A 256,585-nucleotide genomic window follows, 5' to 3' on the forward strand; every position below is an offset into this window, starting at 1 on the left:
ACAATAAAGGTATAAGACGTGATTAGAGGGGTCTTTAAAGTATCAAAGAGCAAAAACAAAGAGCAAAATTTGTTTCCCTTAGTCGTTGTTGTCGATCAAAATTTAACAGATGTCTAGTTCTTAAAAGAACGAAGGGTAGTCGGACAGCCAAATTGCATCAATGTGAAAAAAGAAGATAAAATCGATGTATAAATTTAAGCGGAAAATCTCCCGTAGACAAGCGATACGCTAAAACGGCATTTAGCAAGAAAATCAAACTAAAACCGGCTATCATAGTACACGGCTTGGTTTGATTGGTTGTTCTGAACAATGAGGCAGGAGGTCAAATATTGTTATATTGCTCGAAAATTAATTCTTACGTCTCAAACAAGCCTTGGTATTTATGATAAAGTAAAAGTCTTTATTCATAAGAATTGAATGTACAATGACAATAAATGTGCATCTGACGTACAAATAGTCTGCCCTTAAATCTTTGCAGAATTCAAGAAGTTAATTTTTGTCGGAAATATGTAGTCCTTGAAAGTTTGTTCACTTCTCAGAGAATATAATATTGTAAAATTATATTCAAACTGGAGCTTGCAAGACTTGAGAGTACCGTAACTGCATCATAACGCCATTCATATTGCACAGAATTGCATCAAATATAGAAATTTCAGTGGAAAAACTACTTTTCTGATCTTGCTACAAGCATGTAAAATACAAAATATTTTCAAATGTCATGACTAATTACAAGGCATTGACTGTATTCCCTAGTATTCGAACTATATTGACGATATATCACAAGGTCATTTTTTTTACTTCAACTGAACCGTACCTTTGTGACGCTTATGAAAACTTTTGCATTTTGAGCAAGGAAATTTTTGATCTCTTTCTTGCCTCTTAAGATAGTATACGCCTCGAACAAGAAAGACTTAAAACAGAAAGTGAAAAGTGTATTTATTTTTTCTGTCGGTAGATCAAGAAGGCATTGTGAAAATATTGTCTGCAAATATCTATCTCTGAGGATCATCCTACCTTAACTTCATAACTCTTGCAGTTACAGACCGCATTGAACAATTCTCCTTGAAAAGACTTTTGAGTAAAGAAACGATGCCCGACCAAACATACCTCGAGAAATGACCAATGTAGCGTAAAATCGGTCAGAAACTTTTCATAAAACTGACACGCGTTAATATTTTACCTATGAATGCGATTAAAGTCATTTATTGTGAACCTTTGCTGTATGTACTTCAAATATTTTAGAAGCAAGCTAGCTGGGCTAAAATCTTTAAAATCTTTGGAAAGTTGATGTTTATTGTCTCCTGGCATAAAACAATGGAGAAAATGAACTCTCGATCGCTGAAAAATACAGGATCATGTTTTTTTGATCTACGGGAAGGGCTTTCTTAATACATAACCTGTAATATCAAAATATATGAGTATTCGAGGTAGATAACTGATATCGCTCAATTTTGAACCTTTTAGTACGTGACTAAGTTCCTATACCAAACTACAGGTACCCAGAAATACTACCTTTTCATTTTCACAGGAAGTAATATTCGTCGTCTGGAGTAACTTGGTTTAAACACGGTTATGATTCGGAAATTAGGCCTAAAGTCAAATAAGTGAAATTGCAAAGTTTACTTGCCATTCTCATTGCAAAAATCGCTCTCGAAAGAAATGCTGCAGGCAAAAACGACCCACAGGCTGAAGAAAGATAGGAGAATAAGGCTAGGTACGGTGATAATAAATCATCGAGTTGTTTAAGAAGGAAACAGATTATGTAAATTTACATATATCGGTGCATTATTGACCATTTCATAGGATGAGCTTTGTCCAAGTTGGAATGTTGTCACATGCACGTAGGCACCAGATTTACGTCAATCTTCTCTCTCCCTGAGAAGACGTAGTACCAATGGTAAAATAAGTTCATACGATCGCGCCACCGCTGCCGGGTCCTTCCTTTTCGCTACGTTGAACGATGGCCAACTGTTGTCTTTACCCTAGAAAAAATAAAAGATGAAGGATTTACATATTAACGATTCTTGCTTTCGACAACTTATTGATACTAGAACAAGGTTTACTTCATTTTTGCGAAAGGTCATGCACTGCCAAAACACGTTCTTGGAGCAATCATACATTTAAGGTAGGCCCAGTACGGGCCTCGAAATGTAAAGACGCACTTTTGCTCAAACGCTCCTTAGAGAAAATGTATACCCTTCCTTTCCGAAATAAAGAATAAAAAACAAGTTTTATCAATCATAAAAAAATCTGGTACAAGAGAAACAATCACCCTAATAGTATATTTACCGACGCTTGAAATTAAAAGTGGCCGCCATCCCTGTGTTACCTCTATGAATAAAAATTTCATTTCCTATTTTCGCAAAACTGACCCGATAGAAACTTTATTTACTCGATGGCTTTCAAAATGAACTCCCATAAGTATAGTGGACAAAACATGGATTGTAAGAGTTTTAGATTCCAAGTATCTGACCGAGACATACCCTTTCTCTTTAAGATAATTTGTTTGTTAGATTTTTAACTTATTTCAGCAATCATGTCATTTTCTATAAAAACAGAAACGCAATCTACGGGAATTTACGTCACTGGACGAGTCGAACAGTGGTGTCACTAGTTTGGTTGGTAGAAACGTCGGCAATTACTGCTGACACTTTCTAAAGGTTCAATTTTCGTCATATTCAATCCTATAATTAGCCACTACTAATACCATGCACCTTCTAACAATGCTAATTTACCAATCATCCATCGCACAATATACTCACGTCATAATGGTATCTAGTCGACTCTACGCCATTGTCGATGACGTCATCTACCAATCCGTCAGTGAAGGCGTCTTGCAGTTGAATTGATCTTGTATGTGACAATCTGAACAGGCAGGATGCCAACAGAAATATGCACAAAAATAACGCTGTTGTTTTCATTTTGCCAGAAAAATTGTCTCTGTGGAGAAAAACCCGAACACTAATGTTAGCAGAATTATTACATTTATAATGAAGCTGTCTCTCGCTTCTGCTCCACGATAGCGAAGAGACTGGTAAATCTAAATATTATGTGCAGTAAGACACAGTCATATGTATATGTCTGTCGTGAACAATACAGTTAGGCCGCGTTCAAAAAAAGTGGTGAGGAGGGGGGGCTGGAGGAATTCAGGGGGGGGGGATTTGAAAATTTTTGGGGTAGTTGAGGGGGGGACTTGAAAGTTTTGCTCTGCCTATAGGGGGGGGGGGACCTGAAAATATTTTGACTCCCAACATTTTGATGTCGTCCAATGGTTCTAATGTTAGTAATAATTAAACAAAATCTAGAACCGTTTTGTCAAATTTTATGTCTTTAATCTCGAAAAAGTCTACAAATGTATTAATGCCATTAAATTTTCGTAGAACAAGTTGGCCTTGTAATGGGGCAGGAGCTACAACTGTTGATAATTTTTCAATATTTCTATGCAATGTATCAAACACAGTTTCTTGGTGTCTCTCTACAGCATGCTGCTGAAAAACACAATATTCAGTTTGTCAACAAAGCCCGTTTGTTTAAATATTGGTGATAATTAAATGATGCAAATGCACGGTACCCGTAGGCTGTGTTGGCAAGCTGAGTACTGGATAGCTCAACATTCTGTAGGGAGTAGAACAAGAACACAATTTGTATAAACTGAACAAAATTATTGTCAAAATAAAAAGTTAATACAACTACTGCCCTGCTACTACATACTGGCAGTGACAGTGATACATGTAGCTCTGACTCTGATGTAGTTTAAGAAGAGTTTTGGTCATAGGACACTCAATTGACAGTGACACACACATCTACTTGTACACATAGAAGACTAGGGGACTAACAGTTACCATGGATTTTTGAATTCTGGCATATGAGAACAATCAAATATTAGAGAAAAAAGATGGGGTCACCATATTTGATCTTATACAAATCTACGATGAAAAGTCAGTTTTTCTAAAATCACTTAAAATCAATATATAATACCATTCATTTCAAGTTCATGCAGTGAATGAAATTTTCACATCTCATTGTACCAAAACACAAAAGTAAAACTTTGAACAGTAAAGACTCTAATTTAAATGGAAAAATGTGTGACTAAATGGAATCTTTTATTTTTTATCAAATTTGCCATTATTACACCCAAAATTTCTGAGATTAAAACATTAATTTCATGGAATATTTTAACCTTCCAGTATTGTCAATTTTGTAAAACTTTTTATAAGTGGCATCTAAGTTGTATATGTCTTGTACTTTTGAAAAAAAAAAATTTGGTAGGCCACTGTGCTCATTTTTTCACAATTTGGTTAAACGTAGCTAGGAATACACAATTTTCATACTCTCTCATGATTGTCATTTTGTGTGCTTTTCAGCTGGTGCCATTGAACTGGCCAGAGTTGGATAAACTCAAGTCGGCTTAGACTGAGAAATCCAAAAAGTTCACTGATGCATTTAAAAATAAATCAATTTAAGAACTTGCCCTAGGTATATGGCTCTACAACCTGCTGATAAGAGGTAGTGTTGAACATTTGCGTGCAGAACGACACATTACATGTTTTTTTTACTCTGTGTGCATTCCTAATAAATATGTGGCTATATGGTAATTTGGGGGGGGGGGACTTGAAAATTTTGAGGGTATCGAGGGGGGGGACTTGAAAATTTTTGAGGGTATTGAGGGGGGGGATCTGAAAAAAAATAAGATTTCAATCGCGATTCCTCCAGCCCCCCCCCCCCTAACCATTTTTTTTGAACGCGGCCTTAGTGTGTTTTATGATGGACAGGTCTGCCTTCACGGCCCAAAGAGAGCTGTATAATAACAACACGTAAAAGCGTGTAACAGGAAAACAAATATACGACAAATGGGTTTCCATAAATGTGGCACACATGGAATACGTAAAGACTCAATTACAATAGTAAGCGAAAAAGCACGAATAACGGAAAACGACACCAATTGTTAATCACTAAGATTCAGAATCGGAACAATTTTTTCCATTGTATAATTTATCATCTAAATCTTTGTAAGTCGTTAAGTCTAAGGCGTGATAGCTCTCATATTATATTAAATATCAGAATTGTTTTGCTTATTATGCAGACATATAAGTATCACATGCAGGCAACTTAAAATCAATTTTGATTTATCACTGGGCAAAGAGCAACTAAACCGTAATCTTCACCATAATCACTCTAGAAGCACCGTGTCCCCACAAACGGTTTAACCGTATTTTTACGGTTAAATTCAGAGTTCTTCAGTTAACCAATTCCGTTTTACTAGTAATACATTAAAATTATGACTATAAGTTAAAGCCCCATTACCCGTGTATCTGTATGTATCTGTTTGCATTTTTTCTGTAAGATGGTTTGAATCAAATGCAATTTCGGTAAACATAGAAAAATGCTCACCAAAGAGCGACCATACAAGGGTTTACAAACACTGGCGACGAACGCACAACTTATATTTTAGCGACCAAATAATTTACGAGTTGCAACTCAAATATAGCTGTCGCAAATATACACGTAAGCGCCCGACCTTAATCAACCGGGCCCATCAGCAAGGATTTAAATAAGCCAGTGTGACATCTTCAAAGACAATATCGATGGTTTGATAACATGAATGCTAAACACCCCCACCCCAAGATTGGGCGGTATTTTCAATGAGTAAAATGCTAAGAGATTTAGTTAATGGTGCTTTACTAATTCGTCCGATGTATGGGCCGAGATGACCGCTAAAGCAATAACAAAATGAGAAAATAATCATACCAAAATAAGCAAATGCATGTAAATTTATTTAAAATCGAGATAAATAATTAACTAGTTACAAATTCAGTGACTTTTTCAATCAGAGTCGGACTCTGGCGTAGGCGTCCAGTCTCTTAGCGAAGACATCAAAACCGCTCGGCCAAATCAATACCCTTAAAAAGAATGGTTCAATAACCGAGCTAAGTTGTTACAATTTTTCGGACTGTGACCCCTCCACACGCTGTAGAGTTCATAAAGCACAAAGTGATGAACTAACCATTATACCTTGGGCAAATAATTACAAAATAATTAAATAATGACTACAAAATAATAATAAACTAATCAAGACAAATCAATATTTTCGCTCCATAGCACTGTTCTTTTGAGTTGTTATTCTTTTTTGGTCACTCGGCGACATAAAACCCTCCGTACTCAAGGCATGCTTGTAATTTCTACAGATATCACTTCTCCTTCCACTTCTAAGTAAAGTTGGCATTTCGTAGAAAATTGAAAGTTAGAGCAGCGTAAAACTTCCCCTCAAAAGAGCGTATTTCGTAGACACAGCACGTGAGCAATTTAAAGACCTAGGTTGCTAAGGTTGGAGTAGTCTATTTTCAACTGAATTTAGCATTCAATAAAAACAGTGAAAAACGAATCATTTCACTTTCTCAGCTAAAGTGATCGTCTTAATTCGACTTTGCCTCTAGTGGTGAGAATAATTCACTTTGTCTGGGTACATAACGTACGCTATGGTAGTCGTCCATGTGCGCGAGGATAGGATTATCCAGATTATCCATGAAAGACAATGATGAACAAAACCTGGTGAGAGAGAGAGAGAGAGAGAGAGAGAGAGAGAGAGAGAGAGAGAGAGAGAGAGAGAGACAGAGAGACAGAGTCTTAGTCTTAGAAAAGAAAAAGAAGGTACGGGCTCAGTGAATCAGAAGAATTTATTGCTCAAAACTCTTACCTTTTCTACGGTACGATCAGCGTTCCCCTGGACGCCTATTCGGAATACGTTGCTCCTGCTTTAGAGTACGGTCTGGTATATAGTTGGCTGCCAGTTGATTTTTACACCAAATATATAGGAGACGCGAAGCTAATTGTGTTCTTTAGCGTTTATTATGCATGCAAAGGAGCCGGGAATAATACAACTCGATGTGTTGATGAGTCCTCCAATAGCGTGTAATGGCCAATGACATCAGAGATCTCAAAAGACAGTTCAGGAAGTCACTAACCGTTCTTTGACGTATACATGGGTCATGAGTGGGAGAGTACCCACGAAATGCAGAGCAAATCCGGGTTAGACCAATTCACTTTGGCTGTTTTCTTTTTTTGTATCTGCCCCGGTGTCGAGTGACTCGTACGTTTAGTGATTTATTTGCTTACAATGCGTGGCTAACGCAGATTTATCGAGTAATCTCGGCCGTATAGTCATAATAGGTCGACGTGAATTACAACGCTTTGATTGTAGAGAGCTCCTCGTCTTACGTTGCAAGGGTGCTAATTACTGAAAGATCAGATGACGCTGCCAAACTAGGAATTCCCAAATGACTTCATGTGGTTCAATGTGTCTATCTTTAATTCGGTATTTTCTTGATTTGCTTCAAAACTTACAACCTAGCAAGGCTACTCACATCGCAAAGAAGTCAGCGACCAAAACAATACGCTGGTTCAATAAGCAAGTTAAGTTGCTGCAATATTGCCATATTAAATGTCTCCTTTACGAGGCTTGAACTCTTTTGTGACGGAGTACACTCGTTTGTCAACAGAGTATCTGGGGATTTTCATCAGATTAATACGCGACAAATCTTCAGATGGGAAAAGCTGACGCTAAATAATATGGTAGTTATATTTGAGTCCGTATCCACTATCCTGATGCCGTTGGAACCAAAATGGCGGTTTTTTTCACCAATTCATGCCCTCCAGTATCAATGTCAATCGTTAGAGTGAGAGTCAATATGCGCCAAACTGGTCAAACATAAAGGTGTCACTGAATAACCACTTTCCAGTTCAAAAAGGAGAACCTTTTATTTCGTTTTTCACACATGAAGATTGTTTTTAGTGCCTTCAATGACAGACCTCATGACCTTCAACGCTTGAATGAGCAAAAACAACTGATTCGAAGGAGACTGAGCAAGTACTTTTTTCAAGCGTTTTTTTTTCTGCTTTTAGTGAACTAACCGCCGTTATGATAACTCAGGGTGTTTGCTTTATAATCGCTTAACAATTTTCTAACCCAGAAAGATATCACTCTGCTTGTTAGGAGTAGTGTAACTCTTAGAAAAATTGACAGACTGTTTTAACAATCAAACACAAAGACGTCGCCTGAGAACAAAGAACATTGCGAGAGAGCGGTAGGGAGCCATTTTCACATAAAAATTAGCGTTGCTTGTCGCTCGATGTTACATGTGGCAAGAGCAGACGTCAACATGGATTATCTCGCTACCCCTCCCCACTCAGGCTCCTCCGAACAAGATGTTTGAAAGAATTGAAAGAGACTCCGTTTTGCTTGGGTCATCTCCTTTCTCTTGTAGGAAAATAAATGCATGTAATATTAAAAAACGTCTATTAAGAAATATCTAATAATATAATTTTGCGTGGGCTGAAAAAAACACGTACGGAACATTTACCGTTTCCAGGCGTCCCCAACCCGATGTGTTGTGCATTCTGCGGATGCCTCAGCCCGGTCAACTGTTGAACGGTTTCAGGGGACCCGTTGACGACTGCCAGAATGTGCCTTGAAGTGCACTGGCTAATCCAGAAGCGCGTCCAAGATAGCGTTCCACACTAAATCTTGCCTTATAGAAATCAGAAGAAAAATTGTTGACACTGCACAAAAACGGTCAATACTCGCCTTATTTAACGCCCCTGTGGGAACAATAACAGTAAGTTACGAAAATACCCAAAAGATGCACTCGTGCATAGGCGTTCTGCGCGGCATATTTAGCAGCCGACCTTAGGCCAAAACAATTGTGCCGTTCCGACAACATGGTTTTCAAAAATAGGGTAGGTAGGTAGGTAGGTCGGATCTGTGGAATTGCTTATAAGTTGACAAGAGTAACTCTCTTACGCAAGGTTAAGTTCAGTGGTAATGTTGACTATGGCATTTCACAGGGCTGAGGTGGATTCGATGCAGTATCAATATCGTTTCGTTAAAAAAGGGTTTGCTACTGTGGCTATCTGAGATTATCTGACTGTCTAATGTACTCTTATTCGGAACCATTACACGATTTGCTGCGATGCAATCCGATGCGATGCGATGCGATATGATGTGATGTGATGTAGTGTGATTTAGTGAGGTGTGGTGCAGTGCGGTGTGATGCGATGCGGTGTGATGTGGTGTGATGTGATGTGATGTGCTGTGCTGTGATGTGATGTGATGTACATGAATTATGAAATGATATCATTCGGGAATTTCCGCTCAAGCTCGCCTCAAACTTGAAATTCCCCTGAAATTCCCCAAATCATGTGAAGGATTCCATTCAGTCTATTTGATTTAGGACTCTCTATTATTCTAGCACTTGTTTTTACTGATATTTAACTGGCAGCGTAGCTCCGCATAACCTCGACAGGCAAAACAGACCGTGTTGTTCAGTTGTCGTATTGATCGATTTCAACAGCAGTCATAAAGGAGGTGTAGTTGGATTTCAATCACTCATTACCGCTCACCGTCACCCTTCGGGGAATAACTAGCGAGAAGACGTCGGGATACAGAAACAGAGTTTGTGGCTCAAAGTCTTAAAGATAATACTGTTTATTTATCTTAAACATGGATGTTACATATTGCTAAGTGTTGTCCCTTCTCTGCATGTGTTTGTAAAGACACTTTATTTTTCAATCTTTCCAGCGGTTATTTACATACGATTGAAACATAAACTCGTCATGCCATCCTCCGTCCATGCGGATATCGTGCGTAATCAGATCCCCTCCAACTACTACGTCAATGTCATTATCGCTTTATGGCCTATAAGTTTGACTTCCTGGTCATGAGGCGAAAGGTAGGTATGGATGACCGTTGTAACACATTCCTAATGAACTTGGACAGTTAGTTTTCTATTTTAAACGACTACTCTCTACTTAAAAGGTGACAATGTACTCAAAATAAATTTCACTTCAGGTGTTTGCATGGCCGCTTTCAAATCATCGTCAGAGTTATCGGTATAATTAGTGACAACATACAACGTTATAGGTCGCTTTGATTTCCGTTCTTGACAGTTAACAGTAGCAGACATGGTTTCTCTACTTTTAAATGACACAAGAGTATATAGTTTGCCTAAAATGGAAGACATAAAGACTAGTCAACTAGAGGAAAGTATATATTCTGACTAGCTTTACAAACAAAATGTGCTTACTAGGCAAATGATTGGCATTTTAATACTGAGCCTGGGACGGCGTTTTATTTCATCTATTACGCTAATGCCATACAAACGGGCAAACCCACTTACAGATCTGGAAAACGAAAGAACCAACATACAAGACAGACATGTAATAAGAACAAGCCAAATCGTTAATAGAAATAGATTAGGGATCTGCATAAGAAATATCTGGATAAAGTTGACTTGAAACTATACGGTGTAGAAAAATATCAATACCAGATCCAGGATCACCACATAACAAATAAACATCACCATAAAGCAAATGCCCATCACCGTATAACAAAGGCCCATTACTATTTAACAAATAGCAATTACTATAGGCCTATAACAAATGCGCTTTAAATGATAATTTTACTTCACTTAAGACAGCTATGGCTTTCCATAGATAGATAGATAGATAGATAGATAGATAGATAGATAGATAGATAGATAGATAGATAGATAGATATAGATAGATACGTACGTACATATGTTGGATGTCCAGTAAACTGACTAGAAAATTTTTGAGATCAACATGACCTACAATGATGACCTCTGGTTATATGCAAATGACTTGTACAGATTATAAGTTTTGACAAAATTGCAAACTTAGTAATCAAGCATTGAAAGTGACTACTGATGACGCGACATGTATTGATATTTATCAGACAATATTGGACACATGAAATAAGACAGTACGACATGAATTATTGAATACTTTTTGACTTTTATGAAGTTGTGTAAGTTGGACCCTTGACCTGTCTCATTTTAAGTGACAAAACTAACCGTGCAAGGAGATGTTATGCAACGTTTAAAGACGTCATTAAGATAATCAAAATACAAGAAAAAAGACAGACATTGTATAGACAGCCAGCATTGCACTTGAGTACAGGACATTGAATGGAACAGACTTAAAGCACTGCTACTGATAGACAAGACGTGTATACATTCTACTACTAGAGTAACTATCTCTGACGAGGATTTATTGTATTATGGTTTTCACTACTCCTGTCAATAAACCCAATTCATACCAATATAACGGACACCCGTGTGAGGTGTGTAACACATACATACATACATACATACATACATACATACATACATACATACATACATACATACATACATACATACATACGAATTTCATCTGTGATGACGCTATCTTGCCCTTTGCCAAGGCACTGGTATACATGTTGATTATCGGACTCTGTTTTTGCATAATAGGTAAAGGCATTTTCTCGCTTCGTTTTATACGCGTTTCACTGGGCGACACAAACCAGGTTGGATTCTGCATGCAAGTGTGGTAATGGAGTCCAACGTGCTCGTAATGTTTCTATCACAAACCCATCCCAGTCTCCATTCCAGCATTGAGACCTCGCTTCTATCTGCATGATGCAAGTGATCGTAATTGCAGTTTCTTTTATCTTAAATTATTGACTTCAAATTGCACGTTGTCACTTCCCGTTTAATCTTTCGAGTTCACATTCTCTTGAATTGTGTGGCTAACATCAACAGTATATTTGACATACCTGACACGTTTGCTGTACCCCTTTAAGGACATTTTGCGCCGGGTGGCGAATTTGTTTCGTGCTAATAGAAAGATAAGTAAAAACAAAACATGCATGGCATTTTTTTCTCAGTCAAATTTTGCCATGCAGCTGAAAGAACTTGTAAATCATTACATTTAAAGGTATACAGTCACCTGTAATCTAAATATGCCCATATATGATCAAAGGGGCGTTCCTTGGTATTCAAAATGCCCATGTGAGGGCGCTGTTTTTAAAAAGCGGCCACCCGCTTAAAATCTGTGATTGGTTAGATTTTCTCTTTCCATGGTAACTGTGGCAAAATTGGAACAGGTGACAGTATACCTTTAAGTAAGTAAAAGTTGCCGTCTCTGTTAATTTCTCTGGGTTTTTCTTTTGGGGGGTGAATTTTTTGCATAGTTTTTACATTTATGTCGTTATATTCTTGAATTTATCATAATTCATTTGTCTTCTTTGTCGTTTTTCTTTTTTTTATTTGTATGTGTATCTTGTAAAATTTGTTCTTTTGTGGAGGGTTGCTTTCTGTAAAAGTCAGTCACCTGTGCGACTCATCCTGACTTCATGTCAAAGCTGAATAAATAAAAATAAAATAAATTAAATAAATTTAAATCTCTGCAGAAATTGCATCGATGAACTACAAATATTAGACGGTTAGGTGTAGAAATTGAAAACTCAACAGTTGAAAAGCAAATGACAAAATGACATGTCAAGAGATGCATCCACTATCTCCTTATCTGTTGTATCTCCTTATCTGTTGACAGCTGTCAAAATCAATAGACCTGGTATTTGAAAAAAAGTCAAGTACTGCTTCCATAACACATCTTTTGGGTCGTCAAATCATTGGAAACAAGACACAAACATCTTGGAAGCTGTTCACATGAAAGTTTCTCCTTTTCCGGTCAGTTACACAATGCAAACTTAACAAGGGAAAAGTCTCACACTTCAGATAATATGCCAGCTTACCGACTGCTGTTTGATAGGTACTGTTGTCATATTCTACTTTTATAACTTCAAGAAGTTTGCATATTGATAATCAGACATCTATTGGAACAAATGTTTTACACATGCACAGTGTTGCCGTCTAAACGTCGGTACAATTGAGGTAGTTCACTTCTCGTCAGACTTTCAAACAGATGGAACAACTCTCAAACACTTAATGCTAGGTAAATTTGCTATCATATCTTGCGGTGCCGTTGCATTGTGGTGGAATTTTATTTTTTTCTCGCAAGAGGAAATTTGAGCGCATAACACCTGTTCTATCTAGACTTCATTGTTTGCCTGCCAAGGAAAAGGGGTAAGTTTAAAATTACCCTCCTAACGTTTACATTCTTGGTAGCCATTTTGGCAAATTCCTCAAAGTCATCGATAAATATACCAGTTCCACGGTGCACTCTCCTTTATGTTGACAAAGTGATTCCAATCAGACGTGACACACAACTACAAGTTATAGGTTTAGTTGTTGCCCCTGAGTTGTAGGTTGAACCGTGAACTGCCCTTGGAAAGTACTGTCTTTGATTTCTCAATAGTACCTTTTAAGGTAGTATGCGCCTCGAAAGTGAAAGACTTAAAACTTTTGCTCAAACTTTCCTAAGGGAAACTTTCAACCATTCTTTTTCGAAATCAAGAATAAAAATCGGGGGGGGGGGGGGTGTCACCGTGCAAAGTTTGGTACTTGAGAAACGAACAACCCAAGATTTACCGATATTTAAAATTCAAAATGGCCGCCATCCCTGTGTTAACTCTATAGATTAAAATAAAATTTCGAATTTCGAAAAACTAAGCCGGTAAAAAGTTTTCTTACACTAAAAGCTGTAAAATGAGCCGCCATAAGTGGTATAGCAGAAAACAATTGTAAAAGTTTGAGAGTCCGAATATCTGTCCTCGAGGCGCGTTCTACCTTAAGGGCCATCTAAACACTTGTCATTTTAAAGACATTTGTAGTTTCTATTTGCGATTTGTAATTTCTGTCTGTATACACAGCACTGAGGCGATTTGAAGAATTAAATATTAATAGTACTAAATAATAATAATAATAATTAATAAAGTATTATATAGAAATAATAACACGAATAGTAATAGGTTCAATTTCCGTGAAAATTTCACCATAAGGGTATTTTGGGTCGAAAAGACCAAATATGATATCAATTTCACTGCCCCATGTTTCCATGGTAACCATTTTAGGTGTTGAAAATTTCAGTTTTTCTAATATCCCATGAAAAGTTACTTTGATTGATATGAAAATTATCTAGTGGGGAAGTTCGGGTCAGAGAACACAAATGCCAGACTTATTTTAATGTTACGAGTTGCCATAGTAACTATTTTGGGATTGAAAATGTTACTTTTTCCCTAATTTCTATTTAAGAACTATTAATTGATGTAAGCAATTGATAATAAGGGTTTTCTGGTTAGCACACCAAAAAAATCACGCTCATTTTAATGTGAGATGTTTCCATGGCAACCATTCAGGAGTAACAACACCTTTTTTTCAGAATTCCCACAGCTTCAATGAACTGTTTTTAGATTTCTATATAATACTTATAGCGCCGTAAGTTGTAATAATAATAATAATAATAATAATAATAATAATAATAATAATAATAATAATAATAATAATAATTATTATTATTATTATATTATTATTATTATAATTAATGAATATGAATTCTACGAATTTACAAGGAGTAGTAGACAACGAATTCTGTTGAAGGGGGAAACTTGACACTGATATATATCTGTTACAAGTTCTTTACCAGGGAGTTCTCTTGGAGCACTCTGGTTTGATCACGAAAATTTGCAACAAACGGCAATTAACTTTCCTAAAATAAGTGAAAATCATGACTAACCCGATTGGTGTAACATGATTATCATTGTAAATCTTGACTGTTTTTTTCATCTGATCGGTCTTCGTGGCTAAAAAAAATCATAGTAATCTCCATATTCCGGTACGAGGCATAGGCTGGCCTTTCCCTTAAACGATTTCGGAGAGGTCTGCATGGGAATATGAAATTTTGCACCGAACTCCAACAAGACTCAAAGTTCATGTGCACATAAAATTCGACTCAAAGACAGAAACAGATACATGCAAGCACAGACAAACAGACCCTTAAAATGGCTTAGGTACCTAGGCTGGGAGTTGATGGTTGCGTTCAACATTCTGTACTCCTTCTCAAAACAATAGACGCCTCAGAGAATCAAATCTTGTGAATTCACATAAGTTTCAGAATGGCTTACTTGTGGGTACACGGATTACATACTGTGGAATATATAATAAGAATAAGATAATTTTTTTTCAATTAATTATGCTGAATATACTTACTAGTCGATCTTAATTGAATTTGGCGTTTCGAGGCTTACAAGATATGCACCTTTATAAAGAATACGAAAACTCTTTTTAAAGGGTTTTGCTATCCTCCGATCTGTAGTCCCTGCATCAGTAAGAATTCAAAGAATAAAAGTTTTGTATCTAATGTGCACATCCAATCGTTCCAGGTTGTTTGCAAAGCTGTAGAGTAATACTCGAACAAATGGTATGATTTCGGTCAATCGCACGAAATATCCTGATAAAGAAATGACAACATCTGTTAGCTAAAAGAGTAGCTCAGCACTTTTTGTGTGGTGAGAGTATTGTAGTGGGATTTAGCTACTGCCATTCGACAATACCCCGTCTATTGTTTTACTGCATCAGAGAAGTATCTTTCTGGTTGAAAAATACTTAGTTTCTTAAAGCTTTCTGTGACTTTGCAAGTTGCTGTCACGTGAAGTTTCCTCGAAGATACAGTGCTCGGAAGAACGGCAGAGATTGACGTCACTGTACTTGCTCATCGTAGTAAAGTAGCAGAACGCCATTTAAAGGGTCACTAGACGACTTGTATGTCCCCTTAATGTATGGTATGCGCCTCAAAAGTGAAAGACTTGAATTATGATGAAATCTTTTCTCAATGAAACTTTGAAAAGTTTAATTCTGGAGATACAGATTATCTTACATTTACCGATATTTCAAATTCAAATGGCCGCCATCCTTGTGTCAACTCTATGGGGAAAAATAAATTATTCGATTTCCGAAAAACTAAGACGGCGATGAAAGATTTTTTTTACTCCGACAGCTTTAAAATGAACCTCCAAAAGTGGTAGATTAAAATAGAGTTGTAATAAATTGAGAGTCCAAACATATGTTCCCAAAACGCATTCTACGTATTAAACGAAGCTTATTTATGTAAATTGCACACCACCGACTCCTCGCATCCATGTTTGCTGTCAGTAGTACGTTAGAAGATTAATTTTAGTAGCAGACAGTAATACAATAGTATACGTCAGCACACTTAATCCAAAGACTAAATGCGGCCAAATTCTGTGATCAGTTAATTAAGTTTTGTTCTTAACTATACTGCTACTTCCAACTTATGTGATGGCGTCTTCGGAAATACTAAAACTACGATATTCGTACTCGTGGGTAAAAATCGAATGTTTTGAAGTATGGGAAAGCGTACGCCTTTTTTAGCTTACCAGCTTCCTAGTGATAAGATTGCTAATGCGACACAACGCCTGTTTCTGTATGGCCTTTCCGATTCCGTCCCGCAACTTTGCTTTACATAGTTGTGAAAAATTTATTTGCGCAATGACACTACGCTTTACGACTTAGTGCGATGGATGATATAATCATTTGCATGCGATTACTTTGTTACCATTAGATATAGTTGTAGGTGAACGTACGTCATTTTATGGTTACATGTATTTTCATATTTCAGTATCCCGAATGCCGAAGTTTTTATCCACTGCTCAAAAGATTTTCAGACACATGGTAAAACAAAGCAAAAGAAGGCTCTACTTTTTATGAAAACCCATCCCCTTTATTCAAGATGTCTTGTTACTTGTTGCAGAATACAAATACAATGGAATTTAAGTTTCTTGGCAGTATTCACTTCGGTATTGTCGGTGGATGAAGTCACAAACCTGCTCGCTGATAAGCTTGTTGGTATTGCGTACTTCCTGCCTGCGTGGATGTAAATATGACCTGCAAAGCCGATGGAAATTATTTTGTTGGTCAGTGGTTCAAACTTCAACCATTTGAACATTATCAATTATCTCACGCAGAAATAAAGTACCTGCAGACAAACAAACAACATTTAATCTTTGACATTCCCAATTTTTCTCAATCACTGGGACCGTCGCAATAGAGCTCTTCGAAAATTCATGAGAAGAACGATGAAGAAAATCCATCCGATGAACATTTCATCATAAATATTCTATAGATACTCTACATCGATAAACTTTGTCATCTATTATGTATCATTATGTATCATCATTCAACAAGAAAAAGTCATGGTAGGCCTACAGGATAAGGTATAAACTACCAAGAACCTAATTAAGGTAGTAAGCGCCTCAAAAGTGAAAGACTTAAACTTTTGCTCAAACTTTCCTGAAGGAATCTTTCAACCATTCTCTTTCAAAAGCAAGAATAAAAATCGGGGTCACCGTGCAAAATATGATACTAGAGAAACAAATTACCCAAGATATTTGAAATTCAAAATGGCCGCCATGCCTGTGTTTTAACTCTACAAAGAAAAATGAAAATTTCGATTTTCAAAAACTAAGACTCTGAAAGTCTTTCTTACTCAAAGGGCTTCAAAATGAACCCCCATAAGTGGTAGATCAGAAAGAATGGAGAAGTTTGAGAGTCCAAATATCTGTCTTAAAGGCGCATTCTGCTTTAAGCAATGTGGTGTAAATGGGGAGAGACCTGTTCCTGGGCAGGACTCGAGCCTTGAATTCACCATCCTACGATAGTGAGTCAATGCAATAGTCAATGCAGCTATCTCATTTTAGGATGATAATCTTAAAATATTTAATAATTCTTTGATATTGCAGTGTTTGATTTCTAAATTGTCATTACCGATGAAGAGACCGTGATACAATCAGATTTCGTCAGTTTCATTCCTTCAATAATAACTGTCATCGTTGATGACACAGTCCCCACTTGTTAATGGGTACTTTGATTAAATGTCCTCAGAGAGGATAGAGTCCTCTTCATTAATTAGGTCTGTGATAAAAATACTTTGATACAGATGGCGCTCAATGGCCAAGAATGAGTTCCATGGTGATGAAAACATAAAACCAAAGTAGGCCACCATCCTAAAGTTCATAAAATGAGTCAACTAGGAATTAATCAACAGGATGTTGCAAAACATTTTTGCATACAATCCTAACACTTACAGATTATCACTTGTACCATATTTCATAAAGTTTGATGCAGTATTTACAACACTATGAGATCAACATCTGTATCAAGTTTCATCACATTTGACGTTGTATTAATTTGTGGCTATATCACCCTAATTAGGAAAGTTCATTACTTATGCAATTACAAATTAATTAAAATGACACTGATAAATGTCTTTTCCAATGTTAAAGCAATGTGAGCTTAACATCTGTACAAAGTTTCATGAATTTGATGCAGTATTTCTTGACATATCAGCCTATTTATGAAACTTCAATAATTGACATGTTACTGCTACATGACGTGAAACAAATTGACGAGCATATGTATGAAATAGGTCAATGTCCTTGTACCAACTTTGAATGATACTGGTGGCAATATGTCTGAGTTATGGCTCTGTACATTAGAAAATTGTAACAAAATCACCGCCATGCAGCGATATTTGATCTTACTGTTTAAAAAATCAACACGTATATGTACGACATAAGTCAATGTACATGTACCAACTTTGAATAAGATCAGTTGAGACTTGCCAGAGTTATGGCTCTCGACATGAAACAACCATAACAAAATTGCTACCATGTGGCCATATTGGACCATCTCGTGAAACCAATCGACATACATATGTATAAATAAGTCAATGTCCTTGTACCAACTTTGAATAAATTTGCTTGATACATGTCTGAGTTATGGTTCCGGACATGAAAAAATCGGAAAAAATGGCCACATGGCGGCCATATTGGATTGTATCACAAAACAAATCAATGTGCATATGTATGACATAGGTCAATGTCCTTGTACTAAGTTTGAATAAAATCGGTGAATAAAATCAGTTGAGACGTGCCCAAGTTTTGGCTAAGGACACGAAAAAATTGTAACCAATATGGCTGCCATGCAGCCATATTGGATCATATCATGAAACAAATTGACGTACATATGTATGACATAAGTCAATGTCCTTATACCAACTTTGAATAAATCGGTGAGATATGCCTGACTTATGGCTCTGTACATGAAAAAATCATTTGAAAATGGCCACACGGCGGCCATATTGGATTGTATCACAAAACAAATTGACGTGCATATCTATGACATTGTTCAATGTCCTTGTACCACTTTGAATGAAATCGGTTGAGATACGCCTGAGTTATGGCTCTGTACATGAAAAAATCGTTAGAAAATGGCCGCCTGGCAGCCATTTTGGATTGTATCACAAAACAAATTGACGTGCATATCTATGACATTGGTCAATGTCCTTATACCAACATTGAATAAAATCGGTTGAAACATGTCTGAGTTATGGCTCTGTACATGAAAAAATCGTTAGAAAATGGCCACACGGCGGCCATATTGGATCGTATCATAAAACGAATTGACGTGCATATCTATGACATTGGTCAATGTCCTTGTACCAACTTTGAATAAAATCGGTTGAAACGTGTCTGAGTTATGGCTCTGTACATTAATAATAGTAACAAAATGGCCGCCTGGCGGCCATTTTGGATCGTATCACAAAACAAATTGACGTGCATATCTATGACATTGTTTAATGTCCTTGTACAAACTTTGAATAAAATCGGTTGAAACATGTCTGAGTTATGGCTCTGTACATGAAAAAATCGTTAGAAAATGGCCGCCTGGCGGCCATATTGGATTGTATCACAAAACAAATTGACGTGCATATCTATGACATTGGTCAATGTCCTTGTACCAACTTTGAATAAAATCGGTTGAAACATGTCTGAGTTATGGCTCTGTACATGAAAAAATCGTAATAAAATGGCCGCCTGGCGGCCATATTGGATCGTATCACAAAACAAATTGACGTGCATATCTATGACATTGGTCAATGTCCTTTTACCAACTTTGAATAAAATCGGTTGAAACATGTCTGAGTTATGGCTCTGTACATGAAAAAATCGTAATAAAATGGCCGCCTGGCGGCCATATTGGATTGTATCACAAAACAAATCGACGTGCATCTGTATGACATATGAAGTAATTCTTGTACCAAGTTTGAATGAAATCGCTCCTTGCATCTCTGAGATATCTGCGTGAACGGACGGACGCACGCACGGACGCACACACGCACGCACGCACGGACGCACACACGCACGGACACGACCAAACCTATAAGTCCCCCCGGACGGTGTCCGTGGGGACTAATAACTGGTATTGTGGCTTTTTCGAAAATGAAACAATGGATTCTTGGAACCTATTCCACGTTTATTTTGCTGCCATGAAATTATTAAGACTGTGTCAGCATATTGCAGGAACCAAAAAAATCGGCAAAATTTAGAATATGAGGAGGCTTTGTGATTAATTGCACCTGTAATTGAAAATACAAACCGGCATAGATCTGAAGGTGACGTTTTACTATGGAAGGCGCAGTGGTGATTCGGAAAGACATTAGATTGAGGTAAATTTTCATCACATGATATGGATGTACAAAAGACCCTATGACAAGTTTCTCAACATAATCAATTTCCTTTTTTCAAGTGAAAAGCAAAAAACTAGACAACAACGTCCTTTAATGAACAACGCTCGAAAGTTCAAGTTCACCCACCATTGTTTCTTTGCTAGTCACGTCTCCTCCAAGCCTTAGGATTTTCTTGTGTTGTAGCAGGTCTTGCTGCGTGCGCAAAATTTTGCTAACGTGTGAAGTGTGGCGACCACGTTTTTGGTTGGGTCGACCCTTTTCGTGTCAGCTTGGAGGAACCTTTTCATCTGAGGAGGACCAAGAGGTCGCAGATTAAATCCATACTTCGGTGTCTGCAAGGAAGACGTAATAAGAGAGTTAGTATCTGTTAAAGAATCGGTTAAAATACTGCTCCCGTCTGACTATTATAGAACACAACGTCTGTCACGCAGTATTAAACTAACCTATTACAAAATCGAGACCTGGAACGTGGAAAAAGCTGGACGATTACAAGCAGTAGATATATCGATAAACTATGAAGGTAATCATGTGTTTATTTTTGTGGGAGGGAGGGCACAAACATGACATTAAATCAATAAGGTGTGGTTGAATATGAATGCAGCTCCGTAAACACGAGAAAATGGCTATTATTGTACTTGGGCCTCAGCCCAAGTACATTTGTTTTCATTCCGTGGGAAAAAACTCTGTAAGGTATAACCATTCCTGGCTGAGACCAGGGAGGGCAAAATGTCTTGGCTTCATCTTTCTTGGCATAATAAATGGCGTAATGATGTTAACTGAATGGAAGTGCTGCTCTCAGCCAGTCTTGAATAAGTGAGATGTGAATATTAATGCTTCTCTATCTGAGTTTTTGCCACAAAATCTTCTGAATATAATCAAAATGTGCATCGAAATGCAACAATTAATGCACCCTCCGTTTCCTAGGCGATGGCACGACCCTTGCTACACCCACTGGACGAGCCAAAGTGGGAGGGGTAATTTCAGTTTGGTCGAACAAGAGGGCTCGAGACCAGAATTTAACATTTAAACTTGAAACATGTTTAATCGCTGACAAGATGTGGACTAGTGTTAATCGAAGTAAAATTGTGAAAAGGAAAGGTTTTATATCCTGGACACAATGAAAAACATTACGACTGGAAACTGTACCCCCAGTTGAGAATAGTAATGCCCACAGCGATGGAGAACACTTATCCTTGAGCTGAGAAAACCAGACCATCATTTTGAAATAGAGCTGCAGATTCGAGAAGCTCGTTCAAAATAGCTTGGTACACCCCATAAAGGGGTGGTTTCGAGTTTTGAGGGCAAATTTCGCCTCCTTCATATAGAAATCGTATGTTTGTTTTTCCAGGAGAACACACCATTTGACACAAAATTTGCATGTAAAGGGGTCGCCAGTAAGCACGTGGTCAAATCTGGCATAAGAAACAATATGAAATGTTGGGTAAAGCCAGTCCAAAATAAACTGATTTGAACTTTTGTGTTTGTAATTTATACCACTGCAGTAACATTACCTTTTTTTGACAACATCACACAATGTAATACGTTTGAAACTGAATACTCCGACGTATTCTGTGTCTCCTTTGCTAAAAAATACGGTATGCCGATTACCATGTAAGGAGATGATGACGTCAAGACAGATTTGTAGTGTGTTTGGTCCTGGATGGTGCACGAAGTTTTGTCAAGGTAGCTTGTGTATTTATTTCCTAAATGGGAGAGATTAGGGTCGATCTAAACGAAGGCCGAAGAATGTTATGATCCTCTAAGCGAGCTGAACTCTAACGCGAATGGTTGGATAATTTGGAGGATGTCTAGAATGATCTCGTCTCATTAAGATTATTTGGCGGTCAGTATTGAATTTCAACTGCGTCACAAGTTTGCAAAATGAGTATTCCGTCGAACGGTCAACGAACGATATTTTAGAAATCTGGAGACATGGCACATCGCATTTTTATTTTAATATTTTATATTTTACAAAAGATGTAAGAAGCAATGATTTTGTCGAAAATTCTGAAAAAAATATAGGAAGATTTGATCGCGAACACATTTTCACTTGGGGTCAACTAGCTCTGCGTACGATGCTGTGTGTTCCGCTACAGCTAATCGCCCCGCTCACCACAGCCCTGCAAAGACCCGTACGCGTACGTAGGGTCGGTGACTTCAAATCCATTTTGGGACTTGATGTAAAAAGCCAAATTACTGCCAAAATTCAGCGTTCTTGGGCCCAAGTCGTATCCCAGCCTACCTCAGCTACTCGATCGCTTCCAAAAATGACAGTCTTTTATTCACTTCTCGTAAATAACCGTCGATGTCGGCAACTCTCTCGCTAGCCCTGCGTACGATGCTGTGTGTTAGCTGTAGCACATAGCATGGTACGCAGGGCTAGGGGTCAACATGGGGTCGCAGCCATGTTGCCTCAAAACTTATTTCTGTCTGCACTCAAAACTCAAAAATGTCGGATATGAACCTGAAAAATCGATGCAATTTTGTCAAACTTCGGCGAAATTTCAGCATATAGACAAAATTTCATCTAGGTAAGGTAAATTTACTGAAATTTGATCGACAAATAATCCTGAGCTTGAACGTGACAGCTCGCCTTCTCCGGGAAGTCAAGCATCCAGCTGCTCATACACAGTTGCCCATATGGCCAGGTTTATGAGATTGTTTTCAAGCGACGGCGGCAGACCGTACGGGGCTCTGGATATGAACCTACCGCCGGTGTAGCTGTAATAACTGTTGTGTTGTTTTTAGTGCCCACGGACGAAGTCCTGGGGGAGTTATAGGTTTGGTCATGTCAGTCCGTCCGTCCGTCCGTTCACGCAGATATCTCAGACATGCCCTGGTCAATTTCTTTCAAACTTTGCACAAGAATAGTACCAACCCCATACAGATGCACGTCGATTTGTTTCACAATGCGATCGAATTTGGCCGTGTTAGAGGACTTTTTAGTTTACACCTCCATAGACTCCCATGTATAAGGCAGTTCTCCATAGACTTTCATGTATAAGGCCAAGAAAAATAAAAATTTAGTTTCTCATCGTATTCATATTGCCTAAAGGATGCAGTGACACAGTTTTTGTCCCACGGATAAAGTCCAGGGGGCTTATAGATTGGGTCATATCCGTCCGTGAGTCCATCAGTGAGTCCATCGGTTCACGCAGATATCTCAGACATTTTGACAAAATATCATGTGACCTTGGTGACCTTTGACCTCAAATATACATTATTGTCCATAACTCAGTAACCACAAGTGCTAAACCTTTCATATTTGGTATAATGGGACACCTTATGACGCCACATATTGTACCTCATTAATTATGCGCATATCTAATTTTGAGCGAGCCAATAGAGCTAGAGGTCTGATTTTTGGTATATAGGAATAACTTAGCAATACAATTATTATGACAAAATGTGACGTGACCTCAATGACCTTTGACCTCAAATATATATATTTGTCCACAACTCAGTAACCACAAGTGCTACATCCTTCATATTTGGTATGATAAGACACCTAACGACACCACATATTGTACCTTATTAATTATGCGCATATCTAATTTTGAGCGAGCCAATAGAGCTAGAGGTCTGATTTTTGGTATATAGGAATAACTTAGCAATACAATTATTATGACAAAATGTGACGTGACCTCAATGACCTTTGACCTCAAATATATATATTTGTCCACAACTCAGTAACCACAAGTGCTACATCCTTCATATTTGGTATGATAAGACACCTAACGACACCACATATTGTACCTTATTAATTATGCGCATATCTAATTTTGAGCGAGCCAATAGAGCTAGAGGTCTGATTTTTGGTATATAGGAATAACTTAGCAATACAATTATTTTGACAAAATGTCACGTGACACCAATGACCTTTGACCTCAAATATATATATTTGTCCACAACTCAGTAACCACAAGTGCTGCACCCTTCATATTTGGTATGATGGGACACCTTATGACACCACATATTGTACCTCATTAATTATTCGCATATCTAATTCTGAGCAAGCCAATAGAGCTGGATGTCCGATTTTTGGTATATAGGGATAACTATAGGGTAGAAATCTAAATATGCCCATCTAAATATTAGACATCTACCATCGAGAACAAAAGAAATTTGCTGTAATTTGAATATTTAAGGAGTTTAAGCAATTTCACTATAAATAAAGAACCCCTGCCTCAAACTCCACAAAAGTTGCTAGACATATTTTGCCGTTGTCATGCCATTGCTTCGTTTAATAACCAGTTAATCAAATGCCTAATTGACAGGAGGAAATTCAAGACCATATTTGAATAGTAGTATATATTGTCCTCAAAATTACTCTATCTCGGCCCAAGTACTCATTGCCTTCAGCAATACTGCCTTGTTATTATTATTATTATTATTATTATTATTATTAATTATTATTATACATTATCCTTAGAGAGCACTCTGAGTTAAAAGTAAAATTGAAATTTCTATAAGAGCCCTCTAAAAACTCCAAACAGTTCATGCCAAGAAACAACAAATGACATACATCGAGTCAGTAGAAGAGAAATAAAAATAACACTATAATAACATAACTTATGTAATGACAATCTAAATCTGAACCATCATTTGTAGTTTCATCAAACGATAATGATACAAGTGGTATATCAAAAAAGAATTCAAAAAGTTTGAGAGGCCGAATATCTATCCCCGAGGCGCGTTCTGCCTTAAAGGTATACAGTCACCTGTAATCCAAATATGCCCATATATGGTCAAAGGGGCGTTCCTTGGTATTCAAAATGCCCATGTGAGGGCGCTGTTTTTAAAAAGCGGCTACCCACTTAAAATCTGTGATGGGTTAGATTTTCTGTTTCCATTGTAACTGTGGCAAAGTTGGAACAGGTAACAGTATACCTTTAATAGGCCTAATACTGTTGGCAAATATGCTGTAAGGTGTTCCTGAGGTGCAGGTTGAGACAAGTGGAAGTAAGTGACTTAATAATGTTCATAATTGTTGTAAGAATAATAGAATGGCCATTAATTGTGACAAGACAAAGACAATGATTGTAACAACGCAACAAAGACGTAGACATGTCAATAAACAAACTTTAGACTGTAATCTTGGTGAAACGGAATTGCAAGCAGTACACTGTGAAAAGATTCTTGGTACGCTTGTCGATGAAAATCTGTCATGGAAGCAGCACTGTGACAAGATTTTTAAAAAAGAAAATAGTAATATTGCTTTGCTCAAGAGAATAAGACAGTTTTACCTATGAATATAAGAAAACTTTTTTATAATAGCTATATTTTACCACACTTGGATTACTGTTGTCATTTATGGGGAGCATCACCGTTTATGAAAGGGTTGCATAAGATTCAGAAACGTGCTATCAGAGTGATGTGTGATGCAAGGTATAATGCTTCGACAGAGCATTTATTTAAAACAATGCATATAATGCCATTACCAGATAGAATAGTTATAAGAATGTTTGTATGGTTTTTAAATGTTTAATAATCTTGCACCGCAATATATGACAAGTCTTTTTACCGAAATTGATCATAAAAGAGTTACAAGATCCAAGATGCAAAAATTGTTAGTGGTTCCTGCAACAAATAAGGATTTTTATCGAAAAGGGTTTACTGTAAATAGTGCCAATCAGTGGAATAATGTCGATTTAAATATAAGATCTAGTAACTCATTGAGCAGTTTTAAAACTGCTTACCTGAAAGCTTATTGGGTATAATTTTTTGTGTTTGTGAGTTTTAGTTTTCTTGTTAATTTGTTTTTGTTATCTAGTGTGATTGTGCATTTTTTTTCTCCTGTGTGCAGGTGGTGACTCCTGGCCACTTTTTTCTGTGCATTGTATTGTTCTAGCTTTGTTAGTCATGTTTCATGTTGTTCTGCTTTGTATCAGTTTGTATGTTCATTTGAGGGCCCTGGGGAAGATAAGCATCTTTACTGAAGCTTACCAGGCTACCCTCGTTAAACAAGGTTTAATAAAATAAAATATAAAATAAAATAAAGCGACCAACGTACCCTGCCTTTAGGTCGGCGTCTTTTCTGCAAATTGGAGTCTTGCCCCAACGCCTCCCTGTCGCCGCTGATGTCTTCGTGTTGTGCATGCACCAGCGGTACAAGAAGACTCATGCAGATCAATGTGGCAACGATAAGAAAGACCAAGATTGAAGGTTTCATCTCCAACTCGGATGTTATTTCAAGGAATCTGCAGGAATATGAGAAACAGGAAATTGTGTGAATCTAGTCCTGAACGCAGGGGTTGGACACGTAACACTGATTGTACACCCTTCGAAATCTACAGACTTAAACTGTTGCGAAAACTTTCCTCAGTAAAACATTAAGTTATTCTCTAAAGATATGAATCATTCCTTTTAACAAATCAAGAATAAAACTTTGTTTTGCACCAGAGATTAACAAATGACCTAACATAAACCAAATTCAAAACGACCTCCCTCCCCTTGTTAAGTAGTTTGCGGGAAAAATTAAGTGTTGATTTGGTAACACAATAAATACCGTCAATCCATAGATTGACGCATCACTGGAGAGACATCGTCAATCTGTACTTAGTAAAGTGTGTTAAACTAATCTGACAAATATGATATATTTAACTGCTGCACACTTACTAAAATAATTGTGACCCTTGACCCCAAAATGGCCCAAATATGTGTGACCCTCCAAAAACAGTGATTCAATACTTTGTGAGCCTCTCCTGATATCCCGGCCCTACCCTCTACCAATATACGTCCAGTCCCTAACAAAAGATCAGTTTTTGAAAAAAAGACTATCCCTGAATGAACACAATGGTTTACCTGTACTCAGGTCGAAACGCAAGCTGTTTGGCGATTGGAATTCTGATACGATTTTGTGTACACAAAGGCGACTAACTGTGAAATTCATACTTATTTTTCGGTCAAGGGAATGTACTACCGAAAATTTCCCCTTTGTCAAGCTTCATTGATGAGAAATACTGCACTAAAGACGATATTACAAAACAACAGCAAAAATCATCGTCTTCAATAACGTCACTACGCATATTACACTATAATGTATTAGGATTGCCTGTCGTATCTCAAGGGGGGTGGGGCGAAAGAAGATCAATATAGAGAAGAAATGACAAAATTCATAAAGTTTTTCAATTCGTAGAGTATTCACTGAAAGCGGTTCATATATATATATATATAAATATATATATATATATATATATATATATATATATATATATATATATATATATATATATATATAGCTATCGCATTTATCATGGCAAATTATTTGCCTCATCAATCATATAATCATGTGGAGTACAGTTTTAGGTAGATTGGAAGAGAAATTTTGAATGTTTTTTTTTTTTAAATAAAAAAAAAATTGTGGCCTTAGTTTCCGACAACCAGACGTATCTTTTTATCTTTTTAATCAAAATTTCAAGCATCAGTAGTTAGGTTTATCCAGCACTGATAGCGAAATGACGCAATCTGAGTTTATGTATCATCTCGCAGACCTGTGGAAATCTTGATCTATGATCATCCGTAATTTATAGTCATGTTACTAAGAAAACAGCTGATCAGTTAAATTAGTTTTTTCCCTAATAAGAAGAGCACGCACATCAAAGGCCGTGATGATTTAGAACATGATCTACTTATGAACCAAACCCTAATCCGGACGCGCTTATCCATCATGCCTTGTACTTGACTTCAAACAATGCGGTGTTTTTAAAATCACAATCTGAAGGCACATAAAATGCGCATCATTACAAAAGTGCAAAATCAAAATTTCTTTGTAGTTGCTGTTGATACTTTTATGCTTAAACATCCTCTTTTTCTCTCATATTATCATCCGTCCTTGTATGATTTCAATTACTCTTTTGTTTAATTCTCAGCTACATCCCATCAGGAGACATACACTCATTAGCTTTGCATTAGCTATTTTCCAGCTCCTATTCAAATTCATTCCTCTTTTGAAAAGAGAATAAATTCCTGTTAAGAGTTTTGTTCTGTGACAGTATTTACTTATTTATTTATTTACTTATTTATTTATTAACTTATCTATTTATTTATTCACTGACCGAGATATTTGCCTAATATTTATTTTTGTGAGTCAACTGAACAGTAAGTGTTTTTAACATGAGGTCTTCATACCTCATAAGAATAGCAGCTTTTGTAACTTGAAACCATAGATCGCGTTGCAATTTCAGTTCCTGTAATTATGGAAATAAATGAATGAATATAGTAAATTAAGCATTTTCTTCGCTTTTTACGTCTTTATGTTTTAAAAATCAAGGCGTCTAATATGAAAAGGAATTGAAACATCCAGCGAAATTTGACTTTGAGCGCCACGCTTACAACCACGTTGAATAATCATTTTCCCAAAGTTCACTGACATTTTATACGTTCAAAAGACATGACCTTTTGGATCTTATTCCCAATTTTGTTTTTATTCGGCAGAAAAAATATTTTAAAGTGTCACAATATGAAAGAAGTGAGTGAGTATGTTAATAACATTTTATAAGAAAATTAGCGCACATTGTAAGTTTTTTCCAGCTTCATTTCTTCTTTGCCTCGCTCCCTGAAATGCATTCTGCCCAGCGAGCTGAGGCTTGCTCACTCTTCTCAGGACGTGGACAATGAAATATCTCTATCGAAAGATTGGCATAAGGTACAATAGACGTTCATTGCTAGATAATCTACTCGAACAACGCTAGTCCATGTGATGCTACAAGTATAAGTGTTGAGTACTACGCAAACGTCAACTATATCACAGGCTGTTGATAATTTGAGAATTTTCAAGAGGCGTCTTGACGCACATCATTAAGAAAGGGAGAAAAGGCGTTCTTGCTAAAGGAGCATTCGTTTTTATACGGGGCGGGGTGGGGGGGGGGTCGATGGAAACCAGGGCGGTTGACTGTTACAAAACCAGTTTTACAATCAATGATTAGGGGTCAAAGTTTACGGAGGCTTGTATGGAGTTATGGCAAAAAAACTAACAGAATTGTCCAAAAAGTATATAAAACAGAATACGAACATTGCTTTAATCTGTCTGAACAGGTGATAACAGGCAGATAACAGCACTTTTGTTCACAAAACTGAAAATATGGTGTAATATGAAGTGTTTGCAGAGATTTTGGACATACAATCAAACGAGAAATTTGATTTAGGAATTTCACTGAAATGTTGATTCACTATACATAATGTAGTCTAAGAGGAAACTGTGGACAATATTTTTCCAATATAAAGCTAGCTGAATCCGTGTATTTACAGAAGCTTGATTATTGATATTAATGTACTTTGATTAGATTAGGGTGGTTACAAAAGCATGTGTGTGTAAGACATTTGATTTTGGTATTTTACCGAAATGTTGATTCACTTTACATTGTAGTTCACGAGGAAACTATGAACAAAACTACCTAAGCTGTGTATTTATAGATGCTTGATTATTGATATCAATGTACATGTTAGACTAGGGTGGGTACAGGTGCATGTGTGTGCAAGAAGAATTTCACAGAAATGTTGATTCACTGTACATTGTAGTATATAAGGAAACTGGATGATTTGTGTACAATACAAAACTAGCTAATCTGTGCTTTTATAAATGTTTGACAACTGATATAAATGTACATGATGAGAATAGAATGTTTGAAAGAGCAGGTGTGAACAACAAATAAGATATTGGAATTTCCCCCAAGTGATTATTTGTAAAGTTCAAAAAGGATTCTTTGAACGTTCAAAGGTCAAATGAGAAATTCTATGTCAATTAATATTATTGATACGGACTGCAACATCTGGGCAAGGGTCACTGTTTTTTGTGCACAGAAATTAGGCAGGGTCACTCTTTTTCTTGCAAACACATTGAAGGATCACTATTTTTAAACCCTGGGCCTTAGGGTGCAAAGGGTTAATGAATCAAATCAGATGATTTGTGGTGGGGTCACATTTTACAATTGATGACTTTGAGGGAGGCCAATTAAGAAATTTAATATTTGGAGAGGGTCGCTTTTTGCATTTCATTTGTAGCTAAAGTTCCACTGGACCCCCCCCCCCCCCCGCGTAAAAGCGAATGCTCCTTAAGCGGAAGGGGAAAGTCAACGATATGACTTTAACGACTTTATGATGTCATTTGACCATCTCTTCACCCACCATTTCATCGTGGATGGGGTGGTGGGTTTGCTACTTCGGAATTTACCGGAAGGCAGAGCAGAATGACTTCTTTGATCGATGAACCAAACCTTTAGAGTGCATGCATATGCCTGCTGACGCAATTCACCGCTCCTTTTGAAATATGATAGTCACGTGACAACTGACGGGATGCCGTGAACTCTGTTAATTTTGCCAGACTGCCATCTGAGACAATACAAGATTGCATCTTGTAGAGGAGGCATCATGGCCCAGTGGCTAGAGCAGTGGACTCACGATCAAAGGATGGCGAGTTCGAGCCCCGGCATGGCTGTGGTGTTGTGTCCTTGGGCAAGGCACTTTATTCCTCATTGCTTCTCCCCACCCAGGAGTGATGGGTACCTGGTAGGACAGTGGTTGTAATGTGTGCGTTTAGCTCTGCTGCGCTTATTGGCTGCACATGTGAGCTGTTGTTTGCTCCCCAGGGAGTTGAGTGGTATCATATTAGGTCCAGTGACCAGGGGTAATAATAATTGTAAAGCGCCTTGATCACATGTAGTATTGTGGATATGTGCGCTATATAAGAACCCAATATTATTATTGTACTTGGGCCTCAGCCCAAGTACATTTGTTTTCATTCCGTGGGAAAAAACTCTGTAAGGTATAACCATTTCTGGCTGAGACCAGAGAGGGCAAAATGTCTTGGCTTCATCTTTCTTGGCATAATAAATGGCGTAATGATGTTAACTGAATGGAAGTGCTGCTCTCAGCCAGTCTTGAATAAGTGAGATGTGAATATTAATGCTTCTCTATCTGAGTTTTTGCCACAAAATCTTCTGAATATAATCAAAATGTGCATTGAAATGCAACAATTAATGCACCCTCCGTTTCCTAGGCGATGGCACGACCCTTGCTACACCCACTGGACGAGCCAAAGTGGGAGGGGTAATTTCAGTTTGGTTGAACAGGAGGGCTCGAGACCAGAATTTAACATTTAAACTTGAAACATGTTTAATCGCTGACAAGATGTGGACTAGTCTTAATCAAAGTGAAATTGTGAAAAGGAAAGGTTTTATATCCCGGACACAATGAAAAACATTACGACTGGAAACTGTACCCCAGTTGAGAATAGTAATGCCCACAGCGATGGAGAACACTTATCCTTGAGCTGAGAAAACCAACCATCATTTCGAAATAGAGCTGCAGATTCGAGAAGCTCGTTCAAAATAGCTAGGCACACCCCATAAAGGGGTGGTTTCGAGTTTGAGGGCAAATTTCGCCTCCTTCATATAGAAATCGTACGTTTGTTTTTCCAGGAGAACACACCATTTGACACAAAATTTGCATGTAAAGGGGTCGCCAGTAAGCACGTGGTCAAATCTGGCATATGAAACAATATGAAATGTTGGGTAAAGCCAGTCCATAATAAAGTGATTTGAACTTTTGTGTTTTGTAATTTATACCACTGCAGTAACATTACCTTTTTTGACAACATCACACAATGTAATACGTTTGAAACTGAATACTCCGACGTATTCTGTGTCTCCTTTGCTAAAAAATACGGTATGCCGATTACCATGTAAGGAGATGATGACGTCAAGACAGATTTGCAGTGCGTTTGGTCCTGGATGGTGCACGAAGTTTTGTCAAGGTGGCTTGTGTATTTATTTCCTAAATGGGAGAGATTAGGGTCGATCTAAACGAAGGCCGAAGAATGTTATGATACTCTAAGCGAGCTGAACTCTAACGCGAATGGTTGGATAATTTGGAGGATGTCTAGAATGATCTCGTCTCATTAAGATTATTTGGCGGTCAGTATTGAATTTCAACTGCGTCACAAGTTTGCGAAATGAGTATTCCGTCGAACGGTCAACGAACGATATTTTAGAAATCTGGAGACATGGCACATCGCATTTTTATTTTAGTATTTTATATTTTACAAAAGATTTAAGAAGCAATGATTTTGTCGAAAATTCTGAAAAAATATATGAAAATTTGATCGCGAACACATTTTCACGTTGGGGTCAACTAGCCCTGCGTACGATGCTGTGTGTTCCGCTACAGATAATCGCACCACAGCCCTGCAAAGACCCGTACGTAGGGTCGGTGACTTCAAATCCATTTTGGGACTTAACGTAAAAAGCCAAATTACTGCCGAAATTCAGCGTTCTTGGGCCCAAGTCGTATCCCAGCCTACCTCAGCTACTCGATCGCTTCCAAAAATGACAGTCTTTTATTCACTTCTCGTAAATAACCGTCGATGTCGGCAACTCTCTCGCTAGCCCTGCGTACGATGCTGTGTGTTAGCTGTAGCACATGGGGTCAACATGGGGTCGCAGCCATGTTGCCTCAAAACTTATTTCTGTCTGCACTCAAAACTCAAAAATGTCGGATATGAACCTGAAAAATCGATGCAATTTTGTCAAACTTCGGCGAAATTTCAGCCTATAGACAAAATTTCATCCAGGTAAGGTAAATTTACTGAAATTTGATCGACAAATAGCTTGAACGTGACAGCTCGCCTTCTCCGGGAAGTCAAGCATCCAGCTACATTTGTAGCTGCACATACACAGTTGCCCATATGGCCAGGTTTATGAGATTGTTTTCAAGCGACGGCGGCAGACCGTACGGGGCTCTGGATATGAACCTACCGCCAGTGTAGCTGTAATAACTGTTGCGTTGTTTTTAGTGCCCACGGACGAAGTCCTGGGGGAGTTATAGGTTTGGTCATGTCAGTCCGTCGGCCGTCCGTCCGTCCGTTCACGCAGATATCTCAGACATGCCCTGTGTCAATGTCTTTCAAACTTTGCACAAGAATAGTACCCAACCCCATACAGATGCACGTCGATTTGTTTCACAATGCGATCGAATTTGGCCGTGTTAGAGGACTTTTTAGTTTACACCTCCATAGACTCCCATGTATAAGGCCAAGAAAAATAAAATTTAGTTTTCATCGTATTCATATTGCCTAAAGGAGCAGTGTGACACAGTTTTTTGTCCCCACGGATAAAGTCCAGGGGGCTTATAGATTGGGTCATATCCGTCCGTGAGTCCATCAGTGAGTCCATCGTTCACGCAGATATCTCGGACATTTTGACAAAATATCATGTGACCTTGGTGACCTTTGACCTCAAATATACATTATTGTCCATAACTCAGTAACCACAAGTGCTAAACCTTTCATATTTGGTATGATGGGACACCTTATGACACCATATATTGTACCTCATTAATTATGCGCATATCTTATTTTGAGCGAGCCAATAGAGCTAGAGGTCTGATTTTTGGTATATAGGGATAACTTAGCAATACAATTTTTTTGACAAAATGTCACGTGACCTCAATGACCTTTGACCTCAAATATACATATTTGTCCACAACTCAGTAACCACAAGTGCTACACCCTTCATATTTGGTATGATAGGACACCTTATGACACCATATATTGTACCTCATTATTTACTCATTGCGCATATCTTATTTTGAGCGAGCCAATAGAGCTAGAGGTCTGATTTTGGTATATAGGAATAACTTAGCAATACAATTATTATTTATCCCTTGTCCGTAGTATTCTTGATTATTCATCCCAGTCATGGGCTGTCACGACTAAGCAATCAATGCTTCATCTTGAAGGTGTCCAAAGGAGAGCCACAAAATACATTCTTGGATATCCCCAGGAGATGGATTACAAAGAGCGTATGATTAAATTGAATTTGCTCCCATTGAGCTACAGGAGAGAATTAAATGACTGTGTCTTTTTAGCTAAATGTTTTACTGGTATGTATGACTTAAATTTAAGCCAGTTTGTCACATTTAAATCTCCTGATGACACTTCCATGAAGATGCCATTTTTTAAAACTGAATGTTTTCGTTACTCGTTTTTTAACAGAGCTTTTTACTCGAGTAGTGTTATGCCCTTTCATGGCAAATCTTCAACAAGTGTTAGGTCATACAAGTCTATTTTATTAAAACATTACACGGGTTTGTTAAACAATAATTTTTATCCTGATAACACTTGTACTTGGGTGGGAAAGTGCCACTGTAAAAATTGCCGTCTCTGTTAATTTCTCTGTTTTGTTTTGTTCTGTTTTGAAATTTCTTGTATTTTTTTATGACTGTTTTATTCTGCGTTTGTCTTTTCTGTTTTTAATTTTGTATGTGTAACTTGTTACATGTGTGTTTTTGTGGAGGGTTGCTTTTGTATAGGTGTTAGTCACCTGTGCGACTCATCCTGACTTTATGTCAAAGCTGAATAAATAAATAAATAAAAAATAAATTATGACAAAATGTGACGTGACCTCAATGACCTTTGACCTCAAATATATATATTTGTCCACAACTCAGTAACCATAAGTGCTACATCCTTCATATTTGGTATGATAAGACACCTTATGACACCACATATTGTACCTCATCAATTATGCGCATATCTAATTTTGAGCGAGCCAATAGAGCTAGAGGTCTGATTTTTGGTATATAGGAATAACTTAGCAATACAATTATTTTGACAAAATGTCACGTGACCTCAATGACCTTTGACCTCAAATATATATATTTGTCCACAACTCAGTAACCACAAGTGCTACACCCTTCATATTTGGTATGATGGGACACCTTATGACACCACATATTGTACCTCATTAATTATGCACATATCTAATTCTGAGAAAGCCAATAGAGCTGGATGTCTGATTTTTGGTATATAGGGATAACTATACGGTAGAAATCTAAATATGCCCATCTAAATATTAGACATCTACCATCGAGAACAAAAGAAATTTGCTGTAATTTGAATATTTAAGGAGTTTAAGCAATTTCCACTATAAATAAAAACCCCTGCCTCAAACTCCAAAAGTTGCTAGACATATTTTGCCGTTGTCATGCCATTGCTTCGTTTAATAACCAGTTAATCAAATGCCTAATTGACAGGAGGAAATTCAAGACCATATTTAAATAGTAGTATATATTGTCCTCAAAATTACTCTATCACGGCCCAAGTACTCATTGCCTTCAGCAATACTGCCTTGTTATATTATTATTATTATTATTATTATTATTTAAGTGTTTACATGAAGAGTGTCCGAGGCTTATTTGTTGGTGTGTGTTGTTAAGAGGAAGATTATTCCCAAAAATCAGAATCTAAGAGATATTGCATAAAATTCTGTCGTGGTAAAATGTAAAATGTAGAAATATAACGGTTAACAAACTAATGAACATATGACCATGCTGAGTATGGTGCCTATTACCCAAGATAGTGACGTATTATTCCAAAAGTTGATGGGTAGCTTTTAGGTGCTATATGGTACCACATCTAGCAAAATAACTATATTTTGATTGATGCAGAGGACAGGCAAGTGCGTATTTCAATTCTTTTCATAGGAGTTATCCAACATGTAACATAATAAAGCATAATAACTTTATGGGAATGAGCTCAAATCCTACTTGCATTTTTATAAGAGCCCAAGAGGCAATGAGGGAAGTATGGTAAATAGATGGTAAACTTTTCTGTCGCTAACAGTCGGGTTGAATTGAATCATGTAACTTGTTATTTATTTGTCAATTTAGATTTTCGCACCTGAACGCCCGGCGTATACTAATACTTGCAAAGTTTTTTTTACTTTTCTAACTTAGTTTTTTCGGCCCGGGTCATATGTATGCCACATTAACTCAATCACGAGACTTGGCAAAATGCATGCTGTTATGTAGGTCATTTCCCCCACACTCATGACCTGAGTTATCACAGTCCTTCATGACCTTGAAGTTAATAAGTCATATTTAGAACTCTCTGGAAATTCAATTAGTCACAAGTGGAACTATTTTCAGAATAGTAATTAGCATATCAATAGAAGTTCTAGATTGTTCTTAAATTATCTTACATAACCATTTGAGTATAAAGAGGGGACGGCACAGTTTTCAGTCAGACATTTGGGATCGTGTCACTGACGTGTTACTTCAAGTTTTGGAATCACTCCAGCCTTTTTAATTTCAAGACGTTTCAAGATCTTCACAGCTACGCTGGATTTATACAGTTGACCAACCGCAAGCCTGCAAGCAAGCCAAAGGACTGCTTACTCTGTCTCAGTATCTGACTCAACTCTGGAGCTTTGAACCGTCCCAGCTGAGACAAGTACACTGTGAACTTTTTCAGTTTGTGCTTTATCCCTTGAATAAGCGATTAGTTTTATCTTTTGTAATAAATTTTATTTTAAAGAAAGTCGCTGAGTTCACCGTTTTTTCTCACGTAACAATGCTCAAAAAGCCCTGACCTTGGAGGCGTAACTGTGTAAGATAACTGTGCATGAACAAGCATTCTGTTGAAAATGGCCGATCACCTACACAATAAACCCTAATCATGGAACGACCTTTCATCCAAATGACACGGGAAAGGCCTCCATGTTTTAGAAAAACTTTATATGGAAAAGAAAAATGGATGATAAATGACCTGAAGATGTTCCTCGAATTTGTCGAGAAGCCCTTTCCGCAAACTTGTAAGGTTGATGACCCAGGGTACCCAAGGGTCATCAACATTTTTTCGAGTGTTGGTTTCATATGCCTGACGAAATTATGGATCTGATTGTGCCAAGAAAATCCGTAACAATGGGTTAATGCTTGAAGTATATACTGATATATTTTTTCAACTTGGACGGCACACCCCGTACGAAAATATTGGGAGTAACAACCCCCTCCCACCTCCCCGCCCTGGGCATTCGCTCATGATTCCTATAGATGAATGCTACATGTAACTTATTTCAAAATGAACTATAGTAATATCATGAGCATAAAATCATAATGTATTGTTACTGAGATATCAAGTCTGAAATCATTACATTTACCGCAAAGGGGCAGCATATTAAACTTACCGCCTGTTGACCTTTATCTATTTAATTCCTGGCGTAGTGTGTATCGCATGTACATACATACGATAGTTTGTTCTTGTGGATGGAGTTCGATGTACAGATACCATTAGGAAAGAAGCCATTGATGAGGAAGAAATGTTATCTATTGAGGTAGCTATTTGGTTATATAAAATGAAAAAAGTGAGAGACACAATTTTCTTTCGGGATGAAACAAGTATAGTGGTATGCATGTAAATGAATAATGGGTTGTAGTTCAATCTTTATATCAGAACCCAAAGTTTGTGTCTGTGTTTGTTTCCTTAAGCCATCTTAAAATATGCAAAAACATATTGTAGATCTTTACAATTAAGCATATAGTCTCACTTCACAGTCCCACCGTGGTGGATGGGAAGTCAGGAAAACCAGTTGTATTTAGCATTTTTCTATAGAGGGCGATGTTGCGGGAATTCAAAATGGAGACTTTTTCGTACAGTTTAAGAACACGAGTGATCAGCCAGGGTTAGTCTCGGGGCATATGCTTTTGTTTTTTTTGTTTCGCTGACGAGGCTCTTAAACAGGAGTATTTTAATTGAACAAAGTGTTGTTGAATAAGCTTATATACGACTCTCACAGGATATAGTGTCTTGTATCCAAGGGATACATGCATTTTTAAGAAAAAAGACTTTCTTTCCCTTACCCAGGGCACTCACCCCGGCACTCACTTCCGAATAGGGTACAGGGCCTGGCGTATCTTGTAGGGGTCAAAGTACAAAACACAAACTCTACAATTTTCCGTCATATGGGGATGTCCACAATTTACATTTTTGGCAAAAAGTGTCAAAACTCTGTATTTCCTACAAAATGATAGGTCAAAAACGTTCATTTTGGGTCAGAAGTTGTGTCTGAGTCATAAAAGATTAAAAAAATATCTACAGAATGCGAAAAGTGAGTCAAACCTGCGTTACGTTTGTGTCTTGCTTTTACTGTGGCATTGCCGCCATGTTTCTTTTCCTCGACGACCATGAAGAAGAATTAAATTATTTCATCAAACAACGGTATTAAACGAAAGGACCGTCATTCCAGTGCATACAACTATACATCTAAAAATCTCTACCAATGTGTTTAATCTTGACAGATGCGATCGTCATCGTCGGTAAGTAGTCCCCCGCCAAGTTTAAGCTGGTGGTTGAATGCTAATTCACCCGATATAGTGTCTTGTAATGCCAAAAAATATCGTGTCAGCGTCCCTGACAAAATAATTACACATGACATTTAGTTATACACATTACCTGAGCAATTTGAAGAACGTGAAACGAAACGTCGGCACCGGCACGCGTACATGGGGGCGCTGTCCTAACGGAGAGTTATTAACTGTCGATTGAACACTCAGAATTGCGCTCGCTAAACATGTAAACATGGGGCGTGCTGTAGATTATGACTCAAGTGCGTCGTCACACAATCGCAAGAGGAAGCAAAGAAAGATAAAAGAGTTTTCCATTGTTTATTGCCTTAACTGTCTCCTGACAATCAGAAGGACAGTAAAAGTTGAAGCAGGTTATCTGAAGATCACTGTAACGCGTGCAACTTTGAGTTATGACAAAGTTTGATCTTTACTCAACACAATTACATCTTAGATTCCAATCAGAGATAAAACATTGAGCACTTTTTCCCTATGAAGATCTTACTCGCGCTTTGATTATATATATATATATATATATATATATATATATATATATATATATATATATACTTATATATAGTATATATTACTATACCGCTGCTGTCAAGATACCAGTTTAGGAAACAGTTAAGACAATAGCTGTTACTAGACTGAAAAATTGTGTAAAAATTTGTCAGTAATACAACTATCACTGGACGTTTCGATGTTTAAATACAAAATGTAAGCATTGCCGAGACTCAAGTTAGCTTAAAGCTATTTTTGATCGAAAATTTATGTTTATCATTTGTAAATTGACGTTCTAAAACTTATAAATGACAACAGAAAGAATGAGAGGTAGAATGTTGACAACATCAGTGTTACAGAAGCTAATTCTCGATTGCAATGCTTTGTGAACAGCCAAGTTCTAAAATCAGAGAATCTCGGCGAAAAGGGAAGTTCATAGGATCTCTAGATTGATCATTTGACGACGGAGTGTTACTATTAAAAACAGGTCGATTAACAGTGTTATGTGTTATCCATGTTCTGATGTAGGACTGTAGCACTTGAGTGCGAAGAACAGACACATACTAAAATATTTATTTTCTCAACTTTCAGGTATTCAAGTAGGAGTGAAAGACAAAACTTGCAACAATATTCTCTGCAAGGAAGTTCACGTAGCGTTGTCATGGCCAAGCCAACTGTAATTTACATTATCGTCAACCTCACCTGAAGTACACGGTTGGCAGTTTGTGGTATTGACAACAGCCTATCATAGTCTTCGACAAGGCTTGAGTGATTTATTTGTGCAAAGTCAATTGGATCGGCGATCGCGTATCATTCAAAGGCACATTTCAAACGGTATTTTGAGTCCATTAACTTGCGTTTATTCAAATGCTTGGGCCTCAGCCCATCGCAAACAAAAAAAAACGTACATGATACAGAGATATGAAGAAAAAGAAAAGAGAAAACCGAATTTGCAATACCGACTATTTTAACTATTTAACTGCAAAAGAAACTCGTCTCGAAGTTTAAATGCTTTGTGTATAAAAATAGACAGCTTATATAGAGTACACTGATTTTCAGATGCCAAGAGAGCACAAAACTTATCATAAGTAGGATAAAGTCGAAATCTTTCTGGAACTAAATCCATTCTACAATGATCGTATAAAGGACAGAACAGTACAAAGTGACATTCGTCTTCTACAACTGACAAATTTTTACTTAAACAAAGCAACATACTCTTTGTTCAACTGGAATAATGGGTTTTGAATGCCTGCCAACTTCAATAGCTAATCTATGACTTGATGAGCGGAGTTTAGCCAGGTCAAATTTAAATTTTACAATTCTGATGGAAGATAAATACAGCTCTGGTTCCAATAAAGACTTGAAATGTCTATATGTGCGAAGTCTCGGTGAGGTCATTTAAACTGGCTGACCATTCTTGTCTGTAACAGTCTTGTAGCCTCATTTGAAATAAACTTAAAAAAGCCTTCCTATTCCCAACCTGCTGTTCAATCCAAACTATCCCAAACCCGTATTTAAACAATAAATCTTTTATTTTTGATACCCAGGTAATCCTCCCAACAGAATCTAATCTTCATGTTTGAGTCCATTAAGGTACTACGCGACTCATAATTGAAAGAATTAAACTTTGGCTCATGCTTTCCATGAGGCAAATTTGAACCATTTCCTTCCTCACCAAAAGATAAAAACAGATGGTCACTTTGCCAAGTGTGGCACTAGAGAAACCAAGTGTTATACAGAAAAGATTAAAATTTTGATTTTCACAATAATGAGCCCTTGAAAAGTTTAGTTACTCCATGAGCTATAAAATGAGCTCCAGCAAGTGGTAGACCAAAACAGTATCAAAAAGTTTGAGAGTCCAAAATGTCTATCCACGCTACGCATGTTCTTGTGAAACAGAAGGCGATAGTAAATATCCGTCGTTTATAGGTGTCTTTAGTTCATCTGATTATCTTTAGGGTCCGCTGTTACAGTATTAAAGTTGTCGTATGCTTAGATTGAAAGCATACCGAGATAAAACGACGAAATCTATAGTAAGTATTATACCGTACGACCTGAGTTTTCATGTCGCAGTCGGAGACGTATACAGTGAGCAAAATGATAAACTGGAGATAGATAGACTGAATATGACAGAAAATGGAAGCGCGATTCCAATACATGAGTGGCGGCATTGCCTTGGTGATATGAACTCCTCATCGATGCATTGGTTTGAATCGTTTGATTTGCTTCCAGCCCGTCAGAGCTGAACGTCGTAAATAATGTTCGCCACTTTTATATATCACGTCATCGACGCCACTCGATAGAAATGTGACGCCAAACGAGGGTATGATTTGACCGAGAGCTGTGAAAATTGTACCTACATGTGACGTGTCAGGATTGACGTTGAACATCGGCCTTTTTAGCGCAGATCAACGGAGACCTATTAGCCTTATTGGACGATCATTGTCAGCATAGATAAGATACATATACTTTTCACGGTAGTGTCGACAACTTACTCATCAAAGGGCTGAAAGCAAAAAAATACTTCTATGTCGCTACGCACGATACAAGCTTACAGATACAGACAGAGTAACGAACATCAATTTTATTAGTCTTCTCAATGGAACGTTCATTTCTATGCAACCGAAGAAGAATACGTTTGCATCGGTACAGATATTTGCCTGTCCTTGTTAGTCTATCATCAATATCTTTTGAGGAAAATTGGTAAAAAAAACCCAGAAAATGAACATGAAATCAAAATACAAACCTTAGACTAATCATTTTCAACAAAACATGACTTATATCTAAATCTTTTTACTTCCTGTAATATATATATCAAAATGTGTATACATAGCTATATCCATAGAGATGATGTTTCATTTCAACAAAAGTAACTATAAGCTTACGTTTGTTTCAATTTCACGTACGGCCTGAGATTGTAAGACTAACTGAAGTGTTATACCTTAATGTCTAGAGGCTAAGGTTAAGATCAATCTGTAATTCCAAAAACACCATATGTCAATTTATGTCAAATTAAGCATGAATCGGGCGCCCGTTGTCTTTCAACTTGAAATGCACACATCTTGTCATCAACTACTAGTATACCTAAGTATACAGTGGAACCATCGTCTCGAAACCAGTACATTCAATATACAACACGGTTGGAATCAGTTTTGCGGCAACAGTTGTCTCGAATGGAAGGACTGTGGTCTGACGATAAATGCCATACTTTCCTAACCTTTATGGTTATCCTACACACTTCTTATATTCAGAAACACTGAGTGTTGAGTTAATCGTTTACTTTATGAAACCAGAAATAACGTCATGCCGAACATGGCATCTGTTCGTTGACAAGTGTATACTTTTATCTACAATGACTCAAATTATATTCGCTGGACAGAGTACCTATTCTAAGAAAATGCCCACATTCATCTCGTTACGAACTGTCGCACAGCAAATAAAACGAATAGGTTCCCAAAATATACACATGCAATTAGTGAAAAAAACCCTTTTGGATGGAACGAATCGAGCATACAGGTTGTGAAAGCCCCAGATAAATTATGATAAGAACTTTAAGTTTGCAAAAAGTGTTATTTTAACAGTTAAATTTCCAACTGTCGAGATAGCATGGGAACTTGAAGGTTACAAACGCTCTGAGGACCGTAACAAGGTTGGGTAGACGTGTTATGTTAAAGATCGATCGTATGTATCAGTAACAGAACTGAGACGAACAAAGGATAAGAAAAATCGTTGAAGAACAAACTCCTTCCAAACTGGAAACTATTACTAACGGTAATGTTCTATCATTCGACGAATATCTGGCTTGATACAAATGATTTTCATATCAAATCTTCTATGAAAGTGCTAACTTCAATAATTGGCATTTTCATGACAAAATAGTTGACGTAAGCATATCTTTTTTCTCTTACCTTTAAAAATTGTTGAAATAACTCGAAGAAAGTGATACCTATTTTAGCTTCCAAATTCGTAAAACGGGTTGGTACACTACGCTCGATTTGAAGGGACGCTGGTTGCTTGGCGCTCGGTAAGTTAAGCAGTTAGTTGTCTTTATATACACCCCAAAATGCTCTATGTCGCACACGAATTATTAGCAATGCAACCTAGGTCGAAGAGAAAATTTACAAGTGTAGGTCAATGCTGGTACGTTCGTTCAATCGGGGAGAGGGAGCGGAAAGAACGCATATATGGTGTACGTCTTCGTCGTCACAATGCGCAGAGGGAATAGTTTTACATCCCTACTACGCAGATAATTAGAAAATGTGGGACGCCTTTTCTCGGTACAAGCGTCGAGCTGAAATGCGAGAACACCGACAGTAAAATGTAAGAGTAGCGTCCCACCCACAGAACTGCAAGCGAAGTGAAGGTACACGTGCATAATGAACAAGCTTGAGAAAGGGGAGGGTACAATCTTGCAAGCTTTTGCCAAGACCTGCAAGGCAAGGAATTAGCTCTATGTCCGAAAGAAACTTTTTTCAGATAGCTATTTCCCGCCTTCTCAACAGCGCAATTCCTGTCAACAACACCGTTATGACGCAACAGTTCCCAAGCAACATTACGTGGAAAAGTCGAGCAACAGGTAAGCAAATATCAAAGTGACTTTTTTTTTACTGTGGGCTACAAATGTACAGACGATCCCATAGACATAGATTGACACTTGATGAGCACAGATCATCCGCAGCAACTCAGATTAGAATGTTGCTTTCTTCTACTTGGCTTATTTTTCTCTTGAACAGATTTTGTCTACGCTCTTCTCGAGAGACGATCCGCGCAGCATAGGTGTAATTGATTGAACTTATGGAGATTAGTACCCTGGATTTTGCCAGAAACGTATGAGACCTGTTGCAGTGGACCGATTAGTTGTGAAAAACATAGGCCTTTACATCTTACGCGTGATGGAGAGAGAGAGAGAGAGAGAGAGAGAGAGAGAGAGAGAGAGAGAGAGAGAGAGAGAGAGAGAGAGGCGATTTATGTGTTTGTACGTTGAATTTACTTTGTCAAAAGTGCGGTAAAAAGTTATTTCCAAATAGGTGGGATCCTGCCACTAAACATGTAGGGTTTTCATAAAACCTGTTGATTACCCATGAGCGTCGTATATTTTAATTGAACCACTGCACTTGTCAGAGGTATACTGTTTTGGGTCATTTGGATCTCTTAACTTCAGCATGACCGACGTTGATGGCTTTTTCCGTTTCACGTCTTGCCCCTATCCTGATTACCAGTTTCCCCTTAGTGATTGTATTTTGCTTCGCTGGAGAAGCTGCAATCTATCAGAAGAGCGATATCATACGTCATCAGCGAACGTCACCGGCTTACGTACAGCTTGTGACGCGCGTCACTACCAAGGAATCCGTAGCTGTCTTTTGATAATAAGCACGGATTCGGTCACAGGGTATTTTTGCATACATTAATGCATTTTCTCGATAACCTTTAGCGTGGCGACAAGCTTGCGAGAGCTGTATAACATTCCTACCCAGTTAAAAAGTAACATGCTATGGGACGAGTAGTATGGCCGGCAATGTTGTCTTAAGTTTACCGCAACGAGTTCAGAGTGTTGTACCAGAAATCTGAGTCACGTTGCACATAAAGTTGATTATGTATTTCTCAAGTATGTAATTATTAACCTGCTAGACCCAGAAAAACCTTTACTTTTCACTTAGGCGAGAGAGAGAGAGAGAGGAAAAAATCATCGGAATTTTTAGCAAAGTTACAGAGGCGGCGAGCGAAATTTTAGTTTTTTCGAATCGGCAATATCTTCCACTAGTAACGGTTGTTATATGAACTTGATTCTACAAACTATCGACACGAAAACAGAAAGGATAACGTGTACAGGCAGAATTGACAGAACAAATTCTAAACATTTCAAATAAAAAACAGTAAAAATATGCACAACTAAAAATGCCTCAAAAGCACTAAAATTTGCAATGCCGAAGGAAATATTTGCCGCATAAAATCCAAATTGGCAAAAGCAGAAGCGGCGATTCCGAGGAACGATATCATTACTCTTCCAGGCCTTACTTGTTGATCTCACTACGTTAAACTTGAGTCGTGGTTTCTGTCAATGCCTATCTGGCAATGTATCACGTATTTTTACATACACCCTGACAGGAAAGTCCACTGGCGGCGAATGTACAAATTAGATTTTCACAATTAAATAATTTTCGATATGCAAGTCATATATGGCGTCGCGAGCGAGTACCCAAAAACTGTGAACAATCGACCGAATTCATCGCCAAGGATTGAAGTGATGACTTTTCAATGACGACGTGGTTTAAGAACGGGAATCATACAAAATACAAAGAGATACAGCTGCCGGAGCTTTACTTTCTCTGCAATCCAGGCAAAATCAATTGGGCAATTTATATTCAATTCCAAATATCCACATAAATGCATGACTTCTCTTCTTCCCGAACAAGTTGGAACACCGTGTGTGCTTTGGGGACAAGTACTCTGACAATTTAAAGAAATAGAACAATTATTCGCCGGTCTAGTTTTTGCCTCATTTTGAAACGCGGACAAAAAAACACACATTTTCGCAGTCTTGGATTTGTGAAAATCGAATGTCATTTTGCTCAATTAATACAAAGAGCGTTCATTTTTAATTCTAAAGATTGATAAATTTTAGCTGTTTACTTCTCTTATCTAAAATTGTATGGGGAGACCCCTTCCTCGTTTTTTTTTTAAATTTTTAATTATGAAACGGAATAGTAATATTCAAAGTTCCTTTTTGGCGAAGTATACCCGAGTTTATTTGTACATGTTGTCATTGTTATTTCAGGTCTTTCTATCAACATAATATTCACCTTCAACAGTCATGACCGGTCCATTTCTAAGTATCCTTTCAGTTTCAATTTGTCAGAGATCTAGAGACATCGTTTGACATACTCAAGTTTCTGCGCTTTTAATTTAAATATGATACTTTAAATGTCCATTTCCATTTTTTAATTGTACACATTTTTCGATGTAAGTGATTAAGTTCTATTCATAGGGCGAAAATCCATTATTATCATATGAATTTGTATACTACGGTATATCTTTCGTGGAAACATCACTTTTATCAAAACTTAAATATCATTTCAAGCGATGCAAATTCCATGAAATACAGTATTGTTGTCATCAAGGCCCAGACGGCAATCGTCTGAACAAATTTAAAGAGTGGAAACGACTCAATTACACTAAAAATGTACATTAAAAACAATTGTCCAACTATTGAAGACATCGTAGGGTCGCGAAGTCCAAATATAGGCCAGGCTTCAGAATCGACTTTCTGCTGCACTGGGTATTGCGTTGCTTTAAAAACAATTTCCAATTTTTGATCTTTTCGTCTTCAAGCGTTAAGTTTGTGCAACTCATTTGGAAAAAGTAAGAACTACGCTTAGGGACGTGGGCCTGTTGAAGGGAATAGCAGCTTCTATACGGACTTGCTTTTGACAAAGTTAGTGCAAGAATATTTCCCCCTCGGAGAAGATGGGAATCAAACTCCAAATTTCAATATCAAATAGTGATGAACTGAACTCTACGCTTTGTTTTTGTCAAATATTTACATACATATTTATTTTTAATAAGTATTTTGTAACCGTTGCAAATGCATGCATTTGTGGGGGGGGGGGGCTCATTTACAAGTTAAAAAGAACAGTGTGAAACAGCCTTGCTAGATTTCTATGGAGCTATAACAGGATTGCATAAATCACACTGCTGTGCTTCAAAATTCTGAGGAGACAAGTGTAAGATTATACAGTGAAGATTGATTATATCGAAACGAGAGTGTAAAAACCCTGTTACAGTCACGTGGCAATGACAATAATTGGTTATATTACATTGGCACTGCCTATAATTTGAGTGGAATGTTGCTGCCGTGACCACAGTGACCTATTCAGTGCGATTTTGTCAAATTGCAAGGATGAGATTGTGTGCACGATCTTAGATTTCTTTGACATGGGTCAAACTTAAAATGGTGACAGGCTAGCCTTAAAGCCTATTTGCTGTCGAGCTCTGAATGGTGGCCGAGTTACCGATTTGCTGTATTTGGAGACACTAGCGCATTCATTGAAATATCTGTAAGTTTGCAGCTGGGATATGTAGATACGCTAAACTCGATGCCCCAAATTCGGCAACAGAAAATGAAAATGAAATGAAATAGCACGGGTATCTTTACAACCAATAATGTTCATTCGGCTGGTAATTGATTTCATTCGTTTCCTCCGCTGTCATTAGAAAATGAAGCCAAGACCTGCCGCCGGGGGAAACAGCTAAAAGGCTTCATCCATATCATCGTCTAGAAGAGCCTGACATCAATCTACCGTGATCCTGCTTGTAATGTAGTTTCGTGATGTATGGTACTCCTTTTTTAATGATACAGGAAATTGCAACGTACCGGCCGTTGAGAGTGAGATAGTTGAGTACGTATGAAAATTAAAAACTGACTTTCATTCAAGATCACTCTGTATTCATTTCAAACAAGTGCCCTTATGGGGTAAGTTGGCGAAAACGACCGAGTAGACAAGATGATCGTGAAAAGAGCGGACGCGTGGAAACACGTTCACTAAAAAAGCATGGTTGATTCAACACTAGATCTACGATTACAGGAATTATGATCAACATGCGTTTTACGTGGTCGAAGTTTGTTTGCGGTCCAGTATAAGATACTGGAAATTGTCTAAGCAGTATCTCAGGTGATCAGAAACTAGAAAACAAAAGTTTTCAAACGTTTTTGCTCATTCCTTTACATTTCTAATGAACGATTAAAATGATTGAGGGATCACCTTAAAAGTTTTTGGGGATTAGAGAAACGATTACAACCTGAAAAACCGAATTCTCATTTTGCACAAAAATAAGACGTTGTAAAATTACTTTTCTCATCAGGTTTCATGATCAGCCAACATAAGCTGTTTGCTGGTAGAAATTGTAGGACTGCGCGAGATCGTTTCAGCAAGGTTTCAAGCCCGTATATCGTGCATCATTTACCAGTCCAGCCGTCAGTTGAGCATGCCGGTACTGGACTGAAGCAAGACTTCATGGCAACATTATTTGACTAAAGTTAACGATGTCAGTCTATTGTGAGAACGGTTGCAAAAGAAACATATTACTGTGACAGTATTCATTTTTCTTTTATCCAACATACAGTGCGATTGCTGCAAATGGTGTAAACCTTATTCGAATTATGTCTGGGAGGTCTGGTATAAAGCCGACATTGTGAAAAGTATGTTGATATGGTATTTGACAACAACGCTGTCTTGAGTGCTAAAGCCCTTTAACACGATTGGAAATAATTTGGGATAATTGGATTTTCATATTTTTCAAATTTCTCAAAAGTGTTAGGTGCCGCATAGCTGAATGTTGCAATATTACAAATTACTGTTAAAAAAGTGTGTGTAATTTAAAAAGATGTGTAGGTGAGATTACGTAGCTTAAAACGGCATTAGTTAACCATCGCATTAGTTAACCACCGTTCGCGTGAAGTTTTCCTACTGCTACTCTGTAGAAAGTGCATCTTTGATGGTCAAATGAGTGTCATGAAAATATTTGGCAACCTACATAGCTTTTAAGAAAAATCAAAGCTTAGCTTTTCAACTGAGATGTACATATTGATTATAAACCCTGTCAGTCTTAATCTACAGGTATGACTGAAAATATTACTTGTGTGGCATTGAAAAACACATCATGCTGCCAAATCCCAAATTAGTTGCAATCGTGTTCTTTGGTTTCATAGTGTTTCTGATCCACTTTCACGGAGAAAAATATGAATGACTTCTATACATTTGTGCAGATTGCACCTGTGATGAAAACACATCAAGGAAATTTACATTGGGTTCAAATCAGCGATTTTCCCCTAAAAATGATTGCATGTCAGTATTATTTATATAGATCATATCCTCTAATGTATAGTTACAGACGTTGGGCAGAAGTCTATGTTTTACCCAAGGATGAAGTGGAATCCATAGAAAATGCCCTATTTACGGGATGAATATTTATTTATTTTCCTGTTCCTTGCAACTCACAGACATGATTTTGTAGAAATATCAAAGACTTTTCCTACTGCTACTCTGTAGAAAGTGAATCTTTAATGGTTAAATGAGTGTCATGAAAACATTTGGCAACCTACATAGCTTTTAAGAAAGATCAAAGCTTAGATTTTCAACTGAGATGTACATATTGATTATAAACCCTGTCAGTCTTAATCTATGACTTAAAATATTACTTGTGTGGCATTGAAAAAAACATCATGCTGCCAACTGTGCTCTGAAACTTTTATATTTTAACAAGTCATCGTTGATGACACAGTCCCCACTTGTTAATGGGTACTTTAATTACAAGTCCTCAGAGAGGATGGAGTCCTCTTCATTAATTAGGTCTGTGATTAAAAATACTATGATACAGATGGGGCTTAATGGCTGAGAATGAGTTCCATGATGGTGAAAACATAAAACCAATGTAGGCCGCCATCCTAATTACAAAAGGTCATTATAAATGAGTCAATTAGTAATTAATCGACAGGATGCTGCCAAACATTTTTGCATCCTATCCTAACACTGACAGATTATCACTGGTACCATATTTCATAAAGTTTGATGCAGTGCTTCTGGACATTCACCCTAAAACAAAAAATCATTATGTTAATGCAAACTAGCAATTAATTTAAAAGATACCTCTCAGTTTCATTGAATTGTATTTACAACACTATGAGATCAACATCTGTACCAAGTTTCATTCAATTTGACGCGGTATTTGTGGATATATCACTCTAATTAGGAAAGTTCATTACTTATGCAATTACAAATTAATTAACATGACACTGACAAGTGTCTTTTTCACTGTTAAAGCAATGTGAGCTTAATATTTGTACCAAGTTTCATGACATTTGATGCAGTATTTCTTGACATATCAGCCTAATTACGAAAATTCAATAATTGACATGATACTGCTACATGTCGTGAAACAAACCGATGTGCATATGTATGACATCGGTCACTGTCCTTGTACCAACTTTGAATGATACTGGTGGGAATATGTCCGAGTTATGGCACTGTACATGAAAAAATCGTAACAAAATGGCCGCCATGCAGCCTTATTTGATCTTACCATCTAAAAATTCAACATGCATATGTATAGGTCAATGTCCATGTACCAACTTTGAATAAAATCTGTTGAGACTTGCTCTTGGCATGAAAAAAAACCATAACAAAATGGCCCCCCATTTGGCCATATTTGATCATATCATGAACAAATCGACATACATATGTATAACATAAGTCAATGTCCTAATACCAACTTTGAATACCAGATATGAACTGAATATGCTCACGTGTTTTACAACAGGTTCATTAATAGTAGTGCGCTTCACAGAACAATAAGATATATGTTATTACTATAAGAAGCAGGTTTTTTTCAACATTGCACAGTACTCTCAGATTTTAATCACTAATTACAAAACTTTATTTAATATGCAAATGAGCTGTTAATTAACTTGACACTGCTCAATGCTTCATGGGACAATTAGATATCCATCAGACCAACATTTGTAGCACGTTTCATTTAATTTAATGCTGTAATTTTAGAGTAATGTCACTAATTACAAAGTTCATTAAATATGCAAATAATCCCTAAATTAACTTGACACTATTCAATGATTCATAGCACAATTGAATATTTATCAAATCAATATCTGTATTACGTTTAACAAAATTTGGTGCCATAATTTCAGAGTTATATACCTAATTACAAAGTTTATTAAATATGCAAATGAACCCTTAATTAACTTTACACTACTAAATGCTTTACAACACAGTTAGATATCTGTCAGATCAGTATATGCAGCAGTTTTCATCACATTTGATGCAGTTATTTAGGAGTTATATGACTAATTATAAAACTTCATGAAATATGCAAATGAGCTAATTATTACCTTGACACTGTTCAATGCTTCTCAGTACAATTGGATATTTATCAGATCAACATCTGTAGCAAGTTTCATCAAATTTAACGCTGTAATTTTGGAGTAATATCACTAATTACAAAGTTCATTAAATATGCAAATAAACCCTTAATTAACTTCACACAAGTAAATGCTCTACACCACTATTAGATATCTGTCGGATCAGTATCTGCAGCAGATTTCATCACATTTGGTGCAGGTATTTTGGAGTTATATCACTAATTACAAAACTTCATAAAATATGCAAATGACCTATTTGTTAACTTGACACTGCCAAATGCTTCTCAGTACAATTAGATATTTATCAAAACAATATCTGTACCCAATTTCAAAGACTTGGGTGCCGTAATTTCAGAGTTATATACCTAATTACAAATTTCATTAAATATGCAAATGAACCCTTAATTAATTTCACACTACTTAATGCTTTACACTACAGTTAGATATCAGTCGGATCAGTATCTGCAGCAGATTTCATCACATTTGGTCAAGTTATATTGGAGTTATATGACTAATTACAAAACTTCATAAAATATGCAAATGAGCTATTTATTAACTTGACACTGCTTAATTCTTCTAAGTATAATTAGATATATATCAGATCAATATTTCTTGCAAGTATCATCAAGTTTGGTGCAGGAATTTCAGAGTTATCTCACTAATAACAAAAGTTCATTAAATATGCAAATGAGAAGGTAATTGACATGACACTCACAGTACCATCATAATGTTCTGAGATTGTCATCTGTGAAAAGTTTCATGAAATTTTGTGCAGTATTTCTTGATATATGTCTACACTGTCATTACCGTCTCCATAGGGAAACCATTGTACGGAAAAAAAGATATTGCATAACTTCATTAATATGCAAGCCATACTAACCAAAATCTAATCAGTTCTTGCAAGTAGCATATGGTACCTGTGTACCAAATCTGACTTGAATCCGTTCAGGCGTTTTTGAGTTATCGTGTAAACAGACAGACAGACACACACACACACACACACACACTAACACACACACACACACACACACACGGACAGACAGACAGACATCGCTATGACAATAGCCCACGTGTTTACACACGTGAGCTAAAAATGGGTTGATACATGTCTGAGCTATGTTCCGTACATGAAAAAATCATAACAAAATGGTCGCCATGCATCCATATTCAAACTTATCATAAAATGTATCAATGTGCATATGCATGACATACGGTAGGTCAATGTCCTTGTACCAACTTTGAATAAAATCGGTTGAGACGTGCCTGAGCTACTAAGCTAAGGACATGAAAAAATTTTAACAAAATGTCAGACATGCAGCCATATTAGATCATATCATACAATAAACTGACGTGGATATGTATGACATAGGTCAATGTCTTGTACCAACTTCAAGTTTGAATAAAATCGGTTGAGATGTGCCTGAGTTATGGCTCCGTACATGAAAAAATCGTAACAAAATGGCCGCACTGCGGCCATATTGGATCGTATCACAAAACAAATCAATGTGCATATGTATGACATAGGTCAATGTCCTTGTACCAACTTTAAATAAAATCGGTCGAGACATGCCTGAGTTATGGCTAAGGACATGAAAAAATTGTAACAAAAATGGCCACCATGCAGCCATATTGCATATCATATTGTGAAACAAATTGACATGTATATGTATGACATAGGTCAATGTCCTTGTACCAACTTTGAATGAAATCAGCTGAGACTTGCCAGAGTTACGGCTCCGTGCATGAAAAAATCATAACAAATGGCCCCCACGATGGCCATATTGGATCCTATTACAAAACAAATTGATGTGCATATGTATGACATACGAAGTAATCCTTGTACCAAGTTTGAATGAAATCACTCAAGGCATCTCTGAGATATCTGTGTGAACGAACGGACGGACGCACGCACATACGCACGCATGGACTTAACCAAACCTTTAAGTCCCCCGACAGAGTCCATGGGGACTGAAAAGCACAACAAAAACATGAACAAAACAAGTCATTGACAATGACATAGTCCCCACTTGTAATAGGAGTATTAGTCTTGATGGGGCAGGGAAATGTGGTCATTAAGAAGTATCACTGGAGTGTATATGTTGAGATCTATGGGCACATAGGTCTATGTCGTTGTTCCCAATTTGAAACACATGAGGCATGTGTAAGTTATGGTTCTAAATCGGGAAAAAAGATCAGACCTCTAGCTGTATTGGCCAGCCAAGAAATACATATGCGCATAATAATGACGTACAAGATGTGACATCTTAAGGTGTATATCCTAACAGAATTGGAGGGTATAGAACTTGTGGTTACTGAGTTATGCATATATATGTATAATCAAGGTCAAAGGTCATAAGGTCACGTGACATTTTGAAAAAAAAATTGTATTACTTATTAATCCCTATATGCCAAAAATCAGACCTCTAGCTCTATTCGCTTGCCCATAATTAATGAGGTAAAGCGTGTGTTGTCATAAGGTCTCCCACCCTACTAAATATAAAGGACATAGCACTTGTGGTTACGTATTTATCGACATAAACGTATATTTCAGGTCAAAGGTCATCGAGGTCACATGACATTTGGTCAAAAAATTTCAATCCTATAGTTATCCCTATATACCAAAAATCAGACATCCAGCTGATGGGCTTGCTCAGAATAAGATATACGCATAATTAATGAGGTACAGTATGAAGCATCATAAGGTCTCCCATCATACCATACATGAAGGGTGTAGCACTTGTGGTTATGGACAAATATGTATATTTGAGGTCAAAGGTCACCGAGGTCACATGACATTTTGAAAAAAATATAGTATTGCTAAGTTATCCCTATATACCAAAAATCAGACCTCTAGCTCTATTGGCTCACTCAAAATTAGATATGCGCACAATTAATGAGGTACAATATGTGGCGTCATAAGCTGTCCCATTATACTGGGTATGATCATATATGAAGGGTGTAGCACTTTTGGTTACTGAGTTATGGACAAATATATATATATATTTGAGGTCAAAGGTCACCAAGGTCACTTGACATTTTGTCAAAATATCTGAGATATCTGCGTGAACGGATGGACTCACGGATGGACTCACGGACGGACATGACCCAATCTATAAGCCCCCAGGACTTCATCCATGGGGACTAAAAACTGTCACTGCATCCTTTTTGCAATATGAATACGATGAGAAACTAAATTTTTATTTTTCTTGGCCTTATACATGGGAGTCTATGGACTGCCTTATACATGGGAGTCTATGGACTGGCTTATACATGGGAGTCTATGGAGACTGCCTTATACATGGGAGTCTATGGTTGTGAAAACTAAAAAGTCCTCTAACACGGCCAAATTTGATTGCATTGTGAAACAAATCGACGTGCATCTGTATGGGGTAGGGTACTATCCTTGTGCAAAGTTTGAAAGAAATTGACCTGGGCGTGTCTGAGATATCTGCGTGAATGGACGGACGGACGGACGCAAGCAAGCACGCACGGACGCACGCACATGACCAAACCTATAAGTCCCCCCAGACGGTGTCCGTGGGGACTAACAAATCAAGCCAACTAAATGAACATGGGGGAATTATTCCCAGCAAGAGGAATACCTAGTAAAGTTGAATAACCAATGATCATTTTCATATTACCATTATTTTTACAAAGCCAACTGTCCTTTGATAGGGTTATCGGGAACTGCAATTAAACAGATTACAACTTGACCATCGGCAATGAGAGGTACATCACTGTATGACCCTGACTCCCTGGCAGTGTTCTAGTTTTGGTTCTTTACAGCAATGGAACAAATTTATGGGATTCAGAAACACTTCCCTTTAAATGAAATGCTTTACCAATATTACAGGCTAGTAACTGCAACTGTTCATTGTTTTGCTATTGTTGATTTTAATGTCAATTACAGTTTCTTGTTCTACTCCCAAAACTATGTTGAGATACACAGTACTGACAGCTTGTCAGCTCAGCCTGTAATGTGTGACCGCATTGTTATGGTTGACAAGTGAATTCTAGTCTGGACTGGAAATCAAATTTAAACCAAAACACAACAGCTAGTGTATTTTACATGTGTGGGCACTGTGTGGACAAGCTAAATAGTAGCTGTTTCAACATGCTTTAGGGAGTAGAAGCAGAACTTGTGATTGACGTACAGAACAAAAATTGCATGTAAAAAAAATCATCGAAACCAACTTACACCTACTGGCCCTTTAAACTACAGCACTGATTATTTGTTTTGACAAAAGAAATGACAACATGCTCATGACTTTGAATCTTTCATTATACCATACCATTATCAATTGGATATTAGATTTTCATAAAAGCACAACATCCAACACTTTTTTTGAGCAATCTGCTGCAAAATATAGACAGATTAACAAATTGCCAGAAAATATGAGGCAGGGTCTGGTACTTTGACTATTAAGTACATTTTATTGCTAAGTAGGATGGAAATTATTTTCATTTCAGGTTAAACTCTAACTTTGTTTCCCTGAGTTTGGACAGAGATGTCCAGCTGCATAAATCCATGCAGGTAACCATCTTGGCTGACAAGGTCAAAGGTCACTGAATTATGAATAATTAGAACTTTATAAATTCATAAGATGAATCAAATGTCTAACATACTTTCCCAAAAATATGTCCAGTCCATCTATTTAAGAATACATGTATAATTAATTGACACATATAATGAAATGTGCATTTATACACAACAACATGGATAAAAAATAAATGCAGGAATTAAATACAACTCTGCAATTAAATATAATTATATGTAAAGATGTATATATACATCAGACACAGAAACGGATGAAAAAGGAATACATTCTTTGTCATTCAGTCTGGCAAGAGTTGAGTTCAATCCTCTTTGACTCCAAAAAATTTTTCACCAACATATGGTGTCATCAAAATATTAGAATTTACAGAATAAAGTAGATTAATTTACTTCGTTCTCCAACAAAATCGAAAAAACTGTCCATATTGATGAATGCATGTTGTCATGGAAATGTCATGGCAATATATTTGAATTAAGCATCAGTAAAAGGCTGGTGGTTGGCTAGTTTGCATTGTTGCTTTTTTCCTATTCAATAAAGTAATGTTCACCCATGACAAATATAATTGTAATTGAATGTGGCAGTAGGCAGGTAAATTTGACACTTTTGGCTATTGACACTCATCAGTATAAACAAATTGCAATTGACTGAGGCACATATTGGCAAAAATGCTTGTATAATCTGCTGAAAGAATTACCTGCACTGTGATTGACAGATCTCATGCTGAAGTTGCAACAGTGTGTCAACTGTATACCGAAACAGATACCTTTATAAAATCTTATTGCTTAACATATTTTGTCTATACACTTACATTCATAAACTCAGCTATTCAGATGAAAGAGATTTTATCTTGCAATATATGATATAATCTTCCTTCCTAGTATGAAACAATATTTACACTGAAATGAATTAACAGTCACAACCATGATGACATATCAACAATATTTACATATAATACTTGGGATCCCGTTACATAAAAGTATTGCTAGACGGTATATTTTACTGAGGAGATATGAGTAAAAAAAAACAACGCTATCATAGCCATGCAGTACAAATGTCTTGTAACATATCTTAATATATATACACTTAAACTTGATCAAATTTAAACTTAAGTTGCTCAGTTTAGGAGAGGCAAGTAAAACTGTAATATTCAGAATAGGTTAACAAAATACTATGTTGCCATGGTAATTCTCTTCCCAAAACACTTGAAATTTGGAATCAGTACAGTAAAGCCACTGTCCTCAGTTTAGAGTACTTATCAGTCCAATTGCTGGTATTTTGATCAACCATACCACTGAACTTATCAAAACTAAATTTTAGGTATGAATAGGCTTGGCTTATTCTTCAGCAATAATGTTGCATTCAGGTGCACATCAAATACTGATAGCTTCTTGCTCCATCAACAGTAATACAGCATAAAAATAACATAGAAAATAATGATTACTCTAACCTTTAGTGGTTTGTTAAGTATGGTAAGTATTCCTTGGCTGTTTTACTGATTTCACTTTAATGCAATCAAAATAGGAGCAGTAATATCACACTGATCATAGCTCCAAAACCATTCATCTTGACAAAAGCATTGACTGAAAGGTCTCAAAATCACCAATGCTAAGTGTGCAAACTTTGTTGTGCAAGATTGTCACTAAAAAGACATAGCTACATTTTTTTTTTGCACATTTGCTACTTAAGAGGATGTTAAGTCTCTCTTTGTTTTGCCGTGGTCTTCACCTAACATCACATACTTGACCGCTTCTTGAAATATATTTTGTTGTCTCACAGTACAGTCCACTGGTGAGAGATCTCATCATAGAGTTGATCTATCTCAAGTTCTGTCTTTTCCATCTCAAGAAAATAGTCGCTGGCAGACTGAGTGGTGTACTTTACCTGGCTTGTTACATCTGGTACACACTGCAAATTAGAGTTCTGGCAAAGCAAAAAACAGTGATCTCTCAATATTTGCTATTCATATAGATCGTGAAATACATACATTGCACACATGAATACTAGACCTATTGTCTCTATATCAAACTAATATGATACTGGCAGGGGTATGTCGGTGAAACAGCCAGAAATTGCAGATCAGAACTTTGTGAATCAAAATTTTGTTAGTTTTTGATCAGTCTGTTAGTTGTGTTAGTTTTTGATCTTTCTGTTCTTTTTCTTGTTTCGTCTGTTGGATATGGGTGTTTGTTGACCTGAAATAAAGTATAATAATAACACAATCTGCAGATAACGATAAGATTAAAAATTCCATAGTTGGATTTGACAAACCTGAGAGTCTTCAACCTGGGAAGAGTCGCTCAAGTAACCAGAATAGAACTTTAGTTTCATGGCCTCTGGTGTTGATTTGGGAGCTGTAATGTGAAGAAATTCACTATTGATTGGTAAACAATAATGATTGCGTGTGGTAGGAAGTGATTTTTCATCAAAGCCATCTATCAGTACTGAGGTGCAATTTTCCCCATTAGTGCTTGCTATCAGTGATGGCAAGTTACATCATGATCTTTCAGTAAACTTATGATATCTGATATTGTTTGACACCAGTACCATTATCTCAGCACATTTGTCATCTCTTATCAGTACCATGTATCAGTATGCTGGTACTGTTTTTCTTTTCACCAATGACATACAGCAGTCCACTGGGGGTGGTTTCGTATCATTGACATGTGTACCATTAAAATGGTGACAGATTTTTATCATGATACCTTTCTGGTTTGTCATTGTTGCTATGTTTCAGTACACTTGTGATGTTTCATCCGCACCGTCTATCATTACACTACTGCAAGGTTTTCATCATTGGCATCTACCAGTAAACTGATGAATAAGTTTTTATCATGATATCTTTTTTTTTTGTCATCAATGCCACAAAGCAATACATTTGTATATATCATCAGTACCATGTATCAGTACATTGATGAAATTTTGGGTGTCAGTGACATCTGCCAGTACACTGGGGATGGGTGTTCATCACAATTCTTAAGAATATTAGAGATGCACTTTTTTTAAAACTAGCATTACATCTCAAAGAAATTGCAGAATTTAGTCAATACCAGTGCACTGGCAATATGCATTTATTGTGATAACTGGAGCTGCATTGTTTGTAATGAATATCACAATATGATTGCATTACAGTCTATCAGTAAATGCCAATCAATGTTAGGTAACATTTCACTTTCAAAAAACATTACCCCATGAAGGTGTTCACACTTTGAATGTGATTTTCAATGAAAAATTGAGTTTTTTACCTTTTGGATAAACTAACATGCAATTTTGATACAGTTTTGACGTACTTTTTTTCATTTTTTGGTGCACCTGAAGAATATTTGGCCAATTCTTTATTATGAAAACAATGGAGTTTTCTTTCAGGAAGCACTCCCATAGCTTTGTGAAACAACTGGACCCCTTATTCCGTCTTATCCAATTTCCCCTCATTTTTGAGTAAATTATCATCAAAACTCAACTGTGCAAGGATTCCTCACTGAATGGATGATCACAATGGATGCAAATGGTTGCCATGGAAATTGGGTTGGATATTACACCCTAGAAACCGAAACACTTCAAATCATGTGAAGGAATAGATAGCTCGACACCTAAAAGTTAATGATTCGACATGGCATTTGGTCACACTGCCTAGTACATGATAAATCAAAATGCATTGAATATTTCTGCAAGAGTAATTCAAAATTGCTGGATCCATACCAGTGGTAACCCTTTCAACTACTCTGTCAAACTGATTACATGGTTCATCATGTCTGGCTTGTACGTCAGTCTTCAAATTAGTCAGCATGTTTTCTATATCTTCCATTTCTCTCATGGCTTCCGCTGCTTCATCGGCAAAGTCTTCTGGTGAATTGCTGCTGACTGCTTTGGAAAAAATATCCAAGGACATAACATTATCAGCACAAATTTCAAACGGATCTGAAGGATATTACCATGGATTGTCAATGCACAAATTTCAACCGTTCACTAAAGGGAGTTAAAGCTGATTTTTGGAAGGTTCAGCAAAATGGTTGTCATGTGACTATTATGCAAATTATGACTGTGTACTGTGCACGTCGGATTTCCCTAAATCAGGGCTTTAAGAATATATATACTTTATTGGGGTTTAGGAGTTCTTCAAGTGAGCAGAAAATAAAAATCTGAAAGTGTCTATGTTGTATGTAGGATCCTTAAGAATACTGATTGCTAGTTCTTACCAGGCAGTTCCTGCATTTTGGCATCTCTGAACTGTGAACACTGACTGGGTGCTCTGGAGTAATCTGAAAAAATTATTGTGATTTGAGAGTATTCAAGTAAACTGAGATGAAAGCCCAGTCATTTTGTCTTTCATTTGTTCATAATTATTTCTATCATGATTTACAAGTATTTCAGTATTTTGCATTCAACTAGTTGTTTACTCTACGTTAGTGCCATTCAACTCAACCATGAAAGTTTATCATAGCTAGGCAATGGTATATAGCAAAATGAATTTTATGAGTGAATATAAATAAAATTATTTCTTTGAGTCTCAAATTGCTTTTTGAAAGAGTGATTTATTGGCAGATTTTGACCTGGAACTTTCATTTTGCAATGGCATTGCTCAACGTAGCAACCATTTTAGTTGTACAGCGGCTAAATTTTACATTGGTGCACCTACTGGTAACTCATTCAGTAAGTCAGACAGTTTGCAATGTTTTCAATGATCATTCCTTACTGAAATGATTTTTTATGAAATAAATGAATTTCATGAAACAGAAAGGTCATGATCATTGAAATTAAATGTACCATAGCCTGGAAATAAACATTTGGCATCATCCTGCCACACACATGGCGACGTATTTTTTGTGATGGCAAATAATTTTGCCAAATGAATATATCTGCTTTCACTGTTGATGTTTTGGAGTTGTCCAATTATGCAAAGTATTTAATGAAAAATTAAAACACGATCTATCCAGATATCAGTTGAATGTCAATGCTATTATATCAATTTATTTGAACTAACCATACATACAACCATACAACTGTAAAATGTCATCTTTTAGCCCTGACTAGCCTCTTTGGCATAGTTTACTTGGGTGCACATGGTGCACTGTTAATAGACTTTAATTTAAAACCTAATGAAGGCTGGTGGATTCCACTACCTGTGTTTACATCATCTATGTGTGGTGGCTTTTTCTCTGCTCCAAGTGAATGATGAAATTCTATTTCAAGGTTCGATTTGGACACTTCAGGCGTAACAATATCATAATTCTTGCCTGCCCTGTATAGCTCATAGGGGAGCAAATTTCTAAAAAAGAAGAGATCGAAATTGTTTTACTGTGCGGTACATTTTGTAAACTTTAAGTTTCTCATAGGTTTACTGTGAAGTATTGGGGGTAGACACCCTACAGTTAACTTAACCAATGAACACAATCCTATGGCATTTCACACACATGGTTTAAAAATGTGTCCATGAAAAGTTCATTATGAAATGTTTGGTCAGGCGATAAAACGTCAAGCTGTAATCAGGGTCCATACGCTCAAGGTCACTTACAATGCAAGTACTTATAAAGGAACTTTTCAGCAATTTTTATGGACTTTTTGAGGCCCAAAATACCGTTTTCCAGATATCATTTTTACAATACATAATTTTATTTATCATTTAATCATGTTTACAATATCACAACTGATCATCTGGTCAGTTTTGAAAATTGATGGTGGATTATCAATGTTCAAAGACTTTCCAGGACTGAATTTCACTTTTTCAGGACTTTCAAGGAGGCTTTGGGAAATTTAAGGACTTTCCAGGAGTGTGTGTACCCTGTTTAATAGACATGGATGTGGACAAGTGATTTGGGGTATTTACTACTGTACTGATTAAATCATAACTTCAGTTATTGGCAAAAACTACACACCTGTACTTTGATAACATGTGTGATTTGCCATTATTTCTTACTGACCTTTGGTAATAGATCTTAGCAGTTTGTGCACCAGAACTCCTGCTCTTATCAATTCCTGTTGATTGTCTGTATACGGTAGCCCAGCCACCTGGGCTCATGCACACCTGATTTATAAATACATACAGAATTCAACTTGATAAATAAAAATTTCGAATTCATCAGGCAAGTTTTCAGTTTTAGAAAGTGTCCCAATAAAACTTTCTGCATGATTTTCAATGATTTAAAAACTTAAAGTAATCAGCACAACTTTTTTCTACGTTAGGAGAATGTATAAAATAGACTTGACCTTCACCCTTGCACATTAAAATTTGTTTTGCAATATTTTTGTGAGTATCATAACTTTTAAAAGTTGTATTTTGTTTAAATCACTGACCTGTTGCAGGCAAAACACTTTGAACCTGCAATTATATGTTAAGAAGATGCTTAGCATTCAATTTACAAGTTGTTCACATCAGGGTTTTCAATAACTCTGTGCAGATTAAGGAGTGATGTAGTAACACACTGTCATTGTGCCAAGTCCAAACACAGCTGTCTGTTGGCATTAGGTGATGGTACATTGGCAGTATTGTAAAATCATGCATTGTCAGTTTGGCCAATCTCAGAGGTCTTGCTAAACTCAATTGTTTGTTGCACTTGCAATTGGCAAGTGGGCAGTAGACATACTGTTTTAAAGAAAAGAAAGCAAAATATACATGTACTAATACAGCAGACATTTTGAGAAAAGTTTAAAAGTTTGTCTGCTTCAGAGACAAGCATGCTTTTCTCTGATCAGCCTCACTTATCCAATTCACAGATGACAAGACAACTTTTTATGCCTGTGAGGATGTGAGAGTAGAGTTGGGAAAACCAGGGTCTATGGACAGACCATGGACAGACTTACTCTGTGAAATCCTCCTCCATCTTGTACTGCCATGTATAGTTGATACAAGTTGATATGTACACCTTGCCAGAAAGGTAGTCTTTTTATAGGCATGGATCTTGTTTTCATGAAATTCAACACAGTTTCCTCAAAGGCTGTAGCTTTTTCCTGCCAAGCCTGCAATGCAATGAATGGCACGTTTTCATCAACAGTGAGCAAATCAAGTCTTGTTACCTAATTTATGAATTGATAAAAATAGTGAAACCTAAATTACAGTAAACTGCTTTTTTCCAAACAGGAAAGCAGGATGCAAGGGCATGCACCTAGAAGTCACAAAAACATAATTTTCTTTCTCTAAGGAGGCAATAGGGGTATTTTCTAACAGTAATATTATTATTTTGTTTTAGACAATTATATTCTCCAGGGTCCATACACTCAAAGTCATTTAAAATTCAATGACTTTCTAGGACTTTTTAACATTTTCAAGAACCTATGGAGGTCCAAAATACCTTTTTCAAGATATCTGTTTTGCAATATATCATTTTTATATCATTTTACACATCATTTTTCCAAAGTCACTACTGATCATCTTGTTATTTTTCAAAATGTTCGATGGATTATCAATTTTCCAGGACTTTCCAGGACTGAATTTCATTTTTAAGGACTTTTCCATGACTTTCCAGGAGGCTTTAAAATTCAAGGATTTAAAGGATTTTCAACAAAGTACAGACCCTGATTCTCACATTCTTCTCCCTACAATATGTTGGAACACAAAGTAACAGCTCTGCAAATACATGAACACATTATGCGCTGGTATTATTAACTGAGCCAGAATTAAGTTTTCAACAATAACATTGGATTGTATACAAAAAAAAGATTTTCTTGAATAAGCATTTCAACATGATTTTTGGAGTAGAAAAAAAAGTGAACAAAAGTGCTTGAAAGTACATCAAACATTCCTGTAAAGGCAGCTGTACATTTCATAAAAAAAGTTATGGTACTTGAGCATACGAATTCATTTACCTGAACATCGGATGTAAACTTCTCTTCCTTTGAACAGTTTGCAAGAGATGACAATGATGGGATCCATTCATTTGATGAACTTAACTTCCCTGCGTCGCTGAGTTCCTGGGTGCAATGGACATAATGAGTATTGAATGATCAGCACATATTACAAGCCTCATTCTAAAAATGGCAATTCCTAATTCACAACTTGTTGAGCAGATGACAAAGTGATGATTTTGAAAATTTAAACACTATGCATGCATTTCGACAAGATTTTCAGAGTGGAACAAGAAATGTATTCACTGTACGGAGAGAACGAAATAATGGAAAAAACACATCAAAAGTTATAGCTGATGAAGCCTCATAAGTATTAGGTATGCAAATCATGTAATAATGACTTATTACCAATGCTGCATGATCACGTGCCTCACATCATATATTACTCCATTTTAGATTTTCCTGTTCCAAAGCTGAACTGACGCAAATGGTAGGTCCCAATGGAATAGCATTAATTTATGACCTCAGTGCAGAAAAAGGGGACAGGAAAGTATCCTTACCTCTTTTGACTTAATTTGATCTTCTTTTGAGATGTGGTGAGTTGTTTTCTGTTTCTTCTTTGGTTTCTGAACAGTCTGTTGAGATTCCATCTTCTTTTCCTGAGGTCCAGAGGGTGATGCCTCAACACTCGGTTCTGAATCTGAAAATGTAAACTTACCATGCTGATTGCGGTTCTACATAACATCTTCAGAGCAAACGCTGCTGAGAATTTTTATGATCAGCATATATGTGCTTCATGAGGTGTGCCATACACTTGCAATTGCTGAATTCAAATGTTCCAAATTTTTTTCACACTTTTGAACTTACACATGTCTGACTCTGATAGAAAATGGCAGTTTCTGTTGTTTGTTTAAATAAATTACAATCTTGGCAATAGTTGTTTTCAGATGCTCCACCAATTTTTGGACACTTTCAAACTTATTCACATCTGTCTCAGACACAAGATTCCAGTCAGAGCAAAATACCATCTTAAACTTCCACACACCATATGCTAACATCACAACTGCTACAACTCTCAGGTTTTGCCATGTTCTGACATACAAACATATTCAATCAGGGATGTTAACATATAACACTGCAGTGAAAACTTATAAATTCAACAAGCTAACACAGTAAAATGACTGCCGTGATTGAATTATTTCGCTCGGCAATCTCATCTATTTTAAATTGAAACTGAAAGAAAGAAGGATACTGGATATCCATGATCAGACTGTAACTTGAACCTTCACTGATAGATCCAAGAACTCCTACTTTTATTTTCTGTACAGTGTTCTTGATATCTGTATACACACTGTTCCAGATGATCTGGGCAGGATGACAGTGCCAGGCTGTCTGCTTCTTCTATTGCTGCTTGGAGAGCCTCGTTGTAAGCTTTCGAACGATACTTCTTTGCCATCACAGGTTTGCTTAGCCTGTTAGATTTCTATACAATGAACAATAGGATTACAGGGATTAATATTCCATAACACCCCTTCCCCAATGCTTAGATGGTGTTGACATTCGAGGCAGATGAAAATGCTGACATGTGTACCATGTATACAAAGTTTTCTGTTATAATAGGAAGCTTACAGCATTTCAGCTTGGTAAAAGGACAGTAATTTACATGTCCTTTTACATGTAGATGCTAGACAGAAAAGAAACATGATACTCTCCTGGCGCTTTGAGACACTGGCAGTTAGAGTAAAATTTCACGAGGAGGTTCATGAGAATTCTTGCCATGGCTAACATGCACTAATAGTGCGTGACTGTGTTAGTAAGAGTCAGGCTCATCTTCAGAAGTCACTCTTGTGTACTTCCATTAAATTAGTGAAGCCAACTGATTACACATTAAATTGCATACCTTAAAGGGTACAAGTGCCCAATGTACTGAAGTCAGTGTATCGATTTCATGTATAATTAAGAGAGATAGATTACTTCCTGTTGGTGCTCTTCATTGTCTGGTTTTAACTGTGGTTCTCAAGTGAAGGACTAAGAGAAGGATTTGAGAACTCATTTTCTGGATCAATTACATTGATCTTAAATGCTTGCATCACTTCTAGCACGTGAGCTGAACCAACCGGTACTAGTCGGGATTTTCGTTATAAACAGGAAATGCAGTGGTAAACACATGAAATTTGAGGTTTCTTTTTCAAAGTAGAACGGTTCTGTTCCAAGAGTTCTTCAAACTGAGATGTGCATCTTTGTAATGAGCTGCTCTTTTTCATATTTTCAGCTCGTGTATATCATCTTAAAGACCTCTCTTCAAAGGAGACTCAATTTTTGAGGTGCACAACTACAAAGTAAAATTTAGCTGAAAGAGTCCAATACTTTGTCTCTGCACTTCAAATTATACTGCATACAAGTTCTGTTTGACTTGAAGTCACACCCAGTAAGTATCTCTAAAAAAGTTGAATGGCAAAGTATAAATGTTTGATATATCAAAATTTATTCTCAGTATCGAAAATTGTATTGACTGTCATTTTTTACATCTCAGAAGATATCGGCGGTAGAAAGCACAAATTCAACAAATTTCAACTTGGTTAAAATGGCTTAAAGATAACACTTGGGTGCCAAGCTGTCTTTCATAAAATCTTAGCATTAGCTATACAAACACAGCTTACATTTTGCTTTTTCTGTCTTAACAAATATTGATGCTTGATATATCAACATATCCAGTACAGCAGCTCCATCCCTTGTCATTATCCCCGCCAAAGCTTGCTACACTCACCTGTTTTTGGACAGGATGACATAGAATGTTTATCGGCTGTTTTCCTCTGGCATATACTTCAACATTGTAGTACAAGACCCAGCAGTGTGAATGGACTTTGCCCAGAAATTCAACATGGTACCACAAAACATCTCCATCCTCATCGTAACTGACATATGTATTGTCCTCGGGAGATGGGCATAGTATAGCTGGCCAACTGAATTGAAAAAAAAGAACAAAAAAAACCACAAATACATGTCAGCTAAACAGTAGTAAATGGAATAGATTTATAGATGCTATTGGTAATTTATAGACAGAAGAATGATAAATCAATTCATCTATTTTACTGAGTATCTGTGCATGCCTTTCACTACAGGAAGACTATTAACTTCTGTAATAATGGTCATGAATTCAAGGCAGGTGTATGGTAATTGTATGATCTGGATATGTGAAAAGTCTCCAGTATCTACCTAATGACAAGATTTATTGACTGTTAAACAGATGCCTTGTAAAAGACCTTTTGTTGGTTTTCCCACAATGCACAGCTGTGGCCATCTTAAACTCTGTACATGCACTTGAAGCAAAACATGTTTTTGTTGTATACATATTGTGTCACGTTCTCCAATAACACAATTCATCATGCTAAAAATGAGTTTGGTGCCCTTTGAATCAATCAGTGATGAGGAGTAATTAAGTTATCCAACCTGGCATGAATTCTAGCATTGTGGAACTGGCATGAAGGGTATAGTTGTGCGCATTGGTATTGCAGTTGTACATTCATTTTCAAATACATATTACTTTATAAGTCTATCTGCATATCTGTTATTTTTTGATTTTCTATTTGAGATGTGGAATGGAGTAATAAGTATCATGAAAGGCTGAATATGAATTGCAAGGCCTCTCACCTATATTAACCCTTTGGGTAAAAAGTACTGTAAGGGGAATTTGTATCTTTAATGACTACAATACCTGACATGACCAGGCATTTTAGCCCACACAAGGGAACCAACTGGCAACTGACTGTACACATATCTATATCCATACTTCCTAACACCAAACTCATCACATATCTCCTCTGGATTTTCACATCTATTGTGTTCTGTGTCCCAGTTTAGAGTACAGAACCATTGCTTGCTCTGACTTAATTGCTTGGCTTCTTCAGAAGATATTCTTCTCCACTTGAGACAAGACTCCAGTTCACACTGCACCCATGTTTGCTCTGTCACCTATAAAAATTCATTTTTGTTGGAAAAGAGTGACATATTACATGCTGACTCCCAGTACAAATAGGCTTAAAGACAGTATACATATTGAGAAGGATAAAGAGCTGTGGACAATAAACAGTTAGCTGGCCTTTCTCATGAGTGACTTCCTCTTTAAATAATGGAAAATTCTCTTACTTCATTCTATGTCTACATCTTTGTATAATATTCACACATACCTACACACCTGAATACATACATACCTGAATACATACCTGAATTATACATACCTGAATACATACATACATACATACATACATACATACATACATACATACATACATACATACATACATACATACATACATACATTCATACTGGTAGATACACAGATACATACATAAATATGTGTACTGCACAACATTTGTCATCAGACTTTAATAGCAAAGAGAAACTAAAAAATACGGTATATTGAACCACTGACCCTTTTTTTCAAGGGGCTATGACAGCTCAAGGGACAGAAGTTGTAACTTTTTGACAATTTTTCCCTATTTATGTGTCAACTACAAGTTCTTGTGGTAAAATACCCATTCTTCAGATGTCAACACAGCCTCTATACATGTAGAATGTACTGTTACAGTTATTGTTTTTTATTTGAATCCAAGTAGTCCAAACCAAAATTCAATATTTAATACTGATGCAGTCTATACATGTCTATACATGTATGGGTTGAGTCAACAAGCTGATACTTGCATCTCAAGACACTTTGGAGAACAGAATAAGAAACTGTAGTTGACATTCAGGTAGAATGCGCCTCGGGGGCAGAAAATAGGACTCTCAAATTTCTACAATTCTTTTCTGATCTACCACTTGTAGGGGCTCATTTTAAAGCTCTTGGAGAAAGAAATACTTTCACCGTCTTAGCTTTTCGCAAATCCAAAATTTAATTCCCCCCCCCCTTGAATCAACACAGGGATGGCGGCCATTTTGAATTTCAAAAACTGCAAAATGTTGGGCAATTTGTTTTGCTAGTTCGGAACTTGGCATGGTGACCCCAGATTTGTATTGTTTATTTGGTAAGAGAATGGTTGAAAGTTTTGTTTAAGAAAGTTTGAGCAAAAGTGTAAGTCTTTCACTTTCGAGGTGCATATTACCTTAAAATTGAAAACATTAAAAAATACAGCTACTGGCCTTTTAAACTAAGGAAAGAAAACCTATGATATATGTTTGATTTGTACAGAAAGGTAATAATGCTGTACCCATTGGCTATTTATGAATTGAGACTCAAGTAACAACTACAATAAATGGTTACTTTACAAGGCTTACCATTTTACCATTATCTGAATCATTTTGATGACAATTGTCATCTGAGACTTGGCTGTCAGGTGTTCCTCTTTGATTAAGGTTGTGGGGCTTTTTCCTTTGCAGTCCATCTGATGATGAAGTCTCACAACTTGATTCTGCCTGTTCTATAGTAGAGGAAGGATACACTAAATAAATTTGATGCAAATATGTTGAGTTTCATCATGATCCCTCCAATACAGTACTTTTACATCTGATAGCGTTGAGGCACTCATCAAGTTGCCTTTGCTTTTTGTATTTTCTCTCCTTTTGTGAAAATCTCATACAATTTTTATGATTACCATTAGGGAAGTATACTTCAAATTGCGAATTTCCTTCCATACATCCATAACCTTGTTCACACTGGCAAAGGGTCAAAATGCCATGGCCAAATTGGTTCCAGGTAGCACTACATGGCCCAAGGCCTAAATTTATTTTCCATTTACCGTAGACATGATCGCAACAAAAAAATAGGCCGGTGTAACTTAAGCTTTATGTGACCTCTGACCTTTCAAAGTTCAAAAAAGGCGGCTTGGATAACATCATGATTTTTATTCTACAGTTCAGGATTTTCATAAGCGTTTTATGCACAAGAAGGGCTAATATGACTGCCACTGACTATTTTTACCATCGAAGACAACCTAAGCATATCTTTACTAAACATACTGGCCTGAATTGGATACATCAGCGGTGAAGAAATAATCAGTATAATAAAGACATTTTTAATAACATTGTTAACATGTGCATTTCTCAATTGGCAAGCACTTTGAATTGGGCAAAATGGTCTCATTTGCTGAGCTAAACTTGGTAGGAAAATGTCATTCTGACTGTACATGGGATGATAAGGACTGGATTGGAAACTTCTGGTAAATGTAATAGTGATGATCAAACCACACGCTTAGACCCTAAAAGAGGTCTATGATCCAACTTAACGATCATTTGGGACCAGGGCCACCGTAATGTGTCCACTCTTGGCAATCTGGGCCAACTGGGATTTTAAGTGGCCCTAAGACCGCCCTCCCAATTGGGACAAAATTGGTCCAACACTGGGCCAATGCTGAGCATTCAGACTGCTTTTATTACACTATCGTAAATGTTACATTGGTGTGGCAGCAGCATAACTTTGTCTATGTGAACGGGGTACATGTGTCCAAGCATTTGATCTTCTAAAACGTTAGCTCCTTGCAAGAGATGAAGCCAATGCCATGTACAGCACTGTCCTAGAAGGCCTTTGAATCCTTCTGGATAGGTTTCATAAAATAAATAGCTACAGGCAGCATACTCTATTGAGAGTGTTACGTGCAGAGAAAACGAACAAAGGGGTGAACTCAGCAGTTTCCGTTTAAACAAAATTTATTACAAAAATAAAACTAATTGCTAAGTCAGGGATAGAGTACAAGCTTTAAAGTGTACAGACTACTTATCTCAGCTGGGATGGCAAAGCTCCAGTCTCAGAGTTGTAACAGTCAGTCGGATGAATGAACAGTCCTTTGGCTTGCAGGCTTGAAGCTGCACAAAGTCCACAGTATAAATCCAGCGTTGGCAGTGAAGGTCTTGAAAAGTCTTGAGAATGACTACTGCTGGAGTTTAGTAACACACACAAGAGACACGATCCCAAAAGTCTGACTGGAAGCTGAGCACGTCCCTTTTATAAAGGCATATAAGAACAATCTAGAACTTTTATTGACATGCTAATTACTGTTCTAAAATTATCTCCCTTACACAACTAATCAACTTTCCAGAACATTCCAAACATGACTAATTGAATTCAAGGTTGTGAGGTCATCAAGGGCAGTGACCTTGAGAATGTTCTAGACTAATTGAACTCAGGTCATGATGAGTGTGGGGGAAATGACCTACATAACACACCCCCTCTTCAAAAAAAGAAAATTTTTCAAAGAAAAATCTTTCTTTTACAAATGTAATCTTGAAAAGGATTTAAGTACTCAAATTTTGTTTTACTCTAAAGTAAAATTTCTTGAAAGTGAACAACAATAAACTCTAAATACGAGAGAGACAGTCTGCAATTAAATTGTCTCTGCCTTTGATATGTCTAATGTCAAGATTAAACTCCTGTAACATTAAACTCCATCTTAGCAATCTCTGATTTTTGCCTTTAAATTTCTGCAGAAAAACAAGAGGGTTGTGATCAATATAAACCACTATTGGCTGATTTGAAGAAGTAACATAAACTTCAAATGCTGTAAAGCTAATATCAAAGATAAACACTCTTTTTCAATTGTAGAGTAGTTTCTCTGGGATTTGTTAAATTTGCGTGAAAAATAGCAAACGGATGTCCCATGACTATCTTCTTGCAATTTGTTGTTGGAAACTTGAAATGGCACTGAATTTGGCATAAAGTATGCACGGCAAAGTCCGGTTATTTTTACTGAGTTCGATAAAGTCATTGTTCGGCAAATACTTGGCTTCCTCCTGGAGATATTCCGCTTTCGCAGGATTCAGTCCGTCTGGATGTTGTTCCACTGGATTACTGTCGCAGACATCTTCGTTGTGGTAGATGATGTTTGTCCTCGTTGGAACATCTTGAAACAGGTGTTTATATTCATGGAGCAGTTCTTTCACCTGTTGTTGTTGTTCTGGCTGGAGGTGTGCCAACTTTGTAGACTCCAGCTTCTCCAGGATTTCTGAGTTCTGAAGCTTGACCGAGCCCAGCTTTGAGTTTAGAGTATTTTCACTCAAGTCAGTTTCAGTATCACTATCTTCATAATGGTTTGAACTGACTGCACTGACAGGCTGAGTTATAGTAGGATTATCCCTATCCAAATATGGCTTAAGCATATTTATGTGACATAGCTGTTTTTGTTTTCGCCTGTCAGGTGTTATTATGATGTAATTTAAATCACTCAATTTCTTATCAATTAGGTATGGCCCAAAGTAACGAGCATGGAGTGGTTTGCCAGGAATTGGAAGTAGGACAAGAACTTTTTGACCTGGTTTAAACTTCCGTTTTGAGGTGCTTTTATCATATTTGGTTTTCATTGACTGCTGAGATGACTCAAGATTTTCTCTGGCTAATTCACATGCTTTAGAGAGTTTTGTACGAAAATCTGAGACATATTGCAAAATACTCAGACAATCATCATCGTCTGATAGGAATTTCTCTTTAAAGAGCTTGAGTGGGCCACGGACTGTATGTCCAACTACAAGCTCAAATGGGCTAAAACCAAGAGACTCTTGAATTGACTCTCTAACAGCAAAGAGCAGAAAATGAATTCCTTCATCCCACTGCTTCTCTGTGTCAAAACAGTAGGTCCTAATCATGTTTTTCAAAGTTTGATGAAATCGCTCAAGAGCACCCTGACTTTCTGGATGATAGGCGGATGACCTATACTGTTTAATGCCTAGCTGATCCATTACTTGTTGAAAAATACCAGACATAAAGTTGGAGCCTTGATCGGACTGGACACATTTAGGGAGGCCAAATAAAGTGAAAAATTGACTAAAGCTCTCACTATAGTCTTTGTCTTTATATTTCTCAGTGGTATGGCTTCTGGGAACCGAGTTGATGTACACATTATTGTCAGCATGTACTCATTTCCTGATCTTGTTTTTGGTAAGGGCCCAACACAGTCTATTAGTATCCTACTAAATGGTTCTTGAAATGCAGGAATTGGCTGTAAAGGGGCCTTTGGAATGGTCTGATTTGGCTTTCCTACCATTTGACATGTGTGACAAGTTTTACAGAAATGTGCTACATCCTGCCTGAGATTAGGCCAATAAAAGTGACTGAGAATTTTATGATAAGTTTTCCTTACTCCCAAATGACCAGCCCAGGGCGTTTCATGGGCCAGGCGCAATATTTCAGCACGATAGGGCTTTGGAACCACAATTTGATGTTTTATAGCCCAGTCGTCATCAACCAAGACATCTGGAGGTCTCCATTTACGCATGAGAATACCAGATTTTGTATAATAGGAAACAGAGCTATCTGAAGTTTTATCTTCATCATCTACCCTGTCAAACAAAGACAAAATATCTGGGTCTTTGTGTTGTTCTGCAATGAGATTTGATCTAGAAAATGTCTGACTTTGGTCAGCAGAAGTTTTACTGGAAGTTTCAAATCCACGAGGGATAACGGAATGCTCCGTGTCAAACACCTGACTGAGAAAGGTGTCATTTAAGTCAACATCTGTGACATTATTTTTGAGAGTATTTTGATTCTCGGAAGTTTTCTTTGACATGGCTCGAGTAATGGCACATGAAGGATATAAATCGGGTATCTCTTGTTCAATTGGCTCTGGATCCTGATCTAAACTAGGATTATCAGTCACAAGTGGATTAGTAATGACCTTGTCCCCAGCAAGGTCGTTTCCAAGAAGAAGGTGAATCCCTTCAAAAGGCAAAAAAGGCCTAATACCTAAAGCCACAGGTCCAGAAACAAGTCCGAAGACAAATAGACATTATGGAGAGGAACAGGAATGTAGTCATTACAATCTACCCCCTTAATAAGAACTTTAGAACCTGAAAATGACTTTTCAGAAAACGGCAGGGTATCTGCCAACAAAAGAGACTGGGAAGCCCCGGTATCTCTTAAAATTTTGACAGGGGTAGCGGAAGAGAAATCACTAGAAAGTGATATAAAACCATCATGAATAAATGGTTCGAAAATACCCATAATGCTATCTTGAGAAGAATTGACCTTGACCTCATTAATTGGGGATAAGAGGGGTTTAACCTCAGAAAATGTGTTACACACATTATTAGACTCTAATTGAGTTGATGAAGAAATAAAGCCGGTGGGCTTAGATCCACTTTGACCACTTTGACCTTCACGTTTTCTTTTCAATTTGAAACACTCTGACATTAAATGGCCGTCTTTCTTACAATAATTACAAGAAAGTGTACCAAACTGTTTTTCAGAAGGAGATTGAGACTTGGGATCTGATGATGTGGGAGTGTTACTTGAACTCTGTGAACTGTTGTCATTTGATTTTCTACTGTCCTTTGAAAAATTCTTGGATGAAAAGGAGGAGTTAAATTTACCTGCATTGTTTCTGTAGGAAAAGGACTGGGATGGTTTGCTGAGAAATGAAGATTTGTGGGTCAATGAATAATCATCGGCCAAACGTGCAGCAACCTCTAATGTATCTGCCTTTTGTTCATTGATAAACGTCTCGATGTCACTCCGGATGCACCTTTTAAATTCCTCATCAAAACAAGTTGTCGTAATTTGTCATAATTCTGACTGACCTTTTCAGAAGAGCACCAACGGTCAAACAGTTGTTCTTTTGTTCGAGCAAATTCAACATAAGTTTGATCCTTCACCTTCTCACAATCCCTAAATTTCTGACGGTAAGCTTCAGGCACCAATTCATAGCCTTGAGAATTAATTCCTTCACAGAATCATAATTTGAAGCCTGCTCTACTGACAACTGAATGTAAATTTCTCTGGCTTTACCCACCAAAGCACTCTGCAAAAGCATAGACCAGGACTCCTTAGGCCAATCCAGACTCTGAGCAATTTTCTCAAAATGAAGGAAATATTTATCAACATCCTTTTCTTGGAAAGGGGGAACTAACCTGAAATGCTTAGTGATGTCAAAACTGTCTGAAGGGAAGAATTTTCCTGACTTTCTAAGCTCTAAACGTCTCATTTCTAACTGCAGTCGGTGTTCTGCTAATTCTCTTTCCTTTTCTTTTTCCTCTCTTTCTTTCTCCCTTTGTCTTTCTTCCATTTGCAATTCTTTTTCTTTCATTTCCAATTCCCTCTCTTTCTGTCTTTCTTCCATTTCTAATCTTTCCTGCCTTTCTTTTTCTTTCTGTCTTTCTTCCATTTGCAATTCTTTTTCTTTCATTTGTAATTGCATTTGTATTTTTTCTTTTTCTAATGCCAATTTTTTAAGCTCCAAATCTGCCTGAATTTCTAATTCTAATTTTTTGAGTTCAAAGGAAGACTCAGGCTCATAATCTTTTAAGGCAGACTCTTCAAAATGGCCAGAATTAACTAAATGTTTTGCAATCTTGAATTGAATTTCTCGCTTGCGCATAGATCTTTTGACATCTACTTTAAGGAAATTTGCCAGTGCTATGAGGTTGTCTTTTCTGAGGGAATTAAATGTGTCCTGATCAAGGTCATCCATAAATTCGTCTGGCTTGAATTCCGCCATGATTGAATTTCGCTGAGTTCACAGTATATAGTAGTTTTGAAAAGGCTGTCAAAATGTTGTCAAACGGCTCAAAATATTCGTATCCCGGACAAGCCCCCAATTTGTTACGTGCAGAGAAAACGAACAAAAGGGTGAACTCAGCAGTTAACGTTTAAACAAAATTTATTACGAAAATAAAACTAATTGCTAAGTCAGGGATAGAGTACAAGCTTTAAAAGTGTACAGACTACTTATCTCAGCTGGGACGGCAGAGCTCCAGTCTCAGAGTTGTAACAGTCAGTCGGATGAATGAACAGTCCTTTGGCTTGCAGGCTTGAAACTGCACAAAGTCCACAGTATAAATCCAGCGTTGGCAGTGAAGGTCTTGAAAGGTCTTGAGAATGACTACTGCTGGAGTTTAGTAACAGTGCACACAAGAGACACAATCCCAAAAGTCTGACTGGAAGCTGAGCACGTCCCCTTTTATAAAGGCATATAAGAACAATCTAGAACTTTTATTGACATGCTAATTACTGTTCTAAAATTATCTCCCTTACACAACTAATCAACTTTCCAGAACATTCCAAACATGACTAATTGAATTCAAGGTTGTGAGGTCATCAAGGGCAGTGACCTTGAGAATGTTCTAGACTAATTGAACTCAGGTCATGATGAGTGTGGGGGAAATGACCTACATAACAAGAGTCTGCTCCAAAATTGATGAATCATGAACTTTTCGGGAATCTCTACACCATCAATCAATGATAAATGATTGAAGGCCCTGAACTGAAAGACTTCAAGGGCGGTGGTAGTCGGAACGGCGCATGTGCAACTTTCTTGTTTACAAACACCATATATAGATGCATCATGTCAAAATAGCTGCTACATTTAAATATTACCATGTACATGAAGACAAACATGTTTTAACTTTAATCAATTGCCAACGTAGCTTGGATACAGTGTTTTAACATATCGGTCGTAGGGGTCCCTAGCGACCTTTGAGCGCCGTTCCATATGGTCATATGACCACCACCCTTTAAATGCTGACACAAGTATTGCTCATTGGCTTGACGGTAGTTTTCATAGTAGACACATTCAGAGACATAAAATGAAAGTAAAGCCACATGACGATGATGATGTTGATAGTAATGCTCTCTTAAACCATCTATCAGCCAACTTAGACGTTCATTCATGGGCTGATGTTATGAAAATGTAGCTACTTCTTAACCATTCTTTGTGATTCTAAAATAAATGAACTCGGTAAGAAGGTACATTGAAGCGGCAAAATCATTAACTTACAAAAACGTACAAAATTGTTATTATGTAGAGCAGAATCACATGATCTAAAACTATTAAGAACTAGTAGATTTTTTCTCAAAAGTCCTATTCAGCAAAACTTTGTCAGGAAATTTTAACCCTTGCAAGAAGTGTAATGTACAGTCTGTAGCAGAGTTTCCCCATCTACTGAAACTGAATAGGCATGAACACTTCTATGTTGTTGTACTTGATAGTTTTGCATTGATTGAACATTGGTGTGAAAGGACTGCAGATTTTACTCAAACTAACTTTTGTGCAGCATCTCCAACATAGGAATTTTGAGCATAGCAGGCTATAGTATAGATTGCAGTTATGGCATAACGTGTGACGGAATGTTTAGTACAAAATAGACAATTGCTCAAACATCATCAAGTTAGAAACATCAGAAGTTTTCTTGTAAAATCAGCATCTCATCATCACAGTTCATTTTGACTGTGAACTTTGGAGTAAAACTACCAAAATGTCAGTAGGACACAGCTGTGTACACAAGTAACTTAATGTGTGTCCCCACATGGTCTTTTAAATATCCAATTCTTCAGGGAAGTGGTGCCCTTGGTGTAAAGATTTCCCTTGAACCTTCCATAGTTTTGGAATGCAATACCCAAAACTTTGGTATCATATCAAAACTACAGAGAGCTTCCGGACAAGTAAAAAATCATACGAGTGGGAAAATACAAACCCTTCCTCTTTCTGCTTCTCGTAAGCATCTTAATAATTGTTGTGCAGGATCACGGTGTGTGTCTACCCCGTACAGTAAACGTGGTAGGGTACTCGATCTAGAATATAAATAACAGAATGTTTGTTTGTGTACAAACAAGGTCTTTTAATACAGAAAAGTATGCAATAGCAATTCTCCAACTATTTGCTATTGCAAAAAACAGGATGGTTGAACAGTCTCATATACATTACGTTTACTTTTTTGTACGTGGCACACAAGTTTTGTAGATAACTTGTAGATAAAAAGAACCGACTCATTTGAATGTCTGGATAGAATACACAAGGGAATTGCTAAATTAGTAAATGCTACTGCAGTGAACTGCAATAAAACTGCTTACACTAATTAGTTTCAGCTGTAGCCAGCTGGCAGATTGGCGTGTAGTGTGTTATAACTGGGCAGTTTCTGTTTCACCTGTGGCCACTTTAGTGTTGACCAAGGTTACTTGATACAGACAAAAAAATTCTGCTCGTCCAAAGGCAAAACTAGCTCTGTCTGGGGTTGTATATAGAAGTTTACGATTGGCACCCTGTGTTCAAGATTAAGATACAATGTAACATTTTACCGTGCACTGGTCCATGTACAAATCTTGTTTATTTCAACTTCTCCAGACAAACTGTCTGCATGGGACATACAATGTTGTCGACTTTGCAAGCTAGGTACAGCTGAAACTAATTAGTGTGAGCAGTTTTATTGCAGTTCACTGCAGTAGCTTAGTAATTTAGCAATTCCCTTGTGTGCTCTATCCAGACACACAAATGAGTCGGTTCTTCTTATCTACAATGTTATCTACAAAACTTGTGTGACACATACAAAAAAGTAAACGTAATGTATATGAGACTGTCCAACCATCCTGTTTTTTGCTGTATTTGCTACACTACAGAAATTGTATCACCAAATGTATCGCACTTTCGACGTTTCGACTGCTTACTGCTTTATTCTAAACGCCTACTTCGCTGCTACACGATGCTAGACTAGAGTCTAGAGATGTACATGCATGATAAAGTACCCTGGATCCGTACATTTTGACATTTTGTAATTGTAATTTGTACACTCAATGAATGATTCATAATTTACAAAAAATGGAAACGTGAAGGTCATGTTACACACTAGGGTTCATTTTACTAGTAAAGATATCTTCATAACAACATCTCTGTATTTTTTATACATGAACTGACCTCAACTAGGAACAGGCTGACCGCAGTTGTATTCAGAAAAATGCAGACGACATTTTCAGCGGCATTGACGACTTGAAATTTTGCTGAGCACAGTCTGATCGATCAACCATATTAGGAGTTGTTCATTTGCATAAAAAATCTACATAAATTAGTATTCAGAACATACTTCAGCCAATCATCATGATCATGCCACTGGATCTACGCGTCAATATAATTTCCGGCCCTTTCTTATGAAAATCATGACCTTTTCTTTTCAAATGTAGATTTCGTGGTCAAAATCTCTATTTGCGGATACCCAGCCACATGAAAACATTAGATCACGGTCCAAACCAGCGCTGCATTCCAGCCCTGCCATGCAGAGCTTGGTCCAAACTTACTTCCTCGGCGAGAAGAAAAAATTCACCAATGCCTTTTTGAAATACTAAATTTCGATTTTCGCGCCCGCATTACATCTTGATGATATACATAGTATATGGCAAGTCGCGAATGTCACAAAGATATACGATTATGACTAGACTTGTAGACTTTACTCGACATCGACAGTGCGAAGTGGTACTGTCCTTATACAAAAACATGTCGCGGGTGAATGAAAGACAGACCGCAATACCACGCCGGTGTCCTTACATGGACAGTTTGACAGCCCCGTTTACCAGTATGCGAAATTGCCGGCCTATGCAAAAAAAATCTGGCCGGATTCGGAATGCGGAGATCCGGTCAGTGAAACTACCTCAAACAAAATGTAACCCGCTCTCATTCGTGATTGGTATTTTTTGTATGTAAAGTCGTAAACATTGTATTACTATTACACGACATGTACCACAGTCACGTGTGATCTATTCCGCTCTCGGACTATGCGCTCCATAGACGTGTGTACACATGCCTGAGAAAAAAACCCAGGCATGTGTGTACACACGTCTATGGAGCGCATAGTCCGAGAGCGGAATAGATCACACGTGACTGTGACATGTACATGACCATGCTGCTCATTTACCCTGTACATGGATGACAGTGCCTGGTAATTATAGTTTGCTATGGGTTATGTACAATTTTGTTGTCTCTATTTTTGCCATGGTCTCAATCTGTTATAAGAATCGTGTTTTGATGCAGCTTTTCATAAACGCCTTACAGTATTCGTACGGTAGGAGTGTTGCGCGGCAGGACTGGCCTTGCCATGCAGAGCTGTATAGCTTCAAATTTAACAAAAAGAAACGGCCCTTAAAAGGGTTATGGAGTATAATTTTCTAGATCTTGCTATATTCTTGAAGAACACTGATTTGTGCTGACCCTCCAGTAGCCTTCCCACTGTTCAACAATTGTTGTCCTCTTGAAAGTGTTCAGTTTTGTACTTTGTCCAATTTTGGAATGTACCATACCACACTCTCTGCTAGTGTGAGTTGAGTATAATAAAGATTGGTTGATTGAAATATAGGTTTATCCGACAGTTTGTGTACATACTGCGTCTTTGACCTTTTACAACGGAGGTTGCGATTGTATCTATCGTGTTCAACAGGAAAAACAAATAAAAGAATGTCATTTCTCATGTTTAGTTGAAACCTTGGGGAAGGAAAAGTACCTTTCATATTTTTTTGAAAACCAGTACTTGGTTCCCATCCCCAGGCGGTAAGACTGCGTTCAAAAAAAAAAAAAAAAAAAAAAAAAAAAAAAAAAAAAAAAAAAAAAAACGGTGAAAGGGGAGGGAGCTGGAGGAATCGCGATTGAAATCCTATTTTTAGATCCCACCTCCCAATACCCTCAAACTTTTTCGAGCCTCCCCCGTCTTTATCATCACAAATTTTCAAGTCCCCCTCCCAAATTATCATATAGCCGCTTAGTTATTAGAAATGCACGCAGAGTGTAGTTCTGCACCCAGATGTTCGACACTACCTCTTATCGGCAGGTTGTAGAACCATATACCTTTGGCAAATTCTTAAAGTGATTTATTTTAAAATGCATCAGTGGACTTTTTGGATTTATCAATCTAAGCCGACTTGAGTTTATCCAACTCTAGCCAGGTCAATGGCACCAGCTGAAGAGCACACAAAATGATAATCATGAGACAGTATGCAAATTGTGAATTCCTGGCAACATTTTGCCAAATTAGAAAAACTGAGCACAGTGACCTACCGAAAAAATATTTTTTTTCAAAAGTACAAGATACATAGAACTTAGATGCTACTTATGTTTTACAAAATTGACAATACCGGATGGTTAAATTATTCCATCAAATCAATGCTTTAATCTCAGAAATTTTGATTGTAATAATGGCAAAGTTAGTAAAAATAAATGATTCCATCTAGTCACACATTTGTTCATTTAAATTACTGTATATATATATATATATATATATATATATATATATATATATATATATATATATATAAATATATATATATATATAGGTCGTGTCGTGTCGTGTTTTTTTTTATCATATGTACACTCTAAAAAATTTCTGCTATCCCACATAAATTAAACACGTATACGCGCGCGTAAATACGCGCATCACGATATGTTCCATTCAGAATGCCTTTGTTCTATTTTCTCATTACTCTAGAATGTATTGGTTTGTATTTGGCAGTTGCCTAATGACTGCATCGCAAGATGCACGAAACTCTGAGTAGCGAATAAATTTTTTTAATCTAATAATCCAGCTCCGGACTTTCATCTATATATATATATATATATATATATATATATTATATATATATATATATATATAATATATATATATATATATATATATATATATATATATATTATATATATATATATATATATATAGGCATCAGTGACATTGGTATTCGTTACTGACCAATACCTGTTTGACTTACGGATTGATATATGGTGGGTGCCACATGAGGGGCAGGAAACCGTTTTCATGAGGCTGGATATCCCCAAACAAAGATTTTTATTTTTGCCCCGATATCTATATTTGAAAAGAAAGGTCATGATTTTCATAACAAAGGATGGGAAATTAGTCGATTGACGCGTAGATCCAGTGGCGTATCATATCAATGATCTAAATACTAATTTATGTAGATTTTTATTCAAAGGACTACTGCGTATAAAATGTGTATAGGTACTGCGTATACGGTACAGCGCCACCTATCTGTTCCGTTCCGGTTTTATCAGAGTCATCGTTGGCGGCGCCCTTGCACTACTTCGGACTGAAATACCTGGCGGCGGGTTGCTTTCACAGGATGGTAACGTTTGGTACCCATGCTTTTTCCGCAAAATTTCAAAGCACACTTTCTCTGGAAATTTTAAACGAAAAAGACAGCCGTATTTTGGAGAAAAGGATACCAAAATACATCCCCTTAATTTACAACATCTGGGAGAGTGAGAGATTTAAAATAAAGCTAAAGCCTGTTTAGTCATGTCAATGTTGCCTATATCAATGAGGTTACTCTTACACATCAATATATAATCTAATCTTGTTGTGGTTTGTATCAGCGTATTTTCCTAACTGTCTGAAGAAACATCGACCAGCTTCTGGGAAAAGTATTCCCTTTTCATGTTTTTACTGACCCTGACTAAAGAAAAAAAAAAACACTCCCTTTTCCGTAATCTTTGGAAGGCGTATAAAAACCCATTTCACCCTGAGAGTGTCACTATTGGGCCGAAACATCTGGAAGGGAGCTGGGAGTTGAAATTATTCGCTGCTGTAAAAGTATTCGGAAATTTTCACATATATATTATAATATATATATATATATATATATATATATATATATATATATATATATATATATATATAGACACACATACGCACACGTATATATATATATATATATATATTATATATATATATATATATATATATATATATATATATATATATATATATATATATAGACACACGCACACGTTTTCAGAGAGAAGTCAGAGGACACCATCGTTATCGGTTATCGGTCCACTGTGTAGGACCGATCGTCTCTCTTCTCATGTAAATGCTACAGACTTTCTCTCAGCAAAGATTTTATTTAAACGTCAAGTTTTATTTTTACCCAAAGCACTTTCATTGAAAGCAGCACTTGCGATGACGTCATTGTTGACGGAAAGTTTTGGTTTTTAGGTCAACCGGCTCTTCCAGCTTGATCATGTGACCCTGATCCTGCGTTCTCATTGGATACCATCGAAAATCGCCATCTTTGTGTCCCGAAGCGAGTTGTGGAAGTTGTCTGTTGGTGAAAGCAACGATATCGCACATGAATTTATCCGTTTTTAGAAGACCATAGTGACCCTTATTTGGGTCTGGAGTGGAAGGTAAGTTTATGTCACACTGTTGTGTGGCTGAGAGGTGTCTTTGACGCGGAACCATCACATTTAAATTTTCGGAAACTCAACTCGCATTTGTCAAATCAACTTGTTGCATGGTGTATTGTGACGTGAACGTCTGTGCGTACAGATATAGGGTTGTGGGATTTTAGTCATTTATTTTGTCTGAGCTCTATTGTATTGATTTTACTGTTGGACGGAAACGTATAAGAATAGGGGACTGATCACACATCTCGCGAACCGAGACCAGCTGCCGAGAGCAAGCGTCGACTTTATGCGGAATCGATGGTTCAATAACCGCACGATGTCGTGTTTGTTTTGGTATGGCAATTGTGTAGCCTCACAAACAAGATGTGAACCGTAAGCAATATGTATAAACGGCGCTGCTGTGAAATGCAGCGTATATATATATGAGCAGCGTCTGTAAGTGTAACGTATATCCGTCCCTATCAACTTCTGTTACTTAGGTTATATGTAAGTTGCGCAAACTGTAGTAATTGCCATGTTTTGCTGCGTTTGGTATCGTACATTTTCTTCAATGGAAGATCGTTCGCTCATTGTCGCCCAAACAACATCGTTTGCATTTCTGTTTTTACATGCAAAATAAGGAAACTTGACCATCACTGCCTACTGCAGTGTGCATCAACATTTAGACACGCAAAACTTGCATTTTAGCGACACTTGCAAGCTAGCTTAGCCTTTGCAAAAAATTTTGTTACCATACTTCTATACTGTAAACTTGCAATTTTTCACCTGAAGCCAGTAGGGCCAGACTGAAAATTATTGGACGCAAAGAAATATAATCTGAATTGTTAGAAACCACTCAAACCATCACTTATTATTTAGAGCCTCTAAGAAAATCCCTTTGAACTTGTACTACTGTAGTAGAATCAGATGCGACCACATTGCTAGTGAATGTCCATAGTGTCCTTGAAAGTGCAACTGATTGAGAAATTAATCAACCTTGATCTTGCATAAGACTAACCTTTGACCTAAACCCCAATTACTATTGAGTCACTGCCATATGATATTGGTGCCGGTAAAAATTCTCATTTACCTGTTAATGTTCATGTCAACCTCGACTATAAAACCAGTGATTAGTGGGAAATACTAAGTCTAGTAAGTAGATACCATAGCTACCGTACACTGTTTGCGCTATTGGGTCGTTTTATCGATGACGGTTTGTAAGATTGTCTGTTGGTTTGTTGTGGTACATGTAGCATGAATGATCTTGATCTGATGTTACTTAAAGGGAAGCAGTCTTCAATCATACGATGTAGATTATGACAGACATGTTTAAACTTTCATCAATCACCATTGTACCATGGCTACAGTGTTGCCACTGGTCTTATGGGTCCCATACTTTAGCACAGTTTCAATGACTGTATCCCTTTAAATATGTAGCACTTTTCGTAGTTTGTAGAAAAAGTTAATTTGTAATTGCCAGTAAATTTGCAGTTTAAGTTAAGTGATTTCCTTCTCCATTACTCATAGATTTTTCACTTTTATACATACCTGTTGGGAAAGTGCCTTAAAATGGTATTTCCTTCAGTACACAACAGGTAAAATTTTGCAAAGGCTTAACCACCCCAGATATGAAGCAGAAAGAGATAGGAAAGTGTATCAGATGGTATTTTCTTTGGTACACAAAAGGTAAAATTTTACAAAAAAAGGTGCCAAATATGAAGCAGAAAGATCTCTTCCTTTTCTGTGGCAGCCACTTATATAACCCTTTTCCTGCCAAGTCGGTGAAAATCCGCTTGAAATTCGGTGTAGCTAGAATCTGAGCAGCCACGGCCGTTATCCTGCCAAGGCGGTGGAAATCGGGCTACTTTTTGGTACCCCCTTTCCTGCCTAGTCGACGGAACTACGTGTAGCAAACCCTTGCTCGCGCCAGGGGTCGTTCGAGGACAGGTTTTGGGCGAGGAACGGCGTTTGTTCTCGAAATGGGTTCACAGAGAGTCCAACGACAGGGAAAGGTGCGGAAGCTACCCAGCCAGTCCCCCACCCCGGTGGGGGACTGGTTTTTTTTTTGGGGACGAGTAGCGTACTTGGCAGGTTAGCACGTTGACGTATTCTAGCGGAGTTTGGGTTAACTTGGCTCTGAGGCACTACATAGATTGCGGCCGAAATTGACCGTCTCGGCAACGCTAATCTGTAAGGCAACCGCCTAAGACCGCCTCAGCTGGCGGTGCAATTTTTTGCCAATGGTGCGAGACGAAAATCACGGACTTGGTCCTGATTGACGGGAAGTGCGGACGGATTTGACGGACTCGGCTTTCTGTAAGGCAACCGCCTAAGACCGCCTCAGCTGGCGGTGCAATTTTTTGCCAATGGTGCGAGACGAAAATCACGGACTTGGTCCTGATTGACGGGAAGTGCGGACGGAATTGACGGACTCGGCTTGATTAGTCCCTGACATGGAACTGATCCGAACGGACTTGAGCGACATTTGTGAAGGGTAACCACCGCTTTTAACCGACTTGTTACCTTCTCGAAAAGACTACCCACTCAGATGTCGGACGTTGTCGGCTGCACTTGGCTCTAGACGTTCAAGCCGTGCAACGAAACACACCGCCTCAGCCTTGCCATTCAGGAACATGGCCTCAAAATTTGATACCATTGTTCACCGACTTGGCGGCTGCGGTTAGGTGCGTGAACCGTTGTTCACCGACTTGTTACGCCTATGTTGTCCCTGTAAAGTTCGGCTAACGGCCGAGTCTAACGGGAGTTGGCAGACCTGTGTTTGGTTTATACCGTAGTATGACCGACTCAGGTAGAGGTACCTGTCGGTATATTCCGAGTTTTACGCACTCGGGCGTCAATGACGGGTCGTCATCACCGCTGATGACGTAGACGTGCTGGCCACGTTATTTGAAGGAGCCATGTTTGCCCAACGGACGAGGCCGAGACAGCCGTTGACAATTTTGGCATCCTTCATCTTTGACCGCCTTAGTTGGGTAAGCCGCTCGGCAGGCGACGGTTATGACCTAAACAAGCCGCTGAAGCACTGTTCGTTGCCGTACAAGAACGAGACGGCCAGTCCATTACTGCTTAATGGGCGATCTGTCGGGTTGGCTTGTCACCGACTTGGATGACAATACGCCCTGCGCAGGTGTACTTAGAAGGGACATGAGGTTAAAGAGACGGGTTTCCCACCCGTACTAAACATGGGCTTGGGCCAACGTCCTTGGGTGGCAGGTGCGCATGCCACGTACCCAGCTGGACGGAATGTCAAGTTGAGATGCTAATGACATTGACTATGTTATGCTTTAGTGCTCGAGGGATTTGCATCGCAAATGAGTATTATTAGCATATCAAATGGTGCAGACAGGCAATTTACATGACGGGTAGGAATGTCAGCGCCGGTTGGTGGACTGATTGCCGTAGGTCCATTATAATAACAGGTGGATGCATATATTAACACCCCTGCGTCCAATCATGTCCAGGGCTTTGTTTCCCTGTGGCTTTAAAAGGGAGGGACCTGCTAGTCTGTCGACACTGTTCCAGACATGAGCTTGACGGACCGCAAAAGTTTTCTGAAGGCGAGCAGACGACTGAAGCTCAAAGATGCAGAGTCTCCGGGCGGTAGTGGTAGCGATCGTTGTGATGTCCCTAGTAAACGTTCTAAGAAGTCGGGCAAGAAACGCTCCCGTAAGGCGAAGCCATCTCCGGCTGAAAAACCCAGTGGTAAGCGTAAACGTAAGACCGATCGTTCTGCCGATGAGGATGATGACGGGTCACCGGTCGCCAGTGGTTCTCACCCGGCTGCTCCGGGAGAGACTACTTCACCTGCAGAGACTACATCTGCTCTTGTGGGAGATACTTCACCTGCACAGACTACGTCTGCTGCTGCTAGTGAGACAGTGAGTAACGGGACGGCTGATGCCATTGGTTCTCCCCCGGCTGCTCCGGGAGAGACACCACCTGTTGCTACTATGAGCCCTCATCCTGCGTCAGGAGAGGTTCCTGTGCCCAGTGCGAAGGGCTTGAGTCCTCGTCATCAGCAGAGGCTGCCCAGCCCGCTCCTGCCATAGTTTCGTGTGCTGCGATGTCCCCGCCGAAAAAGATAGTGCGGAGGGTTCGTTATCAGGATAGCCCACCTGATTTTGAGCCAGATATGATCCTTGATGCCGCTACGGGTGAGTTCAGGCCCAGACGCCCAGACGACGGTGATATCACCGCTGAGTCCGACTCGGAGGTTGACGAGGATGCGGCAGAGGACGATGACTTTTATGACAGGCAGTATGTAGGTGAGGCAAGCTCTGACGACGATGATGACGTTGCTGCTGTGTTGGCGGAGGACGACACCCCTCCTGTCTGGCGTATGTCGGAGACTACCGATGCTAATATATTTGAGGAGACCGATTTTGACCATGAGAGAGGACCGACTTTCACCTTGCCTAGCCACTCCCGTGAGCTCGATTACTTTTTTAAGTTTATTCCAGCTACACTGATCAGATTGGCCAAGGACGAGACTAATAAATACGCCAAATTCCACCAGCGACATATCGCTAGGAAAATAGATAAATACTGGCGTAACGCTGACTACCGAGAGGTGCAGGCGTTCATTGGCGTCTTAGTCTGTATGGGTATCGACCGTAAATCATCAGTGGAGGATTATTGGTCTAGCGATCCCTTTCTGAGAAACCAGGGTATTTCTACTGTGATTACCCGCAGTCGCTTTCAGCAGCTTATGCGATACTTTCATCTGGCAGACCCAGAGAACGATCCACGTCGTGATCCTGATGAGGCACGCCGCCGACGTCGGTGTCAGGAGGATCCCCTGTATAAAATCAATCCATGGATGGAGCCCATAGTTGACCGGTGTGTAAATAATTATAAGATGGGTAGAGAGATCTCCATCGACGAGGGCATGGTGCGATTTAAGGGCCGTTCTAAATTTAAGCAGAGATTACCGCATAAGCCTGATCGAGACGGTTTCAAGATATGGCAGCTGTGCGACTCCACCACTGCATACATCGCTAACTTTGCACCGTACCTAGGTGTGAAATATCGGGATCGGACTGATGGGAGACGGCAGGAGCGAGGTGTGGTGAAAAGAATTACGATGGAGCTGGTCCAGCCATTCTGTGGATATAATCACAGCCTATTCTGTGATAGCCTGTTTAGCACGGTCGTTACTGCTAGAGAGCTGATGGAGACCGGGATCTACATGGTCGGGAGTTTTAACCGCCGTAATCGTCGCACCATGCCCCCTCAATTAATTCCGCCGGGTAAGAGGAAGCGCCTTCCTCTGTCTGTTGGGGATATGAAAGCCACGACCAGAACAGACTCTCGTCTTAACATCACTGCTTATCAGGATAGTAACGCTCAGGTGCTGATCTTGAATACGGTCTATCCACCCTTGGAGTGCGTGCCAGTGGGGGAGGGAGACGAGCGGCGACAAGTGCCTCTGTCGCTGTATAATTATCGCCGGTACATGGGAGGCGTCGACCGAGCCAACCAGAAGCGCAAGTACTTTCACACTGGGCGCAAGAACCACAGCAGTGTTCTCCCCAGGCCGTTTAACAGGATCGGCCCCGATCCTTTATTTTTTTCGCCCGATCCTTTATTTTTCATGCCGACCCTGTTTCATGTCCGCTGATTCTGAGTGGCTGAAGACCTATTGTTTCTCGGCGGCGATTTTGTCACTTTTATTTCAGCGAGCGTATCAAGTGTGAAACGGTTCTAATGTGGCGATAACACGACGTGCCAGATGATTAAAAGGTTTATTGCATCGCCAAAATGTGTGAAATGGTTAGACTGTTCTCCTTTCATGTCGATGCTTTAGGTGTTTTACAAACAATGAGGCAGGGTTATCGGATGCGAAGCACCCAAAGTTGCGCTTGTCCGCTTGTATAGGCCGGCCGTAATGCAAATGAACATCGGCTAAGACGGATGAAACTTAAATTCAAAAAGCATGAAATGTGTTACGCTGCCGATCGTACAGATAACGGTCATTTTATACAACGGACATGGAGTATACTCAACGAAAGGCTCGGTGTTGCATCTTTGCCAGCGGGCACTCAGTCAAAGCATGGAGGTAGTTCGATGGTCAAAGCATATACTATAGGCAACTGGTTGAACTGCCGTTGCCACCAATGTCTCGCACTGGTAAGAATCCGAAGGTCAGGAAAAGTGATTTCGATCAGAAGTGGCTGAAATCGTACGATTGATTGAGACAAAAATCAGATGCAAAAATGTATGGTACTGCCGCGTGTTCAGATCGTTGCGTGTCCGAGTTAGCCATTTCGAGATCTGTGTAGCAGTACGTCAACTTGCTGCGAATCCGTAGCCTCTACCACTCGGGTAGGTTGGTCATTGGAGTGGTAGGCCCCACTCCCAGCAGAACACGTCAAGGAGTGGCAGGGCTCGGTTTCCAAGCAATACGTCAACATGACGTTGAAGCCATGTGTGTCACCTCGTGTCATGCATTCGTAACTTGCATGGATTTGTTCGATTGACTTTATGAAACAATTGCACTTGATCCAGTTTCAAAACTCATGACCCGTTTTACAATATTCAAGGCAGCATGAAATGAAATAAAAAGGAACTACATGAGCTAAAATAATCATTCGTGTGGTTATCTGAATACAGCAGCTATGTACGTACGGTTAGGGTATACAGTATAGGTTCAAAGGTCGCGTGTGTTCAAGTGTGCTCCACACAATGCACGGCCGGCCGCGGCCGACGCTACGCAGTTGTCAAAGTTTCGTACGTTTGTCGAAGTAGAAGTCGATGCAATTTCAAATCTTGTTCTTGAAAATACCTGGTATCAATATTTTCGGGCTTCTCTTTATTATGAATTGAGTTTTAAAGTCCTCTGACTCAGAATTGTAAGTGCAATATTCAGTCCCGTATGAACTTGTCCGTGTGACTGTTTTGCCATGGACGTTTAAAAAAGACGTCCATGGTTTTAGAATAGCAATCTGGCTACAGACAAACATGTACCGGTAGTAACAGAGGATCACATAAAAACGTCTGATTTTGAATGTTATTCAAGAGAGAACTGGAAGACTTTGAATGAAAATATGGATGTAATATATGAAGTGCTTAAAGTGCATGAAAGATCTTACTTTATCCTTTTATTGTGGGATTTTTTCTGATGCTATGGAGTGATGTGTGTATTGCATAATTAACATAAAATTTACATAGTTATTGTTATGCAAATTAGCCGATCCTGTTTCAGAAATTTCTGGGGAGAACACTGCACAGATTGTGTATCATATCTGGCATGTTACCTGATTGATGTTGCCCTGGTAAATGCATATATATGCTTCAAGCATGTACACCCTGATAGTAAGCTGACCCATAAGATGTTTCATCTGCGTGTCGGGAAACAACTCATTGGCGGTTATTGTGGGCGATCGCAGCCCAGTGTGAGAGAGGTCGAGGCCACCGTTTCTCTTGCCTCGTACATCAATCCACAAAATCAGCCGATGCACGTTGTCAGCCGTTTGGAGGGGCGGCAGAAATGCTGTAAAGTATGCAGCAGAGAGGGTAAGACCACTGCGAGCGGACGACTGTCTGAGACGTCCAAAGGATGTAGTCTGTGCGGGGTTCATCTTCACGAGGGCGAGTGTTTTGCGGCTTTTCATCATCGCATGATGCTACGAGGTAAGAGGAGCATTGGCGTGCAGACCTCTACTCACACAGCCCCGACGACACCCATCAGCAAGAGAACCCGACGTAAATAACGGACAGGGACAGCTTCGCCTAACAGTGGCTTGACTGTATTCTTAACACGGACCATGATCACATTTTGAGCACGGTTGTGCCGTTTGTTTGTGCTTTACGATCCCGCTGATTGTAAATTGAAACACGGATTATTTTGTACAATCCCCCGATTGTAATCTTTGTAACACGGACCATGCACTCGGACGTCGAGACAGACTCTGAGATTTATTATTCGGCATAATGTAAATTATTCCCGAATAAAATACTATCTATGGATCGCATATTTTCGTTTGTTTTGTTTAGACGGATTATTTTGTACAATTCCCCCTATTATAATTTTTGAAACACGGATCTGCCACCCCGATTGTAATTTTTGAAACACGGACCATGCACTCGGACGTCGAGACAGACTCCGAGATTTATTGTTCGGCATAATGTAAATTATTCCCGAATAAAATACTATCTATGATCGCATATTTTCGTTTGTTTTGTTTTTACCCCCACTTTCGTTTTTGGCAGATCCGTAAGGACGCTATAGTAATGGATGAACGTGCGTTGTATCACGTGGGAGGGGCACAGCCCAACGGAGGCTGTGCTCGTGCGACGTAGACGTTGTACCAACCATCTGTCGTTGGGGTTAGTGCATAGAGCAGTTGCACTGTCCAGAGCTAAGGTGGTACAAAACTGCACCTTAGTAACAACTGCACAACTAACGTGTTAGGAAATGGTAACACTAACGAGCTAAGTGTTCACTGAACTGGCCAAACTACGTACACGCCTTCCTTCAATGGCGGAACTATGTCGTTGACACTACGTCAAAGCAGACGGCACTGTGCGACTCTTCCAAGTCGTTCAAAGTACGTGGCCAAGTGACACAACCCAGGGGAAACAGGACAGGTTTGAGGGTGCTGCCGCACCCATAGCACTAACCCCTGGGTCTTCTACTAACCCACGAGAGAGGTGACGTTTCCCCGGTGTGGCCGTGCGTGCCGGCAAACGAGCTTTACTTCCGCGAAAGTAAGCTAGAAAAGGGCATAAAAGTGCACGTCCCCCGGGGCAAACAACGCCCGTGACCTCGTCATTTTCTGGACACAACCTCATCAGCGGTTGCCCCTCTATACGGGCATGCAAAAATTTTTGAAGTCTAACACGTATATGGTCGGTAATCGTACCCCGAAAATGCGGTATTTTCCCGCCAAATGCCTGGCAGGAAAGCGTGCAGGAGAGCCTATCTTCTGTAGACACGGAAAAGGGGGCCGGTTTTGACCGACTTGGCAGGATAACGGACAGGGGCGCTCGGCAGGAAAAGGGTTAAACCTGTTACACAGCTGTCATAGGAAAGCTTGTATTCATGATTCCGTCACAGAACAAAGGATCCAATGACAGTGCGTGCACAAGTTATTAAAAACCGTTGAAACTGTAAAACCCACTTCACTTTCCATTTTTAGCAACAGCCTTTTAAGCCCAGAAGTGAGAGTGATCTCAGAAAAACACGTTTTAGGTTGAAGTTTCAGTTCTGTTCATCTGTGTCTTTAATGAGGCATTAAATTACCAAAGATTCCTCTCACTCCCAAGGGGATACACGTAAGAACAAATGGAATTTGGTCAATTGTCTTCCTTGTTGTTTACCAAGTTGTACATTTAACTGACCTGCTCCTCTGCACTAAGTTTTATCCCTTTCCTGCCAAGTCCATATTTTACCACCAGGTCAAGATGGTTACAATTAATGAAACACAACATATTCAATATGATGTATTTTACATAATACTGTACATTTGAAGGCTGTTGAAAACATAATACTGTAAAGTTGATTTTTTTTGGACAAAAGATGCTATAACATACCAAGCCAAGTGGGTGAAAATACGTCATGTTTGGCTCAATACCGCTTTTTACTGACTTGGCTGATGGGGATGTGACACAGTTATTACTGTCTGGCAGGAAAAGGGTTATCCTGTCTATCAGCAATATGATTTAGACCAGATGCAGATGATATAATTTTGACCTGAATATTCTGTGAGTTAGGACGGGTGTTTTCAGCACAGCCTGTAATGTGTACACTGTACTCTACTGTATGTATATCCTTTTACCGTTGTCATTGACAGGACATAAATTGCTAACAACAAGAATGCTGGCCATATGTCTTCTGGGCAAGTCACAGAACACATGTGTTAGGCCAATCTTCTGAGAGTATGATTTCAGTACTCTAGCTACATACATGTACATGTATACTGTTATACACTGTATGTGCATGGAAGTATAATTCACCACCCACCAGCAGTTACATATAGTTCCACACTGTAGCATCTGCTCTGTGACTTGTTCGGCAATGGCTTGTATTGACAATCTGACTTTTGTAAGTCAACTTGCTTCAGAGTACATACTAAGACACAGTTGTTCACACTTCGAAAAAAATAGTTCCATTTGCCTTTCGGTCATCCATCATCCTAAAGCTCAATACCATGGTGAGAAACTGCAAATTTGTGTTCAAACTTTTGGGTATGGCTGAAGCAGGAAGAAGTATATAGTGTGCCTTGAAGTTTGCTCAATGCCTCAACTCACCATAGTTGTTCCTTTGTATTGAATTCAGAATCTTCTGATTGTGCTGCCAGTATTCTAGCTACATGTACATGTACATATGCCTTGGTGGTAAGGTCACCATCCACAAATAGTGAGTGACATGTACCCTGTCAAGCCAAAGTCTTTTTCACCATCAGGTCAAGTTGGTTAAAAGTAGTGAAGCACATTGTGTCCCCTGTGGTGCATTTTAGCAAAATATTGAACATTTAAGGCCCCTGAAAACATAGGTACTATAAAAATGATTTTTCAAGGTCTAAAGCTGCTACAACATACCAAGCCAAGTGGGTGAAAATACATATTCTTTTTGCTCAATAAGGCTTTTTACTGGCTTGGCAAGTGAAAGTGATACTGTATGGCAGGAAAAGGGCTTAAATTGCCTCTGACATGTGCAAGACAGTATCACTTCCCCATAGTGTACTATGCCAAGTCAGTAAAAAGTGGTATTCAGTCGGGCTACATGTACATTTATACATGTACATGTATTTGTTTTCACCTATTTTCACCTGTACTTGATACATTTGTATGTTATAGCAGGTTTGGTCAGTAAAAATCACATTTACAGTATCTACTCATAATATTTAGGACTACAGTAGCCTTCAAATATTCAATTTTTGTTAAAATGCAACATATGGGGCCACACTGTTTTAAACCAACTTGACTTGATGTTGACATACGAACTTGGCAATGACAGGATAAGGGTTGAGTTTCTCAAAACATGACCCTACATGTACAACAGATCTTGCTCAGTTACATGTTTATGTAAATCGTTACTACTAGTACATTTGATATGCATATAGACTTTGCCAGCTTTATTTCATTAAATATAAATAGACTAGTCAGTTTTGATATACTTTTTATGTCAAAGGGAGGAACATACACATGTACATTGTACATGTAGCATTATCTGAAAAAGTTGGTAGCCAAACCCCTTTCAGTTATTCATTTGCTTATTTGTAAATATTCTATTTCAGCGGCGGGTTCAATGACGCACATCTATGATGTATTTACGTATTTGTGAGTCATTTGTCATAATATCTTGTGCTCTCCCAGGCACATTCTGGTTTGTCCCACCCAGTTCCACCGGATAAGTCACCTTTGAAGCCTAGTTTTCTTGAAAAGGTTAAGGAGAGCAGCTGTACTGTTTGGTTGTGTCACAGGAACTTTTAAGTTTGCTGTAACAATGAAATATTTCAGCAATTATCATCGTTACACATATAATATTTATAATCACATTATTTCATGTAATATGCTAGTACAGGACACAAAAGTACCCTGCGTATCCAGCATTTGTTCAAAATGTTCACAGACTTTCACTGTACAGAGAGGGCACAGTCATCACTCAAATGTTGTGTCTTTGGGTACATGTACTCAAAAGGTATCACCAGGTCATGCATTTGTTTATAGTGTACTAACTATTTCAGTGTGACACTGGGTTTCTATAAAGGCATAGAGAACCTCCCTCTGCTTGGGCCATGCCATTGTTTTGAATGAAAAGAACTGTACTCTATAAATGTCATCATGATTGTATCATTTGTGTGTTGTTCGGCTGGTTTTTGTATACTGATGTTCACAAACAATTGTGAGCTTTCTTTGAAAAGCAGTGAAGCATGCATAGTAATGATATTCCTAATGTCACCCTGACACAGACACTAACTGCATAAAGAAAAAGCAGCGTTGTCCTGCTGGTGACTTTTTTGTGATGGTTTGTGATGCAGCAGTGTTTGCTTTAACCCTTTTCCTGCCGAGCGCCCCAGTCCGTTATCCTGCCAAGTCGGTCAAAACCGGCCCCCTTTTCCGTGTCTACAGAAGATAGGCTCTCCTGCACGCTTTCCTGCCAGGCATTTGGCGGGAAAATACCGCATTTTCGGGGTACGATTACCAACCATATACGTGTTAGACTTCAAAAATTTTTGCATGCCCGTATAGAGGGGCAACAGCTGATGAGGTTGTGTCCAGAAAATGACGAGGTCACGGGCGTTGTTTGCCCCGGGGGACGTGCACTTTTATGCCCTTTTCTAGCTTACTTTCGCGGAAGTAAAGCTCGTTTGCCGGCACGCACGGCCACACCGGGGAAACGTCACCTCTCTCGTGGGTTAGTAGAAGACCCAGGGGTTAGTGCTATGGGTGCGGCAGCACCCTCAAACCTGTCCTGTTTCCCCTGGGTTGTGTCACTTGGCCACGTACTTTGAACGACTTGGAAGAGTCGCACAGTGCAGTCTGCTTTGACGTAGTGTCAACGACATAGTTCCGCCATTGAAGGAAGGCGTGTACGTAGTTTGGCCAGTTCAGTGAACACTTAGCTCGTTAGTGTTACCGTTTCCTAACAGGTTAGTTGTGCAGTTGTTACTAAGGTGCAGTTTTGTACCACCTTAGCTCTGGACAGTGCAACTGCTCTATGCACTAACCCCAACGACAGATGGTTGGTACAACGTCTACGTCGCACGAGCACAGCCTCCGTTGGGCTGTGCCCCTCCCACGTGATACAACGCACGTTCATCCATTACTATAGCGTCCTTACGGATCTGCCAAAAACGAAAGTGGGGGTAAAAACAAAACAAACGAAAATATGCGATCATAGATAGTATTTTATTCGGGAATAATTTACATTATGCCGAACAATAAATCTCGGAGTCTGTCTCGACGTCCGAGTGCATGGTCCGTGTTTCAAAAATTACAATCGGGGTGGCAGATCCGTGTTTCAAAAATTATAATAGGGGGAATTGTACAAAATAATCCGTCTAAACAAAACAAACGAAAATATGCGATCCATAGATAGTATTTTATTCGGGAATAATTTACATTATGCCGAATAATAAATCTCAGAGTCTGTCTCGACGTCCGAGTGCATGGTCCGTGTTACAAAGATTACAATCGGGGGATTGTACAAAATAATCCGTGTTTCAATTTACAATCAGCGGGATCGTAAAGCACAAACAAACGGCACAACCGTGCTCAAATGTGATCATGGTCCGTGTTAAGAATACAGTCAAGCCACTGTTAGGCGAAGCTGTCCCCTGTCCGTTATTTACGTCGGGTTCTCTTGCTGATGGGTGTCGTCGGGGCTGTGTGAGTAGAGGTCTGCACGCCAATGCTCCTCTTACCTCGTAGCATCATGCGATGATGAAAAGCCGCAAAACACTCGCCCTCGTGAAGATGAACCCCGCACAGACTACATCCTTTGGACGTCTCAGACAGTCGTCCGCTCGCAGTGGTCTTACCCTCTCTGCTGCATACTTTACAGCATTTCTGCCGCCCCTCCAAACGGCTGACAACGTGCATCGGCTGATTTTGTGGATTGATGTACGAGGCAAGAGAAACAGTGGCCTCGACCTCTCTCACACTGGGCTGCGATCGCCCACAATAACCGCCAATGAGTTGTTTCCCGACACGCAGATGAAACATCTTATGGGTCAGCTTACTATCAGGGTGTACATGCTTGAAGCATATATATGCATTTACCAGGGCAACATCAATCAGGTAACATGCCAGATATGTCCACCATCTGTGGTTCTTGCGCCCAGTGTGAAAGTACTTGCGCTTCTGGTTGGCTCGGTCGACGCCTCCCATGTACCGGCGATAATTATACAGCGACAGAGGCACTTGTCGCCGCTCGTCTCCCTCCCCCACTGGCACGCACTCCAAGGGTGGATAGACCGTATTCAAGATCAGCACCTGAGCGTTACTATCCTGATAAGCAGTGATGTTAAGACGAGTCCGTTCTGGTCGTGGCTTTCATATCCCCAACAGACAGAGGAAGGCGCTTCCTCTTACCGGCGGAATTAATTGAGGGGGCATGGTGCGACGATTACGGCGGTTTAAAACTCCCGACCATGTAGATCCCGGTCTCCATCAGCTCTCTAGCAGTAACGACCGTGCTAAACAGGCTATCACAGAATAGGCTGTGATTATATCCACAGAATGGCTGGACCAGCTCCATCGTAATTCTTTTCACCACACCTCGCTCCTGCCGTCTCCCATCAGTCCGATCCCGAAATTTCACACCTAGGTACGGTGCAAAGTTAGCGATGTATGCAGTGGTGGAGTCGCACAGCTGCCATATCTTGAAACCGTCTCGATCAGGCTTATGCGGTAATCTCTGCTTAAATTTAGAACGGCCCTTAAATCGCACCATGCCCTCGTCGATGGAGATCTCTCTACCCATCTTATAATTATTTACGCACCGGTCAACTATGGGCTCCATCCATGGATTGATTTTATACAGGGGATCCTCCTGACACCGACGTCGGCGGCGTGCCTCATCAGGATCACGACGTGGATCGTTCTCTGGGTCTGCCAGATGAAAGTATCGCATAAGCTGCTGAAAGCGACTGCGGGTAATCACAGTAGAAATACCCTGGTTTCTCAGAAAGGGATCGCTAGACCAATAATCCTCCACTGATGATTTACGGTCGACACCCATACAGACTAAGACGCCAATGAACGCCTGCACCTCTCGGTAGTCAGCGTTACGCCAGTATTTATCTATTTTCCTAGCGATATATCGCTGGTGGAATTTGGCGTATTTATTAGTCTCGTCCTTGGCCAATCTGATCAGTGTAGCTGGAATAAACTTAAAAAAGTAATCGAGCTCACGGGAGTGGCTGGGCAAGGTGAAAGTCGGTCCTCTCTCATGGTCAAAATCGGTCTCCTCAAATATATTAGCATCGGTAGTCTCCGACATACGCCAGACAGGAGGGGTGTCGTCCTCCACCAACACAGCAGCAACGTCATCATCGTCGTCAGAGCTTGCCTCACCTACATACTGCCTGTCATAAAAGTCATCGTCCTCTGCCGCATCCTCGTCAACCTCCGAGTCGGACTCAGCGGTGATATCACCGTCGTCTGGACGTCTGGGCCTGAACTCGCCCGTAGCGGCATCAAGGATCATATCTGGCTCAAAATCAGGTGGGGCTATCCTGATAACGAACCCTCCGCACTATCTTTTCGGCGGGGACATCGCAGCACACGAAACTATGGCAGGAGCGGGTCGGCAGCCTCTGCTGATGACGAGGACTCAAGCTCTTTCGCACTGGGCACAGGAACCTCTCCTGACGCAGGATGAGGGCTCATAGTAGCAACAGGTGGTGTCTCTCCCGGAGCAGCCGGGGGAGAACCAATGGCATCAGCCGTCTCGTTACTCACTGTCTCACTAGCAGCAGCAGACGTAGTCTGTGCAGGTGAAGTATCTCCCACAAGAGCAGATGTAGTCTCTGCAGGTGAAGTAGTCTCTCCCGGAGCAGCCGGGTGAGAACCACTGGCGACCGGTGACCCGTCATCATCCTCATCGGCAGAACGATCGCTCTTAATTTTACGCTTACCACTGGGTTTTTCAGCCGGAGATGGCTTCGCCTTACGGGAGCGTTTCTTGCCCGACTTCTTAGAACGTTTACTAGGGACATCACAACGATCGCTACCACTACCGCCCGGAGACTCTGCATCTTTGAGCTTCAGTCGTCTGCTCGCCTTCAGAAAACTTTTGCGGTCCGTCAAGCTCATGTCTGGAACAGTGTCGACAGACTAGCAGGTCCCTCCCTTTTAAAGCCACAGGGAAACAAAGCCCTGGACATGATTGGACGCAGGGGTGTTAATATATGCATCCACCTGTTATTATAATGGACCTACGGCAATCAGTCCACCAACCGGCGCTGACATTCCTACCCGTCATGTAAATTGCCTGTCCGCACCATTTGATATGCTAATAATACTCATTTGCGATGCAAATCCCTCGAGCACTTAGCATAACATAGTCAATGTCATTAGCATCTCAGCTTGACATTCCGTCCAGCTGGGTACGTGGCATGCGCACCTGCCACCCAAGGACGTTGGCCCAAGCCCATGTTTAGTACGGGTGGGAAAACCGTATCTTTAACCTCATGTCCCTTCTAAGTACGCCTGCGCAGGGCGTATTGTCATCCAAGTCGGTGACAAGCCAACCCGACAGATCGCCCATTAAGCAGTAATGGACTGGCCGTCTCGTTCTTGTACGGCAACGAACAGTGCTTCAGCGGCTTGTTTAGGTCATAACCGTCGCCTGCCGAGCGGCTTACCCAACTAAGGCGGTCAAAGATGAAGGATGCCAAAATTGTCAACGGCTGTCTCGGCCTCGTCCGTTGGGCAAACATGGCTCCTTCAAATAACGTGGCCAGCACGTCTACGTCATCAGCGGTGATGACGACCCGTCATTGACGCCCGAGTGCGTAAAATTCGGAATATACCGACAGGTACCTCTACCTGAGTCGGTCATACTACGGTATAAACCAAACACAGGTCTGCCAACTCCCGTTAGACTCGGCCGTTAGCCGAACTTCACAGGGACAACATAGGCGTAACAAGTCGGTGAACAACGGTTCACGCACCTAACCGCAGCCGCCAAGTCGGTGAACAATGGTATCAAATTTTGAGGCCATGTTCCTGAATGGCAAGGCTGAGGCGGTGTGTTTCGTTGCACGGCTTGAACGTCTAGAGCCAAGTGCAGCCGACAACGTCCGACATCTGAGTGGGTAGTCTTTTCGAGAAGGTAACAAGTCGGTTAAAAGCGGTGGTTACCCTTCACAAATGTCGCTCAAGTCCGTTCGGATCAGTTCCATGTCAGGGACTAATCAAGCCGAGTCCGTCAAATCCGTCCGCACTTCCCGTCAATCAGGACCAAGTCCGTGATTTTCGTCTCGCACCATTGGCAAAAAATTGCACCGCCAGCTGAGGCGGTCTTAGGCGGTTGCCTTACAGAAAGCCGAGTCCGTCAAATCCGTCCGCACTTCCCGTCAATCAGGACCAAGTCCGTGATTTTCGTCTCGCACCATTGGCAAAAAATTGCACCGCCAGCTGAGGCGGTCTTAGGCGGTTGCCTTACAGATTAGCGTTGCCGAGACGGTCAATTTCGGCCGCAATCTATGTAGTGCCTCAGAGCCAAGTTAACCCAAACTCCGCTAGAATACGTCAACGTGCTAACCTGCCAAGTACGCTACTCGTTCCCCCAAAAAAAAACCAGTCCCCCACCGGGGTGGGGGACTGGCTGGGTAGCTTCCGCACCTTTCCCTGTCGTTGGACTCTCTGTGAACCCATTTCGAGAGCAAACGCCGTTCCTCGCCCAAAACCTGTCCTCGAACGACCCCTAGCGCGAGCAAGGGTTTGCTACACGTAGTTCCGTCGACTAGGCAGGAAAGGGGGTACCAAAAAGTAGCCCGATTTCCACCGCCTTGGCAGGATAACGGCCGTGGCTGCTCAGATTCTAGCTACACCGAATTTCAAGCGGATTTTCACCGACTTGGCAGGAAAGCTTTAAACATGTAGCTATTGAAAATGCCATACAGCATGTACAAGAGCAGACTTCGTCGTTTATTTTGCTTATCATTTCATCAACAATGAAACAAAACATTACTTCCCAAATATACACTTTGATACATGTATGAAGATGATACAAAAACTGCAAGTATCGCACTCACATCCTACAGGAATATGAGTGTTAAAACTTTTTTTGATATACACTCTGTTATATGTTTACAAATTGAAATGCCAGTGATATCATACTCATACATGACAATGTCTATATGCAACATCATAAATACCTAATGATGTACACATTCTTGTTATCATCCAGTGGCATCCTGTGAAACAGTTCTAATTTCAAATTAGCAAATACATGCACCATATACTCTTGGCCAAATTGTTCAGGCAGGCAAGTGTTGTTGTTATTGTTATTATTGTTGTTGTTATTGTTGTTATATCTTTATTTCATAATTAAATGCATCCATAAATGAGTACATACATGTAGCTGTAACACCTCTCAAAAGGCCAACAAGAAAGATTGGAAAACAAATGAAAGAAAAAGAAGGAACATATACATACATGTATATCACACAAAGACAAAAGAAAATTCTGTGTATAATGTCCATCCAGTAAGACGAGTCCTCAAAAGTGCATATCACAAGTAACAGGGCGATTGATTAGTGTGACTGTTTTGGAGATGCATACCGATGTTGTAAGTGTCTAGATGTTTGAGACTAGACAAATGGTTAGCATAATTATTCACAAGCACTTAGGAAGAACTACAACCTGAATAACCAAACGGCCTCAGCCCTGTGAAATACATGTATGACCCACAACACTATTTCGAATGACACCAAGTTTGAAATCACACCATACATGTAAATGATTGCCAAAAGTGATACCAGCAAAATGCACTGAGAAGATGAAATTTAAGCTTGACGGAAATCAGAAAATGATATAAAATATTTGTATAGGATGTTGTTCAACAGTGTGTGTGTATATTGTCAAACATGTTTCAGTGGGTTACCTACATGTATGTCTGGTGTGACTATCTGTTAAATGAATAAGAATCGTTGCACTTTTTCATGTAAGTGTTCCATGTGATACAAATGTACAAGTATCACAAATGGCTGTCATTTTTGGGGTGACAGGTAGAAGTCTCATTAAAGCTTTCCTGTGCATATTGTAAATGATGACAGTGTATTGGGGTCTGTGGCCAGCAACTATAGATAAGTGCATCAATACATCAACACAAGTATTTGAGTCCAGTGTCCAGTGTGCACTGTACATGTACAGTGTGTAATATGTTTAGATGTGGAAGAATATTTTTAGCGGTCACAAAGGCCAGGTCATTAGGTTGAATCAGATATATGAAGCTCCAGGCTAATTTATCAAATGTATACATGATACTAAATCAACACTAACTCATCATCTCATCGGTCTCACAGTCCCACAATAAAAAAAAAGATCACTACCTCATACATGGAGTATCTGGTTTGCACAGATGTGACCGTTAAAGCTCAATCAACAATGTGATTGTTTTGAAGTTCAAGGTCTGCTAATGATTGGTCATTCTAAAAATAGAAACTGGTAGCAGTGGTACAAGGTCAAGATCAAAGTAATTGGATAATATGTAAATAACATGTATATGTATCTTATATCAGTTCCTGTTTTTAGCTCACATGTTCGTGCAAAAACAAACATGAACACAAATACAATCCTTTATTGGTTCTATATTGTATATGGAAATAATTGTACGTAACAAATAAACAAACACATAAACAAAAAAACCACAAAAAAGACAGGGAGCAAGAATTCCCTTTGATAAGACAGGTTTTTACTGTTAATATTACGGTACATGTAGTAGTTTCCTGTCAATAGTATTGCCAATTGCATATGTAACTAACTCTTATAATTTGGATGTGTATACTAGTATATGGGAGGACTTTGCTGAATTTGATGAAATTTGCCATATATTGATGATACAAAAGACATGACAACAGTGAAAGACATTTAGCCAGTGGCTAATGTGCATCTTTGATATTTTTAATGGAAGCTGTCTATCAAGAACATCTAAATTTTGTAATGAAATTTAAAAATTTTGCTTCCATCTCATGAATGGCTGAACTAAATTTGATAAATCTTGCTTTTACATGCACGTATTGATCAGAACAAAACAAGGTGTACATGTACACTACAGGTGTACATACATATTATAATACGTACAGTACAGTAAAGATAGAGAAAACCAAATATCTATTTACACAGTCAACTGCACACTCTCCATACTGCACTGTATAATATATTCTGCAAAATGTAAGCATTTCAGTTCCTGTACCGTAGGTTAACATACAGCTACATGTACGGGACTTGATATCTACTATATCAGTTCTGTAGTTTCTCACATCGATTTTGTAAGGTTCACATGTAAACCTTTCTTGACTTGCTAATGAGGAACTACTTGCTTTAATTCTTCTGCTGACAAAAAGCAGATTGGACTGGCTGTCATGAATTTATGACTTGTCTAAACCAGTACAGTACTTTTCCGAGGTACCGTATGCATGCTGTAGAACTTGTAGGAAATGGTTGGAAGTTCCAGTGCACAGAAACAAGCAGATCTGTCATTCATGGATGCTCCTTACATTCAAAGTTCAGAATGTCTTTGTGCTCCTAGTATGATCTGATCTCAGAGACTAACCTTTTCAGAAGTACACACAGCATATTGTAAGTTGTGTACATTCAGAGTATCCCAAAAAAGTGACCCCTCAAATGAGCAGAAATCATTAACTTTAAACTTTTGAGCATTTATCAGGCTGTTCAGATCGGTGCAAAGATCAGCGTGTGGCTATTTTTGGTCGATACAAGATGTTTTTGACTAAAAATACATGTAGATAATCATTATCCTCAAGGAGGGTAATTAATTAGGTAGATATGGCTATGTCTGCGTGTTTTGTACAACTCATGGAAAAGCACACCATTTCACAGAGACAGCATGCTTTACAGATGTACTTTTGTATCATGCAACTTACCAGGTAAAGAACAGCTTCACAGTCAAAAGTTTTACAATATTTTTCACCACATCAACACTCATTTTGGGATTTACTCCAGCAATTGAGGGACTTGGCTTGATCTAATTCAAGAGGTCATCTTTCATGTCAGATATTTGAATGCAAAAATGTCATGATCCAAACAGGACACCATCATTTTGATTTGGTGATCTGAAATGAAAATTGATTTTTTTTTTTACACAAAATGTGTATTAAGTTCAAATTCTTCTGTATAGAGAAGAAGTTCACACATTTTAGAAAAAAACAAACAAACTTACTTCCTTTTAAATTTGTATTTTTGAACCAATGTGTTTTATTTCAAAGGGATTTTGTGATTTGGAAAAAGAGACAACACATTGCAGCATATTGTGAACACAGTATAACTTCATGAGAATACGGTAATATTCAAGCATGAATTGTGCAGATCTGTTTGCTGTACACTGTGCAGTTGTGCTGTGTGTACGCTTGTGTAAATAGACTGATATGAAAGATACAGTACATGTACACCATATCACCACTGACTACGTTTTGTATTATTTGCTAATAGGGGACCTTGTCCTCAGTATTCTGAGGTCAGTATGTGTTGGTCATGTGTCAAGTGGCTTCTTCCATGAAATACATACATTTAGTTATCTTCTTTTTAAATCAGCAACTTGTTTGTCAGGGAGGAGGGAGTTTGAACATATGGTTTCACTGTTGTTGTGTACTATGTGTACTTCAAGATATTCACTTATATGGTTTCTCTCTTCTGCTTGGTTTTTTGTGCCGTTTGCCATACACTCTCCACTGTTCTATTTTCAGATCACAGAGCTTTTCATTCTGGAGGTAATATTTCAGCAGAGAATTATATGTTTGTTGTACAGCCGTTGATCAAATAATAAGACTGACAGATACATGATAAATTTGTTTGTCTTCACCTGGATTGAAGCCGAGTGCCTGGAGTGCCCGCACTGCAGAACATCTGGTGCAAGCAGTGTTTGCCTGTTGAAAAGTTTATACTGTCACTTGTTTTCTTCAGAAATCATGTTTTTTAATGGAAAACTGAATTTAAAGGCTGTATAAAATATGTCCTCAAAGGAATTCAAAATAAAGACTTGTTTTCTAAACTTTGAGTCAAATATCGGAACGAGAAAACAGTTTACGTTAAAGTTGGTTAGTGCTTCAGACAAAGGTCCAGCAGTCCAAGGTTGTAGACAAAATAATATTTTTCTATAATTTTCTGTTTGGGAAGATAGCGTCAAAATTTAACTCAAGTTTGGGTTTAGATTAATTCATGGCGCCAATGTTGTGAAAATAATGAGATTACATAAAATTGATCTTAATAGTGGGTTTATTTACATATACGTTGCCTGAAAAGACTGAATTGTGTTGAATTTTTACGCTCCCATACATGCATATGTATATATGCAAATGGGAGGGATTCTTATAAGGTGGCAAAATGGCGTCTGTGTGTATGTATGTATGTCTGTTAGTCCGTCCAGATCAAAAACACAAAAACTACAAGACGAGATGTCTTCATATTTGGTAATTAGAGGCATCCTAGTCTTATCTATTGGCTTATGATAATGTATAAAACCACGGTACTACATGTAGTACTGTATGTACACTGGCAATGTACACCAGTAGCCTGTAGGGAGTCAGAGTAAATAGATCCTGTATTGCTTTCAACTGAATTCAATTTTCTATCAAAGTATCTACATGCCAAGATAGGCAGTCTTCTTTTGATAATGCATTTACATAATTACGTTCCTCTTCTTTTGTAAATAGAGCATACATGTACTGGGTAAAATGTCTTTCAGCTGTTGTCATGACTGTACATGTATGATAAAAATTGATGACACCGGAAGTTCAGTGTAATGCATGTATTGAAGCAGAAGTTTGTCACACCATACATGTATCTTACTCCAGAGTCCGTACATGTATGTGTGGTAACTGTTGTATGCTGGCATTCATCAGTGTACTAACCAATGTAAAGGAGTATTTAAATCAGTATTATATGCATTGTATAGACCACCAAATCCTAATGTTGGTGGCCTGTGAAGACCACCACTGATCATTGCAAAGGACTGAGAACTCTGATTGACAGCTCTTTGAAACAGATACATGTAGAACCAAAATTCCGCATGCGTCATTGTTATTTAGCCATTGCAGGTTTCATGAGGTAATTTTTCTCCTGATTACACAGTGAGTGCAAGTTATTGTCATACTGTATGAGCAGATTCCTGATTTTACTGAAATGAAATACTGGTAGTACATATCACTTTCATATCCAATGTAACTCTTACCATTCGCAGAAAAAAATGAATTGTTTTTGCAGCACGCACACACACAGCATGTTACATGTAGTTTGAGGAAGTTTGAGACCCATACGTGTACATGTGACTACTGTAATGTTGTACGGTACATTTAAACTGGGGTAGACCCACCTTCCTTTAGTGATTTTGGTCATTTTTCGTTTTATGGTAAATTTTGAATCTGTCTAATATGGCCTTTGAGTGGACGATAAGTTTGAAACCATAACATACTCGGAAATGAGTAAGATTTTAACAAAAATGAGCATTGTAGGCCAGTTCGCGTGCCGTGTTTTTCTTATGTCTTAACGGTTTCCAGATTAGTCAAGGCTATCTCAAGAGCGTAAGTAGATTACGTTAATTCCGTCCGGAGGAGTGCGCATGCGTCAGTCTTCTTCCCAGCTGGCGGCAGGAAGTATGTCGTGGCTACTGAACATGCTGCAGGTAGCCGTCGATTGCAAAAGCATGGTCCACATAAGCGAAATATCAAGCATATGGCCGGGAATGAGAGAACAGTTGAAATTGTCAGAGTTACAGTCAGGCTTAAAACTCCAGTTTCCGATGCGTTGAAAAGGTGTAAACTGGAAATGGTCGCAAGCGAGAAATGTAACGCAGAACGCCTACTCATTCAACACTAAACTGAGCTTCGAACAAAAACTGGTGATACATCTTGCGCACAACAGAGAGGCTGCTCATTGTAGTTTACGTTATTTTTACCTCGTTTTCCTATAACACGTATTTAATAAAACTGTTCCCGTACAAAACAAATAACAGCCGAAAATCCAAATAGTAGGTCTTTGTCTTTACATATTTGCTAAATAAAGTCCAGCATTCAAAATTAATCGCCGCCGAAAACCAAAACGTACATTTGTGTCCGCTAACAAATGACATGGACTCAATGCAAAGTATAGTCTGACATTCAAAACTGACCCCGCCCCAATCAAACTAGGCTACTCCGAAAATCCAAAATTACGTCTTTTCTGATAACAGTTTACATGTTTGTCTGCACCTAATGAAGTCCGACATTCAAAATTGATCCCGCTCCGAACTAATTACGACTGATGATAAAAATGTCAGATGAATTTTTTACGTCTGCAAATGCCCAGTGAAGTCCGGCAACCAAAACTGTTACTGCTTACGTTACGGTTTACACCTAAAGCATGCAATGAAGATTACGTTCCTGTACGTCACTACAAGTTTTCTATCCTTTTTTGTGAAAATAATTGCGACGTCTTTTTGTTTCGACAGTTGGGCGAGCAACATTCCTCTCAGTAGAAATTAGAAATATGCCAATAGTTCAAAATTTATAACGAGAAAATCGCGCCGGTGTCTGCTCTGCCCGGTTAGGAAACGTGAGCTTATTGTTTTGTAAATTCTATGCAGACACAGAGGGAACGTGATGCGGGTAATGCACGTACAGTTTAGAATGATGCCGTGATTTACAATGCAAACACAATGTTGACCTAGCATTTGTTTTTCAATCTGTACCGGAGCTAATCATAGAGCATATATAATTTGTCTCGATCGACTGAACTTTTATTGGCGGACTGCTCATGAAGTGAGTCGAAGTCCAGGGTCGAAATCAATCTCGATTGAAAAGTATGAGATATTTCACAGCACAAATTCATGTCAGTATACCTTTAAAATCATTGCGATTTAATTGTTATTAGGTAATTATAAACTTATGCAATAAATTTAAAGAAACCAAAATTGAAAATGATAGAATAGTTTCCATGAAATTGAAAAAAATTAAACAACCATGAACGTGCTTTTTCGAATCAGCAACTACTTTTTCTGTTGATAAACTCAATCACGCTGAAAAACAGCGTGCTGCTGGCCTGTCTATCGTCGTTATTATAGTAGTTCAACGGACAGTACAGTCACCACCGGAGAACGACGAATGCTCGTTTCCACATATCAGAGAACGCGATATTCAACTGTTTGACTGAAGTTCACGCATTTCATTACTTGTACAAAATTCGACCGTCGCGATTTTAGAATGACGTCTTCAGTCAGCGTGGTCACAGATTCACATCTGTTTTAGGTACTCGCCTCCATGGTATTCGCGAAGCCAAAACAAGTCGCTTTTAGAATTGTTCAAGTTTCTTGTCAAAATCGATTTATTTCAGTTTTTCGCCAACTTTTTATCTTCCTATTATGAAATCGTTTTAGATACCAGATATTGTCAAGTGTTGTATTTAGTTTAGCCTAACGATGGGTTCTAACCTGGCACAACACAAAGTTAGCTCGGCAATGGTGCTTCTGAGGTCGGAAACCGCGTTCATGTAGCTGTCCGTTTTTAGCTCCATGCCATGTTCAAGGCGGACTGTGGTCGTACTTCAACATGCAGTACGGAACGTAAAAGCTAACGTCGCAACACGGCGTCTGAATGAACTTCGTCTTTGTCGGTATGTACCACATTGTAATTCATTGTCACGCGTCTCTCTCCGGGCAGGAAGCTGAAAACGCGGTGACGATTGCGCAACCAAAAGAGAGGAAAACACGATGTCATCGGACTTGGCATGCAAAATCACATAATTTTACGAAGTATATACGCAGCCAGCCATTTCTTCGCTTGATAATCAAATTTTAACTGGTACACAACAGTGCACAGTTAATACGCTAGTTTGTATTTAGCGAGAAGATTATCCCCAGATTTAGCTCGGAATGACAGTTGTGTAAATAAAGCCTAACGCTTACTCCGCGAACTGGCCATTTCAGTGTTCATTTTCTTCCAATTTTCTCGTCATGTGTCATTTCATTCATACCACAAATTCAGACAATTGTGTCAAAAGTCCTGTACTTCATTATGGGCAGGGAATTTCCACCGAAAATGTGAGCAAACCGGAATTTTAGCTGACTTTGTGCGACTCCAAGGGTCGCATACACATTTCTGCGATTTACTCCGTTCCGTTTTTGGCAATGTATCGCAACTTCTGGAGAGTGTAACTTGGCGCCGCGTTGACGGATTAGCCTTATCTTTGCACAGGTTGTAGTTAATGACTGTTTCTACAAAACCATGTCTCAGAATTCCGATAATGTTCCAAAAACAAAAGATATCGTGACAAACGTGGACAAAAGCCGTTAATTTATTCAGAATCCACCACTTCTCACTTTCAAGGCTAATTGTGCAAAAACAAAGCGGAGTATCAAAAATCCAAGACACGGTTTTTTACACACCTTACCCTGCTATCGATTGCAGTAAACGGCTTACCAATGGCCATCACCCTCTCATACTTACACTTTTTTAAGTGAAAAAACTCAAAAACACACATTTTTGAGCAAAACATACACACACAAACAGGTTTTGAAATATTCTTACAATATTTATAATCTTCAATTGTCGAGCTACCCAAACATATACTACATGTCGGGTTAAAGATTCATTTTAATGGTGAAAAATCAGATTAAAGAAAAGTGTCTGCGAATGTGGGTCTCCCCCTTAAACTGGAATCAAGATTGGTGATAATAGACAGTGACACAAAATCTCTTTTGTTTGATTGCAGATCTGTGCAAGTGAATGTTGTGTACTGTGAGTACTTAAATAATGGATGTGGTGGTAGCCATAGCCATCGCAATACTGGGTATTATATTCATTGGATCACTAGTTGCCCTCATACTGGTCTGCAGACACCGATATTGTAGGAAATTTGACTTTAGTAGAATGAAAGAAGATATGTCAAGGTGAGTTATCTTTATTTTCCTAATAGTAATATTAAGTCACTTAAATCAGAGATGTCTTTATATAATAACTTAATTACCAAGTCTAGTGACACACACCAACTGTGTTCAGGTGGATTCTTAGGGGGTCAAACTGCCAACCTGAACACAGGTACATATACAATAAAGTCTTGATTATGATTAATGCCAAGTACATGAAAATACATACAGGTTTTGGCTCAGTGCCTGCTTATAACAGAATTAGCAGGATAGCATGTAGCACAACTGGCCGGAAAACTGGCTGTGCTGGGATTTAAAAATTTTGGAAAGGAGGTGCCAGTCGAGTCATGAAATGCACTATTGTTGTGTCTCTGCATATACATGTACCTTGTAACCAATCCACTCCGGACACCTGTCCACAGTGACTGCTAGACCTGTATGCATGTAGGCATCAGAAGGCTCAAGTGGGTCTAATACTTCATGGACTGTAAGTGCATTGTACCTGTCAGCTAGTTGAAGTCAACTTAAAATGAAACCATGTCAGTATACCATCGTCTGATGATGTACAGTTCACCGTTCAAACAACAAAATGAAATGCTAAGCATCATGGTGATAAAAATGTACATGTACTCGCTATCATTGTCAGCAATTGCAATCTATGAAAAGTTATAGGTTCAATGCTTAAAGGCCTTTTAGCTCTTATCATTTTTTCGATAAGATGGTTTGAAATAAAAGGCAACTGTGTGAAAATGCTTGCCGCAGTGTGACCACAGCACCTTTCCCGAACACTGGAGATAAAGCACAACTTATAACAACAAATTTTGAGGTAACTCAAATATGGCCGCTGCAAATATACACATACATGTACGTGTCTGAATTTAGTGGACAAATCCATCACGAAGGATGGAAATAGTGACACTTTGAAAAACGGTACAGCTTAAAAACCAGAATCGAAAGCAAATCCTGGAAGATTGGATGGTAATTTTTCGGTAAGCAAAATACAAAGAGGTACAGCTAATGGGACATTTTAATGTCCTATAGCTGTTCCTCACAAATACCTCTCTCTTTTTGACAGACTCATATTATTTCATCTGATAGGTACCTGTAAACAGAAAGGAAACGAGTGTAACTTACACTTTCTGCCAAGGGCTAACAGTTCACAATGTCTGTAGGGTGACTTTATTCAAAAGTATGCCCAGTTTTAAGAAATACACAATCCACATCATCTTCCACTGGTTCTATGTGATTTGCTAGCCATCCACTCAATGCCCATGACTTAGATGTTAGTACTGATGGTTAATTCTAAAATATCTAAATTATACTTGCTAAATTTTCAGTTGCGTTATAGACATGAATTTGTCACATTTTTGTGTATGAATTTGTCACATTTTTTATGTATCATGGGCAGAAGATAGACTTTCCGTGAAATTCAGCTTACAAAGGCAAATTGATATTCCTGCTGCAGCGTATTAAGCTTTGTGATGTACATGTGTGTACAATGGGTTAAATCCAGAATGTAATGGACCATGGTACAAACAAAACTGTATGCAGAGACGTGGCTGAACTAAACGTATATCTGAGTGCACATTTATCCATGTTTATTTGTTTGTACAGGTATTACAGATAAAAGACAGCATCTACAGTGTCTGTTCTGCATAGAGCATAGTAGTAGTCAGAGTGTTACAATTTCTCCAGAATGTAGGCCCATTCCTCTTTCTGTTTCACATTCTATCCATGATAAGTTGCTTTGACATTTCCATGAATCTTATCACGCTTTGTCATGACCTATCATCAGAATTCCTTGCACTGTTGTGAAAAATCTCCTCTGCTAAGAGGAGAGAGCCGTCAAATGTATTTGTTATGTATGCAAGATTGATTATAATTATCGTTATACCTTGTGTAATTATTAGAAGTGCTTGTCACATGATTAACCTTAACAACAGTCTGCTTTTAAAATGCTGCACAGTTATTCTGGATGTATGTTAGTTTTTACATCGTGCTACCTGAAATGCAGTCACTCCAAGCTTTTTGAACTAACATATTCTTGCAGACCAAAGCCAGTCCTGGTAGAAGAACTTCCTTTAGTCAAGAAGAAATTGTAGGATATTCCCAATGGAATGGTGCATACATTTGCACCTGTAACCTTTTCATCAGTGTAATTTCTCCACCCTGTCAACAAGCCTTGGTGACAGTATTGGCTCAGTGTACTTACCAGTTCAGGGTTTACTTTGTCATTTGTTGAATGTGTACTTTCTCTGGTCAGGTTTCTGTCAGAACGCTGTGAGTTATGCTTGGTACATGCTTTATATTTAGAAACCTGGTTAAATTATGATAGACTGATCAAAAGAAAGGAGCAGAGAAGATACCAGTACACTGTACATGTATATGTATACATATATGCTGGGGCCTCAGAGTGTCACTCCACACAACATGAAAGTTGTATTGAATGACTGAACTGTAATACCTCACATATGGTTTAAACCTTTATGTTCATGGTATATTTTTAAAATTTCCCAATTCTGATATATTTTTAGTTTCATAGAATCATGCAGTTGACTAAAAGGGTGTTGTACTCATTTCGTAGGCTGTTAATCCCATTCTGATTTCAAGACCACATTATGACGAGAACTCTGACCAGTTTGTGATATCAAGACGCATACTTCATTTTAAATGGAATGTACATCAACACCATAAACAGTGGTTCACAGTTTATGTACCCTTAAGTGTACATATGATGTGCACAGCTTAGATGTTAAAGTTTCTGATTCTTTTCACAGTCACTTTTGGGACTTCTTGAAATTTCTATTGCATTAATCAAACTATATCATGTACACATACGGTTACATGTGCACAATTTCTTGAATGAAGGCAGTGTTGCAGCCAGGAATTTCAGACCTGGGGAGACCTTGTCCCACTACTGTTTATTTTTGGGGACATTTTGCAAATTTTGGGGACAACATACAGCTAAGCTTGTGCATAAACCTTGCATTGTGCTGGTATATTTGCCGCACAATGCTGGTTCCTGTAACACACAATGCCAGCATAAAGGTGCCACTTCAGTAAAACTTCACGTAGGAAAAAATAATCCCTATACCACGATGACGGCAAGTTTGCATTTCTCTGGGCCCGGCCCTGGATCAAGCAGGCTCGGCAATACAGCGAGAGTGATGTTGCTAAAGGATTTCTTTCTACAACCCCTCCAAGCTGGTTGTGCTAAGTGCATTCAAGCATGGTGAAATGCAAACTCCCTTTCATGCAGTTTAGGATGTACCGCACAGTTTGGGACCGTGTAAAAGCGCATCGCACTTGTGCTGGTACAACAATAGACAGTGCTGCAACAATGCATGGCTGTATGTCAGTTGTCAATCAAATTTTGCATATTGTAACAAATTAGTTTCACAGAACAAAATTCAAGCTACTGGGACCATGTCCCTATGCTTGAATATCAGACAAGTATGGCAGTATTCTGTATCTGCCGCCAATCAGAGCCCAGTCGGACTTCAAGCAACTTATATTTCTTATATCAAGTGTAGCATTTTAATTACTTTCAATCATAGCTCTGAAAGTACATAAGTATAAGCCTCAAAATAATAATATACAAAACCAAGGCCATTGTCTGCTTATTGTTGTTACTTGCAGACTAACCCTAACACAGTCAACTCGTGAGTGCACCCGAGGTGACCAGCAGTACGCAAGAATTGGGGACAACGGTGGGGACATATGGCAAGGGCTTGTCCTAGCTACAACACTGTGAAAAACAGTATCTATGAGTCAATGGCACATAAAAATTGGTCAACAGAACACCCTGACTAAGGCCTTTGTGGAAAATAGATGACCCTTAAAAAGCGAATCTTTATGTTTGCAGACAAAAAAAGTTCTAGAAAAGTCCAGTTTCATTGAATACATACTTACTGTATACATGTATACATGTACATGTAGACACTCATGTATCCCCAGTATCATGTACAGTGTACAGTATGACATCATCAAAGTAATTTCCTGAAGTTTTTGTGCACATGCCACAGTGCATGTAATTGATTGTAAGATTTCATCTTCACAAAACTGATATCTTGCTCTCAGAGTTTTGTGTATCGAACACAAAACTCTGACAGACACGAGCAATTTCAGATTTTAGACAGTAATTTAACCCAACCCCATTGACCATTAGTGTATAGGTAAACATGTAGTTTGGAATGTGGTGATCCATAGTACACACCTTCAGGTGTCTGTGTTCCTGTACTGTGTCTTTATTTCACATGGTCTACTGCAAGTGTGCTCCATACAAGTAATCCATGATGATACTATGATAGTGTACGCGTACATTGTATTTCTTTTGCGCCATTTCCTACCCCAAACCATTTAATGGTCTCTTGCTTTGTTAAATTCATGAAGCCTTGCCAATCTGAGAGATCAGACCTCTGGTGCACTTAGCTGTTTTGAGCTATTAGAAGGGTTATCTGTATTTTCATCGGGTCTGTGCACCCTGCATCACAGAGTTCACCATGTCAAATAGGTTTGCGTCATCACAGAGCATCTTACGTCAGTTTGGTACATCATTAGCTGAGGCACATTACCTGTGGCCGGCATGGTATCCCTTTGACACATGGTGGTTTGATAAAAGTACTTGAAAACCTGTTGTAGATGCAGTGGCACTGGTTATCTCGACAAGACTCGGAAGTCTCCACTCCATTTGACTTCTTTTTAGCCCAAACAAGTGGTCGGTAGGGCACACCAGCCACAGGCAACTGACCTCTCCATTTACGCACATGATAAGTGACTCTTTTTGTCACTCACATGTATACGTACACTTTTCAGAGAAAAATTAGATTTCATCAGTCAATGTGTCTGTCTGCATGTCCACAACCCTTACTCAGACATACATATACATTGTACTGAGCCCGCCTTGGTCAGATGTTTGGACCTGGGCAGCGCTCTGTGACATGCTCATGCACAACAGTTTGTTGTGTGATATGATTCAATGTGCAGCTGGCAGGTAGCCATTTTGTTCACTTTTTACGTCTTTGGAGCTGCTACTGTCACACACCTTAACTGAGTTTGTTCGTTCGAGTTTGTGATACTTTAGCACTTTTTGTGTGCATTGGTCATCGATTGATGCTTCTTGTTTGAGGGGTGGGAGAGCTACACATGTACTGTACTTGTTGCACCTCTCGTTGGAGAGGGGGGCTACTGTACTTGTTGTGCCTCCTGTTGGGGAGGGGGAAGCTGCTTGACTTTTTGCCTGTTATTGTTTTGGAGGGGGGATGCTATACTGGTACCATCCTGCAACTCTTCAAATTCCAGTTATGCATGTGTAACTTGCTTGACCTGTTTATTCAGTCAAAGTTGATTTTTACAAAAGTAAGCCAGGCCCAATGGTGCTTCTGTAACTTGAGATAACACCTCAGTACAGTAAACAAGAACACCAAGCCAAATTTTGATTGAGAAAAAAAGGAAAAAACATGACAAGAATGCTAACAAGCTTGTCTGCATGGTAATATGGAAAGGTGAAGGTTAGGGCGTGGTTGATAGCTGTTAATTGAACCAGTTTTCATGTTGTAACCTCAACATCATACAATTCTGGATATGTGAGAATGATTGCACATCTGCAGAGAAGGGTCAAGCAAGGTCACTGGGTCACAGTTCAAGAAGCTATAACCCTGTGGATGACTTTTATTATTTTCATTGCACTTTTCTTTTCCTGTTTTTCCCTTTTTGTTGACTACTTTTTCTTACCTTGCCTATTCTGTTCTCAACAGTCATAAATTTCAAAAACGTAATGAAAGGAAGAGTGTTTCTTGTATAGCTGCAGCTGGACCTATAAACCAACAAAAGAGATATTTATTTTTGACAGTTTGTACCAGGGCCTCACATGTATTTTGTCTTGCAATAATGCCCAACATCTATTTTTATGATACTCTGATGTTGCAGACCCAATGTGACACTGGTCAGGGCATCAGAACCGGGCAGTACTCTTGAAGACCTGGGTGTAGAGCTATGCGATGTCAATTTTACCAATCCCACCCTTGAAGAGATCCTGTTGGATGAAGACTGGATCGATGATGCAACGTAAGTTATCCATGAATGAATAAATGACGGAAAGGATGGATCTTCTGAATCACTCAGTGATTTTGTTTTGCAGCTAAGTTTTGGGTATAGTCGGCCGGGAGAGTGGCGAAAGGTTTAGGGGGAAGAAGAAGGTGAAAGCTGAAAAGTGATTTGCATATTCTGAATAACTGGGTTACTTTTAGACCACCTGTTATTAATATGATACCTGCTGTAAATTGTGTTGTCAGACCTATGAATCATACAGTATGGTACGTTGTGAAAAGAATTCACACTGATATTGATACCAGTGCAATGAAAATATACCCTGGTGTACATTTCAAGGTACAGGTGACATGAAGGGATTATACTGTCAGGAATATGTGCTGTGTAGAACATATCAAACAATAAGTGCTTTGGAAATAAATACTCAAAACTGTTTACTACCGCCTGATGAGGTAGCTGATCATTTATTGAAAATATGCTACACCATTCACTAAAGTGATGATCAGCTAGGGTATGTGTTTCAACACAAATGACAAGAAAGTGAGGTTTTGTGTTCATTCATTGTTGTGTGGTAGGGATTCAGTGTGTGTTTAATATTGAGGTCTGACAAACACACCTCACAAGTGTATTCACCAACCATTAGAGTATGGGAACTTGAGTGTTTATCCTGCTCACTCTCAATTCCCTGTAAACAGATCCACTATCACCATTGATAATGATGGTGTGGGTCAAACCATTGTGGATTGGAAGGGAAGAGGTGCAGATTGCGAGATATTGTCAGCTGGTTGCAGTTTCAGGGTCAAATCTACATCTGTGTACATCTACACATTTGTGGTAGATGGTTCATGGAAATATCAGAAATGATGACATTTCACAGTGGACAGCGGTGTCATAGTACCACTCTTACTAGACATAAGTTTTGATTCTTCCTTGATATTAATAAACATCTGATATTTATTACGTTATTAAAATACATGTATCACAAAATGGTAACTCTTTCCTTGCAGAGGCCTCATGCCGCATTGTATAGAAATTTTGAAAACTTGCAAGCATTTAACAGAAAAGTTAGTAGCTGTGACGATGGGCAACTCAACAAATCTTAAGACACCAGATTATTTGCAAGATGTCATAGTGGTGGCAAAACGAATCAACCCAAGGTAAGTGAGACAGCAGAGAACTACTGTGTAGATTTGGAATTATATTATATCATTGTGGCAAATACATGTATGCCAGTGTGTGTCATTCTAATTGGATCAGAGCTTTACGGCTTGTGGCTTGTGCTACATGTTTGGGTATCAGACCCAAATGTTGTGCATATCTGTATTTGAAATTCAAAATGGCCGCCATCCCTCTTTGAGGAAAAAGACATTTTTCGATTTTTGAAAAGCTAAGATGGTTAAAACTGTTCTTACTCAAAGATCTTAAAAGTGATCCCTCATAAGTGTTAGCCCAGAAAAGTATTGTGAAAGTTTGAGAGTCAAAATATCTGTCCCAAAGGTGCATTCTTACAAGCAAAGGAAGTTACATTGTGATATCCCCTGATTATAATGTAATTGCATTGTCAGTACCGGCATCCTTTTGACTCTTGTCCATGACCTAAAAATTCCTCTATAGCTACCATCCTGTGTCACTTTGGTATGGCATATGGCAGCTCGAATAGTTACATAGCCAGAATGTGAATCTTTCACTGACTGCGTTGCTGTGTAGTCATCACTGCAAAATAGGAAGAGACAGGTTGTTATGTTAGCGACGCTATCTGATCCAGACTGATAAATAGGCTGAAGATGAATAGTGCATCAGGAAATAATTGGTGAAAAGTAGGCCAACAGAAACGAAACAGATCAGACACTTCAGTGAGATTAATGTGGATTAGTGTGTATCTTTTACCTCTTAGTCTTATATCGATGTATCATGCATCTTTTTGTTGTAATTTTTGCTGGCTGTTGCATTCATAGTGTAAATTTCTTAATTAAACAAAATAGACTGGAAAAAAAATTCTGTCACCAGTTGCTCTCTTTACAACAAAGGGAAATTTCAATGAAGCATATAAGTACGATCATTAAAGGGAACTATTCATTAATGTTGCAACCAGGAGTTTTAAATCAGGAGACACTGTTTCCCCCCAGCATTTATTTTTGGGGACATTTTGCACCTTTTTGGGACAACATGCATCAGTTGTCAATCAAATTATGTATTATTTTATTGTAAATTAGTTCCATAAAACTAAATTCAAGCTACCTTGACTGTGTCACTATGCTTTAGTTTCAGGCAATTGTAATAGTATACAGTATCTGCCTCCAATCGGAGCTCAGTAGGACTACAACCAAGTGCAGGATTTTAGTTACTTTTAATCACAGCTTCGAAAGTACATAATTATAAGCCTCAAAATAATTATGCAAAACAAAGACCATTATCAGTAACAGATATTACTTGCAGACTACACCCATTGAACACAGTTGACAAATGAGTGCGCCCGAGGTGACCTGCAGTGCGCAAGAATGCGGGACAATGTGTTCCATTTTGGGGACATCGTTGCAAAGTTGCCTGGCTGCAACACTGATCCATGAATTGGACTCTTTTGGTTCGGGGAACACATCCTGTCAGTCAAACAGTGCCATCTCAATATTGTGAAAGCTGTAACAAATTTACATTTACCAGGAGCAAATCTTTACAATGATGATTGCATATTGCTTTTCTCAGAGGAGACATGGTTCTCGGGGTCTCTGAAATTTGAATATGTAAATATCACTGGTCATGGTCTTCTAGTCTCCAAATAGAGTTACATGTAGTCGTAGGTAACTGGTTGGCAAGCCTTCAGTAGCTGTGACACAAACGTGCTAACTCATGCTATTAAGGTAATATGCACCTCGAAAGTGGAAGACTTAAACTTTTTAAACTGTTTAAACAGATGCTCAAACTTTCCTCAGTGAAACTTTCAACCATTCTCTTACCGAAGCAAGAATAAAAATCAGGGGTCACCGTGCAAACTTTGGTACTAGAGAGACAAATAACTTGCGATTTCTCGATATTTGAAATTCAAAATGGCCGCCATCCCTGTGTTAACTCTATGGGAAAAAATAAAATTTTCGATTTTCGAAAAACTATGACGGTGAAAACTTTTCTTTCATCAAGAGCTTCAAAATGAGCCCCCACAAGTGGTAGGTCAGAAGAAAATTGATAAAATTTGAAGGCCCGAATATCTGTCCCCGAGGTGCGTTCTACCTTAAGAAGAGAAAGGCTGTTATTTCCAGTCTTCTATGTTCATGGTAACCAGGATAAAACATTTACCATGATGCAGATGTAGTTTAGAATTTCTTTGTAAATATCCACCAGGAACATTAGTCCATACACTTTTATGGTAGGTCTTTTCTGCATGATCTGCCAATGAGGCTCACCATTTTCAATGGCGAGGGCAAAACAAACTGAAGCTTGGCAGAACTTCAATAGGCCAAACCCGGAATTCGAATCGACCATCGACCACGGTACAAACAAAGCCATGTGCGCAAACGCGCGCGCACAGACGTACGTGTATTTCCATACGCGTTCAGTACACATGTGGGTTTGTTTGTACCGGCATCACGTGATTATTTGGGCGTACTGAGTATGTAGAACGGCGTACGCATCGCGTCCTTTTTATTCCGGAGTAGAACCATTCTCATTTTGTCCAGGAATGCAGATCACAAACAGGATGCTATGTTAGATGAAATTTAAAACCTGAGTGAAACTCATTCAGGGACACAAATTTAGACTCTCAAACTTTTGCGATTCTCTACAGATTACCACTTGTGGGGGTTCATTTTAAGGCTCTTGGTGTAAGAAAACTTTTCACCAGCTTAGTTTTTTCGAAATTCAAAACTTTTATTTTTCTCCCTAGAGTTAACACAGGAATGGCAGCCATTTTGAATTTTAAATATCAGTAAATCTTGAGTTTATATTTGTTTCCTTTGTACCAAAGTTTGTATGGTGACCTCTGATTTTTATGCTTGATTTTGAAAGAATGGTTGAAAGTTTCATCAAGGAAAGTTTGAGCAAAAGTTTAAGTCTTTCATTTCGAGGTGTGAACTACCTTAAAAACCCAATGTGCATTCTGGAAGCATGGAACTAATGAGATAGATAGCCTTAATAGTGTGATATCTGTTGACTCTTGATAAGATCATGATGACTGTGCTCTTTGAATTGGCCCAGTGATGTGCTTTATTGACCAGGTGACCCGAGGCAGTCCTCTCTATCTTACACCAGTCATCCGTGTCAATGCATTCTGATGAACCCTGTACATGTACTTCAGGCCTTTAATTTCCTGTACAAATGCCTTCCTCCATGACAAAAAAACCAACCCTTCTGCATTCCAACTAGAGAACTACTGACCAGTTAGGCTGTATGGATAGTTGCCATTGGCCAGTTTTCAGCCAAAATATATCCTAACGTCCAGAGTTAAAAAAATGTTAATAATACATGTAGACTTCAGTGTGGACTGCATCTGTCGGTGTTGGCAGTTGTGCTCAGTCATGTTTTGCAACGTATAGCAACACATACATACAGGGTATCTCAAACTCTTTCACAGCTGATCATTTGCTACACAGCCAGACAGCCTCTCCAATCTGTTACTTATGCTGATGTGCCCTCATGCACAATCCCTTATGGTTCAATACTGCTGTAAGCGTAGGAAAAAGTGGAAGTTGGCAAACAGAATGGATAGCGCCGAGTTGGGAGATGGATTTCCCTCACAAAAGTCTCAATTAATTCAATAAACCAGCATCGATGGCTTCCAATACATATCTGAATTCATACCTGCTATCCTCTTTGCTGTACGATTCAAGGTGACCCTTTCTAACAACAACTGCCATACATTCATTGGCTCAATCAGCGTACCCAAATTTAAATGTTTTAAGCGATTGCTGACTGGTGGTAGATGGCCAACCACAGCAACGTTACTTTCCAATGTACTGTAGCTGTATTTCAAAAAAATGAAAATTCTGTTCCCAACTTCTTACAATTTTAATTAATGCATACAGCGGCCTTCGCCGTATATTGAACCACGAGCGATTGTGCCCTCAAGGGTCTGGCTCGGCGGTACCCAAGCACAACATGTAGCGAAACCAGATGCCAGATCGCTGAGCAGGGATACACCAAGCTTCAAATAAAGGTTGGATAGGGCCACATGTGTTTTTGAGTGTTGTTTATGAATGATTTTGTGTATGAATGCAGCGGAGGCTAGCCCAGAACCTGACTGCAGTTAACTCAGGAAGGCACCTTTCTTGATTGACACATCTTTCAAGTTCCTGCCTAGCCCTCTTCTCCCCCCTCTACTGTCTATGCTTGCATCAATCAATCAATCAATCAATCAATCAATCAATCAGCAAAGTTTATATACATCACCAAAATCTAAAAGCAATGCTTTGCTCTGTGACACTCAATGGCTAAACCACACTGTACATGCTCTCGAGAACATGTGCATTTTCATATTTCTTTTGAAAGTTTCCAAGTTTAGGGATTCTCTAATGTCGAATGGTAGTATATTCCATTGTTTTTTAGGTGCAGTGTATGAAAATGCTTGGGTGGCCAAGCATTTTCGTATTTCATAATTCACTATGAGGCAGGCAATGTTAAAAGTTTCTCAGTGGATGAATGGAGTGTATGACTTGGAATATAGGGCTTGGGTGGATCACTGATGTATGCAGGAGTCTGGTTGTGAATAGCCTTGAAAGCAAAATTTTGTAGTCACTCCTGAGACAAACTGGTAACCAATGGAGATGGGTGAGAACTGGGGTGATTGGCGCAAATTTCCCGTTGCGTGTGATTATTCTCACTGCAGCATTTTGAGCTTGTTGTAACAGGCCTATTGTGTTATCTGGGAGTCCATATAGAAGTAAATTACAGTAGTCAAGTTTTGCTGTCAAAGTTGCATGTATTAAGGTTTACCCCACCATTGCTGTGCTCTGAAAAATCCCTGAAAGAAGATTATGAATTTATTGTAGGCTATGCAAAGGCTGAAAATGGAAGGTTGGGTTCTTTGTTATGTGCAGATAGACAAAGTAATTGTTTGGCAAAGCATAGGTTTCCTTATACTTAAATTATTCACTGTAATGTCAATCAGTGTTGCCTTGTTAATAACAGTTACATTGTAATGGGGTGAAAGTACTCAATAGCCTACAGTATATCTATTCAGTGTCTTTATGAGTTATGAATAGGAACAGAGACAATTGCTCAAGCTCCCATTAATATTAATTGTTAGGGTGATGCTGGTAAAGGCATGCAATTGCCCCTATTTGCTGACGTGATTGCTGCTCTGCTGTGAATAATTTCAATGACCCACTACATGTAAACATGCATCTCAAAGGCTAATGATACTTGACAGCAGTGCATGTATCGTACCAGGGTATTGTCCAGCGTGACAGGTATTGATGATTTCTCATAAATATCTGTGTATACAATTTATTGTGTACAAATTTATAATCAAGGATCATTTATTGTGTTGTTAAAGGGTATCCTCTGTATTAGCTGTGGGTCCATAGCTGTGGTGTTTTTGGACAGGATTTCTGCCTTTCACGGGCTGGTTTTGACTTTTACGTTTTTGACCCCGCCACCACAGCTATGGGAATCTCCCTAGGCTAATGTCCATTAACAGCACGCTTATCGCATCTTTGTTCGGCGATATTTTGAAAAGTTTCCATCCACATTACAATTGCCAACACTCATCAACAGCTTGGTTACTAGGGCTTACCAGGACCAGAAATCCACTCGAAAATCACCAAACTGTCGCCGTTTTTCCAGCATTTTCGACATGACTACTCTGAAACCGTTCTGTTTTCTGGCATACAAGTGATGGACGAGGCTCAGCGCAGCGCGTCACTAAAGTCACGTGAGCAGTCACCTCTCAACTTCTGAACTCCGGCCACCACGTTACATGCGTTATGAAGTTTGCAAGGTCATCACTCACGTGACTTTAGTGATGTGGACGTAAGTACTGTGGACGTTAATCTTCGTAGATTCCATAGCTGTGGTGGCAGGTTCAAAAACAAACATAAAAGTCAAAACCAGCCTGTAAAAGGCAGAAATCCTGCCTGAAAACACCACAGCTATGGACCCACAGCCACCTCTGTATGTACTGCAAAAAAATTTTGGTAAAGCTTTTTCATAAAAAAAGGATAGTATACATTTGTACGATAAGTTAAGGGGTCGTTACAATCAACAGGTTCCATTGGACAGGTAGCCTTTTGTGGCAGTAAAGTTACGATGTAATTGTGCAACTTTCTTGTATATATTGAATCTTTCCAACACTGAGTCATGGATTCAACATTGGTGGATGATGTTACCTCAGCTGTACCATTGATGTGTGCTTCTCAACTACATAAATTGTCTTAGAAAAATCTTGGACATTTTTATAGATTAGACAAGGCTGCAGTTTTGTGACTGCGTCCATAGAATGTCATGCAAAGGTTTGGTTATGCATAACTTCACAGCATTGATCCGGGAATTTTCTGGCTGAAAACAAACAGAAAAAAATTATCAGACCATGTAAATTCTTATTACAGGTTACACAGACTAATCCCAAGCAGTATTGCAACATTTTTCTACCTGTTGTAGTGACTCCTTACATTGTTGGCATTCACCGAAAGTCTTTGCAATTTGTAAAAATTTACCAGCAATCTTGAACACTCTCTGGGAATGAAAAATTTGTCATTTAGCTTAAATGTATACATTTATTTACCATTTTCACAGACAGTTGTGCTGAAATTTATTCAAAATCAACCGTACGTTCCAGGAGAAAGTAACTTCCCTGCATGTGTCACGAGGAAAGTTTCCCTGTACATATAGCCTGTGACCGATAAAGATAAACCATTGAAAAACTTGGCAAAGCAGGGATTATTTGGAAAACTGGACAAAGCAGTGTATAGTCAGAAGTTGAACTCTTGCCAAGGAAGTTAGCAGTAAATCATAACGTGAAGTGTGTGGATTTGTAGAGAAGGTCATTGACTGAGTCACATCCTGCTCTAACTAACTTTCCATGCAGACTTCTTATTTATATGCAAATTAATCCATAATAGTTGTTTTGGAAGGTCATCTAAGGTCAATTTACTCTATAAATGTATTCATTTATGCAAATTGTACAAGTGATTATTGTGTAAGTATGCAAATGAACTGATAATGACTTTAATTGTCCAGTAATAAATATTCACAGGTGCAGCATTCCGTAATGCTTTCTGGAAAATGATCCTTTGTCTTTGGCTACGGTGTTGAGACTGGTCCCTGGTTCTCGCATTAGCAAATGTGTCAACAGCCTATTAACAGTTTGTCATTCTTTTGTTTTCTATTGAATATTTCATCAAGTAAATAATATCTATATTAGATAAATCTAATAATTGAGCGGGGGGGTTACTTGTGATGATATTCTTGTGCAAACTATTATGACATCCCTGAGTGACTGACGTATCAGTGGATCATAGTCTGTGAATATTGGAAAGGACAATAACCCTAAAGTTTTGATACCAGTGATACAGGTGTATTCACTGTCAGCTTGTTCTGTAAAATGAGCATCTGTGCGTCTTCTCTATAAGTACGTAGGAATATTAAGTACCAGCCTTGCAATCACAGTGCACAGTTTGTAATGTTGTTATGTACAAATGGATCATTAATTGGACTTAAGTTGTGCAAGATAACACTAGATATTACACACATACAACCTGCATTGCCAAGTTCAATGCTTTTCAATATGATGCTGTGACTAGGACAAGACACCGTATGTTACAGACAAAACAAAAGTTCTGGAAAGTAGGTCAAATGTCTTAACTAATGGGGACTGTAAAAGTGTGATGCAGACGACAGGATGGAGCTTTTAAAAAGGGATACTGACAACAAATTCTTACCCTAGGTGTTTGCTAAGTTTCATGACCAATCACACATAGTAAGAGGAAAAGTGCATGTCTGCCAATCACAAAAGCTCACATAGCAATATTCCAGACTCTCGTCTAAATGTCTATGTATCAGTGGTTCCAAATTATGTAATCAATATATGTTTCCTCATATTTACAAATATTTAGAAGATTCCCTCATGTACAACTTAGCATTTGAGTAGCCATGCAGAATGGAGGTGTGGTCTGTATGTCTAATGCTTTCTTTCAGCGGATCAGTATACGTGATTCATGTTCATCATGAAATTCATGTCGACAAATGGTATTAAAATATTACCAATGTACTAAAAGGACAAAAAATCTCAGGGACTACAAACTGCTAGTCTATAGAAATTACCCAGCTTCAGGTGTCGGTGCATAACGTGATCCGTAACACATACCAGACCTGTACAATAATGGAAAAAAGTTGTCCTATTTCATGGAAAAAAAAGAGCGTTCACAGGTCACAGAATCCCCTCCAGCAATGTCTGTGCAAAGTTCACCTGAGGGCTGTTTACTTTTCCTTATATTTAATGACTGCCGCTGTGCCTTCTAAAAACAGCAGAAGTAATGCCTGTGCAAACACTGCACACAATGAGCACAATCGCCTCATATTTAGCAGGCTATATACATGTCACAGTGTGAAAGTAGGTACTGTGAAACATATGACATGTTAGTCTGTGTTTGATTACGCAGCCGCTACTTCTGGCAATTTCATTCCCCTTACTGTTTGAAGTGAGTTTAATATCTTCATAGGCGGGGAGATGGGGGTGTCAAAAGAGTTTTGTCCGTGGCTAGGGAGTCTTGCAGTTGAGGTGAGTGAAAGGTGAAGGTTGACTCGGTAGAAACAGAAATGAATATGGACAGTAGTTAACCACTCATAGTAATATACGAATTACATGTACATGTTTACAAACTGTTTCACACAATATAGATGCATGGTAGATATATGTTTCTCCATTTGCCATCATCTGTGGCTATGTTGTTGCCTGATGAACATGTAGGATAGTGTGGAAAATTGCCAAAAATAAGTGTCTATCTCTGATGTTTGTTTGTGAATGGATATTGCAATAAAAAATAAAATCAAGTTCTTGTTTGTGTAGCTAATGGAAAATTCCAGTGACATTTGTTACTGTCAATCTTTCATGTGCTTTCACAAAGGAAATATATGGGCACAATTAAAGACAAATACAGGAAACCTCGACATGTAGAATTTCTTGGAAAAATAATGGAAGTGTTGCTTCATCTGGTGTTTATTTCACACATGTTCTCAGTTTAAAGAATAAACCCATCAGAATTAAGAGGGTTCTCAATAATTAAAGTTGACATATGACCAACTTAATTCCTTCATTTTAGCTGAGATACATTCACTCCCTTGCCCCAGAAAAGAAATTTCTCATAGTAAATGGAAAAATCAATGAATTAATGAGACACTTACCTGCACACACGCTCGTGCACATTCTGGATACTGTACAAGTCAATATATTAAGTTAATTAATTAAAGAAATACTGAGACTTAACATTTTAATCAAACTCAACTGATAATGAATTCACTTTTCAAGGTGATAAAACGTTTTTAAATATACATCTGGCAAGAAAAAATACTCCACAGATATTAACAATGAAAAAAGTGTGTCAGCTCCCACCACAGATAGCAAACAATATGGCAGTCATATGTGATTTTGACACATGCCAAAGGAAATGCATCTCTAAAGTGAAAGACTTCAAACTGTTTCTCAAACTTTCCTCATGGAATCTTTCAACCATTCTCCTTCAAAATCAAGAGTCACCGTAAGTGTTCCCTCTGAGGTTTTGAGAGTGTGCGCAACTTGAGATACGCCTGATTGCCTCACAACTGGGTCCGTTCATGTATATGCTAGTTTATTGAGGTATGTCACAACGTACAATGAACGTTGGTGGCAACTGCGCTGCCAACAGGCGCTAAACTAGAAACGCGGAAGTAAAATCTACGCTGAGATCGCAAATTTGCCCTGAGTTTAATATCGTTTACAAAACTAATACCGATTGAAATGACTGAGACTGCACAAAACATGAAATTTCACTGCGAGAGCAGTCGGAGACACTGCGCAATTAGCGCGCAAATAAGCCTTAGCGGGAACACTGCAAAGTTTGGTACTAGGGAAACAAATTACCGACGATTTACCAATATTGGAAATTCAAAATGGCCATCATTCCTGTGTTAACTCTATGAAGAAAAAATAAGATTTTTGATTTTCCAAAAATGAAGATGATGAAAGTTTTTCTTACTCTCCAAGGGCTTCAAAATGAGCCCCCACAAGTGGTAGATCGGAAAAGATTTGGAAAAGGTTGAGAGTCCCTATGTTTGTCCCTGAGGCGCATTCTACTGCAAATGTGTCATTTCTGACCAAGAGAAATCATCTTAAAACATAGCAAAGGTTGTGTTAGTGTTGTGTGTGACAAAAAAGGTGAAAAACATCACTTCCCCCAGTTTCATTCATACATGTAGCTAATAGAATCATATCATACTGTTGTCACACAGCAGGCTTTTCTCGTAAGTATTTCACGTCAGATTTGGACAGTTACCATTCTCTCTTGATTAATTTATTGTTTTCCCAGGTTTTATTTAAACTTTATTGCAGCTCTGGTTAATAATTGATCTGCATCTGCTGTCCACACAGAATTGTGTCAGAAAATTGTACATGACACTTCTCAAATAAATTTTCAGAGACCAGATAATTTAGATATCGCAACAAAAGGAAAGAAAATTGCATGAATGTACGATGTGTAAAATATTTCAGGAATGCTCTGTATTGACGTGTACTGGTGTCAATCCACCAAAATAAAATACCTCTATGAAAATAATACAAGTTTTGTTTGTTTAACACCAACAATTACAACCATATTGATCAGTCATAGTACCGTTTGGTCATCAAATACCTGTTAGTTTGTGTGTAGATGAGACAGCAGGCTGTGTAAATTGTACACCATTTTATGATAACTTGTGTGGTTAATCAGTGGCTAATATTGTCCCACATACATCTACAGCAGTTACACATTTTCTAATAGCAAAAATGAATTTTTATTTCAATGGCTCTCTTTTGTACATAACCCTGGGACAGAGTTCAGTTGCTGATGTTTTCACACTCTCAGACAGACCATGATACCCAGTTTGACTTTTTTTATGACATGTCCAAGACTTAGGCGTTTATGGTTTCTTTGTTGTGTAGTAGTAGCCTATGTAGGACAGATATGCATCTAGGTATATAGCTGTTTGGGGTTTGGTGTTGGGAGATTTGACTCTAAGGGATACACTGTATAGACACGCAATATAAGAATAAATAAATCACACTACACTCACTGTCATATCACCCGCCATATTTCTTTCAGCTATTCACATCAAATTTTAAAATGTCATGAAATCTTTCAGCAGCATTGAAGCTTTTCATGACTCTACATGTATCTAGCCATTTAAACGACAGAAAACAAAACAATCATCAACATCAATCATTTACATCAGCAACAAAAACTTTCATGCACACAGATTTTTAGTGATATTTGCATGCCAATAGTTGAAATTTCATGGAAGCCAATTAAAACTGTACAACATCCTTGGTTCCAATTTCAAAAAATTCTCAGAATTTTTAAGCCGTGTGTTTGTATTTCAACAGTGACTCCATGCCATTGCGTAAACGTTAAATCTCTCTGAATCTGTTGATTTGAAAAAAAAAATCTTATTAGGCCACCTGTAGACATGTGTATCAGTGACAGCAAATGTCATTAACATGTACATGTAGTGGTATGCTATAAACATTCCTTTGTTTCTTGTTTGTTTACAGGGTTGATGACGTAGTTCGCTGTCTGTATCCCCCACTTGACCCCAAGCTCCTCGAAGCCAGGTAAGCCCATAAACCTATCAGGACATCACGGCGGCGTACTTGAGCGGATCGTGCGATTTGCGGCAATGTGCGACTATTGTGTTGCAGGAGTTGTACAGTGTGCCCCTTTCATCCTACATCACTGAATCCTGTAACAGTCGCCATGATTGAAATCGTCGTTGTACGCGCCATTTTAATGGCTGTTTGAATGAGTTGACCAGTATTTCATTATTGCCTGAAATGGTGTGATCCATCAACATTTGCAGCGTACATGCTGAATATTGTTGACAGATTGTTTATTGACATGATCTGTGCTGTCTGTCGGTGTACGTGGTAAAATGTATCAGGAACAAAGATGGCACATATCTACAGTGATATTTCATGAAAAACATATTTTAAATGTAGTCGCAAAGTAAGGATTGAGTCCTGGGCAGAATGAGTCTTTCAGTACGTGATCTAACATCAAGTACCCAGAATCTGAAATGTTTGAGATATCAGTGGTTTCAGACCGTAGCTGCTTACCTCTCTGAATCTGTCTTTTTAAGTAGAAATTTGATTGTGTCATTCAGTTTGAAAAATATTAATGTCACTTGATTGATTTATGCCCGAAATGCCCGTTTTGTTACTGAGCTGTCATCAAAGTGAAACTGCTGTCGACAGTTTAGTGGGACAGGTCAGGGCTAGTGCCAAACCAGATAGGCAAAAAAGTCCTGTAACCTGGCTTGAAATAGCTACATGTAAAATAGGCCCCAAATGTGTTTTGTCAATGAATTGTATTATCTGTAAAGCAATATAACAAGGAAACATCTTGCCAGATAGTGATGCAAGCTTGTTGGTGTGTCCTCTTTTCATGACTGTATTATCAGAAAATAGGACACTAAAATAGGTTGCTTGATATCTTTGAACAATTGAGATTACTAGCCCAATTAAAATGTCAGAAATTTCAAGCCCTCAGAAAACTATAGAGCAACCATTTCAAGGGCCCCTTTGAAGAGATTTAGATGGCCAGGCAGCTCCACTCTGGTTTGAGCGCAATCTATTCTTGTATCAATGACGATACAAATGAATTAACCCATAGCACAAACTTGCAAATTACAAAGCTTGTATTCTCAACAAAATTCATAAATGGGGTTTACCATATATTTAAGCATAATGGCAATTAGCTCCACCCTGTATGCCATTCTCTTTCTATTATAATAATGATAAATTTAATATTTCTAGACTACACCACACCTTTGCCTTCCAATTCCTTCATGTCCAATGCTTTCTCTGTTGTCAATACATGATATCATATCTCACTTCAACATTTCCTGGTTGTCCTCTCTGTGTTATGTTGTTATTTTCTGTTTTACAAGTGTCTTTCCATCATTATGGTGTAAAAATATAAAGTTCAGAAACATCAACATATTACAGTGCTGTAAACTAACAGTTACTTCGATGACAAATTGTGTGATAGTGAGAGTCGGTGGTAGTTAGGGCTGTTGATGCTGTATTTCTCTCTACTTGCAAAATTGTACCATACCATAAACGACTGAAAAAATCCTATGTTTTTCTTTCGCAGGTTTACTGCCTTAACACTGTCCGTGGGACACCTGGCCCTGGTCACCAAGAATGCATGCATCTCCCCGGAGAGCATGGTTTGGATCGACGACTCCCTCTCAAAAATGGAGGAACACTTGCAGGTGCTGCGAGAGGCTGCCATCGCTGATGAAAACACAGACTCCAGGAGTTACTCTCTGTCCTCCACAAACTCCCATCAAGCCATGATTGACAGAACTGACAAACCAGATGAACTCATAACATCAAATGCCTGATTTTTTACAGAGAATATTTATATAGCTACCGTAACTATTTATATCTGAATTTCTGCACTTGATGTTGTTAGCAACTCCTTTGTGATGTGCCCTTGTTGTAAAGAAGACAAAGAATGGACTCCAACAACAAAAAGTGCTATTATGAAGAGAAAATTGGTCTTCACTTTTTACTGAAGAGACATTGACATTGAACTACTGACAATGGGCACAAGAGACTTTATGTGTTTTGCACTGCTGTCACAATGGGCATCTACCAATGAACTAACTGCAAGACAATGGATAGGACACAGAGTTACCAAATCACTCATAGAAATATTACCATGTGCAGTTAGCTGATGCAAAATAATGTTTTTCCCTGGAAAAAATATTTCTTTCTCTGTTCAACGTGGTAAAGTACAAGGAATCTTTGTGTAAAAGAAGCCGCTACTGATGGAAGAAGTTTACACTCCGTGCTACTGGAAGGGAAGAAACTTTTACGTCTCCTCTGTGTACATGAATTTGAAAGTTATCTTGTTCTAAGTCTTGACGGTTACATTATGTTCAATTCAAATGGAGCACTTGTCTCATGGTAGCAAATCACAACCCTCCCATGGCCAAGTTTAATCCTGTTGCACACATGTGTTCCGTCAAACACACATCCTAGAATGATAGAAATTCAAACTCAAATAACTTGCTGTTCTCAGCCCTCCTACCAAGAAAACAATTACAACAGCTTGTAATATTGAAGCGTCAGAGTTGCTATCTTGTCAAATTATTTTGGTTATTGTTGTTTCACGTGAGCAACTATTTGTGGTGTTCCGCTGACTGAAAAATGCCAAATGTCAGTTGTCAGATATCAACTCCCTCTCTGCTTATAGGTATAATGATAAATGCTGTGATGACATAATTTATGGTACATACCAGAAATGATGTCATCAGCAAGTTGCCATTTCATGTGTATACGCAAGGTGCTAGATGTGAGTATAGCTCTGATGATTGATAATTCAACATGTTTCAGTGAGCAGAACAACATGAATAACTTCTCAGATAAAACAAAAGTAACTGAAATAATGTGATAATTCAAAAATAAACAATCAGTATTTAGGCTACTGATCAGCGGACATCTAAGGGATGATAAAGGGATACTACTTTTTCAGGATATTGAATTTTGTTAAGTGTATCTCTCTCATTCACATAAATTTTTTAAAATATGGGGAATTTACCTATCGACATTTGTGAGTGTGATTTTGATACTTCAACAATAAGCATCCATATGCAAACTATGGATTGGCGTTGAGTTCATGATGTTGACAGATGAAATCAAATGAAATTTAGTGCAAATTTGCATTTGAAAAAAGACAGTCAACAGTGGTACACAGTTTGAATTGCGAGTCACAGAGTACTTGCCTGCGTCTCCGCCAGTTTAATGAGAATTACTCGCGACTTTTTCACAGGAGTTCACGGCATGCAAAATTCTTTCAGCAGTAACTTCCTGTCGTGAGTGTTAGGTTTTCCCTCCATTCAAGATGCCCGGATCATGAAGATGAAGTGTTGTCTAGATTGTTGTACAGAGATGGAAATCACAACCAGCGTGTAATTTCAGCTTTAGTCTGTATTTGAATTATATGATTGCATCCGTAACGCATGGTAAAATGCAACTCAGTTGTATGTTATGCAATGCAGAAGTCTTGTGAAATGCTAGTACATTCCAAAATATTGTGCCAAACAAAGACCTAAAACTTCCCAGGCCTGTAAAAAAACTTTTGACCCCTTTGAAGAATAAGATGTTTTTATTATATTTTATAACTATTAGGTGATCAAATTTCACATTTGCATCTTGTTGAGAGGCAATCAAAGTTATAAGTCTAAAAGCAAGTGTAGGAATTGTTTATGTCATGTGTTTTCTAAGTAGAAGTCACTAACTCTCATGTTCTGTAACCTGGCCACCCCCATGTCCCTGTGTAGAAGTCCAACTTCACCAAGGCAAACAAAGGGAGTTGGATCAAACCATTGTTGTAAAGGAGCCAAGTTCTTAATGATGTGTCACTTCTAGAATATTGGGTTAAAACCCGAGTCCTTCAGCTCACCTGTGAAGGAACTAGTTGTTCTAACCTTTAAGAGACTCACTGTGAATCTGAAATCAAACGTTAGTGGGTTAATGATAATGTTAGCTGTGTTTTTTATTGTTTTGTCACTGTGAACTCAGATATTTTAGAGCAACAATTACATAATTTTGAATTTTGTCAGGATCATCTGTGAATTACATTTCTGTATGAAAATGTAAGTCAAAAATCCTACACGATGCCTGGCTTTGTCTGTGTATTTTCACACCAGTGTTAAAGAACGTTATCTTTATTTGTAAAATCTTTTTTCTCTCTCTCTCAATGCAATAGAGTTAGACTCATTTTTCACAGAGATATTTTATTCTTTTTTTTTTGGTCAATTTCAATTTGTACATATATTTTGTTTTTGTGAAAAAGTGTATTTGCATAGGGGAGAGAATGACGCTTGAGAATCAAGTACACAGCATGCGTTTGCCAAAAGATTTGTGGTACTGCTGCAATTAGTATACTGCCACATCTGTTGAATTTTCTAGATTAGATATTTTGCTTTTACATACGGCTTTGGCCTTGCTTCTTGTATATTTTATGAGAGATTTTTAACATCTTTGAAATTACTAAAACAAAATTTGTATAGAAAAGAGAAATTTTTAACAAAATGACCTATCGTTGCTTTGTATTGAAATCAGTATATTGACAAACTAAGAAAGTACATCAATTTTCGGGTTATTTTTGTCTTTGATGCCAATCATGATCAATCAGAGTAATTTGATGTACAGTTTCTTTCATTACGCATTGCATTCGTACATTACTTTGCAAACAGAGATCCAGTTCTGTCAGGACACCCCTCCTATAAATAGTTAGCTTTCCACCCTTACTTCAGAATGGAAAGTTCCAGCTATCCTATTGGACAAAGGAAGTTGCAAATGTCTGTCTAGTCGGTTTTTTATTTAAAGGTTGCAATGCAGACCTGAGACAATTTTCTACATCAGTGTTTAGATGTTACAGTATAAGTTTATGAGTAGGAAAAACACACTACATAGTTTGCATTGTGTCTGATGAGGTGGACAAGTTGTGTGTCCTCAAAATGAAATACAGATTTATCAACTGCACAATAGTCTCATCACCCTGAAGATTGGTCATGTTTTAATAGCTATCAGCAAAGAATAAATGCCTGTGAAATAATTGATGAACACTGTGTCTGCATCTATCTATCACTCCTGCCCATCCATTATCCTGTGTGCAAACCTTAGTGACAATTCCAGTTCCAAAGTGCATCTTGTGACATCTCTAAGCCTTAGTCAGGTCACTGAGAATCCTGTTAAATATGGCAGCCTTGCCCTACTGCTCTACCCTGATAAAATCGGGGTCAGAATGCACCACATCCATGCGAACTTTGCCCTGTGAACCTTGCCCCATAGCCACCATGACCTGAATGTCTTGCATGTTTGATTCAGCCAGGCTTTGCAGAGAAAGTAGAGGGCATGTGCTTCTCATGGAGCAAGCCAAGCTGAACACACAATAAAACTTAAAGGAGCACGTTTTTTATCATTTTGACTCTCGGTAGCAAATCTAATAACTGCACCAATTTCAAAGGAAAACAAAGTACTAAAATAAAATTACAAAGTCAAAATCAACAACTAATGCAAGAACAGGGATTGAAGGCCGTTGTTTTTAAGTACCTTGACATTGATTCAACAGCTGCTGCTTTGAACTTCGCCAGGTGATTGATTAAACTAGACTGACAAAATTATCGGTTTGTCTGTTAAGGTGACTCTTGACCAGCAGAAATAATTCATAATTATTGTTACATTTACGGAATCTATCGATTCCTGAACGCAACTGTTATAGTACAATTGAATGATTCTCCCCTCTGTACAATTGGACAAACGTTTAGGACGCTATTGAATGTCACCACCGCACTGAAGGATGTAAGACTTTGTAAGATGATCCAGAGACGTAGGAAGCAAATCAAAAAGTGGGGGAGGTTATATTTGCATGAATTCATAAATTTTGCATATAATTTACATTTTATTAGCATGCAGATACTGTATAGCAAATGTTGGGTAAATGTGTGAAAGCATTGTGAAAACAAAGCTGTATTAGAGAGATTTCTATGATAAAAATATCGAAAAAATGCTAGGATGCTGTCTCGAATTTAGTAACAACATTCAGGAAACAAAGTTGTTCATTGTCATGAATCAAGGGAAACTGATTTTACTTTTTGCATCTTTTCATTGTTGTTTAGGTATGACATGAGTCAATTTCCAATTCCAATTTTCCGGGGAAAAACTTTCGGGTTTTGGCCTCAGGGTTACCAAAAATGAAGATTCCCAGCCCTAAAAGCTCAGTCTCACTGCTTTCGTTTATGGTTACCATGATAACAAACGTTATATTTTTGTTCAATGATTTGGGAATAAGTTGGATCGCAAAATACCATAAATAAATTCTCGCAAAAAATAAGACTGACAGCACTTCAGGTTGAGCTACAAAATGCTATATAGGGTAACATGTAAAGTAACTTGGCGTCCCCTGTACGTTTTTATTACTTTTTGTGGCTGTTTTAGAATGTGTTTCGTTAATGTATATGATAATTAAAACGTCAGCTTTTTATAAAATCTGACGCAGAACTTTACTGATTGTTTCGCGATAATCTGGCTGCTGCACCTGATCGTATATCAGAACGGGGACCAAGTTCCATCATGGTGATTGTTTTCTTCTCAGAAAAGGCGGTCTGGTCTGAAATGGTAGAATAACGAGAAACTTAAAGATATACACTTTTAAACGGTTATATCGCAGTTAATTTGTAGAATTGTTCTGCCGATACATGTGAATGATATACACATCTTAAATTATATCTAACATCATAGTACGTAAGCTTACATGTGCAAAAATAGTGCGGACTTTTGAGTTTGATACTTGCAATGGCATGCTTGTTTTGTTTGAGCTTTAATTTGAAATATTTGTGTAAAGAAAATCGACCGTTTGAATCAAAATGTAGACTGATTTGAAAGATGGCTGTAATATTTTGTGTTAATAAAAGGAGCAAAGGTCCATGGAAACGATCGTTAGAATGAGTGTGAATTTCTGCAAACACCACTGGGGCGCTATTTTCATCACCTAACTCAAACTTTCCGTGGTTTGTTGCTCGCTCGAAAAATTCATCAGTCGTCAACCTGACATTGACCTAATACCTGTCAAGAGGATTAGAACTGCTAAAAGTTTATAAATAGGAAACTTTAGTTCAACACTACTGTCTAGTACTGCCTATGGGAAATTAAATTTGTGGTCTCATTCCAGTCAGGAATGCAATTTCACCTTGAGAGCGCTGTATATTTTACACGACGTATTTGCTACCCGGGATTGGCGCAAGTTTCCAAACACAGGAGACCACTTCAATCTTCAAACTTCAGCTTCCAAAAGTCGTATGCAATGCGAACGAAGTATATTCATTCTCGCGAGCCAGAGCATAATTTCCGCTCCGGTGACCCTACGCCAGGAAAACCGAACGGCAGTCCTCGACACTAATTATACATATTAAAGAGAATGTCAGCGACAACTGGGCGATCAGCGGATGCTACACAAAATTAACAAGAGAGTAAACAGATGACTCAAATTAAACCACAAGAGAACATACAACAACAAAGCCGATTTTGCACAGACAGTAATCTGAAAGACTTGTCTTTTTTTGTTACGAGAGTCAAAGATTTGCTTCAATTAAAGGAAAAAATGAATATAACAGTCATTTCAAAACTAAAAGTGACAACATTAAAATTTTCGTTGCAATCTCAAACTGAAAGTAAGTTGCTGGAAAGTAATACATCAGGCTCACGGTCAGTGTTGAATGGCGCCCTCAACGCTTCAATTAATCATAGACACTGCAATGGTCAAAGGTGATTGATTGTAGCCCTGCGTACGATGCTGTGTGTTCCGCTACAGCTAATAGCCCCGCTCACCACATCACATGTGGTGAGCGGGGCTATAGCTGTAGCGGAACACACAGCATCGTACGCAGGGCTAGATTGATTGATGTCCCGGGACGTGTTTTGTGGCTGTTTTATACTTTTGTAGTTATCTTTTGGTCCCGTTTGGCCCCGGTCAGGTATCAGAGTTAACCATTTAAGGTATTTGTGGCCCGTTCGGGTTCGTTGGCTCAGTCCTTTGTAAGGACACACCATATTTGCGGGAAGGGGTAGACTGGAAGACCTGTCGCTCGAGGGCGCTCTCTACGCTCCCCTCTTACGGGAGCGTCCTCGAGCGACGGATCAAGGGGATATCATACCAGAATTGTAGCGGTATTAAAACTGCGGATACCGAACAGACAAAGTTTGTCTTAAATCCTGTCAGCAGGAGAAATATTATGAATGTGATGTTGTAATTAGTAACAATTTACGATTTCAATAAATGCAGTTTGTACATTCTTATATTTTCCTTCTGTAAACTGTGTGCAGACTACAATGAACAAGTCATCGTTGATGACACAGTCCCCACTTAACCACTTGTTAATGGGTACTTTGATTACAGGTCCTCAGAGAGGATAGAGTCCTCTTCATTAGGTCTGTGATAAAAATGCTTTTGAATAAATTCGCTTGATACATGTCTGAGTTGTAGTTCAGGACATGAAAAAATCGTAATAAAATGGCCACATGGTGGCCATATTGGATTGTATCACAAAACAAATCAATGTGCATATGTGACATAGGTCAATGACCTTGTACCAACTTTGATTAAAATTGGTTGAGATATGCCAGAGTTATGGCTTTGTACATGAAAAAATCGTAACAAAATGGCCGCCTGGCAGCCATATTGGATCGTATCACAAAACAAATCGAGGTGCATCTGTATGACATATGAAGTAATCCTTGTACAAAGTTTGAATGAAATTGCTCCAGGCATCTCTGAGATATCTGCGTGAACGGACAGACGCACGAACAGACGCACGCACGCACACACGTAAGGACATGACCAAACCTATAAGTCCCCTCGGACGGTGTCCATGGGGACTAAAAAACCAAGCAAGCAAGCAAGTTAGAAAGGGACAGAGACACTTCTGTAAACTATGGATGGCATACAACATGGACAGTATCATCAAAACACATACAAATGCAACTCAGCATACTCATCACACAATTTTTTTTATTTTTTTCTTTATTGCTGTACAAGATTAGCAGCTTTACTCTATACAACAAGGCACTCAGATTGTATTATAACTGCACACACCAGTTTGGAAAACGGATCGTACAAGCTTTAAATTGTATCATTGGACTGAAAAGCAGGAATGACTCCTCTGATATGAGTGTGGGGATACAACAAGCTGGGTTAGCCAAGAGTTAGACACACAACTGATTTACCATAAAAATCAAGGGTCAGGGGTCATCACTGAAATGCATACAGCACTCTCTATGGTCCTGACTTCAGCAAAACGCTAAAAGCTCTTGCAATTTTTTTTCTTCACAGCCTCTATCCCAATTTCAACATGATCAAAAAATACATGTACTTGCAAAAATGCCAACTGTGCAGATGTTTTTGCTAAGGTTTTGTAAGACCGAGAAATGAAATCCTGGTGAGGATTCTGTCATTCTAAATGTGACCTTGTGTTGACCAATCGAATCCTACTAGAATGATTCACCGGGTTACAACCTTTACAAAAACACTGTACGTAAATGAACAGTAACTAAAGTCTAAATATTTTTCTGGTCAAGTCAAACCAAAACAGTGCAGATTATCAAAGCCCTGGTGAAGAATTAGTCATAATTGGCAATCACTTTCTAATTAAAGTCTGAATCAATCAAAATACATGCTGTATGTGCAATGTCTTTACAATCATCCATAGATATATACATCGTATGGTTTCTCTCTACTTGGTCCAAATCGTAAAATTATGTGAATGGAATGACAAGTACTGGAATGCAACGGGAGAGATCCCCTGAGAATGAGAAACAAAAATATGAAAAAAACCCTTGGGTAAGAAAAAGGTAATGATGACAAGGGCAGGGTTTATTTTGATATATTGACCAGCACTTGTTTATGATAAGCATAAACATTTACGCTAACTTAACCTCCCATGGAAATGTACATCTTCATCAAAGCATACAAATACTGGCATCATGATAAGCAGGTTAGAGTTTTACAAAGTTAGCTCTTTGAAGGCGGATTTCTAATAGATTTTTAGAACGTCATCTCTTTGGAATCTCAAGGTTTTGCCTGAGGAATTCCTATTTTGGCATAAAATATGCCATGGGGAAATTTGTAATACACAAAGTTAATTGCCGATTTCTCTAATGTGTCGGAGCTGATCTTGCTGTCATACAAATGCAAAGTGTCTCAGAGAATGTCTTTGGCATTTTTCATTTCAACAGGCATGTATAACATGTTTGGATTGTTTGATCAAAACTTTGTTTTGCAATAGACATTGACAGGGAGCCAAAACTGAAAAACAATGTTGATGAATTTCTTGCATACCTGGAAATATCACTGGCTTCTGTATTATCATAAGCTCTATGGTCAATGATTCATTGTTTATAGTCATGATTTATTTGTGAAGGTACATAACAGCGGATCACACTTAGCTCCACTTACAAACACCTTGGATCTTCTTTCTTCACATACTCACAGATAAATTTGAATTTAGAATCCAGTCCCCCAGTCCCCCCTGTAGGGAATCAGTCTTGGCTGGAAGAATATCATTTGTATTGATACAAAAAAAAAGATGATGTGGAAATTAACAACATGGTGATTTTGGATTTTTCGGAGAGTGACAGAGTATAAAAATCCATAGAGAAATATTACAAGGCTAAGATGAGGCAAACTAGCGGAAAAACCAAAAACATAAAGTAAGTTTTAAATAATGAACAACTTAAAAAAAATAAGTAATATACTTGTTTGACAAGCAGGGTTTACCAAGGAATAATAACATCTTTTAGCTTATAATCATGTAAAAAAATAAAATAAAATTCCAAGACACAAGATATCAAAGAAATCCTCACACATAAAACTTAGTAATGAACACAAGTGGGTGAACTAACAGTAAAAATCGCTAAGTGCAGTTGTAAAACTTCATGTCACATTCTATTTCACCCACTGAGGGCGCTATACTGACACTGCAACACATGAAACATGACTCTATTAAAATATTGAATACCTATGACTGAAAATATACTTCTAATACAATACTGACACACTCCATTGTGGATGCAAGCAGTTTCTGAAATACCCAATTTAATTTTTTGTCTGCAACAAACAGACATAAAAAAACTGCATTAAAAAACAAAATATTCTTCTTCTAGATCCTGATTTGATCTATAACTTTGACTGCTGCAGAAATACCTTTTGGCCGATATGTGACTTTTTAAATTTTTTTCCGCTTTTCTCCCAAGTTTCACATGTAAATTTCAAACTACAGTGCTGTGGCATCATAAAATAAAAGATATTTGAAGAAAGTTTAATATTGACGGAAAATATTACATTGCACATTGAAAATAAAAAAAAGGAGAGTTATAAAATATTATATGAGTATTGTAAGGCAGTTGTGGTCGACAGATGGGCTGTATCTGACCACCGACACTTCCAATTTGAAAATTTAGCAGGAAATATCTTCTTTTCTGAACTTGAACTCAATGTTGTTTTAGGGGAGGTTGCATACATTTGAAGATAACCTTTATGATCAATCTTTATTTTGAACCAGAATGTGATGTTTAGTCAAAAATTGCATTATTCTCGCGAAAACTTGAAATCTATTCGACGTGATGACTGGACGCTCGGGTCATTCAGAAATGAGTAATTCTTTCCATCCATGATGAACTATCATTTTTGTGCATTTGGAAAGTATAATTCGAAAGATTTTTGTCCTTTTTGGGATTCAAATTACTGCAAATACTCCAGTCAACGCCCATACATTAACATAGCATACACCACTCTGAAAGCATCAAAAACCTGTTTCTGGTATAGACAAGACAAAAAAGCCCAAACAAACAAACAAACAAACCTAGTAACCATGGGGACGACAAAACTGTGGAGTCTAGCGGGCTGTGAATGGTGAAGCCAAGTGAATGCAGCCCAAGGCTGGTCTTGAAAATGTGATAGAAATTAAAAATTTTACATGAAGCTACACATTTTCAGCAACACTTCACATAGTCTGGCTACAAAAATAAAGTTTTGGGTATTAAAACACTCATACTTGCAACACTTTTCAACTTGTTCAAGTATTCCACAAGTTTAGTCACATCAAGTATTTTGGCTCGTTTGATAATTAGCAACAACAAATTGGACTACAGTGCACCAAGCAATCATTGTTTTTCTTAACATGGGTTGAATTGTATCTCTTGAATGAAGCCTAAACTTATCAAAAAATCTTTGGAAAGAAGCCCAGATAAAAGCTATTTTTATCCTAGCTATACACGCACACACACACTAGTGATGACCACCTTATTAACATGAAGTGAGTATCAATCAAATGTTATCAGCAGTAAGACTTGTTTCCATGGAAACATGCATAGCAAACTGAACAGATTAGATCAAATTTGCATGTTGACTCCTCAGCGATGTTAGCTTGTTATCTATTATCTGTTAATTCATCAAGGGCACCCAAGACGTCTTGTTCCGTTACTCCTTCCTTTCTTCAACAACCTTCAAGACTTCAGCACAGCTTTCTTGAGCAAGTTTCAATGCCTCTTCAATGTCTGTTTTTGCCTTTATTTTGAAGGGGAATAAAACAAATGAAAATTACAGAGATATTCAATAAAGTGAATAGTTACTTTGTATCAAATGGTAAAAAAAAGTGAATTAGCAAAAAAATAAAACTATAATACACACTAGTGGAAATGATTACAGAAGCTACCATGCATACGCCAGCAGTTACTTGTCTGTTCATTATGGCAATCATATCGAGGCCCTGTGAAATAATGACAGAATTCTAACCTTGTTTTTAAACTCTTCATCCTTTAGATCTGGTAAATTGATCATAACATTGTAGTAGGCGCCCCACAGTGCTGTCTCCAGAGCTCTAGCACCAACCTGTGTGGAGAGGCAGATCAAATGAGAAGAGAGAGAGAGAGAGAGAGAGAGAGAGAGAGAGAGAGAGAGAGAGAGAGAGACCTGGCTGAGATGAGAATGGGTATGTCATTCAAATCACTTGGTAACTTGTTAGAGCAAATGAGTCTGGCATGAATCTAAAATATGCAAGACGGACATGTGCACAGTCTCTCAAATACTGATTAACACCCATAAGAGACATTGAAATGCCACTACCGGTATATACTTGACATAACAGACACGCTCAATGTAGAAATAATGCCACTGACTATGTTCTTCAGTATTGAACATCAATGCTTTTAAATCCTTTGGAGTGGGGATAGGCGTGGTGAGATTAACAAACTCATTGCTTGGTGTTTCTACTGGCTGAGAGCATTTCAATGCTATCATAACATTCAAGGTCAGCAAAGACAAACAGCATCGCAATGACCAAAGACCTTGGGCACATCTGAGAGAATAAAACGGTATGAATGACCATATCAGGAGGTGACACAGACACAGCTAGGTGATGTTGATGTCAAGGCTACTTCAATGATCTCGTACCTGTACATCTGATCTACACTGTATATTGCCCTTGGCTGCAAGGTCTTTCATGGACGGCCAGCATTTATTGATGGTTACAGCCACGTGCATTGGCACTGCCACGGCTGTCTTCAGTGAAGACTGCATACACTGTTCCCGACTGCAACGAAATAGGGAAGAGGAGAAGATACGATAAGCTGTATGATAAACACGGCATGAAAACATCAGTCATAAGATGGTATACACAACTACACTTCAAGCAGTGAATGGCCCTCTAGATAAGAGTTTCACCAAAGCCATAACATTTCTGCCTGATTAGTCTTTGGCTTTTGGTACAAGAACAATTATTCTGTGCATTCATTTATTGAACTGCTTCTTTAACACTTTACAAATCACTTTCAATTGGCAGGTTGCGGTAATAGTCTTCACCTTATCTAGAACGACACCACTCCTTGGAGTGTGAAAAGAGCCATGTTTTAAATGACTGCAGACGGCATCATGGGAAATCAGTATCACCAATCATTTCCATTTTTTTTACAGTGGACACTTGATATGTATTCAAATTTGTAAAAATTGGCAGATATAAATTTATGCAAGAATTCTAAAAGTTATAACATTATCAATAAAAAAACTGAAAACTGAAATGCAAAATGATGTTCTTTTTGACAAGTAATTTCATTACTACGACACTAATGCACCTTAGTTTTATGGATGAATAAAGAAATTTTTCTTCAACAGTTGCTCACAATTGGTGACTTGAGGAAAGTCCTTTGATTTGGTGAAAATCACATTATGTATACAAGTGAGAATGTACTAGATACAGGTAAAATTGCCCAATAATATCAGTTTTCTATAACGATGCTTTGAGAGTATGGGTGCATCCTATTTATGATTGTGGATTATGTGGTTATTACAACAATAGTGCAAAATAAACATTGGTGCAGCACATCCTCAAAAATGAAACTGAGGGTGATAAAACGATTTTTATGTCCAAGTGCATTTTTTGTGGTATTTTTGTAATAACCTTAAGTTATTATTATCATACATCTCGCATTTATGACTGAACCATCCAATGGACTGAGCAGTGACCATTGTCATGCAATGTCACAAAATATTTTCTTCCAATAAAAGCGGCATGTGATTTGGGATATGCCTTTCTGACAGCCTGTGCAAATGTCATTACATGTACAGCATGTACAGAGCGTACGACAAATCCTAGCAATATTGTCCAATGGGTCCCATACAGGCACCAATAAAAGATACTGTTTTGGGGTATCTGGAAATGGTTAACATTATGGAATAGGCGTTCCATGCAACTTTTTTAAAGACAAATGCAAATTCTATTGTTCTCGATGGTAGATGTATAATAATATGCTCATTTCCGAGTCATGACAAACTTAACAAAAGCAGGAAGCAAAAATCTTGTTCTTCCAAATCAGAATATTTCTAGCCAATTTTCTATGTCTGTGAAATATCAGTTGATAAAAAAATTTAAATTGAATACACATTACAGCAGCATATACTTACACTAGCTTCTCTTCTTCACTACCCTGGGTAATTTACAAGCAGCCTGCGAATGAAAAGCATAAAATCTGTGTTTGTTGTAAGGGGCAATGGATAATTAAAACACACGCACTGTAAATACAACTAATTGCATTTGGCCTCAACCCCCTCCCCTGAACAAAAGTTTGGAAGTGCGATAATCCAACCAAGCCTCATTCTGTATCAGCACAACTACAATCAGTAATTACGTTGCTATGAAATAACTCATACGTCCCCCCCCAACATATACTCTGTCTACAATTAATTTTTGTTCACGCCAACTCAATGACACAACCGATAGAATGAAATGAATTGAAACAGTATATCCAAACTGATTGTTATGTTATTTTACTTGTGCACTGATTCACATGTATGTTAAAAGAATGCTGGCGTAAGTGCCTGTACCGCACTGGCCTGGTACATGCCAAACAACCCTATAGTGCGATATTTTGTGATACATAAAAACATATGGCAAGATGTTGAAATTTAAAAAAATGTAGTGTGATTTTTGCACACGGTAATCGAAATACAGCCCAACCCCCTGCCCCCCTAAGTGCAAAAGTTGCGTTTGCTGTGCATGTGTTTTAATCATCCACACTCCCTCAGTGTCTATTTTTCTACCTGGCAGTAATCTGTGACTTTCCCTTTTCAGGTACTTGTAACCTTTGAACTCTTCTCTCCACACAAACACCACCTTTGGTATATGATAGATGTTTACATATATATGCACTTAAAGCGGCAGTTCTCTCTCCCTGGTTCTCGCATTACTGCTTGTTTACATTGACTATGCTGTATTTACATGATTTGTGTCCCTGTTCTCCTTTGAAAGCTTAAGTTAATCAGTATGCTTGTAGATCACACTGATAAAAACCTGCCTCTTTCAAGTATTAGAGTACGACGTTCTGGTATACCTGTACACATACACACCCTCTGGCAGTTTTATAAGTAACATGACATTAAGGTAATGCAAACCATTGATTTTCTGGTCACTCACAAACAAAAAGCCAGTAAATCTACATTTTCAAGGGCTCTTTTCCCTCTATGGTGGCCATAAAATGTGTACTCTACTCAGTTTCACTTTGAAGTGAGCTGTTTCACTCTGTATAAACTGACGAGTTGTGCAGACGATGAACCAGCTAGAATTGAGGGTGATCTTCCCCAGGGCCTGTATTTATACACATTTTCTGTAGCGTATATCCAGAGGATATTTAGGGCTGGGCCATCCTTCTGTGTTTGGAGCAATCTATTCATATGTCAATAACAGTACAACAGAATACATTTCCACAACAAAGGAATATGCAAATTATGCAAAGTTATGTAAATTGACCACCCCTCTGTTTCTCCAAGCTGTGGAGAACACTGATCTCTCTCAAATTTAACATCAGTTTTTGCAATTTTTTCTAAAGTAAAAGAGACATTTTAAAACTGCCTGTAACAAACATGGCTATCATGACCAGCTGTTATGTATGCTCTCTGAAATGCGGAATTGTAAATTTGTTTACTTAATACAACTTAGATACACCATGACCTTTTATAAGTCCTGATTGCTTGGCAGCATTTGGTTTCATTTTGACGTAACTTGTATATTCTAAATGTAACATGACAAAGAAGATCGATGCTGGACTAAAGAAACAATAGAGATTCATACAAAAATGCAAATCACAGTCAATCATTAGAAGAGAAAGACTGTGATACTGATTTGCTGTTTTGATGTCTACGCTTTGGGCTGTTAAGATTGATCCATCAAAACATGTTCAGAAATACTGCACACAGACATGTTGACACCTTGATGACCTTTGTGAACATTTGACATTTAAATGGATACCGACGGTACATTCCAGCTTTACCACAAGTGTTTGTTAACATACACTGTCCTGTACACAAACGTGAAGTATCTGTAATCTCACAGTTGTGACATTTCTAATGGGCTGTCAGATGATCAAACTGATGAGATTTTCAGAGATTCGTTTTATTGTATAAATCATGCGGATATAGGAGCTAGCAATCTGAGGCACGCAATTGGATTTAATAGCGACTTCTGTAAGGCAACAATCAACACTTTCAGTTCAAAAGTAGTGCCAAGTAACTTTTGTAGCTATTTGCTATTTACTTTTAACAAGATAGTTTTTGAATATTTTATCTTTCCTCATCTGCCTAATGAACCTGATCATTCACTTGATATATACACATACAAGCTGAAAGAAACATGAAATTTTAGTCCCTGCGAAGACAAAGTGTTTACTAAAATCTAAGAGTCCCTTACAACCAAACCTGTTTCTTTCAAAATGTTGTGAATTATTGATGATACTAGAAATAGATTATATGCTGGTGTTTGAGAATTAACATAGACAGAGAAGCCAACATTTATTGACTGATGTACATTTTCTTCTCTTTCCATGGCCATTCATCAATTCAAACTCTGTTCTAAAATGGATCAGTGACAGGATTTTAGAAAATGATGTAACAGCTTATTTACCACTTTCATAAACTTGCAAAATTACTATCTACCGAGAGAGATTTGTTACAAAACAAAACTGCCAAATTTTGACCAAACATTACTCATATCTTAGTCAGATGATATCCAATAACCTTGTGTGTGTGTCTCTCTCTCTCTCTCTCTCTCTGTCTCTGTCTCTCTCTTGATAAAATATGGTCAGAAAAATTTGTAGTATGATGCATTTTGTGCTCTGTACTTGGACATCTGGCGATACTGACATCATAGCTCTGACAAATCACATGACTGTGATGTCATCAGCACAAAGCATAGTCAACTCTTGTCACTTGTCTCATGAGAAACATCGATATGGAAGGTAACCAGCATAGGAAGATGAATTTTGTTTCTTTTAACTGTAGTAAGCTTAGCTCCTGTCAAAGACACCATTTGAAACCAAGTCATAGCATTTGTTATCCTCCACCCCCCACTCCCCACCCCATTTTTATGTATGGTTTCTCTTAAGAGATACAAAGACGATAGACTTAGACGATACAAAATTTAGAACCAAAAAGGGTAAAACTCACCATATACTGGTTAAATGCTGTTGTATCAGCATCCACCATTGGTATTAACTCATGCATTGCATGGTGTAGTGGAGGGATCAGTTTTCTCATCTCTTCTTCCAATGGATAGAATTTCTTGTTACCATAAGTCATCCAGCCAACCATACTACCCAGTGCTGCACCCTGTATGCAAATGAGAAAATATTCTATAATGCTTTTTCTATAATTCTGTTTTAAAGAGCAGGTCCTACTTGCAGAGGACTCACCTCCAACGCTGCCAGCAACAGTCATTACACTGTCCCTCAACTTTGGTTTTGTTAAACGCTGGTAAATTTACTGGGTTTGTCAATAACTGTATCAGGGTTCTCCTTGTTACATGAAAGCTGGGTGATATTTGTTGACAGCATCATAGTTTCGTTCCAGCCATTTCACCACATACACAAAGCTTTAAAAAGACATGCCTTGCTGACAAGTTTCTCTTCTTCTGATACTTCATTCAAGAAAACACAGTCAATATTTGGTGAAAATATAACATAATAATGAAGAAAAGAATCAGTGTGGTATCACACTAGGGGTTTATCTTTTTTATCCTTCATCCTTAACTTCTTTAAATGAATTAAATGTACCACTGAAAACACGCTCAACCTTTTATGCATTTTGTGGAAATTAATTTTGTCACTAATATTTGACATGTACGAATATCTACTGATCAACGGTATAATGGTACACCAGTAAGTGAATATTTATTAGCCATAATACGTCATTACACTCAGGTTTAGCTCAAACAACACTCATTGGAATATAATTTAAATGAATGAATACTGTTATAGTAAGACTGTACTACTGCTGTCCCAAGCACTGATAAAGAATATCCAAATATTCGAAAAACAAAATTAAGACTGTCGACATTGTAAATCATGAAAACGTTTTTCTGTCAAAACTGCATGAACTCAAAGCTAGCCTAACAGACTTCTGCTCACATGTGGTCAGATATGATTGAGCCAATTAGCATCAGCTGTACAGGTCCACACAATAGTGAGTGATCACCCTGATGAGCAGGGCCTGGCTGATGAGAACACTTGTGTTTGTTCAACTCACCATTGAACCCATGGCAGCTGCTGCAGAGCCTCCGCCAGGTGCTGATGACCTGGCCCCGATATTGAGAATGAATGAACGCAGACTCATCGACACTAATGGACCATCACTGTCATCACGTATCATGTACCTGGTGATTGAAACATGAAAAAATTATACAACTGATGCAACCCCCCTCTCTCTCCTCCCCTCTCTCGCTCTCTCTCTCTCTCTCTCTCTCTCTCTCTCTCTCTCTCTCCCCCCAAACAAATTAATTAAACTGCAAACACATTGTGGGTATTCTACAGGTGGGGCATGATCTATAAGCAAAAATCTGCAGTCACATTCTGCTGGAAATTTGTCTTCACTGAATATTTCTGAGGAAATTTGAAATCAGAAATCAGAAAATCAAGTTTCAGTTGAAGATAGCCAATGACAAGGTGATACCATGAACCATGATGTTGACATGCAGCAAAGAAATCTAAAACTGAAAGCAGAAAACACAACTGAGTTCATCAAGAGTAGTTGCAGTTGTAAATTTCATAGCTTGTCCATGGCTACGACACAGTACAACTATGCAGCTGGTTTAGACACATGATTACTAATTTCAGGTTAGGAATGCCATCGTGTTTATTGCTCTGTCAGTGACAGCACAGAGGTATACCAGTACACTAATAATACTTACTCTATAATCCTTTCCTTTGGATTGAATGAACCCAAAGCACTGAGTCCTAGCCTGTTAACAACCTGTGTAATGATAGGTACATGTAAATATGTTATCAGTTAAAGTCACAGCAAATTTTTTATTTATGTGAACACAAACCATCGGCACTGTGTTCTTAATTATATTAAAGGGGGGAAAACAAAGACACATATTATCACATAAACCTTTTAATCTTGAAACTACCACCGAACTCTTGTATTACAGATCATGTTTTCAACACAAAGACCAATGCCTAGGAGATTGTGACAAAGGGTAGGTGCAGTTGGTAAAGGGACAGTTAAGTTGGGGCAAAGGGGATGCAGGACTTGGAGCGAGAAAAATTGAGTCATTTACCAGTCGTATTTTCTGGTCTTCTTCCAGGATGAATAAGTTTTCCTTTTCACAGTAGTAGTCTGCAGCCATCATGACGGCTTTCAGTGGGATGAGACCAACCACCTGTGAACCACACACTGCCCAGTTGAGTTCCTGTTACGATGATACGAGAGACAGAGCTATTAAAATCTGACATCATGTGAGAAGAAGATGAGGCAAAAGTTCAATAAGATTAACATACAGTGTCACACTTACAGTCCATCCACAAATTGATGCTACTTTACAAGCAGCATTCATACACAAATTGTAACTCAAATTCAAGGACTTTGCAAGGATATTTTCCAGCAATTTTCAAGAACTTTTTTAGGTCCAAAATACTATTTCAAACGATATCACAACTGATCGTCTCGTCATTTTTGAAAATCCTGGGTAAATATCAATTTTCCAGGACTTTCCAGGACTCAATTGCATTTTCCAGAACTTTTCCAGGATGCTTTAAAATTCAAGGACTTTCCTGTAGTGTACAGACCCTGTATATATAGTAGTTATCTACAAATATTGATAAGTGACACTCGAAGGGACCATCGCCGATTAAGTATGACATTGGATTGCACAGACTACCTACCCTGGCATCTTTGCTGACTTCTTCAAAGACAGTGTGCATTGGGGTGATCTCAAAATCTGTCAAGTTGGTGGACACTTGAGCCAGGTTAGATTCTTCCAGATACCAGCCGATGGCCTGCACATTCTTCAGTCTACCAGGCTGTCATACAATGAAACGAAAGTGAGACTTTGATGATGTTAGAACGGTGATTTTTTTTTATCACGTGGAAGAAAATAAGAAGGAATAGAAGCCGCAGTGTTCTTTTATTTTGCCAGAAGTCCACATACCTGCAGTGCAAACAGAACAGATGGGTGAATTTATAATTTCTTATGTTAGTTGTGAGTGTCTTTTTTTCCTCTTTTGAAGAAGAATCTGTGGTAACGTATTCATGGAAGGGTCTTGTGCAGGAACAGATACAGTTGTATGGAGTTAATATTTAAGAGGTTGATGTACTGGTAAAGCCCCTACGTTTCTCGCCATTTTGAACATGAAATATATATATTCAGAAGGGCTTCATGTTTTGTCAAACATCTGGTAACACTTGAGACATGAAATAGCCTGGCCTGTAAGTGTTGTAAGGCAGCAATGTTCATCCAGATAGCACAATATAACTTTTGGCTGTGTAACTACGTCCATCATTGTCACGAAATATATGGATTTGAAATCCTACGAAACTGTATTTGATTAACGTGTCACCTGTTTGTAATTGACATATACCAGTACACCTGGAAGTGTGAGAGATTTTATGTTCACTGAGAGATTGTGTTATCAGTCAGTCTTACTTTTGAACAATTACAGTATTTCTGCCACCGGATGCGGCAGCAAATGTTTACAGAAATGAAAGGATGTTTGTTGCCTTTGAGGAATTATTGGTACACTCATTTGATTTACTTTAACCAAGATGGTCCTTTGACAACAAGGGTTCTGCACGGACTATCTTAACCCTTCAGTACTTGCTGTGTGTTATCGCATTCCCTTTGATAGCATGGGTATAGCTGCATTCCGAGGAAAACCAGGGCATGGAATGTGTGGTTGTGAGAATATTAATAGTGTACACTGGTAAATGTATCTCTGGTTAATACTTTCTACATTGATGTACTTCAAGTATGTGGGAGTTTCTGTGTTCTTAAAGTGCGCTGTTGGCAAGATTTACTGACCATGGACAGTATATGCACATAAGAAAACAAAGATCAATCGCTGTGTAATATATTCTCAAAGCTGTGAACAAACATGACAGCTGCTGTTTTATGATATGCACAAAAGTAAACAAACGTCATTGTACATTCGAGACTCATGTAGTAATGCTGTAACACCTATCACTTTTGAATACTGAGGCAAGCTTGATAATTGCAAGATGTGTAAATTTTGTTCTTGAATCAACCTATGATATCCCTTTACGGTAGTTTCACAACTTTCAGTGAGATCCAAATGTGAAGAGCGGTACTGAAGTAGAAGTGAACAAAACCTGTGGGAAAGTAACTTGGATGTGACTGAACAAGGCCAGTGTCAGTTTTTATGTCTTAATCCTTTCAGAATGAGCATCAGATCATCTCAATAACATCCAAGTGCAGTTTAGCGATCATTTGTCACAGTAGAGACATATCCATAGGGACAGTCAATCAGAATAGATGAGTATTTAAGCTTTGGCCTTTCTATGTGTCTGACTGTCAAATGCTCTCATCACAATTTGCAATGACACAAACTGGCAAATTGTTACAGGACTTTTTCATTTTCGCCATGGCAACAGAGGCAGAAACACACCACATGGATTACTGCTGTGAGTTTCTTAATCAAACTGATGTGCAAAGGCTGAACGCTTTTACAGGGGCCATGGCTGTAAACTATTGACAATTACACTCTCTGTGATGCAACTGAAGCTCTGAGGAACAACAATTATCAGCTGGCAGATATCACATTGAAATGGGAGACACAACAACAAAGTACTGAACACAGGACACGTTTGCAGTATTTGCCACTTTTAACTGACAAAGTGAATTAGCAAGTGCAACTCATGGCAGAGCAGGGTAAGATCAGGAAGAAAAGATTTTATGAGAAATGTGGAAGTACTGCTGACAGCTACAGTTGTAATTTGCCTTGAAACAAATTACACATACTTGTATTAATTAAGATGTAGCCATTATTTTAATTAATGTTATTACACAAAGCTGCTGAAAAGAATTTCTGTGGATATGGATACTAATTAACTCGCAATGTGTATTGGTAGCAGTTTCAATAGCAGGGATGTTGACAGGCTGCAGAGCTATATAGGCAAAAAAGACAGACCACGGGAGGGAATATTATACACGCCTCAAAAACTCAAACCCAGTTTTTTCATTTTAACACTGTATTTAATGGTTTAACAAATGTGTAATTTTTTGATCTCCTTCCTTTCAAACTTAACATATATTCCAAATTCATGAACGTAGTCCTATTCAGTGTACATCATTCTATGCATTGGAACTATACAATGAAGACCATTTTCATATCAGGTGAATTTTTTTAGAATCGAGAAGTTGGTTTGAGTGATTGAGTCAAGTTTCTCAATCTTTCTATCTTTCCAGACATAAGCTACTAACCTCAGGACCTCCCTGAAATTGAAAACAGATACATACATATTATGGACACAGAAGATGCAACCACATCAGTAACAGTATCACTTGATATTAACAGCATAATATTAATTTTCAAAGCAAGACAGTCTCTCTTTTGGTTACTCTAGCTATTTTTGTGTAAAACGTCCATTTTATAGCGGTACTGTATTTGGTGAAATTCTTTGACAGTAAATTACTCATATACCGGTATGTGCCGACACATTGTGATTATGTCAAACAAATCATGAATGTTCATGGGGATTTAATTTCACTATTTTGATGTTTGAGACATTTCACTAGGATTCAAGTTCACTGTTTTTGCTGATAAAACAATAGATTCAATTGTTATTTAACATTTTCAGTGGGATGTAGTTTAGATTTTATGTTTCTGCAAAAAACAGCGAAACTCAATCCCAGTGAATAAGTTAATAATTTTACAGTATCACGTTGTTTTTCCACTGGCTAAAAAGGGAAGGCACCATGGTCATCAAAAATTTCATACATGTTTCCTATATAAAAACAATAAATTTATGAAATTTCTGATCTATAATGACCCAGAAAGATTTCAATTTGGATCAGATTAGAGCCCGCACTGCTGACTAAACCTGTGAAGAATCTACAAATGAACTTAGGGTCAACTCATCAATTATGCAGTCTTGCCGGATGATCATTTTTGGGTGGAATTACATCCAAATATCACCGGTATACACAGAGCTTGAGGGCAGTACAAGTATTTCTCCACTGAATTCTAAAATGGTGTGTGTAGATGTTTACATCATGGCATTCTTGTGACAATGTCAGAGTGAATCTCTACCATTCATTCATTGAGAGTGTATACACATTTATGTGATACCACCATACCGGTAGTTGTTTTTATAAACTTGACAAACTCTGACCACACGTCAGAAAATATGACAGCTGAAATGGGAAACAGTGGAAGAAAGATTTCTATGGAATACTTTCATACTGTGGTACAATTGAATAGAAATATGGTCAGCCCTTTCATCAATAGAATTTGATTTATACATATAATTTCAGTATATGGGCGGAGGACCCTATATAATAGAGTTAGGATACAAGGTTCAAGGTGTATATATTAAAAATAATATGAGCCTAGAAACTGAAAGACTTTAAAATTGATTAGTGGAAACTTTGACCTTTTCATGCCATGGTTTGATCCAATCCAATTGTTTTCTACAGTGAATTTGGACATCTATATCACAAAGTAGGAGGTGCAAGGGTAAATTCATTCTCCTTTCAAAATCAAGAATAAAAATATGCAGTCACCATGCAAAGTTTGGCACTAGAAAAGACAAATTACACTTTGGCTGGTTCATCCTCATTTTTTTTGTAAAGGTCCAACTTTGCCATAGAAACCACTGGGATTGGACCAAACTATTATGGTGAAATGGTATGACCTTCTGGTGTATCTTCCTTGTGTACCTATGTTTCATTGCATTTATTGGAAGGCAATAAATTCTTGACTTGACTTACCTCCTCAGCTCCCCGTCCTTGTTCCCTGATGTTCAGAGCAATTCTGTGAGCTTGTTCCTTGGTGGAGAGTAGATTGACATTGTAGGCAATCAGGAATTTCCTGGCGCCTGTCACAGTGGCTCCCCATGTCGGCACAAACTCCGCAGGTCCAAAGTCAGGCTTCCATTCTGGTTTCTGAAGCTGTGAAACAACAAGTGAAAGCGACGGTGAATATACCGTACCATACAAAAGAGGCACAGATTTGAGCAAACATACACGCTACTTCTAAATATAGCAGTGTATGTTTGATGTCTGCCAGAGATTTACAGTCTGTCTGTCACACACATATGTCTTTGTATCGTTATACTGTATGATCATGTAGCTGTCTCAACTCAAACAATATGGCTTCAATTTTTTAATTTGCACAACAAAATCTAGTGAGGCACCAATTTCTTAAATCCTTGGTGTACATACGAACAATTTTATAAATTTTACTTCTACCCTGACATAGAATTTTCTAATGCCTGGAAATTAATATTTATGAACGCATAAATCCTGCGAATTTTCTACATGTCAATACATGTACATTATTTCACACTAATTGGTATAATTACCACTTTGTGTTATTGCATCATATGCAAAACTTAAGGTGGCCAGTCTGTACCGGAAAAAGAACTTAAATATAGTAGAATGATATGCTATAATATATTTACATGTATCACCATCTTTGTTGGTACTCACATTTCAATAATCTCTGGCAACATTTATACAATGTAGATCTGACTCAATAATTTGTGTACAATGCCAGAGGCCAGGTTGGAAAATCTAAATCTTTGATAAAGACAAATCTCAACATTTCACGAGTATGTCTGATTACTGTTTCTGATTTTCTATGTCACAGTTTGGCTATTGGTCTGAAAAAAAAGGAAAGCCCATGGGCAGTGAGTGTATGTGTGTATGTGCACACTATTAATAATTTGTGTAAATAAATTCTCCATTATTGATGTGGGATTTAGCAGCATAGATAGCATTCATGAAATGAAAGCCTCTTCCGAACAATTTTTAATCTCTCCATGTAACGGTATATCTGTAATCAGATGTTGAAGTGGCAAGATTTAAATGTTTGCCTGTTCTTTGCCTTCCTGCCAAGACTGGAGGATACTGGACCCATGCTAAGGTGTGTGGTAGAATTGCCTAGGGAGTATGTTTGTATTTATTTCCCATCAAAGGTACCCTGTGTGGCATGCCTAGGTAAGCACTGACAGGCCAGCACTGCAGGTATGCAACCTTTCTCGTTTGCGGTTTCTGTAGAGAAGCAACACTTCTGGAACGTACAAAAGAGCCGTGATGGGCGTCATCTCTACACCTGGTTTTTAATGAGGTTGATCATCCCTGCACTGCAGAGATTCACTGGAATGGCTGAGTACACTACACCATATAGATCTTTCCATTGCAGGTTGAGTCATTCAAAACCAGTATAAAAATCAAGGAGGCCATACGATGTGACAGACACTGAATCCTAAATCATACTTTTCCACTATCAATATTAGATCAAATCAACGAAATAACCAAGTTTACATCAAGTTGATATCTCTTAGTCTTAGCCAGACAAGTCAATAAAAATAATTTTTGTGCATGTTTTAGGGATCTCCATATATTGTCAATTCTGTTCAAATATATAATATGGACCAGTTATGCATTACCAGTTTTAAAAAATCTTTCTTTTTGCTACAGATGACCCTGGCAGGAAAAAGAGTACAAATGGGAACAGGAAGTGGAATGTCCACATACGAAGAAGAGCATTCCACTATGTCATCATTTTGTATCTCTTTTCTGACTATGGTAATTTGATTTCACTTTCACAAGGTGTATACATAACTGTACAGGGACTTATTATCAATGGTAGTACACTGTGGTATACAGGCTCAACACATAATCCTATCGATCAGCCTCTTCAGATCAGACTGCCTCATCAAAACCTTTTCCAGTATGTCACTTCCCTAAAACCCATTCACCTATTGTACACAGCTCAGCACACGCAGAAAAGTTTATTCTGTGAATGATGGTAGTCACTCATAGCATTGTGCTTCTTATTTTGAGATATCTCAACAGTCTGGCAACTTATTTCTTTTGCATATAAAGAATTGGCTGGCAAAGGAAAGAAAAGGTAGCCAACTTTTTTTAATATGCTGAAATCAAAATCCTTTCTTTATAAATATTTCCTATGAACAACATGCAATGATTTAATTCTGAAAGATTGAAAATCCTTAGAGTTAATTATTATTTACGTCTGTATTACAACTAAAAACTTGATTTCTTGCTAATGTACTGGTATGATACGTCACAATTGGAAGGAAACTAAATCTGACATCACACTACTCGAAAGACGATAAGCCTTACAGAATATGTAAATGACAGTAAATTCGCAATTTTCAGAAACCACATAGCAAGCTCAACACAATCTACCAATACATGTATACCGGTACAATGTACATGTATGTACCGTACCTTTGAGAGGCAAAGACACTTTTTCATTTCTTTATTGAGGATACATTGCCAATGCTAAATGCAAAGATCTTATGTGTTTAGTGAAATGACCTGTGAGAGCCCTGATTTGAGAAAAAACATCAACGTATGAAATTTTCAAATCGATGTCTACTCCATGCTGCAAGCCATAAACATGTACGGTACACTAATATCCATGTAAACACTACACAATTGTACTTTGCCGTGTGAAGTGGCTGGCTACGTGTACCTGTCCTCTGATTTGTTATTTCCAGCCATAAGAGGAAGTATCTGTTGGTTTATTTAGTTTTATCAATAACATAATTCTGTAACAGGGTCATCTATAGGGGGATTGGGGGTCATTGATGTCAAAGGTCAACCAGATGTCAACTTTACCAATCTTTCAGCTTTGCTTTAAATAGGGCTTCATCAGATCATGTTAATTTCTATTTATTGTACACTGCACACATATTTATGAACACTGATAATCGTTCGATTCTAAAATCATAAATTTTATCAGCCTGTATTTTTCTTGTATATAAATACAAAAATTTCCATCTCTACTGAAAGTAACAAGCACTGAAATGTAATCTTTCATATCTGCAATTTTGTATACATGTCAAAATCAACGAATAAATTCTTTATCAATTTTTGAAGCTCAATGGTCAAATGACTGAATTCTTTGAAGAAGAGATCTCATTGGGTTAATTTTGAAACACAAACAGTGTTCAGCATATCTGTGATAAATATCATAAACAACCATTCAATTTAGAAATATACAGACTATCATATGATATGTAACTGCAAATCATCTCATAGATGTGTTACGATATTAAACACAAAAATCCACAGAAATTAATGAAACTTGGATCTTTCCCACCTTTTCAGGCAAAGCTTCATATTCTCCGGCTCTGATCTGTGGCAGGGTTCTCCTAGACTCATCAGTGGCAGCATAGCCATACAGGTAGACTGTGGAAAATATATCGGAACAGAATTAATGGACACCGTATCAGCAACCTGTTACCTTGGCAACTGGTGTCAAGTGACTTACACTCTGAGCCTGCTTTGATGCTCTCTGCCACAGTTTAGATTGCTTGCTCACTGTTTGCATTGCCATGGTTTTCATTTCAGAAAAAAAGATTCCGTCACCAATACTAATTTCTTACAAGAGCATCATGGGACACACATGAACTGTGGGCAACTCATTACTAGTTTTCCCTCAATTTGGATTTTAACAAAGTTTCAGGTGAACATTTTGGAATTCTACATTCAAAATTTTGTATAGAATATCTTATTCCATGATGTAAATTTTGCAGATTAATAAGCAGCAGATTTATTAAATATGTTATGTAATGTTACTTTGTGGTGTTTATAAATATTCATAAACCTAACATTAAACTACTTTGAAAGCACTTTGCATGGGCATAAAATTGAGCAATATCCCCTGCCGGGGATTTTGACATGTGGCACAAGCAGATAGGTGAGTGCTATATGTCTTGAATTGTACAAAAATCTTGTGTATATCCGTCTGCAGTGGCGCTTATTGCAATCATATCAACTTGTGTCTCTGTTGTCTTATTAGAGTGTTCTCGTCACTTTAAGCCTCAAATGCAGAAAACAGACATCTGACAGACTGAATGTCAGAAATTCAGCATCCGAGACCGAACATTTTTATAAGTTTGAAATACGTTGACAGCATAACACATGCACACAGCAGACGACAAAAAGTGACATTGCAAGTATGGCAAAGTGCCAAAAGTATAGTGAGGCATTTCTAGAATGAGGATGAAAAAGTCTACATCTGTGTTTGCAAAATATGAATTATTAATTTATGTGTAATATATTTATTATCTCCAAAATTTCCCTGCAAGCTAAATGCGCTCCCTGTTATTGGTTTCCGCATAACCCTCTATGCTGGTTTAGGGACTCATTATAGCACTGCTAAAACAGTATTTTAGCATCGTGGAATGAGCTCTCGTCCAATCAGAATGGTGCATGATACTAGGTACTAAGGTAGCATGATATAATATAAGGTTATTAACAAAATACTGGGATTTATGTCCGAGTACATCGTGCAGCAGAGGTGTTGTCCAAGACGCGGACAATACCGAAGCGTATGATGTACAAGGACATAAATCTTGGTATTTTGTGAATATTCTTATTATTATACACCTTTTTTTGTTCAATTTTACCACGAAAAAGTCAAAATTAAAGCATTTTTGGGATGCCGGTCGCTCACTGCACTGAGCGATCGCGAGCAAACCAAGAACGCATTCAGCGCATCCGCTAAGCACACAGAATGAAATTTCAAACCCGCGAGGCGCAGTGTATGTGATAGAAATTGTAGGTCAGCAGCATAATTTCACTCAAATTCACAGGGTTTTGATTCACCATTAGTGATGTTTTGAAGTGCTGAACGTGCAGAAGTATAGTTTTTGTTAAAAATTTAAAATCATCTCTCCTTTTTCCCCATGCTGACGTAAAGGTTTTTTGAGGGCAAAGGTCAAATAGCGGCCAATAACAGCAAAAGTTATTGTACTGCGCGTCAAAGTTATTGGACTGCGCGTCCTCTGATACCGAAACTTACTGTACGACAAAACTCCATAGGTTACAGACGGAGGTGTATGATAATATAGTATACATTTCATATAAATATGTTCACACTATCAAAGCTTCTAATATAATACTGAAATTTCAGTGATTTTCTCATAATCTATCACATTTACTGGTAAGATCACACATCCTTCTTTATAGCTTGTAAACTTGATTTAGAACTGCAGACTATTTGGATAACATTTCACACCCTCTGTTATGCATGAAAACTACTAGTAGGGTATTTCAGAAACCATTATATCCGACACTTCAGGTGTACATACAAGTACGTGTCTTTGTGTACCATTTGGTACCTACAAAAATGTGAAATTATCGCAATATAAGGTCTTTATTGTTAGCCATTTTAGAATGAGACATTCTAAGATTAGCTTCTCAGTGCAACGCAAGACAGAATTCATTGTGTCTGATAACAGCTTGTTCTGGAAAGGATTTGCAGCCTAAACTTTTGGAGGTCAACCAGTCTGCATGGAATTAAAACTGCAAGCATATGGTACCTACGTGTGTTTCAGGACTCATAATGAATAACTTATTTATTGGATGAAAAAAACTAAAAAAAAACAACAAATATTATATTATATCAATATTAATCAATGCATGTCGGTCATCACAGTAGTGTACATGTATATGCCCCTCGTACTTACTGGCCCTGAATCATTAAAAGCTCAGGAAATGTATAATTAAAGTTGTCTAGATTCTTAAAATCAAAGTGAGACTTGAGTGGACACCGTGGGTCATCAGTATGTATTAGGGAGATGGTGCAGTGGCAAAGGATGTGAAATTTTCAGAAGAGTTACTTTCAGAATGTGCTTAGGAATACAATTCAGAATAATATTCAGACACTCACTATGTGAGATAATATTCTGTATATTCCAGAAGAGTCCTTTCAGAATGTGCTTTGGAATACAATTCAGAATAATATTCAGACACTCACTATGTGAGATAATATTCTGTATAGAAGTAACAAGTCATTGACATTGACATAGTCCCCACTTGTAATAGGAGTATTAGTCTTGATGGGGCAGGGAAATGAGGTCATTAAGAAGTATCACTGGAGTGTATATGTTCAGATCTATGGACACATAGGTCGATGTCATTGTTCCCATTTTGAAACAAGAGGCATGTTTTAGTTATGGTTCTAAATCGGGAAAAAAGATCAGACCTCTAACTGTATTGGCCAGCCAAGAAATACATATGTGCATAATAAATGAGGTACAAGATGTGACATCTAAGGTCTACTATCCTATCAAAATTGAAGCGTAAAGAACTTGTGGTTACTGAGTTATGCATATATATGCATATTCAAGGTCAAAGGTCATCAAGGTCACGTGACATTTTGAAAAAAAAACCCCATTGTATTGCTAATTAATCCATATATGCCAAAATTCAGACCTCTAGCTCTATTGGCTTGCCCACAATTATTTGGGCATAATTAACGAGGTAAAGCATGTGTTGTCATAAGGTCTCCCATCCTACTTAATATAAAGGACATAGCACTTGTGGTTACTTATTTATTGACATAATCGTGTATTTTACGTAAAAGGTTATCGAGGTCACATGACATTTTGTCAAAAAATTTCTATCCTATAGTCTGTCCCTATATACTAAAAATCATACATTTACCTCTATTGGCTTGCTCAAAATTAGATATGCACATAATTAATGAGGTACAATATGTGGCGTCATAAGGTGTCCCATCATACCAAATATGAAGGGTGTAGCACTTGTGGTTCCTGAGTTATGGACAAATATGTATATTTGAGGTCAAAGGTCATTGAGGTCACGTGACATTTTTTCAAACAAATTGTATTGCTAAGTTATCCCTACATACCAAAAATCAGACCTCTTGCTCTATTAGCTCGCTCAAAATTAGATATGTGCATAATTAATGAGGTACAATATGTGGCGTCATAAGGTGTCCCATCATACCAAATATGAAGGGTGTAGCACTTGTGGTTACTGAGTTATGGACAAATATGTATATTTGAGGTCAAAGGTCACTGAGGTCACATGACATTTTGTCAAAAAAATTGTATTGCTAAGTAATCCCTATATACCAAAAATCAGACCTCTAGCTCTATTGGCTCGCTCAAAATTAGATATGTGCATAATTAATGAGGTACAATATGTGGCGTCATAAGGTGTCCCATCGTACCAAATATGAAGGGTGTAGCACTTGTGGTTACTGAGTTATGCACAAATATGTATATTTGAGGTCAAAGGTCACCGAGGTCACATGACATTTTGTCAAAATAATTGTATTGCTAAGTTATCCCTATATACCAAAAATCAGACCTCTAGCTCTATTGGCTCGCTCAAAATTAGATATGTGCATAATTAATGAGGTACAATATGATTCGTCATAAGGTGTCCCTTCATACCAAATATGAAGGGTGTAGCACTTGTGGTTACTGAGTTATGCACAAATATGTATATTTGAGGTCAAAGGTCACCGAGGTCACGTGACATTTTGTCAGAATAATTGTATTGCTAAGTTATCCCTATATACCAAAAATCAGACCTCTAGCTCTATTGGCTCGCTCAAAATTAGATATGTGCATAATTAATGAGGTACAATATGTGGCGTCATAAGGTGTCCCATCATACCAAATATGAAGAGTGTAGCACTTGTGGTTACTGAGTTATGCACAAATATGTATATTTGAGGTCAAAGGTAATTGAGGTCACGTGACATTTTGTCAAAAAAATAGCATTGCTAAGTTATCCGTACATACCAAAAATCAGACCTCTGGCTCTATTGGCTCGCTCAAAATTAGATATGCACATAATTAATGAGGAACAATATGTGGCGTCATAAGATGTCCCATCATACCAAATATGAAGGGTGTAGCATTAGTGATTACTGAGTTATGGACAAATATGTATATTTGAGGTCAAAGGTCACCAAGGTCACATGACATTTTGTCAAAAAAATTGTATTGCTAAGTTATCCATATATACCAAAAATCAGACCTCTAGCTCTATTGGCTTGCTCAAAATTAGATATGCACATAATTAATGAGGTACAATATGTGGCATCATAGGGTGTCCCATCATACCATATATGAAAGGTTTAGCACTTGTGGTTACCGAGTTATGGACAAATATGTATATTTGAGGTCAAAGGTCACGTGACATTTTGTCAAAGCGTCTGAGATATCTGATTGAACGGATGGACTCACATGGATGGACTGACGGACTGACATGACCCAATCTATGAGCCCCTGGACTTTATCTGTGGGGACTAAAAACTGTGTCACTGCATCCTTTTTGCAATAGAATACGATGAGAAACTAAATTTTTATTTTTCTTGGCTTATACATGGGAGTCTATGGACTGCCTTATACATGGGAGTCTATGGACTGCCTTATACATGGGAGTCTATGGACTGCCTTATACATGGGAGTCTATGGACTGCCTTATACATGGGAGTCTATGGACTGCCTTATACATGGGAGTCTATGGATTTCCTTATACATGGGAGTCTATGGACTGCCTTATACATGGGAGTCTATGGACTGCCTTAAACATGGGAGTCTATGGATTGCCTTATACATGGGAGTCTATGGATTGCCTTATACATGGGAGTCTATGGACTTCCTTATACATGGGAGTCTATGGACTGCCTTATACATGGGAGTCTATGGACTGCCTTAAACATGGGAGTCTATGGATTGCCTTATACATGGGAGTCTATGGATTGCCTTATACATGGGAGTCTATGGATTGCCTTATACAGGGGAGTCTATGGAGGCGAAAACTAAAAAGTCCTCTAACACGGCCAAATTTGATCACATTGTGAAACAAATCAACGTGCATCTGTATGAGGTAGAGTACTATCCTTTTACCAAGTTTGAACAAAATCGCTCCAGGCGTCTCTGAGATATCTGCGTGAACGAAAAAAGTCATAAAATATGCAAATGAGCAATTAATTAATAAGCCACACCCACCAAAATCTATTCAGATCTAAGTCTCATCATGATAATACCAAATACCAAATTGCATGACATTGGACCTAAGGGTTCTTAAGTTATGAGTGGAACAAAATCTGTCTACGGACGGACGGACGGACGGACAGACGGACAGACAGACGGACACACACACAGACATTGTGGCGACATAGGACACCTTTGGTGCTTCGCACCACGGTGTCCAATAAAAGGGTTTTCTGCTTTCCTGATTTTCATACACCTATCGTATGGCTGTAACAGGAATATACCGGTATAGCACTCTTTCTTCAAATAAATTTCCATTATACATGTAGTCCCCCATACTGGACAGTCACATGTATGTACAATTGTTATTTCCCTGTGCTCTAAATCTGCAGAGTGTAGAAAGAATGCTGTAGTTCTAGCAATATCAGAATGCGGTTAGTTTGCACCAATTTTAGTTTCAGTTCTCACATGTACAGGTGTATGTCAGCTTCCCTTCAGTTAGAAAATTGAAAAATACCGTCAAGGACACTATGTGCTCACATTCGGTTTGAATTGGTCCATTCGAGAAATATTTAAACCAGGAAAAACAAGAACGACAAAAGCAAATAAGTCTCCAACTTAGGTACTGGAGGTCATCTTTAGGAACATGCATATCAACTTCCATAGCAATGGGAGCAAATGTCAACAACAAAAAACAGAGAAGGCTTGATAAAAAGAAAAGGTGGGAGTGGGCAAAAAATGCACAAGGGATCTGGTAAAAAAGTAATGCTACATCATCAATCTTCTAGACCCTACCCCCTCCTGAATATCAAATGTTCCACCCCTTGGTATTACATAAGACCAAATGACAGGAAGTACATTTACAACATTGGAGATTTTTTAATTAATGCCATGAGTGTTATCATTTCTAGTGTAAACAGCACTTAAGGTAGTTAAAGATAGTGAAATGCCTTCCACTGTTGGCGGTGATTACAACATCTGGAATTATCCTTGATCCAAATTTCTCATCAGTTCTTGTATGTCTTACAAAGAAAAGTTGCAAAAATTGGTCCAAAATGAAAAAAATCACCTCAGCTTTGTTTTCTGGATCAAATTTTCCTACAAATTGATACCAAATATGACAACATTATGTTCACAGCCTTCAAAATTGTCTCACAACATATCCTGGGTTGGTGTAGGTCATTTAAGGTCACAAACTGAGAAAATTACCTAAAATAAACGAATTTTGGGGTTTCCCAACACTTTGAGCAGAAAATTTATCTAATAACATCTTTCGGGACTTTATACCAAATTACAAAGCAATCAAACAAGGGACTTTATACCAAATTACAAAGCTATCAAACAAGTAATTTTGAGATAAAGTTTTCTTGACCAAAAATGACAATATTGTCTTAAAAATACAAATTCTTATATTTCAGGACAATTTCCACATATCTAACTATTGTCATCTCTGTACGTCTGCGTACCAAGTATGAAAGCTGTCTGTCCAGGGGTTTTAAAAAGGAAATACTGTTTAAGATTTTTTGACCAAAAATGACAAAATTGCTTAAAAATAGTAATTTTCCCAATTTTGTCATAATTTCAACAAATAAGAAGACTAACACCCTTGTACAGAGACAACCCAAATTTCAGAGCGATTGGGTTGGCGGTTTCAGAGAAGAAGAATTTGTACTGAAAATGGGAAAAATCACAAAAAAATTCAGCAAAAATACAAAATTAAGGATATCTTCACAATATTCATAAAACTGTATAAGGTTTACCTAAGGTACTTGCATACAAATTTTCAAAGCAATCAAAAAAGCAGTTCTTGAGTTATTTATTCTTAACCATTTTCACATTTTGTAAGCTCATTTGCATAATTTTGGCAATGCAGACTTCATTTGAACAAAATCTCATCTATAGCCCAGGATGCATCCACACACCAAATATCAAGCTGAAACGTGCAGCGGTTTGCATGTTTTTGATGTTGACGGACATACTGTACGTACATACATACATAGATACATAGATACATACATAGATACACACATACACACATACATACAGACGCCATCGACTTCAGCCTATATGATAAACTCACATTGGTATAACCAAATGTGAGCTAAAAAAGTGGCCCACAGATCTTCTGGACGAATAGTTGTAGAGAACGCCAGTAATATTATTATGACTCTTCCAGTGTGCCACTAGCAGGACCCTTTGAGTGCAATAATTTTTCACAGCAAAATTTTAGTGCAACATTTTGCCAATTTTTAAGAATTTTTCGGTGATGTTTTTGATAATTTTGGACAAAACAGACACCACATTTGATTGGCCACAGTTTTAAATCAAATTTTGGCAAAAATTTCTGAAAAAAATGACCAGGGTATATCAATAAAGGCAACAAAAAGTTGACTTTGGCGCTCAAAGAGTTAAGGCCCTTTTCCAAACAATTTGAGTTTTGTGAATATTGCTGTCTGTCATCAATAAAGGAGGCAAAATCATAACTGGCAGACAAATGCATACATGTTGACGGGGGCATTTCAAAAATTCACATGTAAGTGAATGTGTTATACAGTTGAAAAAAATCTCATGGCCATAACTATCAACACCTGCAAAACCGTCAGAAACGTGATAGTTTGAATCCTTAGCAGGACATTAATTTTTCAGGTGGCGGTCCATGGTGAGCTGCTGGTCCAAGTTTGCTGACTCAACTAGTAGATTTATTTTCTTTCACGGCAGTATCTACAGTTTTGAACTTGATAATTTTTATCAATGAAATATCCCAATGATTTAGACAGAATCAACTCTGTTGTCATGCATATGAAAAAAAAATAAACAAGTTTCTGCTCCCCATTACCATCAATATGTTGCACGACCTTGAAAAATATTGTAAATCATTTTAATTTCTGACTGTTTATGGCAGTGGCTCAACCTACCATGCACTTTGTAATCTATCTGTGATAGCTGCACTATCCTAAAGGTACATGTCCAGAAAATAATGAACTTAAAGAACTTAAATGATTTTGTAACACACCTCGTCAAAACTCGCTGTATTGATTCGCTAATTCCAGGTCACGTGGCATGCATCATTTTGGTGCTGATACATGAAAAGAGCCGGTTACCTATCAACACTTTCCAAAACTGTTAACTGTTAATGGTTCACAATAACTGTTGACTGGCAAAATTTGAAAGCACAGTGTATGCATGACAGTGAAGAAAATGGCAGTGTGGTCTGCAACCAAGATGAGTGATAGTAGGGGAACTTCTTGACCATTCAGTGAGACAAATAGATGAGGTGTGTTGCAAAACATATCTTGACTGACAATATTCAGGTAACTTGCATATTTGTTTCTCCTTGGAACTGAGAGTCATCCAAAAAGTATCTTCCCCGTTGGCCTACAGTCCCGTGAAACTGGCTGCTTTGGGGGGACTCTCAGGCCCTCGGGCAACAAACCTATGAGTGCTATGAATGCTATTACCCTCAATATGAGTATAACATTGCTCAATGCTAGACTTGAGAGGGTTTCCCATTACCTGGCACTCCTAGCTCTCCAGCTAGTCTTTCACCAAACTCTTTAGCACACAGTACGCAGTCTTCCATGGTCACTCCCCGGACTGGAATGAATGGACACACATCCAGGGCACCCATCCGTGGATGTTCTCCTGCAGCAAATGAAAAAGTGAAGATCAGTATTTGCATGTTGTAAGTTGTAAGGATGTAAGGAATAATGTATTTTCACCACAGCCATAACATCGTCTTTGACCCTTGAATTTCACGTGAGCATTAGTTGCATTTATTCAATGGACAATGCATCATTTGCCTGAAGTACAGATAATTTTCCCAAACTCCGGTAGTTTGAAGTGTTGTACAAAGAACACTGATCAGTAAACATATTACAATATTTCAATAAAATTATATCAGTACTTGGGAATACATGCATGATAACAAAGAATCCTTGAAATTTCATGTGGCTGTTCTCTATATCAACTGAAAGTTAGAGCACCCCATCTGCCTTCGGCCCACTGCCATCCTATATTAAGGAAAGGTACACATTGAACATTGCTAACATTGTACCGAGTACCTCTTACCTAAGACAAAATGGATAGTCAGCTTTCATCCTGCAGTTAACCATACAAATATTTCCAAATTTACCGTATAAATTTATTTTTTCATCTGGTTGGAGGATGAAGTGGCATTGTGCAAGTAGATGTATGATATTATATGGTTTAATGTATTATGTACTGTGAGTCTGCCATCAACTCACCAGTGTGTCTTGTCATATCAATAGTCTGATATGCCACTCTGGCTGCGTTGAGGGCACCTTCCACAATGGTGTCTGGACTGCCCACGAACGTGTAGACAGTGCGGTTTGTTGACAGGCCTGGGTCGACATCAAGCAGTGACACACCCTCTGTGCTGCCAATAGCATTTGCTATGGCTTCTATAACCTGCAATGAAAGCAAAGGTCGTATATGTGGTAAAACTCCTTGAAAACTTGTGTGGACAAAAGCCAATTCAATATTTGCTGTATTACAATTGTACTTTTCAGCAAAAGCATCTTCACGTTTGCCAGTTAGACAAATTAGTGACATTTTCAAAGGGAACAAGCAACCCGTACTCAAGATTGTACAGTTACTTAATTTTGTGAAAATTGAAATTGCAAGTAATTGACTGCAGTACAATGTGTATTATAAAGTGTGCAGACTGAATTGAGTGAACAGTGGGTGGCTGTCTGGGATCATAAATGGCTGCATTGATGAATGTACAAAGTGACAATATTCCCAATACACAACTCATTACCTTCACGCAGAGACCAAAGTCACTCAGTACTTATAAAACATGTTATTTCAAAGAAAGCACTTGTACTAGTCGAACAAATAGAACCCATTCCAACTCTGTGGGTGTACCAGTACATGGTGGAAGGCTAGAGTCAACCTACAATTTTTAATATCTACGAGAAATGCAATTTTTATTCTGATAAATGAAAACAAATCAATATTTCCCGATGAATGTTATGATAACACATATTTAACTGATTAAATTTCAATGAAGAAATAGCAAACGAGAAAAATATGGAAATTACGTTTTCTGTTTGTTTTGTTCATGATTACCATGCATGCATTGCCAGGCAACACTAACAGGAAGTGCATTTCTATAAGTGCAAAGGTGAAAGGTCATTACAACACATTCTGGCATATGGAATGTACAGTTTGAAATTTGTTTTGTAGAATGTATATCAATGATGTCAAAATTTACTTTTGCTTTTTATCAAACATACCGTATTGTTGTAAATTTGTAAATATTAACTACAATTTTTTCAGTGTATGCCATTCCGTAAATAAGAATCCTAGCACCCCTCCACAGATTCATATTGTGTATATTGAAGACAAGAATTGTATTCAATTAAGTAATTCAGTCATCCAATGAAAATCAGATGTGGAAAATACTGGGTCTTGATACATGTATATATGTGCTGGGTCTTCATACATGTACATCATGACACATACAAATACATGTAATGAAGACCAAGCATCTCGCACATTGTATATTTGCTTTTATAGCTTTTGTGTTTGCTGTCCTTGCCCCTAGCAAGAAAACAAATATCAAGGACTCAGAAAGGAAAAGCAAATTAACCTATCCCCTGTGTCTGATTTTATTCAGACTGTGTGCCAATCTGGATGTGCTAACTTTGTTTGTTTCAATACTTCCCTAAATTACCAGAGCTTTTTGATCTGTAATATAATTTCAGTTTGGTTGACTGAAACTGTTTCCAAGCAAATCTCTCATTGTTTATTTTTATGAAGGTATTAAGGACAGGACACCTGTGTTACCAAGGCTCTTCATCTGAGTTCCCTTTTCTATATTGCAAAAATCATTTCCGGATCATTAGTGTCGAATCATTAGTGTCAAATCTGCATTCTGGAATAATTTGGCAACACAACAAAGTATGTTCTACGTTGAAATGTGTAAAAAAACACCCTGCGTGCAATATGCAGTAATATTGTAGAAAGATGAATTCTTGTCAAGATATACATTCAGCTGTCGATGATGATATTGGACATGATAGAGTTCCAAATACATGCTACAGTTGTTAGTGAACAAGTTGAACACAAATCTTTATGATGCTGGTTGTGGGACATGAAACTGTATTTTAAGACAGAATGTCAATTCTGGAAAGTAAAAGTTACTGTTAATAGGCCATTATTGATAAATATGACCAGAGAACTCAATCCGTATGGAACACATACAAATTTTAAATAACTATTAATAACTATTAATAATATGGAACTTGGTAAACACAACATCATATGGTTCTCTTTTTGGAATAAGTTTTTCAGGAGTCATGTTGAACCATGCCTCACATTGGAATTATGCACATACATTGGTAGAGTAAGTATGATAATTTGCCAATTATTCTGAACATAATCTATCAACATATGGCCATAGTCAGCATAAATGCATGTCTACCATATTTTGATTAGCTTTTAATCTGCAATGTAACATTAAAAACAATCATTTACAGAATTGAGTCAAAACTTGAAATGATAGTAAAGGCAAGAGAAAGCATTGACCAAACTCTTCGAATTTTTTCTCATGAAAATCAGCACATCAGTGGGCGAAAGAATTTCACTGTAGTTATAAGCTAGAAAGAAATTTGAAAACTTAAAAAAATGTAGGGTTTCTGAATCTTTGCTTGGGATTCAATCACGCAACTCTGGAACAATAAGCCACACCAGTACATCTTCAGAGAAAATTCGTCCACCAACATTTTCACATTACATCATCTTGTGACTCAAGCGAGGACACGACGCTTGTTTGTGACTTGTTTGAACAGGTTAGAGGTTGCCATTTTCAAATTACAAAGAAAACAAGGACAGAAGTGCACACACAGACAGTGGACTTTGACAGGCCATTAAGTAAACATTTACATATGGCAATACATGGCCCAGCCATGGAGCATTGAACCTCTGTTTGACAAAGTGTGTGCTCTTCGTCTTGAGCGTGAGTATAATGGCGTTAAGGGTTTTGAGTGGATAATCTTCAGTATAATATCTTCAGGTGAATCTTTTGTTTAGACCATCACTACTTTGATACTTCAATACTTTGACCTTTTATGGTTAAAACTATACATCGTTTGCATGCATACCCTAGATTATGCATGTAAGTGAAAGTGCCATATTATCTAATATTGTAAATGATATGCCGGATTGCATGGAATTGACTGAAAGCCAGAGCTATTGTACAGTTCCCTGACGAAGCCAGTCTGTCTTTTTCACTATTGTCCAGGGTATTTGTGACTCACAAATGATGCCATAATCGCCCAATGACCCTTTCTCAGTGCAATGACCATAGTAGTACAATAATGGCTGCAGGGATTCTTGCACACTTGGTTTACACAAAGTTCATCATATTTAATACATTAATTCACGCACACACAAACATGTTACAAGCTGACATGGTTGAAATTATTTGTATGCAGTATGTAAATTCGACTATAGACAAAAAACCCCACAGACAAAAAACCAAAAACAACAGGTACGATATCAACCAAATGAGACACATTCAGCTTTACATATTCACGTCTATGTCGGGTGCTGGGGTCTGTCTACACGCTTATCAAATATGATATTGAACGCTGTCTTTGTTATTTCAATGGCATTGAAACCATTCTTGTTAGTTTTGTGTAAAATTATAAATTTAAGGTTTCATTTGTTCAGTATATCGCTGCTGTTTACAATATTTTTAATTGTGAACCTGGACACAAACCAATATCTAGATATCTTTTGAAACGTACACGATACGATACTGAAGTATTTCACCTCTAGAACATGGCGTTACTAACGGTTGTCATGGAAACAAATATATGTATTCTTTGTTTATGCTACTCGAGTTCCGAGCCTCGGTCGTCGAGTCTGCGAAGCACGGTAGCCCGAAGAAGGATCAATCCCATTTACTTTACACTTTGTACGAGAAGACCGCATTGCACGCAAAACTGTCTAAACGTCAACAGGTATTTTGTGGGATTTCTGGAGCATCTCCGGTGAGGGAAAAACCAAAGAGGTACTGGAAGACCTGAGCGATGCACAGCGAATGTGAACGGGTGAAACATGTACGGGTAATGACATGACAGGTTAGCAAAAAGCGGGCTGCGTGTCGCAATGCCGCTCATTCAAATCAATGGAAAATGACAAGTTCGAGCGTTAGGATTTGCCATTTACGTGGCCGCGATTAACGATCGCCGTATGCTTACAACGGCTGGACATGGTCTACAATCATGTTCTCACCTCTTTACTCTGGCCTTCGGAGAAATTTGGCACGCACTCTACGATCCTCGACATGGCTGTTTCTGAAGAGTTAGCAGATTTTTCCCGAAGAGCTCACTGTGCGACGGTTGGTGACTTGAACTCAGGTGAACTAGGATAGGAGATGTGAACTACGTCAACGTTTATGTATATTACGTCACCACCGTATGTTTATATGACGTATTCCGCACCCGCCGTCTGTCAGGAAATGGTTCATCATAGGCACTGGTGTATTTCCCAGTAAATCGGCGCATTTTAACGCGATCGCAGTCGTTTTGGAAGTGCCGAACAACACAAGGTGCGTATCCAAACATTATAGAAAGCATCAAAGGGTGTTATTTTGCTAAGGTCTTCTCCGATCGTAGATTAGTTGACCGTCACCCCGCGATTTTTCAGTCTGCATAAACAGTCGTCGGTAGTGCAAGGTCGCTATTGTACGCGGCCCGCTAGCGCTTTTGTTCAATGCTAACGTATGCATGTAGGGAAACTGACTGTTGCGAATTTGATTTTTCTGTGTCAGCCGCGGGCTTTAGAGTGCACCATTATTCTTGACCCACCAGACATATTGTTTTAAAAAGCGGCGTTGCCGTCGTTCGGACAGACACGTAAATGCAAATAAGTCATAAACAGACTGCACGGTTCAGGTACATGTATGCATATTACTTGGACACGTCTCTGTTGGTGATACGTCGCGTTCCAACGATTCCTCATTGATAAACGTTCACGGTGTCAGTGTCACGATTTAGAAGCGTTTGCCATAATCGAATTTGATAAGTGATTGTTTTGGCGGGGAGTCATCTCCCAGCCCAGAACAAAAAATACACGTTTTTTGCCATGCCTTAGTGTCAGCGATTTCATAAACAAACAACTTTAAAGCTGCAAGCAGCGTTGGCGGGGCCCAAGCGATTAACATGGTTTCCAGTTCGTGCAGTGATTTTATTATGTGCAAAATTTCAGCTTGAAAACAGTCAAGTCCTTGTAAAGAAGAATTTTGAACATCATCTCATATTTACTGTCTGTTTCAATCGTAATCGTATGTTTTATGCAAAATACAATATGGCGGCAAAACCACGTGACCGATCAAATTGCCTTTCACAAACTTGAAAGAGCTCTCACTAAGAATGACAAAAGTGGAATTTCACTTCCATCAGTGTTGTGGTTCTGGAGAATAAGATTTTAGAGATAAATTGCGATTTTTGCAAAATCAAATGTGGATTCTGAAACTGAGCACGGTGAGCTACCAAAAAGTCTTTCAAAAGTACAAGAAATATATATGAATTAGATGCCACTCAAAATTGACGATACTGGAAGGCTGAAATATTCCATCAAATAAATGTATTCATCTCTGAAATTTTGAGTGTAATAATTGCAAATTTGGTTGTAATTCCATTTAGTCATATATTTTTTCATTTCATCTTTAGTGTTCAAAGTTTTACTTTTGTATAATTTTTATTACAAGAATGTGAAAATTTAGAAAATCAAGCATGGTGACCCCATCTTTTGTTTGCAATATTTTATTATTGTTCATGTCTATTACTTAAACAGAACCCTAAAATATAAAATACATAATGTTTTGATATTGAGAACCATCGTTTTGTTTCACTGGCGATCAAGTTTAATGCTCAAATATCGCGACAAGAATTGCGCATTTGCACGATATGAATGCGGAAGTACGATGACTCGGCAGACGAGCGAGCGCCTTCTCTGAAAATCTGTTTCCGATATCACGTCACAATACACTGAAAAATCTTGCGAATTCATCTCTACGGAAGCCAATTAACACATGTTCCTAACGTCAGTAAAGATATTGTCTTGTTGCCAGCAATACACACCAACATTTTCGCCGTTCAGGAGTGCCTCACTCGCTCTACTTTGTAAAATAAGTCGTATGCTTTGCCGTTACCTAACTTTCCAAATTCACGGTAGACTTTCAGCAATAGTAGTTGGAGATTTTGTTCAATATATCGCGCGTGGTGGAAACCGCAATTATCCATAATCACACAGTCACCTATTTCCAAACTTAATCCGTAACTTGAACAGCCCCTCTGAAAAGGTTCAGTAACTTAAACCCGTTTGATGGGCCAACGATCACATCGGAATGATCGACACCCGTTGCACTGATAGGGAGGTTGATCGTATGGAAGTAACTGGTGTCTCTGCGGTCCGGTCCAGATCCAGACCGCAACGAAAATACGGTCGTTTTGGCCGAAATTCTTCTCTATTGGGGCATGGATGTAAAAAAAAGAGGCAATATCCTTTCCCTATCTAGATCTGCTTTTACCTCCTAACCTACCGCAGAAAAGTTGCGATTAACTTCTTCTAACGTCCAAAACCGCTCGCATTCTGAAACATAACGTACTCGACAAGTTATTTAAATTTACCCATGTAGATCGCCATTGTGTAGCCTAGATTCCTTTTCCGTCCGCTTGCCTCCGTACCTCCGTCCCCACTAGTAGGGGACGGAGGTACGGAGGCAAGCGGACGGAAAAGGAATCTAGGCTAGCCATTGTGAATCTCGCCGAAGAGACCCAAGTTATCTCTACAGACCGTTGCAGGGCTGTGGTGGAGGCCGTATAACGCCCGGAACACACACCTGAACGCAGGACTACTTTTACACTAATAAACCTCACGAAGTGCATGTTTACTGAGTGTTCCCACTGTAATAAGTTGTGCAAAGAAACGTTCTGAACAGCTACACTAACAACTGAAATGGTCACACCTATTTAGACCTAGAACTATTATAAGAGCGTCCAGCTTTGATTAGCCATTTTACCGACAGGCTGTGAGTGAGCAGCCATTTAAACCTAGTTTCCTTCCCAACTGACAACAATCAATAAACAATTTGTAGTTGGTAATTGTAGCTGCCTTCTAGCTGCATCGTAAACTGTGATTTGTGAATGCTTTAGTGGGGTTAAGGCGATGTGAGACGCCTGAGTGTGGTGAACGCGATAGCGGGCGGGTGAGCGTTACACAAAGGAGTTTATCCCGGAATCTCGAGGACACCGCGACATTGCACTTTTTGTATGATATCCAATATTTACGGCTACTAGATTATACAATATCGAAGTCAGATTGGCTCGGCTAGATCTATAAGGTGGTGAAATATCCGATATATATCGGATATTTACCCGTAATTTGACAGAATTCAGTATCGCCTAGTATCAAGGTTAGAGTCAGTCCCTGGAATCATGGATGTAAAAAATAGCATGCTGGAATTAAGTCGGGTTTTACCAGAACATTAAGGCGGTGAAATTTCCGATATATATCGGATATTTACCCGCGATTTGACAAAATCTAGTATCGTTTAGTATCGAAGTTACAGTCAGTCCATGAAGTCGGTTTTATGAAAACATGTACATGTAAGGTGGTGAAATGTCCGATATATATCGAATCCCCGACCGAAACTAACTCACTACTGCACAGACTCAGATAACGCATTCAATTGCTAGGAAACCTGGCCTGCGCTGCCTAATTCCAAATAGGTTCGTATGGATATAGGAGAGACACAAAAGAAACTACGATTTTAAAAATTATTTTAATTTTTAACATTTCACCGACTTCAATCAACTCTAGGTGCATCGTACCGTGCATTTGTTATGCATTTGCATTGTTTGGATGTCTCGAAACTACCGAAAGCGTACAATGACCTACTATAAAAACGGGGGGATCTTGAAACTTTTTCGCGCATGCTCATTTAAGCTTTTGTAAAATTCCAACGCTATCAACTCACTATGTTGGTTGCATGCCAAAGAAGTCTGCCGTCAGTCATCGGCCGACGTACGACAAAGCGACAAATTATTTTGTTCAAAGAGTAGACAATTAAATGACAAAATATGTCGATAATATGGCTGATATAAGGATTATTTTTGATTCATTAGTAACAGTGATGGAACCGGCATAATTAACGATGGTGGACATGGTTTTCTCTCGCCTGCGCGATTGCGCAAATCGCGCATTTCCGAGCCATTGTCTGCCCTGGTAAAGTTACTGACAGCGCGGAAGTCGCGCACAAAACAAAGCAAGCAAAGACGCCGAAGGAAGTGGATGTTTACTGAGTGTTTCCACTATAATAAGTTTTGCAAACAAACATAAGATGCCAGGTCGCACCTATTTAGACCTAGAACTATGGCAAGAGCGTCCAACTTCTCCGATATTGGATATAAACCCGCGATTCGACAGAATGTAGTATCGTTCAGTATCGAAGTTAGAATCAGTCCTTGGAAGTCGGGTTTGACCAGAAATGCAAGGTCACGATATATATCGGATATTTAACCGGGATTTGACAGAATCTAGTATCGTCTAGTATCGATATTTGAGTCCCCAAATCGCCAATAAATATCTGGTAAATATTGGCGACTTCACAGACCGTGCGTGCCGAGGCACAGGGCAAGTCATTCTAGTATTGTGTACTATCGATATCAGAGTCCCCAAATTGCTGATAAACATCCAATTACATGTAAATATCGACGATTTCACAGATCTGGCGTACCGAAGCACAGGGCAAGTCATTCTACTATTGTCTAGTATCGATATCAGAGTCCCCAAATCCCTGATAAATATCGGGTAAATTTCGGCGATCTCTTAGACCGGGCATGCAACTGCACAAAGCAATTACAGTGAAATTCGATCAAGCTGCAGAACTTCATTTAACAAGGTGCTGTTTCAATGGATATGTATCAGCGATTTTTACGACATTAACAGCTGGACTTGATGTGGTCTTGTTTACATTTTTAATCAGCTACATGCTCCCAGTTACACAACACACCAGGGCCACTCCATGCATGTCAGATAGAGAAACATAAACAAATCACCACACCTTGCAATGTCATGTATCCGTCTTTTTATCATGATGAACAAGTGAGCGTGCATTCAGACACCTACATATAAAAATACCCGAATAGCTTCATTTATGGTCCTTGACACTCACATATCAGCTGTGCGTAGACCCCAGTAATTGTGCCCTGGCAGGACCTTGTCTCTATTCAGTCGATCACACCGGTCGGCCACCCCTTAAAGCAAGTGGCACACTCCTCTAAGTACTTCCGTCGCAGTATACTCGACAACGTCACCTGGCGTACAAAAGCTGGTCGCAAAAGTTGCCTTACACAAGGGGCCGAGATTAGGGTTCGTGTGACTGCTAGCTGAATATTCACAGCGGCCATTGCAGTCAGTCGTGCCGTCTTTGATATTCAAGTGTACAATATAACATACATCACTGATCGATCTTCTGACTGACGAGGTTTTAAACTGCAGCCTTATGAACATTTGGGCGACTTAACCGATCCAAATGCCTTTGTCAAAACTTGAAAGTGCTCGCACTATGAAAGAAATGAGTAAAATTTCAGTTGAATGTGTGTATTGCTTCTGGAGAAGAAGATTTTTAAAGATTAAATTGTGATGTAAACAAAATCCAATATGGCGGCCAAATTACGTGACTGATCAAAATGCCTTTCGCAAACTTAAAAGGACTACCACTAGGGAAAATAAGTGTGAAATTTTAGTTCAATAGGTGTATTTGTTCTGGAGGAGAAGATCTTTAAAGATTAAATTACGATTTTTCACAAAATCCAATATGGCGGCGAAACCACAGGACCGATTCAAATGCCTTTGGCACACTTGAAAGAGATCACACTTTCGATGATAGATGTAGAAGCTTTTTGCAAACTTGAAAGATATCACTGTAAGGGTTACATAAGTAAAATTTCATATTAATCAGTGTTTTGGTTCTGGAGAAGAAGATTTTTAAAGATTAAATTACGATTTTTTGCAAAATTCAATATGGCGGCGAAACCACAGGACCGATCCAAACGCCTTTCGCAAACTTGAAAGAGATCACACTGTAGATGACATTTATTAAATTTTAGTTCAATTGGTGAATTGGTTCTGGAGAAGAAGATTTTTAAAGATTAAATTGTGATTTCACAAAATCCAATATGGCGGCTAGACCACGTGACCGATCAAAATGTCTTTTGCAAACTTCAAAGAGATCACTGTAAGAATGACATGAGTAAAATTTGAGCTTAATCGATATTTCGGTTCTGGAGAAGAAGATTTTTAAAGATTAAATGACTATTTTAGAAAATCCAATATGGCGGCCCAGGTCATGTGACCGCATGCGATTTTATTTGCAAATTCTAAAGACCTTAGGTCATGCTTACTATACAAAAAATTTCAAATCGACTAGACCCCTAGGTCTTCTGGAGAAGCCATTTTTAGGTTTTTGGAAAATCCAATAAGGCGCTAGGTCACGTGACCAATCAAAATTTCAAGGGTCAGGTGCAAGAGTACTAATTAACACCTATTAGCCCTGCAAGTTTGAGAAGTTTTCGTGGAGCCGTTTACGAGATCTAGGTCGACAAAGAATCGGCAGAAGAAGAAGAAAAAGAGGAAGAAGAGGAAGTAGTAGAACTTGAGCAATAACAATAGGGTCCCAGCCGGTCGGCTTGGGCCCCTAACAACTCTCACCCGGCAGGTAAAACATGTCCTCGGAAAACACGTCTTGTATGATGCTGTAGGCGGTCCAGGTCACGCTCTTATCGTGTGATCACGCCGAGGTTTTCACGTATTTTACGCGGTAGTAACTGGTACAATCAAAACAAACCGACTCACTTCGACTTGACAAAACGAAGTCATCATGGTGAGCAATTTTAGGTCAAATGTGAACCCAACTTTCGACGAAATCGCGAGCTTTTTCAACGCTCGGCCATGGACAGTTATTGACCTCGATGTGATGTTGTAATTTATTAGTCCTCAAGGTTGCCAAACAATCGCTGACAGGATGTTATGCCCAGACCCTTAAAAGTTCCTTATTATCAAGGAAGGGATTAAAGAGACATATTTTGATCCCACAAGATTGTTGTTCCGCAAGTACGTTCCAAATTTCATACTATAAAATGCATGTTTTTGTTTTCCAACAAATTGAAATTGCTTCCTGTTTAATAGCTTTTTGTTTCTAGAATATCATCATAGAATCATTATCTTATTTTACAAATGTACATGTAGCCTTTAGAATGAGATAAAGATCAACTTTCTGTGCATTTACTCAGGCCAAAATCAATCATTTGTTCCCCCATTTACATGTACTACTCATCAGCTTGAAACACAAGTTTTTGTCCATTTTGCTTGGAGCCACCCAAAGAAAATGACAAAATATGGTAAATTCACATGCTATTTTGACAATACAAAAAAGTTAAGGGTCAGTAGGTTTAAAACAGGTCAAGTCTTAGGTTACTGGAAATACCCATACTCAGACACTGCATGTTTTTTGTGTGGCTTCTTCAAATCATACACATAGACCCTTAAAAAAGGTCATTTTAGAGCTTATGTTCAAATCAAGCTCTCTGGGCCACCCAAACACAGACCTATAAGCTATATCTAGCTTTCTTTATTTAGCACCATAGTTTACAGTATTTTGTGATATCTTTTGAATGTCTTTGTTCTCCATATATACCAGTGACATGTTGATTTAAGCTAAATTTATAGATGCCGCGACAGTTTCATATTATATATGATATACTTCTGAATGACAAAGTTAATGAAAAAATTCACCGGCATTATGTCAAAATGTTAGAAAACAGGTATGTGTCATATGATACAAACATATGTTGAACTACTGTTACTGTATTGCACCTCTTGCATTTAATATTTGCCTAATTTAATAATTACAGGACCCTCATCAAGACCATGCATGAATACATCAATAAGTTACAGTTTGGTATAATTTATGATACATTGCACAATAATATTTCCTATTAAGTATTATAAAAGTGATGATATGTGATATAGAGGTAACACAAATATGTACATATATAGTATATGCCAACATGTAAATGTGGTACTTCACATCTACATGTAACGGATGTGAGCAAGTGGTCTAGAAATTCTTGCAATAAAAAAATAATTCCATGTTAGTTGAATTATTAATTCTTGCAGTTAAATGCACACAAATGTAGATACTAGAAGGTGTTCCAAGTTGATTTTTGTAAAATAACTTCCTTATTCCTACATGTAGTAGCAGTTACATAAGGTGGCCAGAAGAAGTTTATAACAAATTTAGCAGCAAGGTCACTGTGATTAATAAACATTCCTGATAAAAAATACTGTTATGTGTGAAAGGAACTCAATGAAGGCTGATTGCCCTCAAGGGTAACGTACTTCCTCAAGTTGTACAAGAGGTAGGGCTTCTTCAAGATCATTCACGGATTCATTTGTACAGTACATAATTACCTTCACTGTACTCTGCCAGGTCATTGGTTAAGATCTGAAGATGACCCCTACATGTACCAGTAGTCGTACATTTATACCCATATTGTGAGTTCATAGCTGTCAGCATAAATCACAGGAATTGCATCTCTGATACCATATTGCAGATGTATTCATGGCGATCACCCTAGACAATCCTGTGTTATTGTTAATACGTATACCGTGTGTGTCTGTTGAAATTGCATGTGAGGAAGACATATACAATTTCAACGTGTTTGAAAGGAAAATTAGTGATAGTCAGCCAGTATTTTGTAAAAAATTGCGGAAAAATTCCTCTTTTAAAAATGACTCTTTCACCATGAAAAAAATGATTAAATTTCTGTTTTATTGATAACACATTTAGATTTATTAGAAATATTGTCACTTCCCTTGGCTTAAAATGGCCTTCAATTTAATTAACTTGTATTGAATACATGCATATGAGAGGGATTTATGAAAATGACCCAATACAAGCATGATTTGTTACTTTTGTCATACATGTAAAATAATACACATATTGACTGGCCCTGAGTGCAACACAATACGTTTCTCCTCGAGGGAAACAGACTGCTTTTGGTGACTCTAAGATCTGAGAGAAAAAAATGTAACCTGTTAGCCATATGATGCCAGTCAATATCTGCTTTGTAACGCACCTCATCAAATTTTGTCATTCAGAAATCGCAAAATTTCGTCTGCTATTACTTGTCTGCTGCAGATGATATTTTCATCTTCTTTTACAAACTGTTAATAAGTTGTACTAGAATGTGCATATGCATACATCTAGGTGGTGCTTTCAGATAACCGGTCAACAGCTGTCCCAGCTGTTAACCAGTACAGTAGGTTAACAGTTTCAAAAGCTGTTTACCAGTAACAGGCTCTTGTATGTATTAGCGCCAAACACCCATAATTGCATGATTGCAAATTGACCAATCATGGCAGAGAATTTGGATGAGGTGGGTTACTATGAAGAATTTTACATTTCTGAGGTACATTACAAATGTAAATAGCATACACAGTGATATCGTTCATCTGATAAGATCAATGATACAAAATTTCAGATGTACATATTTATTTTGAAAAGAAGATTTTTCATGTCATGAATACCCTAGCGTGACTTGTTGCTCAGGTTATGGAAAATTTTGCGTGAGAACACTATTTTGAAAAGCAATACAGTAGGTAAAGGGTAACAGTTGACATAACAGTAATACCTTTTGTGAAGATGTTTTATGAATAAATTAGTGGAAAAGGAAATTTACTGTATTAGCACCCCATTCCAATAATTTGTTCAGCCCTATTTTATATAAATAATCATGATCTCATTACATATAATTGTTTTGGTTTTATCAATAATAACATGTCAAATTCACCTTAAGGTCACCACAAACAACATAGATTTTTCAGTCCTTGTCTAACACACCTAGATTTTCTTTCTGCAGAGAACTTTTGAAAGTCGGAAGGAGTAGCCTTCAACTTGACAGAAGGAAAAAAAAACATGATCTCTTTCCTGCTATTGCATATCCTGCTTTATCTTGTATCATCAGTTGTCAAGTTTGAACACTTCTGTTGCTCTTCACATTACTTTATTTTTACAATGAAATATAGTGATATGAAATTGAAAATACCAATTTGAGGCATAAAGATGAAGTCAGCTCCATGGCAACAAGCCGTTACCGAAATATAATGACTGCCTGAAGACATGAAAAGACGGTTTCGAAAGTTTCCCAAGTAAGGGAATTTTGCACATATACAAGTGCCAACAATGTTTATTGAATGATGGTAAAGATAGACCATATTGTCAAATTTTGCAATACCAAAGTTACATGTGTCAACATTGTAGTCTATGAAAACAAAACATACATGTACGTACTATTTGATAGTATTTCTCAATGCATTAATATTCTCATCTTGAGTGGAGATGTTACAGTCATGTGTACGGTTGACCAGACATTTGAAAATGTCATGGCATTCATCATATGTGATTCATTCAGCTACGAATAATTTACAGATTGTAGAGAAATTTGGTTGAAGGGCAAAAGGGAAACACCTACATGTAGGCAGACTGCTGTGAGTTGACAGAATTCTGTATTTCGGCTTCAGAGACAAACATTGATAATCTTCTTCTTTGAGAGACTGAATAATGTTCAGGTGAAAATGTCGACATTTTTACCCAAATGTCAACATTTATTTATGCCCAAAGTTGATTGCACATTCATGTGTACAGTATAGTAAACTTAAACCAGTCTACAGCACAGTGTGAAAGTGTTCTCAGCGTTGAGTACCTTGGCTGCCATTTGGTAAATCATGTCATGTGTGGTGATGACTTAGTAGATGCCTAGTGGCCGGTACTCTTGTGAAGGACCTTAACTTAATCAACATATGCTTCAATTCACTTCTGCAGTAAATCATCTGACGCATTTTGCACAAGGTTACGGGCTCTTATCTACGATATGTACTGTACTGTACTGGAGACAGTATTTTGCATAAATTTGCTCAGGCTGAGAGAGAGTTCACAGCTTGTCCTTCAAGGTGGCAGTCTTTGCAATCATAAATACAACGTGTTAAAAAACTTTATGATGGTTAACGCAATATTATATTATACACAGTCATGTCATACAAAGCACATGTCCGTACTGAGATCATGCTAACGTCCATTGTTTTTGTAATTCTGAGCACACGTATACCACGTATACCACGGAGACGTACTTGTACATGTACATGCCAATTGGGCAAAGTAAAGCCTACCATTATGTGCATGTACATGTACAGTGTATCAAGGCCATCCCTTTGTACTTATTTCAAGCTGTCTTTATTTCACAAGTGTCCAGAATATACAGGTGAAATTCACATGGCTTGTGGCCATGAAAATACAGTCTTGTACCCCAGGTGTCCTATTACGTACATGTAAAAGTGTACCAGCAGATTGTCAGTACAGCATACCCAGACACTGTACTGTACACATACTTGCCTAGACCCTAGACCTCGCTTGCCTTCGTTCCTTCGACCCACTCCTAGTGGGTCGGAAGCACGAAGGGTGGCAAGCGAGGTCTAGGGTCTAGGCAATACACGTACATACCTTAGAAAACATGCCCCAGTGCATAAATACATGTACATACAGTATCTGTTGTATGACGGTCAGAGCATTTTCATGGATGGATTACCCATTTATTATCCATTGATGTGTTTATTCATAGCAATGTTGATGTTTTTATTTACAGCAAAGTTGTAGGCATATCCAAATACAGTAAAACATTGCTTTATACATTTGGGAGCATTTGCTACTCAGGATTATGTCAATTCTATTCAGTACATTTTGGTATTTCAATTCACAACATACATGTAATAATATTAATATCTGAAATGAATTGTGGAGCGCTGACTTTGCAAAGCTTTTATCGCAAGGGGGAAAATTCCTAAAAGTATGACGTACGTGTATGTGATTCTTATACGTGTTCACTCATAAACATACCAGCTTTTTTGTCCATCTGTATAATACATGGTTAACATGGTTTCCGCAGAAGCAATGATGTGGTAATATGCATATTGTATATAGTAGAGTTCCCCATTCAGTAAATTGAATTGAAGTTCATTATTTGACATTGATATGCAATTTATTTGATGGTGATCTTTCATTTCTCATCAATATTTCACACGTTCCATTCCATACATGTATATTTTTCCTACAGTTTGATAATGAAGTCTTTTAGTTAGTATGATGTAGACAGTGTGGAAAAAACCACAGAGAAAAAATCTCTGCTGCTTAACCCTTTGACTGCTGTAATTTTTCCCACCAAAATTTTAACGCAACATTTTAACAATTTCTGTGAACTTTTCTGTAAGTTTTTTCATAAATTTGGATCAAATGGATATCACATTTCATCAGCTACAGTTTTTTATCAAAATTTTTGCAAAAATCAGAAAAAAATTGACTGTGGTATATTTTCCAAAAATAGACTTTGGCGCTCAAAGGCTTAAAGGGACAAAGTCAGCTATTTTTCATGAATTTTGTGTGATGCAAGATACTTCATATATTGTTTGACATGTTGAAAGATACTGAATAAATGGGTGACCATGCATATATTCGACCCCGGTTTTAGACAAATTAAATGAAACAATCGCGAAAATGAATGAATGGTCATGACCATTACTTTATTTGCATGATGGTTTTATGTATCGTGTATAAAACCGGGGTCGAATATATGCATGGTCACCCATTCATTCAGTATCTTTCAACATGTCAAACAATATAAGTAGTATCTTGCATCAAACAAAATTCATGAAAAATGGCTGACTTTGTCCCTTTAAAGAAGCAAATTTACAAAAAGACAAATTTGAAACAGCGATATGCTGGTAAACTCCTTTATTTTCATAAACATTGTGTCTGAAAGTGAAAGCTTTGACTTTGACTTGGTATTTTAATTCTTAGTTCCTTTTAATACATTCATATATCATATACCATTACCAATCATGTCACTTGTTGAGCCAAATCATGGTGGTGATGCAATGTGACAAATGCATGTGACTTGGATTCCTCTCTGCCTGCACTTTTATGAAAGCAGTGACCGTGTGATGAAGTGTTCTTTCACTTGTCGGCAATCAAACCACAAAGATGAATTCATTTGTAAATTTACATGTAGCTCTGTGTTTGCTTCCTTCTAACTTTTAACACACACACACACGCATCAACTTAGCCAAAAGCTCGAATCTGCAATTTAGAAAGGTATCCAGATACAGTGTACATGTAAATGTACAAGCGGACGACATGAGATGTGTCCTATGTATTTCAAATGCAGTTGTCAGTCACCCATTTCATCTAAATAATTTCCTAAGTCAGTCTGTTCATCCATTTGTCGGACATGACAGAGAGAATTTAGCCCAAAGGTTTTTGCCGCCATGACAACATGAATTTAAAAACACCAGCAGCAGAAGCAGCAAAATTGATAGAAAATGATTACATTGCTGTTTTTGGATGTATATACCGGTATATATGTACATGTACCAGTAGGGGTACATGTAATTGCACTCAGTAGTCGGTGATCGCCACGCACAGCTCAAAAGTGTCTTTTCTCAATCTTTGTCTTTTAACACTTGAATACCAGCAAATTTGAGACAGGGTTATCATAAGGAATTATGATAAAGATCTCTGTGCAAAATTTGATACTGGAGTCAGGGTTTCATTAAAGAGCCGGCAGCCGGCGAAATTGACCGGTTACTCTCACGATTTCGCCGGCTACTTTTTTGGAAAATTGGGACGCTTTCATCGCTAAAATGTTTTTTACCTTCTGAAATGGTTCGGACAAGTATCACAAGCTGTGCTATCAAATATTTAACGGGTTTTATGTGAAACAAAGTTTAGTAGACGAGCACTGCGATCGCCGTGTAACACGTCTGGGGTGTATTGCCTGAGTAAAAATCGGCATTGCAATGGACAATTCTATTGGCTACTGCAATTGCTGACCCCAATATAGTGACTTTTATATTCGCCAATGAAAACGTCCGTACTACACCTGTCGGCCCTCAGAAACTCAATTCAAAATGACCGGAACAGAGGGAGAAGCGACCGCGAGGTCAAGCTTTAAAGCGCACCAAGGAACGAAGGAGAGTGTAATTTCGTGGGTTTAAACTGTTTTCGATGGTAATGGCCTGATTTTTTCTTACGAAAAAACTTCTCGATTTATTACAGTTTGAATTTTAGTAGGCCCACCTGCGTTGCGGGCGTTGCACTACCATAGGCGTCAATGTGTATGTACAGCTGGAGGTACGATATGTGCTGCTTTTTGGTCTATCCACGCCGATAAGAAAAATAGACCTGAGTGATAATTAAAATACGAGCAGACCTTCGAACTCACTTTGAAAACGATCGTCAGGTTTAATCCATTATGTGAGCTTCTGAACGTACAAATTTTTATATCCCATATCAAGGTTCTACTTTTTATCATTTTGTGAAGAATGGTTGCCATAATAAATTTTAATTATTGATAAATAAATTATCGTTTTTACCTCCTAAATGGTATTAATTTTTTTATTTACCTATTTTCATACCCAACATCAGGGTTCTTAATTTAAAGCACAACATAGTACGAGAAAGTTTATCGTTTTTTAGTCCCCGCGGACGAAGTCCGGCGGGGACTTATAGATTGGGTCCCGTCTGTGCGTCCGTCCGTCCGTCCGTCCGTCCGTCCGTCATCAACAGTTTCTCAGACACTGCTAAACCAATTTCGTTCAAACTTGGCACAAAGGCATAGCACTATGACCTACAGATGCACGTCGATTTATTTTGTGATACGATCCAATATGGCCACGAGGCGGCCATTTTGTTGCGATTTTTCATGTCTTTGGACCATAACTCAGACATCCTTGAGCAGATTCTGTTCAAACTTGGCACAAAGGCATAACACTATAGCTTTCATATCCCTGTCAAATTATTTCGCGATACAATCCAATACGGGCGCGAGGCGGCCATTTTGTTGCGATTTTTCATGTCTTTGGACCATAACTCAGACATCCTTGAACAGATTCTGTTCAAACTTGGCACAAAGGCATAACACTATGGCCTACATGTGCATGTCAAATTATTTTGCGATACGATCCAACATGGCCGCAAGGCGGCCATTTTGTTTGCGATTTTTTCATGTCTTTGAACCATAACTCAAACATCCTTGAACCGATTCTGTTCAAACTTGGCACAAAGGCATAACACTATGGCCTACATATGCATGTCAAATTATATTGCGATACGATCCAATATGGGCATGAGGCGGCCATTTTTTTTGCGATTTTTTCATGTCTTTGAACCATAACTCAAACATCCTTGAACTGATTTTGTTCAAACTTGGCACAAAGGCAAAGCACTATGGCATACATATGCATGTATCAATTAACCTTGTTATAGGATCCAATATGGCTGCAGAACTGCCATTTTGTTGGAATTTTGCATGTCTTTGAAGCGTAATTCAAAGGTCATTACACCCATTTTGTCCAAACTTGGCACAAAGATCAAGCACTATGGCATACATATACGTGTCAATTTACTTCGTGACATGTTCCAATATTGCTGCCAGATTGTCATTTTTTTCCAATATCGCTGCCAGATGGTCATTTTTGGATTTTTTCATGTCTTTGAGGCTTAATCATATGCAAATATTCCTTAACCAATGTTGTTGAGACTTGGTACAAAGATAAAGTACTATGGCATACATATGCATGTCTACTAATTTTATGCTATGATCCATATGGTCAATAGACAGCCATTTGATTTCAATTTCGGTGTGATTTTTTTATGTCTTTAAAACATAAACATAGGTCACTGTCTTGATGGACTGATTTTGTTCAAACGTGATACAAAGATAAAATACTATGGCTGCATTCTTGTGCACATTAATTGTTTCATTCTATGATCCGAAATGGCTGATTACAACAACATACCCGATCCCATACCATTTCGAAAATTCCACCAAACCATGTGTATAGTATGTGCCATCATGACACTAGAGGCAGTGAGGGCATCGTTATGTGTGATGTAATCAAAAGTTCCTTCAGTGGTCATTACCGGCAGAGATGAGTCATTTATTGAACGTTCCTCAGATTACTTTATTATGCAAGTCACAGGCCTGATGCACCCGTTGCATCAATGTCATTCCACAGCTACCTAGACCACAGCTACCTAGACACCAAAGATTATAACAAAATGGACAAGCGGGGACTGTGTCATCAACGATGACTTGTTGTGTTTAAAATATCAGTGTTTCATCCAGGATGGCATCAACAGGGGGGATTTTCCCCTCTTTACCAGAAAATGTAGGGAGGACTTCACCAGATCATGTGTTCTACTTGAATCTCTAAGATATGACTGACACCATTTCATGGGAGGCTGGTCCCCCCTTGACAAATTACTTGGGGGTGCCAACATGTCAACAGAAGGGGGATCCCCCATCCCCCTGTCTAGATGAAACACTGTATAATATCGTCTAAAATATCAAATTTATATCATTAATAATAATGAATTATTATAGTTTACCTCCTAAAAGCAAATAGAGGTTCTTAACATACCAATTTTCATACAATACATGAAGGTACTTTACTGAGCAGTATTGTCAAATTATTTCTAGATTTTAGTTTTCTTTCTTCAAAATATATTCAGCATTACCCAATTTTCATCATTTTTATTTATGAATTATCATATTTAATCTCCCAGGTAAATAGCTTTTATGATATATGAACACAAATTGTCCTGGAGCACTGCTGACAAAAGGGCCTGAAAATACTATAATTTCAAGTGACTTTGAGCTGTAAAAAGTGAATTTTTTAGCTGATTTTTCAGGGCTTCCGGCCTTCGGCCGGGAGGGGGGGACACCCCTCTCCCGCACCCGCACCCTCCCCCGAAGACCCCTTGGCAGTCATGGTACGCAGCTGCAAAGCCGCCTACATTTTTATTTTAGCCCCCTACTTCAAAACTTAGTGAAACCCTTGGGAGTAACACAAAGTGCAGTCATGACTTATGAAATTTGATACTGAAAAAAAAATATGATTCATGTGTACCTGAGTTAGTGTTTACAAGAAGAGAGATAAGAAAATTGTAAGTTATTGGTTGTCATAAAAACATGGCAACCATATTTACATGTACTTTGTGTATAGATCTTCATATATGCTTACTTCCTGTACTCTACATTATATGCTTTTACAGTTACATTGTACTCTGTGTGACTCTTAACTACATGTATATATAAATCTGCATGCATCTCATCATGTGTACATGTACATCAACACGTAATAGCTCATGAACTACATGCTCATGCAGCAGTGTTTACATGTACCTGACATAGTATTCACTATTTTCAGTAATTATCGCTTTCCCTTTTCTCTGAGGCAACAGTTTTTAAACCAGAAACTAAATTACTGAAATGAATCTTTCAAGGAAAGAGGTGGCATTTCCCATATATACTAATTTTACACCAAGGACTGTCACTAACCGAGTGTGTAACTGCATGTTGTACAAGTGTACTATGTGAAAGTACTGCTCTATCAGATCTGTGCTAAAATATACTATATGTACATACTTCATACATAATACTTGAGAATCTGAACCTACATGTATGCATTGACATCTTCGTCCATCATTTATCTTAAAATAATACCAATACTGTAGATCAGTGACCAAAAAAAGATAAGATTGTACCACTTTTTAGACACTAAAAATGTTAATGACTGTACAAATTCATTTATAAATGAAATAATGTGGATTTTAAAAAATATTAGCAGGTGCACCTCATATAGCATGTTCATGTATAGGATACACAGTGTACTCTTCGTGTACCTGTTTATTTTTCATGTACACTTTATGTCTACATCATCAGTGTGTGAACTTGTGCATGGATGCATGTACATGCACAACATGTATTACCATATGCATGTATGAATTATATTTTTGTCCTGTTGTCTGTTTGCAGTCCTTCAATGCAGCTGATCAGATATTCATTTATATCAGCAAGCTCATTAAAATACCATGTTTCAGAATCCCTCGTGGAATTGTCAGTGTCCGGTGATTTATCATGAACAGGTACTACATGTATGTAGTCGGAGCAACAGGTTCTGTGTCTGTAAGTTTTCCCTGCATATTCACAAATTGATAATCTTGTCTACCAGTACTAGTATAAATACAATGCTTTTTACCAAGAGAGCTCAGGCATAGAGTAATATCTTCTGTAGAAATACAAATGAGACGTGATTCAAAGAAAAGGGTAGGGGAGTTTTAGCCAGAATGAGGATCTGTACAAGACCACGTGTGTATTACGTGTACACACTGAATGTCATTTTATAGCCAGGTAGAAGTCCTGTACAAAGTTAAATTTCAGATCAAATTAATCTACCATTGTTTGTTTATCATTACTAGTTTGAGATTTTCAGAAATTAAATGTTCACTCATTAGATTTTTAAGCTGTGATATTTTGGTTCTTACAGCATGACAAAGTGTATTCAGTGATGACAGGTTACAGCCACAGGTGCTTGCAGTGTTGCCTGGATAGTCCATGGAAGGCTTGGAGTGTGAGGCAGAAGGCCAAATCTGTTAGTAGCTACTGGTAAATGAATGGAAGGTCTGACACAAAAAATAGGCCAGAAGTCCAAAACCATCGAAATGAAACATCAATCCTTTAAAAAAAGTCTTCCAATCAAAATGAGCTTTTAAAGATATACTGTAACTGCATTTGACTAATGTACATGTAGGCCAAATACAAGCAAAATTTCACAGTCAGGCAATGCTCTGCACTCACATTGCTAGTTAGACTGGCCCCCATAGCTTGACTTTTCTCGGCAGCAGCTGGCTGGCCTAGCACCCCATGATCTACTGTATGCAACAGCCTACCTCTAATGTGACAGTCTGCTGAAGTTTATATCTTCAATTTATTGTGTTTTGATATTTATATGCCCATAGACTTGTAGCAAGTCTAGTTGCCAGGCTGCCATTTGGAATTGTACTTTCATGCCCACAATCCTTTGCAATCGAATGATTGACCCCCTGATTCCAAATAGCAGACTGGCAAAGTGAATGCGTAGAATTGCCAGACAGTGAATTTTGTGTATATTTGGTGTATACCAGTCAAATGCAGCTACCAGAATAAAGATTTGAACTTTTGAAGACATTTTCAACAGGTTGATCCTATTGCTCTGAGGGTGACCATTCTTTTAACTACCAGTGAGGTACATGTATTGCCTTTAATCAACTATCTAGGCAACACTGTGAGCACCTGTGATGTCAGCGTGAATCAGTACATGCATTTGTAAACCTAAAAATCTATTGCACAGATTTCTTCAGAAGCAGTCAACATTTTGCACACAGTACTGCACAATGTCAAGCCTACAGTAGCAATCAGTGCCATTGTGCATTGTTCAATACAGTTTCCCAGGCTAAGAAGCCATGAATAGTCATCTTTTCTGCAAGTGAAGAAAGGACGTGGATATGGCCTTTCACAGCGCAGCCGACATGCTGTCCTAGAGATGATTGTGGTCGAGATGGCTGATTGTTCAGAAATTTGTAAATGTATCAGCTGAGTGATTGAGGAAGTTCTGACAGAAAGGATCTTTTTCGAAACTGCTGATAGGATTTTCAAACATAAATGAGCTCGGAGGTGTTAACAACCAATAATGAGGGATGTACTTATACCAAGATTATTGAAATTGATTTATAATTAATGCAGGGGGGCAGAATGTCTGGGTGTTTATTGTTCCTGTGAGGAATTGAATACATTTTCCCACTATGCATGTTTTTTCTGTTGAAATATCTCATTTCTGTATCAACTTTGATACAAAGGATATTGCAATTGTTCTGTCACTTGCGTCTGAAAACACATTTGTGTGCTGTATTCCGTGTGAATTCACTACATATAAGTCACACCACGTAAAGTAACAGCAAAGTCACCTTATCTAAGAAAATATAATCAGGCTGCTTTTCACCTGTTTAAAATAAGCACTGGTCAGTGCAAGTGAAAAAGATTAAAAGAAACTTGACATCACATGTATGATGTTCATGCAGAATGCATAAGTTGACCTCTAACATAAAGGTCGCCCTTATAAGCATTTAAATTTTGACTTCAGCATACATGTACTGTGCCTTGTTTGCCATGCCCAGAGCAAAGATCATGTTAGCTTTGATCTATTTATTTGTTACTGTGTAATTCACACATGTAGAGTACATTCCAAGATCTTGTGTTCTCCTCCATCAAAATGCCAGGGCTTTCTTACTGTATCGTGTGAGTGATGTACTCTTTGCCCAGATGAACCGTTAAGCAGATCTCCTCCATCAAGTCATAAAGTCCAGTCCAAATGTGATAATTCTCAATAGTTTGCTGCCTTCCTATTGGTCAATAATGCTCTGCAACAAACTTGACATTTACTCTGTTCAGCATTCCAGGCATCTTGAATTTCTCAGATAAAAGTGTTTTAGTCAGCTGTCCCAGAGATTTCTTTTCTTAATAAATCTGTAGTGGAAAAGCTGGCCTTTCTCCAATTCTGTACAGTGCAATTACGGCACTCACCCAGATGTCACAAGAATCGGATGTACTTGTCTCTCTTTAAACATCATCGGCTGATACCCTCATGTACTGTACGTGGTGAACCAGAAATTCATGAATATTCAAATCAACCAGGGCTACAGAGGTGTGCAGTTGCTTGACACTTGCAAATATTCCATGTACACAATCCAAACAGCATGCATGCACTGTAGTTCCCTCTTATGGTCTCTGAAAGTGAAACAGAAGGCAGCTTCTGTCATATGACGGCATCTTTACTACTCATATGTAATAATTAAACTGTACCTTTGCAACAACAGTCGTGGGGTAGATGTAAAATTGGAAAAGACTACAGTGATGAGAATGTGGAATCTCATTAAATAACTGAGTGCTAAGCTTGGTTCAGATGAAGATTAATTAGTAAGTGTTCAGCTATAGATATTATTCCGTATTAATATACGCTAATGTTCATGTGCACTCTCCAGATATTGCGCAGTGTCTCAGAGTCATAGAGACCATAATTTCTGTCATGGCCATATCGTAAATACAAATTTGTGACAATGATCATCCTGCCGTCTTGGTACAAGCCAGAGTACAACCAAAGGGTACATACCGGTATGTGAAGGTTTCTTGATTGTCTGAACTTGTCACGCTCAATGCTCTCAAATCTAGCTGCCTGTAAAAGGTGCCCAAATGCTGTTGAGTGAGACAGCTAGGGTTTTCAAGGTTTGATACTTGTATAAGTAACTGTAAATGACACCATAGAGGCCATTCATTGTATTAATATTAATATGTCTGTATACTCATTTTTGTAATGCCAAGATGGATCCTCTACAATGTACAGGGCCAGTATGACTGTGTAGCCACAACTCTTGATATTTTTTCCATTATTTTTGTTCCATAAGAGGAGAAAATTCTCTCATGCTTCTTCCAAGAGCATACTGAAATTATGAATTTAATGGCTTTGCCAAAAAGACAGGTGTTGTGTATACTTTGCAATTCTGTCCTTGTTGACAAATAAATTCTAGTCCAGTAGTCAACAATAACATTCGATATTACTCATGTATAGGTTTGTGTTGACAAGTTACGGAACAAGGCCTTTCTCTTTACGTTATAGTTTTGGATAGAAAAAGAAACTGCATTTTACAAACAGAAAAAGAAATACTGGAGAATACATCAAACAGTATAGCCAAATGTAATGGAGCTTTACAGTAAACAATGGCGGGCCTTCAACCATGTAGGTACATATGAATGTTGATGTACCTGCACATGTAATAAAATGCCCACAGGTCACTTCTTTTCACGTGCACTCCATGTCCCTCCTATGAGGGTATCGCAGCGTGGCACGGCTATTACAGATGACATCACAATATCCAGGAGGCATGTCATATTCAAACCGATGCAAATTCATAATCATTGTGCCGATACATGTATGTTCTTGAAAGCAAAGGATGAAAGACATTCTGGAGGGCTGTAGTGTGTTCTGAGCAGAACTCCCTGCATTGGAAAATAATCAGTAAATGGCAAACAGAAAGCTTGTATTGTCAAGCACTTAAAGAGATTCCATTCATACACTGTAGTGGGGAAATTTTGCTTTCAGTGTGAGTCATGGAGGAATGCCATTTTTTGCATCATTCAGGTAATAAAAACACTCTTTGGTGTTTCGGTTTGATGCCGACATGACGTGCGTATATCGGTACATTGTATTTACCAATAAATAGTGAATCAGGACAGAAGGAGATATCACAAAATGCGAAAAAATTATTGACAAGATCTCTAAAATCAGAGATAATTTCTTGAAATAAAAATTTTTGCATTGCAAATAATTGATAATTTCTTGAAATAAAAATTTTTGCATTGCAAATAATTGATAAACTTCGATGTATCAATGGTATGAGTGATGAGAGATTGCCCTGGTAGATTGTCAATTTTAACAATACGTCTGTGGGTTCAGTTTTATCAGTTATAGTTATACAAACCAGCTTCCATTTCATCCTTCTCCATCATATCATTCATTTAACGACAGTGTGAGTCTAAGCATAAGCTGTTAATGTGTCCCAAGGGAGGACAGAAGGAATTCATAGATCATAATTGGTTTCATCCTATCTCACAGATACTTCAGCATGTATAGTGTCTGTGTGCAATCCCGACACACATGTATTGCCCTGTCAGCTAATTCAAGACTCTTTAAAAATTTGAGGAATTTTTCTTTGAAGCTGTTCTGTGGCTTAAATTGTATGCCAGTAAATGATCCAATGCCATAAAATTGCAATCTTTGAGATGAAAATAAATTTTTGTAAAAAAATATGCCTCTATGAAATTTGACCTATTCTAGATAATATACAGGTACAGTATCATGAGTACATATATATACATGAATGTACCGGTACATGTACTGATCTAGAAGAGCTACTGTTAAAAAAAGTTACAATGATATACGTGTCTGTTCTTTAAAGAGGCAAAGTGCTGATCATTTTCTTCTTTTTTACCGAGAAATTCATCCAACAATGTATGGATATTATTCTGAGTATGACAGCAACGGTTACAGTACAGGAGCCACACTAGTACATGTGATGAAGATGAAAATGTGTTTTATTCAGGGGAGTTTGCATCACCCAAAGTAGCATGATTTTCAAATTTACATGCGACTCAAAATCACTACTTGAAATTGATAAAAATACATTTTACAAACTAACCACAAAAGACATTTCTTTGATGATGGCCTGTGCAGCTCTGATTGTATTGTAATGTACAGTACATGCAAGTTCAAGTTTGATGTCGGCTAGGGACTGCCCTGTCTTCAAGTCTGCAGAACTAGCATCTTCAAGCAGATATCTTTTCCCAATACCTTTCATCCATACATTGTACCTAGCTTCAACAAATTGTCTGCGGAATGCAAAATAACCGTGAGGTTATCAATTTCTGTTTTCTTCCAGAACATTGACACACAATGCCACGGGTTGTAAAACGTCGACAAGCAAGCCCTCTGATCCTACAGCAGCTGTGGGAAGCCATCGGTGTGATCAGAGAACAGAAACAGATCGCCAACTTGGAGAGAATCTCCAAATACATGAACAGGGAATATGACTACAGCCCCAAAGAGACCCAGAGGCAGTTGGGCTATGCTGTCAAGGATGGACTCATCATTCGTGAAATATCCAAAGGGAATAAAGGTTCTAAGATCGGAGTGGAGCAGGAGGGATATTGGTGCATTGAACAGCCAGAGAAACCAGTGAGTAGACACATTGTGCAGCTTGTAAGGAATGATCAAGAGTGTTCCTGGCTTTTTATATTGTGTGCATCCAAGCCAACAAATATGAGCAGTGTTTTTTAAAGGGATACAGTCATCGGAACTACGCTCAAAGGTCGTATGGGATCCATACGACCAATGTAAACACTGTATCCAAGGTACGATGGTGATTGATGAAAGTTAAAACATGTCTGTCATAATCTACATCGTATAATTTAAATGTTGCAGCTATGATGATGAGGTGCATCTAGATATTGTGCTCAAAATACATTGTTTATAAACAAGAAACTTGTACAGGCGCAGTTCTGATGACTGTTTCCCTTTAAGGAGTTAGCAATTCCTTCAGCATTCTGTTTTATGGGACTGCAATAGCTCTAGCTATATGTCCAGTGTAGTGTACTTGTAACAGGCAATGGGATTTGATAAATGAGCAAACTACATGATATCATTGCCTTTTATGTCTTTTTGTCACAATAAACCCGTATCATGCACAGGCTTTAATACATTGAATGTGACAGCATTGGGCAAGAAGTAGAGAAGTACTCAAGTACAGTATAAATTCACATTTATGCTCACATGTAGATATACACATACAAATTCTTTGTAATCCTGACCTGTAAGTAGTAATGGTACAGGAGTGTCTATAAATAATACTGATAGTTGATAAACTACTCTTGGAGCATTCTGCGTAAATTTTTCTCTGTCTCTGACGATAAATCATTCGATTTAAATCCAGGAAAATATATCCTGCTGCAATAAATGAAATATGACAGGGTTGTTCTACGACGGCTGATAAATCGAACTAGTGATTTCTGTATGCCATTCTCAGAATTCGTGATAAATCACATGTTCCATACAGTGTAAATTTTGCTTAATGACGTAGATATCAGGCGAGACCATTGTTCATATTTCATAATCATATTTTACCGAAGTTAAATCATTCATGTATTTCATGTGGTTTTACGTATCTCAGTAAAACTCCCCTCAAGGATACATGTATGAGTCGTATGATAACTCAAATATTTGTGTCACTGTTAACATTTGTCTTCTAGTTGTAAAGGCTTGTTCATCAGAATACAATGCAGCTGAAATGGTTCAAATTTAAAATGAGATCGGTACAGTTTCAGTTAAAAACCTAAAAATGATGACAACAACATGAAGCAATCACATGTATTGTATTTCAACATCAAATGTCAACTGTTGATCTGCCATACATTTTGTAAGATTAGGCAAAACGATATTGTAGTTCAAATCTCCTTTCAGTCCTTGATAATATGATATCAGTACTTTCGGATATGAATATGTAATGAGTACGTTGGCCAGGGTTCACCAATCCAAGGTGACTAGGCTATCAAGAAAATAATATATAGATGTACATTAATTTCATTAGGGTGACGTTTTGCATGTAGTAATTTGATAGAGAGTTGTACTGTTTGAAAGAGGTGTGTTTCAAGGTTGTGTCTCAGAGCAAATTATGAAATATTTAACCCTTTGAGCGCCAGAGTCTAGTTTTGTCCCCTTAATAAAATAAACCCCAGCCAATTTTTCCTAGATTTTTGCCAAAATTTTGAGAAAAAACTGTAGCCAATGAAATGCGATGTCCATTTGGTTCAAAATTATCAAAAAAATTACAAAAAATTCATAAAATTGGTAAAATGTTGCACTAAAATTTTGGCGGGAAAAAATTACAGTGCTCAAAGGGTTAACAGTGGACATGATATGCATGATTGTGGAGTCATGAAATAAATGGTCGTACAAGAATGTAATTGCTTCTCGTCATTAAAATTCTTTCCATTTGAAGAAGACCTTGAAAGGGAGCAACATTGAATTGTCTCTCCAATATGTAGGTAGAAAGACACGGTATCCATGTAAAATCTTTGTCAAATTTGAAAAGAAATTGTTTTTAAAAACTACAGGGCTGTAATTGTAGATGTTTACTGATTTTTCAGTTATATACAGGTACAATACCTGCATTTTTCTCTCACGTTTTCCCACCATGTCAAACAAAATCTACTGCAACCATATTGTTGTCTGTGAGAAAGGTAGAGTGGAAAAATTTAAATATGTCCATCAGATGTGTTAGGTGCAGTCATCTTTCTCACTTCTTTTCATACTCCGTATACATGTTCATGTGCACTGAAGTGTGAAATAAATGGCTTGCGTCTGCAAAGGAACTCATATGATCAAAAACTAATAATGGCTGCAAAAAAAATTTCATCATTGCCCAGGTGACAGATGATCATGACTGGTACTGCACTGAATGCCACAAAGCAGGTGATGTCATCCGTTGCCATGGTTGTTTCCGGGTTGCTCATCCCAAGTGCCTGGAAAAGAACAAAGTACCGCCTCCGGAGCACGGGCACTGGTATTGCTTTGTCTGTACGGTAAGTGGTGTTTCTGCAGATGACAAAAACTGCAAAGACACATTGTCATGGAAGTACACTTCAATTTCATACATTATTTTTAAGGCTTTCCATGGAAGCTAGGGATTATTTTCTACCCCTTTGTCAAAAAGTGGCAGAGAAAGGGTAAGATTATTTTCAAAATGGGTCGGCGATTTGCCAAAATACAATAGCTATCTGAGTACTGAACACCCCACTGTAAGTTTTAAACTCATCCACTCTAGACAACTAAATGAACGAAAAGTTTCTAACTGTGATGGAAGAAACTGAGGTGTGCCTCATGTATATTGAGCCTTTCTTCTTAATCTTAGGGAGTCAGTCGTGATGGATAAAGAGAACCATACCCCCTAGAGTAATGTTGATTTGATATCCTGGTACAGGGTAGCATGGGTCAAATATTTTTAGATCTTTCCCAAATTTCGATTCAGAAATATTGTTTTACTGGATGTTATTATTTTGGTCATCTCAGCTTTCACAATGTTTTGCTAAGGTTCTGGAACATTGGTAAATGATTTGGGAACCCCGGTAACATTTCTGCTGTCCCTAAATCTGATGGCATTGATATACCAAGGGGAACCCCGGTAAAAGGACTGGGGAACCCTGGTAAATGTTACCGGGGTACCGGCCCTAACAAAAACATGGTTTCAAAGGCCTGTAAATGTATCTCAGAATCACAAAATAACATCTCAATCAGAATGTATTTGTTCAATATACGTGCACAGTGAGCATAACTTCCTGTAGTTAAAGACAAAGATGAAACTTCCATCTGTTCGGTTTTATGTCAGTTCAACAATTATTTGCTTAATTTGCATATCATAGCAGTCGTTAGGTGATGATTTGGAAAGGAAGTATGAATATTAATTAAATAGAAGAAAAGGATGCCATAGTTTAATTAGCATAAAAGTTGGGCGGTTTAGTTGGTATTAAAGTCAGCTGCAGGGCTTGTTTACAGGTAAGTACATGTAGGCACATGTACAGGTTTGACCAAATAATGTAACACTCTCACAGACTCTCGTATATTATATACATTATATAGTAGCATATATGTACATACCGGTAAATGACGCCTGCAATCATTTTACACACAGAAATAACACCTGCAGTTATTTTGTGCATGTGAGTATATGGTTTTCACTCATGAAAATTTTTTTTCTCACAATCATATTTGTTTCCTTGACAACATTTTATTGCAGGCCTGTCGAAAAAAGAACCACATGATCGGTCGATCGGAAGTCAACAAGTTGCTTGGCTTTGCTCTGATGAGAATGAAGGAGAAGGTGAGATGCAGCCATTCAGTAAGTTTCAAAGTTCAAGTTCTACTACATCAAAATGCATGCATCATCCTTCCATCCCCTTTGAGTAATGGCCCAACCCCATTGTGCTCAATGGTATGGTTGAGTCCATAAGCAAGGAAAATGGGGATGGAAGGTTCTGGAGGAGCTGAGTTACCATCTAGGGTTTTGACCTTTGTGTTTCAACCTACAGTTGTCTACCACATCACAGCGTGCCCCTCTCACCATTATTTCAGGGGTTAAAGTGCAGCCTTCCAATTCAAAACAAAATGGGCAATCCAAAATCTATCGCTTAAAGGGTTAGATTACTAATCATAAGCAAAAACATGAAGCAACAATATATTACTAATTATTCATCCATCAGATGTAAGTGAGAAATGGTAGATCTGATCGAAACTTCTAGGAACTCAGTGATAGGAACTGAATATCACATAAGTTCCTTTCAACACAAAGGCAACCCTAAACATGGTAACTCCCTTCCATCAGAGCAGCTGCTTCATGCATGCGACAGTCTGTATTGGTGTTGCTTGGACCGTTGGTGTGCATGGCCTTCGTGAATAATTTCGGCAGTTTGGGTAAGATGTGCAGGATAAGTTAAGCAGATTTGATTAAATCTTATTGAATTATTTATCAGTTTGCATTTGTCAAGGAAATGTAGCTGTTAGAATGTTATTTGCATGAGTAATTTGTGTGTTTTGTTCAATTTATTAAACCAAACTCTGTTGTGAGATGACACCGGGTCATAGGTCAGGACATTAATTGTATAAGTTATAATATAGGAAGAACAGAGGATTTATTGCATGACTACATGGATCAAGTTACCATGCCTTCCAGAAAGGATCATTCATTTACTTTTTATGATGCAAACTGAATGAAAAATTTATATCCCATCTGCACCTTGAAGCACCCAGGGGTGCCATTGTGATGATCATGTGATTTATGTGTATGTCTGTCTGCTTGTGTATATCTGTCACTGGTTCTGTCTCTTTTATATGTACATGTATGTACATGTACATGTAGATACAGGTAATTTGTGTCACGTTTCACTCAAAAAGTGCGCAAGTTTTACATACATACTGTAATCAATGAGGCCAGCAGGAAGAGTGTTGTCATAGATTTGTAACAGTTTACATGTTCATGTTTGATGACAGCACAAGCAGGATTTTTCAAAAGACTAATCCAGCGTTTCCAAGCAGGATTTTGATAGTATTTAGGTATCCAATTACAAATACAGTACCTACTTCCTACACCATGAAAGGGACAGTGAGCTTATAGGGAAGAGAAACTTGCTTGATTTGAGAGACTGGTTGTCAGGTTTCAGCAGTATAGATAAACATATTTCCTTGTGCAATTAGCATGCATCTTTTCAAGGATGCAAATGTATGGGAAATTTGTCCTCGACAAATCATTATGATAGACGATGAAGTTGTGACTTCAAATATGGTTGACAGCCACTCGAAGCGATTAATAATTGCAATGTGGGTATCCTGCAGCCTGTTACTTCAAGGTGGTATTTTAGCCAAAACATACACAAATTTTTACGTACTTGACGTAGTATGCTGTAGCAGATTATGTCAGTAAAAATCATGTGTGCACTTACAGTAACTATGTTTTCAGGGGCCTTCAATGCTCAAGTCTTTGTAAAATGCAATATACAGGACATGTTACGCCTCTCTAGTTTTAACCATTTGAGTGCTGTAATTTTTCCCGCCAAAAATTTTGGTGCAAAATTTTACCAATTTTATGAATTTTTATGTAATTTTTTTCATAATTTTTGACTGAGTGGACATCATCACATTACACTGGCTACAGATATTTAGCAAAATTTTAGCAAAAATTAGGAAAAAATTGACTGGTGTACATAAGATAAATGCGTCAAAATTTGACTTTGGCGCTCAAAGGTTTATCCAACTCGACCTGATGATGACATACCGGTATGAACTACATGTAGGCAGGATAAGGGTTAAAGTGATAATCCTTGACTGTACAGATTTTGCAAGGAATAAATGCAGTTACACTGAGATTTTATGCAGGAATTTTTTTTCAAAGTGTCAGTCAACGATAAATCGAAGCATCATGTATGCATTGATTTCTTTCATAAATATCCTTACCAAAGGTTCACTGCAAGACTCTATATGAAAACTGATAGTCGTATGTCATTTTTGGATTTTCTGCCATCTGCATTTGACCAAAATATGAGAACTGTGACCTTACATTATCATACCTGAAGTTTGATTTGGCAGTGTAAAGGAATCAACATTTTAAACCTGTAGCCTGGCTTTTATCATAAAATACACTGATACCAGGCCAGTTTCAGTGACATGTGCCAGCTTTAGCAATACTCTACACGTATGAAATTCGAACCCTAGAAGAAATGAAATTGACAATCTGAGTAAGATGCTGGGAACAAAACATTTCCTTTGAAGAATTACCTAATGTTCATTTCTCTATCAGTGATAATCCTAGGTACAAACACCTAGAAGGACTCAGTACATGTTACTTCCGATTCTCTGCATCCAAATTCTTCTCTTACATGTAGATTTAAATTACCAGAGTGTCAATTCAATATGTGTATTTCAATATATGAAGTGTGATTTCTAATCCGGGATATATTTCCTTGCAGGCCCGCGAACTGTACAAGAAGTTGAACTTGAAGGACACTCCATATTTCTATTCTCTAGTTCACACCCACATGGATCTTAGCACAATGCAGCAAGTAAGATACCTCTATTCGTCATCCTTTCTGTTACTACGTTCTCTGTGCATAGGTTCAGCCAACCTAGTGAAAAACAAGGGGTTTTACCAAATCCTGTTGCTGAATGTCTTAAAATTGCAAAAGTGACTGCCTTTGTGTAGATTCAAGGGTTTGAATCTGTTTCTTATGATGTACTTCATTGCATGTCTGGTTTTTACATCACATGAATGGGGAGCAGTCTGTTTGTCTGTCACCTTTATGCAATTCAAACATCAGTCTGTCTGCTTGCTGACAAATTCCACCCTCGGCTACTGTACGTGTTTCAGACCTCAGTAAATGCAGATCTGAGCATTTGACATTTCTGCAACTCATTTAAGTTGTGCCAGCACTGCCCACTCACAGCTAGTGTGATTTATTTAATTAGATTTTCTGTTTTTGTATAGAAAATATGCAGTTCCACTTTTAATGTCAAAAAAGGTACATTCCATGATTTTCTGTACATGTAGTAGCGTTTTGTTCATGATTGGACAAGCACCACATCCTAGCCCAAGGTTCCATTGATGCAAAGTCCTACATATTTCACGTTTAATTGTGATGAAATATGCAAAAATTTGTGTCTACGTAATCGTACACATATACTTATTGAAAAACGCTGTCCCTACACAACAAGGACACACTCAACGTACATGACCTGAAAGTGGTTTAACGCAGGACTGAAAATAGGATGTGTATACCCACTTGCATTCGACACTGTAGATTTTAGTAGAACTGCAACCACCTGGGCAACATTATATCTCACCATCGTGTCATGTCAGTCGTTCAGTTCTGCACAGTCAAGTTCACTTTGAAAAGGAAGGTTCACGCATCAGTGGGGTCCACTTTGTCCATAACATGAAGCAGTGAAGCAGACAATGGTTATGGTAAATTGGTTGCATGTCATTTGGCCACTACAGTGTTTTAGGGGTGTCGATTTTGAGTCTTTCAAGTGACAACTGACATTCCTGACACCCCGGTGAAATTGAACATACACCAGCTACATTGTAATTACGTTGTCATGGGATGGAACATTGCTACTTCTGGTCCACTTTAGTGACATCCATACTTAAAAACCCCACTGCAATTTTTTTTAATCAACAGAGCTTGCACAGTAAAAAAAATCCCTAAGGAGATATTATGCTAATAACATTAGTATTATTGTGGGTGCATAATATTAATTGTGGCAAAGTAGTTTTTTCTTAGATTGCTTTCATCTGATTGGCGATGTTGCTGGGTAACCTGTGCGTGCTCTCTCTCTTTCTCTCTCTCTCTCTCTCTCTCTCTCTCTCTCTCTCTCTCTCTCTCTCTCTCTCTCTCTCTTGCTTTATGATACTGTGACCTTGCAACCTAACATTCTTTTACAAAATCATCATCATTAAATTTCTCTGCAGTGATTATGGAGTACACATAATTTCTATACTGTGTTGTTTTGTGAGTTTTTCAAGGCTTACCTCGGTGTATGTGTATGTAAGATACATTAGTATACTCCCCTGCAGTAGTCGTGGCTAGCCAGTGCTGAGAAGTCTTCTTTCATGACAGAGGCAGAAAGAGCAGCCAAATCAAATATAACTATGAAAAATCAAAAGAAGTTAGGAAGATGTGAATGCTTTTAACCCTTTAACCACTATGGTTTGGTCAAAACCCATTATTATCAATAGCAATTGTGGACCTGTTTACAGCAAATTAGGGGTGAACAGGTTTGAAACATTGACATGTACAGTTGCGTTTGACTTTGTTAGGTTGAGAGTAACATGATTTATTAGACAGTGTTGTGCAATTTAGTATATTGTCCTGGTAGATAATACAATGAACTATAATATAGTGTTTCTGGCCTTACTCAACAAACAAGAAGCCACTACAATGTGGCTTGTAGAAATAGTAAGAAAACCCAATAAGTCGATACTGTGGTGTTCAATCAGACGACGTGGTGATTGCATCCATTTTGCGGCAGGTATTTCACCAATATCTGGATCAGCTATGTCCTAGAAATAGGTGCAGTGAACTGTACGTAACCATGTTGAATAGCAGATAAATTGAGTGTATTCTCTGGGGATGAAATTCACACGATTGCTTCTTCATACATCTTAAATGCAATGGCAATGCACTCAGTTGAGATAAGGAGATGATATTGTGTTAATGAATTGACTTTACATTGAACCATGATGAATGGTAAACTTATATCAACTTATACACTGCAGTTTGTCTATACTAATTGAATATTTAAGTATTACACAAATTAAAAATTGAATTCAGAAAAATCATAAAATCGTTATAAAGCACTTAGAGCAAGGTAATCAAAGAAAAGGCGATCATGTAGATCGAAAAGCAGAATTGATACCAAAATGAGCACAATAACATGCAAGTTCAGGTGTAAAGAAATGGACATTAAACAAACAAAGTGATTTTAAAGTGTCCCTGTCTTATTGTAACATTTTTTATGCATCTTATTTTGAGGCCGATTGTCCATACTTGACAATGGAATTATGTGCGGATCACCTGAAATTGCGGAAAAAAAGGCTGGTTTCAGGGCAAGACTTTCAGGCTCTTTTTGAAATGCACAGTTGTTTCAAGCTGATGAATCTGAAATGTCAGATACTGACACTTTGGCTCAAAGAGCAATATGAGCAAATGCACTCTCCAAGAATGACCTTGTGCACGGCAGTGTTACTTCTACGAGATGGCGACACAATAGAAACACGTCAGTTTCATATTATTCATTGCAAGTAGCATTCTCAGTAACCCACAGTTTACTGACTGAGAATAAAAAAGTATGTTCCTCTCTTGATTCTTTCTTTCTTTTCATTTGTCTTTCTCACCACCTTGCAGAAAGTAGATGACAACAAATACCGGTGTCTTGAAGATTTTGAAGGGGATGCGGCCCTGATGCTGCATAACAACATTGTGTACTATGGTGCAGACAGTGAGAGGGTAGAACTCTGTGACATGGTTGTAGACGACGGCAAACATGATGTGAGTATTTTTTCATCTTCAATGTTAAGAACACTTGTGGCCAAAGCTGCAGTATAATGCCACGCTATCCTAGGGGGTATGTTTGTATTTTTTGTATTTAGTCATCCCTGCAGGCACCCTCAGACAAGCTTTGATTGATCCCGTAAGTGAAATGGGCACTGTGTTCATCAGGTGTGTCCAAATGTGATTCTAAATGTCCGAATTAAAATATGACGTTTTAATAATCTTAAACTTTTGTTTCTCAATCAATACTGGGCAGCAATTGCAAGTCTGTTCTGCCCACATGTCATGCTTTGTCGATATACCGATCGAGGATTGGACATATAAAAAGTTCTTCTCAAGATAAAGTCTTGTAAAAATCCTGGGCATTGGATTCACCATAATTAAGTGTCACACTACATAGGAAAGTCAATACTTGATAGGGATTGCATTAACTGAATAGTGTGTTCCTTGGACTCCTTGATTTTAAGGGGTCCTTACTCTGGTACTTTGAGGAGTCCCAACCCTCATACAAATTTCGCAGTCTCAAAGATTCTATTTACATTCCTACCACAAAGACTGGCGTTATGTGATCACTCACACAACATGTGCTGGATATTTGGTTTATCCCACATTCTCAATCATTCAGTGCAGCAATCTATTTTGTTACATGGGTATAATCATTTTCAATGTTTGAAGCATTGTTATGTCCAAGCACACTGAGCTCTATGTTGCTTTGTTCCGCATTTCCATTCTTGATTCTGATGACCTTGTCCATTTCTTGAGCAGATCCAAGAGATCCGAATCTGCAAAGACTGTTACAAGATGTCAAACTGTCGGACAACAAAAGACTGGTTTTGTAGACCATGTGTAAGTATGGACCACAGCTACCCTATTTATCAGACCTAACAGCTATTGACATGTTTCTCTGCGTAACACCTGTTGCTGAACTACCGGTATATAGGTTTTCTTTTTGGTGAAAATAACCCTGCAGGATTGTGAAATGTACAACAGTAATGTTGAAAACAAAGGAGTTAAATGTTGTGTTCATTTCATATGTGCTACTGGTAAATAATGGTTTGATATTGTCACGTGGTACTCAAAAGATACAGTAGAGCACACGAAAATTCATTATCACCTTTTTGCCACAATGGTTTAGCCCAAACCCATTGTTATCAATGGTGGATGTAGACCTTATGACAGGGAGGTGGGGGAGTGAAAAGCTTAACAGATATTAGACCAGCAGTTTGATCCTGCTGGTTCTGAGCAAAGTTTGAAAAATCGCTCTGTCTTTCCTCTCAATTACACTCAGACCAATCCGCATGATCTGGTTTGGGCACAAATGAAAGGATTTGGCTACTGGCCTGCCAAGGTGATACAGCGTAAAGAGGACCAAGTGGATGTCCGGTTCTTCGGGGGATTACATCAAAGGTGGGTTCTTGATGATGTGTAAGAATGTCTTCCTTTTGTTTCATCATTGCTTCTAGATACAACAAATAAGATCATCACATTATTGCCGTCAGTAAGAGGGGAGAATGAACAGCTCATTGGGGAATGCTTTTCCCTGTATGGCCATATGGATTTGAATCTCTTTCAGAAGGTAGAATATAACAGTTCTTGATATATGAGAATACGGAGGGTACCATCTTCATAGAGTGATATAGGTGCCTGGCTTTGCTTACTACTGCATGGTGATACACTTACTGCTGCCTCGCTGAAATAGCTTTTACACTGATACATCTTGCAATCTATGAATAGTTAATATATCATGCTATATGATGATTCAAAGTTTCAAATATTTAGAAAAATATTTTAAACAATGAAGAGGCCATCCGGGCATTTTAAGCTACATAAAAATGTGAAAATAATGCAGGGGTGGGGGTTTAAACATCAAAGATGTACTGTAGATTGTGAACCGTTAAGTGCGATAGCTGATGACCATAGACAGTTGAATGTATCTGTGCTTCTGGTCACTGGCAGGGCCTGGCTTGCAGAATCAAATATCAAAGATATTGACACAGACATCAAACAGTTGAAAATCAAAGCAACTCCAGGCTGGCACAGTGCCTGCAAGGAACTCAAACGACACCAGGTCCTCCTCGCAGCCAGGGACAAGTCTGGAAAAACGGAAAAACCGGAGAGGCCTGAAAAGACACACAAGTCACACAAGGCGTACAAAAGCAGGAAGAGGTCGAGGGAAGTTGAGGAAACAGAACAGGACGATGCTGTGTCCAGTTCCAATGGAGATCAGCAGGTCAAGGTTCAGGTGAGTGTAAAGATGTGTAACATAATTCAGTGACATGGTGACTCACATAGAACATAGAAAGTAACACACATACATTATCATTACACAACAGCCTAGCAATGATCAAAACAGAGTAAATTGAAGGAATAAACTTCAACAGACTCTCATTGATGTTCAGGGGATGGCAAAATTGAAGCAATATACTTTGGAAGACTGTTATGTAGCTGGTTGGGTAAATGCTAGTCCCACAGACTTGTGTACCTTACAGGGCTTGCATTGTTATAAATAATTCATAATGATGTCAGGCCTTTCAGATATGCATGAAAGGGCAGATAGACTTTTTCCAGTATCTTCATTTCCTTTCCTAAACCAGAATATTGTGCCATCATTTAAAACTGATCATGGATGTTTTATTGCAAGGATTTTCTAAATAGAAAATAATGGCAAACATTTTCCTGTTCAACATGTTCATATTTGATGCATACACTCCACTTGTTAACATCTTTACACAATTTACATTTCTGATTTGAAACATTTCTTCAATTGTTGGTTATTATCTATTACAGAAGAGTATGATTGACAGGGCCAAAACTTTGCACTTTTTTGCTGTGGTAACATGTTTATTCTCATTTCTACCAAAATAGGCTGACAATGTGACATCAAGCCAAGATTCTAACCAGGGGTCCCCTGCAGCCAGTACTGAAAGCACTCCAGCTAAAAGAGTAAGTTGTTGGGGCAATTGTAGGTCCCATGTTATTCTTTTTATACTTCGTTTAACTTAAGACTCCAGAAACACTGCCTATGATGTCTTTGTGTATATCAATCCTTGCTTGATTTTGCCTTGGCCACACTATGTGACCTTCAATTTCTTCACTTAGAGACTACTTATCCCTGGAAAAAGTCATATTTTTATGAGACTTAATTTGTTCAACTGCATCATAAATGGCAATGAAAATGTAAATATGCACTGCAAATAGCAATGATGCAAAGTTACCTATTTTTAGCAAAATCTCCCCAAAATCTGTGACAACACAGGTGTTTATAAGCTACAGGTTGAAACAAATGGATTAGTCTTATAAAACTTTCAAAGGAAAGTAACGGGGTAACAGTCAATGTCAACAATAATGTGCAAGAAGCAGTGATTGAAAATTTTGGCTTTAAGCATAAGCAGTACATTGAGAAACGTCTCTGTGTTGTGAGATGGCTGCAAATGATGTAGCGATGCTTTGATCTAACTTCTGTTATTACATGGTGTGTATTTCATTGTTTCTTTGCAGCGAAAGAGTTCATCAAACACTAGCAACTTGAGTAGTGAGTCGCCAACTCCCGCCAAGTGCGACTGCCATGAAAAGTACACCACCATCTTTACGGACTTCAAAGCCAGGCTGGAACAGGAATACCAGAAGGAGAAAGAGGAAGCTATCACAGAAGCTCTGGAAAAGGTATCTTGGTTTTCTAGCAGTAGTATGCAGTCTTTGTAACGTACTTGATGTATGGATTTTTCATGCAAGCCATGTGGAAAGTGTACAACATGCTCATTGTTTCATATTTCCCGGATAAGGCTGCATGATAAAAATGCAGTAGCATTATTGTTGTACAAAGTTAGAAAGTGATTCTTCTGGTTGGTTCACATGTAGTGCCCCATTATTTTCTATTCAGTGTAAATCCAGTGTCCTTAGAGTACACTCAGTGTGACAGTTTTCGGACGACCTCAGTTTTCGGACATTTAATGACATGCTGTTCGTTGTACTCACTTCGCTCCGTATTGATAGCGTTTTACAAGTCATGCTACCGCATATTAAGTCAGGTGACGCTGCTGTCCCGTTTTGAATAGTTATTTTTTCAGTAGAAGCTATTTTGGGCGCTACAAACTTGGCGAAGTTAACCACACAGTACGATACAAGGTGTCGAACGCAACACACAGAGACAGCCCATGTCCGATATCTAAGCGCTATACACGTCGAAATATAGTTGCGTCGTCCATGGATTAAACGTAACTAATTTATCACGAAATTTTTACAAACAGTTTTCTAAACACATCAAAATTGAAAATCGGGGGTTTGAAGTTTCAAAATATCGATATTTAGCCCCTATAATCACATTCCAAATACGACGTCCGATTACTGCGATAGCAGTCCGATTACTACCCACTCAACATGGGGTCAACAATTTGGCAACTTTGACCCCCTAAATACCACTTCCGTCGTGTTAACAGTTTGAGGATAAACACAATAAAGTTTCGAAGGGTATGGTAATAAGATTTCGTACTGCTCGTCATTTATGAAACGGCTTTGAGCAAAATTCACTACCCTGTCCGAAAACTGTCACACTGAGTGTAACTATGACATGGCATTGTCCCATAATGATGTCCAATGGACAAACCAGGGAATGTGGTAAAGAGTAACGCGTAAACCATCCTAATTCACTTTGTGCTATTAAAGCTTCCCGGTTGTCTAATGGTAGGATTTTTGAATTTGCACACTGATGCAGTGATTGAATATCTCTATTTGTTTACAGCTCAGGGCAGAGATGGAAAGCGACAAGCAGCAGACGATATCACGAGTGAAGGACACCATGATGGCAGAAATTGACCGAACTAAGAAACAGACGCGGGAAAAATGCCAGGAGGAGTTTGAAGAGGAGCTGAAAAAAATTGAAGCCAAAAACAAAGAAGAAATGTCGCAAACAAAGAAGAGACAATGGGTGAGTGGATATATTGTTTCTCTGAAACAGAATCAAACAATATTTTGGACCAATAATTACTTATTGGTATGTTCTCAATGCAGACCATGAGAATTCAGTGTTATGGTATCCAGTGTGCTTTCAGGCCTAAGTCAATTAAGGTAGTATGCACCTCAAAAGTGGAAGACTAAACTTTTGCTCAAACTTTCCTTAATGAAACTTTTTTTACCTGGTTATACAGGAACTTCCCCTATAAAAGCTGGATTATCGTAAATCTATGCAAATGTGAAAAAGTGACGCTACTGATCGGACGTGCCGTGTTTGGTCCCAGAATCCCATAATTTTGCCGTGTGGCATGTTTCAGGCGTTCATTGTCATTGAATCCCCCATATGAAGTCTGTGAATATATAGCGACTAAACTTGAGTCAAAAGTAAACTTGTCTGTAAAAATGTTCCGTTTTTTGACGGAGAATGTATATGTTTCAAAATGTGTTCCCTGTATGACCATATGACCCCTCTTTGCATATGTCACAAAAGTGCCCATATGATTATTCAAATTTATCACCCGGTCAAAACGATGCTATGAGAATTCAAAAACTCCCGCCCAGTGTATGCAAATGGCTGTGTCACAGTAATCCCACTATTGTGTGCCCACGGTCCTGTAACTTCCTGTTTAAAGACATTCAGTAATCTTGGTTCATAAAAGCTTGTACATGGCATGTGAGATCTTGTTAATGAAGGTCATATACTGTACATCATTTAGGTCTATGTTACATTTCATGTAATGACATGCATGAACAGGCAGTAATTCCATCGGACATCCATTTCTAGAAACTGATAATCCAAAATCAAGGTTTGGTTGTCCCTGGATGTGGGATTACCGTTAATTCAGAGCTCTGGACAGCCTGGCCAGATTTTCACTGCAATTTTTGACAAAATATCAAAGCATCAAGGTACAGTGTACCCTGGAGACAGTTTTTCAGACAATTGGATTGGTTTTATAATTTTCTGTCCTACTACTGTGGGTCCTCAGTTTTGAAACCAGTTGAATATTAAAGTTTTCACATTGTTTTGTTTAATAAACCACTAAACACAAGATTTACAGGCCATTTCGCATTTAAACATCAGTCAGTATCATATAGTTTTTTCATTTATTCAAAGTTTTGTGCGGTGATCATCAAATTTTTTTTCTTGACTTTGAAAGGGAATGGTTTAAAGTTTACTTGATGAAAGTTTGAGTAAAATCTGAAAACTTTCTGTTTCAAGGCACACGTTATTACCTTTATGTTAAAATTTTTTACTTTTATATGCTCCCTACATTGAATCAAAACCATGATAAGCAAGGTGTGTGCAATGCAGGAACCTAGTCTGTACGGCCATCTGTAGAATAATTAAGATCCACATGCATAAATTTGCACAGAAATGAATGGAATACTCTATTTATGTATGCATTTAGGGACTTCGTGTTTGCCTTTTGTGTGATATTGATACCATATCTACTGCACCTCCAAACCACTAGAGGACTGTGTTGAAAAATTTCAGATTCACATTCGTGTTCAAATCCTTGGTGTTTGTTCCCATTACAGTGCATCAACTGTGAGGAGGAAGCCATGTACCACTGCTGTTGGAACACTTCGTACTGCAGCATCAACTGTCAGCAGATCCACTGGCACAAAGAACACAAGAAGCTCTGCAGAAGAAAGAGATGAATCAAAACAAAATGGTTTAGCCTAGCAACTAGAGGTCAAATTCATCGGTAGGCAGTGGCATATATCCATGACGACTCACACGTTGTGATACAACAGAACACCCTAGTCACCAGTCTGACACTGAAGTTCAGAATTTACATTCAGTTGCAAGTAGAAACTGATCCTGATGGTGCCACCCCTTGACCTCTGAACTCTGACCCCACTTTAAAATGCTGTAATAACAGGCAGAAATATTGGCCGGTGAGCTGCGCTTACCAGTGGCTGTCGGTGCCCTTAATTTAAATCTTACCTTGAGCATGTTGTGATTTTCCATACCAAGAAATCAACTGCGAAGAGCATTTTACAAATCATTCTGCATAGTGCAAAATTAATCTAGAGCTCACAAAATGTAGTCTGTGATATCTCTTCATCAGTTTCTGTTTTCAACTGCCATTTTCTAGAACCCGTCGCTTTTTGGTAGTTTGAGACGACAAGAAAGTTTTTATACAGTATTTATGCATAATTTAATTTTCTTCTAATATTGAAGCAAATTTGCTATTAAAAATCATGTATTTGTTACCGTTATGTTTTGTAGCTCCATGTTTGCCATCTTTTCAAAAAAACCAAAAGTTGCTTCCACTTTATAAATGTTATTTATATGTGTATTTTCAAAGTATTTCCAGGTCCATTTAATAGTTGCTATTTTTTACAGTGTCCTATATTGTCTGTGCGATGTACCGTAGGTTTTGAACGTTCTTTGTGTGTAGATACTTATTCTTGATAATGTTCACCGACTTCACAAAACATCGTGTGTCACCTATAGACATCCCACCCATTTAAAAAAAACAGTAGTTTCACTTCAATGTTGATACCAGTGGATGAAACCAGATATTCAACACATGGTTTGGAGAGAGAGTGAAAAGGGTGTTGTAGAACTGTTGAACAACCATAAGACGGGACCAGCAGTTCAGGGTCATTCTCTTCGTGTTTGACTTTTCCAGAGATCAGGGTCAGGAAGAAGTCAAGGTCTACTGAAATATTGTCAATGTAGTGGCACATCAATGCTCTGTAGTGGTTGAAATGATATGTCTTGTAAAACAGACAAACCCGACGATACTCTCCTCCAATCCTCAAACCAACCATACCCAAGCCATACTCTGCATTGTTAACTATTCTGGTTATCAGTAAAACATCGTAAAATCTGGTGAAGCCCATGAGTAACCACAATCATCCATCCAACCTTTGCACAGAATACCTCATTTTACATTGACTGTGGACTTGTTTATCTCCAAGAATGACTGTGAACTTCTTTATCTCCGAGAAAGTCTTATCAAAGCAAGAATCAAATTCATCTCTTGATGAGAAATATTGAAACAGAGGTTTTCTGAGACGCTTTATCTGATTGGCAAACCAATAACTGTATGTAGACTACAATTTTTGTTGGATGTATAGAAGGTGGTGGTTTTGTATCAAACTATTTTCTATAAGATTTTTATTGTTGCTCAGTTCTTGATTTAATCTGGTATCGGTTCATTTCTAGAAGAGTATCACATGACACATGTCTTTGACATGTGTTTGTTTATGTATTCTCTCCTCCAGTGCACTTTTGTGTTCGAATGAGCATATAGATTATGCATTACAATGGTTGTATCAAGTTACTCGTTAAAGAGAACGGTAAGAAAGGATCAGAAAAGATACATAGTGTACTGTGCTATTGACCCGACTTTGTGCTTACTTGACTTACAATTGTCCTGTGTAAATGAGAAATTATCTACGGTTCGCATTTACTACAGTTACAAGCTCAGACCCCTCTCTTTGAAACTTGATTGGTAATGACGCGTCGGACAAAATTGTTTTCAGTTGCAATGGATCATTGCATCTTTGACGGTGAGGGGGATGGTCAGCAATGGAAAACTATAGAAATGAGAACTGTTTGATAAATATCTTGCAGCCTTTTCTTTGTCCAAGTCCAAGATATTGACATGTCGCAACTAGAGAAAGTTTAATCTCACAAAGATTTATACATACTCTTCTCTTATTTTTGAAAAAAAAAATTGTGAAATCCAAGAAGATGATTCTAACAACCCCTTTCCCAAGATCTACTGGTGCACCCCTTATTTACTTTTTGAATCTGGAGTTGTAAGCGCGGTACAGTAAAACGAAAAATATTTATATCACTTAGGGTATGTGTAAGCATATTGTAAATATGGAATAGTGACAAAATTACGATACAGGAAATCAAGTTTGCGTGTAAATGCCGTGTAACGCTGATCCCAAGTAATCATGATAGCCAACTGTATTGACTTCAGCCAGTGACATCATTCAAATCGTGCAAGAAATGAAAATGAATCAAAGAGGGTCAGAAGATATGGAACTTTCCACAGATTGTTTTGTACATTTGTATATGTAGTATCAGATTGAACTTGTAAGGTTGTGAAATGTATTTGAAAGTGAATTGGTGTACAGTACAGGATAGCTGACGAAGGTTAGAGAAAAGAAATTTGTATCCATCTGTAATCACACTTTACTCTATTGATCTAGGTGTTGAATTGGAATTATAGGTGTTTAGACAGAGAAATTGTGTACAATCAACATTGTTTTGGGGAGAGGCAGTTTCACAATAGCTGCCTGCTCCCGCTGGAAGACCAGTCCAAATTTGGTTTGCTAGAATCATGATAGGAAAAGTTGAAGTTATTCGTAAAGAAGGAAATGTAATGATTTCCAGAAGATGTAGGTGAATAACCGACATCAAGATAATGTACATTTCGGAGAATATCAGCTGTGCAATGTGCCGGGTATTGACAATTTGATTGCTAAGTGATTTTGGAGTGTTCTCTCAGAGTCTAGAAAGAAAGGCACATGTATTGATGGAGGGCAGACTCAAGGAACTGTCAAGAGATTCCAGAATTGACTCAAAAGAGTTCAAAAATCTTAAGAGTTACTGTCAGGTCACGTGATCATATTGTCCAATCAGACTCCTCAGTGGTGTGCAGTTACAAAGCACTGTGCAGCTGCTGATTGGCCAGTTGTCAGGTCACGTGATCATATTGTCCAATCAGACTCCTCAATGGTGTGCAGTTCAAGGGGACAGCCTAAATCAAGTTTATAGCATGGTTTAACCAAAAGTAGGGATGCTTGGAAAAACTTATTGCATGTGTGTGTTGCAAACTTTTCATGTCTGCATCAGGCACAGTGAGTGGTTTTGTTGGTGGGTGTATTCACAGGTGTTGAAAAACACCAGGAGAATCTTCAACTTTCCGCGTTTTACTTGTTGAATTACCAGTGAGCTGCTCTGGTTCAAATAGAAGTATTCTGACGGGTTCACATTTTGTCTTAATTATTTAACTTCTGCTAAACCAATATTACTATAAGACAGGCCCTCCCATTGCTCGCTAGACTTGGTTCAAGTTTGTGATTTTAGTTGTTTCTTGTTTCTTCATGATTGTCCCTGTGAGAGTATGTGAGCAGGTTGAATGTAATGCAAGGTTGTACCGTTATCCTGGAAATCATTTCGGGAAATGACTACTCGTAGCTGCCATCGCATTCAACCCTACTGAGCAGACTGCTCAGCTATGCATTTGCCGTGGTCTGATGACGACACCACAAACTCGCCAAAGAGTCAAATAGCTTTGGATTAAATAACTATAATACACAATAGGCTGTTTCAGGCAGTTTCTTGTTTCTTCATCAACTTGAACCATCTTACCACCGATGATAATCTTGGAGTAATGGTATCATTTTTTTTTCTGTTCTCAGGACACTCCAAAGTGATTCTTGCCATTAATATTTTGAGTCTTTCAGAGTCAGTTTATTTGCCATTGTAACTAGGTTAATCGAATTCCTGTTTTTTTATGTTGTCTACATTCCTGTCATTTTGCTAATGACATTGCTTTTGTTGCTCAGTTAGATCTATACATTGCAGAATCAACCACAATTCATAGATAGCGAGTGATTTCACCTTTACTACAAAATGTCAATATTTCAAAAGAAGGGGTCATCAACATAACCTCTAACTTTTTTTGTAAAAATGAAATTGTCCCAATATGGTGCTGTTCAAGTCAGAGAGCAGTTCATTTCTCAAGGGAAGGCACAACTTGGTTTTACAAAGAGGCATTGCCATTGAATTTTGACGATTTTTTGTTTCAAAGCTCAGAAAAAAAATAATCTCGATCCCTCATGCAAACGATATTTATAGAACAATAAGTCAGCTTTTCGGGGAACTGTAAGACATTGAGAGAGAGATATATATAATCATGCAAAAAGCACTGTTCATAGTGTGTAATTGTTTAATGATTATCAGAAGTGAATGAATTTGTTCTGAAATTTTGATGATCCTTCAGAGTAAACACATAATTGGGAATAGATTATCAGTATAGAATGTTGTCGATGGGTCATGAAGCAGATACTTGAATGTCTTATGTCTCTGATTTGTGGACAGTCAGTAAGCATGGGTGTTGGTGGCACTGCCAGCCTTTATAGTTCAATGAGCCGGTGAATGAAGGCATCTGCTAGAAGCCCGTTGGTTAACCTTCAAAAGACATGGCTAATATTCTGTTATACTTGTTTTGGTATGTTGACTCTCACCAACTTGCCTAGGCGTTACAGCTGACGAGTAACGTCAGGAACCATGAGGCTGTATATCCATAATCCTTTCACCACTGCTAGTGTGTACACTGTACAGTCCCCTGAGTGGCCTGACTAGTCTACTGGTAAACAAGGAGTGAAAGGGTTCATATGATTCTCCCGTTAGATGAACATATATTTATATATTGTCACAATAGCGATGAAATGAATAGTGTGTTACAGGCACAGGTTTATCACATTTGTATAAGCAAATTGACTATTAAAGATTACATAGTTTTCAAAGAAAAATGAAGTATTACGCCATGTACATAGTCAGCATCAATGAGATCTTATGCGGTGATGTGTTTCGGACTGCAGCTCTATCATCCATTTCTAGTTGTCTGTCTCTTTAAACTCGAGCTGCTTTGGTCAGTTTCTCAACATTGCCGGCACTCAACTTGCATAGATAGACCGATGAGCTTTTTTAAAGGTTGCCTTTTAGTGGTAAACAGCCAGGTTGTTGTGGTGTTGCCACAAAAAAAAGCTTTTTAAATTTGTACACATTGTACGCAATCATGGTCTTGATATCAAATGTCTTGTACAATGCATGTAGCTTTTGTGAACTAGAATCCTGGGGCCTTTTGGCTTTTCATTCAACATTTTGTAGAATGTTTGTCTCAGTGGTTTATTTCTGATTCAAAAATAGTGTATTTTAATAATATTCTTCTCTGTCCTTGCGTAGCGCCTGTAAGAGTGTTTATATCCACCAGACTGTCATTGATTGTGGAGCTAAATTGTATAGTGTACATGTTGTGATACCATATATGGTCAAAAGTGTACACCTGTCCATATATGGTCATTGTGTTAGTGTAGTCCTCTCCAAATATGGTCACTAAAAACTGTACAAGTTGATCAAAAACATTCATGAATACTGGTGCTTTTCCAATGGAATGTTGACGTTGTCGTTTTTCAGAGGATTATTGACTACTGAAGTCAGACATTTTTTAAACAACTCTACATATATTTTGTAGTAGAAGTTTACAGCCTAACATGGCTTGCATTTTTCAGACGCATCGTCCGTCGTTGACTGCTCTCTCTCTCTCTCTCTTTCTCTCTCTTTCCATTCAAAGTTTTATATGAGATGATGTTGCCAGATGCCATTTTAAGGTTTTTCTTTATTTGTTCCACTTCTGTGATGAACTAACAACCTCATCAATGTTCATACCTCTGTAGCTGTTTTCCCATTTATTCTACATTTGCAGAACTTAATTTTCTAGGTTTTTTTTCCAAATTAAAAACAAAGAAAAAGAAAAAAATTATAGGCTATCATACTTTCCTACCGTCCTTCTTTTATTCAAATGTTTCTGTTAAAGTTTTTGTTTGTTGAATTGGTAATTATTTGAAGCCCAATGCTTCGAAATTTATTCGTAGTGACAGGTTATGGTCGTTAGCTAGTATTTTGTTATTTTTTTTCAGAGTAGCATTAAAGTTTCTTACATGTAGATGTTGATTGATTAAATTGTTAAATTATCATTAAGTGTAAATCGGGCCCAAGGTGAGACCAATTGTAAAACGATTGCCACATCTCTGTTCAAGATTGATGTATGTGTGTTTTTTATAGGCCTTTGCTCCACACATCTCTCTACTGCATGCATAACGCTGCATGGTTTGCATCAACAGTGAATATAATATATCTTTTATCAGAAAAGCAGATGAGAAGATGTTTTCTACTTGGTAACTTTTAGTCACATTTTGAGCGTGTTGTAAACATGCTAAGTTTAATTAATGTTCTTGTGTCCTGTGATAACAGTGTTTGACATTGGATATATTGTACAGTCAGCAAGGATATGTCGTTCTTCCCCACTCCTAATGTAGATTTTTTGTGCACAAAATAAACATGTCTTTTATTCAGTGTTCATAGCTGTTACACACTTGCAAGTTTACTGAAAAAGAAGAAGAAATAAAGTTTATTGCTTCAATCTTCCGTAGACGTTTTGCATTTTCTGTCCAACTTTGCCTTTATGGGTGGTATTCCCGGGGTGGTTTGTTCTATCAGTGGGTGCTTTTTGCTGTCAGAGCTCCAGCGCCTGAAAGATTGGGAAAAAACCCAAGAAAAGACTAGAAAAAATTGCAATATTTTTGTATAACCAAGGGACAAGATGACAAATAAAGCTGTTGATAAATAGCAACATGAATGTCATTCAAGCTGCCTGTGAATATCATGGACGATAGTGACAATTTTCCATACTGCTTACAATTTCTCTGCTACAATAATGTTCTCTGCTAGTGGGGAAATTTTTACAGCACGGAGAATTGTCACTATCGGCTACGGTACTTGAAAGATTCACTTTTCTGTTCTACGTATAAAGTACCAAACAAGCATGTCCAGTTTCACAGCGGAGAAAATGACCTTTCTGGTAACTACAGTTTTACATTGACGTCTTGTGTGCCATAGTCTACTTAGTTTTATACTGTACAAAGCCTTTATTTGATGTAAGCTGGATTCAGATTTCTCAGAATGCAGAGTGATACTAGGAATAACTGTGGACATGAAGTCTGTTGTCGGCTGTTCTCTGTGTCGATCTAATTTTGTCCTTGTAATATGTTTTGCTGAAAACAGAAAAAAAGGTACAGGACGGGCGTAAATATAAACAGTGAAGACATAGGGGAGTGCCTAGACGAAGATGATAGATATTTGCAAACACGCCGCAGGGGGCGCTATGTTCATCACCATCTCAAAGTCTGTCTCAAAGTTTCGATAGACTTTCCCACAAGAACCATTCATCAGTGCTCAAGTTGACATTGACGAACCGCCTGTCAGAAGGCTTTGTGCGACTGAATGTTTTAAACCACGAAGATTTAGCTCAATTAAGGTTACTGTGGTGGACCATGGGAATTCTTTCGTTTGAAAATATTTAGGAAAACTTCAATGCTAAAGATGAAGGGCTCAACAGCTGTAAACCTGTAGAAATTTTGATATTTTGTGACAAATACTTTTCAAACTGAAATTATAGTTTTACTTGCAGTGTTTTAATGAACCACAGAATTGTAGAATGTGGCATATGATATTTACATATTTATAAGTATGCACATTTTTTATATGAAATTGCAAAAAGGCATCGATCTCAGGCAATCTCGTAAACCAACAGAGCTACGGATCCAATGCCCGGGGTCTTCATAGGTCAGCCCCTTTGTCTCTTCCACGAGATGACTGTTTCTCGATACGATCGTTGGGGCACCACATGAGCAGACGACAACGCATTTTTGGCAGCCCTCACACTTTGTCGCCGTAACCAAAGGCGCTTGGCACATCGCTGGGATAATAATCGTATTTAATATGTAGAATGTCTATATTGAACTCGATTTAAAAGAATCACCGTACGCGATATTAGTGTAGGCCTATAGGCCTACATGTTGACTGGCATTGTACCTATGGCTGCCTGGCTCGGGCCGGTGAACGCACTGCATAATCATCAATGTGTAGAATGTTTACATGACTTGATTATTTATTAAAGAATAACGGTACGTGATATCAATGTACATGTCGGCTAGCTTAACCGAGCGGCTGTAGAGCTCTGCAGGGCTTGGGCCCAGCTTTGGCCCGTTGTCCACTGAGTTCTTGTCTGTGCAGCAGTGGACAACCGGCCCAAGCCGGGCCCAAGCCCTGCAGAGCTCTACAGCCGCTCGGTTAAGCTAGCCGACATGTACTACATTGATATCACGTACCGTTATTCTTTAATAAATAATCAAGTCATGTAGACATTCTACACATTGATGATTATGCAGTGCGTTCGCCAGGCCTGAGCCAGGCAGCCATAGGTACAATGCCAGTCAACATATAGGCCTATAGGCCTACACTAATATCACGTACGGTGATTCTTTTATTGAATAATCAAGTCGTATATAGACATTCTACATATTAAATACGATTATTATCCCAGCAATGTGCCAAGCGCCTGTGGCCGTAACCAAAGGGATCAGAGTCATCTGAGTTTCTGGGCGTTTAACGTTGTTTTTGTTGTTGTTTATGTTGTTATTGGTAATAAAATTCAAGAACACAAATATTTCCTTTTTGTAGATTCATTTCTACTGTTCCAATTATCCCAAATTAGTTCAAATCGTGTTTAAAGTAAACATTTTCTGAAAGCCCTGATATTGGGAAATGAAATCCGACTTGCACAGTACACAGCCATTATTTGTATAATAGTCACGTGATAAGTGTTTTGCTGAACCTTCAAAAAATCGGGTTTTGCTCCCTTTAGTGAGCACGCTGCAAGATTTCCGGTTGAAATTTGTGCATTGACAAGCCTTGATAATATCCTTCAAATCCGTTTCTGGGATTTCCTTTGTTTTTTGTTATGCACTATTGAAGGTGTTAGACTAAGGTGCTTTTCAAGGAATTGTAATCGTCGCGCCATATAATTTGAATGGAGACTCGGAGAAAAAATCGCAGACACCGATTTGGAGGGTATTGCTCAGGCTTGTCAATGCATAAATTTCAAGCTGAAATCTTGCAGCGTGTTTGCTATAGGGAGGAAAAACCGATTTTTGGAAGGTTCGGCAAAACGCTTGTCACGTGACTATTATATACGTGACGACTGTGTACTGTGCACAGTCGGATTCCCAAATATCAGGAACATGTGTACTTTATTGGGGTTTGAGACTTCTATAACAGAGAAAAATAAAAATCTGCAAGTGTCTGTAAGGTATTTGAACTTCCAAGCCGACCAAGGCCGACCCTTAGTAGCTACCGACTTTCGGCCTTCGGCCTCAAACTCCAAGCATATTTAAGCAACACCGTGATCAGTTTTGGGGCGCATCAGGTGCAAGAGTGAGTGTGTCATATACAATGACCTGCATGAAAATCAAGTCCACAATAATATAGAGGTATTACAGATAGAGACAGTGCTGACAGAACAAATACTGAGCATTTTCACATTCTCCCAAAAGAAAACAAACAAACAAACAAACAGACAGACAGACAAAACGTTTAAATTTATGCACAACTAAAATGCCCTTAAAGTGAAATAATTGCGGTGTCGACTTTCTAACGTCCTCAAGGCGGAATCTAACGTCGTGCTTTTTCATTTCTCATAACTGATTTGTATTTTTGCCGAGATTTGAAAAAAAATGTCTTTAATTGGCTGAAGGAGAGGCAGCGATTCCGAGGAACCGACGTTTTACCGCAAGAACGTCAATATTCTGGTGTAAAAGAAACATGTCTCGAAAAAATGGTTCAATCGTTCTTTCAAAGTACTGCTGAATGAGACACATATCCAAAAAGTTTAGAATATCGTGACACGTTTACAGAGCATAGACAGTCTGCCTATTGACAGACCTGCTGTGAGTTTTGTTCAAAACAATGCAGAGAGCCTTTCCCCGACTGCATGCCCTCAGGTGGCGTCGTTACCCTGGGACGTTGCTCGGAGAATGTGCTCGGTAACAGGTGTGTTGCTGATGTTGGGTACCCTTGTGCCAGTGCGAACTCCAAAATTCCTTTGCATAATTCAGCATGATCTGAAATCAATTTTGGTCAAACAGACACTCAGCCAGAGCTAAATGACAAGCGTACTATTGCTCACGCTCTGTCTTGCACGTCTGCAGAGGTTTCCCCGACATCGATCCATAGGATCTAGGGCTGCTGATGGTCTATGATAGACTCATCCATCGGATCGAAGACACAGGTTAAAGAGGTTGTGATGTATATTCAATACGCATCCTTGTCCATCGTATATATGAGGAAGAAAGGAGGGAAGAGGGTGCAAGCTTAGAAATTTTTGCTGTCTGTTTCTTTGCCGGCCGAACACCAATATTGTTTTTTGTCACCGACCTTTTTTTTGCCCCAATAATCAAACGTGTGCTCTAAATGCAAAAGACCAACTTTGATTAGTTCGTAGTTCTTTCGAATGCACGTTCGGTCAAAGTTCTGAATGGGCTTTACATATAATAAGATTAAAGCGTAAATTCTCCACATTCCCTCCATTCTGCTCTCAGTCTAATTTTTCGTCTGAATGCGTCGATGTACCTGCGTGAAGGAATCAAATTATGGCGGCACGGAGTGAAAGATTTGATCTTAATTGAATTTTGAATCGTTGAAAATCTGCTATTCAAATAGTGCGTACAAGGGCACAATGCAGTGAGCAGAGCGGCCGAAAGAATGTAGCGACCACTGGTAAGTGTACTGTATATGAAACGTACTTTGATTGCATATTTGAAAGGTTCCTCTCCAGATGTCAGTTTCGCAAAATCGACGAGCGCCACATGAGGCCAGACACGGAGAACAAGGTGGAAGGCACAATTTAGCACAAAACATGCAAACATGATGCTCACCATTTCAATGTACCGTTTGATAACGTTTACAGAGCACAGGGGTGGTGAATTCCCAATCTGACATGCATACCGACTTTCTTCAGTTTTGGCAAACGACAACTACCAAGCCTAGGGTTTTTGCTCTGTAGATTTTCAACACGGTTTACCGCCCCTTCTTGTCCCGAGTTTGAGGCCGGGCATTTACCAGTAAAGTAAGTCTGTAAAAGTAAGATTGTAAAAGCGGCATCCCTATTCTGTGTTTGTACAATGAACTTTATGCTCAATGAAGGGAAGCAAAAATATTATACCCTTAAGGGAGCCGTCATTATTTATGGCCTGGGGGGGTTTCGGAGGAATTGCTTTCGAAACTCCAAAATTTCGAGTAACCCCCCTGCCAACCATGACGTGTTTGAGTAACCTCCCTCTCTGCTACAGAAATTTTGAGTGAACCCCCCCCCCCAAAAAAAAAAAAAAAAAAAATTGGGAAAGTTAAATATCTATACAGTAAAATGGATTGCTGCTGCGACAGGCCCTGTACAGACCCTGATTAAACCCTGTGGTACAGGTCTATGTCGGAAAGAGGTTCCATTGCTGTGACAGGGGCTGATGTACAGGTCTGTATCCAGTGCTCTGATGACGTGCAGTGTTCTCCTTATGATTTTTCAACAAGAGGGGAAGATGTGGTGCGAAGCACTATAAGCGACCGCACAAGCGGTCGCGGGGGAGGTCAGGAGGGGAGTGTCCCCCCTCCTGCCATTGGAGCTTTTGAAAAATAGAGATTAAAATGGTGTTATTTGGTGGCACTTGGGGAGTATTTTTTCAGATTTTTTACGTATAAAACACTCAAAGCAATCTGAGACAATATTCCAAAACTCATATTCCAGGTAACTGATTTCAATTACATTTTTTGAAAACGAAAAAATAGCGACAGACATACATTTATTCACATTTATTATTTATTATTATTTTCCTGCAATAAAAGATGGGTTTGTTGTCAAGGCATTCCACTGGTTATAAACTTAATAGAATCAGAATTAGCTTGCTTTACACATTTTCCCCTATCGGTAACCTATACAATGTAGAATATAGAAAGCAGACGTTTCTCATGAATGATCAGGCAAGTATATCAATCTTTATCAGGAAATACTGAAAAAAGTTCTCAGTACTAGCCTCTAACATAAGGCTTGCCATGTCAAATAGCTGATCATTCTCATCTGAAGATCACAATAACGTGAAACACATAGTGTAATGATGAGATTTTAGTTTCTACTTGAAACCACCTGTATTATGATATATATATATATATATATATATATATATATATATATATATATATATATATATATATATATATATATATATATATATATATATATATATATATATATATATATTATGTGAGTGTGTGTGTACACAAATACCGGGTATGAATATACATATCTTTACTATTTTTGTTGTATTAATTCATAACTCCACTAAATGCTTCAGTATACATATCAACAAAATTGAGTAGCCCCCTTTCTTGTTCTCCACTTTTGAGCAACCCCCTTGTAGCTTTCGATTTTTTGAGTGACCCCCCTCAGATTCCTCCGACCCCCCAGGCCATAAATAATGACGGCTCCCTAAAGTACTTACGCGCACGTACGCTTCATGCAATATATGGGACGGCATTCCATCGCAAAAGAAGCGATTTATGATGGTGCCAATTGCTATTAAATGAACTAGCGGCGTTGAGTGTCCAATCGCAGGAATAAATTGATTGTGATATCACGGGAACCATAAAAGACGATAAAACGTACGGACACTTTCCTTCTCAGACTTTAAGGGTAAGTGCTTTACATGTGTTTGAAAAGCATCATGGGAATTGAAGTGTAACGTGACTAGCCAATTACGGACTTGCAAATACTGATTAACGGTCTCTCTATTTGATTTTCGACGCATGGTATTTTTAGATTTGATCGAAGTTACGGTACTTGGTCGAATATGCAGGTTAGTTCGATAGTCTCCTAGAATTAAGTCCGACGAAAAGCGTGTTACTTAATATTTGCTTGCATTTGATTGCAAAGAAGTCATGTAAATTATTAAAAACGTGTAAGTACATTTCCTTAGTAAGATTTCCCTAACGTATTTCACTCTTTCTATAGACATGGACGTTTCTCGATTCTAAAGAACAACGTCGTAATGAGTTTTTTGGCGGGACAGTGGCCTCATGTGACCCACCGACCAGTATGCATATTCTTGTGGGGTACCTACCTACGCATCTTCTACCTACCTACCTACCTACCTACCTACCTACCTACATTTAAGCATCGCGTAAATTCGTCATATATATTGTTTTGAAATTATATACTTTGTGTAGCTACTTAAGGAAGTGCATCAGCGCAGATTTGATAAAATTAGTCATCTGTCGTGCGACATATGGAAGAAACATACTAGTCCATTGATATCTGCGACATGCAGACCTTTAGGTCTCTGTTTTGTTATTCAGTCATACTTCGAAATCTTTACATTAATCTGAGTTTTGTTCACTGACAAATGACAGATATTTTACAATTGCTGCGTCATATGATATTTTAAGAAGGACATCTGCAAGTTTCTATTATATTTCGGTTATTGAAGGGGAAAGAAGAATGAGATCTGTCATTTGCTAATAAGACCAGTCATGCAATAGATCGTATCCAGACCTTTGTTTTCTTTCCATGACAGCAACATTCCCACACGTCGTTCTATTGTAATGTACATTTAGACTCGAGGATGGGGACATGGCCAAGCGGAAAACTAAAACAAAAGCAACAACAACAAACAAACAAACAAACGAGAGCATAAAAACGTGGACAAAAATCTAAGATGTTGATTTTCAAGGCGTACTGTGTTTTGTTAAAACTTATTTCGTGTTGTTTTCAATAAAAACAGTTGTTCATATTCTTTTTAGTTAATTACAGACTCCGTATAGCTTATTGAAATGAAAAATACCACAAAGTAGAATTTCGCAATTCCTTGGGAACTATAGTCAGCTGATGTATAACGGCAATAAACTGGCATAGGGGATATGACATAAGACCTTGGTCTGCGGAGTATATTTGTGCTATTTTTAGAACAAATTAATAGCCTATATAAGTTTATTCACCATTTAAATTAAATCAACAGCATTCTTATGACGTCATTGTGAATGCCACCAGGTTGCCCGGTGATGAGAAAAAACTTGTTAAACCTGAAGTATTTGTAACAATCATAAGTTTGCCAATTTTTCTGTGTTCTTTGGGTCCCATCAGACAAATACGGCTGAAGTAAAACAAATCATTTTAAAATAAGAAAATAAAAATTTTGGTACCTTTCCACAACACGATCTGTCTTTATTGCAAAGATTGCCTTAAGAACTTTTTTCCTTCATCGATCGTGATTTTGCAATCTAACGCTGTTAAGCTTTTTAAGGTGGCGTTGCACGTAACCACAGTGTTTTTTAAAGCAATATTTCTCATCAAAGATGACAAGAAAACCCCCTCATACTATATATTTTCAGAGAGCAAAGAGTCAGAAGTTTAGTATGGTAGCAATAGTGTACTCGAAGAATGGTGATGGTGTATATTTTGGGTAGAAAACCTCAATTTTGGTATTAATGATAAAAATTAATTTTAAGTCAAAAACTTGATACTATTTTCTGAAATGTAATATTTCACTTGAAACAAGAGTATATGTAGAAAATAACGAATATTTTACTTTGTACTATCTATCCTCATTCTAAAATGGCAGGGATTGAAAGACTGACAATTAAAAGGTGATGAAAATCAAAAGAAGCAAGATTAAAATGCCTCTTAAATGTAAGAATTTTTTTGCCAAACAAAATAGTAATTTTGTTAAGTAGTATTTAAAAACAATGTGAACATTTCAGAAAATTTGACCCTGTCAGAGTGGAGTAAAATTCTTTGGAAATGTTGAAATTGGGAGAAAAGAGAAACCAGGAAATGGTGTGATTTGCATAAATTTGCATAAATTTACACTTCTTTCTCACACAACTTACGACTGCTTTACAAGCTAAAAGGTGAACCCAACCACAGTTTTAGTCTTGGGTTAAAACATTACTTAAAATTGAATGAATTTTTGCAAAAAAGTATTTTTAGCAAAAATACGCTCCATCTTAATCACATTTCTGTGACAAAATGGTTTTATTTTTACATAAACGAAATTTACCCGGTATGGCATCCCTTGACTCTATCATGGCTAATTGCTACATTGAAGACACACGCAAGAAGGAATACATTATTAAGTGTGGCAGATGAAACGCACGATGTTGATTCTCGATGACAAGTATTTTCCTTGATGCATCTATACGTTTTCGTTACGTTCCTCTGTGCTATATCAGTTTGAAACGTCTAGCATTCAGCTTGTCAACATGCCACAACACAGATTTGAAGATAATAGCCTCTCAGAAAAGCCATAATATACGTAGGTTGCACATTTTATCAAAATTTACAAAACGTGCATTCAAATCTCAATTTTATGCTGTGTATAGAAGGAAATCGAAACTTAATGTTCTATGACAGGTATGGGAAAGACAACGATTTGAAGTGAGATAAATTAATACAGTCTTAACACTAGATTGGTTGTATTATGAGTATTTTCTGCAGGTTTACTTTCTATGCAGTTGCGTCACTGGTCAGATGAAAATACGGTAACAGAATTTGGCACGGTAACCGGTTTGACTGTGAAGGAATCAAACAACATTTAAGGTAGAATGCGCCTCGGGGACAGATATTTGAACCCTCAAACTTTTCCTATTCTTTTCTAGTCAACCACTTGTGGGGGCTCATTTTGAAGCTCTTGGTGTAAGAAAAAATTTTACCGTCTTAGTTTTTCAAAATTCGATGTTGTTTTTGATCCACAGAGTTCACACAGGAATTTCAAATATTGGTAAAGCTTGTTTTTGTAGTACCAAAATTTGCGTAGTGACCCCCGATTTTTATGCTTAATTTTGAAAGAGATTTGTTATAACAATCCTTTAGTATAGCTTTAGCAAAAGTTTAAGTCTTTCACTTTCGAGGCGCATACTACCTTAAGCACATTATCGTACTTTTAAAACGCGACCATAGATTTCTAGTTTTATCCAGACCATTTAATGCAGAAAAAATGTTATTTTCGTCATGAAGCAATAAATCAAATTTTCGTTTAAAGTACAATTAATACTGGATAGAGATGGCAGTTATTCACCGATGAGCAAAGTGTAATTTCCGCATGATGTAAATGAAGTTCCTGCCCCGAGCTAGTCCATGGTCAATTTGCGTCGTGGAAATTCAGAGTTAAGATGAAGATGAAACAAACCCGCAGGAGTCACTTGCATTTCAGAATGTGTTCTTTTCCATCATGTGTCGAGCGCGGAAAACGTATAAATGTCACCCCAGATTAGAATTCGGAATCAAGAATGCTTATTCTACCGAAACAGAGACACCAGAGGGTAAACCTCAACATAAAATGCCGAAGACTCGACATTGAAGCTACATGGAGGTATGAAATGAAATACACTGTGCTGTCCTTTGAGTCGCCCACTCTGTTAACTGAAGCGCACATGTTACCATGGCAATAATTTAGTTGCACCAGAAAGCGAAATCGTCAAATTCATAAGAGTGACTTTCAATTCTGAGCTATGCATAATTTCCAGGTTGGGACTTAACGAGACGTGAATTACCATCCCCAAGTGAAAATGGTTGAAATGCAGTAATTCTGTATTGTTCCGTCTCACGCCGCTAAGTTATTGGAATGGACGACCTGCAGGCACATGATTGCGTGGCCTACTTGAGCATCGTGACGTCAGAGAACATTTCAGATAGGCCAGAGTGAAAGACAAAAATTTACAGCGAATGAAAACATCGCGATGTCAAGTGAATCTAATAAGACCGAGACGAAAATCTGAGAGTTTCAGGAATATGTATCTAACTGACTAGAATATCTACTAAATATAGTCGGGTTTCAGCTATACTGTGTGCATATAAGGGGGTTGTAGCCTGTAAGTGTTCCACTGCATAACCGCTAGCCTAAATGTAGTTGCAGGCAACAGACATGAGTTCCAGAACGGTAGCTTTTGTCTTTTCAATCCGTTACGCTGCGAAGAGGTCGCCGCATAACGCAGCATATTTTTTTACTCGGCTCATCCTTCCTTGGAATTTTAAGAAGTGCATCATACTGATGACTAACTCTAATAAAGTGTCCGCAATTTTTGTTCTCGAAGAAGCGCATGCGCATTATCCAAGTCCGTTATTTCCTTTTCCAGTTGAGAAGAATCGGATTTTTGTCAAATGTAAACGTAGGAATTTCGATTGATTACGCTGGCTGACCATGGATGAAAGATATTAGGACTTTAAATGTTTTAAATGCCAAGAATAACTGTTGAAACGCAGTTCAGAGTATCATAAAGTAAACAACCGACCTAATTTGAGAACATTTGCATGTTTGCCACATTATTCAACATTTACAATGAATTCATCGGATGACCCCCGCTGTATATCAATGAGAATTCAGACAACCTAGAGCTGTACGGACGAAAAGTCATATAATGCATATTGTGCGGTGATCATCCTGTGCTATAAATTGATGGATTTAATATCTTTATTTGTTGATCCGGTTCTGCGTGTTACATTTAGGCCAAAGTAATTAAATTCTTTGTTTTGCGTCCCCACCCGCTTAGGTTTTTAAGGTTTTCATGAAAACACACACAGTGTATTTGAATAGGAAATTTTAGGGCATGACCGCTTAGCTTTTCTGAACTAAAATTTTGTTACAATTTTTTATTTGCTGCAATCAAATTACATTGTGTTAATTTTCTTGTGTGTGTTTTTCAGCCGCTTAGACGCGTACCTTTTCCCATTTAGAGTGGACGCAAAACAAAGAATTTAATTACTTTGGCCTTATTGAACTGTCTGTTCGTGTCAAAGTTAAAGATATTCTTGAAAGCGTCACCCCGGACACTTAGTAACAATGTCACATTATGAAGCTGAAAGACGGCCATGCTCAAATTATTAGTTCCTTTGCGTTGGTATTAAGCATAACGTTTTGGTTGGTATTTTCTTTCTTTCCTCGTTCAAAAAACAGTAGAAACAAGTTCCCGCGATAGGTGGATTATAATATAATTGCGCGTGAAGAGCCCTTCATTTGGCAAAGAGTTCTTTGACTCGAAAAGCACAATGGATTCGGCGAGTAATCTAGCTTGAGTTTTTTTTGCACGGAAGTAGAAAAAAACATAATGCCCTGATCAATTTGTACTTCAAGCTGTTTAATTTGAGTCAGTTCTCTTAAACTCATGCATGCGTGACTAGTAACGACGCGAAACTGCTCACTAGATGCCATAATACGATAAATAGATACAAGAATTGTGAAACTCTGACCTTAAGCGATGCTCTCACCATTCGATATAGTCCTGATGGGTCATTGATGCGCCAAATCAAATGCAATCAGGTCTTCAGAACAACTCCCCGGCGACTCGTTTCTCTCTGCCGCAAAAGAGAGAGTAAAGGTACATTAAAGTTCCCAAATGACTTTTGTAAGATTCATTAAACACTGGAGTAATTAGAATGTTCTATCGCTCTAAACGCCAGCTAAAAAGTCGTACTTAACTGTGCGTATGAACAAGCCGGATCCAGTATTGCTATGCTGTGTTCGGTCTATTGTGGCCAACGGTGAGATAGTCTTTGTGTTCGATCCATGCATTCGACGGGTTTTCTCAAGCAGCATAAATTAATACGAGGGAGTCTCTAACAAGCCTTTCCGTCATGTTGCGTTGGTACGGCATTGACTGGCTTTAACAAGATAGGCTAGTAATTTTTTCTCCTTTCTGCATTTAAACAGGGATTATATTTTAGTAATCTTTTCGCACGTTCAGAAGCGTAAAGGGGGTTATGCTAAGCAAAATTGTACATTCGTTTCTCATATTATGCTGCAAAGCTTTTTTTCATTATTTTTGTCCTTACCTTTTTTGTCCCTGTAGCCGAAAAGATCAACTACCGAGCCGACATAACAGAAACCAAACACGAATGTTTACAGGTATCGAAAAATATCACATGCGACCACATGATGGAGAAAAAAACTCTCTCCGCAGAACTGTATGACGATCCTACAGATATTTTACCATGGTCTCGAGCCTGGCTTATTCTAAAATAAAAAAGGCAGAGATGTGATTACACGTTGTTTAGTTTTTCTCTGCAAATTCTACATAGAAATCGGGAATTTCTGTAAAAAATAAAAAAATATACATAAATACACCTTGAGACACATGACACCCGGCAAATATGACGTTAACTTTAGACTAATCATTATTTCTTGGAGCGATGGGAAAATGCATTTTTTCATGTTTTAAACAAAGAGCAGAAAAGTGAAAACCCCTGAAATATTTATAACACATAAATAATTGCCTTTTACATCTTTATTTATTTTTTAACTTTCTTTCATTAGATAGAGTCCATATTGTGTTCTATGATCAAGATCTCAATGAGTCAGATATGATTTCAATGAAGATTAACCTTATTTACATACTCACTGCGTGTCTGTATGTTTAAATAGGAGGAACATTTGAAGATATTTACATAGATTCGTACGTACACAAGTACGTATATGCATTGCATTATATACCATAATATGTCACGAGTAGGCTTACTAACTGGACGCTATTAGTTACACGCGTCTGTCAGTTGATTTGAGACATAAAAAATTAGCGTAAGGGACTGCAAGCATGATTTGTACAATTTCAATCATTATCAGCTGAATCTGTCTGCATGAGGTCTGATCCGGCCATTTGGGACTGTTCACAAATTAATGTGTACTTCAGTCTTCCTTACTTGGACAACTACACCATTGTTACAGTGGGTTTCAATTCGGTACCACAACTCATCGACTCATTAATTAATTACAGTAAACCAGCATGGGGCAGCTCTGTATAGACCTATAGTTGATCACTTGATTGCACTGTATCCACAATGTGGTCGTTTTTACATGTTTCAATTTCAATGTGTCCGTCTCATACACTGAGTTGTGGCACTGAATTGAAATCCACTGTAGCTACATCACATGCCTGAGAAGAAACTCACTATGCACACTTAGGTTGATATGTTGAGCAGTGAAAGTCCTGCTGATGTGCAGCGTTCTCGGAAAGTTATATCTGATTGGTCGATCGTCACTATTCACAGCAACTTAGGGAGACTTTTTGTATTATTTTATTATAACGGTAAGATTCAGCCTCCCAATTGGATATCAGCTTCCGAGACGCTGCACACGAGAAAGTGAGGCGATGTTTACCAGAAGGAAATATGTTATTTCAGTTTCACGTCTCGTCATATTTGGAGTATCACGTCAGCGCTCTGTTGGTCATATGACGATAATCATCTAGATAAATTTACATAGGAACGCCATGCTTTTGAATAAAATGTACAGATGAGTTCTCCCTTCCGGGAGCTTTTCCTCAAACTTAACGATGCGCAGAATACATATTTTGGCTATCCGTAAAATTGTATCGCACTGGAAATTGGATAAAAAAAACATGCCTGTGGACAAAAACGAATCAAACTTCAACAGTATTTGCACCTGTATTCGTTTTTGATAACACCGCAAATCTTCGAAGTGTGCTTTTCACTCTCAGTAGTTTATTTAAGTCGATAAGAAATCAGCGAAAAACTATTGAAATCTAAGTCGAGAATATAAGAGGAAGACTTACAAATAGTACGCATATCGTCATAAGAAAATTAAACATTCTATATCGCCTGCAGGTCTTTCTTCATTTCATACTGTACGTCTGCAATTGTCTCCAAGGAAATTTGCTTATCTCTATTGTAGCGATTGGCTTTGTATGATGTACCATCTGAAATTTACCAGAAAGCTTTTTGAATCAGATATCAGATCTTTTTACAATGTCAGAGCGGACCTCCTCCTTTCATGAATTTTCTAAACCAAGTCAGCTGCCGACGCGGTCGATTTTTTCTTGTTTGCTTCACAAATCAGCATTCATTTAGTGGTAAACCAATTCGTGCAAAAAGCATGGTTCAAAGAGACGCCGCCATGACAACGTATGATGTTGTAATCTATGGAATAATGGAAGCCTTTAAAGAAGGGTAACCCTTTCTTGTTGAAACCAAGGACGAGATGCCATCCATCGCATTGTGAACTCCGACATTTATCCGATTTCATAGAAATATCAGCTGTATCGGGGTAAAATAGACGGCACTTGCAAGTCTACCAGCAGCCCAATTATGACATATTGTTATAGTTGGCGTCCAGAAGGAGACAATGTTGTTAAACTTACTTAACTTACAGCAGTGGTTTTAGCTGAACGTACAAGACAACAACCAAACATTCACATAAACACAATTTAATCGACTGCATTATTTTTCAAGGTGACCTGACTTGCCATTTAGTTTTCCAAATCTTGCCTCAGGGGTTGAAAGTACCGTCACAGTTTACCTGCCATGCGTTCGTACTCTTGATGAAAGATCACTATAAAGGCTAAGCAGATCAATATTGCTTGCTGTCGACGATATTCAGGCAAAATATGATGACATGGTAATCAGCCCTGCGTTATTTATGATGCGATTATACACCCCTGCCTTAAAGGATGACTTATGAATCACACAGCCATCGGTCTGCTAATCGTCCATAGCTTTTGAACCTCTAAAAAGAAATATTTGTCACTATCGTGACGCACAGATCCTTTGACTTCAATTAGGTTTGCACATATTTTGACGCACTTTATACGTTTAAAGATAGGTTGGAACAATAGTATTCGCAAGTTTTGTAACAATCGCCACGCCTAGTGAATAATTACTAAAATGCAGAGCAATAATACTTGATTGAACCCTTTACTAAGTTTTCGAAAGTTCGAAACGCCACCTGGGAATGTAGCTTTGTCACATTTTATGGTTTTCCGAGAAAATGTAAAGCTGCTTTGACTGTTATTGCAGGAAATAAATTTACTATCATGCAGTGCTAGCCCAGGAGGAATATTAACACCAATCAAGTCGATTTTTTAGATAATCGATATGAATATGTTAAGTCCCTGCAAGGCGCGATTTGTATTTAAGTTTGAGTGAACCTCTAACGAAACACGAATCGACCGACCCTTATCGGTTTTCATCTTGATGAAGCAGAAATAACAGAATGCTCATCCATGGCGCGGGGATAAACAATATTTCAAAGGTAATAGATTACATGTAACTCAGAGGTAACATATGAAATGCAAAGATATACGAATAAAAGCATACGAAACATTAATAAATGTTAACAAGAAAGAGGAGACGGACACAAAGTAATGTAGAATATTAAACTATGAAATTGTTCAGACATGTAACACGATTAGAACTAATTTGGGATAAATGGATCTTCATATTTTTCGAATATCTCAAAAGTGTTAGGTGCCCAATGGCTGAATGTTGCAATATCACAAATGACTCATAAAAAGTAGTGTAAAACTTAAAAAGAAAAGCAAATAAGCTTACATTTGCATATCAAACCGTCATTATTTCATCATCCAATTATCACAAATTAGTTCCAATCGTATTATCTGGAAATCTAACTATTTGACCAAATTTATGAAATATGACCAGATTCTTATTCTGAAATCTTCTGAGTTTTGCAAAATCGATACTTTGTGCCTGAAAACTATTCAAGGCCGACTAGTTTATTAAAGAAGGGGTATCTCTTTTTTGTCAAAGTATCATCATGTCTTCGTGACTTTGGTTTTCAAACATGACCATGCTTGCGTCGAGCCCTAGTCAAAACAACTGTAACTTTAATTTCTTATAGTTCCTTTTCCCCATCTATTAGAGATATGAAAACACACTGTGAAGCAAAGACATGCACAAGAGCTCCCTTGTACAAAACAGGAACAAATGTAAACAAGTACTTGGAAAATTCGTGGTAGAATTTCACAATTTTACGTTTGTTTAATTTTCATGGAAAGAAGCAAACTTTAAAAACTAAATGGTCATTACAATAATCCCAAAAAGGATTATTTTTTCCCTCTGTCCTAACCAAAGAGGTTAAGCTAAATACACAAAATGTACACAGATCACAACAGGTTAAAACTTTTCACCACCATATAGTTCAACTCTATTCTTTACTACACGAAGAGTAAGGGGATAAGGAGGTAGAAAACAATCTGTACCTACAATACTTAATTTTTCCACATTGTGAAAACATAATAATCATGAAAAGTGTAATTAAAGAAGAAAATTTAAAAAAGATATTAACAAAGATATAACGAAGATTATTTTAAAGAGGCACTCCCACTTGGTAACATTTTTAAAACACATTTTTTTTAATGCCAACGGTCGATATTTGACATGGCGACTGCGCGCGGATCGCGAGATATCGATAAAAACATGTCCTCAAAAAAGTTAAAGTTTGAATTCCGGTGGCCCACCTGAATTCAGCTTCCGAACATAGAACGTTCGGCACTGGGGCCATTGTCAACTAAGCTATGGAGTACGAGTCTACGCTGACGCTGCTGTACGCCACAGCAGTACCACTCGCGTCGGTGAGCGGTCATGCCCCATGGGAGAAAGCCGAGTCCTACTGACTCGGCAAAAAAACGAAAGACAAAGTTTGCCGATTCCACCAGAATTCGCATAGGTAACTAGCACAGATAGGTGCGGTTGATACATAGTATGCATAGTGGCCGCCGCGTGGTATGCGCGCATACCACACACGGCGGCCGCTATGTATCGAACCACGCGTAACTGTGTGGCAGACGACAAAATGTAGTCATCAGAGGCAACTAATATTTTACACGTAAAAACTGATATCTATGTGGTATTGTTTAAAAATTTAATACAACTGATTGAGAATAATGAAAACGACAAAAACTAAGGAGAAGTTTTAAAAAGAATTACCAGAGGTAAAGGCATTGATAATGATGTATATAAAGTCATCGCGGTAGGAGGTAAATTAATTGCGTCATTCGAACGTTTTTGGACTCCTTACAATATCATCAATCAGCACAACAACACACTTTCGGGGGATTTCGGGTCATAACCAGAAACGATCGTAAAATTTCGGGATGTGAAAAATACGCTCGGGAAATGACATGTTTTTATCGATATCTCGCGATCCGCGCGGAGTCGCCACGTCAAATATCGACCGTTGGCATTAAAAAAATGTGTTTTAAAAATGTTACCAAATGGGAGTGCCTCTTTAAATTGAATCATTGTCTTTGATTAATTGAATTTCTTTGAATTGAATTTTAAACTTTGTTAAAGTAGAAGTACATCTGATATTAATAGGTAGGGAATTCCGTAATCTCATTGCACTCCTGCCCGTATTCAAATTAAATTGTAGAACTTGTACATTCATGCGAGAAGTTCATCGTGTCGTATAAAAGGTGAATGTCTGCTAAGGCGTAGTAAACCTCCGAGATAATGACAAACGATCGTGTCTTATAATAGCTGAAAGGGAAAATTCTTTGTCTAATAGACATAAAATCACAAGGCTGGTCGAATACTAAGCACGGAGCTCTTTCTAGAGAAGTGAAAATTTATCAAGGTGTTCAGTCATGTCATCCCAAACGATAATACAAGAATCCAGTGAGCTTTGAATCAAGTCAAAATATAACGTAATACGCCGAAGTCTGCGATCAGACAAATTCTTGAACTTAATATTCCGATCCGGGCCCCAAGAATATTCAATAGCCGTCTTGTATAACTGTAGCTCACTTGCAGTGGGAACCTCACGGTTCAAAGAAGTAGATAGGAAAAGACAATTTAATTAACATACATGGGTATCATTCCCTCTGTGTGAGGTAGAATGCACCCCAGGGACATATATTTTAAAGGCGTACTGTCACCTGTTCCAATTTTGCCACAGTTACCATGGAAAGAGGAAATCTAACCAATCACAGATTTTAAACGGGTGGCCGCTTTTTAAAAACAGCGCCCTCACATGGGCATTTTGAATACCAAGGAACGCCCCTTTGACCATATATGGGCATATTTAGATTAATAGGTGACTATATACCTTCAACTCTCAACTATTTATAATACTGTCTATGCTCCCTGCACGGACTCATTTTAAGGCTTGTGAGAAAAGTGAAGTTTCACTTTCTTGTTTTTGTAAATATCAAAAATTCATTTTTTTCGCCATAAAACTGACTTTGGGAAAATGGTCTTTTCAAATTCCTGATATCAGTAATGTTTCGTTGTGTTTCTCTGATACCAAAACTTTCACGGCGACGCCAGATTTTTCGATAATTTTAAAAGTAAAAGTTTACTAAAAGTTTAAAAGTTAGTACAACAAAATTAGCTGTATGTGCGCACTTATAGATGTTTGGCAATGTACTTGCCTGGAGTTGGGTGGCTAAGAAGTGCATGATATGTACGAGAAATTTGATTTTAGAATTGTACCCAAACGATCGATTGACAATACATTAGCATATCCACTGAGCAAACAAATAACGTATTTTCCCAGCTAAACTTGCTGTGCCTGTGCATTTATAGATGTTTAACAAGTGATATTAAAATACCTGGTAGACAGGATGGTTATAATTACAAGTTCGTTCGACAAATATAACTTTTGAATTTTACCAAAAACATTGATTTATACAGCTGTAACTCTATCGTTATATCTCTTTCTCCTTCATCTGTAAATAACATAGCTATTTATCGAAAAGGAACTTTTTGTTGAAAAGTCTTTTAAAAGGGGTATCTTGAAATTTGCAGAAAGAGCATGGGTATATCCAGCCATCCTTGAAGTTGCTCTACTGCGTGTCAACTGCATCCTTTATAATGATTGTAAGCCGTCAAACTTAACTTGAACATAATACTGGTCTCTAATCTTTAACCCAAAGGTAGATGCAAGTACTCTAGCCAATTAAACATTGTCCCTTCACACAACAGTAATGCAGATATATCACTATCCGTAGTGTTGGATTCCACCATTGTAAAATTGCTGTAACATGTTATTACGGAAGTGTGAGTGTGTGTTGGTCAGGGGGACTTCACATTTCACAATTCATGAATTGGGGAGCATATTTCAGAATAGCTAATTTCAGGGGGTGATGTCTATGGATTTCACCTGCAGCTTAAAATCCACTTTCCCCTCCTCGTGAAAAACGTTCCCAAACAAACGTTTATTTTCTTAAAAATAATCAATATTTATGACACCTGTCTGTCTGATAGAGTTACTGTAATTGTAATTTTCGGTGATTAAAATTACACATGTATGTACTCCAAAGGTGTACAGAAACTTTCTATGTTCAGCTATGCAACATATTCCGTATATATGTATGAAATAATATTCGTGGGCATATTCAAGTTTGAGAGCATATTTCAAGGCAAGTCATGTTTAGGAACAGCATATGTTATTGAAATGTTGATTGTGTTTGTAATTTTTCTATTACAGTGCTCATTTCAACGCAGGTCATGTTCATGGACAGTGTATAACATTAAAAACCCTTTCTATACATAGTTCCTCATTTTTCGATCTGAAGTTTGAAGCACAAAAGCAAAATACGGAATAAATATCAAAAGTCATGGCTGTTTCTTCTTTTAAAAGTAGACTGAATGCAGTGGAATTTTGCAGTAGTTTAAGAGGGCTCCCGTAATTGTGCTTTGTCAGCCAGCTCATGTATCAAAGTTATGATCGCCTGAAACCAATTCATCTTTGTTGTGAATACGGCTGGTATACTGATAACCTTATTTCCAAGGTGAGTTAATTTAAAGGAACTTTTCCCATAATTCTATCACTAAGCATACGAAACAATAAATCAACTTGACTTGTCCATGGTAAAATAAAAAAAGAAGTAAAATTACGTTGACCTGATGCTACTGAACTCGAATATAACTCGAATTTGTCGTCCCTGACAAATAATACAGATCACCTTTGCATCGCATTTGTATTTTACTAGAACGTTTATGTATATTTCATTAGGCACAGGAATAGCCTACGGATATCCGTATAATATAAATTTTCAGATCTTACTTAATCCCCCGCTTAACTAACACATTTTCAGTGTTCCGGTACCCGTGACAGTACGTAGATGTTGGTCACATTTTATGTATATTAACATTGACTACACGATCGTGTTGGATTGTACCCACTCCACAATGCAGTGGCCAACGAAAGTTAACTTTTCAAGTTAAACGTATTTCGAGAGAGCTAGAGAATAAAATGTCTTTTTAAGTAAACCTAGATATTGAGTAATCTCGATTGAGTGATTATAGTGAGTGCCGCAAAATTTTTTTTCTTGTAGACGGCCTTCTAAAAATCCAGTTGTTATAGTTCTCGGTAAAGTTATCAATATATGGATCGGAGATATCTTGCTCAAGTTCTATTTATTCCATTAAGATTTTATTGCAGAAAAGAAGGAGCACGACCCTTTGACTGTTCAACCCTAATTTTACTTTAGGAACCAAATGTCTTTAAGTGGAAGTTTACAATAACAGACGATAACATGACATAACTATGCTCCAGCGGCTGACTGGACAATACCCGGTAACACAAATCGTATCATGTTGGTCTTTCGTAGCAAGCCACCTGGATCACTACAAAACTCATATTTTGGCTGCTGGGAATGTATGAGCATGGATCAATTTCTCGATAAGTTTGACTTTTTTATTGAACAGATAACAACTAAGGATTGAATTTAAACAGATTCAAGCATAGCGGTATAAATTAAACAGCGTTGATTGCCAAACAAATCGTCTCTATGCAGAAATTAAAAATAATATCATGTTTGCATGTAAGCTATTAAGGCGTATTGAATGAAGCTTTTGCGATCGGATTGTTAATTTGAAAAGATAAATTTACTTTTGAGGACTAAAATTTTGATTATTCGAAATCAAACCCCTCTGAAATTATTACTTATCTTGTATTGATCTGCTGTCGCAAGCTTGCACCATAATGGTGCCTTTAGACATCGACCAAGGTATCAAGTAAAAGTTTACGATAACGTTTCAGTAAGATTTAGAAATTCGAAGCCAAGAGCAAACAGAAGATAGAAGTAAATCGAAACCAGTATGCCTTGTAGGCATCGCCATTTCGTCTGTAGACACACATGATCTTCTGAATATCATATTAATTTTTCAAGATAGGAAAACTCAGCCGGTGGCGCTCCGCCGCTATTTTGTAAAAGATTAAGAGCAATCGTTAATTTTGGATGAAATAAAAAACTTCCCACTGTTGACAGTTTGCTCCCTCTGTTATGAAAAGTCGACTCAATTAAACTTCTATGTAAGTTTTTGGCCAGGTACTTCCAAATACAACATGCATTATCTTTCAGACAATGTATCTTTTATCGGGACAAATGATGTCATTTTGGATGAAACGTGTACTCCAAAAAATACGGAACCAAATTTAAGATAATCGCTAAAGAAGAGCAATGATCCTTTTGACTCCTTCAATCCATATCATTTAAAGTGTGACATAGGTTTTTAAAAGTGTTGTTACAATTTTAAGCATTAGTTCAAAACATTTTCGGTTGAGTTCCTTATTATGCGGGTAGACCATGCTGTTCATCACATTATATCGAAGTGTTTTCCAAAATAAAGATTATACATTACCTTTATATTATATATGCATATTCTATATGCAAATGACAAAGGGAGTGATCTTATTCGTAGAAACCGATGTTCTCTGTGATACATACCATATTACGCCACCGTATAGTTGACAGCTCCTCCCGACCAATTAGAGTTTAGACGAAAGTTGGTTTTAGAAAGCCATAACTTTAAACGACTTATTCAGTTGGTGACTTGTTGCTGCTTTAGACTTTGAACCCATCACATGTTTACTAGCAAATGTCACAACGTTTATCCAACTTTTCAATTACATTCAAGCGTTTTCACGATACTGTGGGTTCAGATGTACTGTGTACGTGGCAGTATAATCACTTTTGTGTCGACCTTACCTTCAATGTGCTAAGATAACGACTCCTATGGGAAGTAATAACAATAAATGCATCTATTGCGTTGAAATAAACCGTTGACTTTTGTTTACTCTCCTTTTCCGATATGTGTAGGAGTCATGTATGAATTCTGCCGTATGTTGGATAACACGGAAAAACATCAACGGAAAGTTTCCTCCAGCAATAAAATAACATGACACACGCCAAAGGCCTTACTACCTGATCTCTGATTACCAATATGTATCCATTGGTCTTGGAAGTTCTTGATTCGTGGTTATGCGAGTTACCTAATCCATGTTTGACCACGAGTACAAATACTTTTAGTAGTAGTAATAGTAAAAAATAAATTCGTTACAATAGCATTTAACATCACAAAAAATAAAAGCAATTGCCGACAATGTTTTTAAAAACATAATTAAGTAGAATAAAACAGGAAACAATTAATAGAAATAAAAACTCTACTTTGTTCTACATTTAGATTAACTTTGTGATTGACAACTGTCTGGTACTTATGATAAAGTGTAGATAGAATATGCGTGCTCAGTTTTTTGCTGTGAATTCACTGTTTGGAAGGGCGATATACTTATCCCGCACCATTCAGTGATCCACAATATTTCGGATGGGATCACGAAGCAAACCAGAAGACAAGAAGATGAAGCGAAAGTCTAGAGTAGTTGCATGATGCCTTTTCGACTCTATCGATTAACAAACTTTCGTGTTACTTTTGTAGAAAAAATTGACCTCATGATTCTCGATATAAATTAATACACAAATTAGCGGCAAGACTCAAGATAAATTTACGGTAAGAAATGATGTTTGATAATTTTAGTAACCTTGGGTTAGAGTTTTGTTTAGGGGTTAGGGTTAACATTATTGAAGGTCTCCTAAGAAAATCCCTTTTAGTTGACAAGGAAAGATATGCTCACTCATAATCCATGCGTATGTATGTATGTATGTATGTATGTATGTATGTATGTATGTATGTATGTATGTATGTATGTATGTATGTATGTATGTATGTATGTATGTATGTATGTATGTATGTATGTATGTATGTATGTATGTATGTATGTATGTATGTATGTGGTGTGTGTGTGTGTGTGTGTGTGTCTGTGTGTGTGTCTGTCTGTCTGTCTGTCTGTCTGTCTGTCTGTCTATCTATCTATCTATCTATCTATCTATCGATCTATCGATCTATTTATCAATATCTCACACATCTGTATACCTTGGAGCTATGCATGAATGTTTATAAGTGTGTCCGCTATGAGGCAAAGCTCCTGACACAGTAAGGCTTTGCCCATTACTCATCGTCATGCCACTTTTTCTAAGTGTTATCAAAATTCTAACATGAAGATGCATAAGATTTTACGCAGGTATATTTCCTTTTACAGACTGAACCACCTATAGCCCTTTTAAAGTTTATAGTTCATTTTCAAAAGTTTGCATGATTTCAGAGAGATCTTTCTGTTGATCAACAACGATGTTTAGGCCTCCCCAGGAAAAAAAAAACCCGTCTATCGGAGAGAACGTTCTATCGGCCTCATGGGTAGTGACGAGACTTGTATCACATCTTTCATTGATCGAATAAATCTGTGAGCTACCTGAAGACCAATTTTATCCAAGGAAAAGTTGATTTGTAAGGAGTTTTTTCGACAACGACAACGGCAAGACAAAACCGTCGAACGTTTTATATCATCACAGAATTAAGCTGAATATATACATCAGTGATATATCAAATTTTAACTCTTATGTAAATACCAGATAGCCATTATCTGGTAATATAAATGATTTACTCTCTGGCAACCATTTCATAATTTACGATTGGCAGTGCGATACGCCATCCGTAATTAATAATTCACTCCACAGTAATGCCAGCGGTCTGTTTTATCTACTAGTAAAATATATATATATTTGAATCGGATGGGGCCTCTCCCTTATGCAGGTGACTTTGAGAGATAAAAAGTAATAAAAACATAGTGTCTAGATAATAACGATACATTTGAAACGTGAATTTTATAGTGGTTTAGATGTACCATCTGCCAATATTTACATATGAAAGAAACATGGCTCTCGTTGTCGCAGTGGGGAGAAGTTGTCTGAGCAACGTGTTTATAATCAAACATGCACTCGAGAATTTTCGATTTCCACCGCAATGGTTTCAGGAAAGTCACGACAGCGTTTGAACACGCTTCAAATGTATCTGTTCACACTGCGCATGCCTCTAGGGCCGACAATGATAATAGTGGTCATAACATGAACATCTTGTGGCTAAACAAGTGCGTGTATATCTTCTAAAAGTTAGATTGGTGTGTTTTCTGCCTGATTTACAACCATTACTTTTTCGGAGCATCGCGGTTATATTCTTCAAATGTGCAATGTACTTCACATGTGAAACATAAATTCCCAGCGATATTGTAACATCTCGTAACCAGTGTGAACCATTAAGCAATACAAATATAGGTATAGTATTTTCATAATCTTTAGGTACGCTATCGATAGCGAGTCCTCTGTGCCATAGCCGGTTTTGACGACTTTTTCTGGGACGGCGAAAAACTGATTCGAAGGCATTCAAAGGAGGAGATTGAATCGTAATATTTTGAATACTCGGTCATTTGATAAGTAAACTCGCTGATTAAAAGTGAGCATTTAAACAGAACAAAAGATGAACAGAGAAAGATGAATTGGAATTCGACCCAAAGTGGATGGGCACTTCACAGCTTTCACCCCGCCATTCGACGGCAGCAATGTAGATTCAGTGTTTAAATGATGTGAACTCAATTGACATTCACTCTGGTGGTCAGTTTAACACAGTAGAATTCTCGTTTAACATTTTTATCATCGCCTACACGATACAGCCAACGCAAACGAGAAAGGTTACGAGTTTTTAAAGATGGAAACATGAAAATTACTCGATGGAAGTGAACGACGAATTTTCTATTCGGGTCGCCCATATTAATGTGGACGAAATATCATCATGTAAGTGAAATTTTCTGAAATTTTGAATTTCACGATGTCATTAATTCCTCCGGAAAAATATTTTTTAGTCGTTTAAAAAACAGCGTCACAGTTGGTGAGGCAATGAGATAGGTTTAACGACGGTAATGGCTGGAAATTGCTGATTTATGAGCAAGCACTAGTCAGCAACACTCATTTAATACATTTTCAGGCTATGGATGCACAAAGGTCACTTAATCAAAACACTATGTTACATTTAGCAAGGCGTGTGTTACAACGTTTACTAGATGTGACTTCGCTTCGTGCATTCAACATTGTGTAGCTTTACTATCAAACATGCCTGCGTATGATTCATATTTGCATCTCAAAGACAATGATGATCTTTCCCTCAGTCATTTCAATTCTAAAAACGACTTGAAGGCTATCCCTCATGTTCACATTGGTCTTCTGCCTTACTTGTTATGATTTTATCACTTGTGAATGGCACCTAAAGGGTTATTTCACTGCATCAGGAACATTTCAGACACTGTACGTCTCGTATAACTTCAAATCAGACGGGATGACAATAAGAGGAAGGTGTTGCCGACCAGATGTCTTCCACTGAATTAAATAATTGATGTTGACAGAAAGGGTAACGTGAAGAGACGTGTCGTGTGGCCTTATCTATCACAATAAGAGTTGAAAGTGAATCCCCAATGTGACGCATATTGGGCACTACCTCAGTCGACATTGTTAACAATTTACATTGGGTCACCATGAAAACCCGGATAATTTTCCATTTGAAAGTTTTGTTTTATGCATGATTTGACGGAAATAAATGCCTTGACATGATGTCCTCAGAAGAACAGTACATTGACTAATTTATTGATAATGTTACGGCAGTAAAAGATGTATTTTATTTACTTTGAGAGTATAATTATACATAAAGAATATACCAAGATGTTTAAATTTGATGGCCTAAACCTACAGTCCCTGCAGTTAAACGCAACATAACAACGCTTTACCAAAACTAGATAACAAGACCTATTATAAGCACTAAACTGTGCTTTCCGTTTCATCGCCAGTTTCCTGTCTCTGTTCTTCAGTTGGTAAATTTCCTTCTTAAAAAAGAAGCACCTTATCCGGCATAATGTAGTAGAAGGTTAAGGTTCCAAGACGAGAAATTGACCTTTTTAATCTAACAATTCTCTGGTGGTTAATAAGCTCAGAACTCCCGTAAATTATATATTTTCTGAAAGCCTAGATATAGGGAAACATTTTGTAACCACAGTGTCTTCGTTATTTACATAACTATCACGTGACATGTAATTTGCATAACCTTTCAAAAATCAGTTTTCCCTATGTTTTGTCTCAATGCTTCAAAATATCTGACTCAAACTTGCTGGAATGCAAGCTGTCACAACGCTCTTCCTAAGTGTGTCTCAGATTTTTATATCTTGCTTAAATTTTTTGAAGCACAATTTTAAGGAAATCAACTAGGGTTGAATCCACCGCTCTGGAAGTTTTTTCTGGCATGAAAATTGTTTTAGAAGGTTACAAAAAATTCTGATACACACTTTGGAAGATCCTCAAAACAGCTTGCATTCACACGAATTTCAGCCACATATCTCAAAGCATTGGAACAAAAAAAAGGAAAAACCGATTTTTGGAAGGTTATGCAAATTACGTGTTACTTGATAGTTATGTGAACAATGGTGATAAAATGTTTCCCTATATCTAGGCTTTCCGAGAACATAAAATTTATGTGGGTTCTGAGCTTATTAAGCACTAGAGAATTGTTAGCTTAAAAGGTCAATTTCTTGTCTTGGAACCTTAAGTCCCAGGGACCAGGGAGCTCAAATGCAAAATTTACCACAATGACAAACATTTATATATATCAAAACGAATGATAAATCTGATTGCTATCAAAAAGCGTTCAATGATGTAAAAATAGGAATTGCTTTTATCAGTGATCTTCTGGAATAGTGTCCAAGGCAGGTTGCGGTAAAAGTTTAATGAATGCTTCCCATTGATAATAAGTCATTTACGTCATATCTGCATATCTTACAAATACTCGTCTGAACACTCTGCATCAATGACTACCCACCACCATGCAGCCCTACAAGCATGAGATAGACATCCTTATCTGTTGTCTAAATGGAAGGAAGTGCTGTTTAGAGTCAATAGCTTCAAGGAAAAGTGTCGCTGTTATGTAGATTCTTAAAATTTGTGGTGTTTGCATCTGGTCTTAAGCACTGCGCATGCAGTAAATGATAAAGCAGGCACACAAATGATCGACAGTAAATGAACCTTTGGGGGAAAGATTTTTAGAAGAAACAAACTTTGGACAATCAGAGAACATAACGTATAAAGAACTCAAAGGGCTTAGAACACCTGGATTTTTCAGAGGCTAACCGTCTTGGTGTTAAATATGAAACTTTGATTAAGGGACGCATCATAGAAATTATTGTCATCTTCAATTTGAAATGCGTGTGAGAATGCTATGATTCTGTCGTTCTATTCGCCCGACGTCTTTCACTTGGTTCTCAACTGCCAAGTAATTGACCACCAACTGACTTATTGATTTAAAATTTGATTTTGAATAAGACGAAATTATCAACATACCGTAACAAACACTGAGGCAAATGTGTAATAGAAAACGTTCCAATAGAAAGTACAGATATTTTTAAGAATCCGAAGCCAATATAGTTTTAATGTATTTTAAAAATATAGCTTACATCGATTTTTTTCATGTTAGGTGCAATAAGCATCATGGAAACGAACAATCTACATTTTTAATGTTGGGCGGAAATATTTGTGCAGAGTGTAATTCCATACCTTCAGTTTCCTGTCCTTGTCCTCACATTTAATCTGCAAGATTGTTTTAACTTCTTACGCGTATACACATCGACGCTCTACACTCTTGTCCAAATGAGATGCTTGGAAGGGTGGCTGATTCTCCTAGGTATGATTTACGAACGGTAAATTATATCATTCTTTTGGGGCGATGTGCATTTAATAATAAAGCTAATCTAACGGGATTTGACTGTATCCATTATCTAGGATAACTGGAAATTGTGTATTTTTGAATAAAGCTAGAGGGGCCCAAGCGAAAGTGTTTAAACGCAAGATTGTTTGGCTCCATTTGAAGGAAAGGGCTATTTTTTATTAATCTGTAATTGTGTATTTAAAGATTTATAAAAAAATAGCCCTATCATCATTTGACTGGCGGTTCCAACATTAAGGAGCAAAATGTGAATGTATTTCTTCTGCTGCGAAAATTATGTTAAACTTGCCAAATCCTGCATAACACTCACATTTAATTAATAATATTTTTGTGACTATATAGGTGTTATATTCAGATACGGTTTTCATGTATTTTCCTTTCATTACATACCACCAAGATCTTGTTTAGAGTCTATTTTTATCTATTCGCGATTACTGGACATCTGACATTATGACATAATGGCTTTTTCGATGTCATAAACAGTTTAAATTCATATAAATTGAAAACATAACATCTACATATTTTTTCTCTTTGACACTCAGGGCACTGAACACTAAAGATCTAGAATGCCTACGCGGGTATGGCTCGTATTGAGTTCCTGGGCAAACGTTACACTATCATGTATCCGTATGCAAGTAAATGAACAAAACTGCGCTTTTCTTGGATATTATACTCTCTTCAAGCAATCCTACGGAAGCGCATTCGTGCGACATTTGCAGGAAAAAAATTTTACGAATTTTTGATCTTCGTGATTACAACTTTCTTGTGATATTTCAGATTATTGAACATTGAATAGTATTTGAATGTACTCCTGAATTTTTTGTTAGATTGCACACTTGATACCACCATTGTATCTATTTGCCACATGTGCAGCTTTCTTCTCGTTTTAATGACACGTGATGAAAGAGACCGCGACATGCTACAAAGGTGCGTGTCCTTGATCACTACACCACTCCAACGATGCGAAATGCCAGAAGTCAATCAACGTTTACATAAAATTTGGGAAGTCTGGGCATGACTAAGCAAGTTGTTAGAATGTTAAAAAGAGGATAGGTAAGAACTACATTTGGGCAGAATATACATGAACATGCTAACTTGTGGCGATAGTTTTCACTGCCGCTATCAATGTGTTGCTGAAGATATATAGTAATGTGGTGGTGTCAAGGTCACTCACAGCCACACTAAGCTGAGCTTGGGCGAAAAAGTCTTGTCATGACAGACAATAGTGAAATACGATGAAGTTGGACTGAATTTTCACCGAAATATGTTTGTCACTAGGGGGATCACTTTTTGGAACACAGGCCTTTGTTTCCTAATGATCACCGATGTGCTATAGCTATAAATACGCGGCGTTAAAGTGCTTTACCCTTATAAGCCTACTTTAAGAATAAACCACCACCTGAGCGCTGCTGCAAATCAACAGCTCCAGCTTTGCTGTCAGCTCACATCTTAGTATATGTAGGGCGATTTGTTTGTCTCTATCATCTCATATGCAAAATATCATGATATATATATATATATATATATATATATATATATATATATATATATATATATATATATATATATATATATATATATATATATCACTGTCTAATTCTCCTTTATCTAGTTACAGAATGTTTGATAGCACATAATTAGCGTTTTCTAGAAAATTTCATAAATGATCGCCGAACTTAAGTTATTAAACTGATTCTTTTTTTCAACTTGTTTTAATTATTTATTTATCTATTTCATCAATTCCTTTATTTTCTAAAGGTAATATAAAATACATATCAAAGAATGATTAAATGTGTATCTAGATTGGGATTAGATTTTCATTTTCCCTTCTTATTCTGAGTTCTGTCATGAAAAGACCAAAGATGTTGATTTTACTGAGATTTTCTGTATCTTTGTACATAATCCATGATTTATAAATAGTGAACATGGCTAACACTAAGAGCAAATTCACATTTTTACTGTTATTTTTTAAACCACACTAAAGAACATTCATGGTAATTTTAACATTACAGTTGTATTCACTGGGGAAAAATCGTTCGATTTGATTCCAAAAAGATTTCACTCGTTTACATCCAATGAACATGAAAAATTGTCATTTGTTACATTACAAATCCTACAAAGGCTAGTTGAAGTTATTTTCCATTTGTACAGATTAATACCGTTTTGAAGAATATCATGTATAAATTTATACCTAAAGTTTGAAAGTTTCCTTTCCGTTGTCACTTGTATTACTCTTCTGTACCAAAGCTTTGACAAGTCACACTCAGGCCCCAAATTCAGAATTCTGTTCCATTTATTTGGGATCCAAGGCTTAATGAATATCTTACTAATAAAAGACCAATAGTACTCTTTTGTGGTTACCTTATCAACACTTTTTTGATGACAACTTTGTTTCAAGAGGACAAAAGGCGTTGGCAAAGCTATATCAAGAGAATCTAACCTAACATTAGTTCGCATCTCAGTTTCTCGCCAATGCCTTGGTATTGCGTTGTATAACATGAATAACTCTTATACCAAATTTGACTTGTCATGCAAATTACGGGAAATCCACTCGATACGGTTGTTACCGTCTAAATCTATATTATCTTTTAGAAATACAACATTGGATTTAAGCATCTCTTTGATTTCTGTGACCTTCATGATTACGAGACTCAATTTCACATTACATACTCGTCATTACGAGAATGAATGTACTCGTAAATACAAGAATCAAAAGTTCATAATTACGAGAAATAAAACTCGGAATTACGAGAATTAAAACTTGTGATCAGTAGATTGTTTCTTACAAAAATGACACAAATACACTTCCGTACAAACTTTTCCTTTAGGTTAGAAATTTGAACTTTTCGTTATTGACATCTAAAAAATTACTGACCAACAACAAACAGGAAATAATTGAAGAATTGAATCGATTAGCCCTGAAATCATGCTCCAAGGTAAGATCAGGAATATCATTAATGATGAAGTTGTACAAGCTGTCATATGTACAATGGTTTTGAAAAGTATGTTGTGTAGCAAGATCGACTTTCTATATTTCAATTTTAGAGATATGAACAAATATCCAACTCCTTTGGATGGCTTAACACATCCTGTGTTTCTATTAATCAACCGAACATTGACAGAAAATTTATTTGCGAAAGTTTCAAATACAGTTTCGAAACACAAAATAACGGAATGGGTAGGTATTCTTTTAAGGGGGACAAGGATTATGGCTAACTTGTATCAATACGACCTGTTAAATAAAAAGATACTTAAAGGACGTTCAACCTGGTGAGATCAAGCTATTTCGTGATTTTTAGAATTTTAATTCTGTTATGCATCGGTCGCACGGAATAGAGCTCTTGTCGATATGCCATTGAAAATAACACCATAGTCGCTTTCGACCGGGAAATTTTCAGAAAGAGGCCGTTTATCACGGCAAAAAGAAAAAAAGCAGACAAAATTGACGAGAAAGTTTGCTTAATTAAAAACATTCAGACTACCTATCCTCCAGGTTGCTGTTAAGCAGAAAGCATAAAAAATAACATTAAATATTTTACTGTATTAAACATACCGACACACATGATATAAATCGTTTAATACATAGTAAAATATATGACCCAAATATTCGTTTTTGAAAAACAAGATATCTTCTATCACCCCACTGTTTGTGTATTTCATAGTATGTTTCAGAGTGTTAAAAGTTATAAGAGTGCTGTCAGAAGCAAATACTGTCAAGTCCTTAAAGTAGGACACATCAGCAATCACAAACATACCGATCATCCGTATCCGGTTAATTCTTTTGTTTTGTACCAATTGAAACCTGTTCTTTTTTACTGCGATTCCATTCGACCAGACTACAGATAAAGGATAAGTTAACATTCATTGATATCAGTTTTGAACAGTACAGGGTAAAGAGTAAGATCTGAACAAATATTTTACCTACACTTTTGCACACAACATCTTCCCAGGATATTTGCAGAATATGAGCTAACTCAAGTTTAATGAATATTAGGTGAGTTATAATGTCGTTCCGCACGAAGACAAACTAATTTCTTATCAATTTAATCTCTGCTTCTGTTGAATTTGATGTGACGGAGTATTTCGACGGCGCTACGCGAAATTTGCGTGAACTGTTAGATTGACATTAAGATTGACATTGAATAACAAAAGATTACAGCAGATATGTTTTATGAGATAAATCAATAGGCGGCTAGTCGATAAGAACAAAGAAAACGTTATGGGTCAGATCAACGTGTTGATAATAGAATATTTCGCATTTACTGAACAAAAGCGAAATTACACAATCGCCTCAAAGCACAGCAAGTAAATATATTTGATTTATTTGTCTATCTTGACAGTAAGTTGTACGCTTCCTCTATCTAGCGATGTTTCCAAACGTAAGACATCTCTCCTACAATAGCTTTCGTAAGCCTCGAGAATAAGATTATCATACATTTTGCAGTGACGAAGAATGATTTACAGAGTTTCCCTACGGTGTTCTTTGTTTTGATTTTCCCTTGTATATTGAATTGATATTCGTCGAGGGTCCCCACACAAACTACACATTATCGCTGGGAGCAATATGTTATCCATCAGAAAATACACTTAGATTCAATGATCGTTAATATCTTATCAATGGTACACGCCCTCTGGGGACAGTCCTTGATTCTTCCCACCCTAAAGCATTAGAAAAGATAACATTTGTGATTACCTTTGTGCACAGCTTTGCTCATTCGCCATAAATCAGCGATGCATACAACGTTTGCGGAAATGAAATTTCCACAAAATGCCATTATTGTTTTCAAAGGCCGTGAAAGCACAATTGAATCAAGAATAACAAAATATGATTACTATTTATCATATTATTTAACGGAATCACATACTGGCGCCCAGAGAGACACAGATTGGTGCACGTATCTCTAAACATTTGTGTTTAGAAATATATATATATATATATATATATATATATATATATATATATATATATATATATATATATATATATATAATATATATATAATATATATATATACCAAAACTTGTTTGTATCTTCTCAGAGGGGTAAAGTGCTCGATGCAGGGATGCAGAGCAATATTACAATAAATATGAGAACACATCAAGTATGTTTGGTACCTATTACTCGAGTTTCACGCATACACGCGATCGTCAGATAGGTAGATTTTATTGTGTGAAATTTGCTTCAGGTGCTTACATATAAGTGTCAGGTTGGGTCAAACCATTTGGTGTTGTGGGTTGGATTGAAATTTGACAAGTAAAATTTGTTTCGTGTCGGCACTTGGAGACCAACTCCGAACGCTTGTTTAAAAGGCTAGATTTATCTGCATTGATTATGAATAGCTTCTCTGTAAGGCAAAGGTTGCATTTCTTTGACACATTTGAGTAACTGCTTGCTTTTGATAGGATTGACCATGATATGTTAAATGGTTTGTCCTGAGATTTCAAGTAACAGACATATTTTGACAATTCTGTGCTGTTGGCGTATGCCTTACTTCGGAAAGATTGGACATGAGGCGAAACATTACATCGGTCTAACTGACAACACATTTAAAACACGCTATGCAAATCATGTCCAATCTTTCCGAAGTAAGGCATACGCCAACAGCACAGAATTGTCAAAATATGTCTGTCACTTGAAATCTCAGGACAAACCATTTAACATATCATGGTCAATCCTATCAAAAGCAAGCAGTTACTCAAATGTGTCAAAGAAATGCAACCTTTGCCTTACAGAGAAGCTATTCATAATCAATGCAGATAAATCTAGCCTTTTAAACAAGCGTTCCGAGTTGGTCTCCAAGTGCCGACACGAAAACAAATTTTACTTGTCAAATTTCAATCCAACCCACAACACCAAATGGTTTGACCCAACCTGACACTTATATGTAAGCACCTGAAGCAAATTTCACACATAAAATCTACCTATCTGACGATCGCGTGTATGCGTGAAACTCGAGTAATAGGTACCAAACATACTTGATGTGTTCTCATATTTATGTATATATATATATATATATATATATATATATTATATATATATATATATATATATATATATATATACACAAAAATAGATAGATAAGAGGATACATTCACGCATACATACACACGTACATACATACATACACACATAAATACATACATACATACATACATCCATGTAAGTGTAGTGATAGTAATTTTTCAGATCTCGATACATTACTGAGCAGAAAGATTAATATGTATATATATATATATATATATATATATATATATATATATATATATATATATATATATATATATATATATATATATTATATATATATATATATATATACACGAATTGACACGCCATGCCATTTCTTCGTACGTACTTTGTACTCGATGAACACTTGCTTTGATATTAATTACTTTTCTTACATTTTGACTGTTGCGGCTTACAGTATTGTCCATGTAGTACAACCTTCAAAATCAATGACTGGTAATCGTTTACATATCTCACACACCTTTACCGTAACCCTTAGAGTTACATGAAACAATTAACAAAAGAAAAAATATATATCACTTTATCGGAGTTGTCTATTGCCATTTCTTCGATGTTCACATTTTAAAAGAAGACAGGTTTGTGTTAAATCTGTCGGTACTAATCGGCGATTTATTGGTATAGGGTTTTGGTAGAATGAAAGGCAAACGTTTTGATTGTAAACCTGATGAAAATACATTGATAAAGATAACGTGTGAGTAACATGTTAAAAACTGACAGAAAAGCTCCATACAAATCGCATACCACACGTAATCACTGTTCTAATATTGCAGTACCGTAAGCTATCATACCAGCCTTTACAAAAGGAAACAAATCTTTCATTAGTCAATAAACGTCGATCCCTTATAAGGCAGTGAAGACCGCTATTGATGGGAAATTTTTTTACCATGAAGTGAAAGAGGAACTACTACATAACTGTACCGTATATTCCATTCATCTCGACATGTTCCTGGATGAATGGATTTTAAAGTTGTTTGGCAAATTTAACAACATGCATCTCCGCCGGTAGTTAGATTTTAATCGAAATAGCACCTCATCGGTTCTTTCTTCTTCCATATTGGCTAGTTTCCAATAAATGTGCCAGAATAAAGTGCAGTGGGTTCAGTTCTGATATTGAAGTGAATCTGACCGCCATGCGTCGTTGAGAGAGACTTGGTAACTATGATGTTCGACACTGAACATTTTCAAAGACTTTGCAAAGAAAACCAGGGAGAATTGGCACTATATAAAATGCCATTTGTTTCTGTAAAGATTATTTGTTGAATAATTAAATCCCTCCTAAGTATCAGATTTTCACATTGATTCAATATCATCCACCTTACCCAACTTAATGTTCTCCATCCGGAGGCATGGAGCATTAATGTAGAAAATGCGATTTTGCCCTGAATACGCCTTGTTTTGTACATACTTATGATTGTGCCAAGTACTTCTAATAAATGTGGACTCCTAAAACCTAACCATACGTTTTGGGTACGCTAGCCAATTATCTCAATGCATTTCGACTTATGCGTAACTTAAAAGTAATGTGTGCGAACGTTTGTCAACGAGCGCACAACCTACCTACAACTTATGGCCTGTGTGTGCGGGACGTATGAGCAATACGCTGGCATACGTCGAAAAGTTTTGTGCATGCACAAAAGTTTTTAAACGACCTAGCCGTACTACGACGTATGCCAGTATGCTTCAGCGCGCTCTTAAATTATACAAAACTTGCCCATAACGTATTCGACATACTTCCAGCGTCTTCGCCACGTTTTTCATACGTTGGCATACGCTGGCTTAATCGTCAAGGTGTGACAGGGCTATTATCAGACGCTCCATTCATAGTAAGCACTTGCTAGAGACTCTTACTCGTACGAAGAAAAATGAAAAATGTGATTGGCAAGAGGCAGTGACACACGACTTCAATAAAAAGCAATTTTGTCTTTATAAACGTCGATCGAGTTTTTCCGCGATAATACGACACCTGTAAGCAGATAAGATAATTTTTTTCAGGTTTTGTTTCCTTAGCAGGTTAGTAGCATTTGTGACCGTGGGATGCAGCATTCAGCTATATATATAAACCGATCTGCTATCAAAACGAGACGGACAGGGTATTGATGTCAGCAATCTTCCTGAAAGATTACGAGAAAACAAGCAAATTACTTCTTTTTCCTGGTGGGATTTCTCCTCTTCCCTATTTATCTAGAGTATCTTGACATTTACAGAAGATTGACGCACTACCCTGTAACCGAACACGGAGGTCTGAAAACAAAGGGTCATAGATTCACCGTCAGCGTTGATGTAAGTCCTATACGGTTACTTTTCGCCATGAATCAGTTCTCTTTACAGATGGCTTCGCTGATAGTTTATATCGATCGGCGATCCATTTGAATGTGATATACATCCCTATACGGAAACCGTATGATGAGGGGAATACTCACGGTAACAAGAAAAACACATAATTTACCAAAACAAGAACTTCTGCATTGGAAATACGGACATAAAAATATGACTACGCACAGGTTCACCTAATTGTGTAGACAGTGTGTTCAGACGAGAATATGCGGCTAGTCAAGAAACGAGCCTGTTTAACACTTCAACACGATATTTTGTACATGTCTCATGTTTTAAATGGATCGACTTGACGTACATAGAGGAAAATAAGGTTGAATTTGCTCTGAGCTATCTGATCAACAAGGATACTCGGATTCAAAGCCTAAACTCCCAAAAGGGAGTTTACTAATTGTGAGGATGAATAGCGGGAAAGGTTAATCCCTGAGATAGCTGCGAGTCCGCTCCCACATGCGCTGCCGTCCAGAGGATGCTAAATTCACCAAGTTGGCGTCCAAAATATGCACGTTTAAAATCTACTATTAGTTCTGTTCATGAATGATATTATAAACATCAGGTGGGGAGGAGAGGTTACATGTGGAAAATATGCAAATCGGTAGCAGAGCATTTGAATTAAACGAAAAATTCCCCTAAATGAGTTCAGTGCATCAGTGTCGAAAAGACACAAATGCAAAAAAAAAAAACTATGAAAGAGAAAAATATGAAATTGGGACTCATCTCCTACTTTGCATGTATAAAGGACGAACCAGGACTATTGTATTTCAACCAATGTTTCATTATTAAACCTGCCATTAACACTTATTTTGCTTGCTTTTACACTGAGGATTCCCTTTTGTTCTTTGGTCCACATATGTTTTCACTGTGGACATCCTTATTGGTAGTTCGCTTCATTCTTGCGTATCACTCGATCGGATGCAAACGTTTAATCTTCGAAACCGCAAGGAAAATATAATTCAATCGATTCTAGTGTGCTACCTACTCCGCTACGTAACGTAGGATGTCAGAGTGAGAGCGAGAATTCAAGACTTTTCTAATCTTAAGGTAATATGCACCTCGAAAGTGAAAGACTTAAACTTTTGCTCAAACCTTCCTCAATGAAACTTTCAACCATTCTCTTTACCAAAGCAAGAATAAAAATCACGGGTCACCGTGCAAAACTTTGGTACTAGAGGACAAATAACTTGTTATTTCTCGATATTTGAAATCCAAAATGGCCGCCACCCCTGTGTTAACTCTATGAGAAAAAATAAAATTTTCGATTTTCGAAAAACTAAGACGGTGAAAACTTTTCTTTCGCCAAGAGCTTCAAAATGAGCCCCCACAAGTGGTAGGTCAGAAGAAAATTGATAAAATTTGAAGGCCTGAATTTCTGTCCCCGAGGTGCGTTCTACCTTAACAACCAGTCGAAGTGCTTTCTCTGTCAAACTACGTTCTCTTTGTGGAATAAAGTTCCTTTAATGAACTTACTGCTTAAGATCGATTGCAAAAAAGTGTCGATACCCTGAATATTTCAATCGTCATCGATGGATTGGACAGTTCCGTAAAGCTCCCGCGTTTTTCATTTTGTGTCATGATTACATTTAATATAAAGCAAGTGATCACGACAGCCACAGACAGTCAGTTTATCATGTTTAAGTTTTAAAGGGCGGTTTTTTATTAGCTTTATCTCTGAACAAAATTCAAAAAACTGAACACAATTTTGGAAAGGAGAACAAATGATTAGAATCAAGTAAACAGTCAATGTCGACAGCACGATTGAGAGAACCAGGGATTGAGGACGGTTCAGTTGGAGTTTTTTTATTTGGACCACTAACAACATACGTACATTCACCTGTAAAATGATGATCGATGTCACTCCCGGCAAAGAATATTTTACTAGTTGTCATATATCTTGCGCGCATGACGTTGTTTGCTCCTTTGAAATCATCATTAATATTGATAAATGGGGAGATTCTTAAATGCTGTGTCCATTAACAAAGTTATAACCACATTTTACCTTGAAAACTTTTCGAATGTGAAAGTCTTGTGTGGGATGTGATGGTTGGTTGTCATTTAGGATCGTGCGTAAAATCAATAGCCATGTCCCACTTTATAACTGTGGTATTTTAACTTTCTATCGCTGTTGTAATTATACACAAAAAATAAATCAAAAGATAAGTGATGCCACTTTTTTCGGAAAAGAATTTCCGCTTATTATAGCTAAGCCGTACAAATAGGGGAAATTAAATCCGTAAGACACACCAATGACAAATCTGGAGGATTATGTCTTTCAAGCCCACTATGTTAAGGGCTTAAGTTACTCTAATCCTTTAATGGACTGAGTTTTGAAAAAGTATTTGGTTTGCTTAATTTGACGGAGCGAGATCACAAATACGAAATCACCTCCTCCTAGAATATGCAAATTCCTATGGAAAGTCTTTACCTTAAACTTCTACCGTTTGGTTACTATGACATTCTCATTACGTCACGGTAATTTAACTGAAACGTACATTCACAATGAACATTAAGGCTAAAAAGTGTCAATTGTCCTCATGGCTCAATGATTTAAACTGATAGGCAACGGTTGCTATGGGCAATGCAGAACATCCCTGTTATGTAATTTGTAAGCAAGTATCAAAAAATGGAACTCATGTATTACAAACGTCTGCCACAGACGCGTAGCGTCATACAGTTTTAAAAGGTTTCAGCATGTTTCAAAACGCTTCCGAGACTTGAAATTTTACTTCAAGACATCTTAAATGTTGAATCCTATGCATTGATTTGGATGACCGTTTAAGAATATGAATTGCCCACACTGCACTGTTGAGCCAGTGTAATCGACTGGAATTTTCTGCAAAAAACTACAGGTATTTTTCAAAAATCCATGATTATTCATATTTTTGAAAGTGGCATCTGAAACTCTGCCGAAATTTACGCTTACAGAAGCAAAATAGAGATAGTTTCATAGGGTTTTTGATAAGGAAATCATTGGAATCAAAATACCCGGAAATCTGCGTTGACGATGAAAAGATTCCCGCAAGGGAATAAGCATTTTGACCATTTAAATTCCTTTATATCGCCTGATGCATAGTTACTGTGAGAAAACACGTCTCAAATATTAAAATGACGACAGAAATATCTAAACATAGGGGTGTGCTGACGGTACATGTGTAACAGGACGAGTTAAAATTTATGTCTCTTACATGCAGTGTATGGCTTCCCGTATCAAATCTAATTAAATTAAGTATTTTTGTCCTCCACATATACGACCAGCTGTAGGCTAAAGTGGGAGAAGGTCGAAGTTGTCTTAGGATGGAGGTTTGAAGCCCAGTCCTGGGCCCCCGTTTATAAAGTACATGGATGTCTGGAATTCTATACAGTTGATAATTCTTGTGAATGTATCTGATTCTTTCAGGGTTGACAGTTTTGTCGGGGGACCAGAAGAAAGAAATTATTGAATACCTCTGCACGCGTTTTACCAGGATATGTCCCACCAAGATTATCATGATTGATAAACAAAGGTTTTCCTTGGCACGTCCCTGCATCTTGTCTTCACGAAATTGCTGACATGTGGTGTTTCAAATTTTGAACCAATAAGAAGCATTTATCACTTGATATAAGTAGCTCATATTATGCTTCCGGTATTCGTGATGTCAATAGTATGATATGCATTTGGAAGGAATTGCTTTTCATCCTATTCGGTAGCATTATTCGTGTGTTTTTGGGACAAATATGTACGTATCCTCTTGCAAACGTCCGGAAATATTACAGATATGTAATACATATATTGGCATGAATTACAGATGACAGGATTTTAGAAGAAAAACATCGTTGGCAAAATATGGATGATATATTCTAGTGATTCTTACATGAATAGTATAGTTATGAGGAATACTCCATAGGTTTACGCCAGTATCTCTCTCGCGTTAATGCATGATTATTTTTGCGAAAGCAAGCAAAGCCTGCAGTCAACGGTAGCACGGAACTATTATCCACTCTTTGAAATTTAACTACTTTCTTCCGTCAAATCATAAAAGTAACGAACTTTCCTCAGTTGTTCTTACAAATCATGAAAATGTAGGTTGAGATACTCCAATAGTAATCTTAATACATATTAGACGGTGTCTTTACCAAAATGTGCCCAAAAAATGTAGGAAACAGAAACAACCTGGGTTACGACCCATCGGCATGAATTAGTACAACGATATTTCACTCCGTAGCTGTGGGATATTTTTAATCTTTGAAGAAAAAATTCGTCTGTGTCAATCGCCAGATATTCTATCGAAATATATTATTACGTGTGAAGGTTTCAAGGCAAGGGATTGAATCCGTCCGATTTTGTTTATTCGGTCTATTATGCAGCGATCGTCTCATCAAAGGATGGCGTACCAGGTATACCCACTGCCAATGAAGCAGCAAAGGTACAGTGGCTTATATTGAGTCCCGAACACATCATCCGCCAAAAGTTGGTCCGGTAATCGTGACCTGCCGGGTCTCGAGATCACATCCTCACTGGTACCTGGCTCAACGATGCCAATAAATACATCCATTGTGACACTTCACCGATAGAAGTCTCGTAATTCACAGGGTACGCCTTTTCGAAATTGTTTCCGTCTATTGTCCTGTCTAAATATGCTCCTAACATCTGTGTAACACTTATGTACACACACAAAT

General features: G+C 37.9%; 4 protein-coding genes and 2 long non-coding RNA genes across 8 annotated transcripts; 2 read left to right on the top strand and 4 right to left on the bottom strand.

Moving 5' to 3' along the window:
* Positions 1–373: 373 nt before the first annotated feature.
* On the bottom strand, positions 374–6,829 carry LOC139140898 (uncharacterized). Its single transcript, XR_011554092.1, has 3 exons — positions 6,695–6,829; positions 2,763–2,940; positions 374–1,982 (listed from the first exon to the last, which is right to left on the bottom strand). It is a non-coding gene; the product is annotated as an uncharacterized lncRNA (long non-coding RNA).
* Positions 6,830–16,454: 9,625 nt separating this feature from the next.
* On the bottom strand, positions 16,455–43,060 carry LOC139140904 (uncharacterized). The gene is made up of 4 exons (XR_011554095.1): positions 42,813–43,060; positions 26,297–26,483; positions 20,410–20,615; positions 16,455–16,640 (listed from the first exon to the last, which is right to left on the bottom strand). It is a non-coding gene; the product is annotated as an uncharacterized lncRNA (long non-coding RNA).
* Positions 43,061–55,277: 12,217 nt separating this feature from the next.
* LOC139140905 (uncharacterized) lies at positions 55,278–77,875 on the bottom strand. Of its 2 annotated transcripts, none has more exons than XM_070710374.1 (15): positions 77,772–77,875; positions 76,558–76,654; positions 68,440–68,582; positions 66,881–67,137; positions 65,933–66,128; positions 64,477–64,648; positions 63,726–63,865; positions 63,187–63,291; positions 62,185–62,340; positions 61,305–61,408; positions 60,507–60,652; positions 59,583–59,645; positions 59,086–59,247; positions 57,658–57,740; positions 55,278–57,309 (listed from the first exon to the last, which is right to left on the bottom strand). In XM_070710374.1, exons 2-15 carry the CDS (start codon positions 76,583–76,585, stop codon positions 57,160–57,162), a joined length of 1,905 nt encoding a protein of 634 aa, XP_070566475.1. In that variant the 5' UTR covers positions 76,586–76,654; positions 77,772–77,875; the 3' UTR covers positions 55,278–57,159. The 2 variants fall into 2 exon arrangements, with proteins under 2 accessions (XP_070566475.1, XP_070566474.1); XM_070710373.1 differs by having other exon boundaries at positions 59,086–59,250.
* A 3,968-nt stretch (positions 77,876–81,843) lies between these two features.
* LOC139140899 (transmembrane protein 98-like) lies at positions 81,844–132,402 on the top strand. The gene is made up of 6 exons (XM_070710367.1): positions 81,844–82,034; positions 108,414–108,591; positions 114,496–114,633; positions 115,623–115,772; positions 127,322–127,381; positions 128,922–132,402. Exons 2-6 carry the CDS (start codon positions 108,455–108,457, stop codon positions 129,172–129,174), a joined length of 738 nt encoding a protein of 245 aa, XP_070566468.1. The 5' UTR covers positions 81,844–82,034; positions 108,414–108,454; the 3' UTR covers positions 129,175–132,402.
* A 4,555-nt stretch (positions 132,403–136,957) lies between these two features.
* LOC139141308 (formimidoyltransferase-cyclodeaminase-like) lies at positions 136,958–169,563 on the bottom strand. The gene is made up of 14 exons (XM_070710934.1): positions 169,398–169,563; positions 165,377–165,560; positions 164,646–164,774; positions 155,468–155,556; positions 152,104–152,283; positions 148,040–148,177; positions 147,436–147,567; positions 147,064–147,125; positions 146,403–146,529; positions 145,326–145,487; positions 142,295–142,335; positions 140,787–140,925; positions 140,130–140,225; positions 136,958–139,901 (listed from the first exon to the last, which is right to left on the bottom strand). Exons 1-14 carry the CDS (start codon positions 169,449–169,451, stop codon positions 139,815–139,817), a joined length of 1,620 nt encoding a protein of 539 aa, XP_070567035.1. The 5' UTR covers positions 169,452–169,563; the 3' UTR covers positions 136,958–139,814.
* Positions 169,564–169,584: 21 nt separating this feature from the next.
* LOC139140900 (zinc finger MYND domain-containing protein 11-like) lies at positions 169,585–215,445 on the top strand. 2 transcript variants are annotated; one of them, XM_070710368.1, is made up of 13 exons: positions 169,585–169,713; positions 192,592–192,887; positions 195,134–195,289; positions 196,501–196,602; positions 199,223–199,315; positions 202,157–202,300; positions 203,069–203,149; positions 203,592–203,710; positions 204,260–204,545; positions 205,169–205,246; positions 205,802–205,966; positions 207,042–207,227; positions 208,793–215,445. In XM_070710368.1, the coding sequence occupies exons 2-13, from the start codon at positions 192,606–192,608 to the stop codon at positions 208,913–208,915; spliced, it is 1,815 nt and encodes a 604-aa protein (XP_070566469.1). In that variant the 5' UTR covers positions 169,585–169,713; positions 192,592–192,605; the 3' UTR covers positions 208,916–215,445. The 2 variants fall into 2 exon arrangements, with proteins under 2 accessions (XP_070566469.1, XP_070566470.1); XM_070710369.1 differs by having other exon boundaries at positions 196,501–196,584.
* The last annotated feature ends 41,140 nt before the right edge of the window (positions 215,446–256,585 follow it).

This window comes from Ptychodera flava, chromosome 9 (assembly GCF_041260155.1).
Source record: "Ptychodera flava strain L36383 chromosome 9, AS_Pfla_20210202, whole genome shotgun sequence".
Lineage (NCBI taxonomy): Eukaryota > Metazoa > Hemichordata > Enteropneusta > Ptychoderidae > Ptychodera > Ptychodera flava.

Bases quoted from the DNA above. Each gene is read 5' to 3' on its own strand.
- LOC139140900 (XM_070710368.1), top strand. From the start codon at position 192,606: ATGCCACGGGTTGTAAAACGTCGACAAGCAAGCCCTCTGATCCTACAG. The intron at 203,711-204,259 runs GTGGGTTCTTGA...GGTCACTGGCAG, and splicing joins TTCGGGGGATTACATCAAAG to GGCCTGGCTTGCAGAATCAA. The intron at 207,228-208,792 runs GTGAGTGGATAT...TTCCCATTACAG, and splicing joins AAACAAAGAAGAGACAATGG to TGCATCAACTGTGAGGAGGA.
- LOC139141308 (XM_070710934.1), bottom strand. From the start codon at position 169,451: ATGTCGAGGATCGTAGAGTGCGTGCCAAATTTCTCCGAAGGCCAGAGT. The intron at 155,557-164,645 runs GTAATGGGAAAC...TATTTTCCACAG, and splicing joins TGGAGAGCTAGGAGTGCCAG to TCTACCTGTATGGCTATGCT. The intron at 147,126-147,435 runs GTAAATGACTCA...ATCATTACACAG, and splicing joins AAGACCAGAAAATACGACTG to GTTGTTAACAGGCTAGGACT.
- LOC139140899 (XM_070710367.1), top strand. From the start codon at position 108,455: ATGGATGTGGTGGTAGCCATAGCCATCGCAATACTGGGTATTATATTC. The intron at 114,634-115,622 runs GTAAGTTATCCA...CTTTCCTTGCAG, and splicing joins GACTGGATCGATGATGCAAC to AGGCCTCATGCCGCATTGTA. The intron at 127,382-128,921 runs GTAAGCCCATAA...TTTCTTTCGCAG, and splicing joins CCCAAGCTCCTCGAAGCCAG to GTTTACTGCCTTAACACTGT.
- LOC139140905 (XM_070710373.1), bottom strand. From the start codon at position 76,585: ATGCTTACGAGAAGCAGAAAGAGGAAGG. The intron at 64,649-65,932 runs GTGAGTGTAGCA...TTCATTGTATAG, and splicing joins GTCATCCTGTCCAAAAACAG to AAATCTAACAGGCTAAGCAA. The intron at 63,866-64,476 runs GTAGGAGTTCTT...TTACATTTTCAG, and splicing joins ACACTGTACAGAAAATAAAA to ATTCAGAACCGAGTGTTGAG.